Source organism: Prunus mume, linkage group LG2, assembly GCF_029339155.1.
Source record: "Prunus mume cultivar Tortuosa linkage group LG2, ASM2933915v1, whole genome shotgun sequence".
Lineage (NCBI taxonomy): Eukaryota > Viridiplantae > Streptophyta > Magnoliopsida > Rosales > Rosaceae > Prunus > Prunus mume.
This window is the reverse complement of record NC_142699.1, coordinates 26,658,629-26,933,152: the sequence shown is the minus strand read 5'-3', so window position 1 is coordinate 26,933,152 and position 274,524 is coordinate 26,658,629. Positions and strand designations below refer to the sequence as shown.

At 36.6% G+C, this 274,524-nt stretch overlaps 38 protein-coding genes, 2 long non-coding RNA genes and 4 pseudogenes across 65 annotated transcripts in view; 22 read left to right on the top strand and 22 right to left on the bottom strand.

Annotated features, from left to right (window-relative positions):
* LOC107880558 (putative calcium-transporting ATPase 13, plasma membrane-type) overlaps positions 1-1,224 on the top strand; it is a 3,525-nt gene extending 2,301 nt beyond the window's left edge. The window contains 2 exon segments of the mRNA XM_016792551.2: positions 1-383; positions 385-1,224. The exon segment at positions 1-383 is cut by the window's left edge and continues 2,301 nt beyond it. Coding sequence (XP_016648037.2) covers positions 1-383; positions 385-981 — 980 coding nt within the window. The 3' untranslated portion in view covers positions 982-1,224.
* An 8,008-nt stretch (positions 1,225-9,232) lies between these two features.
* Positions 9,233-12,746, top strand: LOC103323971 (putative calcium-transporting ATPase 13, plasma membrane-type pseudogene; annotated as a pseudogene). Its single transcript, XR_001677214.2, has one exon. The product of XR_001677214.2 is annotated as a putative calcium-transporting ATPase 13, plasma membrane-type pseudogene (transcript).
* A 6,722-nt stretch (positions 12,747-19,468) lies between these two features.
* LOC103324185 (putative calcium-transporting ATPase 13, plasma membrane-type) lies at positions 19,469-25,205 on the top strand. The gene is made up of 2 exons (XM_089046857.1): positions 19,469-19,743; positions 22,058-25,205. Exons 1-2 carry the CDS (start codon positions 19,611-19,613, stop codon positions 24,991-24,993), a joined length of 3,069 nt encoding a protein of 1,022 aa, XP_088902983.1. The 5' UTR covers positions 19,469-19,610; the 3' UTR covers positions 24,994-25,205.
* An 82-nt stretch (positions 25,206-25,287) lies between these two features.
* Positions 25,288-29,279, bottom strand: APS1 (ATP sulfurylase 1). Its single transcript, XM_008226001.3, has 5 exons — positions 28,527-29,279; positions 26,537-26,942; positions 26,044-26,304; positions 25,877-25,963; positions 25,288-25,731 (listed from the first exon to the last, which is right to left on the bottom strand). Exons 1-5 carry the CDS (start codon positions 29,030-29,032, stop codon positions 25,594-25,596), a joined length of 1,398 nt encoding a protein of 465 aa, XP_008224223.2. The 5' UTR covers positions 29,033-29,279; the 3' UTR covers positions 25,288-25,593.
* Positions 29,280-41,585: 12,306 nt separating this feature from the next.
* Positions 41,586-50,114, top strand: AGO10 (Stabilizer of iron transporter SufD / Polynucleotidyl transferase). Of its 2 annotated transcripts, none has more exons than XM_008226002.3 (22): positions 41,586-41,969; positions 42,955-43,596; positions 43,897-44,105; positions 44,350-44,499; positions 44,591-44,724; positions 44,838-44,947; positions 45,034-45,140; positions 45,398-45,536; positions 45,643-45,759; positions 45,979-46,086; positions 46,208-46,279; positions 46,527-46,649; positions 46,750-46,909; positions 47,043-47,164; positions 47,539-47,676; positions 47,759-47,901; positions 48,127-48,189; positions 48,387-48,450; positions 48,534-48,669; positions 48,766-48,839; positions 49,320-49,446; positions 49,618-50,114. In XM_008226002.3, the coding sequence occupies exons 2-22, from the start codon at positions 43,102-43,104 to the stop codon at positions 49,797-49,799; spliced, it is 2,973 nt and encodes a 990-aa protein (XP_008224224.1). In that variant the 5' UTR covers positions 41,586-41,969; positions 42,955-43,101; the 3' UTR covers positions 49,800-50,114. The 2 variants fall into 2 exon arrangements, with proteins under 2 accessions (XP_008224224.1, XP_016647825.1); XM_016792339.2 differs by lacking the exon at positions 41,586-41,969 and adding an exon at positions 42,263-42,479.
* Positions 50,115-52,008: 1,894 nt separating this feature from the next.
* LOC107880440 (uncharacterized) lies at positions 52,009-53,929 on the bottom strand. The gene is made up of 2 exons (XR_001677293.2): positions 53,614-53,929; positions 52,009-53,493 (listed from the first exon to the last, which is right to left on the bottom strand). It is a non-coding gene; the product is annotated as an uncharacterized LOC107880440 (long non-coding RNA).
* Positions 53,930-60,564: 6,635 nt separating this feature from the next.
* LOC103323975 (uncharacterized) lies at positions 60,565-64,145 on the bottom strand. Of its 7 annotated transcripts, none has more exons than XM_089046977.1 (8): positions 63,548-64,134; positions 63,362-63,450; positions 62,847-62,955; positions 62,615-62,712; positions 61,909-62,012; positions 61,741-61,805; positions 61,222-61,276; positions 60,565-60,745 (listed from the first exon to the last, which is right to left on the bottom strand). In XM_089046977.1, the coding sequence occupies exons 2-8, from the start codon at positions 63,427-63,429 to the stop codon at positions 60,720-60,722; spliced, it is 525 nt and encodes a 174-aa protein (XP_088903103.1). In that variant the 5' UTR covers positions 63,430-63,450; positions 63,548-64,134; the 3' UTR covers positions 60,565-60,719. The 7 variants fall into 7 exon arrangements, with proteins under 7 accessions (XP_088903103.1, XP_088903104.1, XP_088903102.1 ...); XM_089046978.1 differs by having other exon boundaries at positions 60,565-60,832; positions 63,548-64,132; XM_089046976.1 differs by having other exon boundaries at positions 60,565-61,276; positions 61,909-62,006; positions 63,548-64,135.
* A 702-nt stretch (positions 64,146-64,847) lies between these two features.
* Positions 64,848-72,514, bottom strand: LOC103323976 (Leucine-rich repeat protein kinase family protein). Its single transcript, XM_008226005.3, has 11 exons — positions 72,376-72,514; positions 71,670-72,254; positions 70,474-70,738; positions 69,705-69,873; positions 68,365-69,545; positions 68,078-68,259; positions 67,433-67,577; positions 66,821-67,048; positions 66,381-66,731; positions 65,896-65,997; positions 64,848-65,418 (listed from the first exon to the last, which is right to left on the bottom strand). Exons 2-11 carry the CDS (start codon positions 72,191-72,193, stop codon positions 65,179-65,181), a joined length of 3,387 nt encoding a protein of 1,128 aa, XP_008224227.2. The 5' UTR covers positions 72,194-72,254; positions 72,376-72,514; the 3' UTR covers positions 64,848-65,178.
* Positions 72,515-74,770: 2,256 nt separating this feature from the next.
* Positions 74,771-78,195, top strand: DMC1 (DNA repair (Rad51) family protein). 4 transcript variants are annotated; one of them, XM_089046611.1, is made up of 15 exons: positions 74,771-75,037; positions 75,143-75,225; positions 75,617-75,708; positions 75,789-75,860; positions 75,970-76,008; positions 76,146-76,203; positions 76,287-76,332; positions 76,467-76,512; positions 76,692-76,753; positions 76,879-76,945; positions 77,033-77,125; positions 77,212-77,280; positions 77,391-77,469; positions 77,553-77,743; positions 77,883-78,195. In XM_089046611.1, the coding sequence occupies exons 1-15, from the start codon at positions 75,021-75,023 to the stop codon at positions 77,916-77,918; spliced, it is 1,050 nt and encodes a 349-aa protein (XP_088902737.1). In that variant the 5' UTR covers positions 74,771-75,020; the 3' UTR covers positions 77,919-78,195. The 4 variants fall into 4 exon arrangements, with proteins under 4 accessions (XP_088902737.1, XP_088902739.1, XP_016647573.2 ...); XM_089046613.1 differs by having other exon boundaries at positions 74,772-75,037; positions 77,553-77,719; positions 77,874-78,195; XM_016792087.2 differs by having other exon boundaries at positions 74,772-75,037; positions 77,866-78,195.
* On the bottom strand, positions 78,066-80,462 carry LOC103323977 (stem-specific protein TSJT1). Its single transcript, XM_008226007.3, has 4 exons — positions 80,185-80,462; positions 79,141-79,381; positions 78,895-79,015; positions 78,066-78,520 (listed from the first exon to the last, which is right to left on the bottom strand). Exons 1-4 carry the CDS (start codon positions 80,382-80,384, stop codon positions 78,330-78,332), a joined length of 753 nt encoding a protein of 250 aa, XP_008224229.1. The 5' UTR covers positions 80,385-80,462; the 3' UTR covers positions 78,066-78,329.
* A 5,979-nt stretch (positions 80,463-86,441) lies between these two features.
* On the bottom strand, positions 86,442-89,615 carry LOC103323978 (emp24/gp25L/p24 family/GOLD family protein). The gene is made up of 4 exons (XM_008226008.2): positions 89,254-89,615; positions 87,656-87,842; positions 87,232-87,339; positions 86,442-86,711 (listed from the first exon to the last, which is right to left on the bottom strand). Exons 1-4 carry the CDS (start codon positions 89,473-89,475, stop codon positions 86,578-86,580), a joined length of 651 nt encoding a protein of 216 aa, XP_008224230.1. The 5' UTR covers positions 89,476-89,615; the 3' UTR covers positions 86,442-86,577.
* On the top strand, positions 89,595-91,075 carry LOC103324187 (perakine reductase-like; annotated as a pseudogene).
* A 749-nt stretch (positions 91,076-91,824) lies between these two features.
* LOC103323979 (uncharacterized) lies at positions 91,825-93,603 on the top strand. Its single transcript, XM_008226009.3, has one exon. The coding sequence runs from the start codon at positions 91,970-91,972 to the stop codon at positions 93,353-93,355; it is 1,386 nt and encodes a 461-aa protein (XP_008224231.2). The 5' UTR covers positions 91,825-91,969; the 3' UTR covers positions 93,356-93,603.
* Positions 93,604-94,179: 576 nt separating this feature from the next.
* On the top strand, positions 94,180-97,229 carry LOC103323981 (perakine reductase-like). 3 transcript variants are annotated; one of them, XM_089046972.1, is made up of 8 exons: positions 94,180-94,408; positions 94,943-95,122; positions 95,298-95,501; positions 95,633-95,805; positions 95,943-96,039; positions 96,135-96,288; positions 96,388-96,559; positions 97,084-97,225. In XM_089046972.1, exons 1-8 carry the CDS (start codon positions 94,349-94,351, stop codon positions 97,130-97,132), a joined length of 1,089 nt encoding a protein of 362 aa, XP_088903098.1. In that variant the 5' UTR covers positions 94,180-94,348; the 3' UTR covers positions 97,133-97,225. The 3 variants fall into 3 exon arrangements, 2 of the variants coding, with proteins under 2 accessions (XP_088903098.1, XP_008224233.2); XM_008226011.3 differs by having other exon boundaries at positions 94,184-94,408; positions 96,388-96,602; positions 97,084-97,217; XR_016124507.1 differs by having other exon boundaries at positions 94,186-94,408; positions 96,388-96,620; positions 97,084-97,229.
* On the top strand, positions 97,187-99,682 carry LOC103323980 (perakine reductase-like). Its single transcript, XM_089046973.1, has 7 exons — positions 97,187-97,327; positions 97,874-98,044; positions 98,373-98,576; positions 98,673-98,845; positions 98,937-99,033; positions 99,148-99,303; positions 99,394-99,682. The coding sequence occupies exons 1-6, from the start codon at positions 97,268-97,270 to the stop codon at positions 99,298-99,300; spliced, it is 858 nt and encodes a 285-aa protein (XP_088903099.1). The 5' UTR covers positions 97,187-97,267; the 3' UTR covers positions 99,301-99,303; positions 99,394-99,682.
* Positions 99,683-99,833: 151 nt separating this feature from the next.
* Positions 99,834-100,730, top strand: LOC103323982 (early light-induced protein 1, chloroplastic-like). Its single transcript, XM_089046974.1, has 2 exons — positions 99,834-100,082; positions 100,212-100,730. The coding sequence occupies exons 1-2, from the start codon at positions 99,927-99,929 to the stop codon at positions 100,650-100,652; spliced, it is 597 nt and encodes a 198-aa protein (XP_088903100.1). The 5' UTR covers positions 99,834-99,926; the 3' UTR covers positions 100,653-100,730.
* A 2,275-nt stretch (positions 100,731-103,005) lies between these two features.
* Positions 103,006-105,303, top strand: LOC103323983 (early light-induced protein 2, chloroplastic-like; annotated as a pseudogene). Its single transcript, XR_016124506.1, has 4 exons — positions 103,006-103,372; positions 103,504-103,581; positions 103,785-103,889; positions 104,978-105,303. The product of XR_016124506.1 is annotated as an early light-induced protein 2, chloroplastic-like (transcript).
* Positions 105,304-108,513: 3,210 nt separating this feature from the next.
* On the top strand, positions 108,514-110,517 carry LOC107880381 (early light-induced protein 2, chloroplastic-like). Its single transcript, XM_089046971.1, has 4 exons — positions 108,514-108,682; positions 108,812-108,889; positions 109,094-109,158; positions 110,128-110,517. Exons 1-4 carry the CDS (start codon positions 108,545-108,547, stop codon positions 110,405-110,407), a joined length of 561 nt encoding a protein of 186 aa, XP_088903097.1. The 5' UTR covers positions 108,514-108,544; the 3' UTR covers positions 110,408-110,517.
* Positions 110,518-112,436: 1,919 nt separating this feature from the next.
* On the top strand, positions 112,437-113,400 carry LOC103323985 (early light-induced protein 2, chloroplastic-like). Its single transcript, XM_008226014.2, has 3 exons — positions 112,437-112,689; positions 112,776-112,856; positions 112,942-113,400. Exons 1-3 carry the CDS (start codon positions 112,537-112,539, stop codon positions 113,284-113,286), a joined length of 579 nt encoding a protein of 192 aa, XP_008224236.1. The 5' UTR covers positions 112,437-112,536; the 3' UTR covers positions 113,287-113,400.
* A 2,601-nt stretch (positions 113,401-116,001) lies between these two features.
* On the top strand, positions 116,002-117,135 carry LOC103323986 (early light-induced protein 1, chloroplastic-like). Of its 3 annotated transcripts, none has more exons than XM_008226016.2 (3): positions 116,013-116,262; positions 116,434-116,514; positions 116,699-117,135. In XM_008226016.2, exons 1-3 carry the CDS (start codon positions 116,137-116,139, stop codon positions 117,041-117,043), a joined length of 552 nt encoding a protein of 183 aa, XP_008224238.2. In that variant the 5' UTR covers positions 116,013-116,136; the 3' UTR covers positions 117,044-117,135. The 3 variants fall into 3 exon arrangements, with proteins under 3 accessions (XP_088903464.1, XP_008224238.2, XP_008224237.2); XM_008226015.3 differs by having other exon boundaries at positions 116,013-116,280; XM_089047338.1 differs by lacking the exon at positions 116,434-116,514 and having other exon boundaries at positions 116,002-116,280.
* Positions 117,136-121,648: 4,513 nt separating this feature from the next.
* On the top strand, positions 121,649-122,575 carry LOC103323987 (early light-induced protein 1, chloroplastic-like). Its single transcript, XM_008226017.2, has 2 exons — positions 121,649-121,893; positions 122,066-122,575. Exons 1-2 carry the CDS (start codon positions 121,738-121,740, stop codon positions 122,504-122,506), a joined length of 597 nt encoding a protein of 198 aa, XP_008224239.2. The 5' UTR covers positions 121,649-121,737; the 3' UTR covers positions 122,507-122,575.
* Positions 122,576-123,412: 837 nt separating this feature from the next.
* LOC103323988 (dyggve-melchior-clausen syndrome protein) lies at positions 123,413-130,913 on the bottom strand. Its single transcript, XM_008226019.2, has 18 exons — positions 130,405-130,913; positions 128,361-128,603; positions 127,867-127,930; positions 127,654-127,783; positions 127,420-127,564; positions 127,039-127,287; positions 126,866-126,950; positions 126,069-126,171; positions 125,698-125,823; positions 125,509-125,622; positions 125,182-125,300; positions 124,954-125,041; positions 124,750-124,842; positions 124,551-124,640; positions 124,288-124,407; positions 124,103-124,194; positions 123,864-123,921; positions 123,413-123,727 (listed from the first exon to the last, which is right to left on the bottom strand). The coding sequence occupies exons 1-18, from the start codon at positions 130,604-130,606 to the stop codon at positions 123,647-123,649; spliced, it is 2,202 nt and encodes a 733-aa protein (XP_008224241.1). The 5' UTR covers positions 130,607-130,913; the 3' UTR covers positions 123,413-123,646.
* A 3,384-nt stretch (positions 130,914-134,297) lies between these two features.
* HSFA6A (heat shock transcription factor A6A) lies at positions 134,298-136,490 on the bottom strand. Its single transcript, XM_008226020.3, has 2 exons — positions 135,972-136,490; positions 134,298-135,485 (listed from the first exon to the last, which is right to left on the bottom strand). Exons 1-2 carry the CDS (start codon positions 136,245-136,247, stop codon positions 134,694-134,696), a joined length of 1,068 nt encoding a protein of 355 aa, XP_008224242.1. The 5' UTR covers positions 136,248-136,490; the 3' UTR covers positions 134,298-134,693.
* Positions 136,491-138,882: 2,392 nt separating this feature from the next.
* Positions 138,883-141,701, bottom strand: LOC103323990 (acireductone dioxygenase 2). The gene is made up of 7 exons (XM_008226021.3): positions 141,545-141,701; positions 140,822-140,933; positions 140,316-140,410; positions 139,859-139,973; positions 139,648-139,772; positions 139,292-139,362; positions 138,883-139,185 (listed from the first exon to the last, which is right to left on the bottom strand). The coding sequence occupies exons 1-7, from the start codon at positions 141,560-141,562 to the stop codon at positions 139,119-139,121; spliced, it is 603 nt and encodes a 200-aa protein (XP_008224243.2). The 5' UTR covers positions 141,563-141,701; the 3' UTR covers positions 138,883-139,118.
* Positions 141,702-142,856: 1,155 nt separating this feature from the next.
* On the bottom strand, positions 142,857-144,834 carry ARD4 (RmlC-like cupins superfamily protein). Of its 2 annotated transcripts, XM_008226023.2 has the most exons (5): positions 144,680-144,834; positions 144,496-144,583; positions 144,284-144,378; positions 143,687-143,926; positions 142,857-143,180 (listed from the first exon to the last, which is right to left on the bottom strand). In XM_008226023.2, the coding sequence occupies exons 1-5, from the start codon at positions 144,689-144,691 to the stop codon at positions 143,052-143,054; spliced, it is 564 nt and encodes a 187-aa protein (XP_008224245.1). In that variant the 5' UTR covers positions 144,692-144,834; the 3' UTR covers positions 142,857-143,051. The 2 variants fall into 2 exon arrangements, with proteins under 2 accessions (XP_008224245.1, XP_008224244.1); XM_008226022.2 differs by lacking the exon at positions 144,680-144,834 and having other exon boundaries at positions 144,496-144,613.
* Positions 144,835-145,239: 405 nt separating this feature from the next.
* LOC103323992 (protein TIFY 4B-like) lies at positions 145,240-149,934 on the bottom strand. 3 transcript variants are annotated; one of them, XM_008226024.2, is made up of 9 exons: positions 149,655-149,934; positions 149,254-149,393; positions 148,985-149,127; positions 148,334-148,424; positions 148,096-148,261; positions 147,485-147,544; positions 146,369-146,432; positions 146,048-146,244; positions 145,240-145,787 (listed from the first exon to the last, which is right to left on the bottom strand). In XM_008226024.2, the coding sequence occupies exons 1-9, from the start codon at positions 149,770-149,772 to the stop codon at positions 145,765-145,767; spliced, it is 1,002 nt and encodes a 333-aa protein (XP_008224246.2). In that variant the 5' UTR covers positions 149,773-149,934; the 3' UTR covers positions 145,240-145,764. The 3 variants fall into 3 exon arrangements, 2 of the variants coding, with proteins under 2 accessions (XP_008224246.2, XP_008224248.1); XM_008226026.3 differs by having other exon boundaries at positions 146,369-146,426; XR_016124511.1 differs by lacking the exon at positions 145,240-145,787 and having other exon boundaries at positions 146,160-146,244; positions 146,369-147,184.
* A 3,111-nt stretch (positions 149,935-153,045) lies between these two features.
* LOC103323994 (EPIDERMAL PATTERNING FACTOR-like protein 5) lies at positions 153,046-154,192 on the top strand. Its single transcript, XM_008226027.2, has 2 exons — positions 153,046-153,408; positions 153,501-154,192. Exons 1-2 carry the CDS (start codon positions 153,273-153,275, stop codon positions 153,749-153,751), a joined length of 387 nt encoding a protein of 128 aa, XP_008224249.1. The 5' UTR covers positions 153,046-153,272; the 3' UTR covers positions 153,752-154,192.
* A 3,611-nt stretch (positions 154,193-157,803) lies between these two features.
* On the bottom strand, positions 157,804-161,222 carry LOC103324188 (uncharacterized). 2 transcript variants are annotated; one of them, XM_089046793.1, is made up of 5 exons: positions 160,896-161,222; positions 159,749-159,867; positions 159,471-159,588; positions 159,225-159,377; positions 157,804-158,215 (listed from the first exon to the last, which is right to left on the bottom strand). In XM_089046793.1, exons 2-5 carry the CDS (start codon positions 159,754-159,756, stop codon positions 158,009-158,011), a joined length of 486 nt encoding a protein of 161 aa, XP_088902919.1. In that variant the 5' UTR covers positions 159,757-159,867; positions 160,896-161,222; the 3' UTR covers positions 157,804-158,008. The 2 variants fall into 2 exon arrangements, with proteins under 2 accessions (XP_088902919.1, XP_088902920.1); XM_089046794.1 differs by lacking the exon at positions 160,896-161,222 and adding an exon at positions 160,187-160,807.
* A 402-nt stretch (positions 161,223-161,624) lies between these two features.
* On the bottom strand, positions 161,625-163,677 carry CLH2 (chlorophyllase 2). The gene is made up of 2 exons (XM_008226028.3): positions 163,316-163,677; positions 161,625-162,407 (listed from the first exon to the last, which is right to left on the bottom strand). The coding sequence occupies exons 1-2, from the start codon at positions 163,622-163,624 to the stop codon at positions 161,727-161,729; spliced, it is 990 nt and encodes a 329-aa protein (XP_008224250.2). The 5' UTR covers positions 163,625-163,677; the 3' UTR covers positions 161,625-161,726.
* Positions 163,678-164,207: 530 nt separating this feature from the next.
* LOC148919935 (uncharacterized) lies at positions 164,208-165,939 on the bottom strand (annotated as a pseudogene).
* A 1,089-nt stretch (positions 165,940-167,028) lies between these two features.
* On the top strand, positions 167,029-168,867 carry LOC103323996 (protein LIFEGUARD 4-like). The gene is made up of 4 exons (XM_008226029.3): positions 167,029-167,495; positions 167,567-167,680; positions 167,933-168,090; positions 168,359-168,867. Exons 1-4 carry the CDS (start codon positions 167,234-167,236, stop codon positions 168,560-168,562), a joined length of 738 nt encoding a protein of 245 aa, XP_008224251.2. The 5' UTR covers positions 167,029-167,233; the 3' UTR covers positions 168,563-168,867.
* A 1,068-nt stretch (positions 168,868-169,935) lies between these two features.
* On the bottom strand, positions 169,936-173,683 carry LOC103323997 (auxin canalization protein (DUF828)). Of its 2 annotated transcripts, XM_008226031.3 has the most exons (7): positions 173,266-173,683; positions 172,769-172,879; positions 171,602-172,022; positions 171,256-171,486; positions 170,853-170,902; positions 170,581-170,638; positions 169,936-170,433 (listed from the first exon to the last, which is right to left on the bottom strand). In XM_008226031.3, the coding sequence occupies exons 1-7, from the start codon at positions 173,569-173,571 to the stop codon at positions 170,219-170,221; spliced, it is 1,392 nt and encodes a 463-aa protein (XP_008224253.2). In that variant the 5' UTR covers positions 173,572-173,683; the 3' UTR covers positions 169,936-170,218. The 2 variants fall into 2 exon arrangements, with proteins under 2 accessions (XP_008224253.2, XP_088903320.1); XM_089047194.1 differs by lacking the exons at positions 172,769-172,879; positions 173,266-173,683 and adding an exon at positions 172,159-172,656.
* An 8,874-nt stretch (positions 173,684-182,557) lies between these two features.
* On the bottom strand, positions 182,558-185,149 carry LOC103323998 (neurogenic locus notch-like protein). The gene is made up of 6 exons (XM_008226032.3): positions 184,810-185,149; positions 184,523-184,675; positions 183,781-183,855; positions 183,522-183,647; positions 183,315-183,410; positions 182,558-182,922 (listed from the first exon to the last, which is right to left on the bottom strand). The coding sequence occupies exons 1-6, from the start codon at positions 184,916-184,918 to the stop codon at positions 182,846-182,848; spliced, it is 636 nt and encodes a 211-aa protein (XP_008224254.1). The 5' UTR covers positions 184,919-185,149; the 3' UTR covers positions 182,558-182,845.
* A 3,430-nt stretch (positions 185,150-188,579) lies between these two features.
* LOC103323999 (uncharacterized) lies at positions 188,580-189,773 on the bottom strand. Its single transcript, XM_008226033.2, has 2 exons — positions 189,340-189,773; positions 188,580-189,220 (listed from the first exon to the last, which is right to left on the bottom strand). The coding sequence occupies exons 1-2, from the start codon at positions 189,558-189,560 to the stop codon at positions 188,980-188,982; spliced, it is 462 nt and encodes a 153-aa protein (XP_008224255.2). The 5' UTR covers positions 189,561-189,773; the 3' UTR covers positions 188,580-188,979.
* A 3,889-nt stretch (positions 189,774-193,662) lies between these two features.
* Positions 193,663-196,154, top strand: IQD19 (IQ-domain 19). Its single transcript, XM_008226036.3, has 4 exons — positions 193,663-194,425; positions 194,568-194,807; positions 194,954-195,652; positions 195,804-196,154. Exons 1-4 carry the CDS (start codon positions 193,937-193,939, stop codon positions 195,822-195,824), a joined length of 1,449 nt encoding a protein of 482 aa, XP_008224258.2. The 5' UTR covers positions 193,663-193,936; the 3' UTR covers positions 195,825-196,154.
* Positions 196,155-209,815: 13,661 nt separating this feature from the next.
* Positions 209,816-214,504, top strand: LOC103324001 (sulfate transporter 3.1-like). The gene is made up of 12 exons (XM_008226037.2): positions 209,816-210,235; positions 210,484-210,691; positions 210,779-210,950; positions 211,062-211,127; positions 212,126-212,239; positions 212,435-212,551; positions 212,670-212,796; positions 212,906-213,192; positions 213,281-213,471; positions 213,572-213,657; positions 213,751-213,827; positions 213,974-214,504. Exons 1-12 carry the CDS (start codon positions 209,920-209,922, stop codon positions 214,160-214,162), a joined length of 1,950 nt encoding a protein of 649 aa, XP_008224259.1. The 5' UTR covers positions 209,816-209,919; the 3' UTR covers positions 214,163-214,504.
* A 382-nt stretch (positions 214,505-214,886) lies between these two features.
* TPR3 (Tetratricopeptide repeat (TPR)-like superfamily protein) lies at positions 214,887-219,613 on the bottom strand. Its single transcript, XM_008226038.2, has 8 exons — positions 219,287-219,613; positions 217,793-217,886; positions 217,616-217,666; positions 217,329-217,502; positions 216,791-216,970; positions 216,449-216,568; positions 215,903-216,036; positions 214,887-215,399 (listed from the first exon to the last, which is right to left on the bottom strand). The coding sequence occupies exons 1-8, from the start codon at positions 219,451-219,453 to the stop codon at positions 215,330-215,332; spliced, it is 990 nt and encodes a 329-aa protein (XP_008224260.2). The 5' UTR covers positions 219,454-219,613; the 3' UTR covers positions 214,887-215,329.
* A 4,616-nt stretch (positions 219,614-224,229) lies between these two features.
* LOC103324004 (uncharacterized) lies at positions 224,230-225,591 on the bottom strand. The gene is made up of 3 exons (XM_089047607.1): positions 225,282-225,591; positions 224,809-224,982; positions 224,230-224,609 (listed from the first exon to the last, which is right to left on the bottom strand). Exons 1-3 carry the CDS (start codon positions 225,340-225,342, stop codon positions 224,305-224,307), a joined length of 540 nt encoding a protein of 179 aa, XP_088903733.1. The 5' UTR covers positions 225,343-225,591; the 3' UTR covers positions 224,230-224,304.
* Positions 225,592-226,427: 836 nt separating this feature from the next.
* On the top strand, positions 226,428-228,043 carry LOC103324190 (putative nuclear RNA export factor SDE5). 2 transcript variants are annotated; one of them, XM_089047609.1, is made up of 7 exons: positions 226,428-226,493; positions 226,643-226,706; positions 226,817-226,880; positions 227,232-227,278; positions 227,395-227,507; positions 227,589-227,662; positions 227,743-228,043. In XM_089047609.1, the coding sequence occupies exons 4-7, from the start codon at positions 227,262-227,264 to the stop codon at positions 227,812-227,814; spliced, it is 276 nt and encodes a 91-aa protein (XP_088903735.1). In that variant the 5' UTR covers positions 226,428-226,493; positions 226,643-226,706; positions 226,817-226,880; positions 227,232-227,261; the 3' UTR covers positions 227,815-228,043. The 2 variants fall into 2 exon arrangements, with proteins under 2 accessions (XP_088903735.1, XP_088903734.1); XM_089047608.1 differs by lacking the exon at positions 226,428-226,493 and having other exon boundaries at positions 226,522-226,706.
* Positions 228,044-231,019: 2,976 nt separating this feature from the next.
* On the top strand, positions 231,020-232,317 carry LOC103324005 (Leucine-rich repeat (LRR) family protein). Its single transcript, XM_008226040.2, has one exon. The coding sequence runs from the start codon at positions 231,030-231,032 to the stop codon at positions 232,167-232,169; it is 1,140 nt and encodes a 379-aa protein (XP_008224262.2). The 5' UTR covers positions 231,020-231,029; the 3' UTR covers positions 232,170-232,317.
* Positions 232,318-233,086: 769 nt separating this feature from the next.
* LOC103324006 (small ribosomal subunit protein eS1) lies at positions 233,087-235,728 on the top strand. Its single transcript, XM_008226042.3, has 7 exons — positions 233,087-233,210; positions 233,296-233,343; positions 233,506-233,611; positions 234,403-234,540; positions 234,640-234,825; positions 234,950-235,150; positions 235,448-235,728. Exons 1-7 carry the CDS (start codon positions 233,200-233,202, stop codon positions 235,538-235,540), a joined length of 783 nt encoding a protein of 260 aa, XP_008224264.1. The 5' UTR covers positions 233,087-233,199; the 3' UTR covers positions 235,541-235,728.
* A 1,024-nt stretch (positions 235,729-236,752) lies between these two features.
* LOC103324007 (protein NETWORKED 1A-like) lies at positions 236,753-245,941 on the bottom strand. Of its 2 annotated transcripts, none has more exons than XM_008226043.2 (5): positions 245,576-245,941; positions 245,427-245,475; positions 244,596-244,868; positions 238,679-243,315; positions 236,753-238,169 (listed from the first exon to the last, which is right to left on the bottom strand). In XM_008226043.2, the coding sequence occupies exons 3-5, from the start codon at positions 244,696-244,698 to the stop codon at positions 236,946-236,948; spliced, it is 5,964 nt and encodes a 1,987-aa protein (XP_008224265.2). In that variant the 5' UTR covers positions 244,699-244,868; positions 245,427-245,475; positions 245,576-245,941; the 3' UTR covers positions 236,753-236,945. The 2 variants fall into 2 exon arrangements, with proteins under 2 accessions (XP_008224265.2, XP_088901208.1); XM_089045082.1 differs by having other exon boundaries at positions 245,571-245,842.
* Positions 245,942-254,623: 8,682 nt separating this feature from the next.
* LOC148919934 (uncharacterized) lies at positions 254,624-256,574 on the bottom strand. 2 transcript variants are annotated; one of them, XR_016123530.1, is made up of 3 exons: positions 256,225-256,574; positions 255,711-256,108; positions 254,624-255,598 (listed from the first exon to the last, which is right to left on the bottom strand). It is a non-coding gene; the product is annotated as an uncharacterized LOC148919934 (long non-coding RNA). The 2 variants fall into 2 exon arrangements; XR_016123531.1 differs by having other exon boundaries at positions 255,711-256,042.
* A 1,976-nt stretch (positions 256,575-258,550) lies between these two features.
* Positions 258,551-263,958, bottom strand: LOC103324008 (protein tesmin/TSO1-like CXC 2). Of its 2 annotated transcripts, none has more exons than XM_008226044.3 (10): positions 263,421-263,958; positions 261,987-262,147; positions 261,151-261,907; positions 260,308-260,795; positions 260,110-260,184; positions 259,797-259,977; positions 259,619-259,717; positions 259,480-259,546; positions 259,198-259,354; positions 258,551-259,115 (listed from the first exon to the last, which is right to left on the bottom strand). In XM_008226044.3, exons 1-10 carry the CDS (start codon positions 263,469-263,471, stop codon positions 258,764-258,766), a joined length of 2,388 nt encoding a protein of 795 aa, XP_008224266.2. In that variant the 5' UTR covers positions 263,472-263,958; the 3' UTR covers positions 258,551-258,763. The 2 variants fall into 2 exon arrangements, with proteins under 2 accessions (XP_008224266.2, XP_008224267.2); XM_008226045.3 differs by having other exon boundaries at positions 259,619-259,714.
* Between the last annotated feature and the right edge of the window lie 10,566 nt (positions 263,959-274,524).

Genomic DNA, 274,524 nt, shown 5'->3' with positions numbered 1-274,524 from the left:
TGGTAGAAGGTGTGCAATTTCGCAACTACACGCAGGAAGAGAGAATGTTGAAGGTGGAGAAAATCTGCGTAATGGCAAGGTCGTCTCCATTTGACAAGCTTCTAATGGTGCAATGCTTGAAACAGAAAGGCCACGTGGTTGCAGTGACAGGCGACGGCACGAATGATGCACCAGCGTTGAAAGAAGCTGATATAGGACTTTCCATGGGAATTCAAGGCACAGAAGTTGCCAAAGAGAGCTCAGATATTGTGATCATGGATGACAACTTTGCATCAGTGGCCACAGTTTTGAAATGGGGAAGATGTGTTTACAATAACATCCAGAAGTTCATCCAATTTCAGCTCACTGTCAATGTTGCAGCTCTTGTGATCAACTTTGTAGCAAGCAGTTTCAGCAGGTGAAGTCCCATTAACAGCAGTTCAATTGTTGTGGGTGAATTTGATCATGGACACACTAGGTGCTCTTGCTCTTGCCACTGAGAAGCCCACAAAAGAACTCATGGAGAAGAAACCAGTGGGAAGGACTGAGCCTCTCATCACCAACATCATGTGGAGGAACCTCTTGCCTCAAGCACTGTACCAGATTGCAATCCTCCTGACCCTGCAATTCAGAGGCAAATCAATTTTTGGTGTGGATGACAAGGTAAAGGACACCTTGATCTTCAACACTTTTGTGCTGTGCCAGGTGTTCAATGAGTTCAATGCAAGGAAGCTTGAGAAGAAGAATGTGTTCAAGGGAATTCACACCAACAAATTGTTTCTGGGGATCATTGCAGTGACAATTCTGCTTCAGGTGGTGATGGTGGAATTTCTGAAGAAGTTTGCAGATACAGAGAGGTTGAATTGGGGGCAATGGGGTGCATGTATTGGAATTGCAGCTGTTTCTTGGCCAATTGGTTGGGTTGTCAAGTCTATACCTGTACCAGAGAAACCCATTTTCAGCTATCTGAAGATGAAAAAACATAAGAAGAACTCCATTTGAAGTATTTTGAAGGAATCTCCCCAGGCTGGATGCATCAGGCATGGTTGCATTGTTTTATTTGATAATTTATTAGATTATTTTATTATTCTAAAATATTGTAATTAAAACTTTGTTGCACAGCATACAGTTGATAATGTAAGTTATTTGCAACATTGTTTTTGTATGTAAGTAGATTCAGCATATAGTTGATAATGTTAAGTTAATCTTCAGATTTCCCTATTTTAATACACAAGTTTAATAAATTATGCTTCTTTTTTCTTAGAGTAAGAGATAATGTATTCATAACTTAGGCACCAAGGACCATCAGCCATAAGGGCATAAACTACCCAAAAAAGGTTGATACAAATATGGAAGCACAGTAACCATGCATGGTTATTCCAGATATAGAGAAATACACCACAAGTATATCTCCACTAATAGTGGCATAAAGCCAAACAAATTTCCGCATGAAAGCCACAAGCTTAAACAAATCAGACGTGGACAACAGCGCCCAAAACTACCAATATAACTGCAACTTTTAAACTCTCACAAGTAAAAATACAAGTAGAGACTCAACTACAAACAAAACACCCAACTCACAAGAGATTTGATATAATTATTACAACCCAAAAAAAAGGGCAAAACCAACCGAGATGACCGAAAGTAGAGTTGCCGTCATCGCCACCACGAAAACAGGAGCACTACTGTTGAAGCCCAGGTTTAGGGAAAAACCGCATCCACACAAAACCCACAAATCTGCAAAAAGAATCCAAATAACACCAAGATAAAGCCGCAAAACAAAAGGACATCACAAGATGAGAGGAATTTAAGGAGATCTGGGCAACAAAAAATAAAGCAGAGAGCACAACCAAACCCACAAAGGAAGGCAAGAGAAAAGAGCGTGGAAGCGGATGAGAGAAGATAAGGAAGGAGAAGGAAGGAGAGGGGAGGAAAGGTAGACTTTTGATTGAGAGGCGGCTAAGGATTGAAAGGAAGAGAAGTGGAGGCTAGACTTTTGATTTCCTTTTTGTTTTCCTTTTAGCACCAAATTTGAGTTCAAATATATTTTTGTAGGAAACCTTAACAAGTTCATCCGGTGTAGCTCATAAGAAACTTGGCTTTGAGTTTCTTGTTGAAAAAGTAATGCATATTTGTGTAGATGCAACTACACAATTCTAGAAAACTCAAGAACCTACAAACTAGATGATGGAATGTCGGCAACAGTACACAAATAAATATGCAAAGTATATTCTAGATGAAGCCACATAGTTGTGGCTGGAGAAAAGAGAACAAGTCGGTGGGACTAAAGCAATGCGGCAAGATTCAACTATAAATAGACATGCAATGTAATCTAGCAAAGCGGAGTCAACAAAAAGAACTCCCAACCCAGATGTGGAGTGAACTAATAAACTCCAACCTATGTGGGAGCTACAAGCTACCCGACCCAAACTGAGTCATGCATGTGGGGGAGTAAACAAGCCAACTCCCAAACTAAGGGAGCCAAAGCTACCCAAACAAAGCTATGTTGAGGAGCCAATAAGCTCAAAAGCTAAGAGAGAAAAAGGGCCAAGCCTATATAATTTAGGAAGGAGGCCAATTAGCCTACACCAAGTTATCTAGCATTCTCCTTCAAATATAATAAAATCACTTTGTTCAACTATTGTCCTATTGTTCTAAACCCCTTCACACATAAACCAACAATGGTATCATAGCAACACCACCCACAATCAACTTACAATCTAACAAGTGGTATGAGAGCGTCACAAACATTCATCACACACCTCTAAATTCCAACAAGTTTCTTGGTCCAAATCCCAGCACCAAAAATTATTTTTAACTAGTTAAAAATTATTTGGATGAACTATATAAAATCCCCTAAATTATGAGGTCATTTTCAAGTTTATACTCAATTTTAGAGACATTTACGAGTACATATTCGAACTCCCAGAGACCCTACAATTTGTCCCCTCTATCACACAAACCGTTAGTTAATCTTCAACTAGAGAATTAGTGAGATGGGTATATACAAAATCCAAATTTTGAGCACCACAGACTTCAAAAAATTTGGGGGCGGGGGAGGGAAAAACAAACATACAAAAAAAGGGGGAGATCTAGGTTGCGCTTGTTGGTTGGGTAAGTCGGGCAGGGGGGTGGGAGGAGAAGGGCGAACATTGATTTTTATATTTTTTATTATTTAAAAAAACAAAAGACTTGTTTACTATATATTTTGTCCACGTGGAGTCCACATCATAAAAAATTGGGGCTCACATTTGCCAGATCAGCATTTAACAAATTAATTAACGGTTTGTATAGCAATGGAGGCAAGTTGTAGGGTTTTCGGGAATTTGAGCATGTGGTTGTAAATATCTCTAAAATTGGGTATAAACTTGAAAATGACCCCATAATTTAGGGGGTTTTATGTTTGTCCAAATTATTTTTAGTACTTGGGCTTTTGCTTTTATTTTTGTTTTCCTTTTAGCCCGTAATTTGAGTTTAAGTATATTTTTATTTAGATGAAATATTATCAAATTTATCCTCTGTAGCTCATCAAAAACTCGACATATGGAGTCTCTGGGCGCAAATTAATTATAAAACCCAATTGTTGTAGTTATCCTGTAACAATAAAATAAAGATTTTAAAAAATAATAATTGTATCATATCTTGAGGAACGGAGGGAGAACTGCTCAGCCCATCCAAGTGAAGGTTGCTCCACGAAAAGAAGGTAGGCGTATATATACCACATGTTTCGTGATTATAGGGCATAGCTTTCATCTTTGCATCTGCATCCAGCATGGCAGCTTTCACAAGTTATCCTCATTTTATTTTGTACTATTTGAAATCCGTGAGTCTGTGACCATTTGATTCAGTGGCATTCAGCTTTTCCATTTCGGGAGAATGTCTGGAGTTCAAATTTTATCAACGACAGCATTTGAGTTTCGCTTTTGCTATAATATTGTAAGCATAAGGTGGAACCTCAGTTGTTTGATGCATTAACGTGCATTGTCCACCAATCACCATGCATACAGATAAATAGTAGATGTCCATTACCAAATGGAAGTTTCCCTCTCCACATAAACCCAAATATATGAAATTCTAATTATCAATAATATCAAGCATCCAAAGCAAGTTGAAGCAATTTCTCAGCAACTTCCCATCCCATGGATATTTTTCTTTTCAGTGAATCTTCCTAAATTATTTCATCCATCACTCAATGAGATAAAATAATCAGGTACTTCTGTTCTATGACTTTGAATCCATGTACTGTAAACTTAGCATAGCCAGAAAGAGGTGGCATAAGGCTCATGCTGCCATCTTTTTTTGCAGCATAAGAGTAGTTTACTTGTACCATTCTTTCTCACCATATATTCTGTGTTTTCTTTCACACTTTCAGGTGAAGGTTGGTAACAATTTTTTTAGGAAATTGAACAACTAAAGGTTAAGTTGACCCCACGACTCTTGTAGATTCCAAATTTAGTAGATAAATTCTTGAGTCAGGCGGTTGGAAACCGTTGCCCGTCCTGCACTTTCACAAGCACTGAAGTTACGTTGCATGTAATTGCAATGTTATTTGGTCCGTCCGAGATAAGGACGTCTTTTCTTTGCGTTTTATTTTACGCCACTGGATTTGCTGCTACAATGTATTAGAATTTTCCGATTAAATTGTGCATGAGTTTCACCTGGAGTCAACATTTTGAATCTTTGTCGTTGAACACCCATTGACCACTCCCATTGGAGTTTTGACGGCGTTATTACTTCTTTTTACTGACGTATGATCTCTTCGGCTTAGAGTGACACGTACGTGTTGCCTTTTAACTGTTTTAGCGGAAAAAGTTTGTTTAAAGGGCATGCGGAGTTAGAATTTCATGTGTAAGGGATCCTTTAACGACATATATATTAGAACTCATAATATTAATACATTACAAAGTAACCAAAAGGATCATATATAAAGTGTCCATTTTGCATTACTTATTTGGGGTGATAAGTGATTTTTAAAAAATTTGGGAAGCTTAGTCCATTTGGTAAAATATGAGAAAATCACTTATTGCTAAAAATTGCCGTGAGAAAAAACTATTAGGGAAATCAGCTAATGAGATGCTTTCATTTTCTAATTAAGGAGGAATCAGTTTCGAAGATGTGCTGGGTTTAAAGATTATGCGGCAAACATTTTCTGATTATGTGGGAATTCAATACCAACAACACTTTTAACAAAAAGTTTACCAAACGCCAAACTGCTTTCTCTCACAGCTAATATTACATCAATTATTTTCATAGCACAGCAATGCCAAACTAGCCTTAAAAATCTTTACAACTTTTTTTCTTTGGTGACCAACACATAAATTGATCTCAATAGATATTAAATCAAAATTTCAGAAACCCAAACAAACCATATGTGGAGAAAACACTCAAAAATACAAGAAAGATTAACAAACCTTAATTGAGTCAACCCAATTGAAAATCACATGGGACAACAACACGATTACAGTGGCCTCGTTAAAACCTTCCTAAGAAAATCACATGGGACAAATCCAGAGTAAGAAAGAGTACCACACATGCCATGGACTAACAGGAGAGTCTGACCCAAGCCACTTCGGACCATTACAAAAAATCAGAAAAGAAAAATACTTACTAGACACCAACACAGTAGACCCATAAGAGAAAACCGCAATGCAACCCAACTATTAAAAGAAGCATTCTATAAGAACTTATAGTCCTTTGTACATCACAAGACGCACACCAAGAGTCAGAGACACAAGATAACACGCCAAGAAAACACGGAGACGGCAATAAAGAGGAACCCCAGAGAAGCCCACCAACTCAACTCAGTGCCTGAGAAAGAAAAACCTTCTATGACCAAGCATAGTTCTTCGGGCAGCGCAGAGCAGAGAACAGCTGCAAAGGGTCAACTTAGTGGGAGAAAAACAAAAGGACAACAACGAAGAAAAACCCTTCAGAAAACACATTGTCGCATCCTAACACTGTCAAAAGAAACCTCCTATGAAAGAACCATAGTTCGTTGAACAATACATAACTGGAAAGCATTTAGAGAGGTAGACAACATAAAACACCACACAAAACAAACCCCACGTTAGCCATTTTAACCTAAAGAATAATGCTTCAGGGAATAGAGCATTCATAGGATGCTAAGCCCACGAACACTCTAATCGCACACTAAGGTTGGCCCCCAGGAGGCCCCACAAGAGCGATCTCCTTAGCCATATTAGAAAGGGCGCCACTGCAAATTCTCCAAGCCACCATTAGCCAAGTAGCGACAACTCCAGTGAGCAATCTCAGTTTCTAGAGATGCTTCCAAAGGCTCATACTAGTGCATCGCTGGCTAGGCCTAAGATGGTCATAGAAGCTAATCAACCGAGCATTGGACTTCTTAGTCTCATCAAAACCTCGCCCCCTACCAAAAACTAGGATCCCCATCCTCCCACCAACACACTCGAGAACGAAAATCAACCGTCGCTCCCTAAATCTTACATCAACAAAAACCCTACCACGCAACCAAATTAGCAGGACAAAAGGTGAAGAAAGGAGAGGAGGTGACGACAGCCACAAGTCAACGAGCAAGAGCAAACCCTAGGCTTTGTGTGTTTTTTCCACGGCTCTCCTTGTGTAAGAGAGCAAGTCTAAGATAGCCAAAGACAATGGGGGAAAACCAAACAAAGAGTTCTGCGTACTAACAAAACTGACTGAGATGATGAGCAAAGCAGCAGGAGGCAACTTCGCACAAACGCTGGAGGCTGGAGACATTAGAGGAGCAGCATCAGGAGCCGACGTCTAAGAGTGACAAGATCGAAAACCCTAGCTGCGCAGAAACCCTTGGTTCTAAAAGTTGTTTCCCACAACTCTTCTCGTGAACAATAGAGCATCCAACCTAATTGAAACTTGATAATATATATTATATCATATGAAGAATAACATAATAAACCAAAGTCACAAATATGGTGTCCAACTTTTTTTTTTTTAAAAGACCTTTCTTATTGAGAGGGACGATAGTATACTAAACTTACACAGATTACACGAATACTAGGAGTCGAACCTAGGACCTTACCTGAGGGAGTAAATACTCTAGACCACTACACTAGTGAATCCTTTTGATCCAACCTAGTTATAAGAGCAGAGAAATGGTTGAAAATGACTCTTGGATTTTAAGGATTTGCATGAAAATAATAATAATAATAATAATAATACGTATACTAATTAAATTTTAAGGAAAGTGATCTAAAAAAAGAGGTAAACTTGAATAGGAGACTCTTAAAATATTAAGAGCATCCACAATGAGTTCCCTAGACCACCTTCTTAGACAAATTTTAGAGATGAATTCGAAAAATACAACTCCAACCATGCTTCCTATCCACCTCCTAAAATAAGGAGACCTCTAGGAGCTCTTAAATATAAGGAGAGAGAAATGACTCCTAGTGGCTCCCTATAATTTAATGCTGCTTTGTTTTATGCATAGTTTAAACTTTTAATTAATGCTAACTTTTTTTTTTTTTATATAGAGATGGACCAATCATATTGAATTAAAAAAATAACTATAGTATTTATGACTCCCTAAACTAGAGAGCATGGTCTAAAATACCGATGATATCGGAAATATCAGTAGTCCGAAAATATGGAAATTTTGATGGAAATATCGGGATATTATCAATATCGATAAAAATTGAATAAAAACCATGAAAATTGTAAGAAAAACTTGGAAATTTTTATTGAAACTTTGGAGAATGTTTATTTAGTTAATTATCTATTAGTTTATCAAAAAAAAAAAAAAGGAAATGCATTACATGATGGATTTAACTGATTTAAGTTAATTATACAGCGAGCTGGCAAACACTGTGAGTATAGAAAATATGTAGTAATTAATGAAAAAAAGATTAAACACACCATAATCATTTATATATAATGATTTACTACAATATTTTACATTTTATTTATACATTGCATGGTAAGATACATGAGTGACTTAGTACCACATAGAGTTCCTATGAGGTTCAAATTTTTCACTATCTTCATCATCTCTATATGTAAAGTAAGTGTATTGTAAAGAGTATTCATCAAATGATAAATCCCCAAAATAGTTTTGCATGTAATTGTTAACATGTCACCCATATAAATATAAATATTTTAGCATATTATTACTAAAACATAAGTGATATTTGGTGGTTAAGGTGTTGGAGGAGTAAAATGAGGGGGTTCAAAATCCCCCTTTGTGTTTTTTTTTTCCTCCCTTTTCCTCCCTTTTTTTCCTTTTTTTTCCTTTACATCGATATTTTCGATATTTTAGCAATATTACACCGATATTTTGACAAAATATTGCTGAAGTGTGAGCGAAATTATCGATATCGATATTTTCCGATATTATCGTAGATATTGTCGATATTTATACGATATGTACATGGATATGTTCCAAAATATCCTCGATATTTCAGACTATGCTAGAGAGTATGATTGGAGTTCAAATTTTATGGAGAGCTCTTAAAATAACTTTTATGTGTTTTTAGCCAAATTTTAACTGAAAAAAGAGGAGTATGATTGTAGATACTCTAAAGTATCACAAAATATATTAATATATTATTATGAGGGCCGGAACCACTCTGATCCCTTAGTGGGCAAGAAGAGTGATGTTATATATTTTATTAACTCTTAAATACGTGACGGTAGTATCACTTTGTTGTAGACGATGATGTCAAGTTCAAATTTCATGAAACCCAACTTTTTGAAACAAAAGAAAAGAAAAACAAAAGTGTTTAATGCAAACTTTTTGACAAGAGAGAAATACTACCAGGTATTTTTATGTTTGGTACATTGAATTAACCAACTAATTTGTGTTGTATACATCAAAGTTATCATTATAAAAATTAAAAAAAAATTAAATTAAAAAGAAAAAGGAAACTTGAACATTAATCAATCTGAATGCAGTAGAATCGCACAGAGAATGAATGAGCGTGAGAACCACTTAAAAAAGACGACTCAAATTTCTTTGGCTTCTTTATTTCTTTTTATAAAGTGTGTGGAAAACCGCCCTGTATTTTCTTTTCCTTTTTCAACAACAATAGCGTGAGAATACCAGGTAGGTACCTTCCTTCTTGTCTTTTTCTTTTTGCCTTGCTCATTCAGTTTGTGCTGCATATATTCCACTCACACATAAATTTATTAATTTAACGTAAAGTACTATCTTTTACTTATAAAGAAAACAAAATACGCGTTTGGTTCATGAGAAAGGAGATGGAAAATCTTGATCCAAGGAACTATAAATTCGAGTGTCCAAGGTGAAATTCAAGGCAACAGCAAATTTGCATAATCTCCAGACAAATTCTCTTATCAATAGTTCTTTCCTTGGTTAATTGAATAATTGGTCAAAATAGTCTTTTCATCCCTCTGCCTTCATTTTCAGTACATTCTCTTAAGTTTTTTATTTTCTATTATTAAGCAGAATGGCTACCACATTGCATGCAAAACTGGGGTGCATTGAAATTGGGTCGCTTTTTGCTGCTCAAAAAAGCACTCTTAGCAAACACCAAAGAAAATGGCGTTCTGCTTTTGCAACCATCTACTGCTCTAGAGCCTTCAACCTTTTTTCTCTATCCAAATCCAAATTCACAAGCACCAAAATTACCTCGCTCTCCCCCTTATACTACTCTCACTGTCAAGCCAGATAATGAGTTCGAAATTTATCAAACCACCCTCACTGACCTGGTCAAGGAGAAAAGCCTCAACCAGCTCCGGGAGCTGGGAGGGGTTGAAGAAATAGCATCAGCTCTCAAAACAGATGCAGAGCATGGAATCCATGGCTATGGTGATGCTCAAGACATTGCCAAAAGAGTTGAAGCATTTGGCTCAAACACATACATGAAGCCACCAGCAAAAGGGTTCTTCCATTTTGTGTGGGAAGCCTTCAAAGACCTCACAATTATCATCCTCTTAGGCTGTGCTGCGCTCTCTCTTGGTCTCGGGATCAAAGTGCATGGCCTTAAAGAAGGCTGGATCAATGGCGGAAGCATATTTCTGGCAATCATTCTGGTAATTTCTGTGTCCGCTGTAAGTAATTACAGGCAGAACAGGCAGTTTGATAAGTTATCAAAAGTCAGTGACAATGTCCAAATTGAAGCTGTGAGAGGCGGCAGGCGCCGACAGATTTCGATATTCGATATTGTGGTTGGGGACGTCATTCGCTTGAAGATTGGAGATCAAATTCCAGCTGACGGGTTGTTTCTTGATGGCCATTCATTACAAGTAGATGAATCAAGCATGACAGGGGAAAGTGACCATGTGGGAATAAATCAAACCCAAAATCCATTCTTGTTCTCCGGCACCAAAGTGGCTGATGGCTACGCTCGGATGCTTGTGACTTCTGTGGGCATGAACACAACTTGGGGTGAAATGATGAGCCAAATCAGCCGTGACACGAATGAACAGACCCCTTTACAAGCTCGCCTCAACAAGCTAACTTCATCAATTGGTAAAGTTGGTTTAGTTGTTGCTTTTCTAGTGTTCATTGTCTTGTTAGTTAGATACTTCACAGGAAATACACAGGATGAGAATGGAAATCAGGAGTATAATGGCAGCAAGACCAAAGTTGATGACATATTAAACGCGGTCGTTGAGATTGTAGCAGCTGCAGTTACAATTGTTGTGGTGGCAATTCCAGAAGGCCTGCCTCTAGCTGTGACTCTGACTCTTGCTTATTCCATGAAGAGAATGATGGTTGATAAAGCAATGGTGAGGAAGCTCTCTGCTTGTGAGACCATGGGCTCTGCTACCGTCATTTGTACTGACAAAACAGGCACTCTCACCATGAATGAAATGAAGGTAACTAAGTTTTGGTTGGGTGAAGAACCTGTGGCCGAAGAAGCTTTTTCCTCTATATCTCCATATGTTCTTAATTTGATCCAAGAAGGGGTTGCTCTGAATACAACTGGTAGCGTATACAGGCCTAGTTCGGTTTCAGAAATTGAAATCTCAGGCAGTCCTACTGAGAAGGCTATTCTTTCGTGGGCGGCACATGGATCGAAGATGGATATGCAGAAAGTGGTGAAGAGTTGTTGCATTCTCTACGTTGAGGCCTTCAATTCACAGAAGAAACGAAGCGGGGTTTTGATGAAGAGGAAGGCCGACAACAATACAATTCAAGCACATTGGAAAGGAGCTGCTGAGATGATACTAGCAATGTGCACAAGTTACTACAATGCCTCTGGACTTGTTATAAATATGGATGACAATGCAAAAATGAGATTTGAGCAGATTATTCAAGGTATGGCAGCTAGCAGCCTCAGATGCATTGCATTTGCACATAAAGAAATTCCAGCAGAGGAGCAAGTGGATGAACAACAACACAGAGCTTTACTTAAAGAAGATGGATTGACTCTATTAGGACTTGTTGGTCTTAAAGATCCATGCCGTCCTGGGGTGAAGAAAGCAGTTGGAGACTGTCAATATGCAGGGGTAAATGTCAAAATGATCACAGGTGACAATGTTTTCACGGCAAAAGCCATAGCCACCGAATGTGGGATACTCAAGCCTGATCAGGACATGTTCAGTGGAGCAGTGGTAGAAGGTGTGCAATTTCGCAACTACACGCCAGAAGAGAGAATGTTGAAGGTGGACCAAATCTGTGTAATGGCAAGGTCCTCTCCATTTGACAAGCTCCTAATGGTGCAATGCTTGAAACAGAAAGGCCATGTGGTTGCAGTGACAGGTGATGGCACGAATGATGCACCTGCGTTGAAAGAAGCTGATATAGGACTTTCCATGGGAATTCAAGGCACAGAAGTTGCCAAAGAGAGCTCAGATATTGTGATCATGGATGACAACTTTGCATCAGTGGCCACAGTTTTGAAATGGGGAAGATGTGTTTACAATAACATCCAGAAGTTCATCCAATTCCAGCTCACTGTCAATGTTGCAGCTCTTGTGATCAACTTTGTAGCAGCAGTTTCAGCAGGTGAAGTCCCGTTAACAGCAGTTCAATTGTTGTGGGTGAATTTGATCATGGACACACTAGGTGCTCTGGCTCTTGCCACTGAGAAGCCCACAAAAGAACTCATGGAGAAGAAACCAATGGGAAGGACTGAGCCTCTCATCACCAATATCATGTGGAGGAACCTCTTGCCTCAAGCACTGTACCAGATTGCAATCCTCCTGACCCTGCAATTCAGAGGCAAATCAATCTTTGGTGTGGATGACAAGGTAAAGGACACCTTGATCTTCAACACTTTTGTGCTGTGCCAGGTGTTCAATGAGTTCAATGCAAGGAAGCTTGAGAAGATGAATGTGTTCAAGGGAATTCACACCAACAAATTGTTTCTGGGGATCATTGCAGTGACAATTCTGCTTCAGGTGGTGATGGTGGAATTTCTGAAGAAGTTTGCAGATACAGAGAGGTTGAATTGGGGGCAATGGGGTGCATGTATTGGAATTGCAGCTGTTTCTTGGCCAATTGGTTGGGTTGTCAAGTCTATACCTGTACCAGAGAAACCCATTTTCAGCTATCTGAAGATGAAAAAACATAAGAACGAACTCCATTTGAAGTATTTTGAAGGAATCCCCCCAGGCTGGATGCATCAGGCATGGTTGCATTGTTTTATTTGATAATTTATTAGATTCTTTTATTATTCTAAAATATTGTAATTAAAACTTTGTTGCACAGCATACAGTTGATAATGTAAGTATTTGCAACATTGTTTTTGTATGTAAGTAGATTCAGCATATAGTTGATAATGTTAAGTTAATCTTCAGATTTCCCTATTTTAATACACAAGTTTAATAAATTATGCTTCTTTTTTTTTAGAGTAAGAGATAATCGTATTCATAACTTAGGCACCAAGGCCATCAGCCATAAGGGCATAAACTACCCAAAAAAGGTTGATACAAATACACCACAACTATATCTCCACTAATAGTGGCATAAAGCCAAACAAATTTCCACATGAAAGCTACAAGCCTAAATAAATCAGATGTGGACAACAGCGCCCAAAACTACCAATATAACTACAACTTTTAAACTCTCACAAATAAAAATACAAGTAAAGACTCAACTACAAACAAAACACCCAACTCACAAGAGATTTGATATAATTATTACAACCCAAAAAAAAGGGCAAAACCAACCCAGATGACATAAAGTAGAGTTGTCGTCGTCGCCACTACGAAAATAGGAACACTTCTACCAGCAAACCGCAGAGTCTCCTGAAAAATGCTCAAAACCCAAAAATCTACCTGCACAGCAAACTCAAATAATGTCCCGAGCGTTCAACAAATTCAACTTTACAAAACTGAACATTAGATAACAAACCAAACAAAAACTTGCGGCTGCACCTAGGTTAGCCTAGGTTGCCTACGTACCCTTACTAAATGATCAAGCCACACGTAGTTCTTTCTACCTGAAACACAATTAAGATAGTACATAAATATTCAAAATGAAACCAATGAAGAAATTTTGGAATCATTCTTTATCTTGGTGTCCACAAGCTATATAATGAATATCATGCCATTAAATCAAGTACCTAACTGTTCAATTAGCTTATCATTATACATCCAAATTCTTGCATAACCAAACCTTTTACCTGAAAGTCATACCTGCAATCATCCGCATAGTACATATATCATGTAATCACCCACCAAGGGGCATATGGAAACACCATCAAATCTGAAGGCAACAGGGGAAGGGGAAACTAGCTAACTACATGTATAGACAAGTCGGGCAGGTGGCTAGGGATCCTAGATGCAGAAAATATGAGCAGAGTGGTGAATAATATCATGTTAACTGTACCACACGTTAGTACTGCACTAATCTCCATATAGATGTACCGCAAACATAATCCATCAATTCCAATAATATACCGTCAATTTCAAGGACCACACATGTGGCCACATGTGTGATGCATCCTCACAGAACTTGGGGGACACGAGGTCAACCCGAAATGCATTTCACACATAACTCGGGGACCCATGGTTGGCTTGAGACGCATTCCTCGCATAACCCGGGAAATACACACTGAGAACACAAATCATCGCACCACACTGTTCGGGCGTCACGATACGCGTGAGGCAATATCATACACGCGAGGCAATATCATACACGCGTAGACAAATTTGTCAATTCCCTCGCAGGACTTAGGGAGATATACTCAACCTGAGAACCGCAATATAATCATCAATTCCCTCGCAGAACTCAGGGAGATATACTCAACCTGAGAACACAAAATAATCCGAAGGCAACCATATGTCCGAAGACATTCCAAAGGCAATTGTATGTCCAAAGACATCAATACTTTATAAGGCAACCAGGATGTTAGTAGACATCAATATTTCCAAAGGCAACCAGGATGTCCATAGGCATTAATATTTCCAAAGGCAACCATATTTCTGAAGGCAACCAGGATGTCCGTAGACATCAATATTTTCGAAGGCAACCAATCCAATTATTAATCCATTTAACACACACACATATATGTATATATACAATGTTTGGAAGGTAAAAGAGATAAAACAATAATTCACAAATATTTAATAAAACTCTTATCGCAAAATACCAACTTAAAATCAAACAACCAAGCCCCAAACACCTCCCAACCAAATGGTCCCGGTCGGACCAGCAAGGCCCACCATTTAGGTCAATTAGGCACGCGGGCCCACGACCTCTAATTCTCGATCCGAAAGTTCATATAGGTCTAACAAAGTTTACTAAACAAGTCCCAAAAGTTTGATATCGATCTAGCGGTCGGATCTAAGCCAATCGCACGATCGGACGGCGATCGTTTTACCTAAACTTAGAATCATTTACTCGAAGTATTTGGGACTCCTATTCTTGATCAACGAGTTCCTACACGATTCAAGAGCTACATAGAACAACATATTTGAAATTGGGACTGATCTAATGGTCTGAACCCATCGAACTTGGATATCACATAATAGGTGCAATACCTGTTCTGAGCATATCATTGTACTCATGACTACAAGGGTAACAATTTAGAACTCAAAGGGCTGCCACACCATGGCCCACGCACCGTCACCCACCCCAGCAACGCTTGGGTGTCTTGAGAAATTTTCGATGATGGAAATTTCTCCAAACACCATACAATACCTATATCAATAGATTACTAACTAGGGAATCAACTTTTGTTCTTGGACCATGGCCAAAAACGGACCTGAAATAGTCAAAAATACTATCAAATCGCTGACCAAAAATGGATTTAAGAATCGATCTTTAAAACCTCAAAATTTACCCTAACCAAGTACATAAACAGGTAGAGAGTGATGAGTAGATGAAATTCCATACCTCACTCGACGAAAACCATCGCCGGAATTGCCAACAAATGCAAGAACACCTCCAGAAAAAAAAAACCTAACCACTTCTCAACTTTTCGATTTGAGCTCACCGTCAACGAATTGGATAGGGTCTTGGGTGGGAGGAGAACGAGAGGAACATTTTTCGTGAGGTAGCACGACCAAACGGTACACGACGCGTTAATTGGTGGCTGGGAAGTCGAACAATCATTGTTGCTATGATATCGCTAGGGTGGCAATGGGTGCAGTCGTGTCGAGTTAATAAGCGTGTCAAGAATGCTCAACCCGAACCCAACCAATTTAATAAATGTGTCGTGTTGGGTTCGGGTCGTCTTTATTGTGCGGATTTCTAGTTGTGTAACGAGTTCATAAATAATAACATGCATGTTACAAAACTCATAACTGAAAAAATTTAAATAAAAAAACGGAGATATGAGAGAAAATATAAGGAAAAAAAAAGAAAAAAAGATAGAGAGAGAAGGGAAGAGAGAAGGAAAAGAAAAAAAAAATAGAGAGAGAGAAGAGAGAAGGAAAGAAATTTTTTATTAAAAAAAAAAAGAGAGAGAAAACTAAAGAGAAGGAAAAAAAATAAAAAATAAAAAAGGAGAGAAGAGAGAAGGAAAAGAAAGAAAAAAAGAGAGAGGAGAAGATAGACGGAAAAGAAAGAAAAAGAAACATTATAAATATCAAAAGGCATAGCATATAATCACAAAGTTGTATGTAGCATGGTGGATAAGGTGTTGGAGAGGAATGAGGGTGGTAGGAGTTCAAAACCCCTTGCACTGAAGGGCAACAATGCAATTTCACCATAAATAATTAATTAAACAGTCATTTTTGGACAGGGTGTTGCAACAAAAATCTTTACAACTTCTTTTCTTTGGTAACCTACACATAAATTAAGCTCAATAGATGTTAAATCAAAATTTCAAAAACCCAAACAAACCATATGTGGAGAAAACACTCAAAAATACGAGAAAGATTAACAAACCTTAATTGAGTTAACCCTATTGAAAATTTTGAGAAGAAGATTTCATTCATAAACCATAATTGGCATACAAACAACAACACGATTATAGTGGCCTCGTTATAACCTTCCTAGGAAAATCACATGGGACAAACCTCATGGTAGGAAAGAGTACTACACATGCCATGAACTAACAAGAGAGTTCAACTCAAGCCACTTCGGACCGTTAGAAAAAACCAGTAAACAAAAAAAAATGTACTAGACACCAACACAGCAGACCCACAATGCAACCCAACTGTTAAAAGAAGCATTCTATGAGAACTTATAGTCCTTTGTATATCACAAGAACAACATCGCACTCCAAGAGTTAGAGACGCAAGAGAACATACCAAGAAAACACGGAGATGACAACAAAGAGGAAGCCCAGAGAAGCCCACCAACTCAACTCAGAGCTTGACAAGGAAAAACCTCATATTACCAAGCATAGTTCTTCGAGCGACGCACAGCAAAGAAAAGCTGCAAAAGATCAACACAATAGTGAGAGAAAAACAAAAGGACAACAAGACAAAAAAATATATATATATAAATAAAAAAAAACCCCTTCAGAAAACACATTGTCGCAGCCTAACACTATCAAAAGAAACCTCATATAAAAGAACTACAGTCCGTTGAACAACACAGAACTAGAAAGCATGTAGATAGGTAGACAACAGAAAACACCACAGAAAACAAACCCCACGCTGGCCACTTAACCTGAAGAAGAAGGCTTGAGGGAATGGAGCATTTGTCGGATGCCAAGCCCACGAACACTCCAGCCTCATACTAAGGTTGGCCCCTGTTAAACATTAATGCACATTTGAGAGAGATTTCTACAAGACAGCAGAATTTTCTAGAATAATATAGAATGAAAAGTCAGTGGTTGTATTCCCTAAACACTAGTTAATGAAGCTAGTAGAAAGCTCTAGTAGAAAACTACAATATATGGCTGAAATTACTTAGACAAAGTCGGTTACTGTGCAAACCGACTTAACTAAGCAAAAAGCCAACTTAGATAGTCGGTTCAGCAACTCTATATATAGCTATAACAGCCCACTAATGTATTCAAGTTAAGAAAGCTGAAAAACCACCAGCTGTTTAAACTCACATCAGTCACCTCTTGTATCCAATCAACTCTAAAGCCTTGTACCCTTCTTATTTCAATCAATAAAATAAGTTTATCTTGTTACTCTTTTAAGAAAGTTTTCTATTCATTATCAAGCTATTGTCCTAAACAATATCAACCATTTTCCTAAGCCTCTCTTCTCCCTAAAACTAACAGCCCCCATGAGGCCCCACAAGACCGGACTCTTTAGCCATATCAGAAAGGGCGCCACTGCAAAATCTCCAAGCTACCATCAACCAGTTAGCGACAACTCCCGTGAGCAATCTCAGTTTCCAGAGATGCTTCCACTGGGTCATACTCGTGCGTTGCTGGCTAGGCACAAGATGGTTATAGAAGCTAATCACCCGAGCACTGGACTTCTCAGTCTCATCAAAACCTCGCCCTCCACCAAAAACCAGGATCCCCATCCTTCCACCAACACACTCGAGAACGAAAATCAACCGTCGCACCCCAAATCTTCCATCGACAACAACCCTACCATGCAAACAAAATCAGCCGGACAAAACATAGAGAGAGGAGAGGAGGCGGAGACAGTCACAAGTCGATGAGTGAGAGAAAACCTTAGGCTTTGTGTGTTTTTTCCACGGCTCTCCTCGCGTAAGAAAGCAAGTCTGTGACAGCCAAAGACAAAGGGGGAAAACCAAAAGAAGAGTTCTGTGTACCAACGAAACTGACTGAGACGATGAGCAAAGTAGCAGGAGGCGACTTCACACAAACGTTGGAGGCTGGAGATGTCAGGGGACCAGCATCAGGAGCCAACGTCTGAGAGCGACAAGACCGAAAACCCTAGCTGCGTAGAAACCCTTGGTTCTGAAGGTTGTTTCCCACGACTCTCCTCATGTACAAAAGAGCATCCAACCTAATTGAAACTTGATCATATATATTATATCATATGAAGAAAAACATAATAAAACAAAGTCACAAATATGCTATCTAACCTTTCCTATTGCCAGAGACGATAGTATACTAAACTCACACACACTATATGGATGTCAGGACTCGCTATACACCGCGTTGTTCAGTTGTGGTGATGACGAGGGCAGCCCAATGGCTTTGCCGTGTGTGTTCATGTAGCACACGCTCACGTCTCCAAAGAGTTTCCAAGTAACTTCTTTATCCAAGGAACTATAAATTCGAGTAGCGGCGTCCAAGGTGATTCAAGGCAACAGCAAATTTGCATAATCTCCGGACGAATTCTCTTATCAATAGTTCCTTCCTTGGTTAATTGAATAATTGGTCAAAATAGTCTTTTCATCTCTCTGCCTTAATTTTGAGTACATTCTCTTAAGTTTTTTATTTTCTATTATTAAGCAGAATGGCTACCACATTGCATGCAAAACTGGGGTGCATTGAAATTGGGTTGCTTTTTGCTGTTCAAAAAAGCACTCTTGGCAAACACCAAAGAAAATGGCGTTCTGCTTTTAAATGAAACAGTAGGTGTTGAAGATGGTAACAACTGCTGCTGTGCTGGTGCTGCTGTGTTGAAGATGGCATTCTGCTATTCAAAAAAGCACTCTTAGCAAACACCAAAGAAAATGTTACCATCTTCAATACTCCTTTTATGTATTAATTTGTTTCTCATACCGACCTTAATATTCTATGTTTTTTTTAATAATACACAACATATATTAAACTATTTCATAAAAATACAATAAAATATAATAAAAATTTCATTCAAGCAATAATCTACTTTAAACTAATCTAAGCTAGAGGAAGAGGGATCCAAATTCGGGTGCAGAGTGGGGAGCACATCTGTTCTAGCCAACTTGATTAAGCCCATGTTTGCTTCAAAAATAAAAATTTAGCTGTCAATATGAATACAAAATAAGAGTTGACATAAAGTCTGCGGTCCTTTTTTCTTCTTTTTTTCTGGGTGGTTTCCCGGAGCCTGCTGCTAGTGCGTGTAAGTTCTTTTGGTCTTCTCTAACAACTTCATGTACAAGTTTCCGATGAGAAACGTGCTCTTATTGTCTTCCTCTTCCAAAAGAAGATTAAGTAGGCCTCTTCATGCAAGGTGGTGATCCTCGTACTACAATTGCATTCTATAAACAATTTAATTCCTTAAAAATTCCCCAAAACATTTTCTCTACTTTTCAGTTTTCCTTGAGAATTGTCAATCTTGTGTCCATAACTCCTTGCGAATCAGTTGGTCAGAATAGTCTTTCCATCTCTCTGCCTTAGTTTTCAGCACATTCTTTAGTTTTGAGGTTTTCAATTGAGCTGAGCAGCAGCATGTCGACTACCCTGCATGCGAAACTTGGGTGCATTGAAATTGCGTTGCTTTTTGCTGTTCAAAAAAGCACTCTTAGCGAACACCAAAGAAAATGGCATTCTGCTTTTGCAACCATCTACTGCTCTAGAGCCTTCAACCTTTCTTCTCTATCCAAACCCAAATTCACAAACACCAAAATACCTCGCTCTCCCTCTTATGCCACTCTTGCTGTCGAGCATTGCGAATTTGCTGCTACAAAGTTGATCACAAGAGCAGCAACATTGACAGTGAGCTGGAATTGGATGAACTTCTGGATGTTATTGTAAACACATCTTCTCCATTTCAAAACTGTAGCCACTGATGCAAAGTTATCATCCATGATCACACTATCTGAGCTCTCTTTGGCAACTTCTGTGCCTTGAATTCCCATAGAAAGTCCTATATCAGCTTCTTTCAACGCCGGTGCATCATTCGTGCCGTCACCTGTCACTGCAACCACATGGCCTTCCTGTTTCAAGCATTGCACCATTAGAAGCTCGTCTCCATTTGACAAGCTTCTAATGGTGCAATGCTTGAAACAGAAAGGCCATGACGGCACAAATGATGCACCGGCGTTGAAGAAGCTGATATAGGACTTTCTATGGGAATTCAAGGCACAGAAGTTGCCAAAGAGAGCTCAGATAGTGTGATCATGGATGACAACTTTGCATCAGTGGCCACAGTTTTGAAATGGGGAAGATGTGTTAACAATAACATCCAGAAGTTCATCCAATTCCAGCTCACTGTCAATGTTGCTACTCTTGTGATCAACTTCGTAGCAGCAGTTTCAGCAGTTGAAGTCCCATTAACAGCCCAATACAATATATCTCATGGCTTTGGCCCAATATATGTGTTTCTCTTTTTGTTGGGCTCTTCTTACTTTTCCCCACCTCGTTGGGCAGGCTAGAGTAACCGTTAGATAACTATGACGTATCTTACATCTTCATCCTTATCAGCTTTTCCATCCTTGATGTATTAAAGGAGCCTGGCTTCACAGTAGTGAAGCAGAGAAGAATATACATTTCCTATTTCAATTCTGCATTTCTTTATCTTTTGCCTTGCTTTTAGGGGAACCATCCGCCTGCACCCATCAGTATCTTGAAGGAAGAAAGCCCCCAGGCTGGATGCATAGGGGTTGAATAAGTTTTAGTTGCTTTGAATGGAATGGATGATACTTTACATTTTTTATTTGATAATTTATTACATTCTTTAATTATTCTAAAATAATATAATTCAAACTTGGTTGCACAACGTACATGTGTAGATGTATCATGTAAGTATGTGCAACGTTGTTTTTGTATGTAAGGAGATTCAGCATATAGTTTATCATGAAATATTATCAAATTTATACGGTGTAGCTCATCAAAAACTTGACATATGGAGTCTCTGGGTACAAATTAATCACAAAACCCAATGTTGTAGTTATCCTTTACCAAATAAAATAAAGATTTTAAACAAATAATAATTTGTATCATATCTTGAGGAACGGAGGGAGGACTGCTCAACCCTACCAAGTCAAGGTTGCTTCACCCTCTAGCTTGAAGCATTGATTCATAGACAACAAAAGAAGGTAGGCATACGTTTCGTGATGATAGAGCATAGCTTTCATTTTTCCATCTGCATCCAGCATGGCAGCTTTCACAAGTTATCCTCTCTTTATTTTGTACTATTCTAAATACGTGACCATTTGATTTAGTGGTATTCAGCTTCTACATTTTTGGAGGATGTCCGGGGTTCAAATTTTATAGACGACAACATTTGAGTTTCGTTTTCACTATAATATAAGCATAAACGTTCATTGTCCACCAATATGCATACAAATAAACAGGAGATATCCATTACCAAATGGAAGTTTCCCTCTCCACATAAACACAAATATCCAAAATTCTAATATCAATGATAGCAAGCATCCAAAGCAAGTTCAAGCAATTTCTCAGCAACTTCCAATGGATGTTTTTCTTTCAAGTGAATGTTGCTAAAGAATTTCATCCATCACTCAATGAGATAAAACAATCAAGTGGTTCTGTTTCATGACTTTGAAATTATGTACATAATATTGTCACAACCAAATTGCGAGATATTGGGTAGAAAAGGCAGTAAACTTATTACAGTCTGCAAGAGGTTGTAAATTGTAATGTATCAATTTTCAGAACAGAAGCCAATGACATAAGGAACCAAATGTACCTTCACAGCTATGTAAGTATAATATAAGAAACACAACAACCTAATTCTATTTATCTGCATTCCCAGTTTTCCATTGTTTCTCCTTGTAACTGCTCTCTCTTTCTGCTCTAGAAATTGACCATGTCTAGCATTTGCAATGCAAAATTGAATTCCGTTGACGTTCTACTTGAAGGGGAAAACACACTTAGCACGGCCAGAAAGAGGTGGCATAAGGCTTTTGCTGCAATCTTTTTTTGCAGGGCCATGCTCTCTCTGGTCAAGAAGTCAGAAGCTGAGAAAAAAAGTACCAAGATTTCATACTCTCCTGTTCACACCACTTCCCATTTTCAGCTGAAAAATGGGTTCAAAATTGATAGCAAATGCCTCACTGAACTCATGAAGGAGAAAAATCTACACCTACTTCGGGAGCTTGAAGGCATCGATGGCATTGCATCTGCTCTTCAAACCGACATTGAGCGTGGTGTCCACGATGACGGTGACAACATTGCCCTCCGACATAAAGCATTCGGTTCAAACACATATAAGAAGCCACCTTCGAAAAGCCTTTTCCATTTTATGTGGCAAGCTTCTAAGGATCTTACCATTGTCATCCTTATAGGCTGCGCTGCACTCTCACTTGGCTTTGGCATTAAGCAGCAAGGACTAAAAGAAGGATGGTATGATGGTGGAAGCATCTTTGTTGCTGTTTTTCTTATTGTTGCTATATCTGCCTTTAGTGACTACAGGCAGAGCAAACAATTCGACAAGCTGTCGAAAGCCAGTGAGGATATCCCGATTGATGTTTTGAGAGGTGGGCGAAGGCAAAAGATTTCGAACTTCGATATAGTAGTTGGAGATGTTGTTTTCTTGAAGATTGGTGATCAAGTTCCTGCTGATGGATTGTTCTTATATGGACATTCGTTGAGCGTAGACGAATCAAGCATGACAGGGGAAAGCGACCATGTGGAAGTTGATTGCAGCCACAATCCATTCTTGTTTTCTGGAACCAAAGTGGTTGATGGCTATGGCCAAATGCTTGTCACTTCAGTTGGCATGAACTCAACATGGGGCCAAATGATGAGCTTGATTAACCATGACACCAGTGATCAACAGACGCCTTTACAAGAACGGCTCAGCAAACTAACCCCATTGATGGCTAAGATTGGTTTGGCAGTTGCATTCATGGTCTTTGTGGTCTTATTAGCTCGTTACTTCACTGGAAACACAAAGAAGGAGAACGAAATTGGTAAGTTCGATGGCAGCGAGACGAAGATTGATGATGTGGTGAATGCTGTGGTGGACATAATTGCAATTGCAGTTATTGTTGTTGTGATTGCAATTCCAGAAGGCTTCCCATTGGCTGTCACTCTAACTCTTGCATATTCGATGAAGAAGATGATGGCAGAGCAGGCGTTGGTGAGGAGGCTCTCTGCTTGTGAGACTATGGGCTGTGCCACCACCATTTGTACAGACAAAACCGGCACGCTCACACTCAACCAGATGAAAGTTACAAAGTTTTGGCTTGGCCAAAAATCTGTGGAAGATGGTGCTGCTTATTCATCAATTCCTCATTGTCTTCTTGATTTAATCCTAGAAGGAGTGGCTTTTAACACGACGGGCAGTGTTTACAGGCCTACTTCAGCATCCGAATTTGAGTTTACAGGCAGTCCTACAGAAAAAGCCATTCTTTCATGGGCTGCTCTGAAGCTGAACATGGACATGGAGGGATTGACAAAGAAATGTATCATTCAACATGTTGAAGCCTTCAATTCACAGAAGAAAAGAAGCGGGGTTTTGATGAAAAGGAAGGCAGACAATACCACCCATGTGCATTGGAAAGGAGCTGCAGAGAAGATATTAGAAATGTGCTCGAGTTACTACGATGCTTCTGGTATTACAAAAGATCTGACTGATGATGAAAGGATGAAGTTTGAGCAAACTATTCAAGGCATGGCAGCAAGCAGTCTCCGATGCATTGCTTTTGCACACAAACAAATTCCAGATTACAAGCACAGTGATGAAAAAATACACGAAAAGCTCGAAGACAGCGGCTTGATCTTATTAGGACTGGTTGGTCTAAAGGACCCGTGTAGGCCAGGGGTGAGGGAAGCAGTAGAAGCTTGCCAGTTCGCCGGGGTGCAGGTGAAATTGATCACCGGTGACAATGTTTTCACTGCTAAAGCTATAGCTACTGAGTGTGGGATACTCAGGGCAGACCGGGACATAGTCAGGGAAGCAGTGGTAGAAGGTGTGGAATTTCGGAACTACACACCAGAGCAGAGAATGCAGAAGGTTGATGAGATTTGTGTGATGGCAAGGTCTTCACCATTTGATAAACTTCTGATGGTGCAGTGCTTGAAACAGAAAGGCCATGTAGTCGCTGTTACTGGCGATGGCACCAATGATGCCCCGGCACTGAAAGAAGCCCATATAGGACTCTCAATGGGGATTCAGGGCACTGAAGTGGCAAAGGAAAGTTCAGACATTGTCATTCTGGATGACAACTTTGCGACTTTGGTCACTGTTTTGAGGTGGGGAAGGGGTGTTTATGCCAACATCCAGAAATTTGTTCAATTCCAGCTCACAATAAATGTTGCTACTCTTGTGATCAACTTTGTGGCAGCTGCCTCAGCTGGTGAAGTACCTTTGACAGCAGTCCAGTTGCTGTGGGTGAATCTGATCATGGACACAATGGCTGCTCTGGCTCTTGCCACAGATAAGCCCACCAAAGAGCTCATGGAAGGGCCACCTGTTGGGCGGACAGAGCCCGTGATCACCTGCATCATGTGGAGGAACATTTTATCTCAAGCTTTGTTCCAGATAGCTGTCGTCTTGATCTTCCAGTTCAGGGGCAGATCAATCTTTGGTGTTAATGAGAGGGTCAACAACACCTTGATCTTCAATACTTTTGTCTTCTGCCAAGTCTTCAATGAATTCAACTCAAGGAACATTGAGAAGAATAATGTCTTCAAAGGGAGTCAAGGGAACAAGCTGTTTTGGGTCATCATTGCAATAACCATTGCAGTTCAGGTGGTTATGGTGGAACTTCTGGAGAGGTTTGCAGATACAGAGAGGCTAAGTTGGGGCCAATGGGGGGCATGCATTGGAATTGCAGCCATATCTTGGCCAATCAGTTGGGTTTTCAAGTGCATGCCAGTTCCTGCTAAGCCAATATTCAGCTATCCAAAGAGGGATAAGTGAATCACATCGTAGTGGTCTTTACCCAATTAACTAGTCTTATGTTTGTCATTCAATATATGAATTTCATAATGTAATCTTATGGAGCAAATGGGAGGCTGGTTGTCAAATGACAATGTGGTAAAAAAAAATCCATGTGATGTCCACCACAAAAACAATTACAGAATGTGGTCCATGCTTTTTCTTTTGGGGAAGTAAAATGCACTAGTTTTACAAGCAATGCTTTAAGCTGATGGATTCAGCATCTTAAGTTATAACCAGTGCAAATCATGGATAAATTTTTGAGAACTAAAGACATTGCAAAATATCTACCTTCTATTATCTATAGAAGACAATCACGCTATGATACAAAGCGCCTGCATGCACAAATGCAGTGAAGCAATATGCAATTAGTGGCGCTAATTACAGTCGAGGCAAGGTCGTTTCTCTGCACCAGTGTCTCACATGGTTTTATTAGAATTCTGGACAGAGAATCTTATGAAATCTTTGATCACACAGAGGACGCTAATTAGCTATCAAGTAATCTTGATCACACAGAGGAGACTAATTAGCTATCAAGGTTTCTCTCAAACAGGGGAATTACATATGATACATCAGCTCCATCTAAACTGGAACTGCTTCTGGGACTTTACCGTTGTCCGCAGGAACCAAACTGTCATAGTAGTCAACGAGCACCTTCCAGCCATTAGGGCACATGAATCCTTCAGGAGGGTTCTCTTTGTTCCTTGCAAGTGTTCGCATCTGTAATTTGCAGCTTCTTTTAGATAAAATATATTTATGCACTTAACAAAATGACTCGCAATGTGTGTTTCTTTAAATACTACTTTGCATAGCTGACTCTAAGATTAAAGAAACATGTCAGGAACAACATTAAAAGAACGCATACCTTGGTGCCCGATATGAAGAGGAAGTCCTGTTGCCTTGAGGGATCAAAAAATGCCATTTTACCTTGAGATTTATCATATGCAGCAACCTGCAAGGGAATAAATTAATGATGAAGGAAGATATCAAAGAAAATCCATGAATAGCATCGCAGCCAAATAATATATATACCTTGAAGGGAAGGATGTTAAGACGCTCCAGTCCAGGTGCCATGCTCAATACTTTCTTCCCATGGTCGGCGTCATACAGATCCCTATTCTCAATTGGATGACCCATCCCTGCAGGGTCCCGACCAACAATGTAAAAGTTAGCCCCTGCATTAATCCTAGCCTTTGCATGCCACTGCACCTCAGTTGGGCCAGCATAGTGCATGGGAGAGGGAAATATGGAAACCACAGTCGTCTCAGGATCAAGAACACCATCCTCAAGAACCTGAAGAAACATTAAATGATATAAAAAAGAATCAGTATTTGGATAAGGACAGGAAGTTCTATATGATAACAATTGGTGGAGGCAAAACATCAAACGTCGAGAAACTGCATTAGTGAACAACACCTTTCAAGGGCTATTGACAGGAAGATATTTTGTGGGAAGAAATTAATGCACAAACTAAATGAAAAAAGATATTGAATCACTGTGCCCGATTTAGTTACCAAATACATACCTTCTCATGTTGTTTCATTCGCCAACTAAGTGGGACATCATCTGCCTTTGTATATCCTCCCAATGGATGAAGCAAGAGAATGGGGTTCTTGTATCCCATCTCAAGAAGCCGACGACGGGTGTCAGTCATCAGCAAAGCATGGCCGTTGTGAACAGGATTTCGCAGCTGAAATGCAAATACAGCATCAGCATTGCGCCTTGTGAATTCTTCACGGAGTTCAGCAGGAGACAATCGGAAGCGATCAAGGCCATCATGGTACTTGATAGGTTCTATAACCTCTAGGTCACCTCCAATCAGCCAGTTTCCAGCATTGGTTATGGCTTGATCAACATAAGGCAAACCAGGGGCAGTTGTTCCCCATGTCCTGGCAATTCGTTCTTCTTTATGGTGCTTATAGATCTCAATACTGATATGAGGCAACAAATAAAACAAGAAGGCATTAGTAACCATGGCAATTGGAAAGTCATAGGATAAGATATACAAAGAAACATGCCAACGAGGTCTAACCCAATGGAAAGGGCCTTGACTTAAAGTCCCCAGTGGTATCAGGTTCAAACCCCAATGGCACCTTGTAGCGTGTGTGTGAATGAGAAACCCCCCCTTTTTCCCCCTTGTAGTTTAAACTATCACTTGTATTCAAAAAGAATATAATACACCAACTAGTGCAAATTTTTTTGTAGACAAGGGGCAAAATCCTAGTAGTAACAATTCCAACCCGAAGCAAATAAAATTAAGTGGTTAGGTAAATAGCGGCAGACAGATAAACCAGCAAATGCGTGAAGACATCAATATCATGAGGTTAGTTTCTTCATTGCAGTCATCCATGACCAAACATCATGGCCATTAAATTGAATATTGCCCTTAAGAAAATGACAAGTCGTTAAGTGGCATAAAGAGATACGTTTGCTTTATATTAGAAGATGACCATAAAGGACTAAAATATCCCGTTGATAAAACATCGTTATCCAATTACAAGGCAGAGGAATATTCCAAATATGGAGGTATAACGTTTTAACAAATTTGTTAAGGGAAAAGAAAAGTATGAGTATCTATCCAGAAAAACAATTAGACATAACATGAAAAGAAAAGTCAATATTATCAAACAAGATTGAGTAAACACCACAATGAAAACATGTCAGTATCTTCCCAAAATAATAAGGCATCAGCCGTTACGACAAAACTTATATAGGAAGAAAAGTAGAGATAACAAATTGAATTCAAATGTCTTGGTAGTAATAATGCTAAAGTACAACTTAGGGATAGATATATATATCAACATGAATATAAGTACAGAAACAATTACATTAGAACATTACTAGCAAACATCCAGAAATCATATACATGACGTCGACGTCGAATATTACGATGTGTTTAAACTAGTTCCAATACATTTATACTAATAAACACCCAGTATGGTATAATTATCTCAGACTTGTTATCTTATAAAACAAGAAAGTTTCCTTTATAAAATTAATAAATAAAATATTTTGTATCAATTGGGAAGGGGGTTTTCCAAACAAAGCTTCCAATTATTTCACAACTGTTCTTTGAAAATAGTCAAGGGGCTAAACTGATAAATAGTTGGTCATTTCCTATTTTCACTCTCCTCTCTAACTACCAGGAGGAAAATTTTCTCTTTTCAATTTTTTATTTAATAAAAATGTTAAAGATGCTTTTTTTTTTTCTTTTTTTTTCAGAGACGAGCACGCGCCTGAAGCATGCCAAGAGTCTACAACTACTAAAATCCACATCATAATCATATAACTCGAAGTATGTCCCAACTATTTTCCCTACATTTTTTCATATGCGACACAATCAGTATTATTGTGGGACCATTTACAGTAATTTTGGGGAAAAAAGTTTTGGTTGATTGGCGTTAATTAAATTTACATGGACTATTTATGAACTTAAGAAACAATTTACTTAGACCACAAAATAAATATAAAAATTCGTAAGCTTTAGAGAGAAAATAAGAAGCAGGGCATCTTACTCTTTCAAAATTGCGATCAGATTATTGTCCGAGTCGACGAGCGCGACCCTGGTCGACTCGCCGATCAGGCGTTTCTGCGCATCGTCGATGGCCAAAACGATCGGCACCGACATGTTCACTACCGACCCGTCTTCGAGTCGGAGTGAATTGAAATGAAGCGTTTGGAGGAACTCCGATTCTCTCATGAACCCACGGAGAGGGCTGGACCAGCCTTCGCTGATCACATGAACCCATTGAAGGTCGATCCTTGAAAGTTTGACTCTGGGCAAGGATGCCGCCTCCCTCTTCTTCTCGCCCTTCTTCGACTCCTCGACGAAGAGCTCAACCAGCTTCCCGCCATCGGGCTCAATCAACGCGTTGGAAATTCGGAGCCTTCGGCGGGTCTTGGGCTTGGAACCGAGAGGGATTGATAGCCTAAGGGCCGGGGAGAAATGGGTATTGAACGTTTTGGGGAAAGAGGGAGAAGGGGATGGTGTTTTGATGAAGTAGGTGGCCATGGACGCCATTGAAGAGGTGAACCAAGGCCTGGTTTTTTTTTTTTTTGCTCTGGCTGTGCTTCAAACCTCAAAGTAGGAGATTTAATTTAGAGGTTTAATAAGTTTGTAATAATGGAGTGTTTGTGCGTGTGATTAAAGTTTGGTATATTTTTTTGTGAATTAAAAATATGAATGAATGAAAGTGTAATTTGACAGGTAGGGACAAAAGGAAATCTTATCAAATTCAGAAATGGTGCAATTTGAGTTGGAAAGCATGACAGATTTCATGCTTGGGTCTTAATTTATAGGGACTTGATTAGGTACTAATCTAATCACGGGCTTAAGCAGAGGATGAACCTAGACACTTTTTTGGGAAGTTGCATTTCCTAGCAGTTTCGGACGCATATGGTAACTGGTGAGCACCATAAATTCTTTTTCTTTTCTTTTCTATCTATTTCTTTTTAGCATTTTCAATTTGGATCCTCTATTTGGCTTGACTATCCTTTTATTTTTAATTCAAATTATCCATGCAAGTGCAATATATTTGATAAAAATTAGATTAGCAAAAGGAGTTGGTTGACATAATAAATTTAGAAAGAAAAATTAAAAATACGACTACACTTGACAATTTCTTATATTAAGAGCTAATTACTCAATCACTCCCCAAGTGGGAACAAATTGTAATGCTAAACATCAACCTTTGCATTGTGGCATGACATTGGCAATTGCCAATAATTTTTATATATATTAGTAACGCTACGTGGCATGCCTTCGTTAAATCGTCTTAATTCACTCAAATTATAAGTTACGTGGCGTCGCCCGTTCATTCATCGTTAATTCACTCAAATTATAAAATACGGTGACATCAGATTCATACTTTTAAATATAATATTAATAAAATTCCAAATATATATATAATAAAAGCAAAACCCAAATCTTTCTCAAGGTATATTATAACCTGCAAACCTTAACCCATTTACAATTAAATACGTCAAATTGATTGTCGTCCTACGAACAGTTACTGTTTTCAATTTCATTTTTTAAGATGTTATGATATAAATTAACGTTTTTGGATTCAAATAGACAGAAGTGCCAATCTCAATGCCGCCTATAAATTTATTTTTTTGCCATGGGATGTTGTCGATTGTCTGACATATGGGCTTTAGTAATGCCATGATACTTGCATCTTCCATGAACTTGCTTATTTTGAATTCAAAGAAAGCGATCCCTCCCTGTGCCTATCAAGCTTTGAACATGGCCCGTTTCAAGGCCACGTTCATTTGCACCTCATGGAGAAGTGTTAAAGACACATTTTTCTTCCTCGTCCTTTCGTTTTCTTTCTCAATCTTGGATTCAATTATTTTCTATTTCCTATGACTGGCCATCCCATCTGTTAAGCAATGCAAGTACTTTTCAACCATGACAAATTTAAACCGAAGAGGTTTTACCCTTAACAAAAGTATTTTCTCATACAGATCATATTACTAGTGAAGGCGAAAACTCATCTATACAAATAGAGTTTGACTTGTATCTGATAGAGACGTGGTTTTCAATATGATCTAATTGGTAACATTTTACTCTTAATTAGGAGGAAAAGAAAGAGACGTCACACTAATGATCACGTAACAAATGGCATGCAACAATCGTTATTTATCTACAAAATGATTTTAAAACTAATTAAGGTGTGTCACCCTCCAATTGACCAGAAAAGTATTCAATATCGTCAACTCAACCTTTGTTTTTTTGTCTGATTGGCGGACCATCTGAGTTAATGGATTACGTGATATTTAGCAAAACTATTACTTAATCAAAAGTTCAGTTCAATAATACTTTTAACACGTAAAAGAACTCAATGGACACTTGTTGGATCAATACCAAGTTATATCCCACATACGTTTTCAATATAGATATGGATGAATTTGTTAAGATTTGATAAGGACAGACTCTTGGCCCACTATTAGCAATATTGATATTGTTCTTAATTTAATCATTTGTTTAATGGATGTGGGGTTTTATATAAAACTCTTGATGTTATTAGGAGGTTTTTTTTTTAATTTTATGAAAATGTTATTAGGAGTTGAGTCATTCATTTTATGGGACTTACTATTTTGTTAAGTTTCCGATGTGGGACTTACTGCTCTAGACGCTTGGCCTAACCCACATCAGCTAGATTTCAGTTATTAAGATAATCAATTATGCCTACAATTTTTCTCTTCAAATTTGACCTAAGATTTGTGACATATCCAATAAGTTGGCTCATATATATAAGAAAAAGTTGAAGTATGTTAAGCAAAAAGGCCTCTTCTGGGTTTGTGGTTGATGCCGTTTGGGCCTTTCCCAGTTTCTCTCTCTTTCCCTCTTCCGAAAGCCTTCCAACTCGTAAACCCCACTCATTTCAACAATGTCAACCATAAATAAAACCTTCCCAAAAATGCTTAAACAGGATTCTTTTTTGTGCTTGGAAGAGTGGCTTCCATATTAAAACTGTTTTAAAAGTGGTTTTCAAGCCGAGATTGTCCACTTTCAGGTCATAGCCGAGAGAGAGAGAGAGAGAGTAGCAGCCCAAGTTCTGAAGACAGTGAGCCCATTAATAAAGAAAACCCAATCAATCAATCTCTTTAGCATCAACAGCAGCCCACTTGTTCCTCTAAGCTGGACCTTCATTTTCAATGTCAAAAAAGAGGAGATAAACATGTGAATCATTGGAGTTTGGTTGTACCATAAAGTTACTTAACATGCATTACATGCTTAAGTTCAGTTTGTAGCATTTGAATGGATACTCGTACAATTTAGGAATCTTTAGAATTCCAGCAATTTGTCGAGGACAAGACTTCAATAAATAGGACGAAATTATGATAGGCATTCGTTTACTTTTGTTGGTCAGCCCACGAATTATGTGGCTCGTAACTTAGTACGTTTTGCTTTATTATCACGACTGGAAGTGAGGACTCAGGAGTGTGTAGTATGAGGTTGCTCCTGATAGCATACATGATGCCTTAATTGATGATGCTTTGTAATGTGCTCCATACTTGAGTTTACTTTTGGTTGGCAATTAAGACGTAATCATGTTTCTTCTTAAACCGGATAAATATGTGACTTTAGATAGATACTTTCCTTATTATAAAAGGTATATATCTTTAATCAGCCATACAAAGCTGCATAATTAGAGTTATTAATTGCTTAAATTCAAGGTTTGGATTGAACGCAAAGGGACAAAAAATTGAGTACATTTAACACACCAAAAAGCAAACTATGAAAGGATTATGCTTGGCACTGCCAGGAGGAACATATATATCACATTATAAATACCAGTCAAACAAAGCCAAAAGGATAATGTTTGGTCATACTCTCTCTATCTCTCACTCTCTCTCTCTCTCTCTCTCACTATATATATGTGCTCTGTTGGTCCCAACAACCAAAACCTTTTGTCATCTCCAAGAAAGAAAAAAAAAGAAGAAAAGCAAAAAGCCCTTTTGGAGTTTCATGCACTTTTGAAGAAAATGATGTTACAATCTTTTCTTTTCTCTTGGTTCCTCCATGATTGAGGCTTAAGCAAGCCAAAGGCATATTCACAAAACCCTACTTCCATTCCAACTTCAAAAGAATATTCATAATTTCGCTTTCAATTTGATTATGCACCTTATTCAATCACAAAATTAGGGTCGGCTTGGCCTGGAAGCCCATCGCACTGTACGAATGGGCCCCAACTCAGATATTCATGGGCCCCCTGGACTTTCAAAGCTTTGTGGGGTTCAATAAGACACCTAAAAGACAAGGTTCAAATTTTTTTTTTTTAATTCCCTTGTCGGGTTTTTTTTTGTGTGACGAAATTGCCCTTAGTGCTTTTTTAAATTTTGACAGTGAACTGATAAAAGTGTAGGGGTATAGGACTGGGCTGGGAGGGTGATGATTAAAGGGTAATGTGAAAGTACTTTGTGTGTGTGTGTGTGTTTTTTTTGAGTTCTGACATTTTTGCTTTTGGGTGGATGATGAAAGTTTATGTGCCTTTTAATGCCGACATGTGTGTTATTGTTCAAAGCAGGGAAAAGGTGAAGTGTACAGACGAGAGTGCCATTGCCATTGAGATGAAAAATGACAAAAATTCTCCAGGCTTAATGTTTAGCAAATTTTTGATAAGAAAACAGCATCCAGCCCACATGGCAGGTAATTCAAGAAAGAAAAAAAAATATTTCATTTCTAACTCATTATTTATACAATGTCTCACAATGTTATTATATACATACATATAAATTTGTAGTTTATGTCACACTTTCGTATTATTTAAGAGCAGTGTTTGGGACAATCAGTCACGCACAAACGGGTGACTCTACTAATGCATTGTGGGGGATTTGATGCATTGTAGGATAGCTGGAGGCACTCATGAGTTACTTAAAGGATTCTTTCTTTAGTCCCCTTTTTTTCTTTTGCTATGATTCTTCATTTTTCATGATGGGAGGTGGTAGTACCATTGGCATGATGACAATGGCCTAATAAATCATGAGGGTCTTTAGGAATTATGTGAATGGATTCTAATTTGTATTCTCAGAGGGCCTACTTAAATTCTGTAGTTTGATTCTTTGAACACACATTTTGCTAATTACTAGAATCTTTTGGGTGATTTGCCAATGTGGACCAAGGCAAACCCCAATGAAGAGCTTTTAGGTTGGAGCTCAATTGCCTTGAGGGTTAACCACAATGCCACATTATGAATCAACTGCATATTATAGTGCCTAGTGGCCACCACCACATTATGAGCTTTTAGGTTTTTCTTTTCGGTCAAATTATGAGCTTTTTTTATTTATATAAAAGCGATATAGTATAAATTAATTTAATCTATAAAAAGGGGAATTTAAACTTAAATTTAAGGAGATAAGATTATTACCCCATCAACTGGTATAACCCACATATATAATTATGAGTTGAGCTCATTTGTTTTTTTTTGGGGGGTCGGATTGAAGCTCAATTGTTCTGCTTTCAACAATTTTATCATCAACCCATCAGTATTGGACAATTTTGACTGGAGCCCACATGCCTTTCTAGGAATGTGCAGTTGTAGTGGACGTCTGCATAGCACTGATTGAGATTTGGCAAAATTGGTGACCTTAGCCCTAGGTTAATGTGGCCATGGCATTGCACTTTTTTCACCCAAGGAGGGGCAAAGCTTTGTGTGACAGCTGCAGTTTTTGTAGCTTGTTCTAAGGGAAATCTGACAGTACCAATTGGCAAAGATTTTTCCACCTTGGCAATAGCAGCAGTCTCGCCATTTCCATATAACTCTAGCTTCTCTTTAAAATGCACAAAAAAAGTTACTGAAAATATTTCATATCCATTATTTGATGTGGTTTTAAAGATGAAATCTTAAAGTAAAAGCCAAAAGCCAGCCTTGCCCTTCATAAGGTTTCTTTTTCACAGCCCTGTGGCTCAGCGGCTCTGGTCCTAGTACACTGCCTATTCCAAGATGTAATCTACTCAACGAAGTATTGTACACAGTACAGTCTTGCATGCCTGCTGGCTCATAACTCTCTTTGTTTTTTTTGGGGTCAATATCTCCGGCTCTGGACTCTCAGCATTGCATAAGTAAGCACTTTTCACTGTATGGCAGAGGATAAAGCCGTTTATTTAGAACAATGTTTGCCTTCTTGTAAACACACGTATGCATATCATGTTCTTCTTTCTCTTTTCTTAATGTAGGCACTCCAGCTAGCTGAAGTGTTCCTCTTGCATTGCATGCTCTTAATCATCACACTCACATAAATTGATTCAACAATGGTTTAATTCTCAAGATTTCTTCTTGGAGCAAGTGAAATCACATGACTAAGCCGTTTCTTTTAATTCTCAAGTATGCGTTTACTATAATACTCATGTGAAATAGTCTATAATATGTAATATTGTTAGACTGTGAATTGAAGATAAAATAAGTTCTTGTGTATATATATATATAGATGAATAATTTGACAACATATCACGTAGCGAGTAAGAAAACATTACTTGGTCTAACTTTCCCCTTTGATATGCATTATTAACTAAAACCCAAAACAGACACAACAGAGAACACAGAGCTTATATAAAGAAGTGCTTGTGATCCCAGAGCCTCATGACCTGCGTTCAAATTATGGTATATACTGAATTGACCCAAAAGAAACAGAAAACTGTATCTAAATAATAAATAGTAATGAATTAATGATGCAGAAAAATAACATATACAAGGAATGCAATTTAAATAAATATAGCATGCAGAGCACGAGCACCTGTGGAGCAAAATGCACGCTTGTGTTTTCTTTTTCTTCTGTGAATTGCACGCTTGCGTTGACGGACGCAAACAAACAAATACCCCACAAGGAATTGGCTTGACCTCAATAAATATTTTATAATTGTAGAAAAATAAAAATAAAAATTTGGAGTAATTTTATATTTTTAATCACCATAACTTTAAATTTGTGTGAGAATAAGAATTTAAAAAAATAAGAATCACATAAGAAAATAAGAAAATCTTAGCAGAATCTGGTGGTGGTGGTGGTGCTGCTGAGCATATGTCATTGTTATGGTAGCTTCCTTGCTTTTTTAATGTCAGATGAGTCGTCTTTATACAATTCCTTTAACCATGCCTAGTAAATTTTGAACCATCTCCCTCCCAACATTCCCAATAAATAATCATCTGACTATCTGACTAAAGAATGGCCTGTATGCAAGTCCACGATAAGAGAATACAGAATTTCCCTTTTGAAGTCTTATAGGATCTGAAATGAACTTTGAAGCTAGGATCTCAAGCTCCACCACCAATTCACTAAAAAAATATTTCTAGAACATGGCATATGGGTGGCTAATGTTGTAAATTTGGACCACATATTCATGCCAGAATAAACTTAATTAATAATTTAGATTTATAGTATGGCGAAACTTTTAATCATGTGAGTGACTTATATTATGTTATGTTGTGCATTATATGTTAGAACAAACAAGATTCGTATTGACAACTAGCAACATAGTATGGTATTAGATTGTTTAGCAAGAAACATGGCTATGAACTTTCTATAGTTGAAGATAAATAGATAACAAAAAATTGAAGTGAGAGAACCCATATGTTTATTTTTATTTTTATTTTTACTAAGAAGCTCATATGGGTGAGTATAAAACTTCATGAACTTAAGAAAATTTGAGAACTTAAGAATAGGAAAAAGAATGAACAAGTATGTGATCAACTGTCTCTTATGAATGTAATCCTTAATGTTTCAGATATTATACTTACAATAGGGAAATCACATAACTCATACACCCTCAAGAAAATTCAGATGAGAAGAAAATAAAGAGATTAAGTATTCTGTCATCATCAGGCCCCATAAAAGAAAAGTATTTTGTCATCATATCACATTCACACAGGAGCACTGAAGGTGATGATGGAACAGTGCAAACTGTGCTACTCCTCCTGAATCCTGATGCAGGTTAAAGTAAAGTATATACAAGGGAATTGGAGAGGTGGGTCTAGAACTAGATAGACTAATCCATTAATTACATAAATTACCCTTTCATATTCAATCTTTCATCATACACTTGGAAAGAAACACAAATGTCCCCAACAAAGCAAAGCACCCAACAATTTTGAGATAGGTGGAGAAAATTATAGGCAGCAGCAATAGAGCAGTGCAAAACATTGGAATGTGTTACATATATTTATATTAATTATGTACAATATTTATCATATGTTGTGGAGATTGTGCCCCACCACACGCACTGCCCTCCTCCTCAATTGGCCCAAACATTTTACTCGGGAAACCCCCATCCCTTACACATCCCCACCACCGCACCCACCACCTCCGCTCTCTCTCTCTCTCTCTCTCTCTCTCCTTCTATTCTTTCTCAAATATCCGTCTTTCTTGTCCACAAACACAAAACATTGTGATTTGTGAACAGTGATGTTGAAATGCGAATATTCAATATTCAATATTCCCTTCCCTCCTCCACCTATCAATTTCCTCTTCTTCTTTTTTATTATATATATTTGGTGACAAAAACAAATTTGGTGACCCCAAAAGAAAACAAAGCTTGCCCATCTATCATAAGTATGCTTTGTCCCTAAAATATAGTATATCCTTTTACCATGGAAATGGGAAAAAAAAATCCAAAACCCCTATGCCAAAACAAAACCAGCCCATGCTCCTACGAACCCACAGCCACAAAACCCATCTCTCAATTTACTTTTTTTTTGGGTTTTCTTTTGTGCATGGGAGGAGCAATGATTCGGTGCATTTATTGTATTTGTGGAGTTTTGTGAGCATGCCAGTAAAACTTATCCACGGAGGGGGGGAAGGGGATGGTATGACTCCATGGATTATTGTAGTACTCACATCACGAGATCTTCTGATGAGACTGAAAGTCCAAGGCAAGTGGTCCTCTGCCCTATCCAAAGTTGGGGGTTTTTTGCTTTGGTGCATGCATACAATGATACATACAAGTCAAATGCATGGCGTGCAAGCTTACAACAGTTGTATATTGGAAAAGGGAAGAACTTAAATAGTTTTTGTTTCAAAATTTACTAATGAGATGGTACAACAAGGTTTGAAATTGGAGGAGATTGAGTATGAAGATATATTTTCTTCTTATTATAAGTGTTAGTTGTGAGAGAAGTAATCATTGGTACATATGCATAGATTGTGATATGGACCGACACGACACGACGTGACAAAACACAAATATAACATTGGCATTGAATTAGTTGCTTAACACAAACAATACTGTCTTTTTAAGAGCGACATAAAAATACACATAATTTGTTAAAACCTGATTTATATTGAATATTTACAAAGAAATATGGGGATTTACCATGAATCGTAGTTTAAGGTAAGATTTTGAAGGGATATATATGAAAGAGATGGCATACACACTCGATGGTAGTTGACTGTTCTAACCGACCGTTGATCTTTATTATGATGTTGAAACGTCAAAGGAGTAATGATAATCAAGACCACCAATCACAACCGTCCAAAATGTAATGAGTGAGTATGCATCAAAGCTTATTTGATTTCCCACCATCTTTGCGACTGTGATGTACCGGGGGTAGGACCCAATTCTCCTCCAAGTCCAGGATGTCATCATAGACAATCACTGCTCGTGTATGTTTTGTCCTTTTCTGTTGCCCCACAAATCCAACCACACCATATCCATAACGTACTTGGTCTTTGGACACCCATCATACCACTGACCCTGTGCACTTCGCAGTGATGATGATTGAAAGTTTGGCCATTTTTTCATCAAAAAATACCATTGACATTTTTTGGACTGGAAAAGATCTTTGTGGCCTTTACTTCATTTTTTTATTATTATTTTTAAGACTTTTTATTATTAAAAATAGTGATAATATACTAAACTCACACACAAAATATACATTCATATTTATGAAACCAAATCTTTAGTTCTAATATATATATGCGCACCAAATTCACTTGATTATATGTCAAATAACTTTTGGTGGTTATTGAATTCCATTTAAGTACAAAATTTCCCTACTTAGAGTTTTATTTTTCAAAATTCAAATTTTTTTTTCTTTGTACAAATGATAGTCTAAATTACTGTAAATTAATCTAATCTACGTACAGAGAGGGGGACTCTAAAAAAATGATTTACAACTTAAATCAAGGCACAACAAACCAAAATAGCCAAAAGTATAGGCGTTAATACCCGATAAGGGAAGACAATTCTCCCATAATTGAGAATTAATAAGGGAATGATCCAAAGTAGCTACATCATGAACTAAGAAGTTGGCTTCATGATAATAAGTATGATGTCTACAGAAAAATTGGCCAGCTCCAAGAAGTTTCCTTTTCATGGAGTACTCGTTTGATATAGGAGTTCTTATGGCTTCATCATTTAGAGCTTGGCATTCTTCAATAACAACACTAGTGTTGTCTGTTCTTCTTTATATTACCATTTGGAAGCACGTTAATTTCCATCATAACCATGCATTGTAGCTATATTGTGCTGGAAAGAACCATCGAAATTAACTTTGATCCAGCCTCCCTATGTGGTTTTAAATAGTTCATAATTGTTAAGATAGGAAGACTGAGAAGAAATATAGAGTAGAGAGAAAAGAAGTAAAGCAAAGAGAGCAGAGAGAATTTCAGAGATAGAGAAGAGACTTGTTGTATTTCTTCATTAAGCTCAATTGAGCACAACTACAGACTTTATATCAGCTGAGTTAAAGCCTTGTTCACGTGTTTTCTAACCTCTCTAACATCTCTAACCTTCTCTTATCAATACTAACAGTTTTCCTAAACTGCCTAACAGGTCTAACAATATCTCAACAGCTTTATTCTTCAATCTTCTTACACGTGGCATCACTAGGAACATTGATATCTTTACAATAACCAAGTTATTCCTCATTTTCTTTTGAAAATTAATTTAAAAGAAGCTGCCTCAAAGATATTTGAGATTTGATAGAAAATGGTTATTTATTTATTTATTTTCCAGTTTTCATACTTGAACTTGAGCTCGTGTGCCAATTTAGTACCTAAACCATAATTTGTCCAAACTTAGTACTCATCTTAGTTTTGGGGTGCTTATTTTCGTAGTCCCCTTTTGTCCACTTACAATTCCTTGTATTTTTAAATATTTTTTTTACTATAACATACAAGGGAGTGTAAGTAAACAAAAGAGAAGGAGGAAAATCAGCTTCGTAATTTTATTGTCCAATAAGTACCAAATTACACTTCTTAAGAATGATTAACAGCTTAGGAACAAATTTAATCATTCAAGCACACTAGTTACTAAACTCTCTCATTTGATAAAACAAAAAACCCTAAGAGAGAATACCCCTAGCCGCCACCCCTTTCAGAGTGGTGATTACCATGCTTTTTGTCCCATGTTCCTCTCTTTTTCCTTTCCTCTCACCTCCTCTCCTTCCCATTGTCTTTGCTTCCCCCTCCCGCATCATCTCCCTCTCTATTTTGTTAGCACGTTTATGGCGTAATTCTATAACAGATCTATGCATATCTATCTTCTTCTTTTTTCCGGTGCATCTGCTCTATTTGCTGAAGAGGAAAGTCAATTGGTGTGAATCTGTTATCTTTTGGTTCTTGAGGACAGTTGTTGGGCTTTGTGACAACGAGGTTGCAATCCAGATGGTTTAGTTTCTTTATTGTTAGAATAAGAAACTATGTTTAGGTTTTTTGTGTAGATATCATCTCTCATTTGTGAGAGTTTTTATTTGTACTATTTTGGCTTGGTTTTTCCAAGCTTTATATCTTTATGATTGTTCTGAGTTTGCAATCTTAGTTTTGATGCCTCTGCCATAGTTTCTTATGTCTTGCTTGATTGTTAGTGGAGACACAATTGATTGATTTAATATTGATGTTGGATTTCTCAGTAATTATAATGGTTCTTTGTGACTAGTGATTTTTTTAGTTGAATTATGAACGAAATTCCAAAATTTCTCTAAAATAAAATAAAATAATATTGTGTCATAAAATTATGAATATAACATAGTAAAATACATAGTAGTAATGGTAAAACACATTTTTCAGGATGTTTGTGTAACATGCTAGGTTGTTTGGTAGTCAATTAAAACCACACATTCAAATATGATTTTACTTTTTTTTTTAAATGCTCAAAATATGATTTCACTTATTCAATTGCTTTCATTGACAGTTCGATAATATAATACCTTAGGTTATTTGAAAAATAAAATGTCAAAAATACCCTTATACCTTTTAAGTATAAAATATGTAGATTTCAATATCGTGCTTTATACATGAATAGGGAAGATGTGGATAGGGAACATATGGCAGACCCCTAAATGCAACGGTAGTTGCCAAATCATATCACACTTTCTAGGAAAGAGGAAAAAAAAAAAAAAAAAAATATTAGGCCCCCATGAAGTGAACAGCTGAATAAGGTGGATACCAATGCAGTGAATCAGAGCAATAGATCCAAACTCCAAACCGCAGAAAAAGCAGAAAAAAAAAGAAGAAGCTGTGGGTGGACCCAAGTCCCGTCTCATCTCGTCTCATCTCATCTCATCCCCATAGAAATGTATATAGAATGGAGCGTTACAGGCTTTGTCATAGTCTTTTACCAAAGCATTAAGCCAAGCAAAAGCCAGTGGGAAGTTGTGGTTGTGGTTCTTGTGGGTACATAAAAAACAACATCACATGTACAGATAAAAATAATAATGAAGATGAAAGATTTAAAAAGATTAATAACTTAAGAGAAAATGGGAGATTTACAAAATCAAACAGGGACTAGACAGTAGCGGTACTGAGAAGGGAGGAGCACAAATGGAGAAGTCTGCAGAACAGAGGACTGCAAGTTCGAATTATTCTTCTTCTGTGTATGATTGCCTTTATAAATACTCAGTGCTCTTTTGGACGCATACCCATTTCCTCCTAATTACCCTTCCACACTCTCTCTCTCTAGCTCTGGTTTTCTTTCTTTTTACAATAAATGGTCTTTTGCTACGTCCCCGAGGCTGCGCTGTTGGTCCAGAACAGAACCCAAACTGAAGAGATAGAGAGAGACAGAGACGGGTTTCTTTTAGTATTTGGAGAGAGATAGAAAGAAGCCATATTTAAAAGCAAAGACGCAGGGCCTCACAAGCCTTTTACACGTGATAAAGAAAACACCAAAAGCACTTGCATGCGTGTATAAAGATTCATCATCATCCTCATCACTCCCCTCTCTCTCTCTCTCTCTCTCTCTCTCTCTATCTAAATCTGAATCTTCACACAACCCTTCTTTTAAATCTCCCCCCTTTTGGTACCCTTTTAATCACTTCACGTTCTTTGGCAGCTACAACTTTAAAGCCTCCAGTTTTTATTTTTGTTTTCGAAGATCACTGCTTTGATTTGTTTGTTGAGAGAGTGACTCAGTGAGTTCTTAACTGCTTGCTAGCTCTCATCAGTTATTGTTCTGCGAAAAGAGGGGTGCTTCCTAGCTAGTCCATAGTTGCTGCTGCTCAGTTTAAATGGCTGGTTGGTTGGTGAGTGAAGTTTTGAGCCTTGTTTCTTTTGGCCTCTCTTGGACTTCGTGGTATTTAATACACTTTCTTTCTCCGTGGCATTAATTTTGGGTATCCTTCGGATGGTGATTTTACTGCCCTTTTCAATGTTTATTCCTTCTCTTTGGATATGTTCTTGATTTTTGTTTTCTTCTGAGTGTTTTTATTCTGCCTTCCTTTGCAGTCATAAGGTTCTCAAATCTGTCTACACAAATTAAATTATTATTATATTTCATTTGAGATATAAATGTTTTTTCCTATGTTTTTATCTGCTTGGGCCTATTCATTCTTATGTGATATTTTATCAAAATTTCAGTTTTGGGTACCAGACAGGCTCAAGACACTGGTTTTGTCTACTGGGTATTTCCAGTTTTCGAGTTTCTGTTCACTTATTTACTATAATATTGTTATTGACATTGTCTAAACGATTCATGGGCATTGGGCTGCTTATGGAAGCATCTAGACTGGAGGAGAGGAAGACTTGGGTTTTGGGTGATAGTCTGTTTTGTCTCTGCATTTATGATTTTTCTTTCTGTTTGGGATTTCGTGTTGTATGATTCTTCTTGGCAGGTCTTTGAGATTGTTTATTTAATTTGTTCTTTTTCTTCTTCTTCTTTACTGAATGGCTCTGCAAATTACAAGTCAGAGGAAACTGTAGCTCTTTCTGGATTTTGGTATTCAGTTTTGTATGTATATGTAATGTATTTTTTTAAGCGGTCAATCTGCTGAAACAGAGGTGAATAGTTGAACTTTCTGTTTTTGCAAAGGAATAGTAATGCTTGTCATAATCTTCAACAAAAAAGCAAAGGCTGGGCATTTATTTACCCTTACTTTTTTACTTTGCGTATGAGACTGATGAAATTGAAATCTCATTTTAATTTCCATTTATTCACCGTTTTAGAATTTTTCTGGGTTCCCTTTTAAGCTGACATGCAATTTTTCTCTATTTGTTTTTGGGTTTTTCCAGGGGAATTAGTCTTAAATCTGTGGGAGAATTTTGAGTGAAAGACAAGAAGGGAAGGAAGACATTGTGTTCCTGTGCCATCTGGTGAAGCTTTATCCTTTTGAACAAGTGCTTGTGCTTTGTATTTTCAGTTTCTGTTAGCAAAGCAACATGCCTATAAGAAAAATGAAAGAGAGCTCAGAGCAACACCTTGTGATCAAAACCCATTTACAGAACCCGGTGAACCCAGTTCAGAAGCAACCTAAGACTGCCCAAAATGGCAAAGGTCCACCGCCTCAAGAACCTCACAACCCCAAAACCCATAACCAAATTTCACCTCCAACAAAAAACAGAGGAAGAAGAAGGGGTAGAGGTGGTCGGAAATCTGATCAAGGCGATGTTTGTATGCGACCGAGTTCACGGCACTGCACTGTGGCTCATATTCCTGCCTCACCAAGCTTTGCTAGTCCTCCTGTAGCTAGTACTCCAAATGGGTATGTGGAAAATGGTGGCAACTCGTGTTCGATGGAGATGGGCTTTCCTACTTCGAGCAAGTCTTTGAGTTTTGCTCGTAGGCCTGGTTTTGGACAAGTTGGGATAAAGTGTATTGTAAAGGCCAACCATTTCTTTGCAGAATTACCAGAGAAGGACTTGAACCATTATGATGTAAGCTCCTTTTCTTTGATGGGTTATTTTCACAAAAAACCTCTATAATAATGTGCTGTACTAAAAATTGAATTGGTGTTTCCGTTCTGTCATAATATTTGGGCCCCTTAATCTGACATTCATTATGTTGATGGTGTTGTTTATTTTCGCATTTCTGTTCAATTGCAGAAGAAATTGAAAGAAGCACTGTTTTCATCCTGTCCTTTTCTTCGAATAGCATTTATGATATTTGAATTTGGCCTTCAATTTTGTTCTAAATGTTTTTTTGCCTTTTCACCATCAGTGATCTGACTCTTGCAGGTTTGTATAACTCCCGAAGTTGCATCAAGAAGTGTGAACAGAGCCATCATGGCTGAACTGGTGAGATTGTACAAAGAATCTGACTTAGGAATGAGACTGCCTGCTTATGATGGTAGAAAGAGTCTGTACACTGCTGGTGAGCTGCCCTTTGCTTGGAAGGAGTTCAACATTAAGCTTGTTGATGAACCGGATGGAATCAATGGCCGAAAGTAAGGACATTGCCTCCCTTTTCCTTCTGTTTCACGCCATGCCTCATTTTCCCCTCTATGCTTTTATCTAAAGACTCAATTGGATTATAATAATATCTAACATGAATGAATGAGAGACAATGAAGTCAAAGAAATTTATTTTGTTCTATTTTCTATAGCGCTTCGAATACATGACGAGTAATTGGATTTTATCATTATAATGTCCAAATAATTAATTTTAGATTACCTGTATATAATATTTCAGAAGAGAAAGAGACTATAAAGTGGTGATTAAATTTGTTGCACGAGCAAACATGCATCATCTGGGACAGTTTCTGGCCGGTAAGTGTGCTGATGCTCCCCAGGAAGCGCTCCAAATTCTTGACATTGTATTAAGAGAGCTCTCAAATAAAAGGTATAATTTATTACAGAATTTGTGACTGCTACGTTCTACTTCAGATTGAATTTATTTATTATTTTTCTCACCAAGTCTTCATTTGGTGAAGGTACTGCCCCATTGGGAGATCCTTCTTTTCACCTGATATCAGAACACCACAACGGCTTGGTGAGGGGTTGGAGTCGTGGTGCGGATTTTATCAAAGTATAAGGCCTACTCAAATGGGTCTTTCCCTCAATATTGGTAAGTAATTTGAAGTTACTTGAATTTTTGAAAGGAAATTACTCATGTTGTTTCAAATGATTGTCTCAAATGATCTCTCTCATGTTTTATTCCTCTATTTTCATCATTTGTAGATATGGCTTCAGCTGCATTTATTGAGCCTCTCCCTGTAATAGAGTTTGTTGCCCAGCTTCTAGGCAAAGATGTATTATCTAGGACATTGTCTGATTCCGACCGTGTAAAGGTACTTCATACTTAATTATTTGCTGATGTGTTTTTCTCTCATACCATATGATTTAATCTAAAATGTCACTTTTAAATGTTGGCCAGATTAAAAAGGCTCTTAGAGGAGTGAAAGTTGAAGTTACACACAGAGGGAGTGTTCGAAGAAAGTATCGAGTGTCAGGATTGACATCTCAACCTACAAGAGAACTTGTGTAAGTTTGAAGCAGCTCTAGCTTAAATTTTGCTGTCAGGTCTAGTGGTTATTGTTCTTGTACTCAATCTTTTTCCATTTTCCTCTGAACTCTTTCCCTCTCTAAGCGTTCTCTCTCTCTCTCTTCTCTCTCTCTCTCTCTCTCCCTTTTCCTTGATAGGATGCAAAGCCAGAAAATAATGTAGAATCCTTTTTTTTTCATAGCATTCTTGATCGAATTGTGCTAGTGTTCTATTTGCTGACACTATCTTTGTTCAGGTTTCCTGTTGATGAGAACTTGACCATGAAGTCAGTAATTGAATACTTCCAGGAGATGTATGGATTCACCATTCAACAAGGGCACCTTCCTTGCCTTCAAGTTGGAAATCAGAAGAAGGCAAATTACTTACCCATGGAGGTCAGTAATGGTCACTAAAAAAAATCTCATCTTCCCAGTGATTATTTACTTGCAATTTCCTTTCCAAATTTCTTATGGGGGATTTACACACTTTACAATTCTGCAGGCCTGCAAAATTGTTGAGGGGCAACGATATACAAAAAGGTTGAATGAGAAGCAAATTACCGCTCTGTTAAAAGTTACATGTCAAAGACCTAGGGATCGTGAAAATGACATCCTGCAGGTAAGTCTTTTAAAGATTTAGGTAATCACTCATATTTCTGGAGCCTACGTGCAGGCTGTTAAGAGAAAAAATCGAACACCATAAACCAAATATACGTGTAGTTATGTTTATATTAAATAATGTAATTTGATGATTTCTGTTAAAACTATGTTACCCTGTTGGTCATGATTATGCTCGTAGAAATTTTAATTTATCCTTTTGACATTAAAACACAAACAGACTGTTCAACACAATGCGTATGACCAAGACCCTTATGCGAAGGAGTTTGGAATCAAAATCAGTGAAAAGCTAGCTTCAGTTGAGGCTCGAATTCTTCCTGCCCCTTGGGTATGCTGCCCCTCTTCATACAACTTTTTGTTAAATGTTTTAATTCAGAAAATATTCTCATTGTTGTTATAAAGAAAAAAAAGAATATATGTTGACCATCTCATGGCACCCTTACCTGCAGCTGAAATATCATGAAACTGGGAAAGAAAAGAATTGTTTGCCTCAAGTTGGTCAGTGGAATATGATGAACAAGGTACCACACTTATCTACTGCAGTCACTTCTTTATATTTGTTAATATTTTGCTAGGCTACCTTTAGGCTTTTCTGAATGTAATGACTCTGTTTTTGTATGAAAACCTTTATGTTACAATCCAGACTACTGTGCTTAAGAGTTTTCATTTCATAATTTCCTCCAGTATCTTTTTAGGGATTGTACGGTTTTATCAGTCATAATCTCTTCCTTACATGGTTCCTACTACTGATTTTTTGGTTTGATGCAGAAAATGATTAATGGAATGACTGTCAGCCGGTGGGCTTGTATTAATTTTTCACGGAGTGTGCAAGAGAGTGTCGCGCGTGGGTTTTGTAATGAACTTGCTCAAATGTGTCAAGTATCTGGAATGGTATTTTTCTTTTTTCCTAATGCAAATGTTTTCTATTTTGTCATATCTGCATGTTTTTAGATCAAACATTTGGGTTATAAATATGTTTTTTGTTTTGTAGGAATTTAATCCAGAACCTGTAATTCCAATCTACAATGCCAGGCCTGAGCAAGTAGAGAAAGCTTTGAAGCATGTTTATCATGCATCCATGAACAAAACTAAAGGAAAAGATTTAGAGCTCCTACTAGCCATTTTGCCTGACAACAATGGGTCCCTGTATGGTATGCCATTATGCTGGTGCTTACACTTAGTATAGTTTATTAACCTTTGGCTTGATATGCTCAAAGGTGACCTTTAAACTTAAGACTAGATCTGGAATTGCATATTCAATTGTAACATGATTCTGCTATTTAGGTGATATCAAGCGAATATGCGAAACAGATCTTGGTTTAATATCACAATGCTGTCTCACGAAGCATGTTTTCAAGATCAGCAAACAGTACTTGGCTAATGTGTCCCTGAAGATAAATGTGAAGGTTTGTTCAATTTCACAATATTATGAATACATGATGCTACAAAATTTCAAGTTCATTTCACTCGTCATGTATTAACTATGAGAGGTGATTTGACAACAATCAGTTTACACGTGGAAAATTCCTGGACTATATGCGACTCCATTAAGCATGAATGAGCTGATTTTTATGGCATATGACTTGAGACAAAGTCACTAGTTTGAGAATTACAGCATACTGTTTCGTTATTTATATTTTCTTATTTCATATATATGGTAAAAATAATTGCCTCTTGTGGAGTCATTGTAAACCTTTTCTATTTATTTCGAATGGAAATTATCATTTTTGTCCCAATAATGACTGAATCCTGATGCGTTTTGGATCCATCCATTGTGCAGATGGGCGGCAGAAATACTGTTCTTTTGGATGCTATAAGCTGCAGGATACCTTTAGTCAGTGATATACCAACCATAATCTTTGGAGCAGATGTGACTCACCCTGAGAATGGAGAAGATTCCAGCCCCTCAATCGCTGCCGTAAAGGCCTTTACTACCTGGAACTTCTTTCTGCAATATATGCTGAAACCTTTGTTGCTAATGAATGTTTGTACTTATGCAGGTAGTAGCTTCCCAGGACTGGCCTGAAGTGACCAAATATGCCGGATTAGTCTGCGCTCAAGCTCACAGACAAGAACTCATACAAGATTTGTATAAAACATGGCAGGACCCTGTTCGTGGCACAGTCAGTGGTGGCATGATCAGGTATGTGAACTCTACAATCACTTCTTCTCTCAATCTAGTCTACATCATTTTTGCCCTCTTACTTGCTTGTAGCATCCATGGCTTGCCCACCACTCTTGTGAACCCATTTTGTTCCTTGGATCTTCTGCTTGCACACAATGCAACTCCATGCTGGAAGTTGTTGCATTTTACTCTTTTTTGAAGGTGTTAATATTCGATCTCAATATCATGTTCTCTTTTGTCCAGGGATCTTCTGGTTTCGTTTAGGAAAGCAACAGGGCAGAAGCCATTAAGGATTATATTTTACAGGTAAAATGTCTTGTATACCTATTGCTGGTGTATGCATGACTTAATTTGACATTGGTACTTCATGTTGTTAACAAACACTCAGATTACCCTTGATCTAGCTTCTTTCGTGACAACTCCTGATGTGAGATATATGGATCTGTTTCCCCCCTTATTTTGTGGTGATTTTTTCTTATTTTAATGGCAAATATTCTGAGCAGGGACGGTGTAAGTGAAGGGCAATTTTATCAAGTCCTACTTTATGAGCTAGATGCAATCCGGAAGGTGAGAAGTGATTATCACTAGTATCAGATTATTGGAGATAGAAGTGGAAATTTCTGTTGCATTGATAAGTAATCTCCATACAGGCATGTGCTTCGCTGGAACCAAACTATCAACCGCCAGTGACTTTCATTGTGGTGCAAAAACGGCACCACACACGATTATTTGCTAATAACCATAGGGACAGAAGCAGCATAGACAAGAGTGGGAACATATTGCCTGGTAAAGTTCAATTATCATGAAAACTTTTGTCTCTCATGCTGTACTGACTTGTACTGATACTGAGAGTTCCGTGCTCTATGTGTTTATTATTTTCAGGCACCGTGGTTGATACTAAGATTTGTCATCCGACAGAGTTTGATTTTTATCTCTGCAGTCACGCTGGTATTCAGGTACCAAATTGTATTCATCTTTTTACAAACATATAAATGCATCTCACTGAAACCATTTTCCATGAAGTCTAAAACAATCATGTTTCAAAAATTCACTTTTGCGATCAAGTGAGGCATGCAATGGGTGAGAATAAGATTCTACAGTTTGATCTATGGGCAAGCCCAACAACTCATTAGAAGGTTCTTTCTAAAGAGTGATTGGGGCATAGAATTTCTAATAGATCCTAAATTTTATATAATACTTTTAGTCCTACCTTGGGAAAGTTCGTTCTCTTTTCTCTGGGCATAGCTTTTGCTTCATAGCTGTGGGTAAAGAGGAAGGTTTTGAGAATGATGATATCTTAATTTCTAATAAGATATGGTTGTACCCATATAGTCATCTTATAAACAAAGATTAATTGCATATCTTTTCTTTTGCTAATCGTTATATTCTTAAAATCTTTGAAGGTTGAATGTATAAATATTTATCTCATATGGCAGGGGACAAGTCGTCCGGCTCACTACCATGTTCTTTGGGATGAGAATAATTTTACTGCTGATGGAATCCAGTCATTGACAAACAACCTTTGTTACACATATGCAAGGTGCACACGCTCCGTCTCTGTTGGTAAGCCAGTCTTCTACCCTTGTTATGTTGCTGAATAATTTTTTGCTGCGAACAATCATTACTCCAGAGAATGCAAAGCCATGACAGACTAGGATTCTAGCTGCAAAAAGTTCAACTATGTGCTTTAAAAGTTGTAGTTAGATTGACCAAATTCTGTGGCTCCTTTTGCAGTACCTCCAGCATATTATGCACATTTGGCTGCTTTCCGTGCTCGATTCTATATGGAGCCAGATATGCAGGAGAATGGCTCTACTGGTCATACTGCTAAGGGTACACGGGCTGCAGGAGAGACTGGGGTCCGGCCATTGCCAGCCTTGAAGGAGAATGTAAAGAGAGTAATGTTTTACTGTTAGAAGTAGAAGAGGATTGATGGTTTGGTTGCCGAAACGAGCTAGCCATAAACGATGTTGCAATCATAAGATCGTTCACTGTTAGATTCGTTCTTCGTATATGGACCATTCATGCATGGTTCAAGGTCTTCCAGTTTAACCTAGCAGGAAAGAAGGGGTATTTCAACTTAGATCAGTGGTTATAGCGTTAGAGTTCTTTGATCATAGGTAGCAGGTCCTTGTTCTCTTGCAGTGTAGACCCCCATTATGGGAAAGTTTATCAGTTCTAGCCTCTGTAAAGAAATGTTAATTAATCAATCAAATTTATATGTAGGAAAATTATGCTCAAGTCTTCAAAGATACTTCGCAAAACTACCAGTCTTGGCAGTTTTGCTGGAGAAGTATCTCAGAATGAATGAGAAGAATTGCAAGTTATTAACTGCGATTCCTTCTGCAATTTACCAGTTACTCGGCAATAAAATGCTATCGCGACCAAACAATCTGAACTAGGAGGATTTGAAAGGCATTATGGCATTAAGATTTCCAAGGTTTAGCCAAGGCTTAGCTCAGGACCCCACTACTCGTATTTGGTTTGGTATTGCTACGCACATGACTTCGAGAGTCATGATGATATTACTGAGGAACGCCTTTATCAGAATATTTTTGCTTCTCATTTCGGGCAATTGGCAATAAATCTCAGAATGAATGAGAAGAATTGCAAGTTATTAACTGCGATTCCTTCTGCAATTTACCAGTTACTCAGCAATAAATTGCTATCACGACCAAACAATCTGAGCTCGTAAGGGCAGCCAAAACTACGAGAGTAACTTACCTACACTGGTTAAACCAAAAAAATAACTTATTGCCTACACTAGGATGTTGTCGACATCCTGAGTTAATCATGCACTATCATACGTTTTAACTTTTTGAAAATGCACTATCATTCGTTTTAATTTTTTTATATAACAGTGCGTGAGTGGTTTGAGATACTGTTACATTGGCATCCCGATAGAAGTAATCCAAAACTACAACTATTGAAAATTACAGCAGTGATAATTAAAGTGGTAGTTAGTGTGGTTGAAGATGGGTTGTCACTTGTCAATCATAATCTGCAGGGGTAAAGTGCTAGCATAATTGATAGTTGACATGGTAAATGTGGTTGTTTGTTGCTACTGGATGAAATGGACAAATGCAGTATCATTCTTTTAATGGGAAGGACTAGTCATCACGCCTGGTTCTTTTACTCAATTTATATTTGATTTCCAGTACAAACAAATTCCCAAATACATGTCATGAAGGATGTTACTTGTTTGATAATAGTGGATGAAATGCAAATTCTCACTTTGAAATTAAATTTTCTTATTTTAAAATCAGTCATTATACCTTGCATTATTTCTTTTATTGTGTCAGGTATACATCAGTGGTGGTTCAAGTATTTTTGTACATCCAGTCATCTTTTTGTCTTTTGTTGCTCTCACAAGACTCATCCAACAACTAGTGTAGAGATTTGGGTATCTTCTCCACTTATAATTCTGGTTATGATGCTACCACCTTTTTTCCATTTCCAGCATTTACTTCTTCTTCTGGTAATTAACTCAGCAGAGACATTTTAACTTTTGGTTGAAAAGTTTTTACAAGATAATTAACTAGTGTTAATAGTTTCAGTTTATGTATTTATACATATCATTTCCCTTTCATATGACATTAATTTGTCCATCTTAAAATCACATTCATAAATTCCTTGAACATTCAAAATGCAGATCAAAGTTAGAAATCAAGAAACCTTATGAAATCTCTTCAACTTAATCAGAAGACTGTATCAACACTATCATATCCCATTAATCTAAAGTGAACTTAGGTTCGAACCCTCAATGGCACCATGGTACATGCGTATGTGAGAAACCCCCCTCCCTTATCGCTTGTATTAAAAAAGACTAATATATATAAGGATTAATCATCGACCTGTGCTAAGCTTCTTAATGTTGGAGAAACCTTGCCCTCTGGATCATTTTTTACTCAGAATGCAACTAAGAAGGCGTTGCTACCAATGGTGGCTCAAGTGCTTGCAGCATCTACATATTTGGTATGTGACAAATTCAACCTAGTTAATCACCCATCTGATTATTTCCCTTCTCATGAATGATAATTGACATATGAAAAACTGTGGAAAGAGTTGGGAGAATCAAACAAAGTGACGTTTTAGATTATTTATTTTCTCAGGGAAACTGAAAACTCTTTGGAATCTTTTCCATTTATGCATTCTATCAAAAGAGAGGGCCCAAAGTCCAACAACCAACATACAGAGACTCTTCAGAGAGAGAGAGAGAGAGAGAGATGGTAAATTACATTTATACTATGAAACTTGGAAACTATTGAAGGGTTTCACATGGGGATCACAGTTGAGAAATTACATCATCAATTGCTATCACATTGCACACTTAGGAAACAGACACAGCCAATCTCACAGATTATTTCTACTGAGAATCCAAATTTGCCAGAATTGATCTGTGTCTCGTCTGCATATGATATGAAGTGATCAAAATATATATATATATTATATATTTGTCCTTTTGAAGCCTGAAGGTGGTACTTCAAGCCATATGGCTTCATATTCTATTCTCAATTTGAGAAGGTGAGCATTTAAATGACTGCCTGTACTGTACTTATCTGGTCCAATATTATTGTCAGAATACAAATAACTTGTCTCATTATCCCCCAACTGCCACAGAATTAATACACAGAGAGCAAATTAAAATCATGGTTTCATTTCAACACTCAATTTCAGATGTCTTCTACATTCAATTTCAGATGGTATACATATTTTTCAGACCAAAAAAGATGGTATATATTTAATTTATAGAGAGGAAATAAGAACTTGAAACAATATATACTAGAAATGTAAAGCAAGTATGTTTGTGCCATCATAACCCTATAAGCTGAAAAGGAAGATATATATTGTAACATGCAACGAGCTCAGAAAACCAGATCCTTAAGAAATATTATTTATTTTTATGTATTTTTGGTTAATAAATAAAGAATCTTCAAATGGTCCAAATTCATTACTCCCATTCTCAATTAAAGTCTTCCCATATCTCACAAGCAGTTTCATCACCTTAGAAAGAAGTTCTGAGAAATAAAATTGGACCCAATCTCATGAAATATGTCAATATTAAGTGTAAATTATATGCACATAATTTAAGACCATATGTTAATTATATAGTTGAATGACATTAAATTTATACAAATAAAAAAGCCCTCAGAAAGTTGTTTTTCCTGCAACATCCCGTGAAAACACACTGGTAATAGTCCACCTCACTGCCCCATCTCTCTCTCTCTAGAAAAATTATGATTCTATTCCATACCCTAGCCAATGTAATAACCTAGCTAGGGCTTAATCCCCAGTCAATAACATGGATGAAATTTAGGAACCTCCAACTCAGATAAAAATTTCAGGCAAGCACATCGAATTTCAGACCGTGAATGGAAAACCTTAAATTCATGGTAAAATCATGAACACATATATGCATACATACATATGAAATCTTGATGCAGGCCGTATGACTAATAATCAAAAAGAGTACGGCAGGTTTGCTCGGTAGCCGTGGCTCAATGCCCGAAGTGCCAGATGAGGATCTTGAAATCATCGAACTGCGTGGAAACACACAGTTTCTGTCATTCAAAACCCTAACAACCCCAAACAGCTGACATTTCCGAGCAGCTTTCCCACAAAAAATAAAAAATAAACATTAGCTGAATTAATCAATACACCAATTAACACCACAACAAAAACCGACATACATACCGTCGACTTATTGAGAAACTGAAGATCGTGACATACCTTTTATCTAGGGATTGCAAAGGTTTATGTGGGAATTAGGGTTTGATCTCATGCTACCAATAACAGGTGAAACTGCCACATGATCTGATCTTCCCTAACCAAAATAGGGAGGTTAAGATCATGCTGGCAGCTTCAACTGCTACAAATGCATGATAAGAAAATATGTACAATACTCATGATCCTTCCTTTGAGCAGGACTAGAGAGATTTTGAAAGATTTTGAGAGAGAGAGAAGGGGGGCCTTTAATTTGCTAGGCAGTGAGCTAGGGTTTGATGGAAAAGAAAGAAGATGAGAGGAGGGTATAAATAGAGGCAGAAGGTAGAATTATCATTTTATTAAGAATTAGATGGAATATTGAAAAGCCGAAAAAACTTAATAATAAAAAACAAAATTGAAAGATGTAAAGGGAGGGAGGATGGTGGTCCCAATTGTGTGATGTTTGCATATTGAATATTATCACGCCAAGACTACCCCCCATGCAGTTTGCTGCAGACAGATTAGTGAGTGTTTCCTTATATGTGTGCATTTACATTAATATGACTTTTAGGTTGGGGCCTCAGGCATGTGGGGGACCCTAAATTCACATCTCTATCTCTCTCTCTCACAAGCAGCAGCAGCTGCAACAACAACAAAGGAAAGCATCAAACCATGAGAACCAAAGGAAAAAAGAAAGAAAGGAGAGATGAGTGTGTTTGTTTGTTCAAATTTTGGGACCATTTTGCATGGTTATCTTACAATTACATAGATATTACATAGTGTTTCACACATAAAGATGAAAGAAGAAAGCATCTCAACCCAAGAAAATGATCTCTTATTACGTCTCTCTCTCGCTCTCTCTCCAATGTGCATTCAATATTTCCATTCCATTCAAGCATCTTTTTTCTTAATCCATTGATAATAGCCTTCCTTTGCAAAAATTTCCATTTCTTGAATTTTTGGTAGCTGTGTGCATCTGATTGATGCCAGCTGCACTATACTAGTTATTGGAAACATTTGATACCCTTCAAAATAAAGAAAGAAAGAAAATATATATATCATTAAGAAAAAAAAAAGAAAAAAAAAGAAAAAGAAATCTGATGACGACATTTGGGAAAATGACTACTTGTTTGTTATATATATATAAAGTTATTGTTGTTTAAAATTTAAAAATGTCGTCCCTTTTGTTTTTTAAACACTAGGTGTGATGATGAATCCAATATATGCAACCACACCACACCCTTCGCAATAAAGCTTATGAATAGCACAAGTTAGGTTTTTTTTTTTCTTTCTTTCTTTCCCTTTTTGGGGTACATAGGAGGCCGAAGCTAGCCAAACCAAAACACTCAAACTACAAGGGAATTGATAGACCTTGTCCTAGCCAAACCTGGGACATCATTAGACCAAGGTGCCTAACAAGGCGAGAGCATAAGTCCTTAATTACAAGACTGAATAAGGCTAAAAAGATCGAGGATGCTCATTTCAATTTTTTATTATTATTTAAGAACCCATATTTCATTTTCTTGTTAATTAACTAATTAAACAAGCATAATATATATACACAGGCTGGAATATATTCCTTGGTTTTTATATATGTATATATATACTGTGACTCTAATTACTGAATATTTCAAAATTCCTAGTATACTGTATATATAAGGTCGTCCACTCCTAACTGGTACCTAACATATTCTCCACATTCACAGGGCCACTGATACAGTATGCAATGTGTGTTGTTGCAACTTTGAGGGGAGAGAGTATCAAGCCCTTACATGAATCCCCGTTGCCTAGCTAGTATAATCTTCTTACCTTGATTTCACATAACTTATTGGTTTTCATTGGGGGTGGAACTAGCTTTTGTTGAGAGTGTATATAATCCCAAGTTGGGATTTTGAAGTCGAGCCTCAACTCTTGGGCCGCTTGACTTTAAAGTTTATGCTCTAATTTCTAGCATAATATACTCCATGCCACTCAATATAAATTGTTCGCGTGGTTAGTTTCAGGGACGAATCTAGCTATTGGGCTGTATGGGTTATAGCCCATGCCTCTTTTTTAGTTGTCAATATCCATGTAGTCTCTCTCTCTCTCTCTCTCTCTATCCCATGCATTAAAAAAATCAATACCCATGTTCTCTCTTTTTCTTATTTTCTTCATTTCTCTCTATCTTCTTCCTATTTCTTTTTGTTTTTCCGCATTTCTCTTTTTGTTTTTCCTTTTTTTCTCCATTTTTTTATTCTATGTATCTCTTTTTTCTCTCACACGTGTTGTAAAGTCCAACTTGGTGTGATATGGCCCTCACTACTGAAATTTCTTGCGTACATAAAGTAAATTTAGCCCACAGAGTTTTAAAATCTTGGATTCGTCCCTGGTTTCAATCACTCAGTGCAACATGCAATTGATCATGTTCTTAATTAGCATGACACGATCGTACTGGAGTAAGATAAGTGAGCAACATGCATTTTGACATATTGTGCTTATCCAAATAAATTAGATAGATATATTAATTGTTTGAAAAAAAATGAAGAAGAAAAATATATAATAACATCATCATCATTATATTGAAATTCGAAATACAATCGTTATTGACAATAAAGTGAGCATTACTGCATCCTTATGTTAATTCTGACTAAAAATACCATAGATTTGTGTTGTTACCATCTTAGAAGTAATGAGAAAGAAAATAGGGAGAAACTCTCAAATAAATTTTTTTTTAATTAAAGAGAAACTTCTTCAGATAAACTGCAATATTACAATTAAAGACATAAACATGACATCTAAAATACTAATTCCAAGTCCTCTTTCTCCCAAAAATTTTCACTTTGAGGGGAGAGGAAGCCATTGTTCTTCCTCTCCTCTTCACTCATCTCTTCCTCCCCTCTCGCCTTCTCTCTTCCTCCCTTCTCCTCTCTTTCCCCATTTTCATAGATGGAAGGTTTCCCCCATTTGTTTTCGTTTTGTTATGATTTTCCTCCACCCATCATAGGCGGTTGCGTTATGACATCGGATCTCCACCACCATCCTTTTTGCAGTTTCTTTATGTTTAGAATTATCGCAGAGACCCTTTGAGTCTATGTAGTTTTCACCTATCCTTTTGTGAGAGTTTTCCACCTCTCTTTTGTGATAGTTTTATTTGTATTGTTATTGCTTAGGTTTTTTCAAGCTTTATTTTATTTGATTGTTTTAAGTTTGCAATCTTAGTTAGGATGCCTATGCCAGAGTTTTTTCGATCATGCGTGATCGTTAGTGTAGGCATACCATATTGTCTTAATTTTGATGTTAGATTGCTCCGTTATTGTAATGGCCCTTTGTGGCTATTTTGTATTAGCTCTTTATGGCTACTTTGTTTTGGCCCTTTGTAGCTAGTGGCTCTTTTAATTGAATTATGAATGCAATCCCATAATTTCTTAAAAAAAGAAAAAGAAAAAAGAATAATGTTATTCTTACCACATTCTCATACCACCTTATACAGCAAATGAGGTGTACAACTACATCAATTAAAAAGTATCAATAAATCATAAAATAAAAGAAAATGTTAAATTAGTTTTAATTGATGTAGTTGTACACATCATCTGCCACATAAGGTGGTATGAGAATGTAGTATACAAATGTGGTGAAAGTATTAAAAAAAAAAAAAAAAACCAATCCCAAGAGTGCAACAAACTACAATGCTAAAACCAAAACTAAAGTGGACAAAAACTACACTAAAACTCTCAAATAATACTTTGACTATAGAATGGTTCTCAAAAAGACCCATTATAGCGATATCATTTTGATATGAAGTCAAGACTGTTGATATTTTAGATATTGTCTCATTATATTGATAAAAAATAGCCCAACATTAAAATATTAAACACTCCTTGTCTTGTGTATCCAAATCTTAGAAAGAGAAATATCACTAGACGAAAGTGCTAGTTGATTAGTAGAATGGAATCTAGTTAATATAGTTAAATTAGCAAGAATCAATTAGGCAAATGATCAATCTGTATATGGACTACCACCAGATTTGCGGATCGAGCCAGTTTAATGAACAACGTTCAAAATTGTTTTCAAAAGGCCATGGTTGGCACTTCCATTATATATTTCTGCTTGGAATATGCTACATTAATTTTTCACTCCAAAAAGAAAAGAAAAAAGAACCTTGATTTACATGATTGGAATTTTAATGCTGATGGCAGGCATATATACGAATGCAATAATTTACACTTACCCACTCGATGGTTGGTTACCACTGTTAAAAGTTTCACTGTTGATTTTCTTAGATTTCATCATAATGTGGAATGTTTCTGGGGTGATGATGTTAGCAAGATTGTAGCATGATGCATATGCCCTTTGTACATGACTGACATCCCTAGCCAGATCCAGGCTACAAAAATTATGGTGTGCCTAGTTATTTGGTCGGCGCGAAATTAAAGAATGCAATCAATTCTTATCTAATTTTAGGGTTTTTATTCTTACAGTCAGATATTATTTGACAATACGATATTCTAAACTACTCTAATGTATGGAAAGAGAGATATTAAACTTATATACAAAGGGGCGGACACACTACCTTATAAACATATTTACTTGACATTAATATATATATAAACTTTGCGAATTGTTTGTTGGTGTAATGATGTGTGATCTAAAGCCCAAACATTGAATCATTATAAGCCTCTCCACCCTCCCCCCTTCTGAATCTGCTGCTATATTATGGTGCGGGGCCATAAGCTTAGTTGAATTCATTTTACAATGTGTAGAGGCAGGTGGTGGGAGTAATTTAGCCTAAGCCTATAAGCAACTCCTACCTACCCATTTGATGAGGTTGCTCTGAGAATGTGGTAAAATACTAGAAATATGAATTCTGCCCTTAATGGGAAACTTGAAACTTTATATGCCATTGCTAATATGGTGGTCCAATATTACTCCAACTGCTGACCAAAATGGAGCTCAAATTTTTCACTTTCACTAGCTTGTACACCAGTGTACTGCAATTACACTCCCCCCAAGTGGAAGAAAAAAACAAGTAAAAGAGAACAAAAACAGTAAAAGTAATATGTACAAAGTAACAAAACCCACGAATTCAGGTAAAAAAACATAAAGGCAACCTTTCAATTTTCCATTACCTTAAATTGCATGCGATGTGGTTGACATTAGTTTTTGTACAATGAACATATATATCTATATAAGTGTTCCTGATGAAAATAGGTACTTTAAATCAGAACGTGGGTTAGAGATGATGGATCATAAGGGTTTTGGTTGCTCATCACTAATCACATGCCCTCCTACTGCCACTGATATATACAGTACTAAACTTGAACTTGAGAGAGAGAGAGAGAGATGGATTTTATAATTTCCTTTGGGGTGTGTTCCCTAAGAGTTAAGGGCTATAAAGGGCTAGGTTATTAAGAAATCTGGTCCCTCTTTTGCAGGATGACAGGCAGAGTTGGCTGGAGAGACTAGAGACTAGAGACTAGGGTGGTCCAGGTCCTGTCCTGTTGCTAGCTCTGCTCTGGTAGTAGATATGCCTGCTGCTGGTGCCTGCCCAGTGAGCTGTGAGGCTGGCGGCAAGGAGGGAGAAGGAAGGGCAATTACATTTACTAATTGCCGTCTCGCTGTCACCTTATTTTAGAATTCAGAATTATAATTTAGAGTGGTTTATGTTTATCCAAAAGGCAACTACAACAGTGCAGTTGATGGATAAAGCAGAACACTGCATCAGCATCAGCACCAGCCCCAGCCCATTAAACATTTTAAACTAATATAATTGCTACTGTTCCAAAAGGCTGAGGGCCAAAGGGTAATATAGACTGAAAAATTAGGTTTGAACTCGAGTTCAATAGACGGACACACTGTCTTGATCAACTAATGGACGAACACACTTTCTTAGTCAACTTATCTAACCCATATTTGCTAATCCTAATTGTTTAATGTCTGTAGTTTGTATAAGCTTTTATTATGATCTGTCTCCCCCCCATGCTCATTGGCACTTTTTTCTTTTGGGAGAAGATGTTTAATTATTACTGCACTTGCTGCATGCATGTGGCACACCAAGTCAAAACACAAGACAAGTGGAACGGTGGCTTTTTATTTATATTTTTTTAACTTTTTCCTTTTAGAGATCAATTAGGAATAGCCCATGTTACTCCCACTGTTTTTCATGAAGGGGGTGGTGGTTGGTAACTATTCTAGGAACAGGCAGGCAATAACTAGCCTTTTTTTTATTTTGGGTAAATATATACATACATATATTGTTTTTTTTTTAATCTTTGCCAAAGGGCAATATGAAATTGATTAACTTTCCCACACCATGTGTATTAACAGTGTGCCTTGTAAAAAAAAATAGAAAATTCTGCTTCTTCCGGCTATCAGTTGACCATGGTGTTTGGGGAAAAGTATACTGTCTCTTGAATTATGTGAATATATATTCAATTTAACAATAATTATCTTTTATATAAAATGTTTTACTCGTTAGGAAAAAGTAGTGACTCAATAGTTTCAACCCTATTGTGGTTTAATCTTCTATATATGTATTTATTCTGTGGCCGTGATGGGATTCTCTTTTTTTTCTTTTTCTTTTTTGGGTCAAAGTCAAGAAAAGGAGGTGAGTTTTCTTATACACACCGCTAAGATGCCATAAAAAATAGATAGAACCTAAAACAACTGATCTGCAAATCAAGACTGACTAAACCCAGTTGGCTGATGAGATTGTGTCAAGTAATTTGCACTGTTGTGTTTGTCTTTTTGGGGTTGAAACCCAGGACATAGCCTGAAGCCCAAAACCAACAAAGTAGGCCCAAGCATAACGCAGTATGATAATTAACGACAAGAGACCCTTTTTATATCTAGAATATAGTATTTTGCAAATGATCCTATTGGCGGCTATGGAGCTAAACTTTTAATTTAATTAACTTGAAAATGGATAGCAGATTGAAAATGCTTGTATGTATACGTAGAAATAAGTACCACAAATCTCATACAAAACGCCAGTCAATCTCACTCCGCAAAGAGATAATTACCAAACCAAAATTATCATTACAATTCTGCATTCAGCCAAAATTCCTAAAGTTTGTGTTTACAACAAATCGTCCCCAAATTTTAACAAGCAACTCTGAAATTCTTAAGACGCAAATCTAATGTCTCCTTTCCCTTTACCAATCTTCTTCGGCAACAGAGTCTAATAAATGTTTCACAAAACACCGCCATTAGCAATAGTAACAGTCCCCAAAAGCTTGCTCAACTCCTCATTGTTACGCACAGCTAGCTGAATATGCCATAGAACAATTCGATTCTTCTTGTTATCTCTTTTTAAAGTAGTTTCTTTTTGTTTTTAGCTAAATTGGCTAGAGTGGAACTTTTCGCATAAAATGTATCCCAACTTACATTTTGGGTTTTGTGGTTTGGTACATTTTCTGTTTCCGTCCCGTCATTTCAATTTTAGCAATTTTATTCATGTAATTTTGCTTAGTTAGCACTCAAGACTTATAAATCTAACATTATTAAGAAAAAAAAAAGTACGTTTTGAGAAAAAGGGAAAGAGGAACAAGCAAACGGGTGACTATTCATTTTCTAACATTAAGTCTCCAAACCACAGTCCTAACGTGGACAAGAACATGAAGAAACTATAAAGAATTGGAGGGAGAGGTGTCGAACCTATTGCAAGAGATACTGGATGAACACTGTAATTCCCTGCAATATCAATGTATTCCTGTGAATGGAAATAAAAGCAGATTAGTAAATCAGTATTCGATAAATACAACATGCAGTAAAGAGATCAAATGCTGGAACTAGAGATAATATTCAAAATAATTTTCCTTTTAGAACAAGGAGTACTGCAGACATTCATGAACTGCTATGGCACAGATGCAGAAACACATGCTTGTATATACCCACACATCCAACCCAAGCGTGCATGCATACACTTAATTAAAAGTTTATATTGCCTTTTAAAAAAATATTAATAACCACTGGGCATCATACCAATAAGACGTAAACATGACATTGAAACAAAACCAGTGAAAAGGTATGACTATCATTTTCTCACCCAGAGGCCAGATTTTTATCAAAGTTTTCAAAAGGCATTTGTGCTAACTTGAATTCAAAGTTCTAATAAACCTTAGATTCAGTAATCTTTCAATTGGCCTAACAAAGTGAACAGAAGAATATCCGTACCATGGCTGCTGCTCTTATGATGTGATCGGACAGGTTGTATCTGGGTTCCCCTTCCAAATATTTCCCTGCAAAGAGAAACATGACAGCCCAATTGAAACAAAATCACCACATAAGAGTGCAGAAAGTTCCTACATATCAAAAGATGAGATGAACAATTTTAAAATTGACCTCTAAAAAGATTCAACCGAGCATCTGCAGGACGCCCATCAGGCAAAAAATACTTCCCAGAGAGTATACCCATTGCAAGGGGGCTGTAGGCTAATAAACTGATCCTAAAACATTCAATAGCCCAACAGAAAATTATTAGTATTACATGAAGTGGCTGCAACTCATTTATAAATAATATAATTAAATCGATCATTTTACCACTCAAAATAACTGACTCAGAAACTCACATGAATAAGGTTTATTCAATGGCTTACCCATGTTTGAAAGCCATTCAAAATGAAAACCCAAAATGCATGTTGAGATAAGAAGCCCTCCCCAAAAGTGACTCTCATGTTCTCTATTGGAATTTTAATTCCACTTACTCATTTTATATTATTCAAGCTACTAATTAGCAAGAATATTCAATTGAATTTCTTCAAGAACTGTTCAGGACAGGATAGGAAAAGTAACATAACTTCAACTTCATCAAGAAATTGGCATGCACAAATCAAGCAAGCTTTCCCTATCATTTCATACCGGATGAAATAATTAACTGTTCAGCTATTCACTTTTTCTGAAAACCAATACTTTAATACCTCTCATGATGACAGCATTCAGCCAACCCAGAATCAAAAGTTTGACAGAGCAAGTGCATTAGTCCAAAAATCAGCAACAACAATACAGTAAGCATTTAACTGAGAGTGCAATGATCAAATAGACAACCTACCCAGAGACAATCTTTGGATGGCGAGTGCTCCTTTCAGCTACCTGAACAAACTTCATCACCCCATATGGTGTTTCGTTACTGAGACCAACATATTTACTCTACAAAACAAAAATTTCCTTTCAATTCACATGGGAATTTTATGCTCTTAAAACATTGCAAAATAAAGGAAAAAGTCACCAAACTAAATGACTTATCAAAGAAAGGGGAAGAAAGGCAACAGTATGAAACTAACCTTACCAGAATAAACAGCTCTTCCAAGAGCATCAAGTTGTTCGTCTATAGGAATCGAACAGAACTGTCGGGTTGGATCATACTCAATTTCTCCAAACATGGGAACATAGCTACAAAAACAGTCATTAATCATTTCAAGTCTTACTAACAGGGATTGTGTTTATGTAGGCACAAAGTGGGAAAAGCAAGACAAGCCTGGGTGAAGGCAAGCAAATTATGGAGTTGTAAACATATATAGTTGGGGAAAAAATAATGTGAAAGCAATGAAATTTAAATTTACATCAAGCATACACCCATTGTCAAATTCATGTCAATCTGCAAATTTAGAGTAATGTGAAAGCAAAATCCCAAAACACTAAAAGGAAGGATCAGGCCAGTGAATCTGATAAAGATCAATGTAATGTGTCTGCAATCGCCTTAAGCTGCATTTAAGCATTACATAACTCATCACTCAGCACAGCATAACACGAAGCGTTTAAACAGAAGCAAAATTACAAACTATTTGCTTGAGCAAACCTGCCGTCAATGGCCTCGGTGATATTCTTAGCATTCAAACACTTGGGGCCATCTCGTATCCAAGTCATCTGCCCAGACGGTCCCGTAACCTGTAATATCAGAACAAATTTTCACACATGAGAAGTGAAAAGCAAGCTGGCACACCATTATTAGCATGAACTGATACTCTCAGAGCTACTTTACAACCTTGGTTGGTGGCCAAAACGACGCTCCTCGCTCCTCCCCTGAGTCTGGGCTCGCTGAACCACTGGATACATTTCTGCAGAGATGCCGGCCTGAAAGGCTTGGTCGAGGCCGGAAATGTGTTTTGCTCGCCGAAAGTCATCGTCCCAGCGAATAATGAATTTATATTTGAGGATGAGAGGGAGGGCCAAAGAATCAGACTCAGAGTCGGTAAGATTGGGGGCGAGGTTGAAGAGAGGCACCGCCATTGCTTCGCCTGAGGAGCTCTTTGAGTTTATCAACTGTGAGTGGAACGGGAAGGAGAAAAATCGAAGTGCTATATCGGCGGAAGTTTCGTGGATTTTCAGGGGTTGGATTTTTTTTTTTTTTTTTTGGTCTGAATAATACTTCATTAAAAGCCAGAGAAGGCTCCAGCAGCACCAAACAGGAAGTTGCAAGAAGAAGCATACAAGGAAGGGGAGAACCCCAGAGCAATACAAACAAATCACAGGGAGGCCAAAGATACCTCCCAGGAGATAGAAACTGGGTCTTTTTATTATTATTATATATATATAATTTTTTTTTCCCTGGATTTAAAGGAAACTTAGGCTTGGAGGCCTAGCCTTTCATTTCAAGTATTTTTCTTTGTATGCTTTATATCAATTATGGTACTGTATAATGTATATATCCTTTTGTTTTGCATAAGTTTGGAAATAATTATAAAAGAAAGAAAGAAACGCCTAAGTTCCAATTACTCCTCTAGGAGCTAGACCTATTTTCGAACATTGCTTCCACCACATAATTGATACAAAATATTTGTTTGCTAAAAACACCTGCAAATAAAATTATTTTTTACATTCACAACTATTTCCTCTGATAATTAATACAAATATTTGTTTACCTATTAATTTTGGCCAAGAAAAACTATTTTTCATTAGTACACTTTTTTATCTTGCTTTCTTTTCCATTTCCAAAATTAAAAGTGGATTTGGAACTTTTGTAATAACAAAATAAGGGATAAGAGGGCAACTAATTATTGTTTAGTTTACAATTTAATTTTAGAAAATCCATCAAATCATTTTGGTCACATTGAATTAGATCCTCAATCCTCTATAATTTTGATTTAGAAACCTAAAAAAAATTCATTTTACTTTTCACTTTCTAGGTATGACATCCGCTTATATGAAGGGGTAAAATAAGATACTCGACTCCATATATCTTTATATTTTCAATTTGATTTCTCAACCGAAGGCAAACGAATAACAGGACTTTACACAGAAAATAATTTAAAACTGGGGCTTTAAAATAAATTACCCAACAAAGATAATATTAAACCCTTATTCTATGATTTTGATAATTATAAGTTTTTGCGTACATGTATATAACCAAATTCCAAATCTGCATAATCAGAATTTGGAGAGCTATTTATGATTTACCTGGCCAACTTAAGAGTCTCAAAATAATACATGGATAACGAAGCGTCAAAAACTACCACCAATAAAAATTACAAATCTCCAATTAGATTACAGACCTTACAGGAGACATAATAATACAACATAGCTGCCTAGCCTGACACAGCAAAAATACATCATTGGGGCTACAAAATTTGGAGTTCTCTATAGAATATTATTGCCTAAAAGTTCAATCTAGTATTTCTAAGTTCTTGATTTTGGAGGAGAGCTGCTGTGTTTGAGTAACAATTCGTAAAGGTTGTCAGCTGTCGGACGATTCTGTGGATTCTCCTCAGTACACTGGTAGAACAAGTCAACAAGAAACCTCAGTGTGTCTAAGTCGGCCTCTGTTCCGTTAAGCTCTGCACCAGCTTGAGTCATTATTGGCTCGTCCAATGACCGAAATGCCTCCAACTCCTCTGTCAACTTTGGCCGTTTTCCCATCTGTATGCAACAAACAATAAGCAGAATTACTTCAGAGATAAGGAAATGTTCAACCTTAAAATCTCATTAGAATATAAACAAATGTAACCTAAAACAATTAGCTAACACAATCTAGATGCACGATTGAAGGCTGTATATCAATTTATCAACCATCATCCGAAGGAAAAGTACTCTAGCAACCCCTTACAAGGGCTCTACTGCAGCAACCTTAGGGTCCTAATGCCAAACAAACTCATGGAGCTATGGAATAAACAAATAAGGATTAAGATATTCCCTTTCTCACTTCACTGACTAAAAGATTCCAACTTCAGTTTCAACAATTACTGAAAGTATGGACCCCTCAAAACCAGTCCCTCTATTTAGTCATATTTTCATATTTCACATTCTCTAACAAACCATACAAAAGTCTTCATAACAGAGAGAGAGAGAGAGAGAGAGAGAGAGAGAGAGAGAGAGAGAGAGAGAGAAGATTAGTACCGTCAGAAGTTCATTAATCTCCATTTCAGATACTCCCGCATAAGGAATTTGCAAAGTCAACATTTCCAACAGCAGGCACCCAAAGGACCAGATATCAACTTCCTGTAACAATAAAGGAATAAAACTTAAACTATGCAAAAAAAGCAAAGTTGTACTGATTTAATATAGAAGAAAGCGACAATATTGAGGTTGGAACACTTGGAACCATCTAGAACTTCAACACACATGTATGTTTTAGGTATATAGATTTCTAGCAGTGCAATTTGTGGTTTTCCTAAATTTAAAATTGAGTTATGGTGTACAAGGTAATGTGGTAGCATTCTTCACATGCGGCAAATGCTATATATCTGAAATGGCAATTCATGGACTTTATCACTCGTGCAACAAAAGTCAATTTGAAAACCAAAATATAGTGTATCTTGTAAGCAGACCAAGTATTTTTCATTAATTTAAGCACAAAAATCCTTGGCATGTAAAAGACGTACCAGTCCATAAATATTTCGTTTATGCATTGCTCGCAAAACCTCTGGGGCCATCCATCGAGGTGTTCCAACACAAACATCCGCTTGATGTGTTCCTATATGGGCGATACAGCATGTATGCAAGTAAGACCGAAGAGGAACTGCTCTATCAAAATCACAGAGCTTCACAACAGATGTTCCATCAGCTCTCTTCTTATCCAAATCAACCAAAATATTTTCACTTTTTATGTCACGATGAATTATGTGCTTTGAATGCAACTCCACTAGTGCACATGCGACATCTTTAGCTATGCACAAAGCTAACTCTGCCGGGACATGCTTCTCACCAGCTTTTGAAAGCTTTTGTATAAAACTCTGTCACATGATGGAGATGAAAAGATTTAAAACAAAATATAAAAACGCTAAGCAAAAGAAAACCTGATAATTTAACCGGTAAAATTCACCTGTAAGGAACCGTCCTTTATGTCCTCCATCCAAATTATTGATTGCAATATCCGATGCTCATGACTACCATCTACAGAAGGAGCCCACTTGGATGATATCTGATGTCCATACATTTCTACTATGCATGGGTGTTTCAGAGCACCTAAAATTCTTATTTCTCCTAAGCAACTGTAGTCAAAGTTCCTAATTTCATCCGTTAAAGCCCCACATACCTCTAAAGTACGCATCTGCAACATCCATCAGCAGAACCAAATGGTTAATATTCAATGGTCAAAGAAACATTGGACTGGAAAAAAATACAAAAAAAACAAAAAACAAACCAAACCTAACCAGGCATATTAAGACAACCTAACCAGAAACTACAACCACCACCAAACTAAAAGCTTAGAAGAAGAGTTAGTTAACATAAAACTTTCAAATGACTCACAACATAACTGTACAAGTTTAAAAAAAGAGAGCCAGATTTAGAATCATTATCATGACTACAAACAAGCCTAGGAATTATTAGACGCTCTATCAAATAACTTCCCGCATAACCACCAACTACATAAGGCCACAAAATTGCTCCAATTTTTTTGAGCTTGTCACAACTAATTAAACAGCATACACACCTTTCCTGCTGCCTCATTTGATCCATATTTGAGCCGGATGAGCTTAGTAACAGATTTTTTTGGAGTTTCACCACAAGAGGACACAGAAGGGTAGGAAGTAGGACCAATTGGAGGAGAAACTTTGGTCCTACTGAGAGGAATATACCTGCCACAAAAAATATAGATAAATACACAAAACCTCAGTAACAAATATCCTTCAAGACATAAACATGCTATGCCTTATTTTTGGTAAACATAAAAATTTGTTTTCAAAAACTGCACCATGGGTTTACCAGCCAAGCAGACAATATGCGTACAACAGTTCAAAACCCACGACAAAAAACAAGACCCAAAAGGAATTTGAAGGAGGGAGGGTCCTTGAAAAAAAAAAAAAAAAAAGCACAAGATACAGTCTGAATGAAGAAAAAAATTTCAGAATCAGAAGCAGTAGAGTTGAAATGCAACATAGCAATACAAGGTTCTCCACTCAGAAGGAGCTAGATTCTGAGCATAGACAAGTTGATAATCAAACCAGAAGTGAAATTAATCAGTTCGGCATTGCAATACAGTAACCCATAACATGAATAAGAATTTCACCAGATGCAGAGCATCTTCAACAATGAAGAGATTTACCAAGACTGGTTCATACATACAAGAGATACTGACCTGCAATAATATTCTGGATTTGTCTCCTCTCTTATATCAAGCGGACGACATGCATCAACTACCATCCGAATCTCTGAGGACCCTCTTTTGATTAATATAATATTCCACGCATGTGGCATGAAATCCAAGTAACCCCTAACAAGCTCACAACGTACTCGAGGCTTCAATCGATCACATAGATACTACAAAAATTAAGCTTCATCAGATTACAACAAATTAAAAGACAATGCAAATAACAGACATCAGTACAAACAGATATTAAATAATAAATTTAGCACAAGAATCACCTTGAATAGCAATGCTCTATGCCTACACACACCAAACTGCAAGGTTCCAATGGGAATTATGATGGACTTTCGTCGTGCTTTAAGAGAACGGAGAGATTTCTCACAAAGATCAGAAAACCCAATATCTTCAACAATCTTCGCAATTGGTTTAGTAGACAAACTAATAGAGTCCATGTTTCCTGTTGGGCAAGTGCAAACAAAGGGCTTCCTGTAGTCTGAAAGAGGATTAGCTTTACGTGCCCATTCAACAAGAGCACCCCTATCAGTTCCCCCAAAGTGATCTGATACAAAAAGAGCAAGAAATGACGCAATCTGTAGCTCATCAGCTTGATTTCCATCTGAATATAAACGATACACCGATTCTTGGGCAGAACATAAAATTGAATCCAACTCTGCATCCCATTCCTTGTCCACAAGAAGAACTTCGCGTGAGTCAAGATGGAAATTTTGCTCATAAACCTCTAGCGGCATAAATGGCCTGTCACGTCCTGCATCATAAAAGCCTTCTGAAAGATCGTCCTCAGTACTGCAAAATGAAAGTTCACTATACTTGCGAGATAAATTTGAACTATCAGCAGCCCTAGATCTTGGATACTTGAGCTGTCTCGGATTATCATGATGCCCATCAAAGGGCCTCTTGTGGTGAGCTGTGCTTTTTGATATTTCAGACGATGTACCTTCATCTTGCTTAGCAGAAACCTCTTGACCGGGGATCGACGATGCATCAAACTCACAGAAATCCTTTTCATCACTTTTATCTATTGTGTTAGAGTCAATGCTGACAGATGAGCAATTTCCTACATCAAGCTCCTTCTTCAAACTCACTTTACGGCATACAACATCTTCATGGACATTTTCACTTTGAACTTCCCTAGAGAGTGAATCTTTATCACCATCATCATTATCCAGATTGATAACATCTGATGCCCCTTCAGGATAAGATTCAGAAGAAGGACGATCTGTGTTGCCTGGTTTACATTCTCCATCTTCCTTCAACTGTAACAAATTGGAAGGATCCATACCTCTCCACTTCCTGCTGTTGTTCAGGCGCTCTTGACGAGCTCTCTGCTGCAAATGATACCCTTGCTTCCGCCATCTACCTGACTTCCGAGCTGCACAACACCGACTGTTTGACGGATGCCCATGCCCAATAATTAGGCTTGTTGAACTATGACGAGAGCCTGTCACAACATTAACAATATGAGGCAAATCACAATATAATATATGTGTGTGTATATATATATATATATATATATATAGAGAGAGAGAGAGAGAGAGAGAGAGTTGATTACATAAAACTGAAGATTAAATAAAGTATAGATGTAACTCTACAGCCTTACCTCTACGAGAAAGACTTTCATCATTCTTCTGAATGGGGGTTTCATAAACATCCATTTCAACAGAGGAACTGCTACAATCATCATCATCATCGAGTGTGTCCTTTCCATTCCCTTCCAAATTGCAGCATATCCATGAAGGTATTTGAAAATGCATGAGAAGCTTGTTGTACTGAACCACAGAAGATCATGCAACAAACCATTTAGGTTTTCATATCAGATATCGTTCAAAAAAGAATAAACTGAATAATGATAATTCCAAAAGAAATCAAGAATATACATAATACAACTCAAAAGATAAAAGAAACAGAAAAAATAATAATAATCCATTAATAAATACAACACATATTTCCAACATGCGAGATGAAAATAAACCAAGAAAAGAATGAGATCAAGGAGTCCACCATGATTTTACAAATGCACATACACACTGTTTCCAAAGAAATGAAATGAATTCAAAAGGTAGTTGCACCATGGTTGCAAGAAACATGATAGCCTACCATTTGTCCAAAGATAGCTCCTTTGCTAGTTTATGTAACAGGTTCAGGTGGTTGGGCACCCAAAAAAAATAACAAAGCCACCCAGAAGAGAGCAGCAAAGCAACAGAATATGATTTTCAGCAAGTTAAAGAGAATAAGTTTGGGAAATAAATCACATCTCAATTCAATGAATTAAACATTGAAATGTGATTAATGTGAATTATATAAGAATATAAAACCTGAAAAAGAATACTTGACTATGATACTCCTTGTTTGTGGTTGTATGTACTTACCTGAAGATTTAAATTCTGGAGGTTGTGCATCAAGTCAAGCTCAAGAAACCCTAGTGATGTCAACCTATTATTTGACAGGTCCAAGATCTCCAACCTTTGCAGAGAGGACAAAGTCGAAGGTAACTCCACCAATTTATTGTTAGCAACTTTTAATGATATCAAGGCATTTAAATTACTAATTTCAGCTGGCAAACTCTTCATCTTGTTGAATGAAAGATCTAGATATTCCAAATTGTATAAGCAGCCAATTTCTGGAGGGAGGTATCTGCGGGAAACACACCATCAAATGGATCAAGTTAAAGGTAACTATTTTTTACATTATACAAAAATGAAGAAACCAATAGCCATGATGTAATGGAGGGCCATTCGGCTAAATATACAAACATTGCTAACCCAAATTAATGGTTATATCATAATAAAAACAAGAATTTCACTCAATAGCTAACCACATAGAGATAATTAACAACAGCATTATCGATCACTAAATTGCAGACCACCATTAATTGAAATAACATATTTCAAATAATACACAATTACCTTTGACACGTTTCATGTTTCTTTTCCTCAAGATCCATAAAATATATCATAAAAGCAACAAATGTTCTTAAAGATTTCATGTTCCCAGTATAGTAAACTTGCATGGCAGCGCCTAGTGCATCAACATTCTTTCCCCAATTTTAAGGTCTCAATTTAACATCCCGTAAGTAATGATTTCTCTTCTTTCTGTTACTTTATGAGTGTTTGTTAGCAGTTGTGTATCGTAGAGTTCATGGAAACTGAATTGTATGACCATAAGCATACATATATTAAGACAAACACAGACATTTCAGAATGTTAGACCATCACTCACACAAAAAAGTTCATTAAGAAAATTTTAAATTATCTCTTAAGAAAAACTCAAAAAACATCTAGGCATAAACACTAATGCAATCATTAAGTCATCCTACTCCCTCATCAAGCCTAACTTGTAATGATCCTTGAAGCTCAAGCTTCACTGATTTAGAACCTATTCTAGCTCACTAACCAGCCTAGATGCACAATGCTTAAACCATTTAGGAGCTCAACTTCAAGTGGGCTAATTTTGGAATACTAAATATGTAAGCTTTTAGGGGCAAATATCACGGTAGGTACAATCTCACTACTTATGCAGTCTATATCACTAAACAAATACTTGAAAGTAAAGCATTCCAATGAACCTGATAAAGAAGTGGCAAACAGAGAGCTTGGTGAGACACTTGAGCCCAGCAATCTCACTCAATATCTGCAACGCGGAAGGCCTCGGTGGCACTTTGGAAAGCTCAAGCTCTTTCAAGCCTTCCAATTTATTAAATGGCAACCCACCAAACTCCGGCGACGGTATCCTCACTTGCAAGCGTTCCAAGCCCACCAAGCTCCCGAACTCCGACGAACCCAAAGGTGGGATCAAATTAATCTCATTCCCAAAAAACTTCAATGTCCTCAACCGCTTGAGCGCCCCAATAGACTTGGGCAATAAATTAAACACGTTTTTGTACAAATACAAAGCCGCAGCGTCGTCAAAATTCTCCCTGATCGAAAAGTCCAAGCTTTTCCCGGAGATGTCGAGAACTGCCGACTCGTCCTCAGCAGTGGCAGCATCATCTCCATCTTGCACAGTCGAATTGGAGACTTCTGGTTCTCCACGCTCCTTGAGGTTTTCGAGGGCTTCGGGGGCAGCTTCGTCAGAATCTGGGACTTGCATTGAAAATCAGAGCTGTAATTTCAAAATAATCCGAATTTTTGAACTGCCCCGGATGACAGATCTGTTTGGGATGAGAGAAAATATAGGATTAATGGGCATTGGAGGAAAGAATGACGGAAAATAATAAGAGAGCGAGGGAAGGAAGAAAGAAAATCGAAAGAGGAGCGGGGAAGAAGACTGACCGCTCCTTTGTGAATAATTAGAGAGAGAAAACCAAAAAAACCCTAGAGAGCCGAGAATTTAGTACATTACAGTGTAGTTTCCCCGAAGCGAAGTACAACGAGTCACGCACTATTATATATATAAATTCCTGATTTGAGCACCCGCGCCACCGCGACTTTTCTAAGCAAACAAGTTTTGCAGGATCCTGGTTTAAATATGAATTTGTTACTTTTTAATGTTTTGAGGTGTCAAAAATCAACGCACCGCATTGGATATTTCTTTTTTAATAAATTTTTTTGTACCGTTGAAGTGAGGAGTGCGCTGAGCAATTTGGAAAGTACTTGGCAAATTCTAAGCCAACAAATAAGAAATTACTTGGCACTTATGTTTTGCTTGAATTTTTGTTTTGATTCATGAGTTTGACCAAATTTATTTCTTCTGCATTATCAAGTTAACCATTTTGATCTTTAATGTGTGAACTTTTGCATGTTACTTTGATTTTTAATGTGTGAACTTTTGAATGTGACGTGTGTGCACATTTATGTTAAAATTAAATGCAAATGACTAAAATATCTGACATAGTAAAATTCAAGGACATCAATTGAAATCGCAAGGATCATATTGAAATTATAAGTACAAGTAGAAGGATAAAAGAGGTATTGAACCAATTTTTAAATGTTGTTATCTTTTATGTTTTGTTTGGATGAATGAAAATAACTCGAAATTTAGCTAAAAGTCGAGAATTGAAGGGAAGAAATTGACATTTTCATTGTTTGGCAACTTAAACATGAAGCTTATGAAATGAGCAGGAATTGATATTTCCATAGTTTGGCAACTTATTTCCTGAGTTTAATGTACGCTAAAAGAGTCGTCATTTCACAATTCTAATTGAGCAGGAATTTATTTTCACTGTAATTTTTGTAATTTACAAAATTTGACACGCGTAAATCCAAACACTAAAATTATTAATTTCCAGAAATTTAAACGATGGATATATAAATTCTGTCATTTAAGAATTTTTTTGTAATTTTCAATTCTTTCATCCAAGCGGAGGTTTATGGAATGCCTCTCATCTGAAAGTAGTTATGCCAAGGGGGTCTTAGCCTAGTGGAAAAATATTTTGACTTGCAGACTAGTGGTCTTAGCTTCGAACCCCTGTGGTACCTTGGTATTGTGTGTGAGAAAACTCCCCCTTCTCTTTCCTTTCCTTAACTGTGGCAAAAAATTTGAAATTAGGCATTGTGTGTAGTATAAGCTTGAAACTCCAATATATTTCGGAATTTGAAACATTCGAACTCTTGAGATACGTTGTAATTCCAATCTATTATTCATTTATTTATAATTTTCATATTGGGAAACTTTTAAATGTTGAAATTGAATTTGAACTTGCCAAAACTTGAATTTTAGGATCGGAATAAGAGTTTTCAATCGAACTTGCACTCATACCATGATTGGCCCCAAATAAAAGGACTACTAGAACCCTCTTCCATCTCAAGTTCACATTGCTTGGGAGCTTTCTCTCGTAGTTTTGGCTTAAGCTAAATATTGATTGTGCTTGAAAAATGAGATGGAAGTATTTTGGGTTTGGTTGCAAGGTATAGCAAACCATGCCAAAAATCCATCCTAATGCTTCAGCTCACTAGAGCGTTGCAATTTGCAACCACATGCCTAAATATACGTACATGGTTGAAGCTTCTGAAAATTACGCTTACGCGGAACAAAAGTTGCAGCTTACTTGCCATGTATTTAGAGTTCTAACCAATGGGCCTTCATTTTGTTTTTTAGAGCCCCAATTATTGAGATACCATTTTAGATTTCATCGGAGTTTTAAATGGAGCTTCATCAGCCCTTTTTAGAACAAAAAAATTTGTAAGAAACGGGTATAGTACTATCAATCACAGACTGACACGTGAAAAAGTTATTAGACATATCGTAATTGGCCAAAAATAACAAAATAATACTGTCTCATTTCATGTACTTGTTTCTCCTTTTAGAGCACCAATCATTTTGTTTTTGTTTTTTTTTTTGGGTCTGACAATCATTTTGTATTTTAGTCTCTCACTGTTCGCAAGAGCCACTGTGATTCATTTTAGTTTTTCAGCCTAGGCTTCTTTTAACTAAAACAAAAATTTAGACGGATTCGTGTTTGAATCTATTGATTCAGACTATTGATTTAGATTGATTCATGAAATTTAGACCGTTGACTAATCTTTTTCTTTTGAACATTTGTTAACGCATGGGTCCCATGGTAGGATCATGACCTCCCATCTTGACCATCTCGTATACCTGCACACCCAAAGAGATAAGAATTTTAACAATGACATGGCAAGATCAGAGCCCTTCAATGCACCAATTGCACAGATTTTACCCGGAGGTTACAAACCATAAACTACCCGGCCATCATACATCATGCATGCAAAACAGCGAAACACGGGACCTCATCCACCGCCTAACGAACTCCTCGTCGAGCTATCACAAAAAGAAATATAAAAATTAAAATTAATTTTTACAACCGAATGCCCCGTCTCTCTTCTTCCCGCCCTTTAAATTGAGTCTCTCTCTCACATTTCTCCACAATTCAAATATTCAAATCTCTCTCTCTCTCTCTCTCCATTCTCCAAAATCCAAACACTCGCCTGAGGTTTCTTCAACCACAACGACGAAGATGATCGCTACTCTCAAGTAAATCACAGATCTGAAAACACCTTATCTTCGTTTCAGTTCGAATCATAGAGCATATTCTTCTCTAACATTGAAACCTAACGTTCTCTGTGTGATGATGCTCAGAGCCGAAGAGCAGAGCCAGCTACAGCTCGTCGAACGCGAAGACATCGACGATGAAGAGGACCTCTTCGAAGCGATCGACAAGTGTAAGCTTCTTCACGACCTCCGCTTCACTTCGCTTTCCTTTCACATGCTTAATTCTCGATATATACCACTTCGAATCGCACATTATTTTCGATTAAATTCAGAAAAATAGAATTCGTTAACTATTTTTCTCGATTTATTTAAACATTCATCGTTTCAAGATTGATCTCTGTGATTCAGTGTTCAGAGCTGAATCGGATTTCGATTTTCTTTTCGTATTTTTAAAATTCTGTTCGATTTCCTCTGTTTTTCTAAAAAAAGAAACTCCAAAAATTCTATGAGTATCTCTTCGTTTAAGTAATTCAGTTTGATTTCTCGGTGAGATCGAACTAGTTTTCACGTAAGTTTTGAGCGACTTCTGCTTCAAAACTGAGGAAATCAAGTTTTGTGCAGTGATTGCTCAGGGAATCAATGCCGGAGATATTAAGAAGCTTCAAGACGCTGGGATCTACACCTGCAATGGCTTGATGATGCATACAAAGAAGGTAAAATGAATGTAAGTTCTAATTTCTCACACTGAGCGCATGTTAAGGTCCGATTCCTTACTCTGATTTCTGTTTGGCAGAACTTGACTGGAATCAAAGGTTTATCTGAGGCTAAAGTTGAGAAGATATGCGAAGCTGCTGAAAAGATAGTGGTTAGCACTCAGATTTTCCTTAATCTGAAACATTCTTATGAGATTCTGAAGTTTTGTGAATGTTAGCCTTCTTCTCGTTTTTGTTAATGTATCTTCTTTTTTTCCTCAGAATTATGGATATATTACTGGAAGTGATGCTCTGACCAGAGTAAGTTCAAAGTTGCGATGGTTTTGATTTGACTCTGTGAATCAAGAAGATCTGAGCCGTCAGATCAAGTTTTCTTGATTTACAAACGCAATGGTCTACTGTGAAGCTGAGGAGTTGTTTTTTGTTTTTGTGTATAGAGAAAGTCAGTCATCCGAATTACAACTGGAAGCCAAGCCCTGGATGAACTGTTAGGCGGTAATCTTGGGCTCTTTGTTGTTAAAATGCTTTATTGTGTTTCTTAAATTGCTTCAGTTAATTTGTGCGTAAATAAATTGAAGGTGGGATTGAAACTATGTCAATCACGGAAGCCTTTGGGGAATTTCGGTGAGGCACTGTGTCTTTGATGCATTATCACCGTCCATTTCTTGTATCGAATTCGAAACTAAGAAACCTTATTTGCAATTCTAATATTTTGATTTGTGCTTCTTTACTAACCATATAGATAACATTGATTTCAGGTCTGGAAAAACACAGCTTGCACATACTCTCTGCGTTTGTACACAGGTTCCTCTCTCTCCTTTAGTTATGCCGTAGCGTACAGGGAGATCATTAAGCCCTTGTGTAAAACTCTGTTCTGGTCCTTTAATAACCAGAGCTTAACTATATTGAATAATGCAATCTGATTCAAATAACACAAGATATGCATCAAGCTTTGCTGATTGAGGTTGCCTTTTACTTTGCAGCTTCCCACTAACATGAAGGGAGGGAATGGAAAAGTTGCTTACATTGATACTGAAGGAACCTTGTATCCTTCTTGTTTGTCCATCCCATTTGATATTTCATACTGCACATTTCAATGCAAGCAAGAATTGTCTTAAAAACTTCCATCAAGTTCAAGTATGTTTTCTTCTTAACTATATGCACTTGCAGCCGACCCGATCGAATTGTGCCCATAGCTGAAAGATTTGGGTTGGACCCAGGAGCTGTCCTTGACAATGTAAGTTTCATTTTATCCATATACAACAGTCAAACTAATGATGCAATTATTGTGAACTAACTGTGTCATTTTCTGCGGCTGCAAAAGATCATTTATGCTCGTGCCTATACATATGAGCATCAGCATAACCTGCTTCTTGGTCTAGCTGCAAAAATGTCTGAAGAGCCATTCAGACTTCTGGTAAGATTTCACTAACAAAAACTCTCTTATGGATAATTATCAAGAAGCTAGGAAGATTGATTTTATATGTCTTCATATTTTTTCAGATTGTGGATTCAGTGATTGCTCTCTTTCGAGTGGACTTCACTGGAAGAGGAGAACTTGCTGACCGCCAGGTCTGCTCCATGGATTCCCCGCAATCCCTGTAACATTTCAGATTTAGATCTTATGTTCATCTTTACCATTCATTTATCTTTTAATAACACAAGCAAATTTTAATATGCAGCAAAAACTAGCTCAGATGCTTTCCCGATTAACAAAGATAGCTGAGGAATTCAATGTTGCTGTCTACATGACCAACCAAGGTAATTAGCGATCAACCAATTTTGAAGGCCCTTCCGTGCTCAATCATTTTGTAAGCTTATTGGAGAATCACATAATTGTGCAGTCATAGCTGACCCCGGTGGCGGAGTGTTCATATCGGACCCAAAGAAACCCGCGGGAGGGCACGTCCTAGCCCATGCAGCAACAATCAGGCTTATGTTCAGGAAAGGCAAAGGTGAACAGCGCGTCTGCAAGGTGTATGATGCCCCAAACCTGCCTGAGGCTGAAGCAATATCCTTCATACTTACTTTTAGCGTAATTACTATACTACGAATTTTCTGATTGCCATCTTTGGTGATAATTTTGATCCTAGTAACCGTGATGACAAAAAATTGTAGGAAATGCCCATATTTCATTCGTTTGTTAATTCTTGACAGATATGCACGTTTTCCAGATAACTGCAGGAGGCATTGCAGATGCAAAGGACTGAAGTCTGAGGCTTTTCTATGACACAAGAAATACCGGAACATTTCTATTTCACGCTATATATATGTGCGTAGTTTGTTCAAAACTCTAATGATATGCAACAATATATCCTAAGTTTTTTAAAGCATAAACATAATGCAGTAGCATGATATGTAGAAATTGAACTACAGTACCAGTAAAGGTCTGTATCCATTGTCGTATTATTTGATGTTCTATGCCAGAAGGTTATGGGCCTTATGGCTTTTGACAGTAAGCAATTATATAATCATGTCTTACTTCCAATCATCGTATAAACTTTGGTAGCCACAGGCAACAGAGTCAATCAAGATGGAAAGCACTAGAGAATAGATGGATCAGTTCAGAACTAATTCAAGGTCTACTTAGCAAAAGCCTCGCCAAGAAAATAGATATAAACTCAGTAAGTTGTTGACCAGTTGGCAGCACTCCCGACTCTTGGGATGCCACTCGATTCCTTCTTAGCCTCAGCATCAACCTTGAAATTGGCACCACACATTTGACCTGAACTATCCACCCTTGGCACCGCCTTCAACTCATTGTGGGGATGCTCATAACTCCTCAAGCCTCCAGAGGAAGTGAAGAAACATCCTGACACGATAGTACCGAAAAAGCTGTTAGCAGTCTAGCTAATGTACTAAGGAATCAAATTAAAAGTCCATGCTAAGACCAAGCAACCGAAAAGGAAGAAAGGCCTAGATCATCCTAATGAGCAACATGAGAAAACCGCAACATATTTACAAATGAAGCAATTGAATGCACACAACTATTGATTTCATACTACTATGGCAAATTGAATGCACCCACATCACCCCCAAATTAACTTGAGAGACATTCCATAGCTCGTACACATCAGTGGCATTGTATTTTCGACTATTAAGTTAGCTGGAACATCGTACAATGCAGAAAGGATTCCAAGAAAATGCTAAACAGTTTTTTATATCAGGCCTTTGTCATAGTTATACCTTTGGGAAATGGTGCAAAAGAATTCCCGCAGCCCTTCTTCACAACTTCTGCATCGTCTGCAAGAACAAGATGGCCTTCAGAATCAGTTCCCCAGAAGAACGGAACATTCCCATCAGGATCCTGCACAAGACAAGCACTGAGCTCAACTACAAGAGCAAATGACCAGTAGGAACAAAGAAAGAGACCACAAGAACTTGAAAGCAAACATTGAAGAACGAGTGACAACTGAGAGATGCTTTACTTACAGCAGCTACAAAAGCGGCTTTGGAAGCACTGTCATAGAGAATAAATGCAAACTTCCCTTGGATGTCTCTCACAACCTGATCAGCAGGATAAGGACCTCGATCTCTCAGAGTTCTGTATGCTTCAATAATGATGATCACTTCATTGGCTGTCTTGTTCAATCCATATTGTTGCTTGAGAAGCGCAACATTCTCAATGTGGCCTTGGAACAGGCAAAAAATGTCGTCCACAACCGCAAACAGCCTAACAATATACGATGAAATATATCAAACATTGAATTGAAGTGGCATCAGGACAAAAAGAAAACTAAGAGTTATACCCTCGGACAAGAAAAATTTGTTGCTAAAAAATCGACACGAAAACAAAATCATAGGATCGATCTTCTACAGCCGAAAACAATAAAAAATTATAAATGAATGTAAAACAACAATGCAATGATCTCAATCCAAAAAATATATGCCCATAACATTTCAAAAACAAAGAGGATATAGCCAAAGAGTTAATCTGTCCTTTTGTCTCATTTCTCCTGCAAACAAACCACATGTTCTTTGTCTTCATTCAAAGAAACCATTCAATTAAACCATATAGTCCTCATCAAGGACTACCTCACCCAAATAAATACAGATCATTTAAGCCCTTTACAATATTTTTAAAAAAAAAATAAAGCAGAAAAATAATTTCGATAAGCCTATCAGTGAATGCCAATCTCTAAAATTTATTCTTACCCAATAGAGCCAAAACACATACTATCAAATTTTATTTTTTTTTCTTCACGAAGTTACAGAAATACTCTGCTACAGATTTAATCCAAATCAACGTTTCCGATCACCAGAAGCAAACTAAAACACAAACAAAATGAGAAACCCACACAGAAAAAACCAAACAACTCACAAATCATCAAGTTCAGATCAACCAAAAACTACAGAAACGATCATACACAAAGAAAGGGGCAATCTTTAATCTCTGGTTTTCATAAAGGGTATCTTCCATTTCTGTTTTTTGTTTCATTTTTTTTCTTTAACAAGGGATGGCATGCGGAGTTGTACCTGGGAAGAAGAGGGTTCTGTTTGTCAAGAGAATAGACGATGAGACCAGAAGAGCCAAGATTGACAGTGACAGAAGAAGGGTGCACAGAGGCAAAGTGCTGCGCGAGAAAGCCATCTTTCAGAGCCGAGACTGATCCAGACTGAGGGCTCTGCAGAGCCTCGGGGCTCTTAGCCACCGATTTGTCGAAAACTGCTAGCATTTTGTGGATCGTTGATCAAAGAGTCAAAGGCAGAGAATGGCTTTTGGGGCTATGTAGAAGATGGAAAATGGATTATAATTGAGGTGGGTTACTTTACTGGTTATATTATAAGCTTCGAGAATGGACTTGTTATTGCCAATATTGCCCTTGCTACTATCCATAAAATTACACCCATCTCTTCCTGTTTTAGCAGTAATAATCTTGTTTTTTTTTTCTGGTACAACGGAAGATGTACTTTCTATTTTCGGGCAAAATTGGCTATGATTTTATAAATCATTGCAATAATTAATTTTTTAAAAATACAGCCATATAAAAAATTCAAAAAATTCAAAAAATTCAAAATTATCCTCATTTAAGAAATATTTTTAAAGCACAACAACTTTATTTTAACCAGAAAAATTTGTAAAATAATATATTAAAATGTAAATAATTAAAGAAACAAAAATATAATACAACTTCATGTCCAATAAAAGTTCTTCATTAATTTTATAAAAAAAAGAAAAAGAATGATCACATGAAGATTCATAAAAAAAGAATCATCATGTGGAGAGTATTGACTATATAGAGGTTATATTAGAGATACAAAGTTATAATTTCAAACACAAATCGTCTTGTTTTTATGGATAAAAGTGATAGTTTAGTTTTTTTTATTTATACATTTTTATTATTTTATAATTAATCTAAACCACCCCTAATATTTAGTTTTCTTTTTATGTAAGGATTTAAATATTAGGGGTGGTTTAAAAAGAAAAAAAATGTTGTTTTCTACCCAAATGGTTAGATGGGGCACATGCCCTAATAATCACCTCTTCACGTGATTAGTTATGTTAAAGGAACAACATATATGGGTTAGATTCGAGTTTAAAATTTTCATATTTAGATATCGCGTTGTAAAAATAAAAAAGACGATTGAATCATAATAACTAACATATTAAGTGAATTTGTGAATTTATAGTGTAGTCTTAAGACATTTTGGCATGGAGCATGAGAGCATACTTGAAACATTTCATTTAATTTATTGGTGAATTTTGTTGTATACATACTTGTATAAAGAGCTTATAGTAAATGGCTTCTTCTTAGCTAGAAAGAATAAAAAGGCTTAAATATATTAAGAGCCAGTTTCTTTTTCTTTATTCAAGAGCACAAGAGCACAAGAGCATAGGAATTGTAATCCTCGTAAATTTTATAAGATTCCATAACATCATGAGGTTTGGAATTTGGATTGGCAGCATTTTTTCTTGAGAGACCAATGGTTGAAGAAGATAAATGAGTTATTTTATAAGTTTCTTTCTAGTCTATTTTATTTAATTACTAAATAATAATATTGAGATAATTAAAGCTGAGAGCTTCTCATCCACTTGTCGCTGGCGTGGCAAATGGTGGCGGCGGCGAATAGAATCAAAATCAAGAGGAGGGAGGGAGGGATTGGTTTTTGTGGAGGCTCACGAGAATAATGGTCAATGCTTTCCAAAGGTAACGTTTTTAGCTCATTTGGACTATATCAAAACATTTGTTGAATTGAGGTAAAGCTAAAGACTTGTAACTCAAGTGATTAAAAGTATTTTTATTCTTGCACTAGATGTTTTAGGTACAAAATTAAGGACAAAAAAATCTACTTGAGCGACAAGCAGAACATTAGGAAAAACCTGAGTATAGCCGCGCAACTATACTATTTCTTTTTAAAAAAAAACCCTAGTCTAGCCGCACGGCTATACTATCTCTTCAAAAAATAACAAACCGAGTATGGCCTCGCGGCTATACTATTTATAAGGAAAAAACCGAGTATATCCGCGCGGCTATACTATTTATAAATTTAAAAAATATAAAACCAGTGTATAGCCGATCGGCTATACTATTCCTTGTAAAAAATTTAAAAACCGCGTAAAGCCGGACGGCTATACTATTGCTTTAAAAACCAAAGTATAGGCGGTCGGATATACTATTTCTTTAAAATTTTTTAAAAAACCCAGTCTAGCCGAGCGGCTATACTATTCCGTTAAAGACAATTAAAAAGCCTAGTATAGCCGCCCGGCGATACTATAGCTTCCAGTATGACAGGCCAGAAATTAGCTCCAAATTTTTCGGCTCACAACTAATTAAACATCATACACACCTTTCCTGCTGCCTCATTTGATCCATATTTGAGCCGGATGAGCGAAGTAACAGATTTTTTTGGAGTTTCACCACAAGAGGACACAGAAGGGAAGGAAGTAGGACCAATGGGAGGAGAAACTTTGGTCCGACTGAGAGTAATATACCTGCCACCAGAAAACATAGATAAATACACAAAACCTCAGTTACAAATATCCTTTGAGACATAAACATGCTATGCCTTGTTTTTGGAAAACATAAAAATTTGTTTTCAAAAACTGCACCATGGGTTTACCAGCCAAGCAGACAATATGTGTACAACAGTTCAAAAACCACAACAAAAAACAAGACCCAAAAGGAATTTGAAGTAGGGAGGGTCCTAGAAAAAAGGCAAAAATAGCACAAGATACTGTCTGAATGAAGAAAAAAAAATTCAGAATCGGAAGCAGTAGAGTTGAAATGACATAGCAATACAATGTTCTCCACTGAAAAGGAGCTAGATTCTGAGCACAGACAAGTTGATAATCAAACCAGAAGTGACATTACAAATCATGGAACACCAGATTTTTTTTTAGGGGGTTTGGTGTTTGGTGTGTGTGTGATGCACAAACCCCCATTAGTAATCAGTGACCCATAACATGAATAAGAATTTCACCAGATGCAAAGCATCTTCAACAATGAAGAGATTTACCGAGATCGGTTCATACAAGAGATACTGGCCTGCAATAATATTAAGGATTTGTCTCCTCTCTTATATCAAATGGACGACATGCATCAACTACCATCCGAATCTCTGAGCTATTGATTAATATAATATTCCATGGATGTGGCATGAAATCCAAGTAACCCCTAACAAGCTCACAACGTACTCGAGGCTTCAATCGATCACATAGATACTACAAAAATTAAGCTTCATCCTATTACAACAACAAATTAAAAGACAATGCAAATAACAAACATCAGTACAAACAGATATTAAATAATAAAATATCTAGATATTCCAAATTGTATACGCAGCCAATTTCTGGAGGGAGGTATCTGCAGGAAACACACCATAAAATGGATCAAGTTAAAGGTAACTATTTTTTACATGATACCAAAATGAGGAAACCAATAGTCATGATGTAATGGAGGGCCAATCGGCTAAATATACAAACATTGCTAACCCAAATTAATGGTTATATCATAATAAAAACAAGAATTTCACTCAATAGCAAACCAAATAGAGATAATTAACAACAGCATTATCGATCACTAAATTGCAGACCACCATTAATTGATAAGAACATTTTTCAAATAATACACAATTACCTTTGACACGTTTCATGTTTCTTTTCCTCAAGATCCATAAAATATATCATAAAAGCAACAAATGTCCTTAAAGATTTCATGTTCCCAGTATAGTAAACTTGCATGGCAGCACCTATACTACACGTTAGGATGTGCATCGACATTCTTTCCCCAATTTTAAGGTCCCAATTTAACATCCTGTAAGTAATGATTTATCTTCTTTCTGTTACTTTTTGAGCGTTTGTTAGCAGTTGTGTATCGTAGAGTTCCTGAAAACTGAATGGTATGACCATAAGCATACATATATTAAGACAAACACAGACATTTCAGAATGTTAGACCATCACTCACACAAAAAAGTTCATTAAGAAAATTTTAAATTATCTCTTAAGAAAAATTCAAGAAACATCTAGGCATAAACACTAATGCAATCATTAAGTCATCCTACTCCCTCATCAAGCCTAACTTGTAATGATCATTGAAGCTTAAGCTTCACTGATTTAGAACCTAATCTAGCTCACTAACGAGCCTAGATGCAGAATGCTTAAACCATTTAGGAGCTCAACTTCATGTGGGCTAATTTTGGAATACTAAAGATGTAAGCTTTTAAGGGCAAATATCACGGTTGGTACAATCTCACTACTTATGCAGTCTATATCACTAAAAAAATGCTTGAAAGTAAAGCATTCCAATGAACCTGATAGAGAAGTCGCAAACTAAGAGCTTGGTGAGACACTTGAGCCCAGCAATCTCACTCAATATCTGCGACGCGGAAGGCCTCGGTGGCACTTTGGAAAGCTCCAGGTCTTTCAAGGTCAAGCTCTTTCTGCACAAATAGGCCTAATTTAAATGATTTAGTGGAGGTAAACATGGAATTAGACGATCACTGAACAAAATTAGGGAAAAAAAAAATCTACTCGAGTGACGGGCAGAACAGCGGACAAAACCGTGTATAGCCTTACGGCTATACTATTGGTTTTTTAAACCGCGTATAGCCGAACGGCTATACTGTTGCTTTAAAAAACAAATCCGCGTATGGCCGTTTGGCTATACTATTTCTAAATTTGTATTTAAAATATTGGTAAAACCGAGAATAGCTAAATTTTTAAAAATTGAAAACAACCGTGTATAGCCGCCCGGCTATACTATTCATTTAAATAAATTAAAAACCCGAGTACAGCCGTTCGGCGATACTATTTATAAATTTTAAAAATAATTCAAAACCGAGTATAGCCGGCGGCTATACTATTTCTTTTTTTAAAATAGAAACCAAATACAGCCGTCCGGCTATACTATTTATAAAAAAATTAAAAAACCGGGTATAGCCGTCCGGCTATACCATTTATAAAAACAAATCCAAGTATGGCCGTTTGGCTATACTATTTCTAAATTTGTATTTAAAATATTGGTAAAACCGAGTATAGCTAAATTTTTAAAAATTGAAAACAACCGTGTATAGCCGCACGGCTATACTATTCCTTCAAATAAATTAAAAACCCGAGTACAGCCGTTCGGCGATACTATTTATAAATTTTAAAAATAATTCAAAACCGAGTATAGCCGGCGGCTATACTATTTCTTTTTGAAAAATAGAAACCAAATACAGCCGTCCGGCTATACTATTTATTAAAAAAAGTAAAAAACCGAGTATAGCCGTCCGGCTATACCGTTTATAAAAACAAATCCACGTATGGCCGTTTGGCTATACTATTTCTAAATTTGTATTTAAAATATTGGTAAAACCGAGTATAGCCGCACGGCTATACTGTTCCTTTAAATAAATTAAAAACCCGAGTACAGCCGTGCGGCGATACTATTTATAAATTTTAAAAATAATTCAAAACCGAGTATAGCCGGCGGCTATACTATTTCTTTTTAAAAAATAGAAACCAAATACAGCCGCCCGGCTATACTATTTATAAAAAGATTAAAAAACCGAGTATAGCCGTTCGGCTATACCATTTATAAATTAGAAAAATTAGAAAAAACAGAGTACAGCTGCCCCGCGATACTATAAATTTTAAAAATTTGGAAACCCCGAGTACAGCCGCCCCGCTATATTATTTTTTATTCATATTATTTTTGTTCAATAATATGTGTGAATTTTGTGTGTATTATTAAAATTTTTATAAAAAAATATATACATACATGTAAAATACAAGTATTGTTGTGCTTTTTTTAAAAAGTGAATTTTATCAAGTGTTTAAGGCATGTATAGAATACAAATGTATTATTGAAATGCATGTATAGAATACAAATGTATTATTGAAAAAATATATATGTACATGTATAATATAGTATGAAATGTGAAAGTGCTAAATTCTTTATACTAGTAACAACATGTCAAAAAATAACTATAGTATTTATAACTCCTTAAACTAGAGAGTATGATTAGAGTTCAAATTTTATAAAGAGCTCTTAAAATAACCTTTGTGTGTTTTTAGCTAAAGTTTAATTAAAAAATATGAAACATGATTGTACATGCTTTTAGGTGCCTACGTGTCAAAAAATCTATAGCTGCGCGGCTACACTATTTTTTTTCCTTTCAAAATTACTCTTTAAATACATTATATTTAGAAGGTATGGTTATATTCAGATACCTTAGAATAATTCTTATATGCCATCTTACATCTGGTACTGCATGCTACTTTAACCAGCAGTTCACTAAACCCGGGCATTTCAAAGTTTCAACATATTTGAAAACCAAGAACCAAGTAATATAAATATTTAATAATTGGTTACAGAAAAGAAGTATCTGAAATATTCTGCAAGGCCCCTCCTGTTGTTAAATTAAACATGAAGAACCAAGCAGTTCAAACCCGATTGTATCCAACAGATTTGCTAAAAAGCTTGCGAATGTATACGACTTGCAAAGCACTCGCAGCAGCCAGCGCTATATACTCTCCCACTGTATACATCACAACACGCCTCCTTGTGCTCTCATTTGCTGCGGCAGAAAACAAAAAACCATGTCCTAAGAATCATAAGATGTGTTGCTTGCCAGATTCTAAAATATAGATACATCTACCAAATTATTTTGCCAGGTTCTAAGAATCATAACCCTAAACCCTTTTATCACTTTCTCAATTAGTTGCCTAAAATATTCTGTTGAAAATTTTAATATGATGAATTAAGACTTGAAAACTTTTAGCTAACAAATTTTAATATGCCTGCCAGGTTTGACCATACTGAGCACAAATTCTTCAGTGCTGAATATTCAGCACAAATTTATTCAGAACTAAATAGTTGGAAGATAAATTTTCATTTCTATCAGACAGCACCTAAGAATGATAAAAAATTATCCAGAAGATACCATAAACACACACACACATATACATATATGGTAATGATGACAATAAAGATCCCATTCATAAATAAGGCATAGATCTAATTGCCAGCAGGATACACTGAAATAGCATGACTTCATCATTATCAATTTTCTTGGTAAAGAGGGAAAAATAACTTACTATGACGATGCCGAACATCACGTGCTTTCAAGTACTTCTGCTCTAATGTAACTGACTCCAGTGCCTCTCTAAGCTCAGCAATTTTAACATTTATTGGGTCTAGATGTTCTGCAAGAAATCAAAGATAAACAGAGATATTATTGAAAAATCAGTCTCAAACACATTCCTGGGACTGAAGTTCCAATAAGATTTCATTCTTGAACAAAAATCCATTTTTTGATTTATTTCATCTATTGTCACAATTCAATAAGCAATTTATAGTACTTGTCACTATAGTCCCAAAAAGCAATTTATAGTCCAAGGTAAAAACTTTAGTTTTTTGTTTTTTTTTTGCCGTCAAGGCAAAAATTACTTTGGAATACCAGTTCTAAGATTGAAATAAAAGAACACAATGAAAACAAAATTGAAACAGAGTTTCACAAACCATCTTTGGCAATATTGTGCTCGTTGGGAATATGGCCAACATGTATGTTAAAAGAGACAGTCTCTGGTGTTGAGTAAGGATTGTGAAAACAAAATTTGTACATTCCGCTTCTTGGGGCCTTAAATTCAAACTTATCTCCAGATGTTCCCTTTGAAGTGTGCACCGTGTTACCCCCAGGAGATGTCACCTGCCAAAAAAAAAAAAAAAACAATATACATTTTTCAATTAAATAAAGTCTATTTGAAAGAAAACGCACCTACGGACACAGCCTATGTAAAAAAAAACGAAAATCTAGTATACTATAACAAAAATCATGGATGTTTAAAAAGATATCTAGAAGAGAAACAACAGATACAGAATCCTTCTTAGTTCAACTACAGAAAGACAGTTCAGAGCCTGCAAATACTTTTCCATTCCTCTCAAGACACAAACTCTAAGAAACACATAGGGAATCTTGCTTCCAAATATCACTCATATGTCTACTATTTAAACTCCCATCTAGCCAGATATAACATTTGCTACGCTCTTAGGCAACACCTAACCAACACCAAGCAATGAGAAAACAGAAGTCCATAATTCCCAAGTTACACCATAGTGAATAAGCATGTGATGAGCTGACTCTTCTGAGTTCTTAAAACCAAGAACCTGACCCCTTCTGGTCAAATTATCCAATGTCAAAATCCTTCTATTTAAACAAGAACCTAACCCATTTTGTTGGGGATAGAAAAACAACCTACACTTCCCAAGGAAAAATGGGCTGATATAAATAAACCCAACAGTGCAACATAATAAGATAAGAATCATTTGCAGCAGAAGACTAATAATTGTTATAACTAGGTAAATGGTATTTTCATATAGCACAACAAGTTGGCTCCTAATGACACTGTTATCTAGTTTACAAGGACTACACACATTCGGTAAGGCTAATCTCGCTATAGTTCAAAGTCCTTCACTCAATATCTAAGTTTTAAAACTTAAAAAAGGAATCACCTCAACTATATCTCTGCTGTTATAAAGGCCCTATCTTGCTTTATTGTTAAACAATAAAATTTAAATAATTTGCAACTTCCCAATTCAGTGGAACATGAGTTTGAATTTGAAGACACAATTGAAACTGAATTTTAACTTTACGAATTTATCACAGAACATTTGAAAGTTATAGCAATCTAGGTGGTTAGTTTTGCAAATTGCTCCAAACGGGTTCTCATCAGTTCCTACATACTTAAACTATTCCTAGTTCCTTAATGCTGCTACAAAGACTTCAAAAAGACAAACTTTGCTCAGTATTCATGTCAACGAGTAATTCCGATTTGGGAATTAAAACCAATAAACTCTGAAAATCAAACAATCTTCACAACTGGTTTGGACTTATAAGTATCAAGATTATAGCTTTAGTTACCCGTTAAGTTCCGAAAGGCAAAACCCTCAAATAATTCTAACAAATTTATATATTAAACAATTCAAAACCTCAATTAATCTACAAACAGATCTATTCCACACCCGCAAAACCCCCACAAATTAGTCCCCCATAAAAACCCTAAAATGCCAATTTGGCTCAAACCTCTATGCAATTGCGTTTTGGGAAAAGAGGAACTCACGATTAAATCGAGGCCGGGATGATCGCTGCCCCAGAAAATATCGTGATCAACCACCACGAAGTTCCCCGAAACGGTGTCGTCTTCGTAGAGCACGTACTCGTATATGCATTCGATGTCGTTTACGGTCACCGAAAGAGATGCGATTTTCCCGACGAAGCTCACAAGAAGAAGACCCATTAACATCAAAGCCTTTCCGCTCCACTCTTTCTGCCTCCCTTCCATTTTTCTTCAATTTTTGTTTTTGTTTTTTGTTTTTGTTTTCGGGTCTGAGAGTTTCAAACTCTATTCAAGCTTGAAGAAGAGGAAGCGCGGTGGCCTTTGTGTGAGTCTCAAACAATTCAATGGCGTTTCTGGTTTTGCTGTTGCCATGAAAACGCAGGCTGAAACGTGTCGTGTAACCATACGTCCTTGACACGTCGCTCAGGCCACGTAACCAGCCGAGTCAACTTAGTCGTATTGGGGGGCCATTGGGCCTAAGATTTTTGTGGGCTTGGCCTTAGGCTGTAACTTTTGGGCAGTTAACCACACAAGTTGTAGAAGCCCACCAGCACTTGTGTCTAGTATTTTTCGTTTTTTGTCCAATTACCCTCGGGGCAGAAAGATCTCTCCTCTCTCTCATGAGGATGGCCAAAATCATGATAATGAAATCTTTGTTGGCAAGGTACTGTTCTTTCTTTTTTCAAGTTTGAATCCATGCTTCAAAATTTGATGAACATTTGCGCTAAGCTTCGGGGATTAATTCTTTAGTAGGGATATTTTGGTAGAAAAATTGTTCAATATATACTCTTTTTTTGGGGTGTGTTTCTCAGGCTTTGAAACAGCTTCCTAGAGAAAAAGTTCAGTTGGCTACAAAATTTGGTACTTTTATGTTGAATGGCGTTACAGTTGGGGTAAGAGCATGTTGTGAAGCTAGTCTTAAACGGCTGGCTGTCAGCTACATTTTGATCTGTACTATCAGCACCGTGCGGATGTTTCAGTGCCAATTGAGGATACTGTAAGCATGTTTCCCTTTGTCATTCTATCTTTATATCTTGATGGCTATATATGAATATATATATATATATATATATGTATTCTGTTTTGAATTTTATGTTTATGTGAGGAAGATGGAGGAGCTTAAGAAGCTGGTAAATGAAGGAAAGATAAGATACATTGGTCTATCAGAAGCCAGTGTTGACACAATAAGTAGAGCTCATGCTGTTCATCCCATCACTGCTGTACAAATGGAGTATTCTCTGTGGAGTCGAGAAATCGAAAACAAAACAATTCCACTTTGCAGGTGTCTAATTTTTCACCTCTCAGTTCAACATTGTCAAATTCGTAAGCTTATATTGATACTTCTGTACTTTCAGGAAGCTTGGAATTGGGATCGTGTCATATAACCCGCTTGGTCGTGGGCTCTTTGGTGGGAAGGCAGTTGTGGAGAGCTTGCCTGCAGACTGTTTGTTGGTATGATAATCTTCATCTATAAACATATGCATAATTGGCGTTTTTTTAATGACATTGTTGAATATGCATAACATGAATGCCTTATTTGGTTAAAGCAATAGGGTTTTCTAAACTCACATTGGTGTTCTGTGTTCCAGTCTAAACATCCAAGGTTCAATGGGGAGAACTTGGAAAAGAACAAACTTTTCTACAGTAAACTTGCCACCCTTGCTGCAAAGCATGCATGCACTGCTCCACAATTAGCTCTGGCGTGGCTTCTCCACCATGAAAATGACATCATCCCCATCCCCAGTAGGCTTATCTTTTTCGCTTAAACAGAACGCCGTCTTTGCTAAGTGAAATCCAAATCTTAGACCTGTCTGGTGTGCTTCTGTTTCTTGTCAACTCCTGCCTGAACACAGTTTTGGACAGAGACATTTGTACTAACCAAATTATACTTATTGTCCAATTTGATTATATACAGGGACGACTAAAGTTAAGAATTGATGAAGTTAGGGGCGACCGAGAATTTGAATTTCTGTCAAAATATGCCTGGAATTATGCAAATCCCCCTCAAAGCAAATCCCAATTATGGAAACAGATGGTAACTGAAAATGTGAGCAGTTCTGTGTGATAAATAAGCAGTTCTGCTTGAACTCTCCTTGTATGTTCAGTTCATGAATATACATATATATTTTTTCCCAAGCTAAAGTTGGAACAAATTAACAAAATAAGTAACCCCAAATTTCTCACTAAAAATTCCGTAAGAAATTGCCACTTATGCATCTAGTTTTCAACACCAGATGTAAATTATCATCCAAATGGTTTGGTAGTACAGATTTCGAGCCTCTACATTTAAGGATTGTGCATTTACTCGTATTTCATAAAATTTATACCATTCCAATGCTGGGTATGCACATCAACTACTTTTCATGACCAATACTTTCAGTCGATTTTTCAATGAATAAAACATGTCGTTCTGTCCTTTGATCCATACGACATGCTAAACTGGGCCAAATAGTGTCGCTGGATTTCTTTAAGTGAGTGTTTTAATCTTCACCGTTGGTTGGAACTTGAAACCAACGGTCAAGATGTGCAACGGAGAAACCGCGCCTTTGTTATAAACCTCTGGCTCTTATTTTATGCACCAAGCCAGAACCCGTAACAAACTCTGTTTTTTGGTCAATCCAGTAACCGTAGAGTTCTTTCTTCACCTTCTGAGAATCTAAAATCAAGTTTCTTACTGAGCTTTTTTCTAGGGTTTATAGTTTTCTTGGTAAGAATTATCATGGAAAACGAGAACATTACTGATCAGAGAGAAGAAAGTGGAGTCCCCAATCAAGATTCTCAAAGTCTTGATCTTGAAGTTCTTCAAGCGACAGCAGAACTGAAAAAATCCACCATGGATGATAAGGGCAGCGCATCGATCTCGACTGAAGGAATTGTGGGTCGTGACCAGCGTACTGAGTTGGTGGTTGAGGAAGAAAAAAGTCCAAATATGAGTGGGGTTTTGCTGGGTAGAACTGAAGGGTTGAAAAGTGAAGAAGAAGATATTGTGAAAGCAAAGTTCTTGAATGGAAAAGAGAACAGTACTGAAGATGGGTCAGTGTGTGGAAAAGAGAACAGTACTGAAGATGGGGCAGTTGCTGATCAGCAAGGCCTCAATCCTCCTCTTCATTCTGAAATTGCTGAACAGAAACACGCTGCTGGTTCAGAATTGAGGCATTCTTGTAGTTCTGAAGGAGATGGGAAGGAGATTGTGGGTTCAGATGAGATTGTGAAAGGAGAGGTTGTGGAATCAGTGTTCTTGAATGAAAAAATGGTGGGTTCGGATGAGAATCTGGGTTTGATAACTGGGTCAGTATCAGTGGGTGGACAAGAAAAGACTGAAAATGGGAAAGGGGTAGTTACTGATCAACAAGACCTCAATAATCTTGTTCCTGAAATTTCTGAGAAAGAGCAGATTGGTTCTGGTTCAGGGTCGAGTTTATCTGGTTCAGGAGGAGTCACAGATCAAAATTTTGAGTTTGGAAAGAGAGCAGATGACGTGACATTAGGAGAGGCTGATGAATCGAATCAAGAATGGAGGGATATCAAAGAGGCTATCATGAGAGCAGATCAGCTGGACCTAGAGTCTCTTGGCCTAAAGATTGAACGTCGGGTGCGAGCTTCGGTTGAGGACATGGTGAGATATCCCCAGATAAATTCAAAGACAATGAGTCTCTCTATAGGTGACTGGGAGAGAATTCTGGAAGCTGATCAAGTACCTATGCAGAGAGAACTTGGAGAGCTGGAAAAGAAAAACGTTGAGATTACATTCGAGAATTTGTCTCTCGAAGCACAGATAGATGGAGAGCAAAGAAAGATGCAGGGATTAAAGGTGCTTTCTGAGTATATGGAAGGTAAACTTGGTGTTATTAAGGAAGCAGAACTTGATAAGGGGAAGACCATTGCTGAACTTGAAGAAGAAACAAAAACTGAAGTTGAGAAGGAAAAGAATGAGATTCATGAATTGCAGGAACTAGTTAACGTGGAAGAATCAAAAGAGACTGAGTTGAAAGTGGAGATGCCATCAAAGGCCCTAGGGCTGCTGCATTGGCCTAAGCTGCTAATGTCTGCCGGTGTCGTAATAACTGCTATACTTTACACAGCATTGAAGATGAAGCGAAGGTAAAGGAGGAAAATATGACAAAACTGCTCAGCAGTCCTCTTGTATTGGATAGCCATAGGCCATTGAGAGTACAAAAGTAGATACAGAGAGAATTTGCCGAGATTTGGTTGGTCATAGTTTGGATCATGTTTTAGTATCTGTTGTGTTTGGAATTGGTAAGCTCACTGTGTCTTTACCACAAAATTAGTGAGAAAGTGTAATAGATTCAACGTGAAGATTTGAAACAAATAAAAATCATGTCCTTCTTTTTAGGGAGTTTTGTACCTTTCATTAATACTTCATCTTTTGCATATATTTTATATATGTCAGCTACTTGTTTGTTTCTTCTTTAATTAATGGGGGATTTCGGACTTGGGATCTCTTCCGACTAATTGCTAGTAGGTATGTCTGCTACTTCTTCTAAGCAAACAAGTTTTATCTCTAAATGTCTGGTCATTGTGTGCTGGTTCTGTTTATATGCCTAAAAATGCTTTTGGTAGCTCAACCGTATGCCAATCTCCTTGTATGTTTAGGAGCTTTCAATTCAAACTGAAGTTATGACTGTTCTGTTAGTTTCTACCCATAGGAAGCCATAGCAGATGTTGACACTTGTAGAGCACAAAATTAACATGCAATATGAGGTTTATTAATTTAAACCTCAAGTATGGCTAAATGACAGTTTGTTCCCACATGATAGACAGTTGTTCAACTTGTAATAAATCTAAAAACAGCTGTCTATTTGGATTTTTTTTTTCTTTCTTCTTGTATCATTTTTCACATGTTGTTATAAGAATGGATGTTCTTAACATAAAGAATAGACAATTTGATTTCTCTAATTAATGCACTGCAAGTTGCTTCCAATAAGTCAAGAAAAACAAATAAATAAATAGAGTCAGTGTCTGGTGCCTTGTAGTTGGTGAGAAGTATTACTGAACAAGTAAGCTAGTTTCTCTGGTTACATGTAAGCAAGTTTTTCATTGTAGAACTATCTCCAGCTACACTCTGGGTTTGCTGAGAATGGAGGACAAGCCTCAAGTTCAAATGCCATTAGTTAAACTGGGTAGTCAAGGATTGGAGGTAAGCTTGTTTTTCTCTATCATATTGATGTGTATAAAGTCAACTATATTATTCTGATCATTTTAGAACTATCTGAAACAATTAAGAGCAGCATCTGTCACAGTTTATCAACATTCATTCCCATCATGCTGAGATTGCCAGGCTGATTTTCAGTCGTTTTCTAATCAGTTCACTGTAGCTATTTGATTTTCAGTTTCTTGGTGCTTTGATTATTTAAGTCTTGCATTTGTGGGTAACAGTAGAAACAAAAATTTTGTTTGACTTGGTATTTGAGAACTAGAGAGTGAGTCTTCTCTGATTTTAGTGCCCTGAATCATACAACTGTTTGTACAACTGGATTGCACTCACTTAGAAAGAAAAAAACACATTACATAATCAAAGGCTAATTTCAGATTTAGCCAGTCCTTTGCAACAGTTTGGTATATACTTCATTGAAAATTGGCATTTAGTCCACGTGGGAAAATTATTAATTGGTTGTTACTTATAAAGAAACTCACTGTTCCTTTCTCCTCATGGGTCTTTTCTGCAATGTAGGTTTCTAGACTGGGTTTTGGATGTGGAGGACTATCTGGAATATACAGCGGTAACAAAGCTCCTCTCTTTGATGAAGCTGCGTGCTCAGTTATTGAGGAAGCATTCAACAGGGGTATCACTTTCTTTGATACTTCAGATCTTTATGGCCAAAATCATCATAATGAATTCTTGCTTGCAAAGGTACTGTTCTTAATTTTTTTAAAATTTGAATGCAAGATGAGATTTGATGAACTCTTGCTTAAAGAGTAAAAGAAAAGCAATACAACATAAAGTTTGATAAGACATGCTATCTAAAAGTGGGAAAACTTGGGTAGAAAATCGTTAGAGAATTCCTTTACTCTTCTTGTATTTTCAGGTTTTGAAACAGCTTCCTCGAGAAAATGTTCAATTGGCTACAAAGTTTGGCATTGTCATGTCGGACAACTATCAATTTGGAGTGAGGGGGACCCCTGAATATGTCAGAGCATGCTGTGAAGCTAGTCTTAAGCGGCTGGACGTCAACTATATCGATCTGTACTATCAGCACCGTGTTGATGTTTCAGTGCCGATCGAGGACACTGTAAGCATTAAGAGACCTTTTCCCTTTATCATTCTTCTATCCAATGTCTCAATGAACATACAAGGTCAACAATATCTATATCTTTATATCTTGATGGCTACATATATTTTGAATTATCTTATGTGAGGAAGATTGGGGAGCTTAAGAAGCTGGTAAATGAAGGAAAGATAAGATACATTGGTCTATCAGAAGCTAGTGTTGACACAATAAGAAGAGCTCATGCTGTTCATCCAATCACTGCTGTACAAATGGAGTATTCTCTGTGGTGTCGTGAAATCGAAAACGAGATAATTCCACTTTGCAGGTTTGTTAATACTCTCACCTCTTAATTCTGCATTGTCAAATTTGCTTTAAAAAACTTGGATTTAATTGTATTGCAAAATCTGAGCGGAGGGGAGAATATTATTGATGTCACCAAGTTGAGACCTCTAAACTTTACAGGCAACTTGGAATTGGGATAGTATCATATAGCCCCCTCGGCCGAGGGTTTTTTGGTGGTAAGGCAGTGGTAGAGAGCTTGTCTGCAGAGAGTTTGCTGGTATAAAGCTTGTTTAATTTGTTGCATAGACTTATTTAATTTATTAGAGAAATCACCTTTTAAATTAAACTCACATTGCTGTGATCTTGTCCCAGTATACACACCCCAGGTTCAATGGGGAGAATTTGGAAAAGAACAAACTTCTCTATGGCAAACTTGCCAACCTTGCTGCAAAGCATGCATGCACGGTTGCTCAATTAGCTCTGGCATGGCTTCTCCATCAGGACAATTATATAGTCCCAATCCCTGGTATGTTTGACTCTTTCTCTTGATAATATAATGCTATGTCAATATTGTAGGTTTTTTAAAAATAAAGACTTTAATTAATTTTCTACTTTGAATATACAGGGACCACTCAGGTTAAGAACCTTGATATCAATATTAGATCATTGGATGTAATGCTTACAGAAGAGGATTTGAAAGAAATTTGTGATGCTGTTCCCATTGATGAAGTTTGTGGTGACAGAGAATTTGCACTTTTTGCCAAATATGTCTGGCACTATGCAAATACCCCAGCAAAGTAATCAAAACTACGGAATTTAACAGCAAAGCGCAAGCCTTCAGTAAATAACTTTTTATTTGTTAGTATGCTAACCATTCTGGTTTCCTTAGTTACACTTGCAAATTGTATCCCTAAATTGATGGTCAGTTGGTTATTGTTTTCTGGTTCTGTTTGTATGCCAATCTCCTTTCAAATTCAGACAAGGGTTTTGACATATCAAATTATCTCTAGTCATGCATTGATGCACATTTGAGCATGAAAACAGTACACAGTGACACAATTTAAGTCAAACTATCTGCAAGGGAGGATGTATCTATTAAACCAAAATTGTCTTGCTGAAAAGTGTGAGGCATAGATGCTTTCATAGTGAACTTTTGATGAGGCAAACATTTGAAGTGGAATGGGAAGTAAACATGCTTAGTTTGGTTTTTTTATAAAATATAAAACATTTAATATTAGTTTTAAGGTTAATAAAATAATGGATCTCCATATAGACAGTTAGTCTCACATGTATTATCTTTTAATGTTTTTCTCCTCAACAGCAAAGTACTGAGGGGTCAGTTGCTGACAGTAAACCGAATAAATAAGTAAAGTCAATGTCTGTCTACTGCAAAGTGGCCCCTTTTAGAAGTATTGAAGTTGGTGAGAAATAAACATGCCACCTGAAATTGCAAGCTAGTTCTTCATTGTAGAACCATCTCCAGCTACGCTCTGCTTTAGTTGGAAATGGAGGACACGTCCCAAACTCAGATCCCAAGAGTTCAACTGGGCAGCCAGGGATTGAAGGTGATGTTTTATTTTTTATTTCCTTCTCTCACATTGATCTGTATGAGGAGTCAACTACATTTTGCTATCAACTTGGACCTATCTGAAACATTAAAGAACAGAATCTGTCACTGTAGTAATTTTTATTTCCGGTTTCAGTTCACTGTAGTAATTTGATTGAAAAACAGTTTAGGAATATGTGATGTGTTTAAGGTTTATGGATTCGATCAGAAAACTTTGAGAACAGTCTAAATTTCAATTTTTCATCTACTGGGTACAAAAACTGAGTTTCAGACTTTCAGCATCTTTGATGGGTTATGACAATCATCTACCACAGATGGGTACAGGATGATCACTTACTGATTGATTTATCTTCAAGCTCAAAAGACAAAAGGTCCAATCTTTTTAGTGTTTTTGACAAATAAGTCTTGCATTTGTGGGTAATTTAGACACAAATTTTTTGTTTGATTTGGTTTGGTATATACTTCATTGGAAATTGGTATTTAGCTCATGGGGCTCAAGAACTTGCTATTCTTTTCTCTTCATGGATTTTCTTCTGGACTGTAGGTTTCTAGATTGGGTTTTGGATGTGGTGGATTATCAGGAATATACAACGCTCCTCTCTCCCATGAAGCTGGATGTTCAGTTATTAAGGAAGCATTTAGTAAGGGCATCACCTTCTTTGATACTTCAGATATTTATGGTGATAATCATGATAATGAAATCATGGTTGGAAAGGTACTTTTCTTTCTAGTTTTTGTCAAATTTGAATCAAGGCTTCTAATTTTGGATGAACACTTGAACTAAGCATCTTTGGTCATTCCTAAGTTGGCATTTCCATTGCAGTTCTCTGTTTCACTTTGTTCAGGGGTTGAGTGGCAATATAAAGAGGAAAAAGAAAAGCAATACCACATTATTTACCTTGTGTTTTCTTTGCAGATATGCAGCATGTTAAGTAACCCATCGTGGGATTTCAGTAATATGTTTGATAAGACATGTTTGTAAAAGTGGGAAGGTTTTGGTAGAAATTTCTTAAAGAATTCATTTAATCTTCTTGTATTTCCAGGCTTTGAAACAGCTTCCTAGAGAAAAGGTTAAATTAGCTACAAAATTTGGCATTATCAGTTCCGACGGTTTTCAATTTGGGGTGAATGGGACCCCAGAATATGTAAGAACATGCTGTGAAGCTAGTCTTAAGCGGCTGGATGTCAACTACATTGATCTGTACTATCAGCACCGTATTGATGTTTCAGTGCCAATTGAGGATACTGTAAGCTAAACATCCAGAGACTTTTTTCATTCCATTTATGATCCTGTCTATCTATCATTATGACTGTTCTGATTGGAATTATGTTTTGTGAGAAAGATGGGGGAGCTTAAGAAGCTGGTAAATGAAGGAAAGATAAGATACATTGGTCTATCAGAAGCAAGTGCAGACACAATAAGCAGAGCCCATGCTGTTCATCCCATCACTGCTGTACAAATGGAATATTCTCTGTGGACTCGTGAAATTGAAAACGAGATCATTCCCCTTTGCCGGTTTCTTATTTTTCACCTCTAAGTTTTGCAAAGTCAGATTCACAAGTTTAGTTGCCTAGGTGAAGATTGTTGATACCACTTTTACTTACAGGAAGCTTGGAATTGGGATAGTATCTTATAGCCCACTTGGACGTGGGTTCTTTGGTGGGAAGGCAGTTTTGGAGAGCTTGCCTGCAGATAGTTTGTTGGTATGTGACTTGAACAAATGATGATGAGTTCTTATTTTCATAATCTTCTTCTAAACCAGATTCATATTTTATTTTAGTGCCTTTTTCAAATTCACATTGCTGTTCTTGTCCCAGTCTATGCATCCAAGATTCAATGGGGAGAATTTGGAAAAGAATAAACTTCTCTACAACAGACTTGCCAACCTTGCTGCAAAGCATGCATGCACTGTTCCACAATTAGCTCTGGCATGGCTTCTCCATCAGGGCAGTCACATAATCGAACCCTAAATTGTGAGTCTAATCTAGAACATTCATGATTAACAATTTACATCCTTTTCTGATTTATCAAACGTTTGATATTTCAACTTCAATTGTATACAGCTAAGATACCTTGTCCTTGAAACAAACGGCGGGACCTCAAAATCTCTGACTATAACGTTGTGCTGTGTGAGGGGAGCCACGTCCCTCCTACCACCATGTAAGGACAAGACAGCCATAAATGCCCAGAAAGCCTTCCAAGCTATCAAACAAATGACATTGACAGAACAAGAAACCATCTCCCTTTTTTTCTGTCTGCCATTACTGATTTAGCTTAAATCCTCAAAAAAAGTGAAGAGCCTGAACAAATGTGACCTCAGAAATCACCGGCTGCTGCATAGTGGTATCTGCAGCTGCCACGTCTCTCACTCCACCATGTGTGGACAAGAAAACCCACGGGGCAAATTCTTACTGGGGAGGCAAATGAGTGACGTGGTGCCAAAATATTCCGGTCATGAGCTTCCCCCTCTAGGGCAATTACCCTATAAAACGCCACTCAAGGCATGCAAATTAAATAAACAAGATCTCCAGAACAACCAAGCCTTAAAGTCTTTCTATATCTCTTCAAGTCTTTCATTGAAGCATAAATTACTACAATGGCTGCCTCAGCTTCCATGCAATCAATCCTAGCAAACTCAGTGGTTTATGGAGCTGGAAAGAGTGGATCAGTGAGAGTGAGCCACCTGGTTCCTGCTAAATATGCACCAACATCCCACAGGTACCCTCAACTGAGGGTACGTTCCATGGCAGAGGTAATTTATTATTAAGCATCTAGCTTGGTGCCTTAATTGTATTTGTCTTTTGGGTTATGTGCAGTTTTAGCTGTAGTAACTAAATTAATGATCCTAATTAACCATGATTAATTAATGTTTCATTTGCAGAATGGTCAGGAAGAGCAACCATCTACAACACCAGAGGCATCTAAAATTCCTCCACCACCTCCTACACCTACTCCTTCTCCTAAGCGTAGTCCTAAGGTTAGCACAAAGTTCTCCGACGTGTTTGCATTCAGTGGCCCAGCCCCAGAGAGGATCAACGGCAGGCTTGCAATGGTGGGGTTTGTTTCAGCTATGGCAGTGGAGCTATCCAAGGGGCAGGATGTGTTTGCTCAGATATCCGACGGTGGAGTGTCCGTGTTCCTTGCCACAAGCATTTTGCTATCGGTGGCATCAGTGATTCCTCTGTTCAAAGGGGTGAGCGTGGAGTCGAAATCAGATGGGATAATGACTTCAGATGCTGAGCTGTGGAATGGAAGGTTGGCCATGTTAGGCCTGGTAGCTTTGGCCTTCACTGAGTTTGTGAAGGGAGGAACCCTAGTGTAGTTCTTAATCATTGTTGTTGAAGTTTTCCACATGTAATTGTTCTGTACGAATCTTTATAAGAATATCACATTTTTCATACTCCACGATCTTCATAATATGCGTACCCTTAATATCATGAAGAGATAATACTTAATTAGTCTCTCTCCTCAAGTATCAAACATTGTGGGCCGCCATGGGCTGTAGCCCAGGAAGGTTTTGGGAAGAAAAAATAAATTTAAACCATATAGCTCAGTATTTTAATCCAAAAATAAATAATAAAAAATATACAATTTCATACATTATCAACACCAATATGCATAGTGAAAGGTATATTTGTTGTCAAAGATTGTCCCAACATCAATTTTAATCATTTTTTCATTAATTTGTCTCCAAAAGAGAAGCATTTTTCTAAATGAAATTCACCATTTTGTGAATAATATGGCTCTAATTTCATTTTTTTTTACTTATGTTTACAAGAGTGCTGCTATTTCAACCCACCTATCATATTTTCCCACCCACCTTATCTTCAAAATTTTAAAAACAAATTTACCCCTGCATAAAATGACTTTTAAGGACTTATGGAAAATGATTAAAAAACAAAACAATTGCCTCAAACTTAAAATTAAAAAAAGTTAAAAAAATCCAAAGCACAAAGATCAAACGTCAAATCTAAAGCACCCCTCAACCTCTCCCTCCTATTTTATCTCCCAAAAGTTTTGAGCCAGAACGACGGATTCTTCATCAAAAACTGAGTCGTCATGTACTCCTCCCACTTGTAGGAGGAGGCTAGCAAATCCCAATGATGAACATGGCAAAAGTCTTCTCCTCCCATGGAGCAAATCCCAATGTAATCAGATGCTCATGTTGAAAATATGTTCTATTAGTTTTGTTTTGGTCGTCAAATCTCTCCCATGAAAGCAAACAATTGCTCTTTTCAACCATTAGATTAAATTTAAATGACTCACAAGTTAACAAAAAAGAGAATTTGCTTGAATTAATAATTAAAGGGTATTTTAAGAATAATGGTGGGTGGAAAGATAGGATTGTGTTTTTTCAAATTTATATGGTGGGTGGGAAAATAAGGTGGGCAGGAAAATAGGACAGGTTAGTAGAAATAATAGTACTCGTTTACAATTAGCATGGTTTATATGATTTAATGTATACATTTATTTTTTTTTAAAAATATAGAAATGGTAAGTACCAAAAAAATAATTATTTTAAAAAGAGCTTCCACCAAAAAATAATTAGTAAACTAATAATAAAATTTAATTAGCCCACCTGTCAAAAAATTCTTGATTCCGCACATCAATAGAAAGAAAAACAAACACATGTTGCTTGATGACTATGTTAAAATAGGGATCTTCCATCTGAGTTTGATTACTCCAAACCGAACCTTATACGTATACACCTAGAAAAGAAATATATCCGAAAGAAGGGCATCCAAGGAGTAGGTGTGGTGTGGTGTGATATTGGTCTACGTGTCTTTATTGGCATTGTTTTTGAAAGGATTAAAAGCAACCAAAAGTAATATGGGTTGGCAAAATAAGAAAAAAATAAATTCAAAGAATTTCTGGATCATAAAAAAAAATTTCTGAAAAATCACTTTGGATGCCTTTTAGGCTAATATATCCTACCCCGCAGTGAAATTAACATGAATTTATTGGGGCCAATTACGAAATGTCACTCAATTTTCCAATTACGAAATATCACACTAGCTTTGTCCTATAAGAATCCGTGAATACAGCTAAGATTCTTTGTGTGGTGCATATGCAAGTGCTAAGCTACAATACAAAGTGAAAACCTTGAACAAATGGGACCTCAGAAATCAGTGACTGAGACGTTGTGCTGTGTTTGGGGAGCCACGTCCCTCGTACCACCGTGTATGGACAAACAACAAAAAATGTCCAGAAGGCTCTCCAAGCTATCGAACAAATGCAACTGACTCTGAGAGAGCCAGAGCACGTATATGTAATCATCTGTATTTTTTCTTTCTCATGAAAATAAAGCAAAAGATTCAATGACAGGGAAGGGCAACTTTGTCTGCTATTACGAAAGTACTCGTGGCCCCGTTAGACATCGGCCGTCCTGCTCAAAGGATAAAAAAAGTGAAGACCCCGAACAAATTAATGTCACCACTGACTAGCGCGCGCATATGTATGTGCTGCAGCCACGTCTGTTATAACAAGAGAAACACAACCACGTCCCATTTCAATGAGAGAAACTTACATGTAACGGTGTATGTTTTTTTGAGTATGTCGACTCTTCTCATAACAACGTGTGATGAATTATGGAAGAAGAGAGAGAGGCCAAAAGAGATATTACTAAACTATATTCCATTTAGTCATTCGTGGACAAACAATCCACATGGCCCAGTATTAGTGGGAAAGCAAATAAGTGACGTGGTGCCAAATTATACACCGCTCAAAGAACTTCCCCCACTAGCTAGGGCCATTACACTGCTATACAAAGCCACTCAAGGCATACAAATTTAATAGACAAGATCAATAACGAGCAAGGCCTTGAAATCTTTTATCTCCTCTCTCTGTTTGTTTAAGAAGCATATATACAATTTACAAATACATACGATGGCTGCATCAGCTTCCATGCAATCAATATTCGTAGCTCATAACTCGGTGGCTCATGGAGCGGGGAAGAACAAATCAGTTCGAGTCAACCACCTTATTTCCGTGCCTGCTCTGCATATGTACTCCCACATGAGGGTACGATCGATGGTGGCCGAGGTAATTAATTATAACAAGTCTCTCTAGCTTTGTTATATTACGTGCTTTTCTTTTCATTTATGTGCATCTTCATCAGACTTCATCTACAGGGCATACTAATTGAACTGTGTCTGATTATCTTTCATTTGTAGGATGGTCAGAAGGAGCAACTGTCTACAGTAACAAATGCATAAAAAAGCCCACCGATTCTTGCACCTCTTCCTTCCCAGGTATAGTTGACATGTTATGTTGTCTGGCTATTAATTAACCGTGTTAATAAACATCACTCAAATTTGAAACTTAACAAAATAACATGTTAGATATTAGGGAGAAAGCATGAAACTCTCACAGGCAATCAGGAACCAATTTCTATATAACTAGTGTACAACCAAGTTCATGAATATGGTGACATAGATTGTTTTATTTATGGCAGGCTAGCACAAAATTTGCAGACTTGCTCGCACTCAGTGGGCCAGCGCCGGAGAGAATCAACGCAGGCTTGCAATGGTGGGGTTTGTTTCAGCTCTGGCAAATTAATGTTATTGATGAAAACACAAGAAATGTGAAGAGAACTTATGGAGTGAAGCCAAACGCGAGCATGAATCGACCACAAGCCTCAATATCCACAGGAAGAACAGTTGAATATAAGGTCTTGATCATATGTCCTCCATCTTCTCGAACAAATATTTGAAACGTGGTGATACAAATATGTTGAACCTTGTAAAATTCATAATTAGTGTCAGTCTTAACATGAAAGAAGTCTTGGTTCCCCAAATGCATGGACCCTCTTCCATTAATGTAATGACTTGAAGTCAAGTTTATCGTCTTCGATCATAACTTGTTCTACAAGTAGTTTATTTCATGTTTACCACTCTGAAGTCATTTAGGCTGAAAAGTCTTGAACCAGATTAAAAGTCATTGATCATCATCACCACACACATTCTTGTCCATGGAGCAGCGTCCATATGCATGGACCCACTTCCATTAATGTAATGACTTGAAGTCAAGTCCATCGTCTTCGATCATAACTTATTCTACAAATAGTTTATTTCGTGTCTATCACTCTGAAGTCATTAAGGTTGAAAAGTCTTGAACCAGCTTATAAGTTGTTAAAAAATAATGCACATTTGGTGGAGACTTCTACAAGCTAGCAGAGAATTTTCTAGAATAATTTATGCAAAGTCGGTGGATGTATTCCCTAAACATTAGTCACTAACTTAATTGAAGCTACAATATGTGGCTGGAATTACAAGTTAATGTCGGTTTACTAGAATAACCGATTTTACTACTTGGTTTGTTCCCTCTATAAATAGGCATTAAGCTTTCTGTTTGTAATCAAGCTAGTGATAAGGGCCAATAAGCCAAAAATAGGAAGGAGGCCAATAAGCCTAAACACTAGACACTAAACACTTTCTAGTTGAAGAAGGCCAATAAAGCTTATTACTAAAAACATCCTCTGTTTTATGACAAACATTCTTATCATGCTAATGTGGGACCAAACATCCTCTGTCTTTGGTTTCTGATGGTCTCCTATTTTGTTAGGAGGGTATCCTTGCTGGGGCTTAGAGGTAGAGCTACCAGTTGATATTTCTCCTTTAGTAAAGCTTATTTCCCCTGTTGTGGCAGTAGAGCTATCCAAGGGCGAGGATGTGTTTTCTCAGATATCCAACGGTGGAGTCTCGTTGTTCGTTGGCACTAGTATTTTGCTAACAGTGGCATCTTTGATACCTCTGTTCAAAGGAGTGAGCGTGGAGTCAAAATCAGATGGGATAATGACGTCAGATGCTGAGTTGTTGAATGGAAGGTTGGCCATGTTAGGTCTGGTAGCTTTAGTCTTCACTGAGTATGTGACTGGAGGGACACTTGTGTAATTAAGGTCTTAATCCTTTGGGGTGATTAGCTAAGTCTTTCACATGTATACATATATAACAATTTTCAAATTTTGATACTTCTATCAAGAATTAAACATGTTGCCACAAAACAAATACAAAGAAAAGGATGATGATGGGTCATCAGATGGAGAAAAACTTCAAGAATATTAGTATAAGCCTAAAGATAATGCTTAGTTTTACAATTAGGAAATGTCATACTAGCTTTGATCTCAACAACTTGTTACATTGTAAAAATGCCAATTTCTTCTCCTCCAAAACTCTTTTTATAAATAATACCATCATACGGGGCATATATGTAAGCATTCATGCAAATAGGAATGATTAATGGTTCATTTGGTTGATTATTCCAAATCTTGGGAGCCCTGTGCCATCGTCTAGCCCACACAGCTTGATTATAAGGTTAAATTATTTGTTTACTATAATTCATGTATGTCAAGATTTTGAATAAGCCGGACATGAAGAATACAAAAAGATTCCAAATAACTCATTGCATGTATAGTAATTTCAAAATCATTCTAAATAAATGTAATACCTAGTTATTTCAAATAAATTTAATCTTTTGTTTTTTAATTTTGTTTTTTAATTTTATTTTCAAAAATAGCTTTGTTATCATATCCAAATCATGTATTTCAAATACCTCCATCCAAATGGAGCTTAATAGCCACAAATTTGAACCTAAACATTAAGAATTCCCTTGATCATCATAAGAGGACTGCTACAACTGATTTCTAACCCTATATCCATTTATTTGAACCTAAACATACAAGTGACTTCAAACCTAAACATTTATAGTAGGGGGCCCTCTGTCCCTATGGCCCCATGATAAAACAGATATGCATTAATAGCTAGAAATTAATCGCGCGATTGACTTTACATTTTCCTCATCATAAATATATAACGAATTCAATACTCCATAATTTATGTGAGTATTAGTAATATACACACAAAAAAGAGAGATGCAGCGTCAAATACACATATAGCAGAATATAGTGTCACAATAGCAAAAAATGCAGATAATAATTCCTTGTGTTGTGCATGCAATTGCCGAGCTACAATACGTACAAAGATGAAAAAGAGAAAACCTTGAACAAATGGTGGGACTTCATAAATCTCTAAATGGGAGCCACTTCTTTGGTTGTGCATATGCAAGTGCCAAGCTACAACACAAAGTGAAAACCTTGAACAAATGGGACCTCAGAAATCAGTGACTGAGACGTTGTGCTGTGTTTGGGGAGCCACGTCCCTCGTACCACCATGTATGGACAAAAAATGTCCATAGGCTCTCCAAGCTATCGAACAAATGCAACTGACTGTGAGAGAGCCAGAGCACGTATATGTAATCATCTGTATTTTTTCTTTCTCATGAAAATAAAGCAAAAGATTCAATGACAGGGAAGGGCAAGTTTGCTATTACGAAAGTACTCGTGGCCCCGTTAGACATCGGCCGTCCTGCTCAAAGGATCAAAAAAGTGAAGACCCAGAACAAATTAATGTCACCACTGACTAGCGCGCATATGTATGTGCTGCAGCCACGTCCGTTATAATGAGAGAAACACAACAACGTCCCGTTTCAATGAGAGAAACTTACATGTAACGGTGTATGTTTTTTTTAGTATGTCGACTCTTCTCATAACAACATGTAATGAATTATGGAAGAAGAGAGAGAGGCCGAAAGAGATATTACTAAACTATATTCCATTCAGTCATTCGTGGACAAACAATCCACATGGCCCAGTATTAGTGGGAAAGCAAATAAGTGACGTGGTGCCAAATTATACACCGCTCAAAGAACTTCCCCCACTAGCTAGGGCCATTACACAGCTATACAAAGCCACTCAAGGCATACAAATTTAATAGACAAGATCAATAACAAACAAGGCCTTGAAATCTTTTATCTCTACTCTCTGTTTGTTTAAGAAGTATATATACAATTTATAGTAAATTTGGCTTACACCCTTTAAATTCAATTTGTCATACCTAAAATCCTTCACTTTTTGTTCCTATAAATAATACCCAATTTGTATAAGTAAAAACCCATGACTAGGATCCAACTCAGCAAGATACCTAATTAAGCATAAAATCTGATTTATTGTACTTTTCAGATTCCAAAAATACCCCCAACTAAGCCATTATTGCATTTTGTATATTAATGTAGGAATCAATATGGAAACAGTTTTTAATTGGATTGTATATAATGACAGATGTTGAATTTGGAAATATCTCCAAATGGTTGTAATAGATGTAGGAATTAATTTTGGAACATTTTAAAAAAAAATTAACAATAAATTCAAATTTGGGTAATTGGTTTGTTTAATAAAATGTTTATGTTATTTTCTTTTTATGAATTATACATGACTAATAATCCACTTTATAATTGTTTATGAATAAAACTGTACATACTAATTATGTTGAAAAAATAATGTACCTATCTGTTTTATGAAAAATATAATTTACCTAGTATGAAAAGTGTACATAATTATCTATTCCAATATACCTACATTAATTTTAATGTACTTACTATTAGGATTTAGGTATTATATGTCATCCAATGTACCTACCATTTGAATAATATACCTACTACGAATAAAGTACCTATTATTTATCTAAATAATGTACCTATTTTTTACTATAAATAATATAGCCTTTTTTCTCTGAATAAAGTACCTATTATTTGTTTTATCAAACGTAATTTTTTTAAATGAACCTATTTTCTCTCTCCAAATAACTTACCAATTTTTTTCCTCTAATAATGTACCTATCTTTCCTCTTCAAATAATGTACCTATATTTTATATAAATTATTGTGTACCTATTTTTAATTATGAAAAATATACGCAATTACAAAGTAACTGACTTTTTTTTGGGTAAATAATATACCTATATTTTATATGTATATATTTATATTATATTTTTCATAGGTACATTATTGGATATGTAATTTACAGAATTTTTTTGTTTGTTTGCAATTTTAGGGGGCGAGATGTGAGAGGGAATGACAACTAAAAGAAATGGGGTGATTGATATGCTATTAATAGGGAGTATATTAATTACAATTATGGCAGTTAATGAAATGCTTGAAATAAATTATAAATAAAATATGAAGTTTAGTGGCAACGATGTAAAAACATAGAAATACTACGACCTCTTATATCCTACTGGTCATTTAAATTTGAATTTGGGTTTTCAACGTAGTTATATAGATAGATGGGTTTGTGTCTAGGGGATATCAGTTGTATGGGCTTATATTGGAATTGGAGTCTCTCTACAATTTACAAATACATACAATTGCTGCATCAGCTTCCATGCAATCAATATTCGTAGCTAATAACTCGGTGGCTCATGGAGAGGGGAAAAGCAAATCAGTTCGAGTCAACCACCTTATTTCCGTGCCTGCTCTGCATATGTACTCCCACATGAGGGTACGATCGAAGGTGGCCAAGGTAATTAATTATAACAAGTCTCTCTAGCTTTGTTATATTACGTGCTTTTCTTTTGATTTATGTGCATCTTCATCAGACTTCATCTATAGGGCATACTAATTGAACTGTCTGATTATCTTTCATTTGTAGGATGGTCAGAAGGAGCAACCGTGTACAGTAACAGATGCATCAAAAAGCCCACCGATTCTTGCACCTCTTCCTTCCAAGGTATAGTTGACATGTTATGTTATCTGGCTATTAATTAACCGGGCTAATAAACGTCGCTTAATTTTGAAACTTAACAAAATAACATGTTAGATATTAGGCAGAAAGCATGACATCTCTCACAGGCAATCAGGAACCAATTTCTATATAACTAGTGTACAAACAAGTTCATGAATATGGTGACATAGATTGTTTTATTTATGGCAGGCTAGCACAAAATTTGCAGACTTGCTCGCACTCAGTGGGCCAGCGCCGGAGAGAATCAACGGCAGGCTTGCAATGGTGGGGTTTGTTTCAGCTCTGGCAAATTAATGTTATTGATGAAAACACAAGAAATGTGAAGAGAACTTATGGAGTGAAGCCAAACGCGAGCATGAATCGACCACAAGCCTCAATATCCACAGGAAGAACAGTTGAATATAAGGTCTTGATCAAATGTCTTCCATCTTCTCGAACAAATATTTGAAATGCGGTGATACAAATATGTTGAACCTCGTAAAATTCATAATTAGTGTCAGTCTTAACATGAAAGAAGTCTTGGTTCCCCAAATGCATGGACCCTCTTCCATTAATGTAATGACTTGAAGTCAAGTTTATCGTCTTCGATCATAACTTATTCTACAAGTAGTTTATTTCGTGTCTATCACTCTGAAGTGATTAAGGTTGAAAAGTCTTGAACCAGCTTATAAGTTGTTGAAAAATAATGCACATTTGGTGGAGACTTCTACAAGCTAGCAGAGAATTTTCTAGAATAATTTATGCAAAGTCGGTGGATGTATTCCCTAAACACTAGTCACTAACTTAATTGAAGCTACAATATGTGGCTGGAATTACAAGTTAATGTCGGTTTACTAGAATAACCGATTTTACTACTTGGTTTGTTCCCTCTATAAATAGGCATTAAGCTTTCTATTTGTAATCAAGCTAGTGATAAGGGCCAATAAGCCAAAAATAGGAAGGAGGCCAATAAGCCTAAACACTAGACACTAAACACTTTCTAGTTGAAGAAGGCCAATAAAGCTTATTACTAAAAACATCCTCTGTTTTATGACAAACATTCTTATCATGCTAATGTGGGACCAAACATCCTCTGTCTTTGGTTTCTGATGGTCTCCTATTTTGTTGGGAGGGTATCCTTGCTGGGGCGTAGAGGTAGAGCTACCAGTTGATATTTCTCCTTTAGTAAAGCTTATTTCCCCTGTTGTGGCAGTAGAGCTATCCAAGGTGAGGATCAACGGCAGGCTTGCAATGGTGGGGTTTGTCTCGGCTCTGGCATTAGAACTATACAATGGCCAAGATGTGTTTGCTCAGATATCCAACGGTGGAGTCACGTTGTTCGTTGCCACTAGTATTTTGCTCTCTGTGGCATCCTTGGTTCCTCTGTTTAAAGGGGCGAGCGTGGAGTCCAGATCAGATGGGATCATGACCTCTGATGCTGAGCTGTTGAATGGAAGGCTGGCCATGTTAGGTCTGGTAGCTTTTGTCTTCACTGAGTATGTGAAGGGAGGGACTCTAGTCTAGGTCTCAATGATTTCCGGTGCTAAATGCCTTGTAAAAGGCTTTCACACATGTTTTTTTTTTTTTGGGCTTCATATGCCTTGTAAAAGTCTTTCACATGTACACTTATTTAGTATTTACAAGTGCTTATAAGAATAAAGATATGTTAACAATGGTTATACCCTTAATATACTCTTAATTTGACAGCAAATTTGTCTATGTCAAGAACCGAACAATGTTGATGCCACCACATCAATAATAAGAAGAAAAACATGTTTTGCCAGATGACTAATAGGTTAAATTTAAAGTAGAGGGATCTCCCATGTGAGTTTGGTTACTCCAAACTTAACCTAATATGCACACATAGAAATGAATGATATCCACATACATAGAGACAGCAAGGGCCATGCAAAGAGTACTGGTGTGCTATGGACCTAATTATAACTATCTCCCAAGTCAGAGTACGTAGAATTGTAGAGAATTTGAGTCATTTGGCAGTTTTACTACGTGGAAAAGGAAATGGATCTATTTATCATAAAATAGCTGAGGACAATAGCGTCACTCAAGAAAAAATTTACAATTAGGAAATGTCATACTTGTTTCGGCCCATCATAATCGGTGAAAATAAGAACACCTAAAAAATGTGAACCGGCCGGTGTGGCATCTCTCAATTTACAAATTTTGGTCTCAACCGCTTGTTGCATTGTAAGAAGGGTTAATTATATTTTTGGTCACTGAGGTTTGGCTCGAAATCAAATTTGGTCACCGTAATTTTAATCTTCCCAATTTCGTCATTGTATTAGCATTAGTTAGCAAATCCAATCCAATCTCTCAATTCTGTCAATTTGCTTAATTAAAAAATGTAATTAACCCTCGTAAAAATATGTCAATTTCTTCTCCTCCGAGATTCTTCTTATAAATAATACCATCATACGGGGCATATATATAGGCATTTGTCCAAATATGTAGGAATGATTAAGAGTTCATTTGTTGATTCCAAATATTGGGATGTAGATGATTCCAATCCTAGCATTTTTTCCTAACCATAAATATAACAAATTCCATCTTGTCTTTACTAAAAAATTAAAAAATAGAAAAAAGATCATTCCATCTTCTGCTTATTTATCAAACGTTGGATGTTTCAAAGAAATATTATATCGTTAAAATACAGATTCAATAGTTGCGTATAGCATAATTTCTTGTCAAAAAACAAACGGATATTGTTGGGGGTAGTATGGGTATTGAGAAAGGTCAAACAATGCGTCTCAAGAAATCAGGTGACCCACCCATCACATAGATTTTTCTCAATGAATGGTTGAATTTTAGGGTTAGTATCTAATTTATTCTATTAGTAATAATATACACGTAAGAGAGATGCAGCGTCAAATTCACATACAGAAACAGAAGAATATACACGTAACGTAAGAGTCCTTGTGTTGCGCACATGCAAGTGCCAAGCTATCAGCCACATTACAAGGATGAAAAAAGTGAATACCTGGAACAAAAGGGACCTCATGAAATCACTGACTGGGACGTTGTAGTGTGTTTGGGGAGCCACGTCCCTCGTACCACCGTGTATGATCGATGTATGGACAACACAACAAAAACATGCCCACAAGTATATATATGCAATCATCTATTGTTTTTCTTTCTCATGAAAATATAAGCCAAAAAGATCTACTAAAATACTCGTGGCCCTGTGAGGCATCGGTCCTCCTGCTCAAATGATTTTTGTTTTTTTTTTAAAAAGGTGTAGAGCCTTGACAAATTGACATGACCACACCGACTAGTAACATGCGGTAAATCCTGCAGCTACGTTATGTGTTGAGAAAAACTTATATGTGACGGTGTATATTTCTTTGAGTATGTCGACTCTTCTCATACCCTGTGAGTTATAGAAGAGGATGAGAGATAGACAGACAGGACTATTGCTAAACTATTTTCCATACGCGGCCCATCATTAGTGGGAAAGCAAATAGTGACGTGGTGCCAAACTATACACCGTTCAAATCAAAGAACTTCCCCCACTAGCTATAAAAAGCCACTCAAGGCATACAAATTTATAATACACAAGATCAATAAACAAGCAAAGCTTTCAAATCTATTCTCTCTGATTTATTAGTGTTTAATTGAGAAGCATATACACAAATACAATGGCTGCATCATCATCTTCCATGCAATCAATATTTCTTGCTAGCTCCGTTGCTTATGGAGCTGGAAAGAACAAATCTGTTGGAGTGAGCCACCTTGTTGCACCAACTCTGCATAGCTACCCTCACATGATGAGGGTAAGCTCGATGGCCAGGGTATATATATTCATAAGTCTCTAGCTATAATGCATGTGTATTAATGATATTAATTCAACTTTGTCTAATTCATCTCCCATTTGTAGGATGGTCAGAAGAAGCAACCATCTACAGTAACAAATGCATCAAAAGTTCCTCCACCTTCTCCTTCTTCTCCTCCTCCCAAGGTAGTTTTACTAATCTACATGTGTGTATATTCACAATCACAATATATAATTTAACTACACTAACGAAGTTCAATATATATGGCAGGTTAGCGCCAAGTTATCGGACTTGTTTGCCTTCAGTGGGCCAGCCCCAGAGAGAATCAACGGCAGGCTTGCAATGGTAGGGTTTGTCTCAGCTCTGGCAGTGGAACTATACAATGGCCAAGATGTGTTTGCTCAGATATCCAACGGTGGAGTCTCGTTGTTCGTTGCCACTAGTATTTTGCTCTCTGTGGCATCCTTGATTCCTCTGTTTAAAGGGGTGAGCGTGGAGTCCAGATCAGATGGGATCATGACCTCTGATGCTGAGCTGTTGAATGGAAGGCTGGCCATGTTAGGTCTGGTAGCTTTGGTCTTCACTGAGTATGTGAAGGGAGGGACTCTAGTCTAGATCTCAATCATTTCCGGTGTTTTTTTTTGGCTTAATATGCCTTGTAAAAGTCTTTCACTTGTATACTTATTTAGTGTTTACAAATGCTTATAAGAATTTCATCACATTTTGATACTTCAGAATCTAATATACTCTTAATTTATCAGCACAAAAATATGTTTACAATGGTTACTGATTATTCCAAAAACAAAACAATAGTCACTGATAATAAGCTTTACATTCATGTATTTCCATGTGTTTATTTACATATAAGGAATTATTTAATACACAGGTTCTATCGAAAAATACTTAATCAAATATTTCCAAGAATGGGAATCGAATCAATTATCCTCTCCTAATTGATCTGATTCATGTTCTTTTTATCCTATTTCATTTCTCCTCATAAACATTGCTGGTAAGTAAACATGCCGTATAAAAGGAGATCAAGGACAAAATTAGGCTCGGAGCTTTGTTTTCAAAAGGAAAGGATTGGGCGGTGCAGATTTAAATACCCAATAGAAATCCAAGCGGTGGCCACGTGGGAGTGGGTCGAAATTATCAGAAAGGATCTTGCCTCCATTTCTTCACGTGGGTTTAGCAGGCAAAGATAAGATTAAGCGAAGCATTAAATGCTCTTCAGTGTTACCCAAACTATCGGATATTTTGTTTATCTTCATCATTCCGAAGCCAATTCACTTCTCCTGATGTCACTATGCCATCAAGTGTCACTATATTATCAAAAAATTGAGGTTGGAAGGAGACACACTCAATCTCTCAGACAGATTTCAAACTTGATCAACTTGGTCTCAAGTTTCTCAACACCCTTCTTGCTTTCACTCCATTGGCAGAACTAACAACAAGGCTACCATGGGCTCAAGGCCAGGTAGCCTTAAAAAAATCAAAATATACTATATGTATTGTAGTATCATTCATTTTATAAAAGCTTAGTAATCCACTCAAATGTAGCCTAGTAATCTATATTATCCACTCAACTTTGTAGGCCTATAATCATTTTATATATATTTAATTTGTTTGCTCAGTTAAGAAACATAATCCTTTAATAAACACTCATGACTTTAACAATCATCATATCATCTGTTACAATTAAGTAGCATGATTTATATGATTTAATGTATACTTTTATTTTCAGAGAAATTATAGAAACTATAAGTACAAAAAAAGAGCATTAGATTTTAAGCTAATAACTTTAGCTAGCCTATTCGTTGAAAGATTCCTGGTTCCGCTCTTGTTTCACTCTTTAATTTCCAGTTGACAACTTTTGAGAAATCTCTTGTTTATTTGCTCTGCCTTATTCTTTGGTTGGTATGATTTCTTGTTGAAAATAAGCCCTAACTATGATTGTTTAGTTTCATTATATTTCATTTCAGGCAGTCCAAATTGAAGTTTTTTCAATCCGATTCCTTTTCATTTAGTTGTATTTTAGTCCGATCGAACTTGTTTTCTTTCTTTTTAGTTTGTAATGTCCTTTAGACACAGTTTCATAAGTATTTGAAGCAATTAGTTTCGTCTAATTTCCACATTAGCACTTTGCTTTCTTTGAGTTTATAATCGCATAACTGGAAATATTGAAGTCCTTAACAAACTAGACATAGAAAAGAATCAACCAAAGCTAATTCCCCACTTGTAGCACAATAGCTTGAAGAGAAATTAAGATTTCTCAAGTCTCGCAAGACATCCACATTATTTCCGGTCTAAATCACACTATTTCTATTGGGCTTTCTAGTACCAATAGTGGCACGCCTGAAACTAAATTTGTACAATATAGAATTGATCCCAAATTAGGATGAACAGAGAGATTGTGTATAAACGAATAATTTCGTTTTGAAATGCAAAATTTGAGTATGTTACCTTTTGAATTGGAAATGGTCTAGAAAAAAAAAAATCCTACGAATACCCGCCTATATGTATGTGGTAAGTTATTGTAGAAATTGGTCATGCACCCAAATGCCACCAACCTAAGCATTTTCCTCACCAGAAATATACGAAGTTCTTCTTGTGTTTACCGAAAGAAAATATATATATATATATATATATCATTCCATTTTCTGCTTATTTATCAAATGCGTACGCTTGATGTTTCAAAAAATTATTATATTTGTTAAAATACACATTCAATAGAATAGTAATGCAGCTAAGATTCCTTCTGTGTTGCATGTAATGCAACTGTGCCTAGCTACACACTGAAACGATAAAAGAACTGAGTCACTGACTGGTACGTTGGGGAGCCACGTCCCTCATCACTACCATGGACAAAGACGAGGATAAATACCCACAAAGCTCTCCTCCTAGCCAGCTATGCAAGGTCGACGACAACAAAATAATATTTTCTTTTTACTTTGTCGACATATAAAAAAAAAAAAAAAATCCTTTCTGACGAAAATGAAGCAAATGATCCGTGGTGTAGTGCAATTGTCCTCTAGCTGAAGGCTTCAAAGTACTCGTGGCCCCGTGAAACATCGCTCCTCCTACCCAAAAGATTTAAAAAAAGTGTTCAACACCTTGACCAAATTAAATGTGACCTCAGAATACAACCACGTCTCTTTTTTAGGCTGAGAGAAACTTTCATGTAACGAGTTGTATATTCCTTAGAGTCTACTGATTCTCTCAACGTTATTAGTCCTCATGGCACTCACAGAGCAAATAAGAGATGTGGTGCCAAATTGTACACCGCTCAAGAGCTTCCCCGCGCTAGGGCCATTACACTATAAAAAGGCAGTCAAGGGATACAACTTTGATATCAAGATCTCAAGCACAAACATCTCCAAATAGCTTCTACTCAAATCTTTGCTGCAGCATCAATTTCCTAAGTGGGTCCATTTTTAGTGTTTAAGAAATACAGATACAAATACAATGGCAGCATCATCTTCCATGCAATCAATATTCCTAGCTAATAACTTGGTGGCTTATGGAGCCAGAAATAACAAATCAGTTGGTCCATTTTCAGTGCCTGCTCTGCATAGGTACCCTAACATGAAGGTACGCTCAATGGCCAAGGTAATTAATTATAACAAGTCTCTCTAGCTTTGTCTAACATTATACTAATTGTGTGTTTATCTTTTGATTTATTTGCATCTTCAACTATAGTGCTTATAAGTTATAAATTAATTATACTAATTAAACTATGTCTGATTTATATCTCATTTTTAGGATGGTAAGAAGGAGCAACCATCTACAGTAACAAATGCATCAAAAAATCCTCCACCATCTAATACACCTTTTCCTACAAAGGTAGTTGTCTAACATCTGCAGTTCGAGAATTATTATATCGTTAAATTGTCTCATATGTTATGTTGTTTGACTGTAAATTAATTAACTCTTTAACAAAAGAAGAAAAAGAATATAACTAAATAGTTATTTTAATCGTGGAAAATGGCATTCAAGAGGTGACACATATTTTCTTTCTTTATGGCAGGTTAGCACAAAATTTTCGGACTTGCTTGCATTCAGTGGGCCAGCCCCGGAGAGAATCAACGGCAGGCTTGCAATGGTGGGGTTTGTTTCAGCCCTCGCAGTGGAGCTATTCAAGGGACAGGATCTGTTTGCCCAGATATCCGACGGTGGAGTGACGTTGTTCGTTGGCACTAGTATTTTGCTGTCAGTGGCATCTTTGATTCCTTTGTTTAAAGGCGTGAGTGTGGAGTCGAAATCAGATGGGATAATGACGTCCGATGCTGAGTTATTGAATGGAAGGTTGGCCATGTTAGGTCTAGTAGCTTTGGCCTTCACTGAATATGTGACGGGAGGGACTCTAGTTTAGGTCTCAATCATTTCCGGCCTTGTAAAAGTCTTCCACATGTATACTTATTTAGTGCTTACAAAAATTTATAAGAATTTCATCTCATTTTGATACTTCTGAATCTAATGTACTTCTAATTTATTAGCATAAAGATATGTCACCTCTCAAGGGCAAATCATGTACAAAATTTTCCGAAGTTTTGAACTATAAAAGCTTTGGAGAGAATGCTTTTGGGATAAGTTGGAAACATTCAAAAAGATTTGGGAAGGATTTGACCTATACCATTGAAGTACTCTTCCCTATGGGGTTTCAAGAAGTCATCAAAAATTTTAGATTTACCTAAAATTTTCCTCAAATCAAGTTAGATGGATAGGAGGCCCCCATTGCAATACAAGTGCACATCACTAAATATGACCTTTTACTCAAACTCATAATCATATTAAAGGAATTTACAAGGAAGAGGTTTCTCATCTTAAACATATAAACAGCTTCTCCAAAATAATGCCATTATACTGGGAATGCAAACACCCATTAAGTAGAACATTGGTGATTTCCTTGATCACAACAGAAACAAATTTCATCTTAATTTCTTTTATTTATGAAATGTTTGATGATAAAATACACATTCAATTTTCAACATATTTCACTTGAGAACGAGTGAGGCAACTCAAAATGGGTGTTAGCGACTCCGATTTTGATGATCGTATACGATTGACCAGGAGGCTATTGTCCCTACTTGTCCTTTTTGCTACATGTTCCATCTTGAGTAAGGTATGCTATTGTCACATCCCGGATCGTAACACGCTATTGTCCACTTTGGGCCCCCTGCCCTCACAGTTTTGTTTCTGGGAACTCATGAGCAACCTCCCAGTGGGTCACCTATCCTGTGGGAACTCATGAGCAACTTCTCAGTGGGTCACCTATTCTGGGATTGATCTAGCTCAAACTCGCTTAACTTCGGAGTTCTCATGACTCCGAAGCCAGTGAGCTCCCAAAAGGCCTCATGCTAGATGGAGGTGGACATGTACATATAAGGCACATCACCCATTCTCCGTTAGTCGATGTGGGATGTTACAATCCACCCCCCTTAAGGGCCCGACGTCCTCGTCGGCACACTCGCATCACACGGCAGAGTGGCTCTGATACCATTATGTCACATCCCAGATTGGCTATGTCATGGCACGATATTGTCCGCTTTGGGGCCCCTGCCCTCAAGGTTTTATTTCTGAGAACTCACGAGCAACTTCTCAGTAGGTCACCCATCCTATGATTGTTCTAGCTCAAACTCGCTTAACTTCGGAGTTCTCATGACTCAGAAGCTAGTAAGCTCCCAAAAGGTCTCATGCTAGATGGAGGTGAGCATGTACATATAAGACATATCAACCCCTCTCTGTTGATCGATGTGAGATGTTACAGCTATGATGGGAAATATTTGCTAAAAGTCCTCTGAGAAACTAAGGCACAACAAAGAATGGCAAAGTTATGTGGATTGTGACTACTAGGAAGCTATGCAAGGTTTGGTAGTTTATGGGACTGTTTGAATTCTAAACCTATAAGAGTATCTATAATGATGGTGTGTAAAGCTACTTTTACATTCACTTTACACTTCTAGAGGATGTAAATGTAAAGTGAATGTAAATGTGATTTTTGCTCCAATAAAAGCATCTCCATTGCAAGATGTGTAAATTGGAGGTGTAAAGCCACATTTACATCTCTATTTCACCTCTGGAAGATTTAAATGTTGTTTTTCCTCTAATAGAATAGATGTAAATTAGAGATGTAAAAAGGAAATGAAATGAAATGAAATGAAATGAAGTGATTTTATATCAAGTTGAAACAAAATGATATTTCTGGTATTTTGGTAGCGATTTCACCTTTTATATGCTTGGAGCCCACCACTTTTGCATTATTTCTCCTTCTTTTCAACATGTGGGGCCCATCAAATGAGAATGTAAAATCATATGTAAGAGCATCACCAATGGTCACATGTAAATCCAAATGTATGCTAAATATACATCTTTCTTGCCTGGAAACTCCTACAGTGAGAGTATGTAAAAGGTTGTAAAATTGCATTTGATGTCGGAGATGCAAAAAAAGTTCTATGTTTACATCTGTTTTTACACCTTTGGAACGAGCCTCACCACTTAGAAAGGAGGAGAGAGGATAGAGGATTAAAGCTGAATCACACTTCTAACTCGCCCAGCACGCGCAATTGCAGAATACTCGTCATACAAAGTCTTGTGGTGGGCTCATAGTTGATTCAATTTGGAAACAAATTCCAACACCTACAAAATCTAGTGGCTGTGATTTCTTCTTTCAAAGTGGACGACCAGGATTCATTCTATACAAACCCAACCAATAGCTTGATTCTCAAAATGCGTCTTTGGATTTACATCTTCTCTATTGGAGTAAAAATTTACAGCTTCCTTATTGGAGTAAAAAATGCATATACACTCCCCAAATGTGTAAAGGGGATGTAAAAGTGTATTTACACCTCCGAAAATACACTCCTCCCCTCATTTTCTGCTATTGGTGATGCTTTAAATGTCCTTTTTTTTAATTAAAAAAAAACTCATTTTTGGGCCAAATGCTATATTTGCATTCATCTACACCCCACCATTGGAGCAACTTCCGACAACTCTGGGTGTAAATGTCTTTTACATCTCCCTTTACACCCTTACAATGGAGATGCTCTGAGGAATATGTAAATCCAAAGATGTATATTCGCAACATGGGTGTAAAAACTGATGTAAATTAGTATCTTTTTATGCATCTCCGGTGGCTAGTGTAAATATACAGGACTTTACATTCTCCCACTGCAACAAATTTCAGTGGCATAGGTGTAAATTTAGCATACATCCACCTTTACACACTACCATTGTGATGCTCTAAGCCCATTTGGTTCAAGGTTTAAGAGCTTGGGAATGAGTTTCAAACTGAATGCCCATATTTAGTAAGGGCACTCGTGGGAATGCAATTATGGACTCATGGGTATGGACTTCCCATGTATGAGGGAATTTCATATCCTTGGTTCACCTCGAGAAACTTTTTTTTTCCCTCATCACTTGGAAAACATTTAATGCAGTTTTTTGGGACTAACTTAACCATGATATTATTTTCAAATACCACTTTTGATCCTTCAAAAACTCTTCATATTAATAACTTTAATAATAAACAACTTTTCATCAATCCTAATATTGCACTAACCAAACAAGGTAATGAGAGAAAATGACATTTCCTAGTCCTTATTTCCCAACATTCTCAAACATGGAAATGAACATCCTCAATTCCTCTCTAATGGAATTAGACATGAGAATTTTATTCTCACAAAGTACAATTTGAGAACCAAACGAGCCCAAGTATCTAGTACTCAAATTCTTTGTTGGTTGATAAATATTTAAATTTTAAATTAATTCCTCACAATTTAAGGATACATCCGAAACGGCATTTAGTGTTCCATAAATTAGCATCCAAAACAGAGATAGTGTCAACTCATACAGCAGAATATAGTGTGAAATAATGAATTGCAGCTAACCCAATGTATTATGTATGCAATTGTGCCTAGCTACATTACGCTGAAAATATATTTAAAAGAAAAAAAATTAAAAAAGTGAAAACCTTCAACAAATATGGGACTTGAGATTCGACCAAAAAAAAAAGGGAGTTTCACTAAAACACCCAAAATGGGAGCTGAAATTATAAAAAAACCCAATACCCAAAACACTTTATAAACACACCCAAAATCAGGGAGCTTCTACAATGAGGAGTTAAAGTGAGGAGGTTATTTGAGGAAACCGATCCGACCGTCAAAATATTTAAAAAATTTAAGTCCCATGATTTCTTTACATTTGTTAATTGTGAGATTTGACCTCCTCAAATAACCTCATCACTTTAAGCCCTCATTATAACCTTTCCGCCCAAAATTCATCATTACACACACTTAAAATCCATTTATAAACACACCCAAAAATAAATAATTGTTGATTTTGAGTGTGTTTCTATGTTTAAATAGTATTTAGATTTTTTTATAAATACATGTCTAGCATTGGGTTTATTTATAAATTTGTAAAAAAAATATGGAACCTCAGAATTCACTAACTGAAAAATTGTGGTGTGTTTGGGGAGCCACGTCACAAGACAACAGTACATGAAGGCCAACAAAGCTCAAGATCTCATCTCCTAGCTAAGCCTAAGCTATCAAACAAATGCAATTATGCAACTGACTGTGAGAGAGCGAGCAAGTAAGTAATCGTCTAGTTTTATTTTTTTCTCCTTTCTTTCTGACGAAAATGAAGCAAAAGATATTCGTCCTCTAGTCCAAGTGCAATTGTACCTGAAAAAACCTCAATTTCAAAGGCACTCGTGGACCCGTGAGGCATCGGTCTCTCTCTTTCGCTCAAAAGAAAAAAGAAGTGAAGATGTGGCCTCAGAAATCACTGACTCCTACGTTGTGGTGTGTGCCGCAGCCACGTCTCTCAAACACACCATGTGTGGACAAGACAACCCACGTGGCAGAGTATCACTGAGAAAGCAAAAATGAGCGACGTGGTGCCAAAATCTCCACCGTCCACGTGCTTCCCACTCTTTGGGCCATTGCACTATAAAACCCTAACTCTTTGGCAACCCTAAGATCAAAAACCAGAAGTATCTTCAAAGCATTTTCTGCCTTCTTGATATCCCTTTTTGAGCTTAAGAAATATTACACAATACAGAGAATGGCTGCCTCAGCTTCCATGCAATCACTTCTAGCTAACTCAATGGCTTTTGGAGCTGGAAAGAGCAAATCTCTGAGGGTGAACCACCTTCTTCCTGCTAAGTATGCTCCTACTCTGCATAGGTACCCTAACATGAGGGTGCGATCTATGGCCGAGGTAATTAATTAATCTTCTTTTTGTTTCTGTTTTTAATTCCAAAACGAAATTCTAAACTATTCTGATGTACGGAGAGGCGATCAAAAGGACTGACACACTGCCATTAGCTCGGTCATTTAGGTTTTGTGCATTCTTAAATTAGCTATCCTAATTAACCATGTTTAATTTGCAGAATGGTCAGGAAGAGCAACCATCTACAGCACCAGAGGCATCTAAAATTCCTCCACCACCTCCTACACCTACTCCTCCTCCTAAACGTAGTCCTAAGATTAGCACAAACTTTTCAGACGTTTTTGCGTTCAGTGGGCCAGCCCCAGAGAGGATCAACGGTAGGCTTGCAATGGTGGGGTTTGTTTCAGCTCTGGCAGTGGAGCTAGCCAAGGGTCAGGATCTGTTTGCTCAGATATCCGACGGTGGAGTCTCGTTGTTCCTTGGTACCAGTATTTTGCTGTCAGTGGCATCTTTGATACCTCTGTTTAGAGGGGTGAGCGTGGAGTCCAAATCAGATGGGATCATGACCTCCGATGCTGAGCTTTGGAATGGAAGGATGGCCATGTTAGGTTTGGTAGCTTTGGCCTTCACTGAGTATGTGAAAGGAGGGACCCTTGTGTAGGTTTTTGAGTTGCTAGCTTATTGTATTTAGAGTTTACAAAATTTATATAACAATGCCACATTTTCATTATTCAGAGTCTAAAATAATCGTAGCTTCCGTTGGTGCTCGGATGTTGAATTTTTGTTGAAATTCAAGTGCTTGCTGAAAAAGCAATTAGAGATGTTTGATGGAAAAGCATTTGAAAGTGCTTTTTATTTTTACTAAACGCAATCAGAGGCGTTTTCAATTGTCTAGAATCGCATTTGGAGTTCTTCCAAAGGCACTCCAAACCAACTTTTAATATACCATTAAACATGAGGATCAAATACCCTAATGGCGACACTACTTTATGGAAATTAATTGTGGCAGATATATGTCTCATCAAACCCTACGAAAAATTGCAGCAAATGAAAACGTGCACGGTGCCTCTGCTTGAAGGAGGGCAATAACTTATTATGCCCACCGTTGATCAATGTGGTACGCACGTTCGATCGGTGGTTATGGTTGAGAGATCGCCTCTCCCCTACGCAAGTGAGCGATTGACGTTAACAAAAGTCACTATGAAAACTAGAATCGTCAATCGTGTGAACAACGCCTTCGTTAAAAATGTAACCCAAGATTATAATTCCTTCAAAGACATGGTCAAATAAGGACAGATTAAAGGTAACAAGTTACTGCCGACGAGATGAACAAAGCAATGGTCTTAAATTCGAACCTAATGACATCTTGATAGTGTGAGACAAATCCCTCCCCCTATAGTTTATAATATCGTTTGTATTATTTTTATAAAATAATAATAAAAAATAATAATAAAAAAAAAAAAGAAGGGAGTAACAATTTAATCACTTGAAGAGTAATGGAAAAGCAGCTCCTCTTAAAAGCCCAATTATCCATGAAATCATAATTGTGCAAAATGCCCCAGTCGCATCAAGAAGAGACTAAGCTGAAAATTTTATGGAGATGGAAGATGGAAATGAGCATCTTCTCTTATTCATTAGTCATTACAGCGGGGATTTTAGATTACATCTCGGTAAAAAGGCCTCTATTATGGCAAACATATAAACAGAAAAGAATGAGAAGAATACATTTTCTACTATTTCACGTATTTACATATCCACCAAGAAACCTCAGCATATCTTGTGCCATCAGTCTATATCACATCTATGGCTCAACAAACACTGCAAGCTTGGTCGACTCTCCGTTTACATGACCGTTGGACGATACTTCATAATCACTCTGTTTCTGCAGAAAAAAAAATAAGTCAATAATTGTCACTATAATGAAAAGCAAACTCAATGTTAAGAATTTCCCCATACTATGTGATCCCCTTTAGAAGAACTCTATATAACACATGCAAGGTATGATTTTAGGTACATACTTCGGAAGGAGGATCAACTGGAAACAAATTTATGGCGTCAGGATTGAAACCGAGTCCACTGAAAAGAGAAACGTGAACGAAAGCAGATATTGGTTAAACTAACATAAACTGATGACCCAAAAGAAAAGACCTAATAGGTCCTGTATTTAACCCCTTTCTACAAATGCATTAAAATGAGAACATTGTTTCTTTTTATTGATTTCGTCTCTCTATTCTAAAAAAGAGAGAAGATAGATTACCAGCGGGATAGAACTAGCTGCCAAAGGTATGGAATAAAGAACTCCTCTGGATGACTCTCTTGTTCATATGTGAACCGCAACTGTGTGAACATCTGAGAAAACAAGATTTTCAAGATATTATGAACAACAATCTTCAGGTAACAGCCTTGCATTTAGGCCAACCTACAATGTAAATTCCTTTTTACCTTCATCCCTTCACCCCGCCATGATCTGCAATTAATGATTATGACTTGAAGTACTTTCTCTACCGACCATTCACCATCCACATTGTGGGCATCCATGCGACTATTGAAAAAATCTAATACCTACAAAGCCAAACAAACAATATAATTCAAATGCACTGAATTATAAAAACAGGTGCCGATTGATATAAAAACAGGATAAGTTATAAGTTCCGTAATGAAAACCAGAAATAAACAAATAAACAAAATCCCAGTCCTGAACGTACAGTATAAATGTTTTCAAGCAACTCATTGAAGCGTGGATGATTCCTGAAAGGCTGAAAGACCTCCTGCCGGTGCATTATTGCATATATAACCTGCCCATTGCATACAGTAAGGAATACGGAAAACATTGTATGGTAATAGCATAAAGTAAACAAATTTGTTCTATCAAACATGGACCTCTTCTAAAGCATATGATAATACCTCAGGATTCCGTGGCAGGGCATAAGTCAAAATTGCATTTAATATTTCAAGGACAAGTCTCAAGAAGTCAGTATATATATGCATCTCTGTTGACTGCAATGGAAAAAAAATTCCAGCTTAGCGGACAAGAGAGTGAGAAAGGGTGACATTCATCTAACAGAACAATTCTAAGCTCCATAATATATAAAGGTATGGTTTCATTACTGTATCATCTGCAAGACCATTTCCTTCTATTGAGTTGCCTTTGACTAATCGCATCTGATTATCTCGCATCTCTGCTAGTTTGTTATACCTGAATCAAATATTACACCAAGAGCAAAATTTTAATGAACTCGAGCCAGAAGTGTATGAAAGCCAGAATAAGATTATAAATTACAGAGCAAATAGAAATGTAAAGCTCATGAGAACACCATAAGATTTAAAAGGGCATACTTTCGAGAGAGCATATCGAAAAGGCTGACCAATCTCTGGGATGCATATGCACTCAAACGGTGGACATGAGGTGCCATGTTCGCCAAAGTTGCTAGACAAGTTGTATGGAGATAAACATCCTATTACATGTCAACAAACCAGACATGATAATTAGGAAAGTTCACAAAATCTAAAAATAAGAAGAGGGAAAATATGTTAAGTGGTGAAAGCTTAATCTCAAGGTCTTAGATGCAGTTGACATAAATATCAACTTATACAAGCAATATGACAACAACACTCATAAAGAAAATACAAGAAAGATCAAAGTCAAAAGGGACAGAAGGATACCCGCAACTTAGATAGGTTATACTGCACTGTCCTTATCAGGGTAATGACCATTAAGGAACCAAGAGATGTCTGATGGAGGAGACGTTCTTTATACCAGGGAACACTAGGAACTATCTGTCATATGATAAATACATCAATAGGAGCCTAATGTATACAAATCTTGTGTTGGCTACCAGAGGAAATCCTTACCAATTTGTGAATGCTGGCATTAAAAGAAGAATCCTGACTAAGTATGAGGAGAATAATCAGCAACATGTAGATTTGATTAGAGGACCTCTTTGGAGCATTGTATAATGCTTCCAGAATAGGCATCAACTGTCCATTTCATAAAACAGATGAGCATCAAGTTTTCATATCAATGTAGAAGCAAACTTAATGATGACAGTAATTACAAACAGAAACGACTCTCATCCAAAATAACATGAAACAAAAAATTGGTAAATGACCATTAACCAACGTGCCAGGAAAACAAAATGTATCTTAATGAATCTTTTGCCATGAAAAATATAGCTTTTTCCTTTTCTCTTTTTTCAATAACAAGATAAGCTGCTGGTCCATACCAATGTATCCAAATCAGTTCGCACCAAGACATACTCCAGAAAGTCAGCATTCCCTTGCAACAAAGAGTAAAGCAAAAGAGCAGCAGCCTCATCAGCCAAGTACCTGACAACGCAGAAACGGCTATGAGATACTCAAAAACAAAAGGGAGGAACAAAAATTGAAAGAGTGAGCAAAGTTTAGAGAAACAAGGATATCCATGATTTCATTGTGAATTAGGGATCATAGATTTTGATTTGTCTTCTGTTGAATTAAGGATCAGAGGTTGAAGAAGGATAAAGTATCACACCCATGAAAATCACAATAAACCGTAAAGGCATTCAAAACTTGCACCTTTTAACGACCTATTGATAAATTCTTGTACATAGCTTATAAAACACTGATAAAAACAACACAACGTAAGAATCGAAGATATGGAAGTTATACACATCAATACCAACGTGGAACTAATTAGTCAATTATATACAAATTACCACCCAAAAAAAAATTCCATTTTATTGTGGAAAAAAAAAAAAACACACACACACACACACCACCAAAAAAAACTCCATATCCCTCTCCTGCACCACAAAGATAAAATACTTATCCTAATTAGATTTTTCTGTTGTATGACACGTAATTGTTTATCATCTAATCTTCTATATACAAATTACAAACAAGAAGTAAACCCTATTTCAGTAGGCCTACATCCCATTCAACCATAGATGGACTATGATGCATACAAAGAATTAGCCTATAATATGATAAAATAGTACATCTGATTTAAAAATACAAGAATAAAAGGAAAACCAACACTCACATTCCAAGGGCATCAAACAGAGAAGCAAAAGGTATCCTCAAAACTGGACCAGCATGTGCATTACCCTCAGTATCTACACGATCAACTGCGAGCAGGGAAAATATCCACTCAAGTTATGTGAATATACTTCCATAATAAGATTAGGTAGAGATACAAACAAGAAAGCATCTTACATTCAACATCCGTTGCATGTTCTAAGGCCTTGCAGTAAGGGTTATCAGAAAAATGCGTACTCCCTTTTAAAAGGGATTCTGAAGCAGTGGTGTCATTACTTATATCTGTAATTGGTTCATTGCCCACAACACATTTACGATAATGACTGAGAATAAGCAACACATGGAGACTGCAGTCTGCTAACAGACTTCTTGAGCCTTCACCACTTGAACTGGCCAGAAAGTTGAATGGCAATAACATGAGATTTGCTGCAATTCAAATAATTGATGTCAACAACTACTCGGTCAAAAGTTTTAAGTTTTAATATCGCCCAACCGATATAAAATCTTAGACTGGTAAACAATTTAAGTTGCACTAGTGCATCAAGGAAACCACCATACCAGCTGCGGAACTAACTCTTTGTAAAACACCAGGCTGACTTCCTTCAGAATATATAGAATAAGATGCACTATTCAAGGATATTGAAGGTCCCGTAATGTAACTGAGTAGCAGTTTACGCACAACCAAGATAACCAAAGAACTTTCCTGTGGATTGCAGAAGTGGTGTCAGACAGAAAAATTGAATCAACTGGAAATTTGGACTGAAAAATAAAGCAAAAGTTTCGTCCAGTAACCTGAGACATTGCTGCATCGATGAATGGGTTCACATCTTCTGGTCCTGGAGATGGCCCAGAAAGCAGCTGAGTTGACATTGCAATCAGCATGAAGTTAAGCAGCTCCAAATGAAGGAGGTATGTATCAGGACTAGTGACAAAAAAGATATACAATCAGGAACACAGTGGACATTATCTCAATGATAAGGAACAAGTGGGTATTTGAGGATGTACCTTACATCTATTGACCCAATAAAGCTAAGCACACTACACATAACAAAATCCTCAACGTTTAGATCTGCAAAATTGATGAAGAACAACAGCTATAAATTTATGTTGTGGGCAAACAGCTCTTATTTAAAAGTCAAATGAAGTGAAGATCGAGCTGTACTTATTACTTAATAATTCTGTTTGGCCCTTTAGGTCATCACCCATCAGCCCCCAAGACCAGCGAACTAAATCACAAGATTTCTAAAATACTAACAACCATTGTATGGGTTTTTGTTTGATTCATAAAACCGTAGTTATCACCCAACCAGGAAAGAAAGTAATACAATCCTTCTGCCTTACCAAATCTTGTGGCATATTGAATAAAAAATATGATATAATTTAAATTCAAAATTTAGATTAGCTGAAGATATCATAAGAAAATAATAAAAGGGTTTTGAGAGAGCTTATTCCAGGATTGATATCATTTGCCAATGAAATATATCATATAAGTGAATTACCTTTTGTAATATCTGTTGGGATTGGCTCACTTTCATCTAGGGACAAATACAAGTCTTCAATCTTGTCTCCCTTTCCATTTTCAATGAAGTACTTTAAAAAGACAGATGAAATGTACACTGCATTAACAGCTTTCACATAAACAAGAGAAGGTGCACCAGAAGAAGTTGAAATAGATTCTTGCAAACACCATGCCATGTGGATCAAAATTTTTGCAAGATGCCTGGTATGGTAGTTGTTTCGTGCTGCAAAAGGCAGAAATGGGACAAAGAAATATAAATACATATTTAATATTTAATATTTAAAAAATAACAATAAAGAGTCAGATGAGCACATGAAGGTATGCTGACAAATGGTCAACTGGTAAAGCATTTCAACAGTAGAAAACACGTAACTCCAATTACATTCTACCAGAACAAATAAAGAAAACTCTACCATATCATAAACAGTTCAACGAAAATTCACTGACAGGAATCATTGAGTGCATGTTTGGTAAGATTAGAGTCACCAATCATAAGTTTCAAGAAGCCATGATCAAATACTATCATCAAAACTTTACAAACCCTTTTGGAATAAACAGAAGCTCAGCATCCAAATCATTCAATCCCTAGATGCACAACAAAATTTTGAGATTTGATGGTAACCTGAAGATGTCATGGCTGCGTTTTTTTCATATATATTTTTTTTATATTATTGCCATTATTGACTGTATTTAAATTCTAAAAGTCTTTTGTTCCCACAAATTGGTTATGGATTTGGATTCACTAGAGTTCATTGTTTAGGAATGTTATTTGGCAAATACTCATGAAATTCATCTTGAAAAATGTTTAAGTCAGTACTCAAATTATTAGCCTGCATCTAATATTTCTAAAAATTTTAGCCCGTAACTGTTTTAAGTTCCATGGTAGATATTTAAGTTTCATGAGGAGACATGTGAATCTATTTTAAATTTCAATTACATAATTGCCTTGACATTCTGATGAGAAAATTTCAGATTATGAACAGCATTGAGGCAGATATCTTATGGCTAGACTAAGCCTCTAGAAACATCAATAGCTACTAAAAGCGTATGTGAGACCAACTAGTTGACTCACTTCCAGCAAAAGAGATGCAATTTGCAGAGAGACTGAAATTGGAATATAGAAATTTGAGAGCTATGATTTAATCTTCCCAATATTCTTATATATACTTGGGTAAAATTTTGGACAATTTTATACTTTGGTTACAAATTTATAAAGAGTTATTGGTATTATTTTCAAATGCTATTGAACTGTAGGGAAATAGTCCTTCACTCAAAATTATATAGTCCATACTCTATCTACTAGAGGAAGAGTCAAACAGATACAAAGCTCAAATGCTCTAAAGCCAACACCACAATCAACTCCTTGACAATGAACTAACGAAGCCCCTCAAAAAAATGAATAGAAAAGAACAATACTTTGACAACAAGCTACCACAACACAACAGCATATCAAAGAGCATTGGAATGCCCTCAAAACCCACACATGACAAGCAATTGAAGAGCAATATCAGCAAGTCCTCTTGAAGAGAGATTCTATGGCCTTGGTTAACACAACCGTAGAATTGAGCGGTTAGGTAAGAGTAGGGAGTTCTCTAAAGACTGAATCTCAAACTAAGAGGCATTTGTACACGGATGTCTTCAATATAGGCAAAAAATTGCACATAGCATACAAGTTATTCTCCATTGCTTTCTTCCCCAATATAGTAGCATTTCCCCTTTTAGTTCTTTTATTTAACTATTGTATTCTACATAGTGGATTAAGTAACTTGCATCCAATATGGGAGGGTTTTGTTTGAGCTAAGAAGAGAGGACAATTAACTTTCTCTTACAAAGCTGTACACTTAAAAATGAGAAATCTATTACCCTTTAGTAACCAAATATCTGCATTTCATCAATACTAATGCCAATGCCGCAAATAACAGAACCCTAATCACATTATGGTGACGTAATTGAATCAAAGAAATTAACAAATTTCATGATTCGGAATATAGAAACTGTGAGAAGAAAGAGAGAAATTGACGAACCAAGAGCCTGGCAAGCTTCATGAACGCGGTGAGGCGGCCACTGGAGGTTGAGAGGGAGTTCGAGGAGTTTATACCAGAAATCGGAGGAGATAGGAAACGACTCGTCGCCGATGAAAGTAGAGATCAGGTACTCCGCCGTGTCCAGTGGACGCGCGGCGGAGCTGCTGCCACCCCAGCGCGGTGTAGAAGGTACGGCTCCCATTCCCAAAAACGAAAAATGCAGAAGAGTCGTTCGAATGTGCCGAGTGAACGACGCAAATTACAAGGGCTCTGATCAGAGGCCTGGCGAGGCGATCTCCGAGGTGCAATTGGTTGACGTCGTCAATGTCAATGGCATTACAGAGAGAGGTTGGGGTTTTGGATCTTCGATGGAGATTGAAATTGAGATTTGAGGTGTGCTGTGGTGAAGAAGACGAAGAAAGAAAGGGAAGCTTGCAGACGAAGGTGTGTTTTTAGCACTTTCCAGAGAGAAAGACAAGGACTGCACCAAGAGGTACTAAAACGACAATGCGTCATCCCCAGTTTCATTACTAATTTAATTCCCATTTTTACCCTCCGTACTTATAATTTTCCTTCAAATGTTTGTAGCCAATGAAATTACAATTTTCTCTTTGTCAATCCAAGAGAGGTCAAACTAGCCCAATCCAATTTTCCCATTTCTTTTTTAATTGCCTTCTTCTATTTTTCATAAAGGCTTTAGAAGAAAATTCAAGCAGTCGACAGCAATGGCATTTTAGTCTTTCCACACCTTCGTTCTTTTGGGGTAAAAAGTCTTTGTAGACTTTCCCTACTAAATTTGCTAATTCCAGGCATGCTGATTGGCTACAGTGTTATGCAATCCGTCGGCAAAGAGCCACGTTGGGGGGGTTTAGGCAATATTTTGTCCAAAACCATGACTTCATTTTAAAGTCTTTCTCTGTCATTAATTAATTAATTAAGGTGAACAATCCAATGGCAACCCATGTCTTCAGCACGACGTTTTACGCGCTTGTGAGTGCGAGTTCGCTAATCTCATTGTGATTAAGCCTAAACTTGATTGGGTGCGGAACGTGCCACCAGATTAATGTGCACCATTGGTTCCATCACCAATGACTTGGGAGATCCAAGATTATTAATCATTCATACTTCATATTAGGTTGGATCAGTTTGATGGTAATTGAACTTTGTCCAATGTTTAATTACGTGTGTGGTCAACAACTTCAGGATATCAAATTCGCTAACCACGGATTCCTAACAAGATTTGCAATTGTCACTATTCTTCATAATTGATACCCATATAATGGGACACGTTGTTTAATAAAAATATCTCGAATAAACGGATATGGTATGAAGTGCCCTAAGCAAATAAGCAGAGCCACGTCGGAAAAGAAAAATACTTGGATCAGTTACTTAATATGTTCAAAAAATGATTTATTACTCATCATCTTGATGTTAATTGATGATCAAGAATCAAGGATGTTTCGAAAGGTTTGATCAGTGGGTGCATACTAGTAGCATAGTGTAGTAGGCAGGGTAGGATATTGATTCATGGATAGACGTTGGGCTGTCGGTGGCTAAGGATGAGCTTTCTAGGATGAGGTCATGATAGGGACCCAGTTTTGGTTTTAGTCCATGTTTAGAAAAAGACTTGTTTATCAAAACTGCCGTTGGGTTTCAAGTTCAAGTTTGAATTTGCCAATGTCTCACACGACCCACTGCCAATGGAAAATGAAATATCAACGCTAAAGCAACCAATTATAAGGTTAAGAAGACCAAACTACAAACAAACAGCACATTATTATAATTTATGCCTCTTCAAAATGAATATTTCTTGAATTTATATTTTCATTGCTTTGTTTAATATTTTGAAAAGAGTTTCAAAAAATATCTTTTTCTTTTTAGTGAATTTGAGCTTGTTCGGGAGTGATTCTCTGTAATCACTTGTGGAGAGTAATTGCAAAGAAGCTTCTATAATAATAAAAAATTATTAACTTATTCAAAACCATTCCTAAACAAGTTCAATAGATTTATAAAGTTGTTTGTGCTTTTGGTTTTCAATGGATCCAATCTTCAACCTTTTTTTTCACAATTTTGACACTTTCACTCTATTATAATATAAAGGTAGTATTTTTTTCTACTTATTTCCAGTAGTTTTATATAATATTGCCAAAAAAATTTAGGCAATTTTCAACTCCACCAATCTGGAGTGGAGCCTAACATCCATTGAAATTCAACAGAAAGTGCCAACATTGTGGCACTAATTGTCAATGTCAATCCCCAAATAGTAGAGTTTTGGGTATCTTGACCCAAAATCCCACCTGGCCAAATAGTTGGGCTTCACCCAACTTTTGAGTTCAAACTTACTCTTATTCGACCCAAAAACAAAACTACTTACCCTTCATTGCTAGCTCTCCAGAGACCAGAACAGCCCATACAATTTCCCCCAAAATATGTTCATAATATCAATATATAGTTTCCAAGATTTTTTTTAAAAAATACCAACAATAGTCTAAATTAATCTAATTTATAAGACAGGTGATTTGAACGTAAGTGCAAGGAGGCACGAACTCATTGCTCTTACCAACTGACATAACCTACATCAACTATTTTTTTTATTTTTAGATTTGAAAGAATCATGACATTCCCATGTATGATCCTACTCCAGATCCAGAACCATTCATGCCACCATCTAGGGCTCCGGCTGATAATGATTTATTGTGCCACCTTTCATATTAAACGGTATGCACAAAGAGTTATGGGCCTGCATGCTCTGTCTGTTTGTCAGCCTTTCCATATATATTTTATTTTCCAGAAAATGACATGTTAATTAATGCCTTTCGGGAATTGTCCAGTGTGGTGGTTCCATATTCAAATCATAATCATGTCTCAAAAGTACAGAAAAAGAATTCACTTTAATTAGATATCACATGAATGACATGCCAAAGTTGTGGTTAGGGTTACTTCCAATCAAGGGCATATAGACTATCGACTGTAGGATATGTGGGAAATTCCTCAGTTATGTTTCCAAAGGCCATGCAACAAGGAAAAGCTATGTAAGTTTGGACCTCTTTCATTGTCAACCAAAAAGACAAAACACTTTTTCATAGAGCTAAACATATTTTAGCTCTCAAAAACCCATTTTCATAACATGAATTGAATTTGCTCAAAGTAGTGTTGAATTCATGAATTTTTCTTACCAAAAACAACATGAAGCCCACACGCGACCTTCCCCAGAGACCTTTGGCTCCATGCCCCGCCTCGGCCTCTTTCAGACATTTTGTCAAACATCTTTTCTCAAATATCAGCCATACTTAAAAGGATAACATGAAAAGAGCATTGGAAATTTTTTTATGTTTAGCAACAGTGGGCAATAAGGGCAGTTGCATTCACGGGCCCTGCTGCGGAAATCCAAATTTGAATCCTTCTTTGCTATATGTTAAAGCAGTAAATTTGACTACTCCCTACATAATGTCAGCTAAACTGCTCATGCACAGCATGTGCAACCTTATCGCTTGAGGCAGACAAATGCAGCTCTGTGTTCCAACTCAATTGCAGATATGGTGCACCATAAAATTCTCTGTCATTTAAAGGAAGCTAATACTCCAACTTTTTCATTTTTGTATTTTTTATTTTACCTTTGGCAGGTAAAGAGAAAAGCAGGTAAAGAGAAAAAGAAGTGTAAAACACCAATTTTCTGCCCTATTGATGTTTGCATTTGCACAAATCAACTAACAGCTTACACAAACATGTCATGCACCCTCTCTTGATGCATTTCAAGATGCAAGTAAGAGATTTCAAGCTTTTAATCATTTTGGTGAGACCACCACCTTCATGGAATGATTCAATGACAAATTATATTCCAGAAGAGAAAAAACATAGCAAAAGGGTTCTAGATCACTGATGTTAACAGTCAGTTACAAATTAAGCAGAACATGATCTCAAGGGTGCAATCTCCATCTGGATTTTAAGGTCATGAATGTCAAGATTAATGATCTATCAGATAAATACATACCTTTAATTTCCTACCACTGGCAGGAACACAATTAGACTGTGGACAAGAAAGGAAATGAGAGCAGTTCTAAAAGCAAACCCGGAAATTTAAGAGATCCTAAAAGTACCATCACTGAAGGAAAATCCCAGAACCTAACCAGTTTGCATTGGAATATTGTTTTCTGTTTTGCTTCATCAGTGTAATTTATCAGTGTTAAAGTGTTGCCATTAACCATTTAGGAACTTCAAGATTTTTTGAATGATGAGCGTCTCCTACCGAACTTCTTGAAGAAAACATTTATGAAAGCTCCTTATCTTCTTTACTTGGGACTGGAGGCCAAGTAAACAAGCTCCTCGACGAACACATCGACATCCTCATCTTCTTCTTGACCACCTAGCATCCCAATTTCTTCATCAATACTCTCATTCAACAATTCGTGCCAGAAACTGTTACCCGGGTCTTTGCTTCCACTTTCATTTCCCTCTTCCTTCTCCATACATTCTTCCTCATCATGAACATTTTGGCTTCCAGTTATACCCTGCATGTCAATAGCAAATGTGTCCAACTCCGGATTTTCAAAATGATCAGATATGTCATCGTATTCTTGAGGTTCAACTTTAACAAAAGTTTCTACTCCAACTTGGCCTAATTCATCCACCTCAAAACTACTAGGCCCTTGCTCAATAGGCCGCCTTCTCTTCTTACTAATTGCTTCCTCGAGTTCATTCCTTTTGTCCTTCTGTTGTGCCAATTGTTGTACAAAGTTGGGATTCTGCATTGCTCTTGCCAAGAAATTCCTCAGATGTTGCTGTTTCATCTCTGTCCTCTTCAGTCTATTTTCCATTCCGTGGAGGTAAACTCTAGTAGTTTGCTGCTGTTGTCTAAGCTTCACTAGTTCCCCCATTAAAACCTGTTTATCACGCCTCAGCTGGTCAATCTCTCCATCCAATCCAAACTTTCCAACTTCAACACAAGAGTCCAAAGCTTTCTGTGAAGCCTGAGGATGGTAAGATGTCTTCCTCCTCCGGATATTCTTCAAAAGATGTTTTTGCCCTCTGAGAAACCCTTGATTAGCGAACTCCCATCTATCTGTATCAACCTTTCTAAATCCCTACATTAATTAAACTTCTTCTTGATCAAATCCATAAAAAGGCTGCGTCTACTAATTTTTTTAGTTTGCATCAGATCACCCCTAAGAAGCTTTGAAGTTGACAAATCCAACAGAACGAAAAACAAGAACAAAAACCAAACAAAAACTGACCCTATCTCTGCAATAGTATCATGCATATTTTATACATTGGTTTCTGCACTTTTCCTTTTGAAGCCATTTAACAAACAATATGTCCACATTAAGTAACCCCTTAAACAAATACACAAAAAAGGACCTGATTAAACAAAGACAGAAAAGATTAAAAAAATGACACATTTCTATCTGTTTCATGAGCATGAATGTACAAAGTAGTCAAACCCAAAAGAACCCCACAGATATATCATAGATTTGAATACAATATCCAAATTGAAAAGAACAACATGACAATTTCTTTGAAAAAAAATCATATAAATGAGCAATTAGGACAGCCTAGAAAGTCATGCTTACATAGGTGTTGAGCTGCCTGACGAAGCTAGAGAAATTGTTGTGCTTGAAGTATCTGGGGAGAAGTCTCATGGAAAATTTCTGGGGATCCAACACAACAAAGCTATTGTTGTCTCTGCTCCAAGAAACTATATCATTGGTTGTTGGGTCATCAACGATGTCATAAGTTTTGGTGAGAAATGGTGGGGGGCCTTGGTCATAAAGTTTCTCCATTGGCAGAGGATGATCAGGTGCCGCACCTGAAGACGACAAACTTACTGGGTCTTGATCAGAGTTCATTGTTCGATTAATGGTAAACTCTGATGGATGATTAGTGATCTGGGTTGATAATACTTATTGGGTTTGTTTGTTCAAATGGGTTTTAGGAATGCAGTAGACGAATTATTAAAAGCACAGAGGAATGGTAAGGTAGTGTTAGAGAGAGCAGAGCATAGACAGGGATGGTTGGTGGTGTTTGTGAGAGAGAGAAGCTCTGGCTGCCATGGAGGCCAAGAAGGCCAAGAGAGTGCAGAGCTGAGGAACAGGAGGCTGCAGGGGTTTTCTTTTTCCTTTATTTGTTTTTTTTTTTTTCAGATAGAAGGCAACTGGGGGGTACCTACCAACAATTTATAAATCGCGGGTAGCTCCTTTTCTTTCAAAAGCAAAAATAAAAAATGGTTTTTCTTCTTTTTTCCTTTTTGGCCAGACAAGATTTGTTCGATTGGATGGGAAACAAAGATGACACAATAGAATACAAGCACATTTTCTTTTCTTCAAAATGTTTTCCTAATCCTCTCAATTTGAAGGAGTTTGAAACAAATATTAAAGAAAAAGTTAGATTGTGAAGCTTTTTTCAAAACGAAAATGGCATTGATGATATATTTTTCTCTCTCCGAAGCCCTAATGTCGTTTCTCCTTTTGGAAACCCACTTGGCACATTAGGTTTTCATCACAGTCAGTCATGGCAAAGAGAGTTTTAGAGTGAGACACTATAGACTCTTTAGTAAAGAGACCTACAAAAACATTTAAATAAACTAAAGAACTTATCTAATAATAATTGTGTTGTACTTTATGATCGTTGAAAACCAGAAGCTTGTAGAGCCATCATCTTAATAAAAAAATGGGAGTTTAGACAGTACTTTATTGGATAGGTGGGTATGGGTGCGGGTGGTACCCAGCGTACATCGAGACCATTCTTACTTAGAGGTGAATTAAAAATTGCTTAAGCATGCGTGGTTGATTTATAACCATTAATATATATGATCGAAATGAAACTCACATGCATCATCGAATAATCTTAATTATGTGCTTAAGTCGATTCACGCTAGCACTTTCCATTCTTTAAAGTTGAAGGTTGTGAAAATAAACAAATATCTTAGAAGTTAAATTATTATTAAATGCATAAATCAGATCAACTTGCATTATATTGTTGTCACACTAATGATCTACTGTCCCATTTAGTTCATGGAAAAGAAGACTTAGGGATGATAAATCAATTGTTTTTCATGTTTGATAAATCTAGGTACAGGAAACTGTTGCCTTGCACATGGAAAAATAGGGGAGAAAGTGAAGCCCTCCTCTCTCCATGGGTTTTGTTTTCGTCCTCATGATAAAATTTAGGAAAATAAGCCAACATTAAATACATATTTTTAATGTCTATATTGTCCCCATTAGCAATTTAGAATTACAATATAGCATTAAATACATTCTTTTTTATTTGATTTCATATTAGTATAATTAAAAATTTAAACAAACTTTGTTTTACATTCCTATACAAACCAAACGTATGAAACTTAACTAAACAAATGACAACATATAATAAGTGGTTCCACTACAAATTACATCAAGACTTTTTGTGATAAAATATCACACATATTGGGCTTTGTAAGTTGGGTAAATTATCAGTAGTGTGCCACTGATTTGTCTTTGTGAAATTCAACAGGGGTGAACTTACACACGAAGTTGGGTGAATTCATGAACAACAAGCTCACTGTGATGCTAGCTGGAATCTAAAACTTTTCAAGTTCCTGTAATTGGCCCTTAACGAAGTGCCAAAATGCCACACCCGTGTCATTAATTGGGTCGAAGAGAAGGTGAAATCAAGGCTGTGCGGCTTGGAATTTTTGCTAAAGGTGAAAATTATTCACCTAAAAACACAATCAACAGTGTAGGAGACCAAATTCTGATTTAACACCAACGAATGCATATAATATTATTTTAAGAGGGCACTTAAGATGAATGTAGAAGTGCAGCGAATATATCCGACAAAATATATTTTCAAAATCAAATGAGAGGTGAAAAGAGTGATTAATTAGGGGGTCCAATCCAAATCTAGCTTTAGTAAGAATAAGATTTTTTATATAAATTATTGCACCAGGATCCCATGACCATAATGAGATCGGGTTCTTTGTCAAACACTTAAATCCAAGCAAATGAAAGATGAACACTTTGAAAGTTTCGTTTAGAAGTGATTTTGAATAAACCAGAATCATTTATGAAGAGAACTCATAATTGACGACCATTAGACTGTGTATTGAGTCATGATCGGTTTGTATCAATTTGAATTCGTCCCAAGTATTAACCAACTCTAACCCAACTTTCTTGTCTTTTTGTTTTATGGACACGAATGAGAATTTGAATTCTTCGAATATTAGCGTTTGGATTAACGTCGATTATTAAAAACCTAATCTGTTTAATTTATTAAAAAGGCTAAAACTTTTTTTTTTTTTGGTTGAAAAAAAAGCTAAAACTTTCTTGTCCTCTGGTTTGTTATTGTTTAAACTTTAAACAAAAGAAAGAATAGACGGTTAAATGCAACAGCCCAACCAGCCAATCTAAACCAACTAAACTTTAAAGTCGGCCCAGACTAAGAAGTTTATGCCTGGGCAAAAGGCAAGGCTGGAAGCACAATAACTCACAATATAACATAGTAGAATTACGTAATTCTTCGTTTTTACGAAGCTAGGCATCAATATATAAAGATCATTCGGTAAAGATTATTCGGAATTTATTCGAGTCACGCAAGGCCAAGCTACTAATAAACAAAGCATTACATAACACTACGGAGCACCGGTGCATCCCAGATGATACAAGCATACATATATATTTATCATAGCCAAAACAGTCACTTCATTATTTGTAAATCCCAGTTTTAGAAGCAAAAGCCAGATTTCATGCTGCAGCATCAACTGCATGGTCACCAGTTTCCTTATGCACAAAAGCTTTAACATACTCCTGCCTGCAAGAAGGGCTCCTTGTAAGAAGAGACTCAAAGCCTATCCAACATTGTATTGTCTGCATGTATACAAGGGATGCCGGCAATTTAAAGAAAGAGAGAATCAAACCTTGCAGGAAGATGGTCATGAGGGCGGTTAAAGGGAGTCCAAACTGGATCACCGACAAAGAGTCGCATTGCCTGCATTGAACACAAATCTTTTAGAACCACTTTTGATTTGAAGATATTAAACACTGTAAGGACCATTGTGGGACTTCTTAATCGACATTAATTCACGGTCAAAAATGTCAAAAATAAGTAAGTCCATCTACACATTCACCATCATCCCACAATAAAATACTTTTAAAAAAGTCAGTGCCAGATTATGTAGAAGTGTGTATTCATTTGAGTATAAAAGCATAACTAGATGGAGAAGGGGGGAAACAAACAGTGGGCATCACAACATTTCACACATTGAACCATTACCTTTATGTAGTTGTCTGTGTCCAAAGTAAAGCGGTGATAAATTCCAGCAGGCAAAACAATCAACCCACCCTTTTTCAACCACACACGAATCCAACGTTCATTACGGTCCCTAACATCAAAATAGCCTTCACAAAAGAAGTACACAATCACTAATCTGGACAGGTAAATAAAAATGAGACAATAAATTGGGATAAAGCATAACTAATCCTACCACTTCCTGCCACAACATAGCGGATCTCCTCATCAGTGTGAAGATGTTCCTCAAAGAAACTTTTTATCTTCTCTTCATAATTAGGCATCTTTTCAGGGGAAACCTCACAGAAGTCCTAGGTGAGGAAAACATTATCAAGTTAAACATAAAGTGTATTACTGTGCACAGAGACTTCTTGTGAATTTGTATATTCACAGTTACTATAATCTGATTATTAGTATTCAAATTATAAACAAGAAGGGGAAAAAAGACCAAACACATTTCAAAGTGTACGTTCAACAGGAGTCAAAAAATTTAATAGTTAATACGGAACAATTTCTTTCACATCATATTGGCAATCAATGGGCAAAACTTGGCATGGTTGTGATACATTGCCTTGAAATAAGGGAAGTAGAAAGTTTAGGTAGAAGACGACACAAAACAAATAAAAAGTTAAAAATAAGTTAGTGTGACAAACCATGTAGGAGTAACCACGTTCTTCACGAATTTTCTTCAACTCCTCATCTGTTTCATAGTTATCAGCATCTAAACGCCAGCTGAGAACTCCAAGCTCTGCAAGGTCAACACAAATGCTCCCAAAAAGTTAAATGGTGGAATGACTATCATCATCCTTATCTTTGTCCCAACCAAGAAGATCAACTAGATGAATAGAGATATTCCATTGTTTTCCATTATATACAATATCTCCTATTAAACGTAAGTTTTAAAAATCTTTCTTGTTACTTCTTCCTAGATTAGTCTTTGGCCAGCTTCTTGTATTTTAACTTTTACATTGACTAGTATTATTGGTTAAAAATACATCTACTGGTCTACTTAGTATTTATTCATATCACCTTAAGCCCAGTTTATCTTAACTTATCCCTAACAGATGTCACTCCCGCGGTTTCTCTAATGCATTGATTCTTCAAAAAATAAAACATTCATAATCAAGTAAAACTATTTTGTCTTCCTGAAAATGCTCACCAGTAAGTTGGTCTAGGGATACAAATTCCTTGGGCTCACGGTGATGGGGGAGCCTCTGGTCTTCATCACTGTCATCCATGTACCATGCTTGGATGACTTCCTCTCTTGGATCCTGCATATGTTAACACTATGAGATACCCTGATCACAAAAATCCCTGTAATTTTTTATTCCCACAAACAAAACAAGAATGAACCAAACAGAGTTCCAAAAATCTAACAATGAAAATCCCAAAAATCCATCGCTGCAAGCACAGCCATAGCCAAATTCCAGTATCTAGCTGCCTTATCATCATTACTTTAGTTCAGCCAAATTATCTTGAAGCAATATTTAATTCGCACAACTTATCATGTAAAACTAATTAGCAGTAACACAAAATTAAATGCAAGCTACTGCTGGAATCACCTTAACCACCAAAATTGAGCAATCAAACCATAAAATTCATACATAACAATTAACAAGCAAAGCAAGTTCTGATGATGCACCAAGCTTGAAAACTTCAAACACAATCCACAAATCATAAATTCTAAGAAAACATGATGTTGAGACAAAGAGAATAGTATTCAGAAAAGCTTCAATAGAAGAAAGGGGAAACACATAAATTTTCTGCTCTGCTTGCAATATGAAAATTTTCTCAGGAAAAAGGCGACTTTTTTTCCCGAGAAAAAAGAAAACGAAAGAAATGATTTGAGCTGGGCTGGAGCTATAAGATTCGGAGTGTGTACCTTTTCGGTGGAAACCATGGCTCAGCTTTTGTTCTGCGTTATGGCTGACGATCCCTGAAATTTCTGGAGTGGCTTTGACACCACGCGTGCCTCAGCCCTTTTAAACGAAGGGCAAAGGATGTTGAATGACGAAAATGCCCATCCGACATTTACGCACACAGCAGTTTTGTGCTTTGTCCAGGTTAATTGAATCAATGGGTTCCCCTTCCTTTTAGGTTTTTTAGGTTTTAGACATAAAAAAAATTTCACTTTTGGAAAAAGCAAAATTTTTCAAAAATACAAAAACCACTCAACTTTCAAATCAAAGCGCAAATGTATTGGATTCTTTAGAAAATCTAAAAATAAATAAGGCATTTTTGTCATTTTGCTTCTTTTAAAATTTTTTTCTCTCCTTTTGCTTTTTCCAAAATGTCCATTTTCTTTTCACGTCGGCATTTTCACTGCGGATTTTTTCTTCTATATTCATCTTTCTTTTTTTTGCCAAAAAAATTATATTCTTATCCTCACAAAATTTCTATAACAGAAAGGAATATTTGTCCTAATTGTTTTATAACTCTCACCATGCCATTGCCATGTCATCATGTGAAAGGAATTTTTGTTTTTGTTAATTGTTTGACTAATCATCTCCACTTTCTTGATTGGGTGGTTTGAGTGATTTGACTAGGGTTGGCAGGCCCCTTGATTTTCTCGGTTAAGCTTTGTTAGTTTTTACCCCTTGGTTGGGGTTGGGAGGTCTCCTCATATAGTTGGTTAAGCTTAAAGGAGAAAAATTTAGGCCGCAAGTGTCTTTCAACGCAGCAAACTGACAAATAAGTATCATATGTGTTATAAAATCTGAATTATATATAACAATTTATAATACATGTTACATTTTAACTAGACAGTTGCGACTCAGCCTGCCCATTTTTCTGTTCTACAACCAGCCCCGGTGGTAAGGAATGAAAAAAGAAAAGAACAAAGCCTAAAATACGGATAGGTTCGATCTCTCCTTCTAATGTAAAATAAAAGGTAGCTTTAGATCTCATTCTCATGTTAAGTTAAAACATAGTCTTGGCTGGCGGTCCCAAATTCGGGAGTCAAAGTCGGGATGGATCATTCATCACAAAAAATTTCATGTCACATGGCAAAATATTGAAGTCCACAATTACTCAAATAGGAAGACAAATAGAAATATAACTTTCGGGTTGCGTATCTCAAAATGCAACTCCCACAATATCATTCCCTTTTCTTTTTGTGTACATTAAAGAAGCAAAAAGAAAAAAGTCAGGACCAAAACTGTTGGCTGAGAGGCTCATAGGCATCCAAAAATATATTTGACAAAAAGCACCATCCTTTAGACATAAGATTCTCAATACAGAGAGTTCATTATCACAACCTCAATTTTCAAGCACATATAGGACAATCAAAGGGTTCGAACTATAATCATACACCTTATAATATCATTACAAAGAAGATTCAATACAATAATACCATGATGGTTCATCTGCAAGAGGAGAGTCATGACCCTTCAATGAGCTTCCAATGCCACTCCCACTTTCTTAGTGAAGCTCTCTATATACTCCTTCCTAGCCGGATGATCTTCCTGCGGCCGGTTGTACGAAATCCAAACAGGCTCTCCCATAAACAACCTCATCAACTGCATAATACCATGAATATGAACTTCATAACAAATTATCAAACATTCACCAATATTTTTTCTCGTCTTCTTCAATCAAGGTTTTTGGTGCAAATAAAATGAATGAGTGGAGATCCTCTGTTGATCTTTCCTGTATTGATATGGTGCTTATCTCCAAAACCACATTTGTTTTAAGTTTTCATCAAATTGTTGTTCAACATATACACTTAAATATTAAACCCCTCGAACCCAATAACGTCGTTTTGGCCACAAATATCAGTACAATAAAAATCAGTGGAGGTTTTTGTGCCCAAATAAACTATATGCAATGAACAACAAAGTAAACTCCAAAACTGTACAATATTTATGAAGCAGTGTTTTAAATTTCTTTGTTTTTCTTTTCTAACAACTAAAATGATGTGGTTTGCGAAATCATTTGGTTTGACGATTAAAACTTGGAAAGGCCAAAAAGAAAAAACTTTTGATGTATGCAGAAGCCTGCTGACGCATATTACTTAGATTCTCACCTTAACATAGTTGCTAGTATCAAGGGTGAACCTGTGGTAAATCCCGGCAGGCAAAATGATAAGGTCACCAGCCTTAATCCAGATTCGAATCCAGCGGTCATTCTTGTCTCTGACATCAAAGTACCCACTTCCTTCTAAACAGTAGCGTATCTCCTCATCAGCATGTATGTGCTCTGTATAAAAGTTCTTCAACTTCTCCTCATAATTCTCCAATTTCTCTGGGCATATATCAAGCAAATCCTACAAAATTCCCACCCAATAACAAGCATTTTTCTTTGTCATTAACCAAAATAGCAGATTAGCATAAATCAACATCTTTTCTTTTTTCTCCAAAACCATGTCTTACCAAATAACTTCCCTTTTTTATTTCTTTTTTTATTTGGCAAGGGACCACTAATGTAGTGGTTTTGGAGCAATTGCTTCCCCAGAAAAGGTCATGGGTTTGACTCCTAACATCCGAGTGTAGTATAGTGGTGTGTGTAGTGTAACGTGAGTTTAGTATACTATCGCTCAATAGAAAGGTCCTTAAAAAAGACTTCCTTTTTAAAAATTGAATTTGAACCAAATATTTCATAATTGAAAAATATAAATACATACCATGTAATTATATCCCCTGGTTTCTCTAATGTTGCGAAGTTGTTGATCATTCTCATAGTCCTTTGGGTTCAAGCGCCAGTAGAGCACACCAAGCTCTGCAATACCAGCACCCACCAATTTGTTAAATACAAAATCAATTACACTAATTCGTATTAGGGACTAATTAACGAGAGCTAATTAATCTTGATGTAAGAAAAAGATATAGAATTGACCTGCCAAATGGTCCAAGGGAACAAGCTCTTCGGGTTTGCGATGGTGAGGAAGCCTCGGGTCTTCATCGCTCTCATCCATGAACCACGCCTGTTTCCATTTCATTAATTAAAATTAAAATTAACACCAACCCATTTGTTCACCATACAAATTAATTTATCGCTAATATACTAAGAGCGAGCTCACCTCGATCGCCATGGCTGACTCGCTTTCCAGCTCGGCGTTTTGCTGAGTAAACTAAACACAGTCACTGTTTATAATGGAAGCTAAAAGAGTGTCGTTTTGCACTGGATTTTTTTTATAAAAAAAAACTTCGTAATCGATGCTATTGTTTAACATGAATGACTTTGCCACGTGTACGGTTAGATTTCCTTCAAGTTTATTGTGGACGCTATTCTTGGCAAATTTTTGTCACCATCTTATTATGGTGCATATCAATTACACAATTGACCTGATATCTAATCTAATACTCACAAAACCAATGGTCCAGATTCAAATAACGTGCAGCACCAATCCTAATGCACATGAATTCGTTCAACTATCATTTTCCAATTTTGCAGTATCTTCTCGAATCTTCTTTCCATTTTGGGGTCCAAAGGTAAGATGGGTTGGGTCCAAAATACATGTACGGTCTGAGAAACAAACAACACGGCCAACAATACTATACAGTCTATATATATATATAGGAAAGTAGCTTCAGGCTCTGCCCAAAGCGGCTTTAAAGTGTAAACCTAACAATTGTAAAGTAATCCAGAAAATAATACATTTTTCCAATTCCAATTCATCAACCGAGCCGCGAGTTCTCTGCAATTCGCAACACATTTTTGCCAACTTTCATTGGGAAAATTATAAACAAAGGAGACCATAAATTACATAGAACTGTTCTCCATAGCTACAAAACGTTAAAGGAGATGATTTCCTTCAACTTGTACAATAAGCTCTCTTGACAGAGAATGGTACCGCATACAATAATTACTTACATAAGGAGTTAAAAGGAAAATGGCTGCTTACAGCTCTGCATCTCGACCCTAAAAATTACAAAACTGATCAAAGCCTTCCCAGTCCAAAAAGAGAATTCTCCTCCTGATAGGCAAAAGCCAGTGAAAAAACTTCATGGTCCTCGGAGCAGCCCAAATCATACCAAAAGGCAGGTCTCTAGGAGGCAGTTAAAATTAGTTTCTTCTTTCCCTTCCTATCAGGTTTGTCATGGTTCTAATTTATAGCTGAGGGGTTCTTCAATCAACTCCCAACTCTGAATGACCTAGAAAGTGTCAAGTTCGGCGTTCCAGGATATCTGCATAACAGCCAACCCGGGAAAAAGAAAAAAACCAAACAAACCACCTGTAAATATTTTATAATCCAAAATATTTGCACATAAGATGATCTGTTTCTGACTTGATTCCTTCAAATACGATCACTTAACATAATTAGGACATCCAACGTACCTGATATGTCACTTTATATTTGGTCGACAAATGATAGAAAGTCAAATTCATAAACAAATTATGAATATCATATGTCATGAAACATACAAATTAGGAATTTATAGCTTACCCTTGTCATTTAGGTCAACGGGAAGACACAGACTCTTTGGCTGATTGTCAGCTGTTTGTAGCAGCCCAGGCTGGGGTGGAGAGCTTGTGCCACTCTGACTTGAATTACCATTTGAGGTATGTGTCCTAAGTTGATGATTCAAAAAGACCTCCAAGCTAGAACTCGATCCAATATTTTTCTTAATCTTTAATCTTCCCCTTGTAGGAACATGAGCAAAGAAAAGGAGGAAATGAATGGGATGAAATCAGAAGCTTAGAATCAATTTAATTATGTTGCAGATGATTTTAGAGGCAGTAAACAACAGTTTCTATCAGTAGGTACCTGTCTTTTCGCTTTTCACGATATCTCTCCAACGAGACTTTTCTGCTTGCCTGGCCCTCTGCATCTTAAGAATTACCACCAAATGTTTCAAGGAAAATAAACTACTAAATTTCATATTTCATCAAAGAGTGAAGCTTCGTTAACTGGTTAATCCTCTAAGACCTTTTCATCAGAATCCCATGGCATGCAAAGGGGCCATGTTAAAGCTCCACTTCGATAGGCTTTCCAGAAGTATCTACAGATCAACTTCTTTAGGTTCAAAGTTGTATATAATATGTTTCAACTGAACTTTAATGGAACCATTTCACTAAAATGGAGGATAAATGTATGGAGATGGTTTGAACAGCATAGATGAAAAGGCAGTGCTTGCAACACAAGCAATGGGAAATGAAAGTGACAGTGAAAAAGTACTAAGAGCAAGTATCAGTGGTGAAGATATTTTAGAGATGTGTCTTTTAAAGCAGCAAGGGGCGGAGGACTACAGGGTTCGAAGAAATAACTCTAATGGAGTTTCAGATGTTACAATGGCATTGCTAGTTCCAGAGGTTGACGTTGATGTGACAAAGGTGAAATGGCGATTCCTATTTTTGGCCTCAAGTGACAGCAGAGTTTGGTTGTGTTGTGAATCTTGTGACACCAACGTAGATGCATTAACCTTCCATTAAAATACTTATAAAAGAATAATACATCTTAAAGTTACCACACTTCTTCAAAGTACTGCAAGGTGCATCACCAACTGCGATTTCATAGCTAAACCTTGCCTTAGAGATTTTGAAATGATAAAAGGTTCTTCCAAAATACTCCTAAGGACGACGTCTACAGTGCAGGGGGAAAAGAAAAGAAAAATAAAAATCTAATGAGCAGTTTCTTAGGATGTCTTTTCATGTAAGAAAATATGGCACACACCATGTACCTTCTACCTACTGTGTGAAATCAATGAATGGCTAGCACCTATCAAGATTTATGTCTCTTTTAATATAGGATCCTAAGATGTATGTCCTTGGAAAGCATAAAAGTTACAACAATAAGCATCTTTCTATTTAAACCAAGAAATGCAAGCTTTTCATTCTGATAACAGCAACTTCTGTAGAGGTGCAAGAATACTAAACAACTTACCAGGATCTCGAGTGCTGTTCCCTTTCTCCCAGTACTGCTGAGTATATTCACCGATCTTCTCTGTAAAGTTCAATGAAAACTATCATCACATAGCCACCAGTATTTCAAAAGCTACAATTTTCTAGCATAGGTGTTTCAACATTGCCAATTGTCAAGGTCTCTAAGCTATCAAAAACTATATCAGCAAAAATCCTTTCTCTGTGACTCTAGCCAAATTGACTTGTAATTAATAGAAATAAGACTCAATAAAGATTCAGGCCGACATGTTTAGTACTATGGAAAAGGAAGATAGAGGAAGTTGAATAGAGAATTCTTGTTTGTTTAAGTACACCTATATTATGAAAATCATATTCCCATAAGCATGACATCATTTTCCTTCTTTTTAAAACAACCAAGAAACATTTTAACAACAAAGTTATTAAAATCGTACTGTTCCATGAATAAAATTATACTGTTTCATGAAAGAAACACGGCAATGCCTATTAAACCATTTCTAGGATCTTATTTTCTATTCACCAAATGCAGTTCCAATTAAGTGTCAAGTACACAGCGACTCCATTCCACCCAAAGTATTTCACAAGGTAACCTAAGAAATCCTTCTGCGCGAATACCTGTTTGCATGGCCTGAGAGAATGTGGCACTCGGAGGGAGAAAGCCATCTTTGTCTCCAGCAGTCTGAAATTGGCATCGTAAAGATCTGTGTGCCGCAGTACCACCAAATTGATTGTCCAGAGGCAAATGGTTGGGCCTTGCCGCAAGGTGCATGATTGCCCGTGCCTGCAAATCCATATAGCGCTGCATTGGAAGGCTTATCTCCAGGTATCCATGCTAAGAGGAAGCTTCATTTACCTTATCAGGTGGCACTCCATCATATACATTCACCTTGCCGCAGTAGAAAATTGTCATTTGCCTAACTGATGCATCAGTTGTACATTGATTTCTGTGGCCACAATATCAAATACTTTTCTTTAGAACTTAATATAAACATATCACAAGAAATCTAAATTAGAAGCATGCCGTGCCAATCTTTCTGCAGAAAACAGCCACCCCTCCACCCCCCAAAAAAAATTGTAATGTCATTTCAATTGAATATTTAACAGGTGGCTTATCATGTCAAGCATATTGTAGATGGAAAGCATGCACAGGAAAAAAGCCAAAAACCATGGAAAAAAGATGGTAAACTTGGTGCTACCTTTTAAGATGTGGGGCTTCTTTAACACCTATTTGGGCTAGGCATGAAAACAAGAATCCACTTACCAATTTTCCCCACTCAATCTACTGCCTACTGAGCTCAAATTAGACTCAATATAGAATCTCGAAGGACAAAGCCAACATTATGAAACCAAAGTCTACTAGTTTCCAGGAGGCTAAAACAATAACAGCTTCAACTAAGCTAAATTAGCATATTTAACTACCACATTGTGCTTAACATAATCAAACTACAGCAATCAGTAAATTCAGACGTTGCCAGAGCCAAAGAGCCTGATAGAGAAGTTAAACCTTGGACTGATGGCCTTAGTATCGGCATCGGCTGGCCGGTCCTCCTGAACCGGTTTCTGATACGGCACCGGTTCGTCGGCTGACACGGAAACCTGGACATCGGCACTCGCTTCCTTGGCCGAACCGGCTGAATTCGAAGCCGCCTGTACAGAAAATTCCGAATCAAACAAGCGTTAAGAGGGAAACAAAGAGAAAGAAAAGAAAGACAGTAACTTTCTTTTGCATTTTTAATTTCTCGGGAACCAAACACATAATAAGAAAGCACTGACGCGCGGGGTGGTGGTATGAGGCGAAACGACAATCCGTCTGAGCGCTCCGGCGCCGGAATCGTCGTTGGGCTCCAGCAGAGCCTTGAGGGAAATAACTTGCTGGATCGCCTGCGATTTGTTCCACGAAGGCCTCCGCATTCCTGTACGGACACGTGTCCATCACATTTTTAAATTTCCAAAAAAAGGAAAAAAAATCCTCGTTAAGTAATTCATCAATTTCAATAAATAAATATAGTTGGAGAGAGTGGAATGTTCCGTGATTGTAGACGTATCGGAGAACCTGGCGGTGGAGGGAAGAGAGAGAGAGAGAGAGAGAAAGAGAGAGAGAGAGAGGCGAAGGGCAAAAGCGAAAATTAGTAGAAAAAGGGGGTGAGGTGTAAGGAGGGGAGGGAGGGGGGGACCTTTTTCTTTGAGGTATTTGCGGCAGTCTTCGCGGGTGAGCTGAGAAATGTCGTCCTCTGTGAGCTGGTTGAGAGGCTTCTCGAGAATGGAGCGGAACGACGTCGTGGTGGCGTTCATGGCCGGAGTTTCGGCGGCGGAGAGCCCTGCGAATGCGATCTGGACAGGTTGGTAATTTAGCGGGAGTTGGGAGGTCGAAAGTGGGATTGGGGGAAAAAGGGGAAAGGGCTGCAAGCAAAGAAGTGAGAGAGAGAGAGAGAGAGAGAGAGAGAGAATAGGCGCGGCGTCGTCTCATAAGACTAAAGAGTCACTCGTAAGTCGTATGGGGGTTTTGGTGGGGAAGGGGCTTTTCGGTAGCTGCGTTTCACCCTAGACTGCCACGTAATTCTTGTCTGAATGATTCTGGACTAAACCTTAGGGTTTTTATTTTTAATTACTGATTAATTAGTGGTTTGGGAGTCAGGGGCTTTGGGTTAATGCCACACTGCCACTGTGGAAGGGATCAAGGGAACATTTTGGCGGGGTTTACTAGGTCTGGTGTTTTATTAAATAATATTATGTTTATTCAAGGACCTTTTGGCAAATAGACCAAAAAGGTGTTTTCAACCCATTGTGCTCTACATTTGAATTCTTTACCCATATGAAAATATTTAAATTTACATGATAGGTGGTTTATATGCTAGAGTTTACTTTAAAATTATGTGTCTGAATTATGAGGCTTTCTTTATTATCCCGAAATAAATAAATTTTTACTAGTAATTACACATGAGTTTGTGTGTGCAAGTAATCAAAAATTGAGTTTATTTTTGTTCGTTAATTTTTTTCTTTTAATTGTTGAATTAATATCTCTTTTTCATAATCTACAAATATCTTTTCTTTGAACTTGTCTTTAATCTAAGACAAGTTATTATGTGTTTAGAGAGAGAGAAAGGGGGAGAGAGGAGATGGTGGGGGTGGGGGTGTTGATTTGATATTGCTACACGACTAAAGTATTGTGAGTTCAACTATTTGATAAGACTGGATTTTCATAGGAAACCTGTCTAATCCGAACATGTTAGGTGTTGAATTTAGAGATCTAATTTACCATTGTCATCGAATTTCGTCACTAGCAAAGTATTGGAAGGTCATTCTAGAAGAAAAGGGTTTGTCTGTTGAACATTAAATTTTTAGGTACACACACAATATAATTCCATCAATAATTGGACAGCACTATAGCATGGCTTAATTAATTGAGTCTTCAAAGCTCAGCTCTAGGAGAAAAACTTAGTTGCAATGGGAATAATATTGTTTTGTTATTTTCGATCAATAATACTATAACACGTGGAAGTGTTATCAAGCGTGTCATAACGTTATTGACCGAATATAAGCAAAACAGTGTTATTCCCGTTTAAGTCTTTCTCCTGCTCTACTCTAGGTGCCCCTTTCTTAAACTGGAGCTTGTAATCATCGCTTGTTAAAGCCATAATATCTATTGCTTGCAGAACCAAACTGAAGAAGATCCTGGGCTCAGTCATTTGACTGGGAAGGCTTGAGGCCATATGCAGAATCTAGACTTAATTTTTCAGGTTGTAATTTTTGGTTAAGAATGAGTACTACAAATAGTTAAAACTTCTAATGCTCCAAACTAAAACTATAAACCACAAGGTAACAATTCAAACAGTTGTTGCAGAAACAGAAGTGCAAGCAATCATCAATGGCGTTTTGTTTTTGTTTTGTGTGTGTGTGTGTGTGGATTTTTTTTATTTTGAAATATCATAATGCAGTGAAGTGTCCCTTTCCAACTTGTACAGTCACAGATGATGTGTAAATCAAGCATGCCAAAAGCTAGTAATGGTTGCTTCCTGCCATGGGAAAAACCCTCATGTTAGTCCTGTTACTGTTTGAACACTAGGCCTCACCAACCCAAGAACCACTAAGGGCCCAACAGAGGCTAGGCCTAGTAGTTTTCCCCTCTGTTTTCCACTGTCTACACACATTAAGCTGCAAAACTTAATTTCTGGCAAAAATACAAGCTATGTCGGGAGAGGAGAATTGAACCTAGATCTCGAGCGCATAAGTAAATACTTTTTATTAGTTAAACTACAAGTCTCTTGTCAATTCTTTAATAAATTTTGTTTCCTTTAAATTCTCAACAACTTGCAAATTGATTAGTTTTCACAAAACCTTGGTGGATTGCCTTGTCCGACTAAAACCATGGCCTCTAGAAAGCAGCAAATCATTCTAGTCCTCTTATCCCAATGCGGCTATTTTTCTTTTTGTTGTTGCCTTAAATGCAACCAAACCCAAAACCCATCAAATCACTGAGCCAGATTCACCGACCCTTTACACGGTTACACTCTTCCTCCTCCTCCTCTCTCAGCTGCTCAGACCCTGAGAGAGAACCCGAGAGCTACCTGGCTAAGGATAGGCTATGGCAGGCAGGCCCGCACTTACAGAAAGATCATGGGGGTTCATTTAATACAACTGCTCCTTCCTCTATTAATTTCTCATTCTCTCATTTCACCAACAACAAAATAAATAAATAAAAGGGAAGAAACAAAGTGGCATGCATAATAAAAAGTTATAAAACAACAAAAATGTGTCCATGTGGGCCCTGTCCCCTGTACAAATGGGCCCCTCTCAGAATTCAATAGGCCTACCATGTTCGACGAGAGAGAGAGAGGCAATAATGGTGTGCATAGGGAGGGCATTAGGGTGAGGGTGGGTTCAGCCTTGACTCAGATGTTCCGTGTTCGTCCCGTACGAGACAGCATCCCATCCTCCCCCACACGGGTGCTCTGCTCTCATCCATTTTACCTCAAAACCCACCTTCTTTTCGAATTATTACATTTAAGCCACTATTCCTTCATTTTTCTTTCCTCCTCCTTTTGCATGCTTGCATTTGAAATTTTGTTACTCTCAGTCGCTTACGTGTGTAAATATTGTCTTGAAATTTTGTTACTCTCAGTCACTTACGTGTGTAAATATTTTTCAGACAATAGTTCATGTGGAGTTCGCTTCCTAGTCATATACACAACATGTAGCATGCTAATATATTGTTATTATGACCTGATCATTGTAATAATATGAGTAGATTCATAACACCTTGTTAATGTAAATTCATATAAATCACCATGTTAATAGGTCAGGTGAAGTCACTGTCACGTACAAAAATTTCTCATACCTAGATCTCGTTCATTGTTGGTCTGAAATATGTTCCCAACCATTTCACTATCTCAGTGGCATTGTAGTGAATATGGCTCCCAAGTTGGTCTCTGTTTCAACTCCACATCACAATCATTCAGGGCCTTACAGGGTCCCAGGACTCCACCCCTTAGCCAAACAATACAACAAAGCTAAGAAATCTCTCTCTCTCTGGTTTGATCTTTTGGGGACTGTGTTTTTGACTTAGACCACCCTCCCCACACGCTCACAAGTAAAAACTGCAATAACAATAATAAAAGCATCACCCCCCTCCCTCATTTCCCAATCTTCCTCTTCACTCTCCTTTTACATCATCATATTATTCATATTCATATATATCCTCTCTCTCTCTCTCTCTCTCTCTCTCTCTCTCTCTCTCAATATCGAACTTTCACAGCTGAGCCCAGTTGCTAACCTGCGCACCTCAACCTCAGGCGATGGGCGTACTGCGCCACCGCCACCGCCACCGCCGCCACCACCACCATTACATCAGGCTATCAACTCTCATCACAGCCTTCACTTTCCTCTTGTTCACCTCAGCCTCCTCAGCCATAACCAGTCAAACCCAACTCGGTAAGCAACTCAGAAGCAACCCCCTTTTTGAGTTTCCTTGACTCGTTGAGCAGTGACTCAGTTGTTGAGTTCAAACTTCAATGAATTTTCAGGTGGTGGGCATCATTCTCATCAGCAGCAGAAGCAGATAGAGGAATATCAAATTGGGTCGTCGGCATTGGAGCGAGTTGAGACTCAGAAGAGTCGGCTGGGTTCATCGCCACCGAGTTGCAGATCCAAGTGTGGAAGGTGCTCGCCTTGTAAGGCTGTCCACGTGCCCATTCAACCAGGTGTCTCTATACCTCTCGAGTACTATCCTGAAGCTTGGCGCTGCAAGTGTGGCAACAAACTCTTCATGCCTTAAAATTTTAATTATAATTAGAAACTAAAACTACTTGATTTATTAATTACACTTAAGTAAGTAGTACAGTCAAATATTTAAACACTGCACCTGATCTGATCTTTAGCTTCTCAATCCAAAAATCTGTCACTAATTATATTATTATTATTGTCAATTATTTCCCACTATTTGTTATCATTATATTCTTGTTAAACATGGCATGGGGCGACAAGTGAGAAGGTGTTGGAAATGTAACATTTTAGGTGTGGCTCTCAAGAGATCTCTCTATCTCTCTCTCTCTCTCTCTCTCTCTCTCTCTCTCTCTCTCTCTCTCTCTCTCTTGTTTTTGATGATGCATGGTAGATTTATATATATTTTTGTTTTTTAATTGAACTTTGCATCAATGCAAAGAGTTTAATTATTATGGGACAGAATGGAAGTGGAGGGCGTGAAATTAAAGACCAAGCTTCTTCTTCTTCTTCTTCTTCTTTCTTATCTCTCTGGCCTCTAAGCTTGTATGTAAGGGAGAAAGCGATGCTTCAGTTCATGGGGGAAATACAGCTGGGTTTTTTTTTTGAGTGTTTGGTTTTGTTTTTGTGTGTCTGTAGACTCTGTCTGTTAACAATTATGTGCTATTTAAGTACATGGGCTTTGATCCTTAATGTTTCTTACTATGTGATGTGTAATGAAAGAGATTGCACTCTCTGAAATCTGAATAGTGCTGAGATTGTCTGATACCAGTGATGAACTATTGATTTGTTGGTAGCATATATAGCATAGCATAGCATGCATCTATCTATCGTCATTATGGGTTTCATGTACAGCACCAAATATATTGCAACTATTATTTTTCAATTCACAACAACAATTTATGCGCATGTGAATCAAACATGGGTTTCCATTCTTATATATATATATATATATATATATATATATATATTACGAGCATAATGACATGTATTTTTTATGTTAAGAAAGATGGTGACATGTACGCCACCAATTTAATTAGTGGAACGATCCTATAGTAAGATGAAAGATTAGAAATTGCCCTTGTTCACGCTTGCATAAGCGACCGAACTTAACTCACACGTGCATAAGCGACCGAACTTAACTCACTCGTGCATAAGTGACTGAGCTTATCCCGGATGTTGGATGCTAGTAGCATACACATTACACAGTAGCCAAATTACCTTTTGAATTCTGTCTACAAAATAAAAGGTGAAAGACTATACGTATGATCTCTCTCGCTATCGAGGGGGATATGGATACGACAGCATTAACTTCTGTCTATGGAAAAATTGCTTTTCCTGCGTACCTTGTTGGCTGCTTTATTAATTTTGTTACCAAATCAGCTTGTCTTCATCCTCAGGTCTTGGATAAACACATTAATTACTCCCTTGGAAGTTAGATAGATGGTTCCATCCATCCATCTCTTGGTCTTGGTCAAATGTGGGTCAACTCCAATTTGTTAATGGCAGAGGCAGAGCCTGCCTGCAGATCCACAGCTGCTACTGCTTCCTTCACATGTGTGTGTGCATGCTCTCTGGGCCTCTGCCAATTTACCATTTGGTATCTAATAAGAGGCAAGTATTCGAAGATTAATTTCTCTGGGAAACAATAATTTTCCCAATCCATCCACCAATGGCTCTCTCTTTCTCTAACCTAATTTTCCAACTTTAAATTCTTTCTAAACAATAAAAGATAAATTTTGCCACAGCTTGCTTGTTTGACTTTTGTTTTTGTTTTTGGTTTTTATGGAAACTCTCAGATATATGTCGTATTATCTGATTATCCCATGGCTGCATGCATGCACTGTTTGACTTTGCAGTGGTTGGTGGACATTTGAACTCAAGTTTAATCACAAATTTCGGATTAACACTAACACTAAAATATGATCTTATTCTACTTAGAAAAACATTCTCTTCTCGGACAAATAATTATATTTTCAAGTTCTAACTTTAAATTTAATATCAGAAAATTAATGATCTAGATTCAGAGTCTAATGTTTGATGGGGGCAAGAACAAGAGAGATTTGATCACATGATGTTGGGTTTGGTGATTTTGGTGCAACCCAACATGCAAACCCAAATAAAAATGGTGTCGTTTTGTGGTCTGGTTAGTCTTTGCCACAAAAATCAGCACAAATTTATATGGGGCAAAGCCGTACATTATGCTGAAACCATCGCTTCACGAGGAGAGGAGAGGACCCCTGACATTTCAATTTCAAAAATATATTTATTTTTTTTTCTTTTTGTAATAATATTTTGAAGGAAACAGTAAGGTTTAATATTTCTGGATTAGGTGAGACATTTTGACAAAGAAAAAGAAGAGGGTGGGCCGGTGGCTCCAAAATACATTGAAAAATCAAAAGCTCAAGTGGTCTATGCTTCTGAGGTGTGGTCAGGTCAGAATGCCCATTCCCACGCACATGACCATTCCACCATCTTCTTCACTTTCTTTGGTTTCAGTTTCTGAACTACACAGACAGAGAAGAAAGAGAAGAGAGAAGAGTGAGAGAGGGAAAAAGGAGACAGTGAGTGAGGGATTAGGTTATTTTTCTTGGTGGAAGTGATATTTGATTTGACACAATTGTTTTGGTTGCTGGTATTGATTTAACATATCTTTTCTGCTTTAGGTCTTTAACCAAACTTCCATGGGAGAGCACATTCAGTCTTTTCTCCAGGAGCATTTTTTTTTTGTTACCAATAATTATTCCAACGGTAAGTTCATCTTGCACTCATTTACTCTATGAAATTGAAGTGGAAGAAGCGGAAGGTGCAGTCCTTATATTTTTATAGGGGAGGAATGTAGGACAATTTGTTTTAGGGTGTAATATATAACAGTTTTATTATTATTTATGATTAACTAAAGGTGACATTAGCAAGTGTTTATAGCTTATATGTGTATGGAAGAGAATATCTTGGGTCATTTTCACCTAAAAAAATATCTTAGGTCACGATGTCTGAGTGTACTGTCCGGCCACTCTCACAAGGCAGAAAAACTTATTTATAACGAGGATAACACTGTTTTCTTATCTTCAATATATGACAATGCGTGAAAAGTTATCTCACGTGTCATTGTGTTATTGATCGAAATAGAAAAAGTGTTATTCGTTACATGAAAGTTTTTCTCCTCATAAGAGAGTATAACTTCTTGCTTTTTGGTACCATTTGGCTTCACGTAAGTAAAACTCCTAATATAATCAGACGACATGATCATCAAAGTTATGAAAATTGTTCTACCATGCCCTTTAGCGACAAAAGCTCCACCATTACTCTTTTTAACTAAATTATTTTATCAATGAGTATATCATGTGACAATTAGCATCCTTCAAAAAGGAAAAAAAATCAATGATAACAATTCTTTTACGAACATGAATTCTAAAATTTTACATGATTCATCGCTTAATTTTCATATCCAGTCGGCTTATGATGAAAACATAGTTTAAGAATCATTGGGGTTTTTATCCTTTAAGATTTTGTCTGCAAATGTTTTACTTTTTAAGATGACAACACAACTTAAGACAAACAAAAAGAGATCGACAACACAACACATGATTCTTCTGGTGTGGATGTCCCGAGCACAATTATTTAGGTGTGTTGTGGATGTGGATCTATCATTTTTCAGTCTTCAAATTTCTTTTTTCAAAAGAGGTACAATTATAAGCCCGACACAATTGTTCTAGACCACATCAGTTTTCAGTTCAACGGGAAATTATTATTTGCAAATCAAATATAGTAATATACGGTGCCTGTCCTCATGCCCATCAGTTATTACTATCATGTCATAGAAATGGGAAAGCTAAGAAAAATTTGAGTGGATGAAGAATTAAACAGCTTGGCTACCTTCCACGTGTCTCATTTTTAATGGACCAGTGCTTAATCAAATATCGTACGTCATGTCGTCTTCATTTGGCGGGTTCTTGGTTCAGGGTTGCGTGAGTTGAAAATGGTTCAAACTTGAAATTGGTTTTGACTTTTCACCTTTGCTTGCAAAGCCTCAAGCTTTCTTGTTCGAGAATGGTGCGGGTCTCATTTGAACAGACCAAATGCATTAAGAATAAGGTAGAAGGCGAATGCAGAACAAAATACGTGCTCAATACCATAATCTCCCTCCTTCATTATCGCATGTACATGTAAAAACGAAAGGAAAGAATCACATAGAACATGATAAACTTGCTCTCAAACCTGCAAGTTCAAAAATTCATGTGTCTTCCAACATTGGTAACGGTATTGGAACGCTTTTGAACACAACTTTCTACGAAAAGATTAACGGCCAGTCCTAAGACCCATCCATTGTCTCCATTTCTTCCTCATTTTCTGGTTTCCCTTCATCGTTATCATTCTGGTCTTCAATTTTTTCCACATTTGTGGTTTTTGCATCATTTTCGACAGTCTTTGCTGGAGGATGAGGTGGAAACACCTCTACTACCAATTCTACCAGCTCTTCAACAGTATCTCCTAAACGCAAGTCACAATTCTCGATAAGCTGTGATACATCAAAAACAAAAAATTAAATAACAGAGCAAATCTGCAAATGAGTTGACATGTTCTAGAAATTAGAACAAACCAGGAACGTTACAATATTTTCTCTCCATTTACAAGTAGGAAAATCATATTAGGAGCCTTGGTATAGAGACAATGTGACCCTTGGTCATTGCACACAGTAAGATCAAGATAAAATACCTCCATCCAGACGCAAAATCTTAATGCAATCATATTCTTGAGGATTATTATATTATTATGTTTACATGAACGAAGATGTTGTGTATGCACCAAACACATGTTAATCCAGCGAGAGCTGAAATCTGACTCTCTCAGCATATAAAACAAAAAGACACACAAGACCATTCTACCATTTGGGAAGGAAAACGATTCCTTATAGACAGACATTAGAAATTTAGGCAGTCCATAAACCTTGTCAATTATTAAGTTACAGAATAAGGTAACTTTGTTTATGATCCCGACTTCTGACAGGTTCAACCTTAATTGCCAATGTCATGTTAACAATGATAATTAGGGGAATATCAGGCAGAGTTGATCATTTTCTGATATCACAAGTTACAGAAAAACAAAGAAATATATTGGCTACAGAGAAGGGAAAGAAAACACGGTACTACGCCAATGTTCTATCATACTAGAGAGTAATGTGAATCAGTAAATCCACGGTCAAGTACTAAAAATACAGCATTATGCTCCTCATCACTCATCATTATTCTCTACGCAAAATATAGTACATATAGTTTTTTTTTCCTATCCCAATTTAATACGGTTCCAAACCCACCCACAATGCAGGGTACAAACACAAACAAATTTGTTGCATAAACTGCATGATCCCATAAACCCAATACACAAAACATCACCAGCAAACACGGTAATGTACACAATCATAAATTTAAAAGAAACTGAAACTATAAAGACACATGCATCACAGTCATTAATAAAATCAATAAGCCACAACAGAAACAGATTAACAATAAAAAGTAGTTATAACAAACCGGGTAGATTCCAACAATGCTAGATGGCCTAGTGTTGATGATATTGAGCACCTCAGCTTCCGCAAGGTCATACTTCTTACACTTTTCCTTGAACTCATTGATATTCTCCGTTGTTTGATCACGAGCAGGAGTCCCAAACAAATAACCATAAACCTAAACAAGGAAAATAAACAATACATCAATCTTCACAACAAGGTTGAGTTAAAAACAAAATGTGGGTGGTGGAAACATAAACACCACTACAACCTTATTTTCTGATGGCGTTACGTCAGAAAAAACCCGTGCTGAATCTTCAGAAGCCCCTCGAGATTCTAGAAATTTAAGCACGTCGAAATTAGTAAGCACACCGGAATTAGCCTGTACTCTGCAAAAAAATTGGAATTTATAACATCCCCAACATTAGAAAAATAAATAAAGAAGAATTGTCTAGAAAGACTGAAAACAGACATTTATATAAAACTACCTCATCAGAAATAAGTAAAAGCAATAGGAATGAATAGCAAAAATAAAAGTTTAAGACATACATCTTCATCCCACTAAAAATCAGAGCTTCAGAACGATAAAAAACTGTTTAATAACAGAGTGTTTTGATACCCACAACGAGTCAGACGGTTCTCTGTTTTAATCTATTTCAGCAGAAGACCTATAACATAGAACAAACAAAAATTAAGTAATCAATAACGTTATTAGGAAAAAATTCATATAGAGAAGATGGATTAAGCACATTTGTGTGCTACCAAAAAGATTATGATTCATAAGTGTACTATATCCATGAAAGAGAATACGAATGCCTAGTTTGATAGCATGACTATAGTATTGTAGCCCAATATCAAAGTACTATCCGGGTGCAGATTATTGTGCTTTTAAAGTCTGATATTTTACACCCTACCCAATGAATTTCTATATTCTGTAAAGAAACCAAAACATCTTTTTTCAAGGTTAAAAGTTGGATTACAAAAAACCTGAGAGAACTTTCCATTCAAAGAGCAACATTAGAAAAGGGGATCCATGTTCCTAAGGACAGTAAGCAAACAATACATATCTGTCTGGTAAAGGGACCTTGCAAGCAAAGCAAACAATATTTGCCATGTAAAAATTCAAACTTGCAAAAATATACTGACAGCAAGCAAACAGTAGATACTGCTCAAAAGAAAATAATAAGGGCCTTTAATTACGCTTAAAGAAAAAAAACTTTTAAAACCCATTCTAACTTGGACCAAGAGAAATTCAAAAGCTCCACAATGAACAGACTATAAATGTACCCCAAAGTTCCAAGAGAAATTACCACTCGACGTGTACATGAGTAAGCACAAATTATCCTAGTTGCAATGCTCAAACAAAGTTTATATAATTTCAAACGGCAATAAGAAATTAGAAAGCTATTGAAAGACCACCAGAAAAATAAGAAGTAACAAGAATGAAGCGACTGAACCATTGCAGACTTTTGGTTGCTGAGAAAAACTAAAGACGAAGAAATGGAATTTTACAACAGCCTTTTCAAAACCAAGTCCATCAAAATTCCCACTTAATTTTTCGTTTTCCCGAGATTTCTCAGCTACCAAACAGGACCCAAAATCAACCCCCAGCAGATGCAGGAAGTCACAAGCCAAAGTTTTTTAAACAAAAAGTAAAGAAATTTTCTTAGTAAACTTGGATAATAGCGGAACTCACCGATTCAGAGAAGACAATCATTAGACACCAGAAAAACCCAACTTATATAACACTAAAACAACTGTGTTTCAGTATTTTCAGAGCCAGAATGCCAACAACAACAACTGCTATGAAATCGAAGGCCTTTGTATCCCTGCAGGCTGCAACTACCTCAGTATTTTCTCAACTATAATTTCTAAAAGAATCGATAAAGACGATGGGGTGGGCAGGGAGAATGGCTGCTAGGTGGAGGTGAGAGAGGCGGCGAGCTGAGAGAAAGGGAGGAGGAGGGTGCGTGCGTTGGGTTTTTTATTTTTTATTTTTTCTTTAAAGTTTTCTCATTTCAAAATTCAAGCCCCATCGTCTTTATATAATGGTATTGGGCCAGGCCTTCACCATGTTTCTAAGGAACTTTTAGTTTTTGGGCTTAACAAAATAATCCATTAGTTTTTGTGAAAATCCAACAAACTCTTTTGCAGAGCAAATAGTTTCTGGTGCATCATAAGATTTTACAGTGGCCAACAGGATCTAGCACAGTGAAAAAGGGTCTTGACTTGCCAACCGGAAACTCAGGTGCGAATCCTCATGACATTATAGTTGTGTGTGTGTGTGAGAAATCCTCATCTCTTGTAGTTTAGACTATGACTTATACTAAAAAAATCAAAGATTTTACAATGGTCTTTGCATTACTTTCAAATTCAGAAAGCTAAATATAATTACTTAATTGAAGCTTCCGTGTGAGATTTATAATGGAGCAAACTGAGCAAGTAACATATATAAAGAAATTAAGTTTGTTTTGGGAAACTACAGCTTAATCTTTTTCTATTGCTTTTTGAACACAGCTCCTAAACTTCATAAATTAAATTTAACAATTTGAAGCTCTACTGGCACAGTCTCATCAAGCCCATCTTTTATAGCCGTTAAGTGGCTACTATCACCTTCTAAATAAGCTTGAAGGAATGCAACCACAACCCCTCCAACAAACTTCCTCATGGGTTCCCTTGACTTCCCATTTTTGCACACACAGTATGTAGATTTCCCTCTGATCCCCTTGGTTTCATCATCCAGCATATCAAGATGACCATAATCCTTTGCCACAAAATAACATGCTGGTTTTTGGCATTCGTTGAAGAAGTCCTCATGGTTAACACCTTTTGGAGCACAAGGAGGGAACAGAGGGTTCCTTTTCACCTCACCCAAACCAGAACCAATCACCATCACTGCCATATCAAGATCAAATGAATGAGGAACATAGGTTAGTACTGGTGGAGGGGTTTGTTTCCCTTTGTCCATTCCATCAACTGGGTCAATGCCTATTAAGGCTGAAAACTTCCGATTAGTGTTTCCTTCTTTCCCTAATGCTAGTGCAAAAGAGACTTTGCCTCCACGGCTGTGGCCGGCAAGTGCTAGCTTGCTTAGATTTGCCTGAACATGGGGTGGAAGCAAGAACTGAAGTCCTTCAGATAACCAATTTGTTATTGCCGCTGTAGACTTGATCTCACCTGTTGAATCTGGTCCAGCTATTGTATATAACTGTTGAACACATAGAACATTTGCTTATCAATAAGGCAGAGTTAGAGGCAATTTTATTTATACATCTAGCTTTTTATAAAGGTACAGTAATATTAATGTCTGCTCCAATCTCTGTAGTTTAATTTTAAGAAGCACAATATCAGCACAAAAATACAAGCCAAACTGGAAATTTTAGTCTTTCATGTTATATGTACAGCATCTCAATGTGAATGAGAGTTGTTCTCTCAACTCAGCCACTTCTAGTATATTGTTAAGGAAAAGGAATATCAGACTTGAAATAGACTCACTGGCAAAAAACAAGAAGGGTCAGTATTTAGACCCCAAGCATATCTGATAAGGACTGAGCCACTTGGGTATTTTCAGTTCATACAATGCCAATCAAAACATGCCATTTTGTCAAGCACTGAAAATGAAAGCTCAGTGACTCACATATTTTGCTTTTGTTACTTGAAAACTTGGTTGGTGCCCAACAAGACAGCACAAGCCTCTGTTAGATGTGGACATATACACCATTAACCTTGCAGACTAAGGCAATCACTGAAAATAACTTAAAGCAAAACTTGCAGATGATAACCTCAAGAAATACACAAGCAACATGAACTCACATAATGTTTGATCATGAATATCAATATGTGGACTATCTCTTCAAATGATAAGTCACAATAATTCATATCCAAACCCAATAAGATAATTGGAAACCATGGAAAGTTAGTATATACGCTAACAAGAGATAAACCAAAATTGAAAGTCATTGATTTGAACATAAAAACAATAATAAGACCACCATCACCATACTGTTTAATTGATTATCAAAGAGAGATATGAAAAATTCTGAGTCATATATGTATAATTACAATTTATAAATGTGCATCTAAGTGAGAGAGAGAGAGAGAGAGAGAGAGCCTAGCCTGAGGGGCAACGACAATGAAGCCATGAGAAGCGATGTGTTGGATAAGCTGAGAGTAGAAAGAGTTGGAGAGAAGGTAACCATGGAGGAGCAGCAAGAGAGGGAATTCTCCAGCTTCACAAGGCATGCCAATCAGAAGAGGCTTTGGAGGTGGAACTGGAATATTTGAGGACTTGGTGCTGCATGTAGTCTCTGGTTCAGCTCTTTGGAGCACCACCTTGTATTTTCCAATCTCAAAAACGACATTTGTAGCAGCAGTGCTAGCAACTGAAGAAGAGGAAGTGGAGGAGGACATGACTGTCATGAGCATCAAACTTTTTTTTTCGTTTCTTTTTGCAGGCTACATAGGATAAGTTACATTGATCTTTTCTGGCATTAATTTATAGCCTCACATCACATTTGGCAAAGCATATGACTACTACTTCATATTGGTTTCAAAGTCAATAGGTCCAAGGGTTTAGGCCCCATGAATTTGGTCCATTGGGCTTAAATCTATTGTGGGTTAAGCTGGGCTATTACTTTCGTGGGATAGGTGCTGTGTCACTTTGGTTGTTGTGCCTCTATGTATTACTTTCATGCCCAAAGTGGCATGAACATGAGATGAGTACAGCTAAGTTGGTATGTCAAAACCTCGTTTGAATTGGAAAGCTCCTAAACATGCAAGGAGATTGGCATAACGAAGGGCTACCAAACATTTTTACGCATATGAACAGAACCAGCACACAATGACCATACATTTAGAGATACAATTTGTTTGCTTAGAAGAAGTAGCAAACGTACCAACTAGTAATTAGTTGGAAGATATCTCAAGTCCGAATTCCCCATCACCACTAATCAAAGAAAAAGGAAAAACAACTAGCGAAATACTATCAAAACATGCAAAACTCCCCAAAAAAAGAAAGACATGATTTTTATTTGTTTCAAATCTTCACATTGAATCTAGGGTTCTATACACTTTCTCACTATTTTTGTGGTAAAGACATAGTGAGCTTACCAATTCCAAACACAACAGATACTAAAACATGATCCAAACTATGACCACATCTCCGCAAATTCTCTCTGTATACTTCTGTACTCTCAAAAGCTTCGAGGATAACAAACAGAAAAACCCTAAATGACCTATGGCTACACAATACAAGAGGACTGCTGAGCAGTTTTGTCATATATTCCTCCTTTACCTTCGCTTCATCTTCAATGCTGTGTGAAGTATGGCAGTTATTACGACACCGGCAGACATCAGCAGCCTGGGGCCTTTGATGGCATCTCCATTTTCAATTCAGTCTATTTTGATTCTTCCACAATAACTAGTTCCTGCAATTCATGAATTGCACTGTTTTCCTTCTCAACTTCAGTTTTTGTTTCTTCTTCAAGTTCAGCAATAGTCTTCCCATTATCAACTTCTGCTTCCTTAATAACACCAAGTTTACCTTCCATATCAGAAAGTTGAGACTCAGAATAGGCCTTTAATGCCTGCATCTTTCTTTGCTCTCCAGATTCTCTCAGCATAGCTGCTCGATCAGCTTCCAATCCAGAAACATCTCTCCTCCCCAGAATTTTCTTGCCGTCACCTATAGAGAGAGACATTGTCATTGAATTCATCTGGGGATATCTTTTCACCACGTCCTCAACCGAAGCTTGCACCCGACGTTCAATCTTTAGGCCAATAGACTCTAGGTCCAGCTGATCTGCTCTCATGATAGCCTCTTTGAAATTCCTCCATTCTTGATTGGATTCATCAGCCTCTCCTAATGTCACGTCAACTGCTCTCATTACAAACTTCAAATATTGATCTGTAACTCCTTCACTACAACATAAACTCGACCCTGAACCAGAACCAATCTGTTCTTTCTCAGCAATTTCAGGAACAAGATTATTGAGGTCTTGCTGATCAGTAACTACCCCTTTCCCATTTTCAGTCTTTGCTGAACCCACAATCTCATCCGAACCCACCATTTTTTCATTCAAGAACACTGATTTCATAACCTCTTCTTTCGCAATCTGATCCGAACCCACAATCTTTTTCCCATCTCCTTCAGAACTACAAGAATGCCTCAATTCTGAATCAGTAATTTCAGAATCAAGAGGAAGATTGAGGCCTTGCTGATCAGCAACTACCCCATTCCCATCTTCAGTACTGTTCTTTTGTCCACACACTGACCCAGTTCTAAAACCCACAATCTCATCGCAACCCACCAATTTTTCATTCAAGAACTTTGTTTTCACAGCCTCTTCTTCTTCTTCGCTTTTCAACCCTTCAGTCTTACCCAGCAAAACCCCACTCATTTTTGGGCTTTCTTCTTTCTCAACCACCAAACCAGTACGCTGGTCATGACCCATAATTTCTTCAGTCAAGATCGATCCACTGCCCTTATGCTTATCTTCCATTGTGGATTTGTTCATTTCTGATGTCGCTTGAACAGCTTCAAGATCAAGACTTTGAGAATCTTGATTCGTGACTCCACTTTCTTCTCTCAGATCAGAAATGTTCTCGTTTTCCATGATAATTCTTACCAAGAAAACTATTAACCCTAGAAAAAGATCAGTAAGAAACTGGATTTTAGATTCTCAGAAGGTGGAGATAGAACTGTGTGGTGTAATGGGGAAAATCGACTGTTTAGAGTTTGTTAATGGTTCTGGTTTGGCGCCTGAACTCAGAGCCAGAGGTTTATAAACAGGTGGGGTTTCTCTGTTGGGCATCTTGACCGTTGGATTCAAGTTCCAACCAACGGCGAAGATTAGAACAAATCACTTGAGGAAATCCAGCGACACTATTTGTCCCATTTTAACATGTCGTAAGGATCAGTGGACAAAACGACATGTTTTATGCATTGTAAAATCGACTGAAGGTATTTTGTTTTTTTTAACAAAACAATAGTTTAGTTGCACTAAATATTTTTAGACAAAAAAAATTTAAAATGTTTTTGGTACTTAAACTAATTTAATATATTTGAATATTTACTCTTAAATGTATTTTAATTTTAAAGGTATAGCCGCGCGGCTATACGTTTAAAATATTTGTATATTTTTGAAGAGTATAGGCGCTCGGATATACTCTTGAAATATTAAAGTATAGCCGCTCGGCTATACCGTTTAAATATTCGAAGATATTTAACACATATAGCCGCCCGGCTTTACCGTTAAAATATTCAGTAAATATTAAAAGGGTATAGCTGTGCGGCTATACGTTTTAAAAAATATAGCCGATCTGCTATACGCTTTAAATATTTTCAAATATACTTTAGAGTAAATATTCAAATATATTAAATTAGTTTAAGTACCAAAAATATATATATATATTTTTAGTATTCCATAAAATGGAGGGTAGTAACCTCATCTTACATTTGACGAAGCTCACATAAAGGCTATAATAAAGAGTTTAGAGTGAGGAGCTTAGTTGAGGGGTTCAATCTCACTTTCAACAAATATGAGGAAATCAATAGACTTAAAATTTTTGAATAATTTGATGGTAGGATTCAGCCCCTCAAATAATCTCCTCACTCGAAACTCCTCATTATAGAAGCTTATGCTCACAGTCAATATAGGCCCCATGAATTTGGTCCGTTGGGCTCAAATCTATTGTGGGGTTAAGGTGGGATATTACTTTCTTGGATTGGATGCACCACTTAAGTTTTTTTAAAATTTTAAATTCTTATAAACCCACCCTATAAATAACCATCTTTAAAGCCTAAACCGTACACCCTGTTTTGAAGACTCTCCAAACCCCCCTCCTACTTTTCCTCACGTTCCCACGCTTTCTCCCCTTTCAAACAAAACCCACAAAAAAGGAAAAAAAATTACATTGCATCTTTCGCGATCGACGTAACCTTTTCGATTTGATATTCTTCAAAATTTTCTAAATCATCTTGTCTGTCTCACCTTTTTTTTTTTAAATTCTTTTTCTGTGAAGTGTGATTTAGCAATGGCGCTAAAGTTCATGAAGGGTCGTGACTTGGAGGCAGGCAGAGGTCAAAATGGGGAGCAACAATTGTACCCGAACCGGATGGAGACCCCTCAGCTCCGATGGGCTTTCATCCGCAAGGTCTACATGATCGTCGCCTTTCAGTTGCTTCTCACCATTGGCATTTCCTACGCCGTCGTTTCGATCCCCGCCATTCCCAACTTCGTCAGATCCTTGGCCGGCACCATCACTTTCATTTGCATTTTTGTTGCTGCCATAGCTGGTAATCCAAATTACTTTTGATCTAATCAATTTTCTCCTTTTTATCACTTTCTTTAATTTTAATTTGTGCAGTTACGATTGCCTTGTACTATTACCACAAGAAGCATCCGGTGAATTATGTGCTTCTTATTCTGTTTACGATTTTACTTTCGATTACGGTGGGATTCTGCTGTTCCTTTAGACCAGGTACTTATTTATATACATGTTATGCTGAAAATAATTTTTATGTAACATGTTATGTTGTTATGCTATTAATCTGTCGTGCCACATGCACAAATAAGAATTCACTTCATGAGTTGACGGGCACAATTTGATTATACTTTTTCCCTTGTATTTTTCTCGCAATGGAAATCTAACTAGCCACCCCACTCAATAGAATTCTTGGTTTTCTTTTGAGTTGTGTAGTAATTTGGAATATGCATAATTTGGTGCCTACAGGGAAAAGTATTCTTCTAGCTGTGATTTTGACGGCTACGGTGGTTGTGAGCCTAACCATATACACATTCTGGGCAGTCAAGAGAGGCCAGGATTTCAGCTTCCTTGGCCCATTTTTGTTTGCTGCAACCCTCATGCTTATGATGTTTGGCCTCATCCAGGTAACCCAACTCTACTTAATTTCCATTTTCCTTGTGCCATTGCTAAATCACAAGTCACAGGTCATGATGCATACAACGGTTATACAAAATCACTCTTACATAAACTAGTCACAGGTCATGATGCCTAGTTTTTTGTAAGAAAGAGACAAACAAAAAAACTTACTAGCCCGACTTGATGTCCACCTACAACAGTTGTACTCAAGAATTTCTCCTTTCCGCCAATCCATTTATCTTAACTTTGTTGCGCATTTTTGGAATGAACATGCAGATATTTTTTCCCTTGGGGCCTTTGTCAAGGATGGTATATTCTGCATTGGGGGCTCTTCTATGTTGTGCTTATATTGTGTACGACACAGACAATCTGATAAAGCGGCTGAGCTACGATGAGTACATATTCGGTGCTCTCTCCATATATATTGATGTTGTCCAACTCTTCCTCTTCCTTCTCTCTTTAATAAGCGGCGGTAGGTAAATTAACCAACACTCGCTAACCCCTAGAGATTAAGAGCAGAGACCCCATTTTCTCATCTCACCACTATTATGAAGATAAAAAAATTTCTATGATGGTTTCTTGTATGAACTGTATATTCACCCCAATTTTCACAACTATAGCTTCATGTACAACTAGATTAATTGTATTCAACTTGTTTCGATTACTTGCTTTTCAAGAAAGACATTCCAATATTTATTTTTGAACTCGGAACATCTTCTAATATTGAAAAAGAAAGTACCACTAAACTAGCTGAGAAAGAGGTAGTTGGTGCCAGAGTTGCTGATTCGTAAGACAAGCAGAAGGTTTATTCATGAACCAAAATTAGGGGATGCTCGAGAATTGATAAGAGTTGGTATGACATGTTCTGCCTTCACTTAGTTTTGCCATTGTTTCATTGGAGCACGTAAACAAGCCCAATATCAACGTGACCTGTTTTCTTCTGTTGTCCCATTCCATTCTATATCACGTTTTTTTTCTTTCTTGTTTCTCAATCAATTTTATAACTTGGAGAGGAACATGCTTGAACTTGGAAATTGGTTGCTTATTGTATTCTCAATCATCTTTCTCTGCAAGGCCCATTTGCCTTGTTCATAACGTTTTCTTTCTTTTGTCATATTCAATCCAGTTCAATTTAAGCACCATCTACAAACTAGCACAAGGGACTCTAACTTTGACTACAAAATTGTGAATTTATTTTGTTTTCAATTATTCTGTTGCTGTCATAGAAAACCACATGCTCATTCTTCTTTTCTCTTATTTTATTTTATTTTATTTTATTTTATATTATATTATTGCTTGAATAATCCCACCATAGAAATTCTCCCTCAGATCCATCGTGCCCTCTCGAGGTTCTCTTAGGAAAAAAAAAAAAACTCTCCCTCTGATGATTTTGAAATATAAACATGTAGTGGGTCATGAGAAGTTGTTTACTTCTTCTAGACCCAAGTTTGCAAGGAGGCAATCATTTTTACCACTAATTTATTTGGCACATTCTCTGACAAACAGCCTCATATTCTCCTCCCAGCTAATTAAATATTTCTTAAGCCCTCCTCCCACCATTCACTTAAACAAAACAAAAAACTAATTTATCAAGTGGGAAGATTACAGACCAAGAGCAAGACAATTCACAACCTTGAAAACCTTAAACTAAATCCAAAAACTCAACGACAAAGGTCAAAAGCAAAACCCACATGAATAAACAAAAACATAAAAATCAAGAGGGCATCTTGTATCTTGTTCTTTACTCAATTGAGATTCTTTTCTATTCTTTTTTGACTGCCTCAGTCCAAGATCCTCCTTTTCTTTCCTAAACAGTGCAAAAACAGGGACGAGCTAGGATCACACGGTCTTGCTACCTCTCATTCCAATCTCTTTTCCTTTCCATTAAAATTGAAAGACAAAGGTCCAAAATATATATATATATATATATATATATATTCCACAATACTAAAGGGGCCAATTGGGATAAGTTATAACCTTTAATTTATCCTTTTTACAATAGCAAGACAAACTAACAGCAACAGCCAAGTACCAAAATACCCACCCTTCATGTAAATTTTCAGCTGGCCATATATCCTATTGCCAATTCCCCCATCTGCCAAATGTTTTCCCTCTGATATTGTTGGAGAACACAATTCAAACCCTATGTCTATTGTGCCTTTCTGCAGCAATGGAGAGGAGCCTTGAGACGCCGAGAGTCCAAATATCATACTCTCTCTGGCTCCGGCATTCGAATTCTACAACTCCGCGCATTACTGTTTTCAGTCCAAAGTAACGCCGGTGCTCACCGCCCTCGAGCAGGTGGCGACCAGGCCAAGCCGGCATATCTTTAATCACCTCCAGCACCACATCTGTAAATTCAAAAGATGGAATTAAAGAAGAATCCTTTTGATCTTTTCCCACTAGACTGCTAGCTTTTGCAAATCCCCAGATGGAAGAAGACCCCGCCACCTCCATTCTGCTCAAATTATTAGTGAAAGACAAAAGTAGTCACTTACTCTTTTTCTTTTTTGTGATGGTCCCAGCAACATGCCTGCTCTTCATCTTCAGCATAACCTGCACAAAAAGAAGTTCCAGACTAAATAAAGAAAGCGTAAAAAGAGAAAGGAGAAGGCAGATCCAATTCTTTCATCATAGCAGTCTCTTTTGCTGTGAGTACCTTTTTTCCATGAAGTTCACATTCATGACCAAAAGTTCTACTGATGCCCAAATTATTGGCCCTACGTTAAAGAAAAATAAAATAAATCAATAGATAAGCTAGGAACTTTACCTGACCCGTCCTATTGATATAAACAGAGACAATTTTCCAATGAAGATCACCTGGCATTCAGCAGAACAAAGTTATAACAGTTAAGAATTGGATGTAACAACCAGAAATCATCAATCAAAACCTCCAAGTAAATTCAAATTTCCCTCGCTAGCTCCCCATACAGTAATTTAAGCACAATCCAAAGTGAAAAAGGGACAAAAGTATCGTCAAACGTAAATAATTGTAATGATTTCAACCTAGTTCATCGAAGATGGAAGCAATTTTTCCATCTTCCACCCACATAACCATGCCCCCATACAGTAATTTTTCCCTCGCTAGCTCCCCATACAGTAATTTAAGCACAATTCCAATAGAGAGAGGTAAATAATTCCAATGATTTCAAATCAAACGAACAAAAGTTTACCTTTGCGGGTGCGCTTGAGGATCTCACAACCCTTAGCAAGTAATTCTCTACTGCAGACGCCCAGAAAATTCTCTTCAGGAACAAGTTCTCCACTGAAACTACTGTTGGAATTACCGTTGCTACCATTACCATTACCACCTACTCCTCCCCCTTTCTCGACAGGAATAACTGCTGCTATATTCCACACTTCCTTCAATGCCCTTGCCTTCAATGTTGCTGCACCACGTAAAGCTGCAATCCACACCACAAACCTCAAGGGCATTAGAGTCCATAACACAAAGAAAAAAAACCGAAAACTTCAATTCCAAATTTACCCATAACAGTAAACCAAATCTACATTATATACCTGTTGCTGCGGCAGCCGTTAATGTCATGATATCGCCAGCAGATCGGACATTCACGGCAGAGCTGACCACTGTAGCAAGGTGTTCTCGCTCAGCCCCCATGGCCTCAGCCGCCTCCACACACTGTGCAGCAACCAATGTGGCAGCAGAGGCCACGGCCATGTCAGTCTTGGCCATATGCTCATCTTTACCGGACCCAGATGAGGCGGCAGTGGCAGCAGCAATGGCGGCTATGGCAGAAGCCACCCCAGCAACAGAAACAGCAGCATGGAGCTGGGCATTGTGGGCCCTGGTCTCCTCTTTCTTCTTCTCCCTCCTATCCTTAAGCCACCTACCCACCGTCTTTCCACCACCGGACGTGGCGGTGCCGCCAGCACCGGTGGCTCTAAACCCGGTATTGTGGTGGTTGTTTGAGCGGCCATACTGCATGGAGATAAAAGGGAACGTCAAAAATTTGATTTTTGGTTCATTGAGGGAAAGTCCTCAATTGGATATGTATGAACGTAATGTTAAACCACCCAAATACAGAAGTAACGAGTGTACGGCACCAATCACACACCCACTTCAGCTTCTTGGGGTCCATAACTCATCTAACGAAAGCTGAGCGAGAAGAAGCCATAGGTTTCTTCACACTGGATCTCGAGAAAGTGGCACTGTCGGTTCTTAAATTAAATACAGAGACAGATTTTGGGTCACAACCACCGTGTGGGCAAAGTAAACCAATTCATTTGTGGGGGACCAAAATGAATCATGATGCCCGGTTAGCTCTGTAAATAGACAGAAAACCAAGACTGTTTCTGTAAATGTCGAAGTTAGAACAAATCCAATTACTTTGGGTGAAGAACACTAAAAATTCGCAGATTTATGAAATGGGTTTTCTAATTAGCTGAAGCAGAGGGCCAAAGCTTTTAACTTTTGCATTGAAAAGAGCGAAACAACATGGATTTGGTAGGTTTATAATTAAAGGGGCGTTGGTTAGTGGGAAAGCTGGGGACTACGTTCGACCGGTTCAGAGTGAGTCAGGGACGACACAGTACTCGTGCTTTAAACCCAGATATCATACTTTTGTACTTGTCATGTGGTTGTTAACATATTCCGGCAACCGTGTACGGTGGTCGCCTGCAAATATTTAAAAAAAAGTAAATAAATAGCAAACAGAGCCTACAAACCTTGACATCGTCAATTTCAGAGGGAGAGACAGGTGGGCTGTCGGTTAAGGAACCGTTGAGAGGGCCGCTGCTGTGTGAGAGCCGACCTGAGGTGCGTGGAGATACCTCTTGCTGTAAAAACAGTAACATAAAATAGTGAATTAATGTGGTTGGTTTCTATTTTAGAAGAGTAAGATGAAGAAGAAGAAGAAGATCCGGAAATGGAAAGTTTAACCCAAAACAAAATGTCAATTTGCCACCAAAACAAGAAAAGAGAGGCACAGACGAATGAGGCATAAAGCATCCACCCACCGAACCCAAATACAATGACAGAAGAAAGAGCCAAACAAAACAGGGACAGAGGGAGCTAAAAAACAACACCAGAAACACAACAAAGAGAAAAAAGAAAACTAAAAATCACAATCGATTTCAAGAAAACAAGACCAAACCATAAAAAATCCCACAATTTGTCCACACATGCCAAGCCAAAACTCCCAGCTCTGCTCAACCCAACTTACAGATTGTGACATAATACGCTCCATTACAAGCTGAGAGGTCTCAGAGGAAGCAAACGAAAATGGGTTCCCCGAAAAACTAGCACTCTCGTCTAACTCTCCGGCCAAGTCCTCAGGTATGGGCCCACCACCGCCATTAACAGCAGAGCTGAGGTTGAGCTTTGCGAGTGGGCCTTGGCCTTGGCCAGGGGAAGGAGATAAGGCTTTGGATACTTCTTGAGCTGAGACGCTCCAGGAGCGCGAGAGAAACTCCATGGGCTCGCGAGGAGTTTCCGGTGGCCGGAACATGGCGGCCTGAACCGGGTCCATTTGAGCGGATGGTAAATGAAACGGCGGTAAGTGAACCAGTTTACAAAGAGGTGCTCAGTGTTGAGAATAAGAGAGAGGGAGAGAGGGAGAGAGGGAGTGAATGGGAAGGTTGCCAGCTTTATAGAGAGAAAGACACAAAGCAAGCGGCCGTATTGAGAGGATTGGATTTTAGTAGAATAAAATTAAAATAATGGTCAGTAGAATTTTTGTATGAAAAAATAAAACGAGAGAGATAAGAGACACAGAGACGAATATTTTTAAGAAAAATTACAAATTTGGAAGAATTTTAGGTGTAAGGATCCAAATATTCTATAACATTAAAAATGTTTGTGGGATGTAATCTAAACATGTGCCAAGTGTACTTAGGATAGTGAGTATCTTGATGCATGAACTTTAATGGGTTACTAAAAATGTCACAATCTTTAACTTTTTTTTAAAATAAAACTTAAATTAAATTGAACTATGGGTGGCAATAGTGAAATGAAAGTGTGTGTGTGTTTTTTTTTTTATAATACAAGCGATAGTGGAGGGAATTTGAACATATGACTTCAAGTGCAGGAATAACTTATCTTAATCACTTGCAAACTAATGCGATATTGGGTTTGATATTCTCATCGTCATCCCCGTCTTTGACAAGCGAGGCCTCGCTTCCTGGTTTTTAAACCTATTTTGATACTAAAATACTAAACATCATAAATACATAGTATTATAAAGTTGCAGGTGTGTCAAGTATAAGGGCATTTCAGTATATCGTTTACCCGATAACACACAGTCTTCCTAAGTTTGAGGCTTTTCAAGAATACATTTGATAAATAACATTCTGTGATTTGGGTCGGTATGTATCGTGTGACAAGGTGCAGAGAGAGCTATGCAACACGCGCTGCAAATCAGCGTGTTTACCATTTTCCGGTACGACATTTGATTAAAATCATACGGCTCGATTTGTTTGTACATTGTACAATGTTTCTCTCTCCGACCCGAGCGGAAGACACAATTTGTTTTTCTTTTATTTTTTGGGTCGGTTGGGGGTAAAAATGAATTGGAAGACAGACTTTAATATTTCATTGTCGTTGGGAACTTGGGAAATGGCAGGTTTCTGTTTTATCTAAGAAATAAATAAATGTTCACGTCCTGTTATTAAAAACAAGAAAACTTAAAAGTGGAATTTTATTTTCTTTAAGAGTTTAATCATAATTCGAACATTCCTTGAAACTCTTGATGGTGTGGTGCTATTTTATGAAAACAATTAAGAGAAATATTTTAGATATTAAAACTCCTATGCGAGTTGTAGATTGACAACTTATAAATTTAAAAACAGAAATAAGGGATTTGTAGTTCAAGAAGTTAAGAGTATTTATCCGTGCACCCGAGATTCTACGTCAGAATCCCTCTCTCCCTATGATATCGCTTGTATAAAAAATCAAAAAAAATGGACAAAATGCAAAAATAATTGGGAAAGACATTTTATTTATTTATGATAAGACATAAAAAGATTGGAAGGTCATGAGGTTCTCACCAATGCACTATCAAGGTAAGAAGGTGTCATGAGAGTTTGAGCCTGAGACCACCTGTTTGTAAATCAAGACTCTTTTTTCACTAAACTTTGCACAGGCATGAACAATTGCAAAAATGAAAACAATCATTATGTATATCAATAATAAGAAAAAGAAGTTGTGTTAAAATAAAATAAAATAAAATTGCATAATAAGTGTGAGAACAATTGAACAAAGAGGGGTGGGCTGGCATTTGGAGCATAGAGGACCCAAGGTAGAGCCAGTGAACTGTATCCATCTGGAGAATTAAATGAGATGGACCATTAACAAAATGCATGCAAATTGCAATGCAAGGAGATAGAGAGACTGAGGTGATGAGGAGGAACCTGCGATTAGATGCATAATTAAGCTGCTGCTATCAGTGAATGAATGGTGAAGATGATGAATCATGGGCAGTCGGACCTTCCACATCTACTATATGGACCATATATATATAAAATATATATGGGCCATATATATATATAATATATATATGGACCATTGCCCTCGTGTTTCTGTATTTCTCAATTATAATCTGATCAGATTCAGATTTCAGATGTCAGATTTCAGATTTCAGTTTCGTGCTTCTGTTCAACACTTTTTACAGTGAAAAAAAACCCCGCCAAGGGGAAACAGAAACACACAAAATCCACAACTTCATCAGCATGGTATTTTTTTTGTCTTTACTTTGTTGGGAGATAGATAATCGTGAGTTCAAATTTTATGAACAAAAATTTGTTATACTAAAAAAATAATGTGACAAATGACTCTTCGAAGGAAAATAAAAGAGGCTTTGTTTATGGCTTAATTTGCACAATGGATATAAACCTCAAAGAATTATGATTGTATCTGTATTAGTTAGTTGTCCGTTTTTTTTTTCGGATTTTATCCCCTTATCTCATTAAATATAAAAAAAAAAAAAAAAAGCATGGTTGTATATAACTTTACAGTAAAAATATTGCCACCTCCAACAATCCATGATTGAATTGAATCAGCTCATTCCATACATTAAAAAACTAAATAAAAAAGAAAAGAAAAGGGACTCGAAGAATGATCAGATGGTATATATGGTGGGTGATTTTAGGGGTTTGGCTGGGTTCAGCCTTCCTGCAAAGAATGATATTCTTCCAGTAATCTTGGGTCCCATGGTTTCTGGTGATCAGGCTCCTCCTGTTCTGCTCGTGCTTGCTGCATGAACACAAGGAATTTCAATGCCAGTACCAAAAGTAGGGCCTCTTTGAATTCAACGTCCTTTGCCTCTTTTGCCTTTCTGTTTGTTTTTCATTCTTCCTACTTGCCTTAGTTTTCCGAATAACTAACAGAAAGAAAGAAAAAAAAAAAAGATTTTTATTGAGCTTACTTTCCCTTAATTTGCCTATCCATCTTTCAAATATTCGAGACTTGGTTTTTGTATCTCGTTTGCATTACCTTTCATCTTTGTTTAATAATTTTTGGATGCTTGTGAAGATGTCAATGATGTATTACCATAGACTAAGCTTGGGAGAGAATTTGTTTTTCAGGATTTCAGTTTTGATAGAGCTTTGATGACGAGTCTATATGATGTGTCATTCGACTTCAGATAAATTATTAGTCAATTAACATTCGAGACGTTTTTAACGGCATGTTTACTTATTAGGAATTTAGGAATAGGGAAAGTAAAGAATTGGTATGAGAAGAAGTCATTCTCATTAAGTTGTTTATTAACCATATGAAATCAACACATGAATGAGAATAACCCTGTTAGTTAATCTAATTCATAATTTTGAAAGTATGTGATTATGGATTTTAAAGTGGGATCCACATGTTTTTTAATTCATTATGTATTAGTAAACCTAAAGAAGTTGAGAATTAGAATCATTTTCTTTCTTCTCATATCCATTGCTGGCAAGTAAATATGTCATTAATTAATTATGCAAAAGGATGCATCTAGTTGGAATTTTCAACAGTACGGATTCATAATTTAGTGTGAACTTAGTCATAACTGTTAAATCATTGGATTCGCTCTAACTTAATTACAAAGATTTAATACATATATTTTCTCTAATGAAAAAAAACCAATGCCACATTTAGAAGACTTTTCAAATGTCTTAATTTCAGTAAAAAAAAGAAAATAAAAAAGAAAAGAAGAAACCATGCCTTCATTGAATCGCACTCATGAGTTGACCCCCAAACCATGAATTCTCCAATTTTCTTTCATTGGATTAGATGTTTGGTTCTTCATTTTTCTTGGTTTCAATAGTAACATTCCTTAATATTTTGTCAGTCCATAAAGAATTTCAAACATCAAATAAACATACACGATCCATCCAGCTCACGTGGGACCTCACCGATGACTGCCACGTAGGGCCAGAAAATGCTTTGAAGAATTCATTCCCAACAAAGCCCTCAGGCCATGGCTCACTTGAGAGAGACAAATATGTAAGAGAGCCTCTGACAGAACAAATAAAATAAAACTGTTATTGATTCTATTACTATAGTTTGTTTTGGCAGTGTCTCTCTGGGATTTTGTTGCTCGTTGGGTCCTCATCTCAGCTTGGGCTAAAACGGGGCGTGTTGTGTTGGCGTGCCTGGCCAACGTCATCATCTCCCTCTTTTGATTTCATCTTCTTCCTTTCAGACCAAAAAGCTTAAAGTAAAAACAATAGGGTTTGCAGCCTTTTCCCCCTTTTTCTCTTTTATTTATGCTTTTTGGTTTCTTCTTCGTGAATGAATGAAACAGAAACCAACCAGGCAGAGGCTCCATTTTATGCTTCCCTATGGATTGAACTTTTTTCAAATTCCAATATTACCCTTGTCAACTTTTCTCCTTCTTCTTCACCTTGTTGTGCTATCTTGTACTTTAATGTGGAAAAGTGTCTTATTGTGGTCAAATATATGGGCTATCTGTGTGAATAGTGGGATTCTGGATGCCATTATGCCAACACTTTACTGCTAAGTAACTACTTAAAAGACTAATGAGAAAGACACAAACAAGTTTATGGAAGTTTGTGCAGCCTAAATCTTATGCTCAATCGATATGATTTCAATCATATTTTTCTTCACATGATCTACTATTGGAATTCGACTCTTCAATCCCTAATTTTTATGGATGGACAAAAAAATTGGCAAAACTTCATTTTTCAAGAGAATATTTAGAAGTTTTTTTTTTCTTCTTGACTTTCTTATCGGTAATTTTCATAAAGTTTTCTTTCCAAAAGGGTCTGGACACCAGTTAATTTACACAATTTGGTTACAGAGTTGAGAGTTGAGAGCTATGCTGGCATTAATTTACTGTAGGTTGATGGAGTGGTAGGTCGGTGGGCAATGAGAAAGACTTTCATGGAATAGGATAGGAATATCACTTTTTACTATTCCCGATCAATAACGCAATGACACGTGAGATAACTTTTTCACTTATCGCTGTGTTATTGGCAGTGCTATTTCCGGTACAAAGTTTTTGAGTGTGAAATGGGTTGTGGCAGGGAGAGGAAGAACAACTTGCTTTGGCTTTTGTGGGTGCATTGGTAATGGCATCCATAGCAGTTGTAATTATTTAACATGGTAATGCAGGCAGCATTGGTGGGATAATAATTAGCTGCCAATATCGATGCTTTTGTATAATAACACCTTGATGAATCCAAACCAAACCTGGGAGAGAGCGAGCATCTGTGTGTGGCGTTCTGAGCACAATATTAAACACAAACTGTTACTTAATTTGTTGAAAAATTGATTCATATTAGAATTACGAAGAAATCTTACCTAAGTTTTGTAGGAGCCATCAATTAGTAAATAAAGAATTAACCTTCACATGCTGATATGGAGACTTTAGTTAAACTGCGTAATTGAAGACCATACCGACATATTTGGTGTGTGAGTTCCGACAATTTGCTTCCCCACAACATCATTAGACTACCACCACGATGAATTTGGAATATGTATTGAATTCCCTTGTTAATATGCATTGCGTTGGATCTTGCCTTGCAATGAATAAACGTATTGATAGTAAATTCTGAGACATAATAGCTCCAGTAGTCACCCACCTCCACACATTTACGACAACAACACCTTCCTTCCCCTATGTCCTCATGAAGGCTTAGCAAACGACTGTCCTTATCTTGGTTTACTATGTCTCAGGCCAGTACCTACATTTAATGCTTGAAAATCATACATCTAGGGCATTTGGCTAATAGTCAAAGCAAACAGCAAAAATTGATACTTGAAGAGAGATTGTGTTGCTTTCATCCTTTCTAATTCAGTCATTCATACTGATGCATTCCCTGATTGAGATCTAGGAGCCATGTTTTCTTTGTTTAAAAGAGCCACGCAGCTTATCTTAAAAAATAATAATAACATAATGAGATTTAAACCGTTGTGGTGCATGGAACTGGGGACCGACAGAAGGATTTCATTTTCCATCATTAAAATTCATATAATACGTGTTTCTCGCTGACCCTATGCACTAGCTACAATGCTCGTCTTGATTCATAGTTTGGTCTTATTTCTTAACCAGCTGCAATGTTTTTTGTTTAGAGTAAAGTAATCAGATGAAAGGTTGTACTAACTTATGACCCACCCATTAAATGGCCTCACCAGTATTGTTCTTTATTCATAACCATTAACGAAATGCAATTTCCATGCTTGGAAAAAAAAAAAAAATCTGCAATGGAGGGCCAATTGCTGGGATTTTGATCTTTGCAGGTAGCTCAAGATACGTTACAGAATCGACATGGCATGATGTGTGATGAGTAGATGGGACAGAACTATAAAAACTCAAGGGAAAGAAGGAGATGATTTTATGGAGCATTAAAACCCACCACCGACTTACACCCTGTTTGTGCGGATGACAAGGCATCCTAACAAGATAGTGAAGAAACCAACATCTCTGTTGCATCCCTAAAAACTTTCAACTCGAGCTTCATTAGAATCTTTGATTATCTCCACCAAAGCAAAGCACCTTGTGATACTAATAAGTCAACAAAGCTTCCTCGATGTCTTAATTATATAGTTGCATATATCGTGTGATTTGTGAGAGCCCTAATGTGACTTATGAGATGGCTTGTCAATTACTAGCTGTCCTACCAATTGCCTATCCAACTTGGTACGTCTAATTATGTAATCATGGGCATCTTGGTCCATAAAACGAATGGATTTGATTGAGTAAGAGGCCGACATCCACACCGCACAAACTCTTTATTTTCTTGAATATTCACATATATACAACTTTTATAGGCCAACATGGATTTATTTTTTATTTCTTTTCAGAATTTGTTTTCTCTTTTGATACAAAAGATATTGGAGAGAATCGAAACTCGGACTTCGGATGGTAAATGTTCTTAAATTTTATAGCTTTGCTATTATTCCATTTTTTTTTTTTTCTCAAGAAGAACACCGAAGAGTTGCAGTGGTTTACAGCCTCTCACGCCCCAAAAACCCACTGTGGGGCGGGGGGACAAGTTGTATGCACATCCTAGGTTCTCCAAGATTCCATTAGCATTACAACTACTACTATATAATATTAATCCAACTTTGCAATCATGATATTTGCCACATGGATAAGACTAACTTGCTCCAATCAGATGACATGCAAACGAAGAGATGGTGGGGACTCAGGTCAACAACACTCACGATATTGATTCGTGAAATAAATATCATAATTTTGGATTATGGGATGAAAATTGTGATTTTTTTGAATCATAATTAAAAAGCAGAGAGCAACCCACTATTTATTTCCCATTTGATGATGAAAGATTAGACAGACATGATTGACAAGGTTTATAGCGGAGACATGGACTGTTGGAAATGACATGTAGAGTTGTTGTAGATCCAATTTCCAAAGGCCAGCCTGCCACAGGAGACTTCAAACAATTTTTACTGCTACAGTCTACAGAGAGATGAAATTTTACATACACACACAAGACGTGGCAAAGCAACAACATTAAAACAAGGGTTGGTACTAGGGGCCCCCTTCTCCTAGAAATTTCAAAGAGGTTGCCAAAAATGAGCAGATGCATAAGGGGCATGAATTGAACTTGGAGCAAGAAAAGGAAAGCTACTGTGACTAGTGAGAGAGAGGAACAAAAACCAAGAAGTAGAAAAAAGCAGAGGACGTTAATAATTCACACGACATTCGAAGAGAAAAATAAGAGAGGGATGGTGGCACTGACTGGCACCCTACACTGTCACTTTGCTAGGCTCACTTGTAGTTCAAATGCTAGGGAAAGTGTAATTGGGTTCCTTTAAAATGACATAAAAATTCAAGGATCCTCTGCCTTTGGCAGCCCCTAAACCCTACAGAGCTGTGTGATGATGCCTGTAAATTGTAATGGTGGGCCGTACGCCGCCGATTGAGAGGTGTGAGCTGAGCAAAGGTCATATGGGGTTTAAGATTTAATGTGATGGGATTTGGGGCGTCACAACAGGCAAGGGACAGGGTAGCTTGCCTTTAGGCTTTAGTTTATTGGTTGTTTCTTGTTTGCTTTTTCAAAGGGTTTGATGAGGGATTGATTGGTGAACTTTGAGACACTATTTATTTAGGTTTTTGGTTTTCATGTATCTTCAACTTTACAATTTGGAAGGAAAGTAGATCAAAGTATGTGAAAAAGTAAAAGTTGTAGATCTCTCAATTCTGAATACACAAAAAATATTATTCTTCCTAACTTGAATATTGTGAAGAGGGCATATTTGAGAAAATTTTCTTCCCCATCCCTTCAATTTAAAGATTGGAAAATGTGAGATTCATGGGTTTGGGTCCATCCAATTCTCTTCCATTTCCCTCCAAATTTTCACAAAAAAAGGGAGAATCTTTTCCTTCCATTCCAAAAACAACCACCCAAAGATAGGGTCAATACAAAAATGATGTTGAAAATTCTTGCAAAAGTCATATCTTTTTTCTGTTTATAATCCCAAGCCAACTTCCATATGTATGTTGGCTATAAAAAAATCAAAACAAAACTGTCCTTTGTAATGAATGAGAGGCCTGTAAAAATTGTTTGGGCCTTGGTCTTCATGACTGGGACTGATGTAAGAGAAAAAGTGGACTGAACCCAAACAAATTGGAACATGCATGGTGAACTTGAACCCAAACACATACTGAAACATAAAGTTAAGAGTTTATATAAGAGTCCACAGAAATGCTATAATGAGGGGTTGTGGGAGGGGTTCAATCCCCACTATCCAACAGAGAGAGAATATTAGACTTAAACTTTTTTAATGATTGAATGGTTGGATTGAAGCCCTCATTCAACCTCCTCACCAAAATCCCCCACATTGTAGAAGAGAGTCCCGGCCTCTTTAGAATACTTGGTCACCTAATCATGAATAGCTTTTCCTTCTTCTGAGCTCAAAATTGCAGTCTACCCTTAGAATTGCTCAAGGTTGGCATCTGACTCTGCAATCAGGTTGAGGCAAATATGAGGAGAGGAGTCTCTTTCCCCACCAAAACAAATATCATGAAAGTTCGTTCAAAAACCCAAGTGTAAACATGAACTTATGTCTCTTATTCCAGTAGTCAGCAACAGCAGGGTTATCAATTATGTACAAAACAAACAAAAATCTTCTTCACTCTATTTACGCGTGAAAAATGAGTTTAGGAATGAGATCAGCACCTCCCTGAATGCATCTAGTAACTTATTCATCTGACCGGAAAATATATATCCAAACGTGAGAGCTAACTAAATCTGTCAGCAGATATCAAATAAATACCGCAGCAATCAACCACGGGTTCAAAGGTGTGGTGCGAAAAACAAACTGGAACAACTAATTCTCTATTTCCAATGAAGCATAGCAGCAAACAGCATCAGGATCACCAATGTAGGAGAGTTTACTTGTACCATTGAGCTAGCTGTAAATGAGAAAACACGGGACACGTGATCATCAATACGAAGGTAAAAAAACTATAATACTCAATTTGATGTAGCTGTTGGAGGCCATTCAACTAAAAATTGATGAGTAAATTAGCTCCTAAAAGTGTCAAAGTCAAGTATGAACCATCCTGTTGTTGGTCAATCTTTTTAATCAAATGATTTTAAAAAGCCGGGTTGTTAATGTCTTTCAGATTACATCATCAACACAAAATGGGAGTCGAACATGCTGTTTTGAGTAAGATAATTGTTTATCTAAATTTCTTAGATCTCCAAATTTGAGCTTTATGTATTGAACCGTAGCTGGAACTACTATCAGACAGTAAAAAACAAAAGTAATGTAGAATTATCTTGCTTGAGTTGCTAGCCTCACCTTGATTCTCTGCATTTTCAGCTAATGGTGGTGCTGAAGCAGCAGATTTATTTGACACTGAAATCCCAAGGTTTGCACAATCCATCCCGATTGCACCTTAATGAATGCAATGAAACTCAAGTCAGACACTGTCTTGTGATATACAATTGTTGCATAACTATTCATCAGCGCATCATTATTTAAAAGCTTCTAGGTATATGCACTTACATTCTTCAAAGCAAGGGAGGGCAGTGACATTTAGAAGATTATAATAACCTTCTGCACATTCGCAGTTGTATGTGAATTTTGATGTCTTGTTGCATGATCCACCTCCACAATAACTCCAAAAGCAAGCTATAAGACCAAAATTATAAAATGCGTGAACGTGTGCTAGGAAAGAAAACCAAACAACATTATGCAGTGTGTAGGGCTGGTGATAGTTTAATAGATAAATATATTTAAAAGTACAGGGGTTAATAGTTAATACGATCAAAGATTGATGACTCATTGGCTTTGGTCGGTTCAGGGGCTGGCACTTTGGCGCAAGAGTAATTCAGATTACCTATAAACATCCAAAACCATCAGCATCATCAAAGCCATGATATTAGCAAGAAAGTATCCAAATAACAAAAGGAAGTAAATATCTAAAACCAAGGATGTATATCCACCAATTAAAAGGAAAGAAGAATTATGATCCCAATCTTTGACTTATAGGTAGGATAGCAAAATCTTATCTTTACATGTGTACGCTTATCTCCATTAAGCCTAGACAAAAAAATTTCAACATGACTGGAGTCCAAGACAAGGTTAGTCTGTGAAGAACATGCACTACCAAATTAAATTAAATGGGCATTTTTTATTAACGATTTTCGGGCTGAGCTTCCTGTCATGGACACACACTTTGACTTCATTGTACCCCAAAAAGTACTTATGTTTTGGTTTATCAATCTTTATGTTGTAACTTGCTCTGTCTTTCTTCCCTACAATTGGAAGGTCATATCTCTCTTGGTCTCTAAATCTAAACTAGATTTCCAAAACCAAACAAGCTAATACTACAAAATCAATAACTCAGTATTAAGATTTTCTCCATCTGCACGAGCTATACAGAAAAGCAAACACTCCCATAACAAATTTATTTGACTTAGAAACAGCAAATGACTGCCTTTACAACATATAATCCATAATCTATTTGAATGCTCATTTGGGAGATTGAAAGATGGAGGTCTTACATTGGGGAATCACGCAAGGGAGAAACTTGAGGTGATCAGTGTGATTAGAAGAAGTCTGCTTCCACCCAGGTTCACATTCACATTCAAAAAGGAAAGTGCTGTTGCTAGAAGGCTTGCAAGTCCCTTTTCCACATTCTACTTGTTTGCACACATCTGTGATCAGAAATCAACATCCCCAAAAAAATATTGAAAATCAAAGAAAACCCAATAAATAAATCAATAAAGTAACAAAACCCAAAACAAAAAAAATACTGAAGATGATATAAGAAGAGTGAAATGAAACAAACCCAAGATTGGAGAGAAGATAGGAGCAAGTAAGCTGCCCAATGGATCAGCAGAGACAGACTGAATAGCAAGAAAGATGGCAAGCAGAGCACAGAGACAGGTGGAAGCCATATCTCAAGTCTGAAACATGCAGACAAGCTAAGCTAAGGTTAAGCTGAAATGGAAGGAGAGATAAGCGGAGGGCAGTCAGGAAAATACTGGTGATTAAATTGACTTGTTGATGGACTTTGAACGTATTTAAGAGGAGATGTCTTTAAATTGGCAGCTTCAGCTGTTAAGATACGATATCGCGTCAACGCGGCTGAGATGTATAGAGATTTATAGACTTTACATGGAAAAGTTTGGGTTGTTGGAAGTTGCAATAAATTCTTCCTCAATATATTCACATGTACTATTCATATTAAAAATGTTTATTATAACTTTTATTTTTTATTTTTTACAAAACGATATCTTAAGTTACTCTATAACGTACGGCAAAGGAAATAATTCGAGTGCAATATGCTATTACACTGTCTTGATCAATTGTCTTAATACAAGTCACAATTCAATCAGATGAGTCTTGAATAACATGAAATATTAACTTCCTCTGCTCCACTTGGCCTTAGCCTTTCTCAACTTTGAAGAAATGTTAAGCTTTACTTTAAAAAAGCAAAATTTAGAAGAAATATGAATTATACTTGAAGTTTAAGCAATAGCCGACCTAATTGGCAGTTGGCAAGGAAAGTTTAAAGCCGTTGGAAATTTCAAACCTGATGAGGGAAGGGGGGCGGTTGGAAATTCGCATTCATCTTTGAAATATATGCCCCGCCATTAACGAGCTATATGCTAGTCATAGGTTGAGCAATGCTCAAGGGGTCACGGACCACCGAATTTCTTAGCGTGTACCGTCCAAACTTGTCAAACCGCAGAAGCAGAAGCATTCGGTGGAAAGCCAAATAATGATGATGATGATACTATGATACTATGCTCAAGGGGTGACGGCCCAATGTTCAAGCCCAATGTTCGTCTGATACCCTTCTGTATTTGATTTCCAAGCCCATTCCAGGGGTAGAAAGAAAGTTAATTTGGGTTGGCCTTGTTTAAAGGGGGCTGGTCTTTTTTATACACCCACGTCCAACAAAATAGTCTATATCGTTTGGTCTGATGCCCTTCTTATATCGTTGTAAATTTGATTTTACTGTTCGGTCTCTTTAGGGATGGCAACGGGCCGGGTATGGCAATACCATTTCCATCCCCATCCTCGTCCTCGCCCTCATGCCAATAAGAAATTTCGGGGAATTTTCATCCGCGTCCCTGTCGAGGAAGAGTCTTCCAAACCCACCCCGAATCCCCAATTTATTTATAAAATAACGAACTCATATACACACATTGAATATTTTCTTAATGTTAGTCCAGTAATTAGAAACCACTATCGATACAAAATAAAATGCGGCCTAAAAAACTGGTTGAATGTCGATCATTATTGTGGTATTAAGGTATCCCATGCAACTTGCAATTTTTATTTTGAAAGCAAGAGATGGGCATGAAATTAAATTGAATGCCATATACAAGAAAGAAAGAATCTGACCCTATAATCCCATTTAGGCAAAATCAATTGTAATCAAGTCATATCCAAGGTACAAAAATGTATGATTTTTATTGAACTTGAAGAAAAGTCCCAGTGCGAAAGTAAAGAAAACAAAAAACAACCTTGCAATCATTGTATCCTCGCCCAAGTTAAAACTTAAAAGTCAGTGAGGTGCAACATTTCAATTTGGTACTTATCACAAAGAAAACACATTTTCTTTTGGAATAGCAGATTTACAATTGATTATCCGTTCAAGCCTTATTACATCAAGTATATTAGAGGAAAGAAATTGAAAATAAGTTAATTGCTATATTATATTATATATTTATTTTAATTAAAAATAAATTTATCACTTATCAGTTTAGGGTTTAGGAATAATAAATAAATAGTATAGCCGGGCGGCTATACTCGGTTTTCCTCTAATTTTTAGAAGAAACTGTATAGCCGCTCGGCGATATTCGATCATTTATTTATTTATAAATAGTAAAGCCGAATCGGCTATACTCGGTTTTTTACTTTTTAAAAAAGAAATAGTATAGCCCGGCTATACTCGGGGGTTTTTTATTATTTAATTTTTTTAAATGTATAGCAGTGCGGCTTTACGTGTCTCTTTTTTATTTTATTTTTTAATAATGAATAGTATCGCCAAGCTACTATACTCTTAATTCTATATATATATATACTAGGATCCACTTTTTCTTTTATATTGTTTCCTCAATTTTTGTTCATCGATTAGAGTAGTTTAGAGTATTATCTATTATTATTAGGCCATTACCCGATTCTGTATTGTCCCTTTTTTTTTATAACTTTTTCAGAGTTATTACATGTATAAAAAATTTATCACTTTCACATTTAATACTCTATTATACATGTACATACCTATTTTTCAATAATACAATTTGTGTTTTGTATACGTCTTAAAGACTTGGTAAAATTGACGTCTAAAAAAAAATCAAACATACAATACTCATATTGAACATATACGTACGTATTTTTCATGATCAATTAATGTATTTTTTACAAAATTTTCAATAACACACACAAAATTCACGTATTATACGCATAAATCTCACATATTATTGAATACAAATAATATAAATAAATATATATTAAAATATTATATAGTGGCTGAACTTTTAAGTTGTAATTTGCCAAAAATTTGCCAAATAAAACAGGTACATATTTTATTCGTATAGCCACATGGCTATACCAAATTAATATCTATAAAGTATAAACTAATGCAATTAAGATTTTAAAAAAAAAATTAAATAGTATAGCCGCACGGCGCTACTACGGTTTTTAATAAAAAATGGTATAGCCGTTCGGCGATACTAGGTTTTTAATATTTTAAAAAGAAATCGTATAGCCGTGTGGCTATACCCGTTTAGGTAGTTTTTTTTAAACAAATAGTACCGCCATGGGGCTATACTCCGTTTTCAGTTTTGTTTTAAAAAGAATAGTATAGTCGCTCGGCTATACTCGGTTTTTATAAATTTTTTTAAAAAGAAATAGTATAGCCGTACGGCCAGACTAGGTTTTTTATTTTTAAATAGCATAGCGCTCGGCTATACGCATTAGATATATACGGACTTTCTCCGGTACAAAGCTTTTCAGTATTTTCATCAGAGCCAAAATTTCCCTAAACTCTAAATTTAAAACATGACTAAGGGAACTCGTTTTCACATCGTGGTAAATATCAAAGCTTTTCAGTACTTTCATCATAGCCAAAATTTCCCGCGCTTACACCATCAATCCACTAACCTCTGTTTCTTTCTTCCACCACAACACCATCTCTTCCTGTACTTTCATCAATTGCTATTTGTGACTCTGTATATGCTATACGTCATTTCCCTTCTTGTCTGCATTGATTTTCTGTTTCTTTTTATAGGGATATCCTCGTTGATTTGGGTTTGGCTTTTACTTGGTCTACAAGTACAAAATTTCAGCTTCATACAAAATTATAGCTTGAACAATAATGAACTAATCCAGCCACAACTACATTCAAAGTTCAGTTTCCACAAGCATCGACTATTACTTCACAGAACCATTATTGATATTGGGTGATTTTTGCCATCCCTAGGTCTCTCAACCTAAATTGGACTATTCCAATTAAATTAAACTAATATTATGATCATTGTTTTTTTGTTTTTTGTTTTTTTTGCCCAAAAGTTGAAAGAATGACCATTTTTGATAAACTTATAAATATTGAAGCCGAATAAATTGGACAATAATTTAATATATTGTATCTTACAAGTACTCTCTAGAGGGACGAGACTCTCTAGAATTGGCTTGGACTGAATTCCAATTTTGTCATAGTCATACTATAAAGACCATTTGTGCCATCTTCAAGAAAATGGCTGGTAGATGGACTGTATATAGTCTATATGTCTTAAGGCAAATGTGCAATATATTCCTAGTAAAATAACATCTTTCAGCCAACTATAAATCTTACAAGTACTGCACATTATTTAACACACCAAACAAGATTGCTGATACAACCAAGAATGTGAAACCATCTTTTCAAAATGGTCATGCATGATGCAGCCATGCCCTGCAGGTAGCTCTGGAATCTGGAACTGGATGGCTGTTTCTGCTTGATTGAATATTAAGAAACAGGGGTCCTACAATAAGGGCAATCTGGATGGGCATGAAGCCATGGCAGAAGACAATTGGAGTGGAACTTATGGGCACAACTGAGGTCCATGGCCTGCTCTCCTGCCTCAAAACTTTCTAAGCAAATAGCACAAACCTCTCTGTCTGCTGTTACATTTCTGCTGATCACAGAGAAGAAGCCCCATGACCTGCCCAATCCTTTTGAATTTGAACCCATTGCAGCATCTTTTCTACTAATTTGATCAATTGGGTACATGTTCAATAATAAAAAGAATTTTTTTAAAAAAAATTGGTAAATGTATATATAAGAGACTAGCTGAGTAAGGAGAAAAACAAAGAGAAGAGGCAGAACCTTGAGGAGGGTCTGCAATAGCCAAGCCTCTTCTCTAGCCTCCTGCGAGCTTTGTGAGTTGCTTCATCCAAATCCATGGAGGTCACTTGGTTCACGGATGGCTCCAGCCATTCCCTCAGCGGTGATGCTTCTCTATACTTGGCATAACTTTCTTGACGGTGGGTGTGTTTTCTTCTTCTTGGAGGCAGATCTACCCCAGGAAACCTTCCAAGCCCAGCCATCTTTTTTATTTACTTCTATTGTGACAAAAACAAGAAGAGCTATATCATCTTTTTGAGCAGTACATAATCATCTTCCTCAATTATACACTCTGAAAGGAAAACCAAAAGCATTAATTCAAGTCAATTTGGGCACGTCAGGGACTTGGTGGGCACGTAACTAATATCTAAGAAAGCGAAAGAGGAGACTTCTTAGAATGCCTATGCAAACACTACTTTGGTTGTTACTTTCAGGCCGGCCTAAGCATAGAGAAACACTTCATTGCCCCTCTCTTGCTCTATCTCATTCTTCCTCTGATAGATGACATGAGGAAAATAATAGAAAGAATGAGACAATGAAACGGAGATAGAGAAGTTTCTTTCACATGCATGATGTCATTATTCTAGTTAACATCTTCTATGTGTACCATGAAAAATGTACTTTTGTCTTGGTGAACTTTTTTTCCCCTTGGATTCATCATCGTATAAATTCATTCATAAGATGAACGACTATAAATATAAAAAAATACACGACAGCCTAATAATCTAAGTTATTTGGAGTCTCCTTTGGTTTGGTGGGTTTTTATCACACTTCAAAATTGTAAAGTCCACTAACAAGTCTCACACATTACCATAACTATTTATTTGGATGATATGATAGTCATGTAGAAAGCCAACAATGAATTGTATAAATGCATCATTAATTCTTTTTATTTATTTATAAAAGAGTGATGAATTTAAATCTTATGAACGATAATTGTTGAATAAAGAATTACAACAAGAGTCCGAGTACAACCTCACGATATAAGAAATAACCCTTTCGTTGGCATTAGGCCCAGAAGTAAATTAAGAGGCCCCACAACATTTTAATTGTGTTAGAAATTAGATAGACAACAAAAAAGAAAAAGAAAAGAGCCATGTAGCTTGATTGTAAATATGTGATGGCAAATAGATGGACTTAAATTAGAGCTACCAAGGAAAATGAAAGGGTTGGTTTTTGTGGGAGGACCACTGGCCCTGGTTGAATGGTCACGTATGGGTTCACTTCAGATTCAGCTAGAAGTTAATTACTACTAGATAATGAAACCAAACCAATCCATGACAATCGAGTTGTCCTATAATTGCTACAGTACGGGTTTCGTACACCATCATCATTACAAGTTAGATACGTATTTTGGCCGAACAATTTATTATTTGGTTTGGTGCTGATTAATTGTCACTGCAGAAGTTTGTTTGCAATAATGAAAATGACAAGTGAGTACAGAGAAACCATGGAAGAAAGTGAAGGTTTTAGGAACCCCGTTATGCGAGAAGGTAACTAGAGTTTAAGACTTTCCTCTTGTAAATCTAAAGCTAGTTGTTTAATTATAATAGGTTCACATGGATCCAACTATGTATTGAACTTGTCGGTTAAATTGAGGATAATATTTGTATAATTCATGCGACAACCCCAAACATATAAGTTATTGCTCGATCTTCCTGTTATTTTCTTTATGTAAGTTATTTTCACAAAATTATACTAAAAGAAGGAGATGTGAACTCAAAACTTCAGACGATGTTAATCATTAGAACTTACAACTCCCATAAAAACAATGTAGTTGCTTCACTAATAAAAATTGTGTTCCAGATTAGTGATACCAAGCAGCAATTTTTTTACACCTATGCTTGATAATTTAATGGAAGAAAAATTTGGTAACCAAGTTGAAGGAAAGCAATTCTTATTTTGGGAATGTGATAATAATAATATATGGTTGTCGCTTGCCTCGTAAGTTGAACATTCCAAAAGATATACATGCCATGCCACTAGAAGAACCCGACATGATACACGAGCAATGAAAGATGTCGAATTCTGTTGCCATTTGGTTACCATTCCCTCCTCGACATAACTTTCAAGTCACCTTGTCAATGCATTAAAACTTTTTTTTTTCATCATAGGGTTTATTGCATTTGCGGATAATCAATTTTTTTACAGCAGGTTGATTCAGTCAATCAGTATGCATTGATCAGACAATCGACAAAACACAAAATTAATTATTCACAAAACTTGAGGATACCCTAACTAGTTTCTCATTTCATTACAGATCGAAAAATGTGTCATCATGTGCACAGAAGAAGGTTATGCACATACAAACAGAAAGGAGAAAAGATGATAAATTTTGTAATTAACAAAGCATGTTCACATTTCACATGCATCTTCAACCTGCAGCTTTTTGATTTGGCCCCCATGTGGTGATCACTAAAACAGACATTGTAACAATTGCACGCTGAGTATAAATCAGCCCTTTAATCTGTCTTAACTATAATTATTAATATTGCTTCAAAAGCAAAGATTTCAATGCTGACCCCACCTGATAGATCTTGCGAATCAGAGCTAAAATATATTTAAAAATAAAATAAAATATATATGATGTTCATAAATACTTCACTCCAATAATATCCCTTTCAAATGTATTTGTTGTCATCTTCCATGAGGTTATAATGATTTGGATGGGAACACTTTTATGTTATTTATTATTATTTTAGTTTATTTTATTTATTAAAAATATGTGGAACTTTTGTCATAATTCCAAATTTCCAATTCATGTGAATTCATGGATAACCTAATTAGTATTTTAATTAAGAATTGAAGAGATTAACAGTGAAGGATGTTTCCATGAAGCAAGCAAACACCTAGTCAAAGGGGGAAGCATATAAACACACAGCATGTGACTGCCAACTAATTTGATTTATTATATGGATATATTAATTCAGTAGAATAATAATAATACAGTTTACTCATGCTTCAACTATATGTTTGATGTGTAAGTTGGGGACAAACACCATCAATTTGATGTTCATGTACGAACCCCCAACTCTTTCAAGAAGCTCGAGTTTCCCTGTTAATTTTTGATGATTTACTTAAATATTTTTATATTATGTATAAATAATTCATGCATATATAATAGATTTGATCAGTGGATTTGCATATTTTGTGGAGGACTATGTTTAATGTTTGAGAATATTTTTTTATCACGTTATGAGACTGTTGATGCGTAAAAGTAACAATTGATCATAATAATTGATTCAACAGGAATTAGAATGCATCACTTTCAACATAATGTGATGAGAAAATGTAGTGCATATAGCATCATTCTTATCACGAACCCTAAAAACGTAAGGTCATCCGGTAATTGAATGCCATGCTTAGCCGTATCTGTATGAATTTTGTTCGTGTGGCTAGAGACCAATTGGTGACCACCATTTCCAGATGTAACATTTTTTTTCTTTTTTCTGTCACATGACATGTGGCTCCAAATAAACACACCCTAATAATAATCACACTTGTCTCTTCTGCCCGGACCCCTGAGGCCCTGCTATCAGCAACATGTATGGCAGAACGTCACATGCATGTAATTGTGATTCACATTAACTAATTCCCTCCCCCTTATAACCTCTCTTCACACTTTTATTTTGTGTGAGAGTTCACCGTAATATCGTTCATGTGATGTTAAGTATAAAATTGTTAATAAAAATTGATCGTAACATTCTCACATATTGTAAATGTAAACTCGTTTTTCATCCGACAACGTAGCAGTACTCTAATACATTCATTATTAATTTCTTTGTCACAGATCCGAGAACCTACTCTCCAGAACAAAGAGTAAAGGCTCTTGGACCATGCTTTGGTGGAGGGTATTGGTATCAAAAGATAACCTTCGCAGCTGCACTTGGGATCAAGAAAAAACGTAGGCTCAACTCCAACAGCTGGGATTGGATGAGCACGTGAAGAATCAGAGCCACCCCTTAACTCACAGTACTTCTCTGTGGAACCCACAACCCCATAAGGCCAATCAATTAATTAATAAATAAAACAAAAAATGACAAAAACCCACTAATGGACCCCTTAAAAATGAGTATTTTACAAGGATGCTGCCTCTTCTCGACCCATTTTCACATGGTTTCTGATCCTCTCCATTCAGTATTATTACCAAAGCACCCTTGATGACTATATCAAAATCTGAATTACCTCAAGGACAAAAAGGGGTACTAGCATATATTTAGTGGTGACAAGGAATCTCTGCCAAAAATGATATATATTCCATGAGGTTGGCTGCTACTAGCTTATTATTGGGCAGCTTAATCCTCAAGGAGCCTCTAAAAAAAAAAAAAAAGGATTGAACCAAATATCACCATCTGAGAAGTTACATTTGTAAAGTTAATAACAGAGAAGGAATAATGGAACAAAAGACCAGGCTGTTAAAGGGAAAAAAACAGAAGAAGCTGTGACTTGTAACAAAGCAGGAGCATTATAATTTTGAAAGCTACCTATCAAGAACAAACGATCTATCTTGTTGCTTTCTTCTCTCTATGTTGTTGTTGATGGTGCAATGGCAGCTTAGAAGCACACATATCTAACTCAGATGGGAAAGACAGGCAAATGGCTTAGAAGCTTCTTGACAGGAAAGAAGGACAAGGAGAAGGACAAGGAGAAGGACAAGGAAAAATGTCCCACAAACCAGAGTTGTTCTGTTGCAAGTCATGAGAATCCAACAACTCCAATTTCCAATTCACAGACAACACCGAAAGAGAAGAGGAGATGGAGTTTCAGAAGATCATCAGCCACAGCAGCAGCAGCAGCATCAGCTGCAGCTCCAAGAGACTCCAGTTTTATAGATGCAATGCCCACCACACCACCGCCTATGCACACCACATCGGACTCTCAGAATTATGAGCAGAAAAAACATGCCCTGGCTATGGCTGCGGCCACAGCTGCAGTAGCTGATGCAGCTGTGGCTGCGGCACAAGCTGCAGCTGCTGTGATCCGGCTTACAGCAGCTGCCAATGAGAAAGCCAGTGCGTCTGAAGAGGCAGCAGCTGTCAAAATTCAATCTGTCTTCCGTTCGTACTTGGTATGTAACTCTGGAATTCCCTATTAATATCTCCCTGCTAATTGTCAATTGATTTTGCGTTTGATGCTCTGACTTCACTGTTATGTAAATGATCAAATGTCACGAAATGATATGAGAACTATTGTATTGGTTTTTGTTGTAGGCAAGAAAAGCACTGTGTGCCTTGAAAGGATTAGTGAAGTTGCAGGCGTTGGTAAGGGGTCACCTGGTGAGAAAACAGGCCAAAGCTACACTAAGGTGCATGCAGGCATTGGTGACAGCACAGGCTCGAGCTCGGGCTCAGAGGATCCGGATGGCTGAAGATGAAAATACTGTTATTCCTCCTAGACATTCCACCCCCAGAAGATCTTTGCAGGAAAACCGGTTCTGGCATACATATAATGTAAGTTTCATAGGAAGAGAAGTATAGAACCACATTTATTAATTAACATTCTCTTTGTTTTGCTTTATTTTGAATTGCAATGTTCTTTCTCTTTATGCCATGAATTTCCCATTAAAAATCATCACAATGTGGTTATGTACATGTAGGAAATGGACAGAGGCATGGAAGAGAACATTAAGATTGTGGAGATGGATCTTGGAGAGTCAAAGGGAATTTTGAAGAGCAGAACTAGCAGCAATTCAAACCTCTCACAAACAGAGAGAACAGAACACAGATTTTCCACTCAGCATGCACCAAATCAAGCCTACTCAAACCAAGACAGCTACAACCAGCTCTCCCCAGCTCCATCAGCTCTCACTGACTTGAGCCCTGGAGCCTGCAGCGCACATATTGAGGACTACTCTTTCGGCACAGCACAAAGCAGCCCTCAGTGCTATTCTGCCATGTCCAAACTTGACCCATCAAGAGCGCCCTTTGCTTTTCCTAGGCCAGATAATGGAGAGCCTCTGTCCTATGACTACCCTTTGTTCCCAAATTACATGGCAAACACACAATCCTCAAAGGCAAAAGCCCGGTCGCAGAGTGCACCAAAGCAAAGGCCTGCAGATTCAATTGAGAGGCAGCCAAGCCGGCTGCGGAGGGCGTCCATGGAAGGAAGGAACATCCCAAGGGCTGTGAAGATGCAGAGGTCATCTTCTCATGTGAGTTCAACTGCTCAGAATTACCAGTATCCTTGGTATATCAAGCTTGACAGGTCCACCGTTTCACTCAAAGAAAGTGAATGTGGCTCCAGCAGTACAGTGCTCACAAACACCAACTACTGCAGATCTCTTGTTGCATTTGATGTGAGTATTGCTCAATCTAAAATCTCATACTAATTGAATATGAACAAACATGATTTTAAAAAAGAAAAAAAAGAAGAAAATAAGTAAACATGTGATTTTACTATAGACAGTTGAATTGATCAGATTTTAAATATTTGTGTTGGGTTTGCAGGCACATGGAAGTAGGTACTAACAGCGCATCCCTTCCCAAAATTGTGCTTGCCCCAAAGCATAAGAAACATGCAATAGTGTAATTAGAGAATGCAAACTGCAATTCAAGCTGACCTCTTTTTTTTTCTTGGGATTTTGATTCTTATTCTTGTTTCATTGCAGCAAGATTGTGTTTTATTAAGTTCCTTGATTTGCTTGTGTAGTGTCCCATTTTGCATCTGATGTTTGTATGTAGACATTTTGGCTAAATATGTGTTCCTGAGGCTAAATTCTCAGATAAACTTATCAGGAGCACAATGTAATTGGATTGTAATCTGTTTATAGAGAATTCATTGTGCATGATTTTTTCAAAGACTGCTGCTTATTTTTTGAGATTTAAGCTCATATGACTTAAAATATTTGAGAGACTTCAAATAGTTGCATTGCATGCATAAGAGAATATCCCCTTAGCCATTTTACTAGAATGAGGGCAAAACGCAGCTCCAACAGACTTCTTATCCGACTCTCTATTCTGGAAAACTTCTTATTTGAGTTTGGTGGCTTTCTACATTATTCAGACATCCAGCCATAAAAAATATCTTTTGTATCAAAAAGAAAAAAGAAAAAGAAAAAAAGCTGACAGAGCAAAATAAATCCTAAAAATATGGGCAGGCCTCTGTGGTGTCCAGCAAATTGACTGATCTACAGTGGAATAGAGTAGAACAAGTTTGGAGTTGGACTAGAAAGAAAGACAATGGAACGGAGTCATCCAAATTACACGTTGGTCCTCGCATAAGTCTGGTCTCTTGTCAAATATATGACAATCGACATGTCGCCTTCCATGAGAATATGAGGCCATGAGATCAGAGAGCATTGCACGACTTGTCGACTATCTTAAATACCTCTCATTTTCAATGCAAAATGACATGTTAATTGTTATTTTTTGCCAGACATGTTACTTGTTGATATACATACGACAAGTCGTGATATCAACAAAGTGTCAAAATCCATCTTCCCCTTGCTATTGTTAAAATGCTTAATTCTTCCTAAAGCAGTTGTATTGTATGTGACGGTAATATAACATGTAATGTTGCTTTAAATTCAAAAAATTATAACAGTGTATTAAATTTGGGATAGAGAAACCATTCTCCTTCTTAAGTCAATCAAAATTTAACATGTGTCCTTTTTATTTTATTTTATTTTACTTTTTTATAATCTTCTTATAAGTCTAACACATATCAAATCATAATTTGATAATAAAATTTATAATTAAAAAAAAAAGACATATCAATAATCAAATCATAAGAGTTTTTCTATTTAAACTCCACACTTTTCTTTGTTCATCCCAATACTTAAATCATTAAGCTCTTAAGTTTTATTCATTACGTAAAAAGACAAAAAAGGTTCATCCAACTTAATACTTAACCTTAATACATCTATACACACACCACACCACTCTTCATATAAGTTTTAGAAAAAACACAAACTCCTCTACATTCTATTACCCAAATTACTCTTCTATTTCAATCCAAGAAATCTACTAATATTCTCTTCACAAACCCTAAATAGTAAATACAACAAATCATAATCAAACAAACAAATCAGAAATAATAATAATAATAATCATAATCAAAGAAACAAAACTAGAGAGGGGGAACCAGACCTTGACTGCAAAGCAAAGAAACAGTGCCTGCTTAAGCCTTTGATTGATATATAATCTTAAAATTGCCACATGGGTTTGCTTTGCTGAACAAGAAAATATATATTTTTTTAATAATAATAAAAGAATGTTGCTACACATTTGACAATAATGTTTTTATCTTTTTAAGTAATGTGAGATTGATGTGAACTTAGAGTGGTGAGGGGCAAGATAGCGGGATGTGAGGTGTGAGGTTGATGAATTTTTTTTTTTTTTTTTCTACTGGGTGTGTATTTGGAGGTAGTTTAGAAAGATAATGGGGTTTTCTTAGAAAGTGTAAAAATGTGAAATAGAAGTTGGAGGGAACTTGGAATATGGAGTGAATAAAGAAGAGTGCAGGGTTTAAATAGAAAAACTCAATCATAATTGGTTTATGAAAATACTCAAGTACAACACTATAATTACTCCTCCTTACGACATTTTACTTGGAATGGGCTTTTACAATGTAAACGCTCACCACTATGGACTCTTAGGGCCACTGTCTTTTTGGTCAAAGATTCAAGTGCCCAGTTTCTAAATTGAGGGGGCTTGTTGTTGGAATACAATGGGCCTTAATCTGTTCTTAATTCACTCATGGTATAGGAGGAAACTTTGGGGTGAAGCATTCGGCATTTTATAATTTATATATAAACTGACATTAAAAATGTAGATATTATTATTTTTTCTCTGCAAAGCTGAAGCCCAAGCGTTCCCTGGAACTTGGCGTGGAAGGTATAGCTGAACAATATTCAATTAATTAATTATTTATCCATATATATAAAGTAAAAAATAGAGAATGGTGAAACATTTAAAATATCAGGAAAATGCTATTGGTTAATGTAAACATTAAAAATTGAAATTATTAATTAAATGATGATAATATGGTAAATTTACACTTTTTCATATTACAAAAAAGTCAAAAATTAAAAGAAAAATCAGATAATGGATCCTATTTTTATGGAACACAATTGCCCATTATCTTTTTTAATTCTAAAATAAAATAAATTTTTTTTTAAAAAAAAAAGCCTCTCACAAGTGCGGGACGTGAAGAGGCTAGTTTAGTATAAATGGTAATCTAAACTACAGAGGAGAAAGATTTCTCACTCACACACACAACTATGATACCGTGAGGATTCGAACCTGAGACCTTTGGTTTGCAAGTCAAAGCCCTTTTCTATTGGGCTAGATACTGTTGGCAGCTGAACAATATTTTTATATACATTCTTTTATGGCAAAAATTCATTTTTGGTCTCTGTAGTTTATTACTTTTACCATTATGGTCCATGTAGTTTCAATTTGATCAATTTTGTCAATGTGGTTTCAACTCCAAGCAATTCAAGGACACCCCCCACTTTTTTGTCAAACTACTTTAATATGGAGGGTCATTTTGGTCCAATCTTGTAGCCCCTCCCCAACCACCCCAACAGCCCCTACTGTTACTTTTCGTATGCTTTCACGTCCCAAAGTGCTTGGAATTGAAACTATATTAGAGTAATTTGACAATTTTTTTGCGGATTATGCTTAAATTGCTTGGAATTGAAACTATATAGGGACAAAATTGATCAAATTGAAACTATAGGGACCTTTGTGATAAAAGTGGTAAACTACATGGACCAGAAGTGATTTTTTACCTTCTTTTATTTAATGTCAGCTCCAATTCATTCATACATATGTCGAGGCTTTGGATAAGAAAACTTGATTTGATATGGTCCTCGTCTCGTCTATTTGGAGAGAGACTTTTATGCAACAAGGATAACACTGTTTGCTATCCTCGACCAATAGTGCAATGACACACGAAATAACTTTACAGTGTCATTGCATTTATGGCCATTACAATAAATTTTTTCTGTTTTATTATTATAGCATTACTTATTTATTTACTTTTAGACATTGCTTATTTTTATTCTGACTGGCAACAACAATTAATTAGTTTTTGTCGTTCTTTGCTTTGTTTTGTTTCTACTGATGAACGCGAATGTTTTATGTAAGTCAACCCCAACTTACTGATGTTATGTGGGTGTTTTACACATCTTCTTTCAACTTTTAAGGGTAATATAGAAATTAAATAACTATTTACCTCAAAACTTTCTCTTCCACAATCCTCACTTTGCAGCAATTCTAACACATGATGCACGTGAAATGGGATGAAAGTCTTCATTTACTATAGCCTTTGTTTGTACTCTAAACTAATGCTGTTTTCATTAGATAGATTTTGAATACATATTTTTAATGTTAGAAGAGTTCCTAAGTTTAAATTCCCGCACTCCAAATTGATAAAAGCTATATGTTTTTAAGTAATTAAAATATTACACCAACACCAAATTTTGGCATTGCATATTATTCTTTAAGTAATACCTAAGAATATTTAATTGAAACACACCCAAAATGTAAGTGAAATGTGTGTGTGTATATATATATATATATATATGTATGTATGTAAGTAGATATATATTTGGTGAATAAGTGTCACATGATAAGCATCACTATAAGTCTCATACTTGGAGTAAAATAATGAAAATCAACCTCAAAGCAAGCAATTTGCCAATATCTCCATATGCAGTAGTGCTATTCATGGGTCTGAGACACGAGAGATTCCCAACTCAACTCACCACAACAGACGTAATAATTAAATTTGTCTTTTTATCGCTTCTCAAAAAAGAAGAAAAGAAGGCACTTGGTTTGGTTACTATGCCATGCACTGAGAATATCCTTTACAAAGTCCAACCTTCTCTTCAATAATTCAGAAAAAGTCCACCAAATGCTTGTGTACTCCTCACAATTTCTTCAAATAACTTTGAAACCCTTCTTCTTCGATTTGATTGCTGCTGCTAACATCTTGTCAAACGTGTCATATATACATTGTCCTTTATACATGTGTGAATTGGTGTGTGAGGTACGTAGAGAACCAGAAAGACCATATACCAGCTAACATGGAGTCACTTCTTCTGTCAATATCTAAAAGGTGTAGTAAGATCTTTTCCTTTTTCTCGCTTCCTTTTCTGCTTCCTTTTGTTCTTTTTGTTAACTTCCTGTGGTTAAGTCGTGTATTTCCGTTATGTTTCCTCCTGTGGATTCAAGGTGTTTTACTTATTCTTAATTGCGCACATATATATGGATGATGTTGTCATATTAAACTTGTATTGTTATGAAAATACTCTTATAATCCCCGACTGTGAATTTGGACAACATATATAATCTAAGGCTGAGAGAGTCTAATGAGTTTGTGGCTGTATAATTAAGTTATACATATGTAGGGGACCTGATTTGCTTAAAACATCTATGATTATCTTCATCAAAATTTCAAGAGACCCAACAAAATAGAGAAGCGAAGTGATTCAAATTTGGTGACCATCATTTTCCTCTGCCAAAAGTTACAAGGAGAATTGAACATCTTTTCTCACTATAGCACAATGCATTATACCTTGTTTATTCATATGGTCAGCGACATATGTCATTGCTTAAATACCTGTAATGGTCCCAAATCACAAACGCACCAATCTCATATTGTGCTAAGTTGAAGCCTAGTGCAGAGTGGTCATGGACTATGATACATATCTATCTAGCCAACCCCTTGCTCAAAATGCAATTGGCTTTCCCAGCATCACTTGTAATACCAATTATAGCCAGAGATTATACGTGAAGAGAGGGTGAGGAGCAAGACACCAGCAGAAATCTGAAACATATATATAAGAAGGTCATAAGCCTGACTTCATTTCAGGCAAGTAAGAGCATTTACAATGGACTCTCTAAACCATCATCTTAACTAAAATTTAGGGAGGAATTGAAAAAACTCACCTCCAACTAGACAGTCGTGTTCGTGTGTTAATCCAGCGACCCGTTAACTTAACGGGTGGAAAATATCAAACCCAAATACGACCGACAATTCGCATAATACCCGTTAAGAATAAACAAGGAAAAAAAAAATTATTGCCCAACGTCCCCCAAACCCCAGCCCTAACTTTTCCCTCTTCGTTTCTGTCTCATCCCCCCACCCCCAAGAAAAACAAAAAAACCTTCTATGTCTTTCTCAGGTATCTCACAAAATTGGTCCCTATCTCTCTCTCTCTCTCTCTGATCATTCACAGTCAGTCTCATTCAATCCAACCTTAAAACCCAACAACAGCAGCAAAAACAAAGGAATAAAGAGAGATGGGGAAGTACATGAAGAAATCTAAAATCTAAGGTGATGTCGCCGTGATGAATTTCACAACAACAAGTGGACAAAATGAGAGATAGGGAATGACAGGAAGAGGAAGAAGAAAATGAAAAAAAAATAGAGAGCTGGAGATAAGGGGAAAGAAGAAAAAAAAAAGTGAAGAGTCACGGAGAGAGAATGGGTTGAAGGAAAAATAATAGTAAAAAAGAGAGTGGGAAAGATGGAGAGATAAAAAAATGACAGAAAAAAAGAAGAAGCATTCTTTTGGTGTTAGGAATGAAGATATGTTTTTAACTAAAATTTAAGGGAGGAATTGAAAAAACTCACCTCCAACCATGCTTCCTTATCCAGCTCCTAAAATAGGGAGAGCTCTAGGAGCTCCTAAATCTGAGGAGAGAGAAATTACTTCTAGTGACTCCCTATAATTAAATGCTTCTATATTTAATATTATTTTAAGCATTATTTAATGCCAACTATTTTTTACTATTGCTTTTGTGTCTGCACTTTATTCAAAAATTGAATTAAAATTTATTGAAAACATTTATGACTCTTTAAACTAGAGAGTATGGTTGCAGTTGAAATTTTATAGAGAGCTTCTAAAATAGCTTTATAGTGTTTTTAGCTAAATTTTAACTAAAAAATAGAGAGCATGATTATAGATGCTTTAAGATCATCCACAATGGGTTCCCTAAACCACCTATTTAGCTAAAATTTAGGGAAGGATTGAAAAAACCCACCTCCAACCATGCTCCTTATTTAGCTTCTAAAATAGAGAGACTTCTAGAAACTCTTAAATCAGAGGAGAGAAAAATGACTCATAGTGACTCCCTATAATTAAATGCTTTTTTATTTAATATTATTTTAAGCATTTATTTAATGTATTTTTTATTGTTGCTTTTGTGTCTATACTTATTCAAAAATTGAATTAAAAAATATTAAAAACATTTATGACTCTTTAAAATAGGGAGTATGTTGAAGTTGAAATTTTATAGAGAGCTCCTAAAATAGTTTTATAGTGTTTTTAGCTAAATTTTAATTTAAAAATAGAGAACATAATTGTGGATGTTCTAAGTAGCGAACATACATGTAACCGCATTTCAAGTCTATTACGTATTTTCATATCGAAAAAATTAAAACACATGACAATAAGTGATTGGCTTGGGATAGCACCACAATGATATCCCCAATAAATTTTTCTCCTGTGTGGGAGGTGATGAATTAATGGCGGCAGTTGACAAGAACAAATGAAAGGGATGGCATGGTAGGCAGCAGCATGTGGGTGAATAATTTGTCATGCTTGTGCCGATCACTAACTTTTGTCTTCTCTTTTAGCACATCGCAGTTTGCTCCACTCACCATTCTTCTTGGACCCTTTCTGTGGCTTTATTTTGGTCCTCTACTATTAATATTCCTCAACAACAAAACCATGTTTGCATTATTTGGTGAGGAGAGCCATTAGTGAACCAATATGAAGAATTAATAGAGATCTATATTGGGTATTTAATTTGCAGAACTTTCCATCTCCAGAATCTCTGTTCTTTTTTTTTTTTGGTCAGCCAGGTCCAATTAGGTTTTCTCTTCTGAGTTTTTTGAAAGAAAAGCGATAATTGTATTCATAAATTAGACACAAAAACCATCAGCCATATTGATTAGATTAGAATCATATATCTTTTAATTTTGTGGCACAAAATGAACCTTACAGAAGGAATATAGTACAGGCTGCAAACACAATATGAGCCGTATTAATTGGCCCCAGGAATCAAGTAAGGACTAATTATAAGTACTTCTGCATCAAGAAACCAGCTGATCCACAAAAATTCATCACCTTTTGCAATATTGCGATCCGACTAATCATAAAGCAACTCTAAAATGTTGAAAGTTCCTACATTGTGGTCAATATTGCACCTCAATCTAACACATGGTTCTCTTTCATTTGCAGCTCCACATCAATCTGTATGGTAGTTATCAATAAAATTAAATGGCTATTGCCTGTTGGGCTGCTCATGATATAAATCAAATTCAACAGCATATTATTGCATGCTAGGGCCCTTCTTTATCATCTTTTTAATGCAATAATCTCATGGTGATGCTCAAAACAGTGCTTCCCACAAGTAATTGAATGGGAAGCAACTCAGTTATTGATGTTCTCATGATCTCTTAATAACTTAAGCCATATCTGTTTGTGCTCAGTTCTTGATGTGCTCATCTCTTGTATGCTTCCCACAATCCCATTAACTTGTCTGTTTGTGGCTCTCCAGTAGGTTCCTCTAATAACCCCGCAAGGGCAACAACCGCATTTGCTCTATGCCCTAGTTAGTAGTACTCCCAAATAACTATCTATATAACAAAGATTCTGTATAGTCTAATCCAACAAAAAATTTAGTAGGAACCAAAGTGTGATGTTGATAAGTCTAATTTCTCTGATATTTTCTCTCTCAATAATGTGATGTAGTGAAAAACAAGTGAATCGCCAAGCATTCAAATCCGATAATGTAAATTAGAATCCACTAGAAAACAGAAGATTTGCCCTAAATGAATGAGAAATTTATAATAGAACCCATTATAAATTGAACTAAAAAACCCCAAAAGGAGCAACAGTACTATTTTTTATTTTGAATGATGTGTGAAATACCATTATTATCCCTGCATTATGTTTTTTAGAAAGAAAAAAAAATTATATAACTAAGGAAAATTGTAGAGAGAATTGGAAAAGCAGAGAAAGACAATTGAATTTGTGTCAATCAACTTCTATATCTCATCCTTTCATCTATGGTAGAGCTACATATTTATAGGCTTACAAGATAGGGGATTAAGTACTATATTGACAACATATGAATAAGTTACATGCACTAACTACAAATATTTAAGGCATAAGTTACATAGAATTAGGAAGGATGGAATGCTAAAAGGTATGGTGGTCATCCACCAACTCATGCATTTTACAACATATGGAAGTCTTGTAATTTTCCAGTTTTTCAATGCTTGTATGCTATATTTGGTCAATTTGAAAGTCAAATTGGTTTTTTCCTAAGGTTTGAGTGTTGTAGGGTTTTTCTATATTTTGGACCTTATTTATGGGCTTACATGTGAAAAACCCAAATCCTTGTATAAAATCTATGCGTATTGGTGTTGCTAATGTATAAAATTGTGTATTTTTATTTATTTTTAGGTTAAGATATTGGTTTATATATATAGGTTTTTTGTTTTGTTTTTTTCCACCAAAAACACACGGCTACAACCCACCGGAGCCCACATAGTGGTTCCAACCATGGAATATGTTTCGTTCTTTTTAAAAAATAAATTGCAATGGCTATATATGATCAATGGCCAAGATTATATCTACGCAATTTCAATGGGAAAAAATCACATCCAACAGTCAATTTTTTAAAATATATAATTAATCTAATTTAGATCCAACTTCAAAACTTATCCCAAACTCTATAAATACACATCCTTTTGTTGTACTTTTATTTTTAAGTGAAATTATATTATGTTTTGGATTTTTTAGGTTAAAATGTTCAAAAAATTAAATCATGAATGTTTAAACAAAAATAATGTCAATAAAAAATTACGGTTAACCATTCTTAAACAGTTTAATAAAGTTGCGGACTCAAATTATGAGTCTACATGGTTGGAGGAAAAAACAGTTTGAGTCTGGCAATACAAGAATAGTTATATTTTGAAAGATGGAAATTTTGAGTTTAACCCCAACATAGTTGAAGATGGTCTTAATTAGCATTAGCACCAGACATGATTAGTTTAATAGAGTTTTCTTCAATCCCACAAATTGCACACATCATCCTTGAGGTCGATCTCCAAAGTACAGAGCCTATCGTTGAATGACGTAGAGCAGTGATTTTTGTTAGTGGCAAATGATACAGAGAGAGAGAGAGAGAGAGAGGGAGAGAGAGTTGGGAAATAGTAGGTTCCTTCTGGGGGGGAGAGAGAGAGAGAGAGAGTAGGTTTCTTCTGGGGAGAGAGAGGGAGAGAGAGTTGGGAAATAGTAGGTTTCTTCTGGGGAGAGAGAGAGAGAGAGATGGGAAATAGTAGGTTTCTTCTGGGGAGGTTCTTAACTTGTAATGTCTTAATTTGGGAGTCGAGAACCCATAAAAAGCTATCTGATCATGATTAGTGTGACCTAATTTCAATCCCGTTCCAATGAATAAGTACTCAAAAGTAAGTTGCCCTCTATTCTACATTTTCCCACCCTACTTTTTGTATTTTTTTTCAATCATGTGATGAGCATGTTTTCAATCATGTTGCAATTCGCTTACTTTTATAATGCATTAAGCTTAACTGCAGCTCTGGAAATAGAAAATAATCATCATGAAATCGGATCAATTATTGAGGAGACTTTGTTGCATCCGTTGTGTCATCAACTTGTGAAACTCTTATGTGGCCATTTGATATATATGCTTAATTAAGGTCAAATTTTGTTAATCGGAATCATCATATGTTGCTTCTGGATTCATGCACGCGGAGTAATCATTCTGATTCTGGATTTAAAATAATTAACTAACAACAACTCTCTTATCTCTTTGTTTTCAAGGTCTGTGAGATGATGCTGCTGTGCTTAGGAAGAAACTAATATTCTTGACTTCAATACAAGGCTTGGAAAAACTTATCTAGCTTGTATTATTGACAGACCAAGAGTAAGACTTGTAGAACTCCCACCCCAAAAAGAAAACCTTTCCGGTGAGGTGATTTGCAACGTCCACGTATATGTACCCATCATATGTTGCTCGTATGATGCGATGATTCTTATTAAAAAAGACTTATACAACATATCCATTAAACACTTAATTTAGAAAAACAAAAAAAAAATCGAAATTAATTATAATGGATATGCACACTGACATTTTTGAGTATACGATGGACATGCACACTGACATTTTTATCCCAAAAAGAAATTAGGGTTATGGATAAGTTTTTAGCATCTTCTCTGAAAATAGATGGATATGTGACGACTAATGAGACTGACCTTTCCGCGGGTGGACTTGTTGATATATCACCATCATTCTTCTCTTGCCATGATTAAGGGTTGTGGAAAAAAAGAAGAAAAAGAAGAAAAAGGAGAAAGTTTCTATTGTAGACTGTGGCCGCCTTAAAATCTATTCGGCTATCATTACCTCCCACATGAAACACATTAAGTTAAGTTTAGTACATTCTTAACGTTTCCATGGAGCAACATCCAGAGGAACCTTCTTATATTTAGTGACAACGGTTCTCCACATAAACACTTGCTCATCCTTTTATTCTCTGTACTGAGTGTTCTCTTTGAAAAAGAAAAAAAAAAGAAAAAAGAAAAAAGAAAATGATTTGTCTATGTTACAAAATTCTCATTGAAGTCAAACCAACTTTCGAGCAAACATGAATAATGTTAAATGTATCACATATGTTGTTTGCATCTAATTAAGTTTGAAAAGACCCAAAAAAGTAACATAATCACAATATCATAAATTAAGCCGACCATTTTATTCATATTCGTATATTCATATTATATTATTTAGAGATATGGTACACATATATAATATATGGTACAAATAACTAGTTGTAGTCATAAGAAGTGCACGAAAGTTAAAAAAAAAAAATAGCAACCAAAAAAAAAAAAACACCAAATTTGATTCACCTTGATTCGGAAGGAGGAAACAAACAAAGGAGAAAGGTTGGTATGTAAGAAAAAGGGTAGGTATGTACCTAAAAAAACAGCCTCACAATTATCTTGTTGACAAGTGTCTCTGAGAGTCTGACCCCTACCCTAATCTTGTACGACTGTGGTCAACTTTTCTAATTTTAGGAGGAGGAAGAACTTGAGTTGGACCACAAGTCAACTACATAAATCAATGTGTTTTTTCTAATTTTTTTTTCCTTTCTTCATAATATTATTTGTATAAATCTTAAAATTTTGAAAGCCTAAAGCAAAATCTTATCCCCTCTCTTTTTTTTTTTTTTTTTTTTTTGTGATTCAGTAAAATATTATCGGTTTAACGTTTACTAGGAATCTTCATGACACCTAGAACCCTCCTATATGTAAATGTAATAATGCCGATTGCGATGGCCACCTGACTTTGGTGAAGGATGTTGAAACATCTTTTTCTGCTAATTAATTTAATATATATGTATATATATGACAATATGGAGATAATAAATTATGAAACGAGATTCTCGTCTTGTCTTTGTCTTAAACAAGAGACAATTTTAGCAATGCCCCCAAATTATAGACCTTATTCTATTTTGCCCTATGAACTTTTAATTTGGTTTTGAGTCCTCCTAATCTTTCAAAATGTGTCAATGTGCCCCATTCTATTAAGTTTGTTAATTCCTCCATCAAATTCAAGGACCTTTTTGTCCATTCAAGTTAGGATTTGGTTTTACTCCCTTAAGCAGGGCGGATCTATTAAGCGCAAAGGAGGTGCAGCTGCACCTCCTTTCACCGGAAAAATCATTGTAGGTGCTTTAAATTGTCCATTTGCTCAACTGGTGTACAAATGACCTTATTTCCATTTTCAACATTTAAGTAAATGTCTTTGTCTTTTTACTTTTATTTATTTTTATATTACTCCATTTACTTAAGTTTACAATGTAAATAAGGAAGTACCCCCCATTTGGATTCAAATAAAAATACTAGAAAATCAAATTCCCACCAAATAAAAATATGAAAATTCGGTTTTAGTGCAAAATACGATTTAGGCTAAAAATGATAGCTCATTAAGTCAATATATACTTCATACTAAAATCCCATAAAATCAAGTTTTCTTATTTGATGTATAAGGAATAAAAGCTGCCAAAAATTATCTTGAGAAAATGATTATTCCGAAAAACCATTTTCATACTTAGTCAATATTGCACCTCCGCTAAAAAATTTCTGGGTCCGCCAGTGCTTAAGCCGTAATTGATTCGACCCATTCTTCCCCTCAGACACCATTTTCACCCATGAAATCACCATTTTCACCCATTTTCATCTATGAAATTCCCATTCAAAGTAAGAATTGGTCAAGTCAATTAAGCTTTAAGTTGGTCAAACTAAATATTAATTAACTTGAATGGATGAAAATGCCTAAATTTGACAAAATGGGGCACATGAACAAGTTTTGAAAGATTAGGGAGCTCAAAACCAAATTGAAAGTTCATAGGACAAAGTGACACAACGTCTAGTGGGCATTGCTAAAAAAACCTCTTAACAATATTGCTTAACATTTAATCTGAGTTGCGTTTAATTTGTATAATTTAGATTATTAAACATAAAGCAAGAGTATTTGCTGACACATTGAAATCCAAATCCAAATTCCTTTTCTTAATGTTCCCTTCTGAGGTAGCACTGCTACGTGGAAAATACTCGAATTAATATTGGGAAGGTGGTATGGTCGTTCCAAAATATCTAAAACATTCTGTATCAAATTTGGGGGGCGTTGTTTGGCACAAGCACTAGTACTACTTGTTTAGCCGACTAATTAAAGATTAAGCACAGCTGCAAGCAACTAGATTTCGTATTATTCTCATCTTAATAATAGTGACTAATAATCATATGATAATGGGGTTCAAGAATTATTGTATCCTCAACTTCCAAAAGTGCTAATTTTATATTATTTTTTGCGGATCTTCTCTAAATCTAAACCTCCAACTCAGGTCCCTCAAATCAGTGACCTAACACATGTGTAGAGCTTGACGACTCTCCAACCCAATGACAATGCACCACGTGTACTACATATTCCTAGTGGTGAGCTGCTGCAATTTGTGATCGATGTCGAGAGCTGCTGACCAAGAGCCTAATAAGCAACAAGGTGGTGGTAGTTAGAGGAAAAGAAATTCTATGGAGTTGTTCGAGTCGTGTGACAGTGTAAAATAGCATAACTTAGCTAAAATCAGATGTGTAAGACATATAAAAGTGTAATAAATGTCAAAAAATCTACATCTAAAATAAAAAACGCATAGACTAAACTCAACAACAGCTAATCATTTTAGATTTAGATGTAAGAAGTGAGCACTGTCTTAGCAAACATAGAAGGAGGCACACTTCAGCCCGAAGTGGACGTGATCCCTCCTAACTGCAGCATTTCATTTAAAATGCATATTAAACTTTCTGTAGTCACTGGGAAAATATTGAGTCCACATGTGGGTCCCGCTACGCACTCAAAGATCCTTCCCTCCATATTTCCCTCTCTTAAGTAACACATTCACCACCTTATATAATACCCCCAGCTCGCCAAGAGTTTCATTGCTAGAGCTAACTAAGCATTTTAACCTTGATCATCTAGCTCCTTAATTAGCTCCCTCTGGTTAGCTCAAGTGTTTTTCTGAGGTGAAATGGGTAACGCAGATTATGAATGCCCACACCGCGTTGAAATTCCTCCAGCCAAACCATTTTTGAAGGCCCTGAAATCATCTCTAAAAGAGACTTTCTTTCCTGATGACCCTTTCAGGCAATTTAAGAACCAGCCCACGTCTAGAAAACTTGTGCTGGGTTTGCAGCACTTTGTGCCCATCCTCGAATGGGCTCCTCGCTACACCTTTGACTTCTTCAAATCTGATCTCATTGCCGGAATCACCATTGCCAGTCTTGCAGTTCCTCAAGGGATAAGCTATGCAAACTTGGCCAACCTGCCCGCAATTATTGGCCTATGTAAGTATCCAGATCTATTGGAAATAAAAAATCATATGCTATATATATGCATATATTATAGGGCAATGTTTTCTTGTCATACAAATACTTATGTTGTTCAACTCTGAATCTGAGTTATACATTCAGGCAAGAATCAATATAAATGATGATTCGGATTCACAGTTTAACATCATTAGTATCTTATATTGCCAAACTCTCTTGTTTGCAAAAGACAAATGTGAAATTATTTTTTTCGAAAATAAATGCAGATTCGAGTTTTGTGCCTCCATTGGTGTATGCCATGCTGGGAAGCTCAAAGGATTTGGCAGTTGGTACCGTGGCGGTTGCATCGCTTCTCATATCTTCTATGTTGGGGAAGGTGGTTAGCCCTACTGAGAACCCTAAGCTCTATGTTCAGCTGGCTCTCACATCAACCTTCTTTGCTGGAGCTTTTCAGGCTTCTCTTGGCCTCTTAAGGTATACATTAAGTTTTGATAAAAAAAGACCAAGCAAGAAGCACCTCTCTTTAATTTCTGAAATGATGTTTTGTATGTATATTTGCAGACTTGGGTTTGTCGTGGACTTTCTGTCTCATGCAACAATAGTGGGTTTCATGGGTGGAGCAGCCACTGTTGTCTGTCTTCAGCAGCTTAAAGGGGTACTTGGGTTGGTTCACTTCACTCATGAGACTGATATTGTATCTGTCATGAAATCTATCTTTTCCCAAGAGCACCAGGTATATATATTCTCTTTTTAATCTAATCTAATCTAAAAATTTGTCACCTTTTTATATATGTTTGCCTTTATGAACATTAAAATATTATATCATGGCTGGTTTATGATGCAGTGGAGGTGGGAAAGTGCTGTGCTGGGATGCTGTTTCCTCTTCTTTCTCCTGCTCACAAGATACTTTGTAAGTAGATGGCACTCCATGGTGTTTGCTTAAATTGCTTTGCTCTAATGATTTGGAGAGTGCAATTATAATATCTTAAACTTGAGGAAGAATTAAGGCATTATTTTCATGCATGTCGTTTTTACCCACTTGTTGCTGTCAAAACTAATAAAACGTCAACACACCACCAACGCCAATTATAATTACTTTTGTTTCAACCATGCAATTAACTCGATCTCTTGAGTCAAAAAAAAGTTTGTTGAATTCATCGAAAGAACGCTTTCTAAGGAAATATATATGATTCTTGTTGAATTACTTTGTTTCCCCAATATAAGGGATTATATTTGTGATCTCTTCGGACACAATAAAAGTTGCAAATGATTATGTGAGACAGTTTGAATATGTATGTCACGTATTAGACAATAAGCAACTGAATCAATGATTCAAATTCATAGTCTAATAACATAATGATACAAAATTAGAAAAAAAAAAACACAACTGTTACGACTTAAATTTCGATGCTTCACAATTTTAGTGAATTTAGCATTTATAAATGGTATAGATTTTTTTAAAACAAAAGTTGGAGCCATAGAGAAAGTAAAATATTCAAGAAATTTATAGTGAGTTGTCCTTATCTTTACGTTCCCTTGCGTAACTTTTCTTCAACGAAAGATATTAGTGAAATAATTAACATTTAGATGAAGTTCATTTCTTTTAAACTATGATATACCCAGTTGGCGTTTTATTTTTTATTTTAATTTAAAAACATTAAAACACTCAAAATTTTATGATGCAATAAAAATATCAAATAAGGTGGGATGGGCGGAATGCCAATTCCCATTCCCAAACCCGATTCAGGGAATAAAACTATTACCATTTCCATCCTCATACCTGTTTATTTTATTTATTTTGTGGACTTAGGAATGACAATTCTTTATGTTGAGATTAACATTGCTATATTTCCAGTAAAATATTAGCTTTTGTACTTATGGTGATGAATTTATGTTGATGACAATTAGAGCAAGAGAAAACCAGCCTTCTTTTGGATAAACGCAATGGCCCCACTGTGCTCAGTGATCCTGGGAAGCATTTTGGTTTTTGTAACCCATGCTGAAAAACATGGCGTTCAAGTAGTAAGTATCTCACTCTTCATCTAACATATATGTACAGTGATGCTATTTGTACCATATTTACTGAATATATTGATGATCGTTTGTAAATGTGATGCAAATAGTATTATTAATATGTATAACGCACTTGAGGCTAATTAGAGGCACTATATTTTATATTTTATTTTTTATAATGACAGGCTTGCTTTGTTTTTGCAGATTGGGCACCTTAAGAAAGGGTTGAACCCACCATCTATTTCTGAGCTTGCCTTTGGGTCACCATATCTTACAACAGCCATTAAAACTGGGATAATCACTGGTGTCATAGGCCTTGCTGTAAGTCCCCCAAACTCCTCAAATCTCACTCATAACTCACTAACTGCATCCCAAACCATCAATACAATGAGGGAGGGTTTAGGCTAATATTGCTAGGGTTGTGGTGGTGAATTTGCAGGAAGGAGTAGCTGTTGGAAGAAGTTTCGCCGCATTCAAGAACTACCACATTGATGGTAACAAAGAAATGATCGCTTTCGGAATGATGAACATTGCAGGCTCTTGCACTTCTTGCTACTTGACTGCCGGTACATACAGCTCTGAAATGTAGATAATAGGAAATGTTCTCTTGTTAGACTGTGATTGTGTTGTCACCTGAACCATTAATCCATATTCATGACTGATTTTCACTTGCAGGACCATTTTCGAGAAGTGCTGTGAACTTCAATGCAGGATGCAAGACTGCCGTGTCGAATATTGTAATGGCAACTGCAGTGATGTTCACACTGTTGTTCTTGACGCCATTGTTCCACTACACTCCACTTGTGGTGCTCTCCGCCATTATAATGGCCGCCATGCTTGGCCTCATTGATTATGAAGCTGTAATCCACCTCTGGAAAGTAGACAAGGTGGACTGCATTGTGTGCCTAGGTGCATATGTTGGTGTTGTCTTTGGCAGTGTTGAGATTGGCCTAGTCATTGCAGTAAGTAGACACATATTTTCTTTTATTTTCTTTGTCATAAGAAAAAAGTGTTGCGTAGACATTTCTGATTGATATATTGGATATGCAGGTTACAGTTTCCATGCTAAGGGTGCTGCTATTTGTAGCTAGGCCAAGGACTTTTACTTTAGGCAACATTCCAAACTCATCGATTTACAGAAGCATTGATCAATACCCAGATGCAAACAACATTCCAGGAATTCTCATTCTTCAAATTGATGCACCCATCTATTTTGCCAATGCAAACTATTTACGGGAAAGGTAAACTTGAAGTGCACAATTAAGAAAAGAAATTTACGAAAAACATATTATCGTCAAGCATTGTAGAGTATTAACCTTTGCTTAAAATCTCGGTTCTCAGGATCTCAAGATGGATATATGAGGAGGAAGACAAGCTAAAATCTTCTGGAGAAACAAGCTTACACTATGTTATACTAGACCTTAGCAGTAAGTGATCATTCTGCAGCAGTCACAAATTGAAATTTATTTCCTGCACTGACCTTTATAATTACTCTTGCTAAAATTAAAATCAAATTTCAGCTGTAGGCAGCATTGATACCAGTGGGATCAGCATGCTTGAAGAGGTCAAGAAAAATGTTGACATAAAGGGTCTCAAGGTATGAAACTACATATCACTTCTAACTCTTTCAAGCTTTTATAATGGACTATGGTTGACTAGTGTTGTTGGGCAGTTTAGTTCATATGTTTGTTTGATCATGTGCTTATATTTATATTCTTCTCCTTCTTTCTTTTGATCTATCAGCTTGTATTAGCAAACCCTCGAAGCGAGGTGATTAAGAAGCTTGAGAAATCCAAGTTCATCGAGAAAATTGGTCAGGAATGGATTTATGTTACAGTGGGAGAGGCTGTATCAGCATGTAACTTCATGCTGCACACCTGCAAACCCAATCCAGGAGAAATTGAAGTAAACAGAAAAGATGACAATGTCTAATCTGTGATGATCAATCAAGGGGTGAAAGTTTTTGATACTAAAATGGGTCTGACCTCAATTATATGTGTGGCAGCCGCCTTTGACAGAAAGAGAACCGCTATATATGTAACTTGATTGATTGATCCACAGGTGGGAGAAATGAGGGTTTCCTTGCAGATGAAGGCATAGCTAGGGAGATAATAAGAATTAAGCTTATGTATTATTATTACACTAAATTGAGATTATGAAAAATGTAGATGATATTCGAGGCATGTGGTTTGTGGAGATTTTAGTGGCTTGGTTTTCCTCTGTCCCCAGCCCCTCCTGTAATGTCTCTAATTAGAATCAATTGCTTCTCTCTAATGCTCCAACTGCTCTTCCTAATCCTTCTCATGTCTCAAATCAGGCATGGCAGATACTTCTAAATAAAATAATTGGGTATTTGCATGGCAAGTAAAAGGAACAAATCCTGACATAGAAGTATAACATATTACAAACATAACACACCATAAAATACAAGAAACAAGAAGCACCACAGACGCTAGTTGCTTTGGAATTATAACTGGAAAGTGATTTCGTTTGAAGCAAGTATCCCTTTTTGTCCATATCCTGGGTTTCAGATCTTCATAATGATTTTTGCATAAAGAAATGTCATAACATGGATTATGCATCCATCAACAAAATTTGAACAATTGTGTAACTCACATTAGAATACTAAAATTCCATCCATACATATAGCATAATGGGCAGCAAATATATAACTTTCATGCATTAATAACAAAATAGATGACCTATTCAACAGTTACATTGCTGTTTAGAATTTTACAAAATAAACTGGCACCTAATTTCAAGTTTTCACTGTATAAGCAACAGACACAGAGTAGTTATTGGAAACAACCCAACTTAATTCAAGGGCCAAACTACTCGTTACATCGGAAAAACAGGATAAACAACCTCACACTAAGGAATCTCTCGGTAAAATTCAACCACTCAAAACAAAAAGGCTTGAATTTTTTTAGAAAGAAACAGAACCTCGAGTAAATGCATGTTATGATTATGAAAAGCACCATCCTGCAAATTACCAGGGTGAAAGAAAACCTTGCAAAATGAGGCAAAAGACTGTCACCAAGGCTGTATCTCTCGCTAAAATGGGCCTGAGATTTTCCTCCAAAATGCAAATACAGGCATCTATGAATTGTACTGTTTGAATAGGCGTGGAATCAATTCGTGGGCACCGATGTCTAAATCCTCCGGATCCCTGAATGAGGCACAAACATTTAGATTACCTAGCTCCTAAAGGAAATATAATACCAAATATAAAAACTCTATTGTTGCTGTGATCATATATTCCGACAGCAAGGTCTTGTATAATAGGTTATTTAGACAATATTAAGTGAGCAAGCCCACTGAGCCTGCTTCCCTGAAATTTTCCTTCCAGCATCTTACAAACATTAAAACACATAAAAACCCACTTCCTACTGGTATTTCCACATCCATATGCTTTCAAAGTTTCCATTTCTTCATTCTCTTAAAAGCAAAAGGGACCATATTTCTACGGCTTTGCACTTTAAAGAGAGAACACAACATTAGAACTAAAGCGTCAAGGTGGTAAGAAATGTAACCATCACGTATAACCTAAGTACTGATGAAGCATTCTTGGTACTTTTAAAAATCAAGTTAAAAAAGTCATCCGTAGTTACAAATTGACACTGAGAGAGAGAAGAGAGAGAGAGAGAGAGAAAGAGAGAGAGAGAGATAGACCTGCACAATGTCTGGCCTAGTTCACTAGAACTAGGAATAAACCACAGCTTTCGCAGGAAAGGGGTCTCAAATTGAACAAAGAAACCATCATGTTGCCCATGTTTCCATTTCCTTGATCCCTGACCTTTCCAAACCTGCAAAAAGTATTTGATGATTAAAACCTCTTTGTTAACTAAAAATTCCTTTTATTCAATAAGTCATCACTCTGCCCTGAATTTAAATCATCTGCGAATTTAAGTTGAATTTATCACATGGAGGACCAGTAACAGCTAGTGAAATCTGAAACAGATCAATCGACTATTTTCCTTTTTTTTTTATTTTTTTTATTTTAAAGAGACCAATAATAACTACTTAAACTGCCCAAAAGCACCATGCAAATCACCATGCAAAAGCCTTTTAAGCACACAAAGCACAACTTGAAGTCTTGAACCCACACCAGAGGTCAAACCTCCAAATATTAACTCAAATCTTGAACACAAACAAATACAATGCACGCAGGGATACAGAGACTTAGGCATGTGAGACACAACTTGAAGTTAAATGTACCTGTGGATAAGACATGATACTTTTGGGAGTGACCAAACAAGCTGCTCTGGAGAAAGAGTCCTCAGCATACTGCCTAAGAAATGAAAAACAACTGCTGTGCGTATGGGGTGATTCAAAGGCCTGGAATAACAGGTAAGCATTGATTAGGTAAAAACAATTTCAGAATAATGGTTTATGGCTCAAAAAACATATACTTAATATGAGGTAATAATCTGATGAGGTTGCAATAACTCGTTTTATCTCAACAGCAAAGAAGGGGTCATATAACCAAATACATTGAAATTATTTTTCAATCAATCAGAAAAGGGATATTTTGAAAAGTGAAAGATCTAAATTTAACACCTTATCAATATTCACAGCTGGAGCATATTTCTCGGTGTCTGTTTTTTCCTTATCTAGGAGAAAGTAAACTCTAGCCTCCACTTTAGAAGTTTCGTGCCATGATTTTATAGCTGTCTCCATTGTCTCAACGAGGAAAGCAAACATGTCTTCCCAACATTCTTCAGATCCACGCTTCCCAGACTGCAAAAGAGAAAGAGTGACTTAATCCTTCTTATTAGGACTGATTGAAATTTGAAACAATTCAAGAGCAGGTGATCCATTAAAGTCTCTATATAAGCTGCTGAGAAATTAATGAGTAATATCTTACCCGCATACACAGTTCAGGGATTTAAGGAAACTTGATATATGAAAGTTGCAAGTCACACCATTCAGGCAAAGAAAGAAAAAGCAGATACAAACAAAGAATAACGTAGAAAAATGACTGAGAGATAATATTTCTCACTCAAGCACAAAGATAATATACGCCATATAAAATGCAGAATAATATGGAACAAAAGTCATAGAGAATCATGAATCCTTGATTGGCCAATGCACTCACCATTTCAGATTTCAGTTTATCCAATTGTCTTGCCATATCAACATTGGATCTCATTTTCTCCACCTCCTGAGCACGTTTTTTATCTCTCGCCAACTGAGAAATCCTTTTTATCTTTCTTGATACTTCTGTGCTTTGTGAGTTATATTGCAAAGCTGTTTGGAATGCAGCTAAAGCCTACAACATGTGATGAACAGTATGAATATCAGTAGCAGAAAACTAAAATCATGTGGTCTTGTCCAAAAGGCCTTCAACAACAATGGGAAGAGTGAAAGAACTTCTAGACATACATCATCATATTGTTCCATGGCCTCTAATATGCATCCTTTCCTGAAATATCCCTGTAGATGCATCAAAAAGGTTCTTTTAAAGGAAGAAATAATGAAAATCAAGATATTTTGCTTTCTAAAAGTAAAAGTTTGTTGAGAAGAAAAGGAATTTTTTTAAGAAAAATAAAACAACATTACCTTTTCCCACTGGGGGTTCAATTTAATTGTGGTCTCTGCATCAGCAAGGGCTTTGCTAAGCTTAACCAATTGCAAAAATGCCGCAGCGCGGTTGCTGGCCAACAATGGAACATTAAAATGAAAGGAAATGCATCAGTACAGCATGCATACAATGTTACATGGGAAAGTTCAGCCAAGACAGCTTGTTCCTTGAAAATTGTAATTGTTTATTACTACTATCTACTTTTTATGAACAACCTTCCATGTTTGCATGAACATCCTTACATACCAGTGAGCAAGAGAAACAATATTAGCATATAAACAAAATAATGAAGAATATACATAAAGAAAGTTGACTGATTATCATTCTGCAATTGGGAAAGCAGCAGGCGCACCAACCCATTCACAAATCAGTCCTAGCTACCATATGCTTTCTCTACATTTTTTCACAGAGCAGCCCTTTGTTTTAACTAATGCTAAAAAGAATATGAATGTGGTAGCAATTGAAGCAAGAATTGTACATTGCAGACCATGACACCAACTATAGGATTTGACATAATGGACAGGTTTTATCCAAATCCATTAGTTGGAAATAAAAAGGCCATAATCAGACTTAGACAGCCCGAATGTGGTACCAAAGTAGATATTCTTGCCCCAACAAGTTTTTTTTAATACAGTTATATCCCTTTTTATTCCTGATGGCCTTACTTTCTTCTATAAACTTCAAATTACATAAGATCTCAGAATACTTTTCCACACAAATAAGCCAAAATCTAACCTTCTATAAGGAAACAGTTCCATTTCTTAGCTCAAATATTCCAGAATGTAGAATTTTTATGCCACCGAAGTGCAGGCAAAAAAGGGCATCTATTCCAGCCCGTTGAAGCCACCATCATCTCATCTTAGTTCACTTAAAAAATTTATACCAAAAAAAAAGAAAAAAGAAAGAATATAAATCTTAAGTACCAAAGTGCCTGAATTTCTTCTGGTAAGGTGGAAAGGGAATTTTTTTTGCTTCTGAATACCATAACCATGGTTAAATCTAAATTACAAACAAGCTTGTATATCAGCTCTGAACCTCATGTAACTTCGAAGTTCATACAATCTACAAAATGCTGCCGTAGCCGTGGAGCGGAAAATAGGATAAAAGAATACTCATGCAGCCTAGGCATCATAATAAGCAATGTGCAAATTATGAAATGAAGATGCCAACTTTCTCCTGGGAGCGTTCAAAAGGACACACATAAACAAAGTGAACAACAGAAAAAGTTCATCTGTTTTCTACATAAACGAAAGCACACAACTTTAAATTCCTACTTATTAAATTCATGACAAAACATGTCCATACCGAAATAATTAACAAAATAATTCAAATTCAATAAGAACCCAGGTGAATAAGTCAAGTAAACTGTGTGGCCAACCAATCAAAATGGCATTTTGATCCCATGTCAAATTTAAAACTAGAAAACCAACAAATAAAACAAAAATAATTTTTGAGGCGGTAAATATATGTACCTATAAAGAGTGGGGTTGTTAGGGTCTTGCTTGATGGCCTGAGTGTAGAGTGCAGCGGCCTTGAGATAGTTCCCTGCTTTGAAATGCTCATTTCCTTTATCTTTCAGCGACTCAACTCCCCCTCCTGCCGATGCGCCCGCCTTATCTGATCCTCCTGCTTCCGCCATTCTTTTATGCTTTTACTGACTCTTACAGCTCAATAGGGTTTATCAGAGGGACAGAAAGAGAGAGAGCAACTCACTGCCAGTAAAGTTCCTGTCTCCTTCAATAAAACCTCCGGTTCCTTCGATAAGTTTTTGTGCTGCTGACCCAAGAAAACGTGATTCTGAGCCATGGTTTCGTTTCATCAGGACTTCAAAAGTGAAATATGGGTCGGGCCGTTTTATCCGGTTCATGCTAATTGGATGGACAGGATTCTGAGAATTAAACGCATAGGCCCAAACATATTATCTCCAGTCTTAAGCCCAGCCAACGATCTGAACAAATAAAGAATGGGTCAGGATCCGATTCCTCCTTCTTACCAAGAAAACAAATTCTTTTTTCAGTTCATGCAAAGGAAATTTACCCTATTTACATGGCCTGTCCATTGATTTGGATGGTTCTGGGCAAAAATAAAAATTGAGATTTTAATCAACATTTACCTCATTTTGAACAAAATTAAAATTAAAAGTTTCATGCTTAAGTGCTAAGTTTGTTAGTTTATGTAAAAGAGACTCACTATATGAAAAGTAAAGAAAAAGACCCAAATTTTTTTAGAATAAAGTCCGAAAAGCATCAGTTACACATATAAAAGGTCTTTTTTGCTACTATAACTCTTTGGTTATAGGGTTTTATAAGAAGCCCCATTTTTTTTAGGGCTCTATGTCGTTGCCCAGCCCACACACTTTGTGGGCCTGGTCTAGCTACTTGTGTAACGAGAGTTTAGAATTTAGGGTCTAGAGTCTAGTCCAAGTCAAATTTAAATATGAAGTTTGTATTCGTGATCCATAATTTAAGTGTAGAGTTTTAGATTCGGATATAGGGTTCAAAATCTGAACACATATTTAGGGTTAAGCGTTCAATGCTCACAACTCTCTCCATGAATTTATAATTATGACCTTTAAATTCTTAAGCAAAATGCTTTAGCAATATGAGATTTCAAATTTCATCTTCAGCCCAATTCTACTCCACTTCTCCTCATTCATTTAAAGTCATTTCATATTTGAGATAAGGCTGAGGTTCCTGAGCTAGTTTTTTATTTTATTTTTAATTTTTAATTTTTATTATTTATAGTTGATAGATTCAATAAAATGAGTTTAGTATTGTTACATTCTAACTCTTCTGAGTGCTGCTGTCTTTCCATCTCTTTCCTTTATTTTATCTTAGTTTTCTAACAATTGATTAGAAAATGATATACTAATACAAGTATGATCCTATTTTTTGCTAACTTGCAACCAGACATAGCAATAAAATTGTAGGTTGAGGTGGTTAATTATGGCACATATTGGGGTATAGCTTTGTGTTTGGATTTGGACTTTCAATCATTGTTTGCTTCCTACAAATTTTGGACTGAAACATGAAGCTATACTACGCCAACTCGTTGAAGAAAAGGCCATGTCTGGACAAGCCACTATCAACAGTGCAGAAATCAATGTAGTGGTTTACCAGTTTAAACCACAAAGAAAAGACTAACACATAATCAAATCAACCATCTCTTCACCAAAGCATGCAATTTCAAGAACTAAGGAGCCTATAAATAAAGGCAAACCCAAAGCTTGGTATCGAGTCCTAATTGCTAGGCTGGTTCATTCCTCTTTGCATTTACTTATCAGATTATAGGTTTACTAGATGTATTCCATTAAATTTCCAATTAAAATGGATTGAATCAAGAAGTCTTCATTCTTATATTGTATCTTTTAGTTAAATTTGAGCCAGTTCCCCATTAAGAGCACAATGACTTGATTAGAAGTCACATTACAAGGGCAAATTAATCTCTTTTTGTTGGGCTTAGCCAAAGCTCCAACAGTGACACACCTATCGAAAATACAAATTAAATCACTACAAGGCCTTTTATTTGGGCCTCAAAGCAGGCTCTTTTCAACTTGATCCAACAGAGAAGAGGCTAGAACGTTGTTCTTGGTGTGCTTGATCCCATATCTCTCTCCTCTTGAGCTGAACAATGAGAGAAAAAGATGACATTCCATGGTATTTGCTTAAATTGCTTTGCTCTAATGATTTGGAGAGTGTAATTATAAACACTTGAACTTGAGGCAGAATTAAGGAATTATTTCCATGCATGTTGTTTTTGCCCACTTGTTGCTGTCAAAACTAATAAAACGTCAACACACCACCAATGCCAATTATAATTACTTTTGTTTCGACCATGCAATTAACTAGATTGAATTGATCGAAAGAACGCTTTCTAAGGAATATATATATAATTCTTGTTGAACTGATAGATATACATACATAGTTAGGGGTGGGCACGGTACGGTACGGTATTGAGTCCGATACCGCTACCGATACCGGAAATTTGAATCGGTATGGTACGGTACGGTATTATGGTTTGCCAAAATTGTACCGCACTGCATCATGCCAAATCGGTATCGGTACGGTATCGGTACCAAAATGATACAACTAAAAAATGAACTAATTCAATATTCAACACCAAAATAAGTGATGCCTAAGTTACAAATTCAAAGATTCAACATATTCAATATCCATCAACATTTTCAATATTCAATATCTATTAACATATTCAATATCCAAATCCTAATCAACATATTCAATATCCAAATCAACCAAATCAATATTTATCCATCAACATATTCATCAAATCCAAATGGTTAAAACTCATGCATTATGGCTTACAATCAAAAAGAGTTAAACTTATGCCTTATGGCTTACAAAAATACAAACACAATCCAAACATAAATGACAAAAGCGTTTGAGAAATTGAAAGGCAAGCGAGAGACAGAGAGCGAGAGAATGAAAAAAATTTATATTTCAATAGAGTACTATTCGGTACGGTACGGTATTGACCGGTATCAAAATCTTGATACCGCTACCATACCATACTCGATTGGTACGGTACGGTACGGTACCGAATATCTATCGGTACCAAATGAAACGGTATGAAATCGGTACGGTACGGTGCAGTTAAGGTACGGTTTCGGTATTTCGGTTTAAGATGCCCACTCCTATACATAGTTTTGACAGTAATTCTTCTATACTACGGTATTTTTTTTATTAAAAATCGTATACCCGCTCGGCTATACTATTTTTGACATATTGGTCCCTTTTTAAATTAAATTGTATAGCCCCGCGGTTATACTCGGGTATTTTCTATTTTTTTTAAAATAGTATAGCCGAACGGCTATACTTGTTGTGACTTGGCGCTATGCGTTTTTATCTATCAATAGTATAGCCGAGCGGCTATCGTATAGCCTATTTATTTAAAAAAAGGAATCCAATATAGCCGCATGGTTATATTATTTATTGAAAAAATAAAAAGAACCCCGATTGTCCAAGGAGGCCAAAGTGACCATTGGAGCTTGAAGCTTCTCTTTTTCCTCCAGTCTCCTTCTGCTTCCGCCATTCTTTTATGCCTTTACTGACTCTTACTGCTCACTAAGGTTATGACAGGGACAGAAAAGAGAGAGCAACTCACTGCAAGTAAAGCTATTGTCTCCTTCAATAACACCTCCGTTTTCTTTATTACGTTTTTAGCTGCTGACCCAATAAAACGTGATTCTAAGCCATGGTTTCATTTCATGAGGACTTCAAAAGTGAAAAATGGGTCGGTCGTTTTATCTAAGTCATTTATAAGTTGATCAAAAGGATTTCGAGAATATTAAACGTATCGGCCCAAAAATATTATCTCCTGTCTTAGGCCTAGCCTACAACCCTTACTATGTCAGAATCTGAACCAATGAAGAATCGGTTAGCAGACATGAGTTTAGCCAAGTTGGCTAGAGTAGATGTGCTCCCACTCTACACCCGAGTTTGAATCTCCCTCCCCGTAGTTTATATTAGATTAACATAGATTATCGTTTGTATAAAAAGATTATCGTTTGTATAGAAAGTTTGTGTTTGTGATCCATAATTTAGGTGTAGACCTTTGGATTTGAATTTAGGGTTCAAAATCCGAATATATATTTAGGATTAAGCTTTCAACGCACACAACTCTCTCCATGAATTTATAATTCTCACCTCAAATTCTTAAGCAAAATGCTTTAGCAATATGAAATTTCAAATTTCATCTTCACCCCAATTCCACTCCACTTTTCCTCATTCATTTAAAGCCATTTCATATTTAGGATAAGGCTGAGGTTGCTGAGCTAGTACTATTGTTATTATTATTATTATTATTATCTTTTATAGTTGATAGATTCATTAAAATGAGTTAATATTTTGTTTATACTCAAGTGTGTTTAAGAATATTAGGTTTCTTACAGCTTGCGAATTTTTATCTTTGTTTAAGCAGGATATCGGAATTCATGCTAGGCACGTCAGCAATGTGTCTGCAGTGGATAGTGGTCAGTCATATTTCTGTTTCTTGCTTGATTTAGTCCCTTGTCTCGTTTTTTTTATATTTTATAATTATCTTATTTTGTTATCTTTGAAGAATTAAATGATGACTATGGGAGTCCAATTTGGAAGAACAGAGTAGAGAGTTGGAAGGATAAAGAGGATAAAAAGAGCAACAAGAAAAAGGGTACACCTAAGGAGGAAAAGGTGGCTCAAATTCCACCTGAGCAGCAGATGACAGAGAACCAGTAAGTACAATTAAAACTTGGGTGATTTATTGGTGTATGCAGTCAATCTCATACAACATAGGGATACAGGGCCACATGTAGGAGTCAAATTAAATATTGCAGGAGATCTACTCATAAAGTGAGTTACTCTACAAGTCTACGAAGATTACAATTATTTAAAAACATTTAAAATGAAAATTCTAAAAATTTGTTGAAATTGAAATTAACATTTAATCTTTGCTTTAACTTTTAGAGTACCATTAACTCTCCATTCTCTACCACTTAAATGGAAATAACAGAACCAGTATAAGGGTCCAAAGAAAAACAAGAAGGTTTCCCCTCGCGGCTCGGACACATAGACATCAAGTGTTCACCTATCTTCCCACAATGTAAACAGTTCATAAGAATTGCAAATCCATCGCTTTGGCCACAAATGCCACAACATGAGTCTCTAAAGAGGCAACCACACAAATTACAAACTACCACACACCTCTTGCCAACAATTGCGTTCTTTGGGACATGACACCTGTATGAGCATGTTTGTGAGAAGTGATCACCCACCTTTAAACAAAACTGACATTCACGACCTGTGTGCAATATGTTGATCCATTGTTAAATACAATAAAAGCAATAAAAAGAATCAGTTATTATTATTATTTTTAAAACAATGAATGAATGAAGATGATAAAACTAAAAAATCAGTATTGTTGGCACATTACATAAAATAACAACAAACACATAGATGTTATAAGAGATTGATTTTGGTCCCCAAAATCAAAAGCTTACCAATAAGTTTTTCAGAATCCGAGTCATCAGCCTCCGAGTCATCAGTCTCCGATTCATCAATCTCCGATTCATCAATCTCAGATTCATCAATCTCAGATTCATCAATCTCAGATTCATCAATCTCCGATTCATCAATCTCCGATTCATCAATCTCAAATTCATCAGCTTTGGTACCTGTTTCCATGCAATTATATTGTTAAATACACAAAGAAAAAAGGTGATGATGTCAAAGAAGTTAGAAGGAATGACATCTATGATCCCATCAACAAATAACAATATTATTAAATATCGGCTATATCATGCACACACCAAAATAACTTGGCTGGAAAAAATCATCTTCAAAAACTGATTCAAAATTTTGGCATAGTATAGATGTTATGTCATAAGAGATTAAAAAAGAAGAAGAGGAATATATGTAAATATAGAAGTTGTAGGCGCATTTTTTTTCTTTGTCCCTAAAATCAAAAGCTTACCAATAAGTTCAACAACCTCGAATTCAACAGCCTTTGATTCAATACCCCTCCCTGTTTCCATGCATTTACATTGTTAAATACAAAAAGGAAAAAAGGTGGTGATGTCAAAGAAGTTATAAGGAATGACATTTATGATCCCATCAACAAATAACGATAGTGTTAAATATCGGGTATGCATCACGCACACACCAAAATAAATTGGTTGGAGAGAAAAAAAAAATCTTCAAAGACTGAATCAAAATTTGGCATAACATAGATGTTATGTTATAAGAGATTAAAAAAAACGAATATATGTAAATAGAGAAGATGTAGGCGCACTTTTTTCTTTTTTTCTTTGTCCCTAAAATCAAAAATTTACCAATAAGTTCTTCCCTACCTGTTTTCATGCAATTACATTGTTAAATACAAAAGAAGAAAGGTGAAGATGCCAAAGAAGTTAGAAGGAATGACATCCATCAACAAATAACAATATTATTAAATATCATCTACATACCAAAATAACTTAAATGGAAAAAATTATCTTCAAAAACCGATTCAAAATTTTGGCATAATATATATCCTCTATAATTACACCAACAAAAATAATATTAAAACAACACTTTGATTTTACCAGAGCACACAATGATACATGGAGAAAATGTCATATGCAACATGCTTCCACCTAACATCTAGAGGTGGTGGGATATTGTTCGAAATTCTACTAGAACCAAAGCGAGGATATTCTCATAGGGAATTTATCATACACAAAATCTAAGGCATATAATTAAATCGCACATAATCTTCATCACAAACCCTTAAATTAAACGAAAAAGGAAAAACATACTGATTGGCTTTGGCCGGTGGATTTGCAAAAGTGGAGACACAAGGCCGCCGTCCATGACTGTGTTTGCTCGGAAGGGGAAAACTAAAACTGCCACTTGGGCTGCGTAATTGGGATTTAGAGAGAAAAGAGACGGGGTCATTATATAGGCTTTAGTGGGCTGCGTAACCCTAACGTCTATAGGAATTCTGGTACAACACGGACTCCGCGTCCTCACTTGGAAGGTTTTATTATTTTCAGAAAAAGAAAAAAAAATGGTTTTACTATTTTAACATTTAAAAAACGGTTTTTTATAATTTGGAAGCCTCATAACAATGTCGACCGCCAAAGCGAGTAACAAGAAGCGCAGGACCGAGCCTCAGCTCGCCAAATCGGATCACTTGCTTATTTGCGTTAGTTCTGATAGAATTTACATTATGAATCTTTAATTTAATTTAGTGAAACCTAATGAACCATCTATTTTTAAGCTTTATATGAAATGTTCAAACAGCTACTATTTAGGCATTTGGATTTTATGCCTTTTGTATTCTTCAATTGTCAGACAAAGTTTCGCTAAATCTCTTTCGAAGAGCTGAAAAGAGGTCTGTGGAAGGAGAAGAAAAGAGGTAAACCATGGATGACCTTGCGGAGAAATTTGAATTTCTAGTTAATTTGTTTGATGCCCAAAATTTTTATTCTGATTAATAATTTGGTTATATATAATATATGTCTGCAGTGTGAGAATTGCTTGAAGACTGAAACTGCCAAGTTCCAAGCCCAATATCTACAGGCCTTGAAAGGTAGTCCTTACAGTTTCCAAATCTTGTAATTGCATCTGATTTCTCTTCATACTATTAAGAGTTTCTGTGTAACTGGATTGTAAGTGTAATTAATAGCATAAATTCATTTGGATAGGTATTTACCTAATCAGCAACTAGCTTATTTGTCTGCACATAGTGATTTAGCAAAGTTTCTTATCAGCAACTAGCATTTTTGTCTGCACAATTTCGGTTTCGGATTTATGGATACGAAGCTAAAAATATAAGATATCAATTTTTAAGTGTAGAATTCGCATTATAGTTTGTTTTCCCTTTTTAAAATTAATTTATGGATTCTATTGTTCTGTGGCCGGGAAATTTTTTCCAATAAAGGCACCCGAAGTGGATGAAGAGTCAAAGGAAATGATTCTTAGAACAAGGTTAGCATCCTTTTCGTTGTGGTGTGTGTTTCTACTTTCTGTGGATATTGGTTAATGGTGGTGTATAGGATCCCACAATGTTAATTTTTTTTCTTTTATTGTGTGTTTGTCATCAGAAACGTTGAGACACAAGGTGAAATAGTGCTTGGCTTGCAAGAGCATGGTGCCAAGGAGGCGATGTGTCTTTGTCTTTTGAAGTGTCAAATTTCTTCATTTTCTGGAATCTCATGTAAGTGAACGTTCTCATGTTCCTAGTTATTCTTTGAATTTCTTTCTTGTTATTTGTAATTATTTGTTGTCTTCTCGTCAGCAATCATGTGTCTTAAGGTCATCATTGAGACACAAGAGGAAGAGATCTCAAAAGGATCTCGCAGGCGAATATTGGTAAGATTGGTTCATAATTACTTGCTGCATCTGTTTGAACAATGCTTCATACTTGGCTTTTCCTTTTTCCATTTACACAGGTTTTGAAGCTACTGCAGGAAAAATCGATCAAGTGGACTGAAGGGGAAAATGCCGGAACAATACTAATCTAATTAGACAAGACAGTATTAATCGGAAAAGTTTAACTTGATCCAACAGAGAAGAGGCTAGAACATTGTTCCTGGTGTGCCTGATCCCATATCTCTCTCCTCCTGGGTGAAACAATGAGAGAAAGAGACGACATTCCATGGTATTTGCTTAAATTTTTTACCCTAATGATTTAGAGAGTGTAATTATACACTCTTAAAACTTGAGGAAGAATTAAGGAATTATTTTCTTGCATGTCGTTTTTACCCGCTTGTTGCTGTCAAAACTAATAAAACGTCAACACATCACCAACGCCAATTATAATTACTTTTGTTTCAATCCTGCAATTAACTAGATTGAATTGATCGAAAGAACGCTTTCTAAAGAATATATATATGATTCTTGTTGAACTGATAGATATGCATACATATTTTTCACGGTATCTCTTTTATTAAAAATAGTATAGCCGCTCGGCTATACTGTGGCTATACTATTTTTGACACGTTGGTCCTCTTTTTAATTAAATAGTATAGCCCCGCGGCTATTCTGTATTTTTTATTTTTAAAAATAGTATAGCCGCACGGCTATACCTATTGTGACACTGCGCACCTTTTTATCTATAAATAGTATAGTCGGGCGGCGATACTATTGCGTATTTTTCAAAATAGTATAGGCTATTCCCGGGTTATTTGGGTCCTTTACGCGTATAATTATTTATAATAATAAAAAAAAGGAATACTCTTTTGCGCCTAGGAAAGGCTTTTATTTATTTATTTATTTAATTTTTATAAATTAAAATTTATTTTAGAATTAAAAAAGATAATGGGTAGCTGTGTTCTGTAAAAATAGGATTAATTATCTGATTTTTCTTTTAATTTTAATTTTAATTTTTTAAATATGAGAAAGTGTGACTTTACCATATTATCCTCATTTAATTAATAACTTTAATTCTTAATGTTTGGATTAACCAAGGGCATTTTATGGTATTTTGAATGTTTCACCATTCTCTGTCTTTTGCTTTATATATAAGATTATTTTACAATGTATAGCCAAGCGACTATACTATTAATTTAAAAAAATTTAAAAAACTGCATTATAGCCGCGAGGCTATACTATTTAAATATATTTTATTTTTATTCAATAATACATGAAATTATGTGTATAATACTTGAATTTTATGTGTATTATTAAAAATTTGTAAAAAATACGTGTATTAAACATGAAAAATATGTATGTACGTGTATAATATGTGTATTGTATTTTTTTTAACAGCCGAGGGGCTATACTACGGTGTTTTTGTTTGTTTTTTAATTAATAGGATAGCCGCGTGGTTATATTATTTATTGAAAAAATTAAAAAAAAGCCCCGATTTTCCAAGTTGGCCAAAGTGAGCGTTGGAGCTCGAAGCTTCTCTTTTACCTCTAGCCTCCTTCTGCTTCCGTCATTCTTTTATCCCTTTATGACCCTTACTGCTCACTAAGGTTTATGAGAGGGACAGAAAAGAGAGAGCAACTCACTGCAAGTAAAGCTACTGTCTCCTTCAATAAAACCTCCGTTTTCTTTATTGCGGTTTTAGCTGCTGACCCAATAAAATGTGATTCTGAGCCATGGTTTCATTTCACGAGGACTTCAAAAGTGAAAAATGGGTCGGTCGTTTTATCTGAGTCATGTATAGGTGGATCAAAAGAATTTCGAGAATTAACCGTATCTGCCCAAAAATATTATCTCTTGTCTTAGCCCTAGCCTACAACACATACTATGTCAGATCTGAACCAATGAAGAATCGGTTAGCAGACATGAACTTAGCCAAGTAGATGTTCTCTCACTCTGCACTCGAGTTTGAATCTCCATCTCCATAGTTTATATTAGATTAACGTAGATTATCGTTTGTATAAAAAGATAATAATAAATGGGTCATGGTCGGATTTCTTTTTCTTACCAAGAAAACAAATTCTTAAGTTTCAGTTCATGCAAAGGAAAATGTAAACTACTTATGTAACGAGAGTTCAGGGTTTAGGGTCCGAAGTCTAGTCCAAAATCCAAATTCATATTTAGGATTAAGCGTTCAACGCACACAACTCTCTCCATGAATTTATAATTCTCACCTTGAATTCTTAAGCAAAATGCTTTAGCAATATGAAATTTCAAATTTCATCTTCACCCGAATTCCACTCCACTTTTCCTCATTCATTTACAGCCATTTCATATTTAAGATAAGGCTGAGGTTGCTGAGCTAGTATTATTATTATTATTATCATCTTTTATAGTTGATAGATTCAATAAAATGACTTCAGTATTGTTACATTCTAACTCCTCTGAGTGCTGCTGTCTTTCCCTCTCTTTCCTTTATATTTTTCTAACAATTGATTCGAAAATGATATACTAATACAAGTATGATCCTATTTTTTGCTAACTTATTGTAGGTTGAGGTGGTTAATTAGGGCATCAGATTGGGCTATAGCTTTATGGTCGGCTTTTTTTATTTGGATTTGGACTTTTCAATCATTGTTTGCTTAATACAGATTTTGGTTTGTGTGTTGGTATTTGACTTGGATTATCTATCCCTCTCCTCAACAAGTTTCCACTTGCAAGTTGGGGTAACGAAAATATCACAAGCAAATCCAATCCCAAAAGAAAAGAATATGAAAACGAAGCATGCTTGAATGGACTTCGCAAACCTACACACACTTTCTCTTCCTTTAAATCTACCTGCTCTGCCGTGTGTGTGACTTTGATATCTGCCTCCTCAAGGCTTTACACAGACATAGTCTTTGTTTTAGCAATCCAGTCCACTGTCTGAGTATATCAGTAAAATATAGACCTTTGAAAAACTGCAAATATATATATATATATATATATATATCTTAATCTGTTGAACAATTCTCCACGTACTTTTGAGCAAACATATTAATTTTAAAGACGGGCTGGTAAAAAAACGTGTGTTTGGTAGCATCTGTTGCCAATTTCATGCCAACCCTCTTCTTTAGACTCTCTACAAGAAACAAAATTAACATCTCCATCCTTTGCCATGCATATGCCAGTGCATTGCATAAATTGATAGAACATTCTTGTTACCTACTAATTGACCAATTGTAAGTCAATTAATCCAAATTCAAAAAGCCCTTCTGTGCTACCTACCTAGAGTGTGATACAAGTCAAGACTACTTCTCAAAATCCATATGTATAAACTTCAATCCCTATCCTTGAACATCACACAACAGATAAGGACATTTCTGTGGCTATGCTCTCAAAAATGAAAAACCCAAGTCTCACTTTGTCCCTCGGTGTCATCTTCTCTATCATCTTCCTCTTCAAACCCTCTCACCAAGTCTCCAACCCTAGACTTCTACAGGCTTACACAGCACTCCAAGCATGGAAACATGTCATCACCTCTGACCCCAACAACTTCACTGCCAATTGGTGCGGCCTGCAAGTTTGCAACTACACCGGAGTCTACTGTGCACCAGCCCTGGATGACCCTCACACCATCACAGTGGCTGGCATAGACCTAAACCATGCCAACATAGCCGGTTCAATGCCGGAAGAACTTGGCCTCTTAACTGATCTAGCCATTTTCCACATCAACTCTAACCGCTTCTGCGGCACCATTCCTTATAGCTTTCGTTACCTTCGCCTTCTTCACGAATTGGATATCAGTAACAACCAATTCTCAGGCCAATTTCCTTCATTTGTTCTTTACATTAATTCACTCAAATACTTGGACATCAGATACAACAATTTTCATGGTGAAGTTCCCTCTGCCCTTTTCAATTTAAAACTTGATGCATTGTTCCTTAACAATAACAGGTTTCAATTTTCATTGCCTCAAAACATTGGCAACTCCTCACTCTCTGTGATTGTCTTGGCAAATAATGACCTCAAGGGTTGCATTCCTTCAAGCTTGGCGAATTTGAAGGACACATTGAACGAAGTTATACTCATAAACAGTGGACTAAAAGGGTGTCTGCCGTCAAATTTAGGGTTGTTGGACAAAGTGAGAGTGTTTGATATAAGCCAGAATAAGCTGGTGGGTGCATTGCCTGAATCTATGGGTGGGATGAAGAATTTGGAGCAGCTAAATGTGGCACATAACAAATTGTCAGGGGAGGTTCCTGCTAGCATATGCTTGTTGCCTAAGTTGGAGAACTTCACATACTCATATAACTATTTCTGTGGTGAACCACCAATATGCATCAAGTTGCCAGAACAAGATGATAGGAAGAATTGTATTGCATATAGGCCATTGCAGCGATCCCCGCAGGAATGTGCCACATTTTATGCCCATTTGGTCAATTGTGATGCCTTTGGGTGCACACCAAGAAGTCCACCGCCACCCTCGCCGCTTCCACCTCCGCCTCATGTGGCATCTCATTATCCATGATCAACCGAGAATTACGATTTTTTTCTTTAATCTGTGTCCTTGTTGAAATTATATTTGAGGGCTTATTGTAAATCCAAAAAAAAATATTTCAATCAATTTGCTCTTTTGACTCTCTTGTTATATGAAATTTGACACACGACTTGTTCTATTATTGCATGTATGATTGAACTTTTTTTGGATGAGTAGTTTATCAGTAATTCAGCATGTATTGCATTATTTGGTTAGAGTACCTAATAACCAGTACATCTATGAGAATTGATGTTTTCTGTATATAAAAAATAGTCATAAATGTCTTCAAAACTGTAGTGTATGTCATGTTTTGGTATCAATTTGTTGCTTTGGACTCTCAATCTGACGAAGTTGTCCAAATGCATGGAAATATATAAACACACCCAAAACCCATCATTACACACACTCAAAACCCATTTATAAACACACCCAAAAAGTTGACTTCTATGTTTAAAAGTTGGTCCAAATTGTTTTTTCTTTTGGTTACAATGAAAGAAAATCGAACTTTTGACCTAACTTAATTATAGTTTATTTTCTCACCCACTCACTTTTTAGAAAAAAAAAAAAAATTGCCGACAAACAAGAGGATCAGTTTCACTCCTCTCACAAGTATTTAACAACTTAACAGGTGAGCATAACTTTTTTTTTTTTTTTTGCCTACCCGATATTTGGGGAGGAGGGATCAAACACATGACCTCGTGTCCCATTATATCAACATAATAGACATAATGGGTTTGGGTCAGAGCCAGAGCCAGACCCCAGAACTTAGGCCTTTTCTTGGGCTTTCTCATATAAGGCCCAGTCATAACTTGAGTAGTCATGTTATTTTAACAAATTACAAAATATGGCCCAACTGTAACCTGAGCCCAGCTCAGTAAGGGCAAGACCTATCCAATTTATATAAGATAGGGCTAGGGTTTTTGTGTCATCGAAAAGGGTTTGCTCTCACAGCCGTTTCGACTCTCACTTCGTCTGTCTCGCAGGTCACGCTTGAGCTCTTCAGCTCTTCCAAGCTCCAGCCATGGCCGTTGGGTACTTTCTCCATACTTTGCATTTGTATATTCAGCTGTTAAATTCCTAAACGAGTCACTGACACATTGAGCTTTGTTTGACACAGGAAGAACAAGAGGATTTCCAAGTCCAAGAAAGGAGGAAAGAAGAAAGCGTAAGCTCATTTTTTACATCTACTCATGATTTACTACAGATCTATTCTTTTGTGTAGTTTTGTTTTCATTTTTCATTTCATACAATTTGGTTCATAAGTATTAATCTTGCCCATTTATTGATTTATTGATTTGTATTTGTATGTGTATTTGAAAAAATACAGGGCTGATCCGTTTGCCAAGAAGGATTGGTATGATATCAAGGCCCCTTCGTTGTTCCAGAACAAGAATGTGGGTAAAACCCTCGTCTCCCGTACTCAGGGAACCAAGGTATTATTTCTATCTGTGTGTGTGTGTGTGTGTGTGTATATTTGGGTTCGTTTTTGTTTTAGTTTTTGAGTAGTTTTGTTTTCGTGAATTTCTGGTATACGCCGGAAGTAGTTGTGGGATGAGCCTAATTCTAATTTCTCTTGAGAAGATAGATTTAGTCTCATATATGTCTGTAGAGTTGCGTGCATCTGGCTTCATTGGATCAGTTGGTGGGTTAGGCTGCTGTTGATTAGATTGTGGTTATTGCTGAACCATAATCTGTGAACTTGTTATGCCCTGATTTTTAATGTATGGATTGCATCTGTTCAGAGTTTTAGGATTACCCTGTTATCTGTTTGTTTGGAAAACTGGGATTCATGAAAAATGGTTTTTTTGTTAGCATTATTCAGATGTATTTTAGCGTGAAGTTGAGCCATTGTTGCATTTGTTTCTGAGTTAAATACTCAGTGGAATTTTAATGCCAGCTCTAATGTTTGGAGTACCCCCCCTTTTTCTTGTCAGTTTGAGATATTTTCCGCAGTTCTGAGTTTAAAACTTTTTATTTATTCAATTCTATTCTGGAATTTAAAGCTGGATATTTGAATTTGACATCATTGCTTTTAGTACTCTTGTTGTTGCGTATGACATGCAAAATTGTAAAGCTATTATATAGTCAATACATCTTTCTTCATGCACATTTGTAAAGCAATAGTTGAGCTTAAGAACATTTCTTTTTGACATAAGAACATTCACCACCTATCTTTAATTGTTCACATAATTCATACTCTTAACAAGCATTGGGATTTTAACAGATTGCTTCAGAAGGACTCAAACATAGAGTCTTTGAGGTATCGCTTGCTGACCTTCAGGGTGATGAGGAACATGCTTACAGAAAGATGCGATTGAGAGCTGAAGATGTCCAAGGGAGGAATGTTCTTACAAATTTCTGGGTAAGAAAATTATAATGTCCATATGTTTCTTAATTTTTTTTTATGATTTCTAATATAAATTTATTTCCACCTCTACTGATGTTTTATTGGATTATTCAGGGAATGAACTTCACAACCGACAAGTTGAGGTCATTGGTGAGGAAATGGCAAACTTTAATTGAAGCTCATGTGGATGTGAAGACCACAGACAACTACACTCTCCGGTTGTTCTGCATTGGCTTCACCAAGAGACGTCCAAATCAGGTCAAGAGGACCTGTTATGCACAATCTAGCCAGATTAGACAGGTAATATTGACTTTAGGGTTTACATGTTTATATTAGAAATATTTCCATGAAATTATGTTTTTAGGTGTAGTCGGAAGTCTTTGTTTAGCTGTAACATGATGTAATGCTGCATTGATTCTGTCAGATCCGCCGTAAGATGAGGGAGATCATGGTCGCCCAGGCGACATCTAGTGATCTAAAGGACTTGGTTCGCAAGTTCATTGCTGAGAGTATCGGTAAAGAGATTGAGAAGGCAACCATGAGCATCTATCCATTGCAAAATGTCTTCATCCGGAAAGTCAAGATCTTGAAAGCACCAAAGTTTGATCTTACCAAGCTAATGGAGGTATGCCCTTATTCTGTTTTAGCATGCAGAGTTGACTGACAGTGCAAACATTTTTTGGCATTTGTAACATTATTAAGATATAAATGAGCCCTGACCATAGTACTTCTGGAATACTCGAGCTTATCTGTCATTATTATATTCATTCTGAGGATAAATAGTTTGAAACCCTTCATTCCATGACATCTGCTTTATCTCAAATCATTTTTGGTGGCATTTTTGCATCATGATCTGTCACGCACTAATGCATTTCGACAGTAGCTGGATATTGATGAAGTAAAATGGACTTTGTATCTGTAGGTCCATGGTGGTAATGAAGATGTTGGTCAGAAGGTTGAAAGACCTGCTGAAGAAGCAGTGACTGAGCCCCCACCAGAAATCGTTGGAGCTTAAATGCAGCCTTTGTTCATTTTCTTCTATTTTAGAGTTGCTCGATTTATGTTTTGTGAACTTGAAGACCGTATTACTTGCTGCTTGTTATGTTCTAGCTGTGAGGAAAAGAAAGTTGCATGACCGAAATTTTGTGCTTTAATCCAAATACTAAGTTTTTATTATATTTATAATCCGAGATTATCTTTGAATCCTGCTTTTTACATTCTCAGTTATATTATTCCTATTCGATCTACCATGTAATGTGTACCAAAAGTACATGCCAAATAGCGTCACTCCGCTTATTGTTTTATAGAAGGATTTTTTCCTTTATTCAATCAGTACAATTAAAGTCGACAGGCAAAACATGTAGAAAGGCTGAACGGCAGATGTGTTTTGATCCTTTCCCTATGTCAGTTTGAAGTGTTGGGAAGCTATTTTTCACCTTCACCAATTTTGAAGGCAGTCGCCGATTTCAGAGTCCTGATTTATGTATAAATAAAAAAGACATTAGCTGCCTGAGGCACTGCCACAATGCCAAAGCCAGCCCTCAAGTTTAAGTGGGTGCTCCAAGGAAATGAAATACAAGAAGGGTGTTGGCGTTGCTTCATGACCAAGCCCCCCAACTTAAGGCCTAGAGCTTCGCCCCTAAGGCCTAAGATAGCTCCCAACTCAAGGGGCAATGGGCATTACTTCCATATCAGTGATGGTCTAATTTACTCTAAGTTAATCTAATCAATTGTGAGAAGATTCGGATTCAAACTTGGATGCAATGAGGGTGGGCTCACTGGGCGAGGCAATGGTGATATTTTGTAGACTTTGGCAGATTTTAGAGTGGATAGGTGAGGTGAGTACTTCGGGTTAATAATGTTACTCTTTATAAATAAAGTGTTGTTTCAAAGAGTTAGAGCATTTGTCTCTCCCTGATTGTCGTTGCCAATATATGATCGGTTGAATTGAATTATGCCAACAGAATCACCACTATAAAAAATAATAATAATTTGGTAAAAAAGATATGTACAGAAATCTGAAATTGAGGATCATTAAGCATTACATCCATTAAATTCCTGCTTCAGATGTTGTACCACATCCAAGGTCTCGGTTAAAAATCCGGTTAATATTCAACTCCATCCATTTCCCATCTTATTGGAAAACATTTGAATTGAAGAAAAAAAAAAGCTTGTATTATTTTGAGTTTCTCCAATAAAAATTAGTAAGTTTCTACAGTTTATGAGATGAAAAGCAGAAGGAAGCATCTTATTTTGATTAGATCAAGCCTAAATCTTACAGAGAATCTGAGCTAATACAGTTCAGTTTTCACCAACTAATCCAAGAAATGATTTGCTTAAGGTAATAATATTAGGACCATTTCATGGAATGAAAACTTAAACGCAAATAAAATATGCTTCCCTCTAAAGTGGTTACTTCCTCAGTCTCCATTTGTGGAGGGTCTCATACACCCACACACACGAGCCTTCTTGCGCCTCTCACTACTTCTGCCACTGTAAATAAAATCCTTCAGGAGAACACCTGTTCTACTTACGTAAAATCCATTCCTCCCTTTGTTTTTGTTTTCATCCTCCAATTTCAGCAAAATATAGTGAATGTTCTGTAACTCAAACTGCAACCTTCCAATCTTCTCAGACCCTTTACTTGCCTGTTCGAGTATTCTCTCTCTCCAGACATTTCCAGCCTCCTCCAACTCCATGGACGTCTGCTCGTTCAACGGAGACTCTTCGATATTCTTTTTCAATTGATCATTAATTTCTGCTAGCTGCACAACTGCCTCCTCAACTTCATGCAAGTGTGTCTTGACTGTTTCATATTCAGTGCCATTTGCCTTTCTACCCTTCTTGTTTGTCTCCATCTTCTTATTCAAATCTTGAGCAATTGTTTGCAGACTTATCAGTTTCTGAGCATCAGAAGCAAGTCTCTCCAATATCTTTTCCTTCTTGCCTTCATGACTTGGCCCTTGAATATTAAGGGACACCTCCAGCTTGTCAATGCCCAACTCCTTCTCAACCTGAACTTCCGAAGAAGAATTTTGAATGATCTTCTGCGAATCTGCAAACCGATGGTAAGCCACATCTTCCCTTGGTGCAGATGCCTGATTTTCTATCTCACTGGCCACTGGATCCTGATGGCAGTGTTGTTCGGCAGTTTCCCATAACTCAAGCATTTGATCATCCGCCCCACCATTATCTCTCCCGCTTCTTCCATAAAATGAACAATCTGAAACATGATCAAGCGGAATATCTTTCATCGAAGTCCCATTATCAGATTTCATCCTCTGCAACTTGAGATTTTCATCAGTAAACTCATTCACAAGTTTCAGCTCTTCACTTTTACTGCCCTTTCCTTGAAGTGAGGTACCTTTTGATTTTAGCTCTTCGATCTCCACGGAAACCTCCACTTTGATGTTGGTGTTTTTTGTACTTTCCTGAGTTGCAAGCCTTTCCATTTCTTCCACCATTGCCTTTTCAACTGCTTCAATTGCAAGCCTTTCTGTTTCTTCTACAAACATCTTTTCAACTTCTTTGATCATAGTCTGCATTTTTTCCAATTCTGAAATTCCGTCTGGTACCAATGTGCTTTGATCTTCTCTGGAATCCTGACAGATCTTTTGATGTAGATAATTTTGTGGTTCAATATCCTAGAAGCAAAAAGTTAATTAGAAGAAAGAAGAAGAGCAGCAGCTGGCAATGGCAATGGTCAGAGTGGTGCAATCAGACACAAGCATGTTAATTAAGTATTAGGTTTTAGCACTAAGACTAAAATTATGCATGCAAAAACTACATGTCTCAGTCGAGAAAATCAAGACTTCAAGACAACTTGCAGACTTGTTTTCTCAAATATGTTTCTGTTCCGAAGGCCTTCACCAGAACAAGAATGTTTTAAGTTTAATATAAACGACTCTCAGAACTAACTGGAATTTTATGTGAACTTATGATAGCAGTTAGATACACATTTCCTCCATGCCAATTGGCCAAAAACACACACTAAACAGATACACTTCTATGTTCTTGAAGGTTCCCTTGAAATTCAAGCCAATTAATTTGGGTTCATGCTGTCAAAACCAAAAATGGAGCAACTACCTAGCTCAGATTGTAACTTCTGAATCATCATGATCATTAATGTTTCTCAAAAGAGGCAAAATATTACCTTATATTGTTGATTGCTTTCCACAAGAAGCTTTGTTCTAAGAACGGCATTGTGCTGAAGAGATGCTACATTCTCTCTCAATGAGGCTACAACAGGAACATATGCAGACATTTGGGCCATCAGTCCTCCAACTTCACCTTCTAAGGAGCTAACTCTTTCTTTCATTTGTTCAAGCTCCACACCTTTTGTAGCACTTTCATCTTTAAGACTCTCACAAACTTCAGAAAGCTCATTAACTTTATTTTCAAGAAAAACTTCACGGACAGCAGAAACTTGAAAATCAAAATAGAATGTTGCAGCCTCAGCCTCCCAGAGTTCAAAGTCATTGCTTCTTTCTTGCAGCTCTGAATTCAAATTCTCTTCTCTAATTCTATGTTCTTCAATTACTTCACTTAAGATGCCCACTTCAATCTCCAGAGTTCCATTTGCTTTGTGAAGGCTATCAATTTCATTTTTCTGATTTGAGTTATCTTTCGATAGTTCTAGAATCTGCTTCTCACAATTTTCTCTCATTAGTTTTGAATCTTCATTTTCCATCCTCAGTTCCTGAATGGTTCTGCACAATTCCACATTCAAGTCCCCTGTCTTTCTAAGCTTCTCTTCAACTTCTGAGAGCTCCATGGTTTTCTGTTTCAGAGAATTCATTCCAGCTAATATTTGATGGCTTAGCTGAGCTTTTGAGTCCTTGGCTTCACAAAGATCCTTGTCCAACAATTGCACTGTCTCATTCATATGTAGATTTTCTATTTCTTTTTCAATTGCTTTACACAAGATTTCATTCTCCAGAATTTCATTCGCTTCACAAAGGCCAATGATTTCCTTTTTCTGATTTGTGCTACCTTCAGATAGTTCAAGAATCTGCTTCTCACAATTTTCTTTCACAATTTTTGATTCTTCATATTCCATCTTCAGTTCCTGAAATGTTCTACATAATTGCAGATTCAATTCCTCTGTCTTTTCAAGCTTCTCTTCTGCCTCTGAGAGCTTCATGGTTTTCTGTTTCAGATAATCCTTTCCAACTGCAATTTGATGGCTTAGTTGACCATTTAAGTCATTGGCTTCACTCAGTTCCTTGTCCAACAATTGGACCGTGTCATTCAGATGTAGATTTTCTACTTCTTTCATCACTAAATTCTCCTCCAATATTCCAACGGCCTCTTTGAGGTCATTGTTAATTACAAAGAGGGTGTTGAGATCTTCAGCAAGTGCTTTTAGTTCCGCAGCTTTTTCAATTGTGAAGCTCTCTAAAACCAAAGAGAGGTTGCTGAAAGCTAGTGCTTCATGGAAATTAACACTATTCTCCTCTTCAAGCATTTTCTTTTCCTCTTTCAGGTCCAAAACTTTCTTATGCAAAGATCTTCTCTCTTCAAGCACCTTGGAATTCTCTTTGTGCAAAACCACATAAGCATCCTGAAAATTTTCCACCTTAGCTTGAAGCGTTTGCAATTGTGCCTCTAATGTTTCCTCCTTGTGCTCTTTCTTGGTCACTTCCAACCTCAGCTGCCTCGTCATCTCTAGAAGCTCATGCTTCTCTTTTTGTAGCATAGAACAATGGTCTACCATAATCTCATACTCCTGCTTGAAGAGTTGTTTTGCTAATTCTATCTCTGCACCCTCTAATCTCATCTGCTCAAGTAAAGTTAAGAGCACTGACTTCTCAACCAGCAACTGTTGTTCCTCATCCTTGCTCCTAAACAAAGACGTTTTCAAGTCCTTAATAGTATTCAAAATGTGCGGCACAGGTACTTGCTCTTGTCCACTCTTATTTTCATGGCTATCTGGTTCAGTTTGAAGAGCCCTGAACACTTGACGAATTCCCAGCCTTAACTTTTCGATTTCTCCCACCAAGAATTCTTCTTCCACCTGTAACTCAAGATTTTCATTCTCCAATTCTGCGATCAGCTTATCAGAAAATTTGGATGCCTCAACATGTCTCTGACTCTCAATTAATAATGCAAAATTCTTCTCTTCCAGATCTTCTATAAACTTCTGAAGGACAAAGATCTCAATCTGGGCATTTAGAGCTTTATCTAGTTCTTCTTCAAATTCTTTCTTTCCCAGCCTCCTTTCTTCCTGCATGACATGGAAATTGTTTTCCAAACCTGCTAACCGAGCCTCACTTGACCGTATATAACTTGCACGCTCTCGTTTTTCTGCATGAAGGGAACCCCATAGTTCCTCTACAACATTAAGTGTGGAGCCTTTCTCCTTCTCCAGCTTTGAATATTTTTTCTCTAATTTTGTAAACCGCTTTTCCAGGTTTCGCAGTCTCTGTTCAACATCTTTTAACTGAAATACAAGGGTGCCTCTCTCATTAAGAAGATTGCACTTCTCATTATTGAGTAACTGGCACAACTCTTCCAAGCTCTTTGATCTTGCTCTCAACCGTTCAAGCTCAATATTTGCACCAGAGAGGGAATTTTCCAGCAAGGTGTTCTTCTCAAAAAGCTTCTGCATATTCTGAGTGATAATTTGTAACTGAGAAAGCAGGATAGCTTTCTCAGCAACAAGAATGGATTTTTCTCCCTGGAGAAACTGGCAAGACTCCTGCAATTCTTTGACCTTCTCTCTCAAACCCTCCAACTCACCATTCAACCCCAACAGCGAACTCTCCAGAACGGCATTCTCCTTTGAAAGTTTACCCATATCCTTCAATTTCTCATAAAGAAGTTCTCTCTCTTCTCTGTCCCTTGTGCAGATATCTTTCAGCTTTGCTTTTTCATTTTGCAAGTCTTTCACAGATGACTCAAAGCATTCAGGATTTAAACCTGCTGATTCCACCTGCTCCGCCATAGCCTGGTATCTTTTGTTCAATCCCTTAATTTCCTCCTCCAAGTCGAATATATGCTGCTGGAGGGCATTGCTTTGGTCTGATTTTAGCGCAACCTCCTGTTCAAGTTTCTCTTTCATCTCTTTGATGTTAACGATTTCATCTTGCAGATTCTTTATCGAGATAGTGCAAGAAAAATTCAATTCACTTAAGCTCTTATTTTCCTCCTTAACCTGCTGGATATCATCCTCCATACCTTGTTTGCGTATCTCCAAGTCCTTCAACATTTGAAGGCCATTTTTGAACTCCAGTGCTAAAGCTTTCTGCGCCTCTTGGGATTGGGAGTGCAACTTCTGTAGAGCTTGGAGAGTGGCTTCAGCTTGCACAAACCGCAAGTGCTCCTCCTGCATCAGAATCTGAAATTTCTCCATCTCTTCATTCTTCTCTAAAAGTTCTTGATCTTTACTTGTAATCTTCTTCAGCAGACCGTCCGCCTCTAACCGCAGAGACTGATTTGATCTCTCCAAGAGAACGCATTGTTCTTCGGCACTCTTTAAGTTTGCTGCCCCTGTCAAAATTTCGCTTTTCAGTCGTTCAGCATCTGCTTGAGCATGAGAAATTTCACTTTCCATCTTAGAAATTGTATCCATGCACTGCTTGTATTGAAGAGCTGCAGCTTCTTTCTCTTCCTTCAGTATAGCCAGAGATTCCTTCAGAGATTTGATTTCACCTTCAGCTCTTTCAATTTGTTCATTAAGCATTCTGGAATTTTCCTCAGAAACTGAGATTTTAGTCTCCAGAACAGATATCTGCTCAAGACATTGCTTGTACTGAAGAAAAAAACCTTCCTTTTCAGCCTCTAGTTTAGAAAGCTCTTGCTTGAGATTTTGAGCTTCAGTTTCTGCTTTAATAGCTCGCTCATTAAGTCCTTTTGCATCCCTTTGGGCAAAAGATAACATGCTCTCCAGGCTAGATATCCTTTCCAAACAACGATTGTACTGAAGAAGACCAGCATCCCTCTCCGCTTCTAATTCCACAAGGGTTTCCTTCAATATTGTAGTTTCAATATCAGCTTTGCTTGCTCGTTCATCGAGCCCTCCAACAGCCATTTGTGCATCATTTAGTTCTCTCCCCAGTTTAGATAACTTCTCCAAACTCTGCTCGTACTGAAGAAGGACTGTGTCTTTTTCAGCTTGTATCTCATCTAGAGTTTTCTTTAAGGTTTGAACTTCAGTTTCAGCTTTTGCAGCACGCTCAGATTGAGAAAGAACCTGGGTCTTGAGACTCTGGTTCTCACTTGTTAACTGAGAGTACCCACTTTGCAACTTTTGTTTGCTCTCTTCTGCTTCTTGGAAACTTGAGCCTTCTCTCATCCTTCCCTCCGCAACCTTTAAATTATTTGGCACTTCTCCTGGATTGAACATCTCATTGACCTGTTTCAGACCTCTTTTGCTTATTCCTGATTCAGAGTCTACTGAACCATTCCTTTTCAAAGCTTGTAAGTTAGTTGATGAGAGTCCCAGTGCATCCTTATGCAAATCATCTGCGTCAAATAAGGCACGAACTGGATGTGGAATTTCTGGTGTATGAGGTTCAACGTCTGGGCCAGAAGAGCCTGAGGGTGATTCATCTGCCAATACATAAGGTACTTGGTTGGGAAACGCTTCTGCCATGGTTCGATGAGCCTGGCGCAGCTCCACAGTTGCATGATCGTACCTCTCTGCTAACGCACGATAAGCTCGATAGAATTCCTCAACCAGTTTCATGAGCTCTGGGCGTTTTTTGTAGTACATTTCTGCCCTCCTTGCAAAAGAATCTGCATCTTCTTCAATGAGCTTGATCATTGCTTTGACTTTGGCATCCATGTCTGCATAATAAGATTTAGGGTTGATTAAGAATGTAGCCTGAAAATTCCGAAGACATCCGTATGCAAAAACATGCTCAAGTACACATGCTGAGGAGATAAAACGAAATCCAACAGACAAGTATCATTTGATTAAGCAACTATACAATCTCTTTAAAGTTTCAAGGAATTCCAGGTTGAGAGCAACTTTCTAGCAAGAATTTGGATTGATATAACTCTTTAATGAGTAGCAAATATGAACTGCACGTTATCATTCTTTTGTTTCTGACACCATTTTAGATGGTTCAATTCATGCTTGGACCATTAACTTCTTGTACTTCTAAAGCCGACACATTTCCCATTCCTACAATGAAAATGAAAAGATATTTGTATTGCTTCTTTTTTTAGACTTCTTCACACACAAAAACATATTCATCAGAAAAACCCCGCAGGTTTGGAATATACACAGCAGCATGCATAGAACATAAAAAAATGATCAAGGTCCAGAAGTGAAGCCTTTAAGGGTGACCAAACTAGTGTTTGTAGTTCAGATATATAATTTTTTATTTATTTTTTATATTCCTTATCTACTATGACCTGAAAATTCCTTTAAAAACATATTGCATATACTTGACATTGTATCATCCTAACATCACTATATCTTGTTTCCATTCATTTTTGGTTTAGCTGAACACAATCTAGTTTCATGTTCAAATTAACATGGATGATCTTGATGGTAGTTTGATAGAAAAGTGACAAGCCATGAAAAAATTATACATAGGCATATCGCCTATGTTGGCCAAACAGATCCTAACCAGGCGTGTGAACACGGCTGGCCACGTATAGAATGGTTTATAAAATAAAAATTGAAGATAATCATAAATGGTTTTCAGTACTTAGTGTTAGTTCTATCTATTCTCCCCCCTCCACTATCACATCTCTTTTGTCTCTGTCCTGTCTCTCCTTTCCTAATCATTTGAAAACAGAAGGATTAAGAAAGGGGATCTTTAGTTTTTAAAATTAACATCCAAAAAAGAAGAATGCAGGCATATTTTACTTAAGATCTTTATGTTGGTATCCATGCAACACTACCAAAATGCTATGTCTTGTTGTTATGACTCACCGTCATATGTGATTAGAGGCTATATAATTAGTGCAGAGTTTATATATGCATCTGAATAAAATTGATTTCAATCCAAACCTTACTAAATAAAGTTCCTAATACACAGTGAGATAGAAACAATTGGAAGTTTCTATCAGGTAATTAGTACAGTACCAAATAAATGCAAGGAAAATATCAAGACCTGTAAGATTTTCCTGAAGCCATTTTGAATTCTTTGGGCTAATATGACTGTCCCACCACCAAGAATATAAGCGTCTGGACTCAGAATGTAACAGGGTTGCCATGACTCCAGCGCAGCACAACAACAGAACTGGTTTTGACCTGGGAAAGGCCTGATCCTTGTACCAGTAATAAACCCCCAGATGATGGATCCAGGCCAGATTATCAGCTCAATGAACTTCCACAGCTCAATACTCCAAAGGAGGCTTTACAGTTCTATATATCTCACTCCTGCCTGGACACCAAAATCAGCAAAGAAAATGTAAGTGCAAGAAAACTTTAAAGAGATCGTTGGAATGGCATAAAGTTCTAACAGCAAGAAGTTATCAAGACAAAACCAATGATAGGAAATTGCAGATTGCCTGCTCTATTAGACAGATGCAATTGATCCAAGGGAAGAAAATAAGTAACACTAAGCAAGAGGACATCAAGAAAAAAACAAACAATGTGGCAAACTGAGGTTGTCTTTGATATATGAGAAATCAAAATTCATGTAAGTGCTACAAATTGGAAAATACAAAAACTAGGTGATCCAGAAATTGACCACAATAAAACTCAGAATAAAGGAGCTTTTTCAGCTAATCAACACTTCGCAAAATGAGAAGCCATACCTGAACTACTAAAACAAAAAACCAACACAATGATCAAAAACAGGAAGGAGTTCATGGGCAAACCAACATACCACTCAAAGATGAGCTTTTTATTTTGCAAATGGTTTCCAAAAAAAAAAAAAAAAAAAAGAAGAAGAAAAAAAAGATTGACTCTTTTATTAAACATAAGATCAGGAACTTACCAGAAGATTGACTGACAGCCGGTGCTGGATTTCCAATCAACAAGTGAACCTACAAATCAAAGAAACATAAATGCATTAGTTTTGAGCAGATGTTCTTCATAAAAACTGCAAAATCTAATCCTTAATGAACCATAAGATTAAAACCTTACTCAATGAATGATTTCAGTGGTGGGTTCTGATAGACAATGCAAAGCTACCATTCAAGGGTACACACAACAGCTTTCACATGTAAAGCAAATGAGTTTCAATAGAGACTGAAAAGACTGATTCTTTCTGCTCCGTTTGGATCAAGTACATGCCAAGGGAATGAAAAACTGGAAATGGGGTTCTGATCAGCAGCTATGATTGGAAAACTCCAGCTGCATACATTACAGTTTCACCCCATTTTCTCTCTATTTACTCTGTTTTCTCCTCAAACAGGAGACTTCCACTACTCCTCTCTTTATTGGGTTTTGTGTAGTATATTTGACAGATTGGGAACTGTCACTATTTGATGACTCATGAACTGTAAAGGCAAGAAAGAGAATGAGGAAGTAAAAAAGTAACACATTTTGTAATTTTCCCAGCAACAAAAATAATATATATAAAAACTCATTTTGTAAGTTTTCTTAATCTTGGAAACTATTGTGAATTGAAAAATCCATTGACATTTTAAGTAATAATATTCTGAGAGTTGTGCTGTCGTTTGTCGTTACTTTTGAAAATATTGCCCACTTTTGTCATCATTTTTCACTTTTCGGTGTGTGGATATGGAGGGGAGGAGAAAAGTGTTTAAGGGAACCCAAATGACTAATCTACCCCTGCTTAAGATCTGCATAATGTTCTTTTTTTGGGGTTCTGCATATTTCTGGATTCAAGGAATAATTTCTCTTCCTTTTCATTGCTTTGGTAATCTTTCATCATGTCTCTTCCCCGTGGCCCTATTGAGTTGCTCGTGCTACATAGTTTTGCTGTCTTTTCTTTTAATTCTTTGTTGAGGGATCGTAATACGTGTGTTTGATTAGCATATATAAGTACGAAACAAAAAGGAAGTCCATTATTAATCAACCTTTTACATTTTGTTTCTTTTCTCTCAAAACAAGGGCAACCATGAAACCCTAATGGAAATTAAATTTTAGTATAGTAACATATTTAGACCCATAATTTTTTGTTACAAAATAAAATTATATAACACACTAACGTATCAAATTCGTACGTATGTTGTTTTCCTATTTTTGGCCGATTTATCAATCTTACTTTAAATAAACCTACCAATTATACATATTCTTCCCTTATTAGATACCACGGATTGTACTAAATAATTTTGCCAAATATGCCTTTAGGCTTATTCATGGAAAGGAGTAGAATGAACGGAGCCCTTAATTGTGTAGTTGTCATCATGTTAGATTAGCAATTTAATGAAAGATTAGTCATTATTGGTTGTGTATGATTCTCTCCATATCAATTTAACATATTATTGCATTTGGTCACTAGAGAATATTTACCCATATTCCACACATATTTGTACTTTTGTTTTATTTATCAATAAATAAAAACTATCGCTTATTCTAAAAGCCCATTTGGTGTTGAGATACTCACCTAATCCTCTAGCACATTTCTCGGTTTTTATACTTATTTTATCCCTCACTATCAATAAAATACTATCACCTTTGTGTAATAAATAAAAATCTCAATTCTTTAGCAGAGGGGGTCTAGCCCAGTTGACAAGAACATTTACTAGCAGATTAGTGGTTTCACTTTGAAACCTCATGACACCTTGGTAGTGTGTGTGTGTGTGAAAAAATCGGCCTCCTCCTTCTAACTTTGGCCAAAACAAAAATCTTGATTCTTTAAAGAAATGTTACTACTACTCTTAAGTAGTCATTCTATACAATATATTTTTTTCTCTATATATTGATAAGATAGTGTATGATGATGGATTTTTGGAGTGTCAATAACATCTCATCTTTTTATTATTTAAGAAAATGCATTATACAGTGTGGTTGGAGGTTTGCACGATTATGGCTGGGGAATCTATATATTGATCTGATTTCATTGCTGGGGAATCTAAGTTTTAATAGTTTATACTACTTTTAGCAAATCAAATGATACTAAATCAATATTTTGTAATTTATCTAGCAAAGTTCCACATGTATTTCTATCTACATTGAATCAATACTGTATATAATAAGAACACTTTGTACACAAAGCTGCCATATATAAAGAATGAACAAGTGGGGAGCTGTACATGTCTAAGCTTTACGTTAGCAATTGCAAACTCTCAATATTTTCTTCTAAAAGTATAGAAAAACACTACCAAATTGCAACTTTGGGATTTAGATGCACTTAAGCTTAATATTAGACGTCTCTCCTACCACAGTTGGATTCTTGTATGAATTTATTTTATTTTTTATGCAAAGATTCTTGTATGAAATTATTGACATTAATTTGGATTAATGTGGATGATATCAGTCACCTTTCTTCAGCTGGGTCGTCACCTTTTCATGGTGGACCGGTTGGACTGGACGGTGGAGCCTCAGCTATCCCTTGGCCTCTCATCCTTCCAACAACAAGTCTACAAGTCTACAGCTACAACCTACATGTGATGCAAAACTATTTTATTTTGATGCCTTAAATGGCCACATTTTCATGTTTGAAAATCTGTTTATACAACAGAGAGAAGGGTGCTTGTACATTCAAATGGGAAGTGACTACATATATCAATTTACAATACTTAATACGTACACTGTCAATTTATTAGATATCAACATACTATGTATGAAAGGATGTAGAATTTTATATATGAGGACGCCACAAACTTAAAATCATAAGATTCCTCATTGCAATCTATGACTACACTTTATATATATAATTGAGAAAATGGAAGATGTCAAGGCCACTTTCGGCCTATAAATAACTTCATTCGTGTAAATATCGGTAATGTATCAAGTATTGTGAATTGACACTGGTTGATTACAATGAAAGATAATTACTCAAATTTTATATATAAGGAAAGTAAAAGTAAAGTGATAAAACACAACCATCACGGTTTTTAGCATTACAAGGAAAGTAAGTGGCATGATAGGAGACGCATACCTACCAAAATTGGAAAATATAAAGGAAAATCATGTTTGCGGAGATGGGAAGAAATTGAAGTACTACTTGATCATGAAGATCAAATACTTAATTTGTGCTATAATGATGATTAGATTATTATTTACATTTTGGTGTTTGTTTGGTAATGACAGTGATGCATTAAGTAGATAGTTTTTTTATATATAAAGAAAGTAGCTAGGTTTTACATCAGCACCGTTTTATTATTAATGATCCGGCCCACACATGCCACATGCGAGTGACTTACACTCTGCACTCACATTGACAATTCTGGTCTCAAGGGCGCATGGGTGATTATGTACCAGTCAAGAACCCTAACCATTTCATGCAAAATGTGATCAGATTGGTCATGGCCATCATGGTTCATGGACCACCCTGGTCCCTTCAATGCAAGTATTCTTCCTTCTTCCTGTCATAATGCTTGAATTAATAATTTTTTTTTACTATTAAAGTGATATTTCAAACTACTCTAATGTACGAGGAGAGAGTTGAACACAAATGCAAGAGGGTAGACACACTATTTTGACCAACTAGCCTAACTTATGTTTGTATAATGCTTGAATTAATGAGTATATAGTTAGTAGGAGATTGGTGAACATTGCAGTTAATTAAGAAGGTCAAAGAAGAAATTAAGACCTCCCAACGCCAAAGAAGTTTGTTTATGGCTGTGTGGGACAAGAGGTGACAAAACAACAGCTAAAGTTGCTTGCTTCTTACCAAACCCTAGATTTGCACTAGTAGCAAGTCTAGCATGATGCTGCATATCACATATTATGAAACCATTTAAAGCACATCGAAGCACCGTTGAAATAATGATCAGGCACATATCAATATGAACCATGAATTTGGTCCCACATCTTTTCTTTTATTTGGCACACATCTAAACAAGCATTATAGTCAAAGTTGCCAAAGAAAAAAGAGTGAAGCCATAATTTCTTGCTGCCACTTTAGATGAGATTTTGTGACTTATCTTGGAGCTAGGGTTACTTGTTGTGACCTCTCCTAAGACAGCTTGTGTAGTTGTGAGTATTGGTGAGCATATTGCCAATCCCCCTTCATTTTCCGGCCTCCTATTTGATGTTTACTACCCACCAAATGACCAAAGCTACAATGCTTTGAAGACACTAGACTTGTCGGTCACCGACCCATATGATGTGATCACTCATCTCTCTCTCTCTCTCTCTCTCTCTCTCTCTCTCTCTCTCTCAAATTATTGGATATGGAAATTGGATATATATGGTGAAAACTGGAAAAGTAAAATCCCATTTATATCACCTCTCTTAAATCCCGCTTCCAAAACTAACACCCCCTCCTCCCCCACCAACCACTAATAAAAAATTGTCCTCCAAATCTTGAAAAGCAATGTGGAGAGATGGAGATTAGATTAGGGTAGGCAATTTAGCAAATGGACCCCAACAAAAAGATGATCAGATTGAGATTTTGTTTTTGTGTTTTAGCGCAAGTATTGTAAGCCAGCTATGGCACCCCATGTTCCCTCAAAGTTGGCCAAACGTACAAGCATATATTTTGATGGGGTCTTTGGGCTAAGTGACAAGGATATAAGGCTACCACTCTTCATGCTCACCCATGTGCCACCCATATTTGTCACATTATTTCACACGACCTACTATGCTTGGTTTACCTGCATGTATATCAACAGAACCATCGCCTCCTAATACTAGTGCTCTATTTGCTTTCTAGTGGGTACAAATCATAGAGCTCTAAACTATTGCAGGAGCTATGAATGAAATTACTCTACAACTAAAGTTATGACTGCTCATTGAGTTCGATAATATTATTACATTTTAGCCTCTTTTTTTTTAATTTTAAAATTATGGAATTACATTTATAATTCAATCAGAAAAATAACTAACCACAAAGAGCCATTACAATAACTGAGCGATCTAACATCAAAATTAAGACAATCTAGGGCTCCTCCACTAACGATCAAGCAAGAAATTTGGTATAGACATCCCAACTAAGATTGCAAACTCAGAATAACCGAAAATAGATAAAGCTTGAAAAATCCAAGCCATAAAAATGCAATTAAAACTCTCACAAAGGAGATGTGAAAAGCTCTCACAAAATAGAAGTAAAAACTACACAAAAAACTCAAAAAGTCTATGCGACTTATTCCAAACATAAAGAAACTACAAAAATGATGGTGGTAGAAATCCGACACCAAAATGCAGATGGAGATCCAATACCAAGACGCATCCATTTGTGATGAGTGAAGGAAAATCATTACAAAATTGGGAAGAAGAGAAGAAGGGAGGAAGGGAGGATGAGAGAGAGAGGAGGAAGAACAATGGCTTCCTCCCCCCTCAAAATGAAAATGATTGTAGAGTGTTTTTTGGGACAGTAAATTCATGTGGTGCTCAATTTATGCATTTTGAGTCTATATTTATTTATAGTCATATATTATATATGGATTACATGATGTATATGTCAGCAATAAACCAAAGAAAAAAAATTATAAAATTTATGTTGATGAGCCATATCAAAGGCGATTGTGCAAGTTCTTCCAACTACACATAAGCGGATCTAACTGTGGGCTGGAGTGGGCTCCAACCCAATGCTGAATTTTTAGAATATACAACTTAGGCTAAGTTGTCCGAGCTCAAACTAGGTAAATCAAATATTAGTCTACACCTTTATTTAGAAATAAGTCCATCTCTGTATAATCCCAACTGTTAGATTGATTGAAATCCATATGAAGTAACTTTGGAGTTCGTGTGATACATTTTTATTATAAAGATAAATACTTTTAATATAACAAATGTTGTTGATATGTGCTCATATTGGCCTCACCACCCCCCAAAGCAAGGCCTCACTTGCTCTATAAAGGTAATATAATGGGTTGTTTATTAGAAAGGTAAATGATAATTTCCTCTTTGTCCTACTCCATTTTGTCTATTGCAATTCATTATTTTCTGATAATTTTTTTTTTCATGAAAACCTTTAAATTGTTTAATTGGAGATTAAAGATACAAATATAAACACATGAGGTTCTAGTTTTCTCTGTAATTATTTTTCTGCTATAATCTTTCTTCTGCTCAATCCATATTGTTATGATGATATCAGAGCTCATCTCGATACTTCTATTATTTCTCATATCTTTCTTTCAATTTCTACTTTCTGAAGCTCCGTTCTGAATTTAGACAAGAAGCATTTTACTAAATTTCTAAACTTTTCAATTCCTCTGAGATTCTTCTGTGTTCTTTTAAGTTACCTTTACTTCCTAAAGCATGGCTTATATGATGATGGTTAACCATAACCACTGTTATATGGGGAAAAAAATAACCACCATTATAATAAATATCGCAAAAAAAAAAAAAAAATTAGCTCACCCCCATAAAAATTCTTGAATCCGCCATTTGCAACTACATGTCATAGATTATGCGCATATGACATATTTTGAACAAATTTTCTAAAAAGGTAAATCCACCCACGCTCAGAAAGAGATTCTCGAATTTTAATGCTTGCATATGGAGATATAGATACAACATCATAATTTGAATCAAAATGGCTTGCCTTTGGTTACAGAAAGTGGATTGAATGACCATCCATAGTTAAGTTCAATTTATGATTTGCTGGATTTCAACCTATGTGAAACATGTTTTCTCTGTTGGAATGTCAAGTAGTCACTTTATATGATAATTTAACTGAATACTAAGAAACATATAATTAAATTACAAAGAAAGCCGTTTATTTCATAACATAATTACAGCAATAGACCACCAAATGTACCAAAATTCACATACACAGACAGATGCATACGTGCATTATTATGTGTCTGATAAAAAAATGCGAAAAAAAGAGTGTTGTGATATAAAATAAGGTGTTGCATAATGTATATGGAACACAAATGCTTGTACGTAATCACAACACACAGTCTAAATTTAGACCCAACTTGTAAGTTGTATTACGCAGATGCTTTCCACAAACTTTGCACAAAAATTTCACATGAAATTTACGTGCTAAAAATGGACAACAAACTCACATGTATTTGATGTGTCCAAACAGAATGATGATGAATTTTTTATTATTTTAAAGAATGATAGTTATCATATATTGTGATTTATTTGGCTTTGCCATTCATAATTTTAATTGTAAAGGGATTTGAATATGCTGAAGTGGTATTAAATTGAAGTCATTTTCAGGTTCATACCAATATCTGTTTACAAGTGATGCAGATGGTGATGGTGTTGATCCCGACAGTCGTGTCATACCCAAACTCGATCGATAATCAGTTCATACCATAAATGGGGAAAGACTTCGATTCATATATCACTTCAAGATGGTAGGATTCATTCAAGTAAAAAGGATATAAACATAGGCGAGATAAAAAAGGAAAGAATATGTACATTTTCTAAACAAGGTATGTATTGTAGACCCGAAGGCGGAATGCAAGGTAATAAAAAGATGCAGAGTATGACTAGATTGCAAAGCTAGGATTGGAGTTGTGAAGCGTCAGGAGTCAAACAAATATTATATTTCATTTTTAAAGAAGTACACAGCCATTCATTGACAACCTTGGATAAGGTGCATTTGAGATCTCTTGCGCCCTCACCTTCCATTGCAGTCACAGGTGCTTATTTTTTCTTCTTCTCTTCCCATTGATCAATTATCCTGAAATCAGCTAATTTATATGGTGAAGATTTATCTTTACCTTTATCCTGAATAACTTATTGTTTTTTCATCTCAAAGATTTCTGTATTTTTTGACAGAGATCTAGAAATAGAACTTGTAAGAAAAAAATTTCACTCAATATAAGCTGAAAACAGAGGATTGCATCTTTAAATTCTCTTCACATTGATCAAAATTCTAGCAAAAGCTTGTAGTCATTTGAGACAAAGAATTCATTCTTAAATTCACATCAACTTTTCATATATGTCTTTAATATGTACTCCATTTGTTGTCCTTTAGCTTCAATATTAGGCTCAAAGATTACTTGGTTATAATTTATACCCAATTGTATCAACCATAAATCCTCTCTTGTATTAACTTGTGATTGTCAAACCGAAAGGAAAAATAAAAATAAAAAATTTGTTTGAATAAAAGCTGTCTTTGGAGAAAATGATATGAATGTTAATAAGAAATGAAGATTCTTAAAGATTATGATTATATGTTTTTATTGTATGAAATCTAGAAATAGGACTTGGAAATATAAGCTGAAAACAGAGGATTGCATCTTCTTTTCGAAACTCTCTTCCCATTGATCAGAAATCTAGCAAAAGCTTGTAGTCGTTTGAGGACAATGATTCATTCTTAAATTCACATCAGCTTTTCATATATGTCTTTAATATGTACTCCACTTGTCTTCCTTTAGCTTCAATCTTAGTGCCAGTTTGACATTGCTTATTTGGGGTGATAAGTGATTTTTAAAAAATTTTGAGAAGCCCAACCCGTTTGGTTTCACTTATTGTTAAAAATGAGATAAAGCTATTAATGAGGTGCTTTCATTTTATGATTATGCAAGAATCTTTAATGATTATGCAGCAATCATTTTCTGATTAGATCTTAGGCTCAAAGATTACTTGGTCATAGTTTATACCCAATTGTATCAACCATAAATCATCTCTTGTATTAACTTGTGATTGTCAAATCAAAAGGAAAAAAAAAATGTTTGAATGAAAGCTGCCTTTTGAATGATATGAATATTAATAAGAAATAGTCCATGGTATTTTGATTGATTGAAAGCTAGCTTCAATCTTTAAGGTATGAATGTTCCAAAGTCGTCTATTCTATTTGAATGGCTAGTTTGGCCCAAACACCTAATAAAAATAGTAATGACACGTAGGAAGTTCATACATTTTCTTCCAAGTTCTAAAAAATTATATTTTAAAAAGGGGTTAATTACATAAAACCACCCAACTTGTCAGGGGTGTTTGATTGGGGGGCCATTAGGTGTTCGGGCCAAACTAGCCATGCAAATAGAAGAGACGACTTTGGAACATTCATACCTTAAAGATTGAAGCTAGCTTTCAATCAATCAAAATACCATGGACTCATTTCTTATTAATATTCATATAATTCCAAAAGACAGCTTTCATTATTTTTTTTTTCCTTTTGGTTTGACAATCACAATAATCAAGATATAATTCCAAAAGACAGCTTTCATTCAAACATTTTTTTTTTCCTTTTGGTTTGACAATCACAAGTTAATACAAGAGAGTATTTATGGTTGATACAATTGGGTATAAATTATGACTAAGTAATATTTGAGCCTAAGATTGAAGCTAAAGGAAGACAAGTGAAGTACATATTAAAGACATATATGAAAAGCTGATGTGAATGTAAGAATGAATCATTGTCCTAAAACGACTACAAGCTTTTGCTAGATTTCTGATCATTGGGAAGAGAGTTTCAAAAAGAAGACGCAATCCTCTGTTTTCAACTTATATTTCCAAGTCCTATTTCTAGATTCCATACAAAAAAAACATATAATCATAATCTTTAAGAATCTTCATTTCTTATTAACATTCATATCATTTTCTCCAAAGACAGCTTTCATTCAAACAAATTTTTTATTTTTATTTTTCCTTTTGGTTTGACAATCACAAGTTAATACAAGAGAGGATTTACGGTTGATACAATTGGGTATAAACTATAACCAAGTAATCTTTGAGCCTAAGATTGAAGCTAAAGGACGACGAGTGGAGAACATATTAAAGACATATATGAAAAGCTAATGTGAATTTAAGAATGAATTCATTGTCCTCAAACGACTACAAGCTTTTGCTAGATTTCTGATCAATGGGAAGAGAATTTCAAAAAAAAGATGCAATAATTTGTTTTCAGCTTATATTGAGTGAATTTTTTTTTTCTTACAAGCCCTATTTCTAGATCTCTGTCAAAAAATACAGAAATCTTTGAGATGAAAGAACAATAAGTTATTCAGGATAAATGTAAAGGCAAATCTTCACTATATAAATTAGCTGGTTTCAGGATAATTGATCAATGGAAAGAAACGTTAAAAAAGAAGAAAAAATAAGCACCTGTAACTGCAGTGGAAGGTGAGGGCGCAATGGAGCTGCCTCAAGCAGAGGCTGGCCAAAGTTCACATTGTGAGATCTCTGTCAAAAGTTACAGAAATCTTTAAGATGAAAGACAGGATAAAGGTAAAGGTAATCAATGGGAAGAGAACTTCAAAAAGAAGATGCAATCATGAGGAAAATAGTTAATCACCATTAATGTAGTGCCTGATGACAGCATCTGCTGGTGCAGGTGATTGGCAATTTCCTTAGAATTCATCTTGAATCTTGAATTGCAGAGAGAATGTGTATGAGGAAGAAGAAGAAGATGGCTGTGGAAGCAACTGAATTTCCCTCCAAATTGTCAGCCCTCTTGAAGTTTTCACGCGTGATAATTGAAAGAACGACAAGTCGTTTTCCGAATCCAATAAAAAACTACATTGCGTTTTCAAGTTTGTGTTGACCCCCAAAAAAGACAAAAGTTTCTACTCCAAAACGCTTTCTGTGAAAGACTGATGAGGAGGATGGTGAGATGTCTGCCTCCTCCTGACATTTTTCAGAAGATGCATTTGCCCATGAGAAATCCTCCCATTTGTTCACGTTAAGTAACCCCTTAAACAAATATATCAAAGATAGATACAATATCCAAATTTTAAAATAATAATAATAATAATAATAATAATAAATCACATAAATGAGCCAAGAACAGCCTAGAAAGTCATGCTTACCCAGGTGTTGAGCTGCCTGGAGAAGCACATAACAATGGCAAAGTTCTGGGGATCCAAAACAACAAAGCTATCGTTGTATCTACTACAAGAAACCCTATTGGTTGCTGGGTCATCAGCGATGTCATAAGTTTTGGTTAGAAACGGCGGAGGGTCTTGGTCATAAAGTCTCTCCATTGGCAGAGGCCGCACCTGAAGACGACAAACTTACTGGATCTTGATCAGGATTCATTGTTGGATTCGTTGTAAACTCTGATCTGGGTTGGCATCTTTTGCTATCCCCTTCTTTTCATTTTTTTGAGAAAAACAAATACTTTTGGCTGGTGATATAACAGAGACAAATGGGTTTTGGGAATGTGAGATGAATCATTATGAGCAGAGAGGAATGACGAGGTAGTGTTAGTTCCACCATGGGTTTTGGCAGGGAAATGGCTTGGAGGTTCTTGGTGGCAGCCAGATATGCAAACTGCTAGGGAGAAGAAATAGGGAGGAAGAAGAAAGAGAGAGAGAGAGGGGGAGGAAGAAGAAGACAGTGGTTGCAGTGGCGGAGCCAGGAATCGAGGGGTCTTAGTGTAAAAGAGGATGGGAATGACATTGATTGGAAATTAGTGTTACGCACTAAACACATAAACTTGAGACATCATTTTAATTGAGATCACATAGAAAAGGGAGGGAGGAGATAGGAGATTATGTAGACAAGAGTGGCCAGCTTCGGATAGATATTAAAGTGTAAACATGGCAGCAGAGGCCTGGCAAATGGACTTCTTGGAGGCTTTTATTCTCTACATATTCTTGGTTTCATATATTCTTGAGGCATAGCACTAAAACCCATATTTTGATTTGGTGAGAATTTGGGAGGGGGTACTTCCTTATTTAAGACTCCATGATTGGAGAAGCAGAGAAGAAGAATGCAAGGCTGGAGGATACTGCTAGACCTGGCCCAAAACGAAGAAATAGACGTCGGAGGAAGAAGAAGCAGACGTGGTGTGCAGAGAGGTCGTGCCAGGCTCCAAGGGACCTCCAAGGAAGAGAGAAGACCCCACTGTGGCTCCGCCTCAGTGGTTGAGAGGGAGAAGAAAAGAGAGGAGGGTAGAGGAGGAAGAAGAAGATGCGACGATATAAATTTTTTTTTAAGAGGAAGATATTTGTTAGGGTTTTTTTAAATATTATTTTAATTATGTTGAGTAGACCTATAAATACTAGAGGTATACATCAACAGCATAAATGTATCATTTACCATAATGGTCTTTAAATTGAAACGGACCTTAAGGTAAATGGTTCAACAATCACTGTGTTCCTTATTATTTTTTCCTTTTTTTAATATGCAAGGTATTTTATTATTTGGGTTATTTTTGGGTGTGTTTATTTATTATTTGGGTTGGTGTTATTATTTTGATGAAATTTGTGGCTTACATAATACATATATGAGCTTGATTTATTGAATGATGTTTTTGTTAGTTGGAATAAGTTTGGTGTGTTTTTAAATTATTATTATTTTGCATTGTTTCATTATAAAAAGAAAATCAGAACTTTAACATTATAATTCTCATAGGGTAACAATCCTGAATCCGCCACTAGTATTAGATAGAACAGAGCATAAACAGGGATGGTTGATGTGCTTGTGAGAAATAGAAGCTCTGGCGGCTCTGGAGACTGCGAAGCTGAGGAAAAGGAGGCTGCAGGGTTAAAATTTAAATTTAAAAATAAACATAAATAAATAAATATTTTTTTTTTAAAAAGGGTTTTAGTGAGTGAGTAGTAGGAGATTGACCCAGACCAGAAAAGCCGGACAAGATTTGTTGTATTGGATGTTGTTGTATTGGATGAGAAATAAGCTGACATCGAAGAGATCTTATAATATAAGATCCGGTAATCGGATTAATAATTTTTCAACCTAAATATAATCGTATTTTCTTTTTTAATTTGGTAATTAGGGAAAAAAAAAATAGGTGTAACCAATTGTAATGTATACAGTAATAATAGGTATATAGCTTGGTGAAATGAAATGGGTGGTCAAAAGATTTGTCCTTTTATCTTTCAGGGCAGTGGTTGAGTAAGATCTGGATTGGATTGAATAACTCACTAAATTCAACATAAGTTGAATGAAGAAACAGAGAACAAAAATTTCGGTAAAATTAAATGTGGAAAATAGATTAATCATGAAGAATAATTATTGCTAGAAGGTATTTGTTGTTATAGCTGCGGTGCATATTTTACTGAGTTTTCTGGAGGCTTAAGGGAAAATCTTATACTAAAAGGAACAATAATTTTTTTAAACATGTTATTTCGTTAAGTGGCCAGAGAAAGATGGGAAGCATGGAAACAAAAGGGAGGAAAAGATGAACTATAGATTGAAATTCCATATTATACAACGAAGAGTAGGGTATTATGAGAGCAGGATACCATACCACATATTATTATACAAGTACAGAAAACTAACTTAATAAATGACATACAGAAAGAAACTAAACAACTTATCTTTAAGCAAACTAAAAGATTTTGTTCTACTTTCCACAACGAAAATCTGACCATCTCAATGCTCTCAATGCTGGGGAGTGAGAGACGGAAACGAAGGGATGGATTGTAAAATTAATTTCCTACCAGTCCTTCGACCAGGTGATGGCCCAAAGTCACTATTAGGAGGGCACACCCTCTTACTATTGGGAGAAGCAGTCTTGACGCCGGTGCTAGGAGATCCATCTCCTTGAAGAATCTCCGGCATTTCATCCTCTGGAACAGTTTGGCTATGTCTCTCAAACTTGGATTCGGGTCGCAGAATATTTGGTTTTCCAAGTTTCTGGCTTGTATACAATCCAGAAGAGGATCCTCCAATGCTAAAAACAGAAGATCGCGGCGGTTTGTTCTTTGATGAAAATGGCAGTGAAACCATTTGTCTGGAACACAAATTGTATCATTAGAGATGTTATAACAATGAAACATCAACTTCTCAACCCACAAATAGTTTAAGAATTAAACCTGGAAAGCCGTAAAGGCGTCGTGGGAAGAGCAGAATCCAGGCGCTGCTCTTCATTTTTCTGAATTTCAATTTTCTGTTGATGTTTCTCAGCCACACTCTTTTCGCATGCTTCTGCTTCTTCCTCATCTAGCTCAGCTTCTGTTCCTATAAAAGATCCTGAATTCCAAAAGAATAAGGAGCAAATGTAAAGATAATCAGCAAGCACACTTGAAGAACTTCATAGGAACAAATGTAAAGATGATAAGAAATCAAAGGCATGCCAAGCATAGCACTTCACTCACCATCCTTTCTACCAAATGCGTTTTTACAGCCTTCACATCTGCAGCTAATAGAGCATCCAACACCGCCCTTTAAGAAAATCAAATGTTAATAAGATTAAATAGGATTTTATAAGCAAACAGAATATGCTGAGGGGAAAACCTGATAGCATTCACAGTATTTTTTCAGGCAGCTTGATTTCTTGCAGTTGCACCCTCTTTTATGTCGTGCAGAAGCTGGAGTCTTGCTGGATTCCTCCTGCTAGTGAAAACAACTTTTACAGGTTAGACTGCAGTTCAACTAGCAAAAAGAACAGAGAAGAGTTGACTTATTTTCTAACCCCAAGTTCAGGAACAGAATCTGAGCTCCTAATCACTTTTGGAGCAAATGCAAGTGGGTTGCGAGACTCAATCTGTTTACGAGTTGCAAGAACAGTATCTTCATGGATAGGCTTGTTGAAGCATTCTTGACATGAACATGGTTCTATGCAGTAGACACCAGCAGCAAAGCATTCGCAGTAACTACATGAATAGTATCACGAGTCAAATAATAAACTCAGGGACTTCTAATGGACTAATCAACCAGATGCATATATCTCAATGCAAGCGACGTAACAAAAATTTTAGGCTTCACTAAAAGGGAGATGAACCTACAGTTTCAAACACTTCGATTTTTTACAGTTACAACGTTTGCAAGACTCAGTTTCTCCAGCTTGTTCAAACCTGCGCCTGCAAATCCAATGAAAATTATGAGATGATAGATAAATATACAAAAAATCTAACCAATTACATGAAAAATGAAAATCAACAGGACAATAATTTAATGGAGAATATCTAGTCAACAGCACATGCCTCTTCTTTTTGGGGCTATTCTGGTTGAACTCTTCATTAGCTAAAAATGCAGGTTCTTGGGAAGCATCGTGCGCCAGCTGAACCCCATTTTCAGTGCCATCCATGTCTCTTTCTGAAGAAGCTGAAGAGAAAGATTCATGACCAGGTCCTTGACCACCGGTGGGGGAATGAATGTCGGCAGTGGAGTTGGGCAAACTTAGTTGCCTACCATAAGCCAGACTTTCACACTTAATGATTTTGTAGTCTTTTGAGGTTTTTGCAAGAGCATTTAAGTGCAAACCAATTCCAGGTAAGATGCACCGTGAGGATTCACCACCAGGTTTCATAGGAACTAGTTGCTTATCATTTGTGGTGATTTTTTCATCAGATTGAGATAGCATATTAGAACTACTGTTTGAAACATTATCTAAACTCTTCCTGCGAGCTCCTGCCATCTCAAAATCTAGACAGCGCCTTCGCAAGCCACGTTGCAAATTTAAAACAGCAGGCTGATACACCAACAGAGATAACACTATTAGTAAAACCGAAGAAGTAAAATAAAAAGGTAATGAAAATGATATAAACAAACAAGTCACAACTCTTTAGAATCAGCAAGACAAAATAGATATTAAAGAGGACTATCAAGATGGCATAAATGTTCTGCAGGAGGGTAACCAGAAAATACACATAAAATTAGTACAAACAAACATACAACTCTTACCGTACAACCTACAGGAGTAGGCTACTTTTTTTTTTTTTTTTTCTTTTTTTGGGGGGTCAGAACAGGAGTAGGCTACTTATTTATTATATATCTATGCAAATGTTACTGAAATGTGGGTGATGGAACCTTGTTGCATACTATACCTTACAATTGAACTGCATGGGTGTTTCCACTTTATTATCTTCTTTCTCACTTTGACTGCTAACCATACAATTATTTAAATGGTCCTCCATCTGTTCTGTTCTTTCCAGCTGACTAGCTTCTCCATATTGAGAGGAAGGATCTTCAGTTTCAAGTTGTCTGCCAGAACCAACTATATCAAGGACTTGCATGTTTTGCTCATCATTAACGTCATTTTGCGTGAGCTGCGGCACAAGAGAAGTACAAAATCTTGTTGCAGGGTCCAGAGAATTCTGCATCAGCCCCTTGAAAGCCTCGGTGCCATTGGGGGAATCAAAAATTAACAGGTCAGCAGCATCAGAAATCAAACTCTCCCAATCACAGCCTGTCCCTTCTTTTCTTTGCAGAGTCTGGCATATAATCTGTAGATGTGCTTCGTCATTGGATGAACCTTCTTCAGAGGTCTTTTGAACATATGGAACAAGTGGGGCGGACAAGTCGGCCACTTCCAACTCACAATGTGCCTCAGTACCACAACGAGTTGTTGGGCGACAGTCAGGGCTACCACAGTCATATTTCAAATTCCGTGGTAGCTCAATTACAAACTTTGAGTGTTCACTAGATGGCTCTACAGAATCTTCTCCTGTAGAAACCCCTGGAACACAATCTTCGCGTAGCTCTTCTGAGTTAATATAAAGTTGAGCTGCATCTTCATTTGCAGAGACTTTATTTCCACTTTCCAGAGAGGACTCGGGTTTTGACGGATCTGAAGTGCTATGCCTGAAAACAAAAAAAAGTATAATTTACTCAAAGAATAAGGTAAAAAAGAAAGGTACAAAAAAATACAGCAGTGAATTACCTCCTAAGGAATCTGGATTCCTTGTGAGCACTGACATGGGGCGAAGTGAAAACAGATGGAAGGGATGCAAAACTGAGTGAGCTGAACGTCTGAGTAATGTGTACAGACTTAACTGGCTTGATAGGAGAAAGACTATTGATGTAGTTAAAGACAGGAGAATCCTGCACATGAGGAACACAATTCTTCTTAATTAAAAGAATTACATACACACAGCAATAGGAACATAAAATCTTGACTAAATAGAAATTAAAATGAAACGGGTTTTCAATACAAAATTAATATATAAACTCTATTGCACCACCAAGAAAGTAAAGAACCATCCGCATATCCTCAAGCATCAACAATAGGAGAATAGGAAAAACACACATTACGCCTATCAAGCAAATAGTTGACCACAAAATCTGGCAAAAATGAATGCTCTACAATCATTATCTGCAAATTTCATGAAGATGCATATATCAGATCTGTTAATAACTTTTCTGAGTCTGGTTGACCAAATTATGGCCTCTTGTAACATAGAATGAAGTAATAAATGGCTCAAAAATCTTTTATAAAATTTTATAAAATAAAATAAAAAGTGGCTCTAAAAGAAATTGTGTTAGCAATATATTGAATCTTAAATGAAAGAAAAACATTTCAAAATAAATTCCATTACTTCTGTTTACAAGCAAAAAAGGTAAAATTAATAAAAATTAGGCCTGAAGAACAGTCTCAAGTCTCAAAATAAGCTTTCTAAACAAATCATCCTACAAGAGACTTGCTGAAGCCAATTAGTGACAATTGAGCTCAATTTGAGATCTAAATCACAAGATAACAAAACCCACATAAAGAAAACCAATTTTCCAAAACAAAATGAAAAGAGGAAAAGAGGACAACAAATTATCTAAAACGAATTATCGCTGTAATCTTTCTAAGGACATCCAATTGACCACCTAAAAAATATATATATGAGTCCTGATGCAGCTGAAAATCAAAGATTAAACCACATGCAGTGATGCAGAGCAACACCCCAGGAACCAAAAAGAAGGAAGGAAAAAAAAATGCCTCAGTTAGCCTTCTCAAAAATGCACAAGCTTGAGAAACACCAAGGCAAAAAAACTCAAAAACAAAACAAACCCAATTCAGCGACAACCTTAAAATTTTGTTTTTAAAAAATGCTTAGGTCAACCTTGTCAAAAATGCACAAGCTTGAGAAACACCAAGGCAAAAAACTCGAAAACAAAATAAACCCAATTCAGCAACAACTTTAAAAAAATTATATATATATATAAATGCCTAGAACCTTCTCAAAACTGCACAAGATTGAGAAATACCAAGGCAAAAACTTCAGAAACAAAACAAAACCCAATTCAGCGACAACCTTAAAATTTGAAAGAAAAAAAAAACAAGAAGAAGAAGGACAAGGAGAACAAGAAAATGGGCACAAAGGCTGACCTCAAATTTGGCTTTGGGAGTGCCGATCTGGTTCCTCTCTGGGGTGTCCATTTCCAGAGAGGCAGCTCCACCACAAGCCCTCTACCTCTACTACTTCATCAGCCACTACCACTACCACTACCACTACCGCTACTTTCTCTCTCTACTTTTTTGGCAGTGAATATTTGTTCTTCTCTCTAAATTGTAAAAAGGAAAGACACGGTGAGGTGGGTCACTTGACTGGGTCTGCTCTGCTGCAAATAGGTTGAGATTCAAGTAGAAGTGAAGGCGGGAGAGTTAGAAAGGAGTAGCTATGGATTTTTCTCGTGGGGATAACCTTGACCCTACCACCAAAGCCCCACAGTCCACAGCTGTCTGTATGTATATATGTTTGCGTTTTCTCACACCCACCCAACTTTAAAAAAAGGTAATGTACAGTTTACTGTGTATGGATTTTCTCAATCTCTCTTTCTTTCTCAGTTTCTCTCTCTTTCTCTGTGTTTTTTCCTTACAGGGTAGGCTCTGTATTCTCACTAATTCACCACCCGCTTCCCTCCTCCTCTGGTCTTTGGTCTTTGCCCTTTTGGGTTTTTATCCTTTTTATATTAATTACTTTGGTTTGCATTCTTTTCTTTTCTTTTTACTACTTGACTTTGTAAAGTGTAATACTTGTCCCTTGAGTCTTTGACTATTTTGCCTATGTTGAAGTAACTTGGCAGTGGTTTTGGCCTTCGGTAAATAACCCAAGGTTGCAGTATATGCCAATAGAATTACTTAAACTTCTTACATTTTTTATATGTGAATGGAGTGTCTATATCACATCCTTAAGAGAATAACCAACGGTTTTGTTTTCACAAGGTTAAACCCAACAAAAGATTTCCATTTTTGTGCAAATTGCATGCTCATTAAGGGTAAAATTGCCACTTCAACATCTGATACGGAGTTAAAATGTCACTTTAACATTTGACACAAGGTTAAAATCGTTATTTTAACATCTGACACATGATTAAAATTGTCTATTCACTATCTGACACTAGATAAAAGTTAATGAATGTGAACTTATAGTCTATATTCAATTTCTCAGATATTGTTATTAATTACTCATATATTTGCCATATCTTAAAGTTATTTGTTTGGATTATAACGGCCGGTTCTCATAATTTCATATCCTAAGGCGATTTAGTAAAATGGGCCCCTATTCCCCAATATGTATTGGCCCTCATCATTGCATACTTTCTTACTTCCTAATACCACATACATATTTCGCAAAGATTCAATGCTACATGTTTTTTACACGAGTAATACATTTCTCTTCATAAAAAAGTTTTTATATATGTTTTAAGACCAAAAGGAACATTAGCCATTGGATGATAACCATGACTAATAAACATTTACACACCCTTAATAACGCCCTAAAATATTATGGAGGAGGGCCCTATCAAAATTGGTTAATAGATTGCATAGAAAAAATCTTGAACCGATGCGACATTTATAAGGTAAACGGTGACCATGAAAAATCCCGTGAATTTTATTAATGAGACTTATTATTGGTCCTCATTTACGTTTTGTCATTATGTTAGTCGATATTACTTTCTTACCCCTATGGATAACACTGGAGCCAAATCTTTGGCATGCGTATGCGAAAGGGCTTTTTGGAGAATGTAGAAGTAATTTAATATTTCTTAGCATTTACTCTACCGTTAGTTTTGGTGCCTGGCGTAACGACAGCGAGAGGCAATGTAGTTTTGGCGCGCGGAGATTTCGAAAGGTAGGTGATTCACTAGGTTTGAGGTCCATCACACTCCATGGATCCTACCCTAGAAACTTTCCTAATAAAATAGTACGGTTTTTAGTTGAAATATTTGTGCCGATATTCCCCAAACACAAAGGAACAGCAACATAAGAGTGGCCTTGTTCGTTGGGCCTTCACATCAAAGGGAAAATCAAACCTTCTCCGGGTCCCACGGAGCAAATCGACATCGGTCGGTGAGACATGATGACACGTGTACGGTGCGATCAAGGTCCCTATCATGACTTTTTACATTAATGTCACAGTTGCAAGTAAGGTAGCTAAACTAAAATGTATATTTATAAGATTAGAGGAGCCTCATAATGTGTTCACCTTTGGACTTTACCACTTTTACAAAGTTTGGTATGCAATAGGGTGAGGTGACCTTTAATAGGAAGCATGTGGTCCCATGAAAAATAAAGGGGCAATGTCACGTGACACCTCACCCCACTATTACTTTTCTCCTTTTTTATTTATTTTAAATTATTTATTTATTTTAGGGTTTGGCCCTTTGCAGAAAACGTAGCAGCTGGTTAAGCACATAATGACACAATCTGCTCTTTCCCAACTCCCCACATTCTCTGAAAGAGGAAGTTCATGCGAAATCATAGTGTCTACTACATGCGTACTTTGTGGCACACATTCTGCATCCATCTGGCGATAAGGAAGGAGGCTTCTTCTTTTTCTTTGGGTTTTATTTTTTATTACTATTTGTTGATTAATTATTGACTGACACATGCAAATAGTAATTAGGCGGTGATTAATTATTTCAAGTATGATGATGATGACTTGTTGTGATTTGGAGGATTCGAGTAAAGTCTTTGGAAAGCCCTTTGGTTCGGACCTTAGTGAATTGTCAGATTGTGGGTTTTAGAATAAAGCTGGGTTGACCCAAATACTTAGGATTTTAATTCTTAATTATTGACCTGGATGCTCTTGTAATTAGCAAGTGACCAGTAGAAGATTCAGAAAATAAACTAATGATATAATTACTCCATTTTATTTTATGTGAGGTTAATTTTTTCTTCTTCTTTTTTTGGTGCAGAATGCAGATCAGATATTGTGGAGCGAGCCTCTTGGCAGGAAGTGTGTGTTAATTAATTAATTTTATCCTGGGACGGGAAGGAAGAAGGCTATCTCAGTTGAGATGGGATATCCTTGTAGCTTTTATGGATTCTGAAGGCCTTTTGTTTTTCTCTGTGTTATGTTGCACAAACAAGTTTTCTTGCTGACAAACGTGTAACACCATTTGCCCATCTTTTTTTTTACTCTCTCTCTCTCTCTCTCTCTCTCTCTCTCTCTCTCTCTGCGCGCCAAATAAGCATTCCACTAAAAAAATTACTAGGTATATTGGAGTTTGAGTATGGGAGGATAGATTTGCATGTTACCCTACCATATCAATGGGTTGTGGTCATCCTTCTTTTTATCTCAAAGTGTGGATGGATTTCATTTGACCTTTGTATGTTGTGTAGCCATGTATTCATCACTTACGTTCTCCATTCGATGAGTTTCGTTTTGTACTTCGGTTCAACTGAGAGGAAGGCTTAAGTTTAGACGTAATTGTAGGATTAAATGCTCTACTCTTAAAATTGTAAAGGGTTTCATAGTTCAAATAATTAAGAGAATTCGTCAATTTACCTGAGATTCTATGTACAATTTCCAGCTTTTGTACGGGAAAAAAGTAAATAATAAAGCTCATAGGATTTGGACCTAGGTAAGACTAGGCTAGGCCCAAATAAAAACAGCAAACTTTGGTAGAAAATAAACAAAGAGGAGCCCGACAAACAAAGACTTTGAGCTGAAAAGCCCATTCAGGAGGCCCAATGATTCTTTCTCAGTGTTGTTATTGTTGTGTTCTGACTTCTGTGTTTGCTTTCCAAGCTCTCAAATTGTCACATTCCTTGGAGGCTATTGACGGAAACTGCAAAATGCCTTACACCCCAAACAGACATGAGCCAGGCGAATGTTTTCATGAATCCATCCAATGCACCATGTAACTTAGCTTAGCTACTTTATTTAGTTGGATCAATTAGGTTGACAGGCTGCTTCCTGTTTAACTTCAAATATGTTTGTAGTTGGTGTGGGATGTCAACACCATTGCACAGTTGGACTACATGTTTGTCATCACTTGGCAAAGATTGCCAGACATGCATTACTTTGCTCTAATATTAATGCCTACTTTACGATGTAATTTCATAATTCGAACATTTCAATTTTTAGGTCCTCATTTAAAGATTATCTCTAAAAAATATCATCATAATAAAAAAATTGTTTAACCACTAAATTATTTTTCATGAACCTTTTCTTATTTACTAAAAATGAAATATTTGTCTATTTATTAGGTCATGCATACATAACTAAACGTTCTTCGATTTGAGCGAAATTTTGCAAAAATGCTCTTTCAATGGTAACCTAACAAGTAAACAAATAAATATGTCATTCTTCTAGGCAAGCACTCCATTTCATTGTTGTAGTCACCGAATTCTCATTTGGGGGGCTTTGTAACATTGAAACTATGATTTGTAACCACATCCACATCCACATCACATGTGCGCTGCACACAATGCAAATTGTATTGTATGCCTTTTTTTGGCTTCGGCCCCCATACTAACAAATAAAGAAAATTGTCCTCTATGCAATGCTGAGATGGAAAGTGTCTGCACATTCACCTAATCAGAAAATCAACTTTATAATTTTAATTTAATTATGGAAAGATTAACTATTTTCCTTGTATACCTTCCTTTTCAACTTTTTTTTCATTCTTTTTCTCATTACGGATGTTCTATGATGATGAAAACCCTTAATTTTTGAGGATGTCCTTAAAAAATGATTCATGCACAATCAAAATGATTCATTGCAGGATGAATAAGGAATAGAAGAAGGTGGAGAAAGACACAAATGACTAAGGTAGATCTGATTATTTTCTTTTAGAAATGATTCTCTTTTGTTTTTTTTTCATTACAGATGTTCTATGATGATGAAAACCCTTAATTTTTTAGGACGTCCTTCAAAAATGATTCATGCACAATCAAAATGATTCATTGCAGGATGAATAAGGAATAGAAGAAGGTGGAGAAAGACACAAATGACTAAGGTAGATCTGATTATTTTCTTTTAGAAATGATTCTCTTTTGTTTTTTTTTTTCTTTGGTAAGAAAGACAAATGATTATGTTTAATCGAATGGTGGGGAATATATGTATCTAGCCGCTTCCCATATCGACCATCACTATATAAAAATAAAAGCATTGAAAAGTGTTGCTATTTATAAGGAAAAAAAGAAAAACAGTATGGCTAACTAATTTGTCCCTTGCCTTTTCAGATACTAGAATCTTATTATCCCCCTAAATAAATAACGTTAAGATATTGTGCAGGGACAAGGACAAGAAAATACAAACCAGCAGGAAACATCTCATACCTGAGTTGAAAACCGAACAGTTGATGTTGCATAAAGAATAGATGGCGCAACAATAGACTTCCATTTCAATACATTTCACTTCATCTAAAAAGAAGGAAAAAGGAAAGAAAGAAAAGTAAATTATGACCCATTTTGAGATATTACAAGCCTTTCATGATTTGATCAAAAAATTTCCAGTATGTAACCCTATCATATTTATCTTTCTCACACACCGGTTCTTGTAAAGATCTGTTTGTCACACAATAAAACTATATGTTAGTCACAATCAACTTATTGACACACTTAATTTTCTTTATACCTCTCACAAAGTTCATGCTGAATGTAAAGATGGGTAACATCAAAGTGTTTAAGTGAACTCCCACAAAAAATCCCAAAATTAGGTGGCTCCACCTACGTCTAAAATTCAGAAGAAAAAATAATTTGATAGATATATGTAGTGGAAACACCTAATTTTGGGATTTATCGAGGAAGTTCTTCACTTAAACACCTTAATGTTCCCCATTTTTACATTCAACAGGAACTTTTCGACAAGTATAAATAAAATTAATTGTTGTGTCAATAAATTGATTTGTGATTCTAACATATAGTTTTATTATGTGGCAAACAGATCTTTAAAAGAACTGTTGTGCGAGAAAAATAAATTGGATAAGGTTAAATACTGGAAAATTTTCGATGAAATCATGAATGGCTTGAACATCTCAATGGAAAAGGATTCGACCATGGTGATTTATTGATTTCACCCCACTAATTTTGGGTTGTTTCCTATATATATATATATAAATATTTTTGGGTTTGGCCATTTGCAGAAAACCTAGCAGCTGGTTAAGCACATAATGACACAATTTGCTCTTTCCCAACTCCCCACATTCTCTAAAAAGAGGAAGTTCATGCAAAATCAGTGTCTACTTACTACATGCGTACTTTGTGGCACACCAGCACACATTCTGCATCCATCTGCAATAAGGAGGGAGGCTTCTTTGGGTTTATTTATTTTAATATTTTCTTTTTAATATTTTTGATTAATTATTGACTCTACATGCAAATAGTAATTAGGTAAAGAGAGCATAGATGTGATTAATTATTTCAAGTATGATGACTTGGTGCGATTTGGATTTGAGTAAAGTCTTTGGAGCCCTTTGGTTTCAGCTTTAGGAATTGTTTCTTAATTAAGTAATTTATTTATTTATTTATTTTATCATGGGAGGGATGGGATGGAAAGAAAGAAGGCTCACGTTCACGTAAACCATTTGCCCATCTAGTTTTTTAATCTCTCTCTCTCTCTCTCTCTCTCTCTATGTACCAAATCAGCATTCCAATAAAAAATTACTAGGTATATTGGAGTCTGGGTATGGGAGGATATATTTGCATGTTATCCTACCATATCAATGGGTTGTGGTCATCCTTCTTTTTAGCTCAAATTGTGGATGGATTTCATTTGACCTCTATGATGCCCTTGTATGTAGTAGCGTAGCCATGCATTCATCACTTGCGTTCTCCATCCCATGAGTTTCGTCTTTTTACTTTGGTTCAACTAAGAGGAAGGCCAAAGTTTAACCCTAATTGTAGGAGTAAATGCTCTACCATTAAAATTGTAAAGAGGTTCATAACTCAAGTGATTAAGAGTATTTGTTCATTAACCAGATATTTCAATTTCTATGTAGAATTTGGACCTATATTTGGTAGGATTAGACGAGACCCAAATGATAACAGCAAACTTGGGTAGAAAATAAACAAAGACTTCGAGCAGAAAAAGCCCATTTGAGAGGCCCAACAATCTTAATATCTGTGGATATTTTATGATATGTTAATTATGTTTATATAATATTTTGGTTCAATGATTTAGGAGTGGATGACTATTTTCTATGTTTAGAGTATCTTGGTCTAATAATCATGTTCTGATTAACTATTTCCCCAGTGTTAACTTATTGTTGCGTTCTGACATCTGTTCTGTGTGTGCTTCCCAAGCTCTCAACTTGTCGTATTCCTTGGAGGCTACCGAAGGAAACTGCAAAAAGCCTCACCTAAAACAGACATGAGCCAGGCAATGTTTTCATGAATCCAATGCACCATGAAGCTTAGCTTAGCTACTTTTTTAGTTGGATTCATTAGGTTGACAGGCTGTGGGATGTCAACATGGATTACCTTTTTAGTTTCGAGTATTGACAAAGATTGCCAAACATGCATTACTTTGCTCTCTTCTTGGCAAAGCACTCCATTTCATTGTTGTAATCACCGAATTTTTGTTTTGCCGGCCACAAATTTTGATGACACATTGAAACTATGATTTTGTAACCACATCGCATGTCCATTTGCGCAGCACAAAATGCTGATTGTATAAGAAAAACATAGTGATGGGGAAAGACACAAATGAGTAAGTAAGGTATGTCTGATGATTTTCTATTAGAAATGATTCTGTTTTGTTTTTTTTTAAGAAAGACAAATGATTATGTTCAACCGAATGTTGGGGATATACTATATGCATCTAGCTGCTTCCCATATCGACCATCACTCCTTAAAATAAAAGCATGAAAAGTGTTGCTATTTATAAGAAAATAAGAAGAAGAAAGAAAAACAGTAGATGTCTTGTTCCATACAATAGATGCCCCAACAAATAGTTTAATAAGACTTGCATTTCAATCCTTTCTTTTTTATAATCACAAAGAATAGCATTTGGTTGCCTCTATTTTGTTCGTTCTGTTCCAATGTTAGATAGATGTCTTGTTCTTACTTTTACATCAAAAACAACATTTTGGCCCATAGAATTCATGGTCTAATAACTAGAGTCCTATGCTTAAGAACTTTTTTTAGCTCTAGAGTCCTATTTTTGTCATCCATAATAATTTGGTACCCAAACTATTTACAATGCATCAAAGTGACATTCCACATCACATCTACAAAAAGAAAAACAAAAAAAAAAAAAAAAAACAAAAAAAAAAAAAAAAGGAAAAAGGAAAGAAAGAAAAGTAAATGATGGCCAATTTTGAGTTTCTAGACCTAGACTTGCAGTTTGAAAAAGAGAAGAAGACCTAGACTTGTAGTTGTGAGTTTTGTTTTGAACTTTAAATCTTGATATTTATTAAGAAAAGTATGCTTGTCTGGTTAAGTCTGATGGCATTTGGATGATGGGGTAGTCTCATGTTCGAATTCCATAACATTTTGGTAGTGTGTGTAAGAAAAAAACCCTCCTCTTTTCTAACTTTTACAAAAACAAAAAATTGATGGCATTTGATGCATGTGACCCACTCTTATTTTTATCGGACTCGAAAGATCCTAAGAACATTTCCACTCTTGGCCTTTTGCCATCCTAGGCTGAAAAAACCTCTCCACCAATGAATTCTAGCCCTGATAGGATTCACCAAGACTAGGCAGGCCCGAAGGCTAGATCAGCTCGACCTGTTGACTAAGAGCACTGACGTTTGCGAATAAATTTTTTTATAAAACATCGAAAAAAATTCTAAAATATTACAAAAAAAAATTTCATACCTATCAATTTTTTATTCATTAGTCTCATACATATAATTCAAATTAATCCCATGTGAATAGTAATTGCCTTTGGGTTACCATGGCAATGGGTGGAAAAGCACAAAAATAATTGCTAGGCCAGATACTATTTACGTGAATAAGGATTTCATTTAAATTTTCTTGATGAAATTGATGAAAAATCTAATCAATGGACCACTCCTAGTCCATTTGAAAGTACTGATCGCTCTAAGTCTACTTCATCTTCTATTAGTAAAGGGAATTTTCAATTAAAAAGAGGAAGATTATTTGGAATTAAAATATGAGAATTTGGCCAAAGAGGCAGTTGCTTTGAAAATCGAAATATCTAATGCACCTCAACATGTTTATTCCACCAATATTAATCAAGTTTGTGATGTTTGTTATGAGATTGGTCGCTGCACTAAAAATTGTCATCTGTTACATGAGATGAAATGAGCTTATGAAGAACGGTGTGCAATCATAGGAAATTATCAAAAGGCATATTCTTCTTTTTTTGAGACCTACAATCCAGCAACAAGAAATCATCCTAATTTCCATTGGAGGAATAATGAGTCCCAACCTCAAGTAAGTTTCCCTAACCAACAATCTTCTACTCCAAATTCATTTAATCCTAAACCATCGTTGGGAGATACTCTTTTCTAACTTTTACAAAAACAAAAAATTGATGGCATTTGATGCATGTGACTTACTCTTATTTTTACATGACTTGAAAGATCCTAAGAGCATTTCCACTCATGGCCTTTTGCCCTCTGGATTGAAAAAACCTCTCAACTAATGAATTCTAGCCCGAGTAGTAGGGATGGCAAAAATTCCCGTAGGGGTGGGTCCTCGACCCTAACGAGGGGAGATTTCGGGGCCAAACTGGGATTGGGTACGAGGATCCTCGAACTTGAAAAATTCCCGATGGGTATGGGGAGGGAATGGTATTGGAGTCCTCATCCCTGAACCTGACCCGAAAATATATATGTTTATATTTAAATAAATAAATATATAATTATAATATTTATGTTTAACCCTAAGTTAACCTTCCTCTCTTAATTCTTCCTAATCTTCTTTGGAATTGTTGAGGTCCAAAAAATCCAAGGTTGGGCCCAGATATATTCCTGGCCCAAGTACGATACCTTATTGAGAGAAAACCTGACTTGGGTACGCAAGAGTTTGTCATATGTGCTTGCACACGTGCCACGCGAAGCAAATACGTAACACGCCACACAGAAAGGTCGTAACAAGCCCGTAAAATGTATTGGCTCTATGAACCCTCGCTTATTATCCCGTTGAGTGCCATTTGGCCCGGCCATAGCCCATTACAATATGACAAAACTCAAGCACAAGCACGCCAAATAACATGCAATGCCAAGTGAAAAACCTTTATCTTAGTACCAAGCTACGCTACAAGCTTAAGTGGGCCCAAGCCACGCGAATGCCTAGGGATTGCTGAGCGGGTTGTGGTATGGATGGTTACGAGTATTCAAGAGACCCATTGATGGTCCAAAAAATGGAAGTTTTGGGACTGCTTGGGAGCACCAAAACTCAAGCTCATTTCTTGAGCCTAAACATATGGGTAAGCATGAGAGAGAAAACCCAATACCTTAGGAAAATATCCAATGACCTACAACACCTAGAAATATCCCGCATAAGTCAAAATATTCAGCACCTTGTCAAAACTAAAGCAAATCCATGCAGATAGGCTGTTTCCAGCAGCTTGATGAAACCAAGGCAAACTTACAAGCCGCTGGAAATAAAACACTAGCACCCATACCCATTCTTTCCTCTACAACTCTGGTGGGAAAACAAGAAGGAAAAGTGAAAGGCGCCTCATGCAGATGGAGGAGTCCAGCCGCAGGAAAGTCTTGGAACCCCAAAAAGCTCTGCTCCTATGTGTTTGGGTTGGGGAGATTTCACCAAAGAGGATTGATTGGAAGAAAGTGAAGAAAAATGGAGAAGAAGACTTGATAGAATTGAGGACGAAGATGGTATTGTCATACTTGGCCGCTACCTACTCCGTTGCCATCCCTACCGGGTAGGATGTGGGCTCCACCAAGTCTGGATAAGCTCGAAGGCTAGATCAGCCTGAGGGCGCTGATGTCAACGAATAAAATTTTTTATAAAAAAAATTGAAAAAAATTACAAAAAAAAGTAAGAATTTTTTTTTAACACATACCTAGCAATTTTTTATTTATTAATCTCATACATATTATTCAAATTAATCTCATGTGAATAGTAATTGCCCTTGGATTGTCATGACAATGGATGAAAAAGCACCAAAAAAAACAAAAAAAAGCTACGACAGATACTATTCATGTGAACACGTGAACATTAACTACCCTTACTTGCCATTGCCTTTTGTCATAGCAAATGAGTAGAAGTGCTCTAATAACTTGAAGACCATATTACTTGCTGCTTGTTATGTTCTAGCTAT

What these genes read in the sequence shown, in the direction of transcription:
- LOC103323978 (XM_008226008.2), bottom strand. Translation starts at nt 89,475, where the DNA reads ATGGAAGGGAGGCAGAAAGAGTGGAGCGGAAAGGCTTTGATGTTAATG. An exon ending in ATCCCGGCCTCGATTTAATC is followed by an intron (nt 87,843 to 89,253) that starts GTGAGTTCCTCT and finishes TTTTTTTGGCAG; the next exon opens with GTGACATCTCCTGGGGGTAA. An exon ending in GCACAATATTGCCAAAGATG is followed by an intron (nt 87,340 to 87,655) that starts GTTTGTGAAACT and finishes GATTTCTTGCAG; the next exon opens with AACATCTAGACCCAATAAAT.
- LOC103324185 (XM_089046857.1), top strand. Translation starts at nt 19,611, where the DNA reads ATGTCGACTACCCTGCATGCGAAACTTGGGTGCATTGAAATTGCGTTG. An exon ending in CATCTACTGCTCTAGAGCCT is followed by an intron (nt 19,744 to 22,057) that starts TCAACCTTTCTT and finishes TTTGCAGGGCCA; the next exon opens with TGCTCTCTCTGGTCAAGAAG.
- LOC103323994 (XM_008226027.2), top strand. Translation starts at nt 153,273, where the DNA reads ATGGGCGTACTGCGCCACCGCCACCGCCACCGCCGCCACCACCACCAT. An exon ending in AACCAGTCAAACCCAACTCG is followed by an intron (nt 153,409 to 153,500) that starts GTAAGCAACTCA and finishes ATGAATTTTCAG; the next exon opens with GTGGTGGGCATCATTCTCAT.
- LOC103323980 (XM_089046973.1), top strand. Translation starts at nt 97,268, where the DNA reads ATGGAGGACACGTCCCAAACTCAGATCCCAAGAGTTCAACTGGGCAGC. An exon ending in ATGAAATCATGGTTGGAAAG is followed by an intron (nt 98,045 to 98,372) that starts GTACTTTTCTTT and finishes TTGTATTTCCAG; the next exon opens with GCTTTGAAACAGCTTCCTAG. An exon ending in CAGTGCCAATTGAGGATACT is followed by an intron (nt 98,577 to 98,672) that starts GTAAGCTAAACA and finishes TTTGTGAGAAAG; the next exon opens with ATGGGGGAGCTTAAGAAGCT.
- IQD19 (XM_008226036.3), top strand. Translation starts at nt 193,937, where the DNA reads ATGGGAAAGACAGGCAAATGGCTTAGAAGCTTCTTGACAGGAAAGAAG. An exon ending in CTGTCTTCCGTTCGTACTTG is followed by an intron (nt 194,426 to 194,567) that starts GTATGTAACTCT and finishes TTTTTGTTGTAG; the next exon opens with GCAAGAAAAGCACTGTGTGC. An exon ending in GATCTCTTGTTGCATTTGAT is followed by an intron (nt 195,653 to 195,803) that starts GTGAGTATTGCT and finishes TTGGGTTTGCAG; the next exon opens with GCACATGGAAGTAGGTACTA.
- LOC103324001 (XM_008226037.2), top strand. Translation starts at nt 209,920, where the DNA reads ATGGGTAACGCAGATTATGAATGCCCACACCGCGTTGAAATTCCTCCA. An exon ending in TCCTGCTCACAAGATACTTT is followed by an intron (nt 211,128 to 212,125) that starts GTAAGTAGATGG and finishes GATGACAATTAG; the next exon opens with AGCAAGAGAAAACCAGCCTT. An exon ending in CTGGTGTCATAGGCCTTGCT is followed by an intron (nt 212,552 to 212,669) that starts GTAAGTCCCCCA and finishes GTGAATTTGCAG; the next exon opens with GAAGGAGTAGCTGTTGGAAG.
- HSFA6A (XM_008226020.3), bottom strand. Translation starts at nt 136,247, where the DNA reads ATGAACTCTGATCAAGACCCAGTAAGTTTGTCGTCTTCAGGTGCGGCA. An exon ending in TCAGGCAGCTCAACACCTAT is followed by an intron (nt 135,486 to 135,971) that starts GTAAGCATGACT and finishes TAATTAATGTAG; the next exon opens with GGATTTAGAAAGGTTGATAC.
- LOC103324007 (XM_008226043.2), bottom strand. Translation starts at nt 244,698, where the DNA reads ATGGCAACCCTGTTACATTCTGAGTCCAGACGCTTATATTCTTGGTGG. An exon ending in GCTTCAGGAAAATCTTACAG is followed by an intron (nt 243,316 to 244,595) that starts GTCTTGATATTT and finishes CTTATTATGCAG; the next exon opens with ACATGGATGCCAAAGTCAAA. An exon ending in AAAGCAATCAACAATATAAG is followed by an intron (nt 238,170 to 238,678) that starts GTAATATTTTGC and finishes TTTTGCTTCTAG; the next exon opens with GATATTGAACCACAAAATTA.
- LOC103324006 (XM_008226042.3), top strand. An exon ending in CCCGTACTCAGGGAACCAAG is followed by an intron (nt 233,612 to 234,402) that starts GTATTATTTCTA and finishes GGATTTTAACAG; the next exon opens with ATTGCTTCAGAAGGACTCAA. An exon ending in AATCTAGCCAGATTAGACAG is followed by an intron (nt 234,826 to 234,949) that starts GTAATATTGACT and finishes TGATTCTGTCAG; the next exon opens with ATCCGCCGTAAGATGAGGGA.
- LOC103323977 (XM_008226007.3), bottom strand. Translation starts at nt 80,384, where the DNA reads ATGCTAGCAGTTTTCGACAAATCGGTGGCTAAGAGCCCCGAGGCTCTG. An exon ending in AAGCCGCTTTTGTAGCTGCT is followed by an intron (nt 79,016 to 79,140) that starts GTAAGTAAAGCA and finishes TGTCTTGTGCAG; the next exon opens with GATCCTGATGGGAATGTTCC. An exon ending in TTTTGCACCATTTCCCAAAG is followed by an intron (nt 78,521 to 78,894) that starts GTATAACTATGA and finishes CTATCGTGTCAG; the next exon opens with GATGTTTCTTCACTTCCTCT.
- LOC103323982 (XM_089046974.1), top strand. Translation starts at nt 99,927, where the DNA reads ATGGCTGCCTCAGCTTCCATGCAATCAATCCTAGCAAACTCAGTGGTT. An exon ending in GGGTACGTTCCATGGCAGAG is followed by an intron (nt 100,083 to 100,211) that starts GTAATTTATTAT and finishes TTTCATTTGCAG; the next exon opens with AATGGTCAGGAAGAGCAACC.
- LOC103323976 (XM_008226005.3), bottom strand. Translation starts at nt 72,193, where the DNA reads ATGCAAGTCCCAGATTCTGACGAAGCTGCCCCCGAAGCCCTCGAAAAC. An exon ending in TGAAAGTCTTTCTCGTAGAG is followed by an intron (nt 69,546 to 69,704) that starts GTAAGGCTGTAG and finishes ATGTTGTGACAG; the next exon opens with GCTCTCGTCATAGTTCAACA. An exon ending in AGATTAATGAACTTCTGACG is followed by an intron (nt 65,419 to 65,895) that starts GTACTAATCTTC and finishes TGTTGCATACAG; the next exon opens with ATGGGAAAACGGCCAAAGTT.
- LOC107880381 (XM_089046971.1), top strand. Translation starts at nt 108,545, where the DNA reads ATGCAATCAATATTCGTAGCTAATAACTCGGTGGCTCATGGAGAGGGG. An exon ending in TTGCACCTCTTCCTTCCAAG is followed by an intron (nt 108,890 to 109,093) that starts GTATAGTTGACA and finishes TATTTATGGCAG; the next exon opens with GCTAGCACAAAATTTGCAGA. An exon ending in CCGGAGAGAATCAACGGCAG is followed by an intron (nt 109,159 to 110,127) that starts GCTTGCAATGGT and finishes GATCAACGGCAG; the next exon opens with GCTTGCAATGGTGGGGTTTG.
- LOC103323996 (XM_008226029.3), top strand. Translation starts at nt 167,234, where the DNA reads ATGGCGCTAAAGTTCATGAAGGGTCGTGACTTGGAGGCAGGCAGAGGT. An exon ending in CTGCTGTTCCTTTAGACCAG is followed by an intron (nt 167,681 to 167,932) that starts GTACTTATTTAT and finishes TGGTGCCTACAG; the next exon opens with GGAAAAGTATTCTTCTAGCT. An exon ending in TGATGTTTGGCCTCATCCAG is followed by an intron (nt 168,091 to 168,358) that starts GTAACCCAACTC and finishes ATGAACATGCAG; the next exon opens with ATATTTTTTCCCTTGGGGCC.
- LOC103323997 (XM_008226031.3), bottom strand. Translation starts at nt 173,571, where the DNA reads ATGGACCCGGTTCAGGCCGCCATGTTCCGGCCACCGGAAACTCCTCGC. An exon ending in CTGAAATTGACGATGTCAAG is followed by an intron (nt 172,023 to 172,768) that starts GTTTGTAGGCTC and finishes ATCTCCATGCAG; the next exon opens with TATGGCCGCTCAAACAACCA. An exon ending in AACGGCTGCCGCAGCAACAG is followed by an intron (nt 171,487 to 171,601) that starts GTATATAATGTA and finishes TGTGGATTGCAG; the next exon opens with CTTTACGTGGTGCAGCAACA.
- LOC103324008 (XM_008226044.3), bottom strand. Translation starts at nt 263,471, where the DNA reads ATGGACACCCCAGAGAGGAACCAGATCGGCACTCCCAAAGCCAAATTT. An exon ending in GAATCCAGATTCCTTAGGAG is followed by an intron (nt 261,908 to 261,986) that starts GTAATTCACTGC and finishes TTTTGTTTTCAG; the next exon opens with GCATAGCACTTCAGATCCGT. An exon ending in ACGCCTTTACGGCTTTCCAG is followed by an intron (nt 259,116 to 259,197) that starts GTTTAATTCTTA and finishes TTTGTGTTCCAG; the next exon opens with ACAAATGGTTTCACTGCCAT.
- LOC103323992 (XM_008226024.2), bottom strand. Translation starts at nt 149,772, where the DNA reads ATGAACGCCACCACGACGTCGTTCCGCTCCATTCTCGAGAAGCCTCTC. An exon ending in ACTAAGGCCATCAGTCCAAG is followed by an intron (nt 148,425 to 148,984) that starts GTTTAACTTCTC and finishes TTGTGGCCACAG; the next exon opens with AAATCAATGTACAACTGATG. An exon ending in CGTGAAAAGCGAAAAGACAG is followed by an intron (nt 146,245 to 146,368) that starts GTACCTACTGAT and finishes TGTTCCTACAAG; the next exon opens with GGGAAGATTAAAGATTAAGA.
- LOC103324004 (XM_089047607.1), bottom strand. Translation starts at nt 225,342, where the DNA reads ATGGAAACAGGGAGGGGTATTGAATCAAAGGCTGTTGAATTCGAGGTT. An exon ending in CGAGGTTGTTGAACTTATTG is followed by an intron (nt 224,983 to 225,281) that starts GTAAGCTTTTGA and finishes GCATGGAAACAG; the next exon opens with GTACCAAAGCTGATGAATTT. An exon ending in GGATTCTGAAAAACTTATTG is followed by an intron (nt 224,610 to 224,808) that starts GTAAGCTTTTGA and finishes TATTGCACACAG; the next exon opens with GTCGTGAATGTCAGTTTTGT.
- ARD4 (XM_008226022.2), bottom strand. Translation starts at nt 144,598, where the DNA reads ATGAAATGGAAACAGGCGTGGTTCATGGATGAGAGCGATGAAGACCCG. An exon ending in TCCCTTGGACCATTTGGCAG is followed by an intron (nt 144,379 to 144,495) that starts GTCAATTCTATA and finishes CTGGTATTGCAG; the next exon opens with AGCTTGGTGTGCTCTACTGG. An exon ending in ATACTAGCAACTATGTTAAG is followed by an intron (nt 143,181 to 143,686) that starts GTGAGAATCTAA and finishes GGTATTATGCAG; the next exon opens with TTGATGAGGTTGTTTATGGG.
- LOC103324190 (XM_089047609.1), top strand. An exon ending in TTCATTTTCTGGAATCTCAT is followed by an intron (nt 227,508 to 227,588) that starts GTAAGTGAACGT and finishes TCTTCTCGTCAG; the next exon opens with CAATCATGTGTCTTAAGGTC. An exon ending in GATCTCGCAGGCGAATATTG is followed by an intron (nt 227,663 to 227,742) that starts GTAAGATTGGTT and finishes CCATTTACACAG; the next exon opens with GTTTTGAAGCTACTGCAGGA.
- LOC103324005 (XM_008226040.2), top strand. Translation starts at nt 231,030, where the DNA reads ATGCTCTCAAAAATGAAAAACCCAAGTCTCACTTTGTCCCTCGGTGTC.
- LOC103323979 (XM_008226009.3), top strand. Translation starts at nt 91,970, where the DNA reads ATGGAAAACGAGAACATTACTGATCAGAGAGAAGAAAGTGGAGTCCCC.
- LOC103323987 (XM_008226017.2), top strand. Translation starts at nt 121,738, where the DNA reads ATGGCTGCCTCAGCTTCCATGCAATCACTTCTAGCTAACTCAATGGCT. An exon ending in GGGTGCGATCTATGGCCGAG is followed by an intron (nt 121,894 to 122,065) that starts GTAATTAATTAA and finishes TTTAATTTGCAG; the next exon opens with AATGGTCAGGAAGAGCAACC.
- APS1 (XM_008226001.3), bottom strand. Translation starts at nt 29,032, where the DNA reads ATGGCGTCCATGGCCACCTACTTCATCAAAACACCATCCCCTTCTCCC. An exon ending in CTGATCGCAATTTTGAAAGA is followed by an intron (nt 26,943 to 28,526) that starts GTAAGATGCCCT and finishes GCCTCATATCAG; the next exon opens with TATTGAGATCTATAAGCACC. An exon ending in TCTTCATATCGGGCACCAAG is followed by an intron (nt 25,732 to 25,876) that starts GTATGCGTTCTT and finishes TGCAAATTACAG; the next exon opens with ATGCGAACACTTGCAAGGAA.
- DMC1 (XM_089046611.1), top strand. An exon ending in GAAGTGATGCTCTGACCAGA is followed by an intron (nt 76,009 to 76,145) that starts GTAAGTTCAAAG and finishes TTTTGTGTATAG; the next exon opens with AGAAAGTCAGTCATCCGAAT. An exon ending in CCTGGATGAACTGTTAGGCG is followed by an intron (nt 76,204 to 76,286) that starts GTAATCTTGGGC and finishes AATAAATTGAAG; the next exon opens with GTGGGATTGAAACTATGTCA.
- LOC103323975 (XM_016791940.2), bottom strand. Translation starts at nt 63,429, where the DNA reads ATGACTTGGATACGAGATGGCCCCAAGTGTTTGAATGCTAAGAATATC. An exon ending in CATCCAAAGATTGTCTCTGG is followed by an intron (nt 62,013 to 62,614) that starts GTAGGTTGTCTA and finishes TGAATGTTTTAG; the next exon opens with GATCAGTTTATTAGCCTACA. An exon ending in TCATAAGAGCAGCAGCCATG is followed by an intron (nt 61,277 to 61,740) that starts GTACGGATATTC and finishes TTCCATTCACAG; the next exon opens with GAATACATTGATATTGCAGG.
- LOC103324188 (XM_089046793.1), bottom strand. An exon ending in TAACGCCATCAGAAAATAAG is followed by an intron (nt 159,378 to 159,470) that starts GTTGTAGTGGTG and finishes TTCCTTGTTTAG; the next exon opens with GTTTATGGTTATTTGTTTGG. An exon ending in GCATTGTTGGAATCTACCCG is followed by an intron (nt 158,216 to 159,224) that starts GTTTGTTATAAC and finishes GATGTATCACAG; the next exon opens with CTTATCGAGAATTGTGACTT.
- LOC103323999 (XM_008226033.2), bottom strand. Translation starts at nt 189,560, where the DNA reads ATGGCTGGGCTTGGAAGGTTTCCTGGGGTAGATCTGCCTCCAAGAAGA. An exon ending in TATTGCAGACCCTCCTCAAG is followed by an intron (nt 189,221 to 189,339) that starts GTTCTGCCTCTT and finishes TGATCAAATTAG; the next exon opens with TAGAAAAGATGCTGCAATGG.
- LOC103323981 (XM_089046972.1), top strand. Translation starts at nt 94,349, where the DNA reads ATGGAGGACAAGCCTCAAGTTCAAATGCCATTAGTTAAACTGGGTAGT. An exon ending in CAGTGCCGATCGAGGACACT is followed by an intron (nt 95,502 to 95,632) that starts GTAAGCATTAAG and finishes TATGTGAGGAAG; the next exon opens with ATTGGGGAGCTTAAGAAGCT. An exon ending in TATGCAAATACCCCAGCAAA is followed by an intron (nt 96,560 to 97,083) that starts GTAATCAAAACT and finishes TCTCCTCAACAG; the next exon opens with CAAAGTACTGAGGGGTCAGT.
- AGO10 (XM_008226002.3), top strand. Translation starts at nt 43,102, where the DNA reads ATGCCTATAAGAAAAATGAAAGAGAGCTCAGAGCAACACCTTGTGATC. An exon ending in AGAGAGCTCTCAAATAAAAG is followed by an intron (nt 44,500 to 44,590) that starts GTATAATTTATT and finishes CATTTGGTGAAG; the next exon opens with GTACTGCCCCATTGGGAGAT. An exon ending in GCAGTCACGCTGGTATTCAG is followed by an intron (nt 48,840 to 49,319) that starts GTACCAAATTGT and finishes CTCATATGGCAG; the next exon opens with GGGACAAGTCGTCCGGCTCA.
- LOC103323986 (XM_008226015.3), top strand. Translation starts at nt 116,137, where the DNA reads ATGGCAGCATCATCTTCCATGCAATCAATATTCCTAGCTAATAACTTG. An exon ending in AGGTACGCTCAATGGCCAAG is followed by an intron (nt 116,281 to 116,433) that starts GTAATTAATTAT and finishes TCTCATTTTTAG; the next exon opens with GATGGTAAGAAGGAGCAACC. An exon ending in ATACACCTTTTCCTACAAAG is followed by an intron (nt 116,515 to 116,698) that starts GTAGTTGTCTAA and finishes TCTTTATGGCAG; the next exon opens with GTTAGCACAAAATTTTCGGA.
- LOC103323988 (XM_008226019.2), bottom strand. Translation starts at nt 130,606, where the DNA reads ATGGGAGCCGTACCTTCTACACCGCGCTGGGGTGGCAGCAGCTCCGCC. An exon ending in AAGAGTTAGTTCCGCAGCTG is followed by an intron (nt 127,288 to 127,419) that starts GTATGGTGGTTT and finishes TTTGAATTGCAG; the next exon opens with CAAATCTCATGTTATTGCCA. An exon ending in ACATGCAACGGATGTTGAAT is followed by an intron (nt 126,951 to 127,038) that starts GTAAGATGCTTT and finishes CCCTGCTCGCAG; the next exon opens with TTGATCGTGTAGATACTGAG.
- TPR3 (XM_008226038.2), bottom strand. Translation starts at nt 219,453, where the DNA reads ATGGCGGAAGCAGGAGGATCAGATAAGGCGGGCGCATCGGCAGGAGGG. An exon ending in TGAACCCCCAGTGGGAAAAG is followed by an intron (nt 217,667 to 217,792) that starts GTAATGTTGTTT and finishes ATGCATCTACAG; the next exon opens with GGATATTTCAGGAAAGGATG. An exon ending in GTATCATGTCTTATCCACAG is followed by an intron (nt 216,037 to 216,448) that starts GTACATTTAACT and finishes TACTTTTTGCAG; the next exon opens with GTTTGGAAAGGTCAGGGATC.
- LOC103323990 (XM_008226021.3), bottom strand. An exon ending in CTATGTTGTGGCAGGAAGTG is followed by an intron (nt 139,773 to 139,858) that starts GTAGGATTAGTT and finishes TCTTTTGTGAAG; the next exon opens with GCTATTTTGATGTTAGGGAC. An exon ending in ACACAGACAACTACATAAAG is followed by an intron (nt 139,363 to 139,647) that starts GTAATGGTTCAA and finishes TGTTCAATGCAG; the next exon opens with GCAATGCGACTCTTTGTCGG.
- LOC103323985 (XM_008226014.2), top strand. Translation starts at nt 112,537, where the DNA reads ATGGCTGCATCATCATCTTCCATGCAATCAATATTTCTTGCTAGCTCC. An exon ending in GGGTAAGCTCGATGGCCAGG is followed by an intron (nt 112,690 to 112,775) that starts GTATATATATTC and finishes TCCCATTTGTAG; the next exon opens with GATGGTCAGAAGAAGCAACC. An exon ending in CTTCTTCTCCTCCTCCCAAG is followed by an intron (nt 112,857 to 112,941) that starts GTAGTTTTACTA and finishes TATATATGGCAG; the next exon opens with GTTAGCGCCAAGTTATCGGA.
- CLH2 (XM_008226028.3), bottom strand. Translation starts at nt 163,624, where the DNA reads ATGCTCATGACAGTCATGTCCTCCTCCACTTCCTCTTCTTCAGTTGCT. An exon ending in TCATTGTCGTTGCCCCTCAG is followed by an intron (nt 162,408 to 163,315) that starts GCTAGGCTCTCT and finishes TGTGTTCAACAG; the next exon opens with TTATATACAATAGCTGGACC.
- LOC103323998 (XM_008226032.3), bottom strand. Translation starts at nt 184,918, where the DNA reads ATGGCTTCCACCTGTCTCTGTGCTCTGCTTGCCATCTTTCTTGCTATT. An exon ending in CCCTTGCGTGATTCCCCAAT is followed by an intron (nt 183,856 to 184,522) that starts GTAAGACCTCCA and finishes GGATGTTTATAG; the next exon opens with GTAATCTGAATTACTCTTGC. An exon ending in TGAAAATGCAGAGAATCAAG is followed by an intron (nt 182,923 to 183,314) that starts GTGAGGCTAGCA and finishes TCTCATTTACAG; the next exon opens with CTAGCTCAATGGTACAAGTA.